This window comes from Tinamus guttatus, unplaced genomic scaffold (assembly GCF_059628265.1).
Source record: "Tinamus guttatus ecotype Peru unplaced genomic scaffold, ASM5962826v1 Tinamus_guttatus_pri_ptg001602l, whole genome shotgun sequence".
NCBI lineage: Eukaryota > Metazoa > Chordata > Aves > Tinamiformes > Tinamidae > Tinamus > Tinamus guttatus.
The window spans coordinates 4,891,812-5,180,169 of record NW_028290136.1 but is presented as its reverse complement, the minus strand read 5'-3'; the positions used below and the strand labels follow the sequence as shown (position 1 = coordinate 5,180,169).

The window sequence follows — 288,358 nt, the reverse complement described above, 5'->3', positions numbered from 1 at the left end:
CAATTTTCATTTTTTCATACCCATATTTATATACTCTGTAAGATGATATATTAGCTTATGCATTTGAGGTTCCCAGGAACAGGAAGGTTTTTAATGCCTTGATCTTAAGAGAAAGAGATAAGGTTTAAACTATCACTATGGCTTTCCTCTACTCCTGGTGTTCACATCTTCACGAACCTAGGGTCACTAGTTACTGGAAAAGCCCAGAGTGTTTTTTCAGTAAAAGAACTGACTTTTGGATTGAAGATAAGTTGGATGTTCAGGTTTGCTGTGTGGAACTGATTTTCTGCCAGGGATTCTAGTTTTATTGTCTCTTTTCCTAACTCGACTTTATCCAAAGCCAACCTAAAAGCTGAAAATGCCCTAAAAAGCCTCTTATCATCATGGGATTTCCTGCCCAGCTTTATTGATTAAAGAAGGTTTGAAAAGCATTTCAACTTATCTAGGCCAAGCTTTTGAACTCTTACCTGTTGTTGCTCTAACGAGACAGGTTTATGAGCTCCAGTACTGAGGTAAAGCTGAAGAAACAATATGAGAGCTTATGCGTTTTGGAAAGCATGAGACCACAGGTTAACGTATCCACAAAGAAGTAAAGCTGTTGGTTTAGCCTGTATCAGCAGCTGTGCAGCGGGAACCCAGGACTGTGTGGTTGGGAAATGATGCTTGTATAGGACAGTTTGCTCATAAGGAAGGAGGATATAAGATTTGGAGACAGGCAAGTATGGCGTTACTGCTGGTGTGCAGTAACCTGTTACCCTGTTCCGTGCATCCTCACAGGTGCGTTGAGCTATTCCCTTCCCCTCCAGATACATTCTTCTTGCTCCTCTTGTGTGAGCTGCACAACTTGTCTGACCCCTTCCCAAGATGGCTCACGAGACAAGCAGAAAATAACACTGCAGAAAGGAACAGAGACAGAAAAACACACTATACTTTCCTTCTTATTTAGGAAGCTGAAAGGCAAGCACCAAAGATGGTGCCGAGATGGGGAAGGGACAGCACAGTCCCTTCCTGCAGTGGGGTAACAGGTGAGCAGAAGCAGGAGGGCCATTTTGCAGGGAGTAGAAAGGTTGACTCAGTCATTGAGCAGAGCCTCTGCTTCGCTTCCTTCAGGAGAGGTTTTGTGCTCTTGAATTCCTGCTAAGAGCCTAGCTCACCTGCGGGCTCCCTGTTAAATACATGGAGGGAAAGCTATGTTGAAAGAAGAGTATTTATGTTGCCAAGTCAAGCGTGCAAAGTTGGGAAATGCTCATGCAACTTAAAATTGTATCTCTCTGCACAGTCAGCCTGTCTTCCGGAATGGCATAGGGATCCCCGACATGGAATGTTAGAAAAATAGCACATTAATTGCAACCTGACTCCTAGTGTGTTTGCAAAAAGTGTGAAATGCATCATTCAGAGCATATTCAGGTGTCAATCCCTCCCAGCAACCCCTTGCATTACAGCTTTTTTCACATGCACCATGTCGCCATGCTGATCTGGGACACCTGTGGGCCTGGTGCATTAGCATATTGATAGTCACTTATTACTTGGACAGTTTCCCAACTTTTCCAGAGGGTGAGAAAGAGAATGTATAGTTGGGAATTTTAAATAAAATTGTAATTCCATGAAAGCTCAACTGCATTTCACTGTATAGTGAAAAGAAACTATTTCTGGTATGTGGGCTTCATCATGTTACATTTTAGAGGTCTCTGCAAACAAGAGAAGAGCTTATCTGAAAACAGAAAGAGATGTTTGCAATCATTTTCTATAATACAAACTGATAGGAACTGCTGCCATCTCCCACATATTAAATACAGAGAAAGAGATACCAGTGCAACAGGTTTATGGATTTGGGGAATAATCCAAGTCGTGTGAAATTCCTCAGTCTCTGGCAAAGAAAAAAAATCACATCTCACTGTTGTCCATCTAAATGTGAAACAGATGTTGCCTACTGGCACTGCCTGAATGCCTACATACTCGACCACATGATGGAAGAATTCCAGGCATCTAGCTTCCTATGGCTATATATCATGAAATTATTAATGTCTGTTAAAGACATTGTCTGTTTACTAATGCTGCTGAGAAAAGGCACAATTTCGCTTCTGGTGATGTAATCTCTTCATATTTGAAGTGGGTAAAATTTTGTTAGATTTTAAAAAATAATACTAAAAAAGTGCTCTAATCTCTTGTTTCCCCGAGCTCTTGCTCCCAAGCAAAGGGAGCAAAATCAGTCTGGCATCAATGGTCCGTTGGGTGTCTCTCCAAATAATGCTGAACTAAATCTTTACTGGAGTAGGCTGCTGAGATATGCAATTCCTGGGAGCAGGACACAGAAGGACAATATCCAAGGGCTATCACATGCAACTTTCTAAGCCGCCTTAGTCTTCCCTTCCACTGCTGCTGCTTGGAGTGGGACCAGAGGCAATGTGCAAGGCTTATGGGTGGCAAACATTTACATGCTTTTCTCCTGTATCCAAAGTATCCAGCTTTTCCCAGAACAAATCAGCATTATCTCTGTACTCTGCATCTAGGAAATAAAAAGAGAAAAGCACATGAGCAAGCCCAGGGTAAGCCATCAAAGAGAAACAGCGTCATGGTTTACCAGATTGGAAACTTTGGTGGTCAGGGATCTCAGCTGCCACTGTGGCTATTACAGCTCAGTGTGTTACAGCCTCCTGCTACAAATATATTTCAGATGAGTTCCAACCTCCCTTTTGCCAACAAGGAAAGGAGTAATCAATAACACTGACTTTTTATTCTTTTTATTCTTATTCTTTGTGTTATACAACCACTCGTAACCTTATTTATTTGGGCAATAAGGCCTTGAAGGGACTTTGATCAGCCTGGCTAAAGTTTCTTCAAAGATTAACTGACGTTCTTTAGAAGTACATCAGTTTCCTCTTAAGCAGGTATTTGCTTACCACGTAGCTGGGTGTCGAGTGCTATGTAGTTATAAAGTTTGCTGGGCTCAGCTGTAGATTTCCTTAAGACATACTGCTGACATCACTGAGTCTCCTCTCGGACTCTTTTCTCTCTCTCTCTCTTTCCCCCTCCCTCCCTCTCCCTTCCTCCCTCTCTCCAGTTTCTTTATTCAGGTAATTCCAACTCAGGCTTATTCCAACTTGTTTTGAGTGACAGTGAAGGAAGGGAGACCTTCTGAGTAATTTTATTTCTTTAAACCATGCACACGTGCTTTATTGAAAAGACATCCAGCCTTTTATAGAAAAAAAAAAAAGATTTTGTTTGACTTGTCATGACGATAACATCTAGTAAGGAATCCGAACATTGCTCTTCTACAGGTAAGAGGTATTTGTCAAAATATGCATACATGTTTAACAGTGCTTTGGAAACTTTGACTGGGACTGAAAGCTGATGAGTAGGTTCTTTTCTTATTTTTCTCTTATTTAAATAATGTAAGGATTTAGATACTGTCTGTAAAAGAAAAATGTTTATAAGATTATGCCTGCTTGTGAGCTTTGAGATACAGGCAGTTTAGCAATGATACAGTAAAAGCTGACATGCTTTAGTCTTTCCACTGATGTGAGCTACTGCATGTGAAGTTTGTAATGTCTGTGGCTGATATTTTTACATGTTGGGGAGGGGGGCAGGTACTGTAAATGTTTGTCTATCAGAGCCTTTTTCTTAAAGAAATACACAGGTTTTTTAATGATATTAAGAGCATATCTTTCAGTCAGTTGCAACTCCTTTTCAGGGCAGAAATCAGTTTTAGTTGACATACTGGGAAAACTTGTCTGGAACTTTATACAACCCATGTTACCTATTTCTGTAAGAAAAGATTATGTCAGTTTTCTTTGGTAGGTGTGAGGAATGTAAACATGTCTGTGTTGGAGTACATTATGTATTTTCTTCCAGCTTTTGCATGTGCCTTCTTATTACTTGTTTACAACGTTTGGCTTATCCTGAGTAATCATAGTCTGAGGCTGTGGTGCAGATCCCTCTCTCCTTCAGTGTAGCTTGTTTTTGCCTCTCTCTTTATTTTCATGTAGGAATTATGCTTTAAAGAGATTTATAGATAAGTTCTTTCTTTCCATGACGTGGTGGTTCCTAAAGGGAACAAAGCTGATTTTCCTCTGTGAAACAGGAGTACTTGCATTACTTTTTAACTAACCTTGTTTCCTCAATTGCCTTTAGCTATATTATATTTAGAGGCAACTCTAGGGTCTTTCTGATCGTAATGTCTAAACACCTACTTGCAAGTCTTTTGTTTATGCTCTCTGGCGGTATTATTACCTGTGATTTCTGCTTTTAAAGTTTGGAGAGAGAAGGGGCAACTTGCTATTACAGAAATGTCTTCTTGATTTCCTTTGTTGTAAAATGTCACTATGCTCTCTGCGCTCTCTAATAATCAGTTTATGGGGGCAAAAGGGAAGGGGGGGGGGACAAGCCTGAAATGTTACTCGATGCAGCTGGTTGTACAGTACAGACTGGCACCGCTTTTGTAAAGTGGATTGTAGACGAGACCAAAAACTTCCCCAAGAATTTGAGCCCGGTAAGTGAGGCATGGCCTAGAGACAAAAACAGCAGCAGATGACTTGGGCTTCAGTCTTCCAACAAACATACAATACTTCAGTCCTGTTACTTTTTATAGGATTTCAACTGAAAACAAATAGTTCTTTTTATCCTGGCTCCTCATGCAATGAAGCAAACAAGTCATCAGCCCGCAGGCCTGATGATAGGAGCTGAAATTTCTGTTTGTCCAAATTTTGCTAAAAGCAGTTGAGAGTATTATTCCCTTCCCCTCTCCCATTTTTCTTCACACACATAGTTCACAGACAGGCTGTATTCTTTGGGAACAGGTAGAGACCAAAGCTGTGAAGTACCAGACGGTACTCTTTTGAGGGGCCAAGAAAAACAGAAACTTAACTATTTTGCATGCTGAACCTCAGAACATTTTGAAATAAATTTGGATTCACTTTCCTTCCAGGAAAAACAAAGAAGATTATGGGATGATTTTTTTCTTTTCTTTTTCTTTTTCTTTTCTTTTCTTTTTTTTTTTTTTTTTATTTATGGAGGGAAAGCTTCTTTATCTTATTGGCTATATTGAGTGTATAAAAAAATGTCAAAAAAGGATTGGCTGGAGCATCAAACAGTTAAAACCAAACTTTCTAGTTGAACTTAATTCACTAAATGTTAAGTATTTGAAAGCTGCCTTCCTGCTGAGCTGTCCCTTACCCTTCGGAATGAAGGAACATTCGTGATTTATTTCAATGAGTTACTACAGGCTTGAAGATCATTTTTGCACTCAGCATATTTGTACCATTAATGTAGTAAGTGGCATGGAGTTAAGCATGTACATGTTTTTGTAGTAAAAAGGGCACAGTTGAAAAAAGCAGTTCTCTTGAATTGCCTGTACATGAATTGAAATGCCTGCCTGTTCTTTATGTATTTATCTAGACCGAATGGTGTGAAATACACATGGACACCAGCCAAAAATAGTGGATACATTACTAATTGAGGTGGAGGAAGGAAGAAAATTTGAGAGGAATAAGCACAGCATCGCTCCCTCCTCCAAAGCACGTGAGGTTGTCTGTGCATGACTAGCCCACCCTGAGCTTCACAGAGCATTAGGGGTCAAGGTCAGGCAAAGAGAGGACAATCAGCAACATGTGTGCTCTAAGTGCTATCACTCTTATTGGACCAAAGAAACACTAGGACATAAAGAGTGTAGGTGTTTGGAGTAATGGAGTAATGCAGTTCCGTTACTTTTACATGCTGGAGAGAAAAGTGTTTGGCAAGTCCCATCTTCCAACAGAGCCCCTAAGATGCCTTGAGAGAAAGGATGAAACTGAACTGCAGGGATATAGGCTGAGGGAAGTGCCTGGCCACAACACAAGTTTCTCCGTCTGCAGAGAAGAATGCAGATACTTAAGATATTTAGGAAGATACTTAGGAATACTTAGTGTTCCTGAGGGGATACTTAGGAAGACTTCTAGTCACTATGCTTGCCCTCCTTGTTTCGGAGATCTGGCTCGTTTCACAGGTGCTTGGTGGTTAGCACTACTGTCTTTCAGGTTTCCAGTGATTCATTTTGATCTGGGCTTCTCCTTACCTGGGCAGCCTGCTCCCTCCTGAGTCATGTGTGCCAGGGATGAGGCTTCCAAAGAGTAAGGTGACAGAGGGCTGCCTTTCTGCTCTCTGCCTTGTGGGCCCCTTGATTTTGAAAGATCTTTCTTCCACTTGGTTCAGAGTAGCAAGTGGACATATTACACCTTAGCTGGCTTTTAAGGAAAAGAATTAAACCTAAAACTTGAGGTTTGAAGAAGTTTGTTGCCTTTAAAACAATGTCTCCTTCTTAGTTTGTTTTTCTCATGGAGATGTGATAAAACAAAATAAGTTTTGACTGGAACAATGGTATGGCCTGATTAGATTAATTTAATCTCCATTGCTTTGACTGAGGTGATTCACTCTGGATTAGTTCACAGGTTGTAGGCTATCTCTCTAGTTTACATTTTAAACTTTCCTTAACTGCAATTAGCTCTTTTGGATTGTGGCTACATGATAAAAATGTCTGCTAAATAAATTAGCATAATCTATAATGAAGCAGCATATGAAACAGTGCACCTGCTTAAATGACCTGAAAAGTATATACTTAGACTACAGCAGCATGAACTGACAAAGATAAATGGGAAAGATTTACTGTGAGCAAATTTTTCCCCTTTTCTCATTAGTGCTACTCAGACTGGCAAAATAAATAAATAAATAAATAAATATTAGAATAAAATAACAATAACAAAGTAATAAAGAAGTGCTGTTCATATTTGATGAGTAAATTAATCCTTTCTGGTTATACGATTTTTGTTATCCGTCAACATTTTCCAAACAAATTCTCAACCAAAAATGTTTCTGCTTTTGTCAGATCTTGTCTGCAAAGATCACTGTTAGTATTCCCCATTTTCTGCCTCGCGGAGATCCCACTCAAAGCTTCCTACCCTTGTTCCTCCTCCTGATCCTTATACTTTCATTCCAATCACCTTCTTCTAACCCCCTTGCAGTTTCTCACCCAGACTTCAGTTTTAAGCTGCCTTATCCAGCAATAATCTTTCCTGAAAGTTTCCTCCTCAAACAGTTCAATCTTAAACCTATTAACAATTCCCTGTGCCCACAATAAACAATCAGATCAGAACGCTGTCTAATGCAACAAAGGATATATATGTATATATAATATAAGTTAATAATATACTATAATAGCATAACTCATAAGGCATTTGGGTGATACAGAGCACTTGCAATTCTGTTTCATTTTCTTAGGCAAATGACAAAACACTTGTTCAACATGCAAAAACTTGGGATGAAAGAAAAATTAAGCTTTCCGGGCAGATTTTCTTTTTTTTTTTCTTTTTTTTTTTTTTTTTACCAAACTGCCAGACTGGGCCTCACTAACTGTCACCTGCTTGTGGCCAGTGTGGTGCATGGTAGTTGATCTCTTTCTGGTCTGTTCCAGGCTTACTGATTTACTATCAGGACCTCTCTTTCTCTAAGATTGGGCAGAAAGGCAGTTGTCACAAGGGACTCCATTTAAGAGCTATAAATTAGCAAAGCGAATGTCAACTTGTGGGTGCTGCCCTTCTGTATGCCGATTACCTCTTGTGAAATGTGCAATGGGAAAGGTGATGAAAACTTGTCAAGGCATATAAAGGAGTCAAAGACTGAAATGGCATGGGGTATGAAATGCTTCCACAAGACCAGAGGTGAAGGAACACAATTCAGACAAGTGTGGGAAAGCTAACACTGCCATTTTTATCTATGTATAATGGGCAAACAAAAGGCCTGGTCTGGTCTGGTTCTTAATCACATTGTGTCCCCTTCAGACTGCTATGACAAATGCACCAGAGAGCCTGGAAGAGGCTCTTCAGCCATTGACATCACACCATGAGCTCCAATTTGACTGTCTGGTCTCATCTGCAGAAACAGAATTCAGCAAGCAAAATTTATGCCATACTTCTGTTGCGTTTGCAGAAATCTCAGGGTCTGTTACATGGCTAGGGATCCCAATGGTCTATTTCTTTTCTTTTTCCTCATACCGTTGCTTTTCTTGAGCTAACTCTGCCAGCATGCTTTAGTCTACAAATCTCCCTTCTTCTCTGTATGGCTCACAACATTACGAATGCTTCAGCCCCAGTCTTAAGGAGTACCTGACCTTGAAGTTCATTCTTATTATGTTCTATTTTTTCGATTAAAAAAAAAAAGAAAAAAGGTACTGAACTAAAAGTACATATTTTTAGAACAAGAATATCTGAAAACTCATGTTGATTTCTTTTCCTGTCAACATAATATTGCCAAAGCTGTGATTTGACCATGACCCAGGATAACATCAGTAGCAAATATCCCTGCCCTATGGAAGGCGTCAGGTGATAGGTGATCTTATTTTAAGACCATTTCTTAGCATTCATGTGCTAAAGTCCAAAAACCATTTCAGTGGAGCAGTCACAGCGACATATCCTCCAATTGCACATTAGTTTGGGATTCTGCATTTTCTGGATATATTTCTAGTTTGTTAGCAGTAGAAAAGTAAAAGGGGGCAATCATGCCTTCATACTACTTCCTTAGATCTTATAAATAATGATTTCATAATCAAGGAAAAGCTTCTAAATGCGTCATATGATCTAAGAATTTTTTACCACCTAAGCTGTTACATAAAGACTGCAAGTGTCATGGGAACCAATAACCTTTATGTTTCTCACGAGAAACACATTAAACATTAACACTGGAATCCACAGAAAGGCCGAGACAAGGACTAGATCTTCATTCTTTGGCCTCAGAGGTGTCTCAGAATGATCAAAGTTTCAGAATTTGCTGAATTACAAAACTCCAAGTGCTATTAATAGAAATTTGTTCTGATCACCAGTTTTGCTCAGTTTAAGATGAGCCATGCTACTGACTCCTCTGTTTTTATCATTTCTTTTGCAATTGGTTATAGACTCCACCTTGCTGAGTGGGATGTAGGACATGGTGAAAACCAGGGGTACACTCAAGCAGCACTACGAAAAGAGGAGGAGAGAGAAGCAGTGGTGAAAAAGATATAGGATGTAAATTGTTTTCAAAGTCAGCCCAAATATCATTTTTGGAAGTGTGTAGATGAGAGCAGCATGAATCAGGATGTCCTTCACAAGAGCATGAATCCATGCTTTGGTAAGGTATTGGATAAGATGTTTTTCTCTGTTTTTTGCCCTTTTTTTTTTTTGTCTTGATAATTCCTATGAATTTTTCAGGCAAGGGAGAGTCTTACTTTCCTGTTTATACTGATATGGTGGACTTGACTACCGGCATTCATCAAGTATGTCTGTAGAGTAAGCAGATGTATGAAAGCTGGTCACAGTGGTAGTATATGTGCTAAGAAGATGATTGAGCAAGCTGACCTTTCCTAGGGAATGTTAATGGCAAGAACCTGTAAAACAGAGCAGACTTATGCCTGTATCTTGTTTTAGATTCCTAGATAGTATGCTTTTAAAGATGAACCTTACTCATCTGCTTCAGTAGATAATTCACATTCTTTTACAGTAACTAAACTATAAGTATGATGGGAAGAGTACACTGTATTGTTGAGTACCACACTATTTTCTAGGGGATTTGACATGAAAAGCTTCATCAATGTGAATCAGATTGACATATATCCATCCAGGATATTCCAGCTGAAAATGCACATATCTGCTATATAATTTACATGTGTAAGCCTGATCCTTCCAGGAAGTATGAGGTTACCCCTGCATTCATTGAATAGATGATTTTCACACAGACAATAATCTTGACATCTCTTAGAAACATTGATCTTTCTATACAGATTCACAAGGCAGGGTTAATTTCAGCTGCCTAAAAGTTAGAGATCTGGTCTCAGCTAATCAGCCAGATTCACTCCACAGGCACTACAAGGAGATTGACTCCTCCAGATGCTTGAGGAATAAGGGATAGGCTCATTCACTGGAGTTGTCCTGCTCTCTTCATTGATTCTAATGATTTAGAGGACTAGCTTGGGCTGGCCATAAATCTTATAGAGGACCGAAGTGAACAGAGAGAAAGTTAAAAAGTCCAACTGTTGACCTTATAGCATGTTACCGTTAAAAATGTCAGAGTTTGGCAGATGGTTGGCGATCAAGTTAAAAATACTGTCTCGTAGCTTTATAAAGTTTCAGATACCTGGGATCCCTAAGCAGATTTAAAGACAGCAAATCTCTAAATTTCTGTTATAAAAATCTCACTGGTTGGTAAAAGGTAGACATCCAAGGTACCCAAGGGCTATGATAGACAGAGCCATCCTGGGGAAAGGGTGCCTCCAAAAGAAGAAAATCACTTAGTATCAGTGATTGCGTTATTTTCCGCAATGTTGTAGGTCTGTAGTGTGGTGAACAAAGAACAGAAAAACTACAAAGTCTTGCTTGCCTACGTTTTTAACAAATGATAGAGAATCATAATATGTTCCATTTAATTTGTTCCATAAAAGCTAGGTGACATTCCTTTTCATGCTCCAAGGTAGTCTTTTATTTTACAGTATTTATTTAGTTACAAACTTGTCTATTAATCATGCCTCTCAAATTCACATATCTTTAACAATTATCTACAAAATATGAATTATCTTTGTTTTGTATTTCAAGTAAATAAGATTATAGTTACAAATAGATTTTACTAAGATAGGTTATACATTTCCTATGGAATGTGCTTTTCAATAAAAATTTAGTTTTTATTAAAAAATATCACAGGAAAAGCACAGATGGTTTGAGATCCAAAGGTTTGAATTTCCAGCTAACTAGCAAAATGGGAAAAGCACAGATGGTTTGAGATCCAAAGGTATGAGTTTTCAACTAACTGGTAGAATGGAAACTGTAGTTATTTTCCTCATACCTATGTTATTCTTTACACCTGGACTCCTGTATCAGTTTATGTTTCCATTGATGTATCAAAATTTATAATAAGGCAACAGAAAGTAATTGGTGAACAGTGGTAATTTTTGTTCTCATAAATCAAACTGGTTGGAAAATGTCAAAGTGACTTCTCAAATTCATGGCACTTGGAAAACTTGCAAAAAAATGAAGTTAAAAGCTGCTGAATATTGTAGAATTATAAAAGTAAGTTCGGTATATCCTGCATGCAGTAAGAAACTATTCTCACCAGAGCATGAACAATGTTCTATTCAATCTAATTACTTCAAAGATCAAAGCTAAACTTTCTCAAGTTTCCAACTATAAAAGACTGTTAGGCTTCTGAGATGACATGGGATCATAAAGGAACAGTCATAGAGATAAGATATGTGTAAATAAACAAGCATAATAACCACCTTTAAGTATAAGGAAATATAATAACTTTGAAAAACAGCATGAGCCTGTTTTCTCTTTGGGGTATATTAGCGCCACTTTTTAAGCTTGTTGCAGTGTAATTCCACAAAGCTTTTACAGGAGTTCCCAAGAAACCATAAGACAAAAAGAAAATTCATAGTGAATAACACAGTCATGATCCCAGATCTTAAAAGTGCAGAGAGCCATCACTTCTGCTGCCTTCCCCGAAGAGGAATCTGTTCAGTGCATGGAGTTCACTTGTCACTGAACCAGCCAGAAAACTCTGATGCCTTTTGCAATTATACCAAGGCAGGATTTTCAGCCGAAAGTCTAATAGGCTGAAAATGACCATAAATCACAACACTGGGATTTTAGGGCAGATGAAATTCATGAATTCATGTTAGCAAGATGAAACAGCTTAGGATGAAGAAGCCTGAAATCAGGTTTGGAAAGTTTTAAAAAAAACAAATGACATGGAAGGAAGATATAGTTTCATTTCAAAAATTGTTTAATTCCTCACCTGATTTAAATTGCAGGCACACATGCACATCTATATGAATGTCAAGGCAAAATGACAGGTTTAGTTTTCGTTTGAGCAAACATTGTCTTCAATCCAGAATGTTCTTTTTTTTTTTTTTTTTTTTTTTTTTTGGAGTTCAACCTCAACACTTTTTTTTTTGTTTGTTTTGATATTTTTGGTTTGGCCAGAAAATCAAAAACATTGATGTGCACCAGTACATTCATGCTATTTCCTCTCTTTCAGAAGCCACAGACTCTGCAGCAGACTGAGGGGTCTGTGTCATGGAAATTGGCAGGGATCGAGTAATTTGGGAAAGCAATGAGGAAAATAACTGCTCTCTTCCCTCTGTCCTTGGGAGTTTATCTGGAAGACATACAATCTAGGTCTGTAGAACCTTCCAGTCAACATACTCAGGAAAAAACTTTTTCTTTAAAAAACAAAAACAAATACAAAAAAAAACCCCAAACTATAATTTTTATTTCAGTTTTGCAATATGAGAGTAACAACTTCTCTACAATGATAAAATTTTGTTGACCAAAAGACTAAACTCTCAACCTAGCATATTTTCATTTTAGTCCCTTTGTAAAGGGATACAAAACAACTTAGGTTTCTAAATCTACAGGCTAATTTCAGCTTATCTTGGCAGCTGAACAGAGGCTTCAAAAATGGTGTATCAAAAGGCTTCATAGGTGGTTCTGTAAATGAGAGAGACTTTATTAATGTCTTCTCAGAAAAGGAGAATCTAAAGGGGGGAACAACCTGCACTAGACATCAGAGAATCCACCCAGGAGGCTTGTGTTAATCAACACCTCCTAGGATGCTCCCGTTATCCCATGATTTCCCTGCCCTGGGGCCAAGGTGGCAATGGCACATCCCACCTTCCCCAGGGACCTCCTAGAGTGGCCTGAGGGGTTGGTTTTAAGGTGCTGCAGGTTAGAAGAGGAGCTTTTTGCCATCAGTCCACAACCTTCCAAGCAGGTGCTCCTGGCCTGAAATACCCTATTAAAAGGAGCATATAGTGATGCAGCTGAAAAATATCATTTTCTTATAAAGCTCCCTAATGCTTCTCCCTCTTGAACTTTCAATTTTATTTCTTTTTCAATCCTTCTCATAAAACATGAATGCATTCAAGAGTGTTACTGGAATAATTCATATGGACAGAATGGAGACATGCAGCAGACATGTTTAGCTATGTTTACTTTATAATAATTGATTTTTTAAGTCCTCTCCATGCTCTGCATTTACAGCATGGAGTCCCAACAAACCACTGTGGATTCAGATACTTTCAAACATCTTCATGCACAGACAGAGCTAGAGTATTGCAAGCACATGCTGGGACTCTGCTCTGAAACAACAGGTACAACCAAATTCATCTGGAAGCCTTTCCTCTTACTCTACTACCCCCATCTGCCCCCCAAATATATGTACAAAAGTGGAAAAAGGCCCTTTTTCCATTCATTGCATGGAGAGTATGAAAACTTGGCACACAAGTGAGCTATGTACTGGAATTTGGGTGGGTCTAGGAAAAAGCACAGACTTCAGTGGAAAACATATATGGGTGTGTGTGTGTGAGAAAAAGCCTTATAAACCATAAATTAACCACATCCATGGACCGATCAGGAAAGAAAAAGAAAATTACCCTGAAGTAAAACTCTCGGCCAGTTCTGAAAATAAGCATCATTGCCCCAGTACAAAAGTCCCAGTGGCATTTTAAAAGTGACACTGCACGTTTACAGAGTAGCAGGTGAAAGCTCCAGGTTTATGCACCAGTGGGGTACTTTGTGTGTTCACAGTCACTGTTTTTGCTGTCCCAGTGGACTCCAGCTGTCGTTGCAAATGTGTCTGAATCCAATCATTTAAGAAGATTAAGAAGATCTACAGACTATTTAGGGAAATAAAGACATTAAGGGAAACACATAACAGAAGATGCATTAAAACCAGAGGTTTCAAAACTTGCTGTAGATACATCAGAATCTCCCAGATCAATCCTTTATGTTTGCAGCCGCTTGTGCTTTACAAAATGGGCAACATATCATTTTTGAGAAGGTATATACCATGACATATTACTTTAAATGGTGAAAATGAACATATGATTTCTAGATAAGGGCATATACACATTTGAGTACAAAATATTATACATCCTGATTTTATTGGTCAACCTTGAGTTATCATTTTATCATTTAAAGTGTTCAAGAACCTTATTTTTTCTTCAGTAGCTACCAAATACTTGTTTGAGATCAAGCAGAATTTACTCTTGGTTTACCAGACCCAGACAATCCAAGGAAATGGGTGCTTGATGTGATTTAAAATATTTGTAGTGAAGACCAAATGTAATAGGAGTGAAATTTTTTGAAGCTGTTACAAACCTCAAAGAGAATACTGGCCACACTAATTCTGTAATTCATACTAAATTAATTCATTATTAAAAACTAAATAAATCATCTGCATGTATCTCTGCCATATCAGCAACATTATGTATGTGAATCACTGCTTTGCTTAAGAGAGAAAGATTTAAAATTTTGAATTTAAAAATCAGTAGGTTTGGGTGAGGGAAATGGTTATTTTGTCTCAGGCTGCGTTTTGCTAACATAAAAGAAGAATCACTTTTTGAAAACATTCTTCTCTGTATGAACTTGTTCACACAGGTTGGGCAATTTTTCATAACCAAATAACTTCCTGAGAAAATCACCTTGTAACAAGTTTTAAGATGAAACCCTGACAAAGCCATCCTTCTTTCTTGGATATGTGCTTTGTAGTATTGCAAAAAGCATGCGGCCAAATTCACTGGTATGTTCTGGTCATGCAAAAAATCCATAAATCTGGCTTAATTAGCAGGTTACACTGTGTCTATTGTTACTCTGCCTAGCTATAACTGCATAAAGCAGCTACACCATGCAGGTGAGAGACAGTCCAAGAGGAAAAGGTCTACGTGAATAACTCAGTCTGTCCTCCTGCTAGGTCAAAGTTTGCTGTTTGTCCACTTTGATTTGATTCTGTCTGCATTAGGCACTAGATAAACAAAATGCTATCCATATACTGACTTTTTTTTTTTCCTGGCCACATTCCTTGGCTTTTGCAGTCATGTGTTGATTTCTGACAGTTCTTAAGCTTTTACTTATATAAAGGAGGTAAATAATTCCTTCATAGGATATTATTTCTGTTTTGAGATGCAAAGATGTAAAAAAATGGAGAAGGAAAGCTACAAACATGGCTATTGAACAAGTGCTTGTGACTATGTGCATATGGTGGGACATCTGCAATGTAATCAGGTCGTTTCTCCATCATTGTGACCTGTAGTTGTGTTGGATAAAGCAGTGCTGTGATTTACAGGAAATGCTGCTCTCTGGAAATGCTGCTTTTACATATACAGAGCATGCCGTGAAGTCTGCCACAGCAGAAGCTGGGCAGCCTCCAACAAGCCTTGCCTCACTGCCACACCTGCACTGTGCTATGAAAGCCATGGTGTGCCATGAGTAACTGAAAAACAAAACCCAGCTTACTGGGGTACAGGACAGGCATGATGTGATGAGCAGGCACCAAAAATGGTGTTTAAGAACAGAGCTGTCCAACCACTGTTTGGGTTCATATGTGATGGGTGACACACAAGTAGGAGCCCTGGCCTCTGCTCGTCACAGCCAGAGAGGACCCAAAGTCCCTTGACCCAGTACCAAAAGTCACATTTGTGGCTCAAGTTATCTGTAATTCAAGACCAAAAAAAAAAAAGTCACAAAGCATAAGTGGTTTGAAATATCCCACTGCTCTCAGAAAAAATGTTTTTTGTGAACTTGTGCTAGCTGAGAAACAGGAGGAGAACTGGCCCTCGTGAAGGCAGCCCACCAACAGTTCAGCTAGCTTTTTTTTTTTTTAGCAAGTAGCAAACTCTTCTGCGTTCCTCTTGCATGGCCATCACTGGGCACATTACCATTTCTTTTCAATCACCTTCAGTCACCTGATGACCCTTAAATTAAAACTTCACAGTAACTTCCTGGTTTTGATTGTGTTTGCTTGTTTGCTTTCTTAAAAGACACCAGCTTTTATTAGACCAACACATGTATTTGAAGAGAGGAAAACAGTCAAGAAAAGAAACTAGGCAAGCTTTCTGTCCCACAAACAAATTCCCATCCCACTGCAGACTGGCAACTCAGTTGCTCCAAGTTTAGTTTTGTCATTATTGTTATTATTTAGTGGTTTAGCAGGCTTTTGTCAGCTTGTGAAGCAGTGGGTAGGAATTGGTGGAGTTAAAACCAAGGCAATGTCTTCTACTTGGTGTGACAGAAGAGTGAATTAGAGCACAGCCAGCCTATAGCAAGGGGGGCATAGCAGTCTTTGCAAATGTAGGCCCAGTCTAGCACTTTTGAGCTCTGCACAGACCTGAGTGGGGATTCTCTATACAAAAAAAAAAAAAAAAATCTACTCTGGCAGGCCTAAAAACATGAACAGTATGTTGGTTTAGGTTCATAATTTTATGTACAGTTATAAAAGCAGGCACCATGTGACTAAAATGCTATGGGGAAACCCAGCGGAGCCTTGGCTCTGTACAGAAATGTGAAACTGCCTTGGCATATGAGTTCATACGACCAAATTATACCCAGGTGAGGTATCAGGTAGCACATAAGTGCGTACAAAGAGAGGTTAAATATGCCTCTGGGCAAACAGTTCAGCCATCTTGAACTCCCACCCTGAAACCTGAGGAAAGAGCAGTGCAGCCTCACTGGGAGCCTCTGTCCAGCAGGTCCTCTCCACCACCAGCCTGTGGCCACTGTGGCCAGCAAGGTGGCCCATCCCTGTGTGGTGAAACAGAAGGCAACAGAACTTCTAGGATGTATAGCACAATCTTACGGGAGCCATAGCGGCTGGCTGGCAAAGGCCCAGTTCCCCCAAAAAAGGAATTAAGTACTTAAGTAGGGCTTAGGTAGATGCAGGTTGACTAATTGAAGAACTATGATACAGGAAATCCCTGCCCAGCCCCTGGCTGGCTCTGGAAACCCTCAACGTGCACAGGTGCTACAGCTTCTGACTCCTCCTTTACAGGGTGCCCAGTGGGCCTGCCTCACGTCACCCGTTCAGAACAACCTCCACAAGAGACTTGACCTCTCTTCTGTCCAAAGCAAGTTGTTCCCATGTCACCCTCATTTGTTAATGAGGAATGGGGGCAATGGGAAGGGGATACTTCCTAAAAAAGCTGCACTGCTGTAAGGATGAGAATTTTCAAGGCAGAAAGCCCTCACCATCGCTTTTACAGCCAAGTTGTTAAGGTGCTCAGCTGACCAAGGAGACCGTGGGCCTCAGTCCCTGCACCAAAGAGTGCTTGTGTGCTCATGCTCTAGTTTCTCGAAGGAAAAAATACCCAGAAGCGTGTTTTTTTGGCACTGATATGGAAATGGCTATTTTGTCTTGATTGACACTTTAAGTAAACAAATAAATAAAAACAAAAACTGCATTAATCTGTGGTCAATCTTGAGGAAAACCTCAGCCCAAACAGTTCAAGCCTTGCAAAAACTGAAACCTTTATAAACAGAGTCATATAACAGGCTGTATGTGCTGCAAACCTACAGTGCGATACTTGCAAAACAGAGAATAGCAAGCAGGCTGTGAGTAACAGCACTGCTACCACAGCTGCCTGGTAGTGTTGTAAGCTCAACGAGCTTGAACCTTGTGTTTCACAGCTAGAAGGAGTGGGATGCTATGCAAAATGAGGGAAAACAGATATCCTCATGGCAAGGAGAAATATTGCAGAGAAAAAAGAGGAGAGGATTTAGCTACTGAAAGCCCCCCAAAGGCATTCCCGAAGGTAAAGAAGAAAGAAATGGTGGCAGTGACTGCAAAACAGGACTAAAATACATAGTAGGTTTTTTGTAGTTCTAGCCTTGGCTTTGCTATTGACTTCTAATAGCAACTGGAATAAGACATCAGTGTCATATTTTCTTAGCTCAGTTCCTTCTAGGTAATGATGCTGAAATATTTCCCAGATCATATTGTCTTTTCTGAGGAGTAAATAATGTTCATACAACAGTTCGGAGGTGGAAATTATACACCGTGGAAGTAGAGAGCATTATTTTTATCATCATAATGAAATAATAATGCCGTCTTCAACCTTGTGGAGTAATTTGCTCACCCAGCTTCTTGGAAACAGAAAATACAGGTTCTTTAGTGTGTGTTTATGTTTGCCCCTGTTTAAAGAGACAGGTAAGGTTTGCACTGTTAGCACAGGAAAAGGGCTAGTGGGTGGGAAAAGCATCCGTGTACGGGCAAGTTTTAAGTTCTTAACTGCACTGTATCTAAAACTAAAAAGAATTTGAAGCCATAGCTTGCCAGCAAAGGAGAAACTCAAAGTACTGAATGTTGCACTACTGAAGAAAAATCATTCATTAAAAAAAAAAAAAGCAGAACATTTCTGGTGAACATTTTTTTTCTTTTTTCTTTTTTTTTTTTCTCCAGCATCACTGTATAACCTGTATTACTGAACAGAAAAAAAAAAAAGTTTTAGAAACTGGTCATTTTACTTATGTCTTTTCAAAAAAACGCTCTGGTCTGCATGAAGATTTCCAGACTGAAAGCCCTACATACAGAGCAGAATCCTGGAAAAGGCAGTGAGACCATCTCACAAGGCAGAGGCTTAAGGGCAGACTTTTGGAAGGACGGACAGCTCATTAGCAGCGCATTACTTGTTCAAGAGCTAGCTGCTTTTGCCTTTTCTCCACTTGCAGGCTTGATCCAGAGACCTGTGAAATCACTGGGAGTTTATCCATTAACCTCAGTGAGTTTTGAGTCATCTCTCGCCTTTCCTTTGCCTGCTTGGTTCTTTTCCTATTTGCTTGCATTGGTATAGCTTCCAAGGCTCATCTATGTAAATCAGTAGTTACCGCAAAGTTTGACGTCCTGCCCTTGGAAAGAACAAGACTCTTGTAGAAATCTCTCTCCGAAAAAATGGGCCATGAGACTTCCCCAGCTTTAATTCATCTTCCATAGCCAGGAGTCGGTCAGGCAGCCGAGAAGAGCCAAAGATGGGTTTATGTTTTCATTTTCTTAATACTGTCCCATAAATGACTGCCCAAGACCTACCGAGAGGGATGGGAAGTGTGCCGCTAGCTGGCCCGCACGGTGGCTTGTCCCCCAGCTCAGGGTGCCAGGGCACCGCACTGCCTGCACGCTCTGCCCTGCTGCTCTGGTGACTCCCTGGAGCCTAAGGCCCACCTGACAGTCACCTTTCGCCTTTCACAGGACTCTCCTGTGCCAACGGGGGCTCGAATGGAGAGGAGGAGGCGGGTAAATCCACAGCTCCAGGAACTGTTCCTGACTTGGGGGTTTATTTATAGTTCTAATGTATGTTCTTGTGAAACAAACAAACAAAAAGGTATTCCTATATTTTTTTTAGGGCAGCATCTTTCATAATACAATGGCCTTTGATCTTCTTTATCACCGTCCTCAAGCACAAGAAAATATTGGTCAGTCAATCCTACAGCTGAAAGACTCTAGTCAGGGGTCCAGAACAGGAGTGTCTGGCTATATTGCTGTTTGCTGCAGCTGACAGGGCAGATGGAAGTGTCCTCTCCCTCCTTTTGTATTGCATAAATCAGATATAGAGGGGAATATTGACAGCTGGCAATTGCACAGCAGAAGCTGGTGCCTTCTTGAGCTTGCTCAGCCCAAAGAAACGATGCTGTTCATGGGAGGCAGAGCACTGGGAATTCAGGGGGAGCTTTGTTACCTGTTGAACCACATCCAACCTGGGAAAGATTTAAAGATTAAGTTCTTTTAATGTTTTCTTCCTTCCACCCTGCTTTTTTAATGCTAAACCTGCTAGTAGTGGTGGCGAAAAAAAAAACGTTCAAGTTTTACCCCTATGTCAAAGTGGCAGTGAAGTGTGTAGGGGGCAGTCGCTCAAGTGATAAACCATGTCTGATTTGAAAAAAAGCAAACAGTTGGGGCCATTTGATCAAGTCATGCTCCTGTACACATTTAATCAATTGTGTCTGCCAAAAGAGATCTTGCACAAGCAACTCTGGCTTCATGTAACAGGGACATTTTTTCATGTAGCCAAGCTGGATTCAACTTCTTGATAATGCGGTCTCTGGAAGCAGTTTTAATGCACTTATTATATCCCTGGCTGCTGGAATCACCTTACTATCAAAGTATGTAGGCTTGGTGGTTTGGTACGTAGCTCTATATTTTATTAATTTTGTCTGCGCTAAACTCTTTTACCAGCATACGCTCTGACAGGGAGTCTCCTTTGGCTGTTCCAAAGTGATGGTGAGGAAAGAAGGTAATTCATAAGACGTTGCAGTGCTAGATGAGTCTCAGACTGTTTCATTTTCTTTCCTCTTTAAGTGTCTGTTTCCTTGGCTGTACTTCAGCTTGCTTTTATTTTCAGCTACGGTTTGTTTAGTTTTTTTGTTGCTTTTTTTTTAAGCAATGAAAAACCTTTCTCTGTCTCAAATTAGTCAGCTGATAGAAGATTCTCTCTTCATTTAAAAATATATGCTATCATTATAATGCTGGCTTTTTTGCTTATGCCAATTTATTGGTAGATATGCTTTCTGATTTATAGCCAAAGGGTACATCTTTCAGCTGAAGTATTGGAGATGGGCACAGATTCCTGAGGTGGCTGTACAAGGTATGAGATGGGGAAGAGTAAAGCAAATGTCATGAGACAGGTTTTGTACATGTGAACACCCGTGAAATATTTGTTCTGGGATATTGTGCTGCAGGTCATTTTGCCTCAGGAAGCAGTGGGGAGGTAGAGGGCAGTGGTGACCTCTGCTCTGGAGTCACAAGGAAGAACTTGGCCTGGCTTGTGTTATACAGGAACCTGTACGAATGCACGGCAGGAGTATAAGCTATAAAAATGCTTGAGCGATCGTTGTGCTTGTGCTTTCTATCAGTATAAGAGCAAGAGTTCAGCTGATGGTGCTTAAGACCTGTGAAATACAAAATTGCTGGAAGGAAGTAATTATGACTGCAGGTCCCAGAGAGCTCGAGGAGCTGCTTGTCAGAGGCAGGGCCAGCTACGGCGGTGCCACCGCGCTGCTCCCTTGGCACCTGAGCTGCCAGCGTGGGGCTTGTCCCGGCAGGAGCCGGCAGCTCCCATGGGATGCAGCGCAGGGCGGTGTAATGCGATCAAATCACTCGGCTCCACAAAGTCGAGCCAGAGCTCCAGCACCGCTATGAAAAGCAGCGATGGACACAGCTATGGAAACCCTCATGGTTAGGGGGCACCACAGAAGGAGCAAAGTATTTACGTGTATAACAAGAAACTCCAGATGTGCTTGTAAATATTAAGTCAGAGCAGTAATTCAGCCAGCTTTGGAACAACTTGAGTTTTTAAGTTTCCAGGACAAAAGGCAATCTCCTATTGTCAGCGCAAAGAGGAAATTGCCCAGTTTTATTCCGCTGTTGGCTTCATCAGGATTTCTTACCCCAGATGACTCCTCCTGGCTGCTGCCAGTGACAAGGCGGGGGAGCAGAGAGAACGCTGCTTGGAGACAGTGTCACGATTCCTCTCCTCACATACTGGCATGGCAGGGGAGAAGGGAAGTACTTCTGCAGGGAAAGGAAACCAAGACAAATTTCCCTGGAGAGGAAAAGAGCACTAGAGGAATTCAGGATCACACAGGAAAATGTGATGTAAGAGAAAAAATAGGAAGCAAAAATAACACAAAACAAAAATCCGACAACCAGAAAAAGCACCAAAAATTTCAGGAAATCACTGTAAAGATGAGTAACTTTGTCACATACAGAAATACAAATCGAGGGATGATACAGAAGCTGTCAGGAAAGCTCTGATAAAGCCTCTTTAATCTATGGCATACTCAAAAGAAAAAATAGCAGCTCTGTCACAGTGACCCCACATACAAAGACGGCCTATACATATAGAGGCAGCAGGAAGGCACAGTGAGAGGTTGCCTTGGTTCTGATGTGAAATGTGGTCTGAAATGTAGCAGGTATTGCTTAGGGCTGTAGCAAAGCCTTTTTTCTTTTCAAGTTCAGCCTGAAGTAGCAAATCCTGCAGCTGTCTTTCTGGTGGTGTAGCCCAGGGAAGATGCTGTGCAAAGGCAGAGTTATCTTCCCACCTCATGTCTTCTCAGCGTGACTGGTTTGCTACCATACCTCGGTACGATGCTAGGTGCCCTCCACCAGGTCTGGAAATTTGGCGGGATGCGATGTCAGGATTTTCTCTGCCTGTTCAGAGCTCCTAGTTAGACAGCAACTCACCTCAGGTAAGAGAGCCAGGCATAAGCTCATGTGGCTTCAAACTGTGGACCCGGCAGGTGAACCACATGATGCGCGTGTACCAAGTCTAGCATATCAAGGGAGCACCACTTTCCCAGTGCTTGCAGAGCAGGGCTGCTCTACATCGCACGTCCACTGCATCCCATATACTGCAGATTTATTGCACTCACGCTGACCATCTGGATGGAAGATGGTGGTTCTGGGACGTGGTGGGGCCACGGGGAGCACTGAGTACCTGCACATCCCGTGCTTCCACGCAGCCCTGTCCCTCATGGAGCCCCCAACCCCTGTGCCTGCCTCACCAGCACAACCCCACGGCCGGGGCCCCAGGAGGGAAGGTGGAGCCTTGGCCGTCTCCATCCTCGCGCCCTGCCAGAGAAGGAGGAGCTGGCAGCCCTGGGGAGCGGGCTCCCAGGAGCCGGTGTCCAGGTAGGCTGGGCAGGGGTTTGGGATGGGGACCTGTCCCCGGCACTGCGCTGCACAGGCTGCCTGCTGCCTGGCCTAGCCATGTGTGGCAGGGAAATTGGCTCTGGAAATGACACGTTTGCAACTGGAAGTTATGGCTATGGGGGAGTGTGCTTGAGAGGAAGGGGTGTCCTGATTCCAGGGTAGATTTTTGCACAGGTTTTAGAGCTATGACTTCCCCAGGATGAGGCTCAGTGTGGGGACTGCAGCCTCTTCGCTGAATTGTATGCATATTCCTAAAAAAAAGTTTCCCTTTAGAGGTTTGCATAGATTTACTGCACACTGACAGTAGTGCTTGATTTTGAGTTGGACTAAAGAGCAGTCGCATGTATGCTCCTTCCTACCCCGACCCCTCCCGCCCCCCCATTTCCTCCCGTTGTTCTTTTTGAGATCACTTGAAGGTTTTTTCCTGTTTATTATCCGGACGTGCTGCGCAGTGTGTTGATTTGACTGTCACATAAGGAATCTCCAACTGGGATCACTGATGCTTTTTATAATTATATATACATAGTAATACCTCCTAGATGATGGAAAAGAAACGTTGGTGATGAAATCAAAACTGGAATGAGCTACAGGTGTTAATGAACCATAAGTTTAATTACCCTTTCCCAGAAAACCTGCATCACAGTGACAGGTATTTTCATAAACAAAAACTCTCTTTAATTGACATAACAGGAAAGGTACTTCAGCGTGCAATTATGCTGATGTCCTGGGCTGGCACATGTGTGTACCAGAAATATATCTCGTATTTCCTGTAAATTTCTTTTAAGTAGCTATAAGGAAGACTTTTTTTTTTTTTTAATTATATTTTTTGGGGGTTCATGAAAACGAATCACTTACTTACTTAAGCCTCTTTTTGAGGAAAACAATGGAACAAAACAATGCTTCGTGTATGACCTGCCAAAGCACAAAGGATGCTTGCGATGTGTTTTCCTTTGTTGTTTCTTTTTTTTCTTTTTTTTTTCTTAACAGGAAGTTTTGTTGTTGGGAACAACTATAACATGCCCTGTCCTTGCTCTACGTAACTGCTGTCTAGTCCTGCAAGCCGGCTCTTGTTCCCTGCCTCATGGAGCTGGCACAGGCAGTGTTCTGCTCCGCTCTGTGCGCTCCCTTCAGTCCTGAATGTCCACACGTTCAGTCTCCATCCGGACTGAAGTGGGGTGTGCAATAAACAAACCTGAAGAGTCGGGTGGTCCAATGGGTGTGCACAGGTCAGGGCCCACAGCAAGAATGCTGATTTTGTGAACCGCCTCCTTTTTTTTTTTTTTTTTCCCCCTTAGACTGCTTAAAATTAGAGTGCTGCATAATATGAACAGCCTTGAAGTGTTTTCAGGTGTAAATATTTCTTTCTCAAGTCGTACTTGGATGTGTTCAAGTCTGCTTTGTTTCTCTGTAGGTTAGTGGTAGGTTTGTAACAATGAGCCAGATCTGATTGACTAAATCGCTGGTGGAAGTTAATTGTTCGCAGTGAAAACTGGTCTGGCTCATTCTGCCTCTGCCGCAGGAAGAGACAGAAGTGGTGCTCTGGGTCTGCGTTCTAAACCAAGCGTTGGTGTGACTTTAATCTTAATCAGATGTCTCTCTTCAGGGCATTAAAGAAAACCTGTGCAGTAGTCACAAAGAGCCTCTTCTCTAGAAAAAAGTAAGAAAAAGAAATTAATGCATTTTACAGAAATAAAGTACTAATGTGTAATTTTAGCTTGGTCAAATTTCTTTTGCAGGCTATCATAAGAAAAAACTACTTCTCCATATTTTGCCATCACCAGAGTCAAAGAATATGTTTTTTTCAGGAGAAGAGAACATCAAATTATTTCTAATGTCAGATATTGGATGATATTAACTTTATATTCCAGCTATGTTCTTCACTGTTGATGTGTTTATATTATTCTTTGCATCATTATTTTCAAAAGTTTTTCAATATCAGTTATATGCTTTTATTTCATTAAGTAACGATCTTCTTTTATTCTCTCCTTAGGACTGAAGCACTGAGCATGGAAGCCACCCAGATTAACATGTCACGTGCCCCACTGGTTAATGGAGGCATCAACACTGCGCTCAAGGCACACAGACCGCGTGTAATGTCCAAAAGTGGTCACAGCAATGTGCGGATAGACAAAGTTGATGGCATTTACCTACTCTACCTTCAGGATTTGTGGACTACAGTTATAGACATGAAATGGAGGTACAAACTCACTTTGTTCGCTGCTACGTTTGTCATGACCTGGTTCCTCTTTGGAGTTATCTACTATGCCATTGCATTTCTTCATGGAGATTTAGAAATAAACAAGTTCACCTCAAAGCGTGAGCCATGTGTCAAGAACGTGGACTCTCTGACAGGGGCATTTCTCTTCTCCTTGGAGTCGCAGACAACCATTGGCTATGGATTTCGTTTCATTACAGAGGAGTGTCCTCATGCCATTTTCTTACTTGTGGCCCAACTCGTCATCACCACCCTGATTGAAATCTTCATCACAGGTACCTTCTTGGCCAAAATTGCAAGACCTAAAAAAAGGGCAGAGACTATTAAGTTCAGCCATTGTGCTGTCATTACTAAACACAACGGAGAACTTTGTTTGGTGATCAGAGTAGCAAACATGCGGAAGAGCCTTTTGATACAATGTCAGCTGTCTGGGAAGCTTCTTCAGACATATGAAACCAAGGAAGGGGAAAGGATCTTGCTGAATCAAGCCAGTGTGAAGTTCAACGTTGACTCCTCTTCAGAGAGTCCTTTCCTCATTTTGCCTTTAACCTTCTACCACATTTTGGATGAAAGCAGCCCCTTAAGAGATCTCACGCCTCAAAATCTCAAGGATAAGGACTTTGAGCTTGTCGTGCTCCTGAATGCCACGGTGGAGTCCACCAGCGCCGTCTGCCAAAGCAGGACTTCCTACATCCCAGAAGAGATACACTGGGGCTATGAGTTTGTGCCTGTGGTTTCTCTATCTCCAAATGGAAAGTATGTTGCTGATTTCAGTCAGTTTGAGAAGATCAGGAGATGCACAGACTCTACATTTTATAGTATGGACTCTGAAAAACAAAAGCTAGAGGAGAAATACAGGCAGGAGGACCAGAGAGAGAGGGAACTGAGAACAATGTTGTTACAGCAGAGCAATGTTTGATTGAATGCATAAACTGTCCTGATCAATCTTTCTCCCAAACAAAAAAGCATCCACTCTGTGCTGCATGTCAGCTGTGAAACCACCAATGGAGTCCTTTTCAGCAAATAGTTTTGTTGTAGAGTAAATCTATCCCTGTTTGGCTAAGCTGCTAATCAAGTTTTTTTTGTAATTAGATGGGATTCCTTTGTTCAGTGCCTTGATTTAGCAAAGTTGGATTCGTATTAAGTCTCTGCCTTGTTTCATCGGCAAAAACAGACACAGCACTTTCCGTTTGAAAAGCGAAACTGGATACACAGCGCTGATTTCTTCAAGTATTTATTTGATGTGGTTTTATTGTAAACACACAATTGCAGAGGCAGCATGCAACACTGCCAGAGGAAAATGTGCTCCTTTAGGATGTATATTCTCACACCAGGTATTGCCTTCATGGGGATTCCTGGCATTGAAAATAAATTGATAAGAGAGAAAAAAAGACTACTTGAACATGGCAAGAGCCTGTGGGGAGGTGATAAACTCCTTTAAATCTTGAAGGAGGGCAACAGAGTAGGTGGTGATGAAAGGAGCTCTCTATCTCTCTGCTATTCAGAACTTTTTCTGTGATCATTCACTTTTTTAACCTTGTTAATGGCTGATTTATATATAATAGGTAAGAAGGGGAGATGAGGGCAAGTTACACAGAATCATAACAGAAATCAACTAAGGTTAAAGCTGACTTTGAGACACCTGTTTTTTTATCCAATGTAAATAGTTTCTAATAGCAGCATAACAATACTTTTCTACAGATTGCTTGCTTTGCTATAGACCGTATTTAATTTTGGTTAAAAGAAAACTGTATAATGTCTGTAGACAATATTTACTTTTTCTGGCAGCCATAAAGGACAAGCATTCCTTTCATCCATTTCATTTTTGGTCTATTAAAACCATTCCATTAATAAAGGAATTTAATTTGGGCAGCTCCCGGTTTCTTTGTGGCACAGGGAGAGGGTGTGGTGCTTTGGAGATGTTGAAAGAGCTGAATGTTTGGCATACTCGGTTATGTTCAGCAGGCAACCAAGGAACACAGCAGACCACTAAAGTGGTCAGATTAGGGGTAGCAAAGCAGGTAGCAGTGGTGGACTTGTAACCTGCTTACTGCATGCAGATTTTATTTTCAATGGAAAATTATTTCTGCTTTGTATTAGGGAGTTATTTAGCAGTGTTATGAGTTCCAGAGATTCTGCTCTTCTGAAGCTTTGGCAAAGAAAAGCTATATTAAGTATGAGTTTGGGGTCTGTGGGCCTGGGCCTGAGGGCCACAAGGGACTACAATGATGAGAGGACTTCTGGCAACATTACACTTACTATGACTATGCCTAGCTTCCCGGCACTGTGTGGCCTCCTGGAATGCAGTCTTGCAATGTGCAGCACAATATCCTATAATATAAATGTAGTTCAATAATCCTGTAGGATCATATAAATGAATTGAGTTTGGTGCCTAAAAATACACTGAGGCAATTGAGCACAGACCTGCCCATAGCACCAAGACTGAAGGCCAAGAATGGGGTGGTGGGTGGAGGGGAAATGGCTTAAAGCTGTTTTTTACTTAAATGATTAGATCCCCTATGTGAGAAGCCAGAGATCCAGGCATTTGTCTGAAAAGCCCCCCGCAATGCAGAGCTATTATTCTCAAACCATTGGAATTGCAAGGCTCCTCTATCATTTTTTGAAAGCATTACCAGGTGATGTGATGACATAAAGATCTTCATTTGTAACCATATGCAGTGGATTCTTATGTTTAAATTATCATTTGCTCATTTGTAATTTTCCTTCATTTTGTTTGACTTCCTTTTTCTCTGGAGGGAAATGTGCACGGTTAGTGAATTTTTACAACCAATTTGTAGATTTATGCCCTGTAATGTGAAGAACACTGCCCTGGGATTTTCTGAGGTGAATATAGGCAGGTGTTTTAATCTTTCTTCTGTCAAGCATTAGCACCTCTGTTTCCAGATTCAAATATCCACCTCAATTCTTTCTTATCTCAGTAAATGCTCAGATTGTGGTAATATAGAACTGTTTCTAGTATCACTCTTTTAGCAGTGTCAGGAGTGTAGAACAGATTCACAAAGGGCAAATGAGCAGGCTCTTCTTCTGGAATATGGTTCAGCCCATGAAAGGATCCCCTCCCATCGTGTGACTTCACATCCCTCCAAATAAAGAGAGAAATATCAGTTTGCTTCCAGGACACCATCTTCCAGGACAGCACTTCAGCCCCTTCAATAAAACCGTTATTGCACTTTCTTAGTTATATTTTAAGAAAATCTAGTACCTTGGGCTCTTCAGGAGAAACACTTGCCAAGTCTCAGGGACCCCATATTCCTTGGCTGTCAGGTCTAGGGGATCCTGTGCATACACAGCTGCAGCAATGTAGTTGCTGTGAGGACTTCAGTGGCAGCCATTAAACCAGGCTACTGTGGGGTTAGACAGCTGCTGAGCAGCAATTTTTCAAGATATTAACCTTTTGAACTAAGAAAGCAGGTAGTCTCTATGTCCCTATTCACACCAATCCCAGATTTCAGTTGTCAGACTCATTAGACCATTTTGGTCATTAGAATACTAGGAAGAAAATATTTGAACCCAATGCCTTGCAAAGAAATAAAGCGTAATGGAAATGATTATCTCCAAATGTCCATTCCTACCAGAAGAAAAGGAAAAGGAAAAAGAAAAGGGAGCGGAAAGGAAAGGAAGCGGAAAGGAGAGGAGAGGAGAGGAGAGGAGAGGAGAGGAGAGGAGAGGAGAGGAGAGGAGAGGAGAGGAGAGGAGAGGAGAGGAGAGGAGAGGAGAGGAGAGGAGAGGAGAGGAGAGGAGAGGAGAGGAGAGGAGAGGAGAGGAGAGGAGAGGAGAGGCTCTGCAAATCTTTTGTGAAGTGAAACCAGCCTGCATCATCCAGTAGAATACTGTACTGAATATTCAGAATACTGAATAATGCATTGCCACCCATTCAGCTTCAGAACAGTCTTACTCTGTAATGAATATTTTTCCTTTCTGCCTTTGTGCAAGCATAACTTCCAATGCTCTGCCTTGCAGGTGAGGGCAGGGAGTAGAAGTGGCTTTGGTGCAGCATACCAAGCTGCAGGTACCAAAAGCCATGGAAGAGCATCATGATGTTGCAGGGGTGTGAATTACCAGCAAACCATGATTTCCGGCTGCTTGTGGTCAGCTCTTCTGCTGATGTTAAACGGATACAATGATTTACCTTCACTGAGGACTCATAGAGATGGAAAACTAGAAAACAAAGCTACTGTGGCCATCCCCGAGCTATCTTACCCATCAGTAAGGACTGTCCCACCTGGCAGATATTTCTGGTGCAAGAGCCATCTTGTCTGCTGGCCTCTTGTCTCTATGGTTTTGGGGGCAGTACACCTGCAACTGCAGAGGGTTTGTGGCAGTGGGACATCATGGCTATGTCTGCTCTAGGAAATGACTTCTCCACAGCAAGGGCAGGCTGTCTGCACCTCACCATTGAGGGTAAAAGACCTGAGGAGAAGGGAGGAGCGCCACAGGATCCCTGGTCATGGTGCTAGAGAAGGGCCCACTGCACTGCCAGGACCCGAGTGTGGTCCCACCGCCTCTGTGCAGTGGTGCTGATGCCTCCCCAGCCCCTGTGGCTCAGGGGCAGATCCCTGTCCCCATCCAGCAATACTCTCCTCTCCTGCACCATGAAAGGAGGAGGCTGCTTTGGGAGCCATTGAGTTGGATGATTATAGTAGTACTTCCAAATCATGAACTTTATGAAGAAATTCAAGAAGTTCTTGGTTACTCCTTTCAACTAAATCCTCCATTCCAATCATTAGATCATTCTGAAGAAAATATAGTCACAGTGGATTAAAATTTACTGAGGAATATGACATATTTATCCTCCTTCTACTGGTGAATTATCCAATTATCCATGAGCAGAACAAGATTTTTAGAGTTGCATTAATTATGTGAACTTATACAGCATAAAGCTGAATGGGAACACATTTCAGCCTATGGATTGTTTCTGAAATATTTATTCTGGCTTTGGCTTCAATACTTCATTGTTTCTTTTTTTCTTTTTTTTTTTTCTTCCTGTGGAGTTAGGTGATTGAAGAAACATAATTTCACTTCTGCTCCTTCCTTGCAATGACTTAGGAAAGGAAGAAATGAACCCCCAGAGATAGCAGGCTAATGGTGCCAGAGTCACACCACCATCCTTCACAAATGTTTCATTTCATTTTCTAGTCTGATGCCAATGTTTATGGAAAGCCAAGAGTTTGGCTGGGGATATGGCAGTCTTCAAAATACCTGTTTTTCTGATTTTCTGAATAGAGGTAGGAGGGCATACAGCTAATAGGTTTAGAAGATACTGTTGGGCAGATGCAGAATGGAAAATCTACAGAAAAATTATGCTCATGCACCTCCCTCAGTAACCAGTATGGCTGAACATTGCCACTTCCACAAGGTGCCAGTTTAAAAAAAATCACAAAAGAATAAAAACAAGAAAAAAATCCAAAGATTTGAAGAAGACTCAAAGGGCTGGGAAAAGCAAATGCAAGTTCTGTATTTGAACAAATGTTCTCATGGCTTCTGAATGTGTTTGTTCAGTGCTGATTTGATACTTTACATGACAACCTGATCTTGAAAAAGAAGAGATGAGGCTCTGATGGCTGTATCAAATCTATAACGGAGGGAAAGTTAATAAGGATATAGTGTACCCTGTAGCTCTTGCTTATTCATTACTAATATGCAGCTTGCCTGCAATGTTATCATGTCCCAGTCACCCTTGTATTATTAGGATTACATGAATAATGAAAAGCCACCTTTTGACATAGCTACTCAGCCTTCAGTAGATAGTCTCTGCAAATATTGGATTACCAGAACAGAGCCCTTTTAACGCATGAGATTCTAGTAGAACATCCTGTACCTAAATGGTTTGCAAGAGCTTTTGGAGCATTACCAGGACGTCATATATTCTCTCAGCAGAGACTGCTTAGAACTGCCCTGTCCCACACTAGCCCATAGCACACAGATCAAAATAATGTAGTTCCACAAGTTGCACAACATCTATATGCTTTTTGAAGCTCTTAGTAATAAGTTCTGCAGGAGACACTGTGCACTTCACCATACTGCATGTCTGTTAAATTCATTCCTTTTTTACTATCTGAGTGTTTATCCAGACAAAATATGAGATGTTGAAGGATATCAATATAATTGGGAGTAGGAAAGTGTTTTAGAACATGTGATTTGTGACCCTGGCAGAAAAGTTGCCATGAATCCCTTGTAGGGAAATAAGATTGTACTGCCCTACTCATCTACTCTGCTCCTTTGCCCAGAGATCCTCTGAGGACCACCAAGAGAACTGAGTATTGACTGGCATTACTATGCCTCCAGTTGAGATAGATAGAAATGTGCAGTGGGTTCTGATGACACCAAAGAGAGCTCAAAAAGGTAAGCAGGTGTTAAGGTCCTGAGGTGTGCCTGGGAAGGGGTAGGTAAAAGAAATATATTCTGGTCTTCTAACTTTAATGCAGAGCAAAAATGTCTGATGGGGCAGTAGTATAGAGATGTATTTGGCCATTATTATTGTGCATTTGTTTCCTTTTGGAAAAATGCCAGCCTCAAAGGAAAATGCAGTGAGTCTATAATATTAAAAAGGGGTGAGGTGTCAGAAAAAAGATTTAAAGAACTTTTTATGTATTCAGTATTCATGAAAAGCTTTTGCGCTACAAATTGTTCACCTCCCATAGACCTATTGCAATATCTCTTCCATTCTATCACTTATATTAAATATCTAATCAGATGATGCTGGTGGGAATCATAATTTTTATGTTTTTTCCTTTACTACAAAGATACATAATTGAATCACAGAGCAGAGTAAGATTTCACTTAACAACTGTGGTTAAACAACAATTTTCAAGTTAAGGAATTGTTATTCGTTCTTTACCCAAAGAAATTGGTAAAATGGTCTGCAAAATGTACCCTATGTTGTACTCCAAAACAAGAAGATCTCAAAATAAATAACAAAGCCCAAGATCTGGAATGAATTAAGTGATTCATGCTAAATAGCCAACTTTGATAGCTATTGAAAAAAAATGCTGTTTTCTGAGAAAGTATTGTAAATCCTACCCTGATCTTAAAAAAGGTTTGGAAAGAACAGCATATGCAATAGTAGCCTATTCAAGTTGTTTGTTGCAAGTGAACATAGTTTTCCACTGTAGTCCTGTGCATAGATATAAGCACATGTGAGAATCACCGTTTAAACAATGCGCATTTCCCAAAGTGCATCCGACTGATATTTCTGTGTGAGAATCACTCTCACTTCAATCTCAGTATGCAACTATTAGGCTTCTGAAGAAGGTCAAATCTGTAATTAAGCACAATTCCAAATGAGATACCTATATTTCTTCCCCTCTCTCTCCCTCCTTTGCTTTCTCCTTTGTATTCATTTTACCAGGATCTGTTCTGCACACAGAGTGCCTTGAAATAGCAGTGGATAATAAATGGCACCTCTCTGAGCTCTATATGACCATGAAGCATCTAAAAGCTGCAGATTTGGGTGCACATTATGACGGCTGATGGCTGGCAAAGAATAAAGGAAACACCAAATATATTTATAGACAAGAAAAGAATAAAGGAAACACCAAATATATTTATAGACAAGAAAGTGAGAAACAGATAAATACCTTCTCTCTCCAGAGAAGCACTAAACACTTAGTGCTTCAGAACTGAGCCTTGCTTTCCTCTTCAAAAAAGAGGAATCTGTCATATGCACTTGAGTACAAGCAAAATTTTTATTCTCTTTTTTTTTTCAGAAAATTGCCTTAAAACAACATCTTGTATTTGTTTCACTATGGTTGCTGTGTTATTTTGTCCCTCAACCAAAGCATTTGAAAGCTAGAACAGAGACTCAAGATTTATTGGAGTAATAAGATGTTTACAAGCAGTGGTCCAGGCAGAAATGAGTTAATCTTTCAGCCGATACTTCAAAAAAGTTTACTAAGCAGCAAAATGTCTAGCTAAGAAGGACTTATTGCTTTATGCCAGTAATTTTATTTATACAAATCTAAACAAATAAGCAGTTCTGAGAGGAAACAAACACAGTGATTTTACTCCCTGGTAGACTTCTGCAGAAAGAGAGAGCATATCTACACACGGAATTATGCCAGCAGAGTCACTTAACAACCCTGAGTAACTTAGTCTGGAGCAATAATAAACGTGGATGTTATGAGCCTGGAATGTGGGTGTCTTTCCCTGAATCAGTTTAAGTGACTTTCATGACTGATTCCATCAAGAAGAAAAAAAGAAAAAAGGAATAATCATATTGCCACATGTCTTTCTCCATTTTACTACTATCCCACTTTAAATTTACAGCTTCTTTTATTCCAGATGCATTTATTTGCATGTGCAGACAAGCCCTAGACTGTGAGGAATGGCTCCATTTTCACTCATGGAAATGGTCCTTCCGAGGAATTTTTTCTGGGTGTTAATATCACTAAAATCCAGAGGCCAAATTCTTGGCTCCATACTTCCCCTTTCTGCAGCATTCTGACGTGGCAAAGAGGCCATAAAGTTGATCCAAGAAGCCAGCTGAGCCTTTTCCCTGGCTCAGAGAGAAGCATCATGAAGACCAGGCTATTTCCACTGGAAAAAATGAGCCTCGTTTTCTTCAAGAAATGAATGCGCCGTAATGAAATTTTACAACCCTCATAATAAGCTCATTATCAAGACTGTGACAAAACATGAAAAATCTGAAAACTTCCAGTAGTATCATGCTAAACCACAAAATTGTGACCAGCTCTAATTCTGTATTGAGATGAGCAGTTGGTTTCAGATACAGGCTTGTTTAAACATTATATTTCATAACCACAAATCTAGCTTTTTAGCTGGAATTTGAATGCATATTTCATTGATAACTCATGACATATACCTGATTTGTATTTAACAAGTCTGTTTGCAGCTGATATTCTGAAAAGATCTGTTTTAAACCTGTGATCTGATGTTGTCATCCCATTACCAAATATACATCCCGTACCTGAACAGAATTGTTAAATAGTAATACTTTGACCTTTTACACTTTGGCTCCTTTTTTAGAGCAGCAGGCTCTAAAGTACTTTCTTAAAGCATTCGGAATGATTTGATGTCATCTCCCTTTGTACCTGTTAATGAGGTACAGAATAGCAAAACAGAGAGGGCAACCCATCTGCTCACTTCCAGATGTCAAAACTGGAGACCTAAGATTTAGTTTACTGGTGTAGTAATCAGGTCACATCAGGCATTTGAACCTTTTTAGTACCTTTCATTCTGTATAGCATAGTTCGGTGAGAATTGGACAGATTTTCTATCATCCAGGACATAGTTGAAACATGCGCTCATGTTTGACCACGATGATAAACAGCACTGTTAGAACAAATTTTGGCCTCCGAGTTCTCTTGATCAGTCTGTACTGCCATGACTGCATGTTAAAATATCCTCTTGGGTCATTTTTCTATATATGTCTGCTCAATGTCCCTATTTGTCCTGCAAAGGTGGACAAAAGAAAAGCCACTTGCGCTCTCAGACTTTAATAGGACAGGGAGCATGTGAGCTGCTGAGACTTGTGGCACGGTTGCCATGTCCAGGCAGATAGGACACAGACTTGACTGTCAGCCATGCCCAGCCTGGGAGTTTGTGGAGGACCATCTGCCGTATCTGCCATTGCATCCTGGCAAAGCAGAGCTTCTGAGCATCTTCAGGTTTCAGCAGACTTTTTAGATGTTTCTTGAACCGTAACTGTGAGAGTCACTGCATCACTCATGCACATCTTCCTACCCAGGTTTAGCTGTATTTGACAAGAGCAAGCCCTACAGCTAAATACTGTCAACTGGTGGTTAAAATGCACAGTCTCATTCTCCTTCATTTTTCTCCTACCTAACTTCTGCTGGAGAGCTTTATTGGGAAAACTACATTCACAGGTTTAGAGAGCAGACAGCTGGTGCAGGGCAAAAATCACATTTCTTCCAATAATTTTTCATTTAAAATATCTTCAATTTTCAGGCAGTTGCTACTGCAAGTGTGTGGGGCGGTGGGATAACGTGGTGGAAGGAATTAAAGAGCAAACTGAGGGTCTGGATGCTAAACGGAAATATTATAAATGTGAAATGAACAGTTCTGAATGCAGCCTTTGGCTACAAAAAAAAAGGTATTTGAAGCTAGGGATCCATTTCCAGTCCCACTCTGAGTCAGTACGTGTCACAACACCGAAAACGCATGGACGCAGTGATCGCAGTGTAACTAATTCAGTTGCTGGCAAACTACCTGGTACAATAGGCATGATCCAAAGTCCACTGAAGTCAAGGTCTCTTTCCATTGACTTTAAATGACTCTGGATCTGCACTCAAGGGACAGCGAGCCAAGCTCACCGCTGGAACAAATGATGACAACTCCATGGAAGCCAATGTAACTCTCTGCTTGTGCTAACAGTGAATCTGGCCTATAAACTTTGTTCTGCAGGGATCAGAGACTCCATAATTCATTCACTGATTCGGAAGGTAATTAAATTTTCATGACCATCAGCGTGTCAGCCATGGTCTGTACCCAATTACTTTTTGACTGTGCAACAGCTCTTTCCCTCAGTCATTGATTTAAAATGCTCCCTCTTTGTTGTTAAAACCGTCACAGTTTGCATACATGCTCAATTGCCTTCCTATTTAAAATGCTGATTAACCATTGAAGCCCTCCTTTTTACACAGTGGCAATATAATAAAATTGATTGTATGATTATGAGTCTGGATTTCATTTAGTAGAGTTTTGATAGGGAAGAAATGAAATCACATGACTTGTAAAAGGCAGAGTGGAAATAACTTTGGACATTACTAGTTCTAGTAAATGTAGCAGTAATTCTGTGTTGGCTTAATACTGGCCATATTCAATCCAGGAGTCTGAAATACAGAGGAACCCTTCAAGTCATTGTGTTTTGTATTTTCTCCATGAGAGGGTCCTTGTGATAAATCCCTTTCTCATTAATTCATGTAAGCAAGTCAAGTTAACTGTAATAACAACATTTATGGTTACAAGGCCTCTCATATAAAAATAAGCATTATCTAGGAGGATGTGAAATTCCTTCCCCTTTCTGATGTTTTATTTAAACCTGTAGACTGATTGACTCTTCTACTGGATTTGTTCATATTAGCAACCTGACCGCCTTTACCATCATCTGTAGACTGTGGTGAATAAAACGCTGCACAGCTTCACTGGCTGGATGGCAGAGCCCAGAGGGTCTTGATAAACGGGGCCGAGCCTAGTTGGAGGCCTGTGGTCAGTGGGATCCCGCAGGAGTCAGTACTGGGCCCAGGACTGTTTAACTTGTTCATCAATGGCTTGGATGAGGGGAAAGAGTGCACCCTGAGCAAGTTTGCAGATGATACAAAACTGGGTGGCATGGCTGACACTCCAGAGGGCTGTGCTGCCATTCAGAGGGACCTACACAGGGTGGAGAGCTGGGCAGAGAGGAACCTCATGAGGTTCAACAAGGACAGATGCAGGGTCCCGCACCTGGGGAGGAATAACCCCAGGCACCAGCACAGATTAGTTGTTGCCCTGCTGGAAAGCAGCTCTGTGGAGAAGGATCTGGGAGTCCTGGTTGACAGCGAGTTAACCATGAGGCAGCAGTGTGCCCTCATGGCCAAGAAGGCCAATGGGATCCTGGCCTGCATCAGGAGGAGCGTTGCCAGCAGGTCGAAGGAGGGAACCTGCCCCTCTGCTCAGCTCTGGTGAGGCCGCACCTGGAGTATTGGGTGCAGTTCTGGGCTCCCCGGGACAAGAGGGACGTAGAGCTTCTAGAGAGGATCCAGTGTAGGGCCACGAAGATGATTAAGGGACTGCAGCATCGATCTTATGAGGAAAGACTAAGCGAGTTGGGCCTATTTAGCCTGGAGAAGAGAAGATTGAGATACAATCTGATCAACATGTACAAGTACTTGAGGGGTGAATGTAGGGAAGATGGGGCCAAACTCTTCTTGGTGGTGGCCAGTGACAGGACAAGGGGTAATGGGTGCAAGCTGAAACACAGGAAGTTCCACCTCCATGTGAGGAAGAGAGAGTGCTGGAACAGGCTGCCCAGAGAGGTTGGTGGAGTCTCCTTCTCTGGAGATCTTCAAAACCCGTCTGGACGCCACCCTGTGCCACGTGCTCTAGGTGACCCTGTGTGTGCAGGGGGGGTTGGACTAGAGGATCTCTCGAGGTCCCTTCAAACCTTAACCATTCTGTGATTCTGTGATTTCCATCCTTTTCTGGATGGCTGAATGCAAAACCTTGATCCAGATGACAGATATCAAGCAGGTTATAGCTCTTTATGAATACATAAAATATTCATGTAAAATAATATATATTACATGTTGTCAAAAGGAAGTGGTAAAAGGAATCAAGGCCACAAAAGCACTACGAAATTTATTTTAATATCAATTTGGGCATAAGAAATTCTGTGTCAGTACAGAAAAATGAAATACGTTGAAAAGCAAAGGAATATTATATCTTTTCATTTTTGTTTTGTATTTTGTCCTTTGTTTCCATTTGTAACCAAAGGGGAAGGAGAAAACATATTAAAATTTGCACCTGCTCCCCTGTTCAGTTCAGAGAATTCTTCCTCTTCATTCAGACAGCAGACATATAAATAGTTAATCTAGCACTTGGCACATCTAGTGGAGCAGGGACCCATGGTAGAGGAAGGAACAAATCAGTGACGGGTGGAAATCTCTTAAAACACTAATAAAAAGGTAGCCCAAATGTTTTTTGTAAAGATGATCATCAGTAAGCTGGTTACAGTTTAACAGCTGTATGGGGAGTTGTGCTAGAGTGATTAGGTTTAATTAATATAGAGTAGTTTATCAGAAAGAAATGATTCAGCCTGGTAATTTCTCAGTCTTGACTTCAAAAAGGGGAAGATGCATGCTCCGGCATGGTTTTGCATCATTTCCTGTTCTTCTCATTGTTTGAACAGGAATGAGGTCTTGATTGTTCTGTATATGATTGAAATGCTTGGAACTGAGCTAGCTAAAAAAGTCAGAATGATAAATGAATATATTTTAAAAATGAAGAGGCTTTCAATCTACTAGAGTCTTTATAATTTTAATTGTAGCAATATCAGTCTATCTTGATAAGGTTTTACATATAGAATATTCACAATTCAAATTAAAACCTACCTCCTGTTTCAGCTACATGGTGCACTACTCTGTCTACATTTCTGTCACCTACAAGGTGGCACTGCAGGCTGTATGTGGCACACTTCTTCAGGAGCACAAAGCATATAAGCAAATGGGTGGGGATGATTAAAAAATTGAGCTGAATTGAGCCATTTTAAAATGCTCCATTGAAGGTTAACACTTAATCTCTCACAATATAGGTTTAGATAGGAATAATGGCATAGCCCTGCCTGTAGTTGATGCCTTCTGTTGATGATTTCACGTGGGTGACATAGCCCTAACAAGGAAGATGTGGCCTCCATGACCATGGAGGCAATATCAGGGTGCAGGTGTAGGTTTTTTCTACTGCTCTCAGTGATTTTAAAGCTTGATGGTTTTAAACAGATAGCTTGAACCTTCATGTCTTCAACCTCAAACAGCTTTCTACTAATCCTATTATTTCACTCCAAGGGCAAGTAATACGTCACACCGGCTTTGGTAACAGCTATATTGTAGTCAGTTTTCAGACTCAATGTCTGAAAAGAAGTCTAAGAAGTCTTTCTAGCAGTGATTTGATGAGACTAGTGAAGTCTCATGTGCTTAAGAAAAGCCCCCAGAGTATGGAGTGGTGTTGGGAAATATTTTTCATGCCTGTGAAGAGTTGGCTGGAATTTCTAATCTGCAGCTTTCCCACAGCTGCAGGCACCCCTCCAAAATGGGTCTGTCTTGAGGTATTTATAACGTGTCTGTCACCAGGGTAGCCAAGCGCCACATGAAAATGCAGCACCCAGGTTTGCAGCTGATGCAGCTCATCATCATACTTCTCTGCCATGTTCCCCACCCTGACATACTTTCTACAGTGTTTGCTACAACTGACCTTGTTGCAAAAGCTTTCTCCTCTGAAAGTTCGCTAATGGGGATGGTACACAAGCTTCTTGTCCTGCCTACCTCCTGCTCCTGCCCATCTCCTGCCCTGTAGTGATGCATCTTCTTAAGAGAGAAAACACCTTGGCACAGGTGAATATTTTGCCAGTACATAGCATTGCACTTGGTCCTACAAAGACATGAGTTGAAATATTTCTCTTCTTTTCCTTCCAAATCTAGGCGTTTCAACCTGAGCTAACTATCTAATATCCCAATCGGCCATTTCCTTTCCATTTTGTCTGTGGTCTTCATTCCCTCCTGTGTTCTGCCCAATATTTACTTGTGGGGAGCAATCTTATCTGAAACATGAATTTTTTGGTCTTCAGAGTAAATATGCAGCTTGGACTGCTAGTAAATTATCTGTGAACTAGCTGATAAAGGAAGATCACTCCCAAGCAGCTCTGGTCTGATCCAGATCTGAAGCAAAGGTAAAGACCTGGGTCTCCAGAAAGCAGCCAAAGAATTCTAACATTTGCCCTGTCTAACTGAAATATACATCTCTGAAGCAGTTGCTAGGCAAACTCACCTCATACCCTTATAAATCAGCTCCACCACTGAGTTTCACACACATACTCATGTGTCTGAAGTTTGACATTCCTGCAAAATACTGAAGGGAAAAATACTCTAAGTGGCATATGAATTACAAATAGCTTAATATAGTGAAGTTGCCCTGTGCCTGTCCACCTACTCAGCCCATATAGGAGGGACTTTTTGAACTTCAGTGGTTGGCCATGCCTTTTGTATAGGTCCTCTGGAAAGGACAGGGCTTTTACTACTTTGAGTAGCTTGTTCCACTTTGAGCATACTCACTGGGATCTCATAGAGGGGAGAAATCCAAGAATAGGAATCTTAGACAAAAATGTCTAATATTCCATTTCTTTTCTCTTCCCTGAGGTTTGAAATCTGGAGAAATCTGGGGTGGTCTAGCAACAGCCCACCTACTGCTCCATTCTAGCTCTGCCTCTTGAACATTTGCTGTAGCTTCAGAGGGTTGCAGACCACAGGGCCAAATTCTGCCACTGATTTTCCATGTCTTCCCTAGATAGCAGCCTTGTTAACTTCCAGTATATTATCCACAAAACAAACAGCTACTTCCACTCATCTGGCCTTCAATAGCCATGTTACATGCTTCTCTTGCCCACACACTGGTCCATAGAAACTATCATGCAAAATTCCAGAATTCCTGAGTGTTCTGAATGGATAAAGGAACTGAGTTTGCATCCAGGTTAAGCTTAGATTTGGTTTGTGGCTCAGAGTTGACCCAGGACTGGGTCACTGGGTTCCTCTCATTTAGGATTCTTACCCAAACAGTTGCTGTCCTCAGGTTGTGACACACATAACACAGAGCTGGGATCCTGAAGGATGCAGAACATCCCTTTGCTGATACATCGATCACTGATCTACTGATTTCCATGGTATGACCAGAAGGCCTTGCAGGCAAGCCCTAAAAACAAGCAAGCTTTATGATTTTCTACATTTGATCTTGAACATCAACCACTGCAACAACCTTGGTTGTGGTGATCAGAGCACCAAAAAACCTTGAAATTCAAATGACGTGATTTCTAGATGTCATGTGATTTCCAGACTATGTCCAAGACTGCACTTTGTCCTCCTTTAACTATGGGAAAGGGAGCTCCATAAGCACTGCTGGTGTCTTGTGGCATGCTTGCTGCAGTGACCAGGGCAATGGGACTTGTGAATGATGGTAGATAAGATTCATTGCTTACTCTTAGAGCTTCGTATTTGCTGCTTGGAGACTTATTTCCTCAACATCCTACAAAAATATACTTTAAAAGTAGGTGAGACCTTTAAAACTAGTGAAGGGTGACATCTCTCTTAGCTTATAGAACAAATGCATTTTCTGTAAAGAAGAGCAAAGCCTCTCACAGACCAGCATCTTCAGATGAAATATGTGTCAGATCCTCCTAGCTGATGTGCTCCAGCATTGCTGGGAACAAATCTGTTTGCTCTTTTATCTGCACAGTGTACTGCACCACTTTTCCATTCATTCCATTGCTGATCCAAAAGGGAAAGAAGCCAAACCTTTCACTTTCCCGGTATTTGTTAAAGTCCAAGCATTTTATTTGAAGACTCTGAGCATATAATTGTTTAAAGTCTTAAATGAGATATCGATGCTGCCAGACATCCACTCAGAAACCCAGAAACTGCAAATCAGGCCATTAGAAATGTTAAGACCTTCAAAAGCAGGAATATATCCTCCTCTCTCCTCTCCTCTCCTCTCCTCTCCTCTCCTCTCCTCTCCTCTCCTCTCCTCTCCTCTCCTCTCCTCTCCTCTCCTCTCCTCTCCTCTCCTCTCCTCTCCTTTCCTCTCCTTTCCTCTCCTCTCCTCTCCTCTCCTCTCCTCTCCTCTCCTCTCCTCTCCTCTCCTCTCCTCTCCTCTCCTCTCCTCTCCTCTCTTTTTTCTTCTTCCTTTCTCTCTCTCTTTCTTTCTCTTTCTCCTTTTTTCCCCTCCTTCTGTTCTTCAGAATTAATATGTTAAAGTTTTTATCAGAACCATTAGAAGAAGATAAAGTGTTGTTGTTGTTTTCCCAGTGGAAGCTGAGACTCAGCTATGGGAGACTTTTAGGTCAGTTGCAAGTGTCTGCATCATTGACCTGTCATAGAAACTTCAGATATCAAAGAGAAATAGCAAAGTTTCCACTGACATAGAAGCTAGGCTGGCATGACATTTATTTTACATCCTTTTAGTTCATATCTGGTGACAGCAATTTTATGGCTATTTTTATTGCTGTTTATTGTCTATGTTACACTAACACCTAGAAGCCCTGGCCAGACTCAAGATGCTCATGAACACGAGAAGGAGCAATCATTATCCACAGGAGTTAGAGTCTGAGAGGTCGAGATGAACAAAGAGAGGAAGAAAGGAGAGATTATCTCTCTCCCCCCTATTTACAGACAGACACTGCTCAGTGCAGCACGAGGAAGAGACTTTCCCACGCTACCTCCGGAAGTCCGTGCCAGAGCTCAAACTGAACCGAGATGCTGATTTCCAGGCAACTGCCTTAATCATGAAGCCTTCCTTTCCACCAAAAGCCAAAGAAATCAGCGCAGCAAAACGCACACAGCAACCTGAAGTGACCTGCCACCAGATTAGTTGTCAGCGTGATCCACCCTGTCCCCTCCGTTTGTGTTCCTGCCGCAGGGCAGTCTCCCAGGGGCAGACTGGGGGCTTTTTAGGGGGTAGCTGACCTGGGGAGTCCCCTAGGACCAAAGGACAGGTTGCATTAGCACAAACACTGTAGAGTGAGTTGTATCCTGAAGGTGGCTTTAGGACTTATCCTGATAAAGATCATGGAGATACATCACCAGTGCCAATATCCAGAATAACCTGCAGGCGCCTGTGCTGTGTACCCCTCCACATCCAAGAGGCTCTAGGTATGGTCTGTGGCATTCGCTGTTAGCCCTCAGGTGTTTGTCTTGGGTAAGGAGGAATAAAAAACATGAACTTCATTTATTGGAGCATGACGGGAACAAAGTACACATAATGTCATACACATTAAAAGTCAACACATAGTGCAGAAATAACTCAGAGCTGGCACAATATTACATTGATTAAAAATCTTTGATTTGCTGGTAAACTTCCTGTATTTTAAGGAATTCATGTAGCCTTATCAGAACACAGCCTAGGGGTGCTTAATCACCTTCCACATACCCGGCAAAACTATCTAATCTGTAATTATTTAATGTAAATAAATTTTATGGCTCCCAATTATAAGTTATTGAGTAATAAATCTAATGACATTATGAAAGTTCGTAAGAGAGACCAAATAAATTCCATTGTAGCCCAGGAATGGGTACTCTATATATTATAATACAAAGGTGCCTGTGGAAAAAAAATAGACAAGAAAGTTACCTGGAGTAATATCTGAGTAAGATTACTTCAGGCTATACCAGAAATATAATGGGCAGTGATTTCAGGTTCTTGTGTCACGTCTCCAGTGCATTCAAAATTGTGTTTTAGTGGAGCTTCAGTTGACAGCGCCCAGTGGGAGATGCGCACCAACTCCCTTGCACAGGAGGCTTGGAGCCTTGGGTGCCTGGCTCTGTGAGGAGGCTCTAGAGCCTGGGAAGGCCCCAGGAATGGCCTCGGGGAGGGCACAGCCTCCCCCCTGCTCCTCAGACCTCCCTGCCACACACCGCTGTCACAAGCCGCTGCCTTCGCCAGTTGCACAGCGCTTGCTCTTGAAAGGAGAGCAGAGGTTTGCTGTTTGCTTTGGAAGGCTTTTACACCCCGTTTTGTTATTACAGATCACACACAAAGTACAGTCATCTGAGTCGATTTTCTTCTGTTTCCTACTCAGGTATTTTTCTCGCCCTGATACCGATCTTGGTGGCTGCTCAGCTGCCCGCCTCAAAAATATGCACCCTTTCGCTTCTGCTCTGTTTTCTCCTTTCCCAGGGTTACCAAGGCAGAATACTGCATTAGTGAAGAGACAGGCAACTCAGTCTTTGTGGCATTGTTCAATTTAGTACCTCTTTATAGTCTTAATCTTGGTGCTCTGTAGACATATTTCTTGAACCTTGATAGAAGCTACTATATATATATATATATATGTAACTGCATGAATAGCCAAATATTTTTCAAATATGCTTTGATTCTCCTCGAAATGCTCTGTGAGACTGGGCAAAGGCCTCTTCTGGGAGCAATGCACCTTTGAGTCTTGCACAAGATAAAGGTGAGACATGTCTAAGACATGTCTGAGAGGCATAGAGTTCACTGGTGAGCTTCTCACAGCACAGGGCAGTGATTCAGTTTCATACAGGGAAAAAATGCTGCTTTTTTCTCTTATTCTGTGCTTAAGGCATCATTGCTCAGCTGGGCAGCTTGGCAGGAAGATAGCCTTGAGGACCTGATGTGAAGCACACACTACACAGAGCAGAGCTCTGTGTGCACGGTCTGTTCATTGTCATGGATTTCAAAGACTATGTCAGCCTGGGAAAAAAACATCAAAACCAAGTGCATCTGTAACACTCTGATGACGTATCTTAGGCCTTCAGTATCAAACAGGCTTTGTCACTCCAGTTCTGCATTCAACAGGAGTGTAATTCCATCACAAACATTCACCCTTTTTCTTTCTGTCTTCAAGGGAATGTCATTTTCCAAAAGAGCATTAGCCCAATGCAGAAGACGCCAAGAGAGTTGTCTGTGTTTTTCTTTAACATTTACATATTCCTTAACAAATCTTTGAGGTGTCCAAATGATGGCTAAGCGATGTTGCTCTTTAGACCAGGCAGATATAACAAGACAATAGCACAATTTCTGATCTGATGCCAAACTGAAGGGAAAAAGTTGAGTTTATTGGCTTTATTGGTTAAGAACAACATTTGGAAGAGTGTGCAGCTATTCTGCATCTGCTTTGGGCTGGGGTTGCAGAACTTAGCCAGCACTTTGGTGAGCTCCTGGTTTCTCAATGCACATACAGTACTGCACAGTGGCATCAGTAAATGACACTTCAGTTAAATTACAGTTGCTTAGGAAATGTCATTCTTTTTAAACAGTGACATGGCCATCTGCATTCCTATGGCATCCCAACTTATCATGCAGGCCAGAGCAAGACCATATCCCTCAGTATAACACCATTAGCCCATAGAAGCACTAGCAATAAGAAAAAGCTGTGACATCTCTGCTTTGCAGTACTGGCTTCCACAAGCATCCACAGTCTTGAGTCCAGCATATAATCCCTAGCTTTGAGGTGGAGACATGTCTCCTCTGGTGCCAGTAACTTTCCCTTGTAAATCTAATATTCCTCTATAGCAGAAAGGGTGTCTCTAGAGCTACACTGTGAAATCAACTGCAAGAGAAATGGCGGGCGATTTCAGCCTTGTCACCCACTGTTCCAAGTGCTGGAAATACCTCACTATCTTCATGTGCCGCAATACAAACATAGAGAAGTGAGGATATTAAAAAAATAAATAAAAATAAAACCCCTGAAAGTATGAAATATAAACACAATCTTGCACACAGTTTTTCCTCTGGGAAAGGAAAAACAAACCGCATGCATCATATACTACTAATCATGTGATGTAATGTACTCCTGGAAGGCACACAGCTTCTGGGAGGATAAAAGCTGTATGTAAAAAACGTATGGATAGTGGAACAGCCTGGTCACCACTGCTCACTAAATTCACAGAGCTTCATTAAGCTGAAGCAGATAATGGAAAGGCATTTCTGGTGTTTTGTTTGTTTGTTTGCTTGTTTCCTTTTTGTAAAATGGAATCAAACCTTCAGACAACAAGAAAGGTATGTGAGATACATCAGGAAAGCAACTCTTTCTTATCCTCTCTTTCACAGTTTTTCCTCTGGCTCTTTAAAGCAGTAACACACGTTAAAGAAAAGAAAATAATAACTCAGAGAAATCATGACCCTCCTAAGACTCACTGCAGAGTGTGCGCCAGCAGGAGTCACGTTTGGGTTGTCTCACACTGGCCTGTAGCAGACTCAGGAATGATGAACTTCTGCTCTTTAAAGGCAACAGGATGAGAGCCCCAGCACAGCTATCACCCCCAAGCAGGCACAGTGCTCAGATAATGACACTGCTGTGGCAGCTGAGCCCTCCCATTTCCTCTGGTGAATAAACACCTCTGCTTCCTCTTGATTCTCCCAACAGATATTTGGCTACCAGTTTTCTCAATTTCCTCATGAGAGATGAAGAAAAGTCTAGGTATTTCCCAGTTGCGCATATCCCCCCAATTATAACCTTGGCATGCATTAGGAAATCATTTCCCCTTTTATCAGCTAAACCTTCACACAAGCTTCCCCTGGCTCCTTTGCTGGCAAAAAAAAAAAAAAAAAAAAGGAGAGATCACGGGTTCAGCATCTACTCAAGAAAGGGCACAGCATGCTGAAATGCTCCTCAGAGATTGACTTGATTGTAAGTTTAAGTCTAAATCCATCAGGAAGACATTTCTCAGTATTTATCCCATCCAGTCTTGATGACTCAACAGCAATTCATCGTTTCCCATCTCAGCTCACTTCTGCTGCCTTCTCCAAAAGGGTGAGACATCAGAGACATTGCTAAAACCTTCTCATGGCAAACCTATTCCACTACTGTCAGTAAAGCCAAGGACAAGTCTGATTTTGTTCTTTCCTAGCGTGGCAGAAGCAAGCTGAAATCCCTGTAACTCATCACCACCTCTGGGCACCTCAGCTCCCCCCGTCGCCAGGTCGTGAGGCGCATGCCCTCTCCCTAGCTGTTGCTCTGTTTTCAACACGCTCACCTTTGTTACAAGCTTCATCCTTCAGGGATGTGAATGTGCTACCACAGTCAGCATTGCCAGGTTAGACCAGAGCAGTTTTCTTTTTGTCCCCGTGCGGTTTCAAGGAGTGGGAGAAGGACTTCATTTTATGAATAGCAAGGACAGGATGCTGTGCAGTTTTTAGCCTTTTGTGTATTGAAACCATGGTGTTCACAATGGTGTGTTTCAGAGTTAACGTCCCTCAGGAGGAAAACACACCGGAGGAAGCATTTCCTGCTGTGGGCAGTTGACAGCTGGTGCTGAAAAAGGGCTTCTCAAGTGATGGAGAAGAGGCTATTTTGGGGAAGGCTGGTGACATTATTTTACTTGTCTTGTCAACAGCGTTGGCGGTTACCATAACACAAGTGCAGTGATAGATCAAAGCAGAAAGATGACTGAGGCTGAGAGCCTCAGGTCACGATTTGTGCCCGCTGTGCACACACAGATACCCTCACTCACCCTTCTCATGCAGGGGCAGCCGTCCCTCATCTGACAAATGTATTTTCAGAACAAGGATAGAGAAGAGAGGGATGTGTGGGCACAAAGATATGCAGAAAATCATGTGCATAATATCACATATGGTCTAAGTCTCTGGAGAACTGTGTTAGCCAGGGCAAGGATTGATGTAGCATAATGCAGAAGAAAGAAAGAAAGAATGTCAAGCTATTTCTGTGGTACAGACAGGCCTTAATAGAGCAGGGATTTCACAGGACATATTTCTGAAAAGAGACACAGACAAATGGAAATGTAAGGGCCAAGATTAGGGCAATACTGGGGAAGTTCTGAGCAGCTTCAGCAGATAACTGAGTCTGAGAAGAAGAAACAACTGAGTACATTCAAAGAGATTCAACTGCTGAGCACTGAGCAGAACTACAACAGCCAACATCTCAGTGGACAGCCACCTTGGGACATCTGAAAGAGGTAAAAATAAATACTAATTTCCGCTAAGTGGTAGCAAAACTTTTTGTTCCTTGGAGCAAACCAGAAAGGAATGCGTCTAATGCAAATATGTATTTCTAGCCAGTCACCACCTCCACAAAACCAGTGGTACGGGTTAATCCAACAATAATATCATTTATTTTGGGAGAAGAAATTTAAAATGAAGGTTGTACAATTCTACAGTTGCTACGAGTGGAACTGGATTAAGCTTTTTTCAGAAAACTGTTTTTAACCAGAAAAATATCCAAATATTTTGGTGAATTCCTGTCAAGATCATTGAACTACTACAGCCAAAAGGGAGTGAGAAGAATATGGTTAACCATCAAAATATTTAAGTTCAGGACTTTCAAACACAAATATTCATTTTTCCCGTCTGAAACTATGTGTAAATTTCTCAAAATAGCTCTGCACGTATTTTTAAGATTAAGGGAGATGGCAGGGGTTTCTCTCTTGAGTCATTTATTTGCACTGTGTGGGGCAGCTATCCTGGTGGGACAAAGGGGCTTGCAGAGCTCCAGATAGGGCTGCCTGGCATGTCATGTACCTCATATTAGAGGACAGCTGCATAGTCTCCTTTTGTTCACCCATTCCCTGGCATCGTGACTATTGTCACTTCATGTAGCTTCAGCTGACACGGTGAATTTGACAACACAGATGAGCTTGCCTTTTGTGTTGCTGTTCCTTGTCTCAACCTTGATTACTTTAGCATGCCCCACATGTTAAGACTTCAGTGCCCCACAACTAACACTTGCCCATAGCGCTACTGCCAAGGCAAGCTGGATGTCTTTTCTCCTTCTCTTTGTAACATTTCCTTTATTGCAAAAGGGCCATGCAGACTTTGGGAAAAAAAAAAGAAAAGGGCAGCAAGCTGAATGTTTACTTAATTGTTGGTCAAGAGTTGGCTCCTGTGGAAACTTTGGCCAAACACAGTGCTCTAAAACATAGTTCCCTTCTACAAGGGTGCCAGAAAACCAGGGGGCAGGTGGCAGTTCTTGAACAATAGTCAATTACACTTTTTAGGCAAATATTTGCTCATGCGTCCAGACAATAATGTCTTGTGGAAATGTGTTTGCACAATGTCCTTGACAAAGGCTCGTCTATTAACCTGGACACAATTGGGTACAGCTCTGGAACAGAGCTTAACAGATGAACTTCTCTGTTCAGACAACAACAAAATAACCTCATGCATCCAACTCTGAGCAAAACAACCACTACATATTACTTTCACATGAGGAAAATAATCCTGTCGAAGAGAATTTACTTTAACTTATAAAAGCAGCCAACATGAACTGTTGTGCTGAGATCTATAATTCAGCTCCTACAATTCTAATGTGCTTCCAGCCCAGCCTTGGCCAGGCGGCCCACGGATGGACTTGTGAAGCCCCTGCAAGGTGCCTATGTGGTCATTTTGCTGTCCGTGAATTTTGCCTGAGCTCAGAGCAGCAGGAAGCCCACGACTGCCTCAGCACAGGGGTGTTTCCAAACATCCTCTGCCCTGCATGGGGCTGGCTTTGCTCCGCACTGCACTGACCAAGCCGGCACAGATCCCCACTGGGGTGCCCTTCATGCAGTGATGACAGCGGGCCCTTGTTTTGGGAGCTTTGGGATGTGTATGGCACATTCCAGCATTGCTGGAACACGTGCTGCTAAGCAATAACAGCAGAGCGCAGTGGTGCCTGAACCTGCAGTGGGAACCACTGCGGAGGGTTTATGGACTGGGCCTGGATAAAGTTTAGCTGCATTTTCTGTATTTATGTTTGGTTTTGGGGTCACATAAAACGAATGGTCTGCAGTGGGGCAGTGGGGCTATCAGCCAGAGATGTCCAGGAACTTTAAGTTTAGCCCTTCGGATAGTGATTAATCAGCCACAAGGTGATCCTCTTCCCCTCCAGTGAGTTCCTTAATAAGTGTTTTTTTTTTTTTTTTTTTTTTTTTTCCTGAGTGTTTACACTAGTACACAGTATTTTAGTATTTTTCTGGACATTTTGGCTGAATAAGTTCCAGCAGCTGCTTTACACACACGTGTTCACCGCATCTTGATGGCGATTCAGCATCCACGAGGTGTGTGAGTCAATTCAGTCATGTGGGATTGTTTCTTACTCCCTGACTAAAGAACTGGCACTTATACAGGAGAGAATATGATGTTTGCTGTAGACAGTTAGTAAAAAAGTAAATAAAAGGCAATACTTACAGCAGTGACTGAAAATTTAGTGCAACCACACATTTGTGCTAAAGCTGATGTGACAGAAGTTTTCTAGCTTTGTCTGGGAATTCACAAAAAATTAAGGACCCTTCCCCATGTTGCCAAGCTCATTGCAGGAGTAGCTGGATGAAATCCTATGGTCTGTGTTACTGCAGGAGGTCAAACAAGATGAGCTACTGGTCCCTGCTGACCTCAAAACTATGAAGCCAGGAGTCGCAGAAAACCAAACTCGCTCTGTTTGTTCGTTAAAAAAATATTTCAGAGCCAGTTGTTTAGCTTTTATCTCTCTTGATGAGCTGTTGAATTCCTGCTGCAGCATTCCTGACAGTAAAATAACACTGGTAACTGTTTCATTGCAATCATTATCTTAGACCGCTTCCCCTCCCAAAACTTTATTCCCCATATCATTCCAAAGCCTATTTTTCAATGGGAAGAAAGCTCTAAAAACTTCTTTCTTGTCTGAATAAAAAGTATTGCTACTATGGGACACTAAACTCAGGTTTACACGGTGAAGACCACAGAAGGAGACACTTAAAGAACAACAGATATAATGGGAATTGTACTTTCTTAGTTATTACAGTGCTTCTCCTTTTCTTCCTTTAGAGGTTTTCATAGGTTAGATCACACTGCCTAAGCCGGACTCCCTGTCCTGACCACTAATGCACTAAACTAATAAACTAAAGAAGGCCTATTTTATTAATTTATTATTAATTTATTAGTAAAGTATCAAAGATGAGGAGCAGTTTAGCTTGTACTCAGTAGATCTTGTGGAGCGGAGGGGAAGTCGTCAAGATCACTGACATAGCTGAAGGTCATGGAGTCCGGCCCAGGTGAGGAGGATTTGGGATGCTTGATTCACAGTTCCTTGTAGGAAAGTCTGCCGGAAGTTTTCGTTCTGACCCTGAGTGGGCCACCAGCATAAATAAATGAACATTTTTTTGGAAGAGAGAAAGCTTATACCCTGAGTAAAGATACCCAGTGGCTTCTGAGGAAATTCGCCCTGAGGAAGAACGTCTGCTGTCAATGACTACTCCCTAGAAGAAGCCTTTAATAGCGTGACTGAAGAAATTAGGGCATACACAAAGGCAAAAAATATTTGCTCCCGTGGGCCAGAGGCTACATTCAGTTACACCCAAGAAACCACATGAAAGCGCCCCGCTTGCGAGGTGCCAAGCTAAGCCACAGCGCCCTGCATGCTGTTTGCTGCCATCAACACCAGCGCGAGCGGCAGGCACCCGCGGCTCCCGGCTCGGCGCTTGCCAGGCCAAGCGCCGTGGCCCCATGACAGCACCTCTCTGTGGGGTCCTGGCACCCCTGGAAGCGAGGCTGATAACCTGAGCCCAGCCAAACCCCCGGGGCAGCCCTGAAAGGCGGAGGTTGCTCTACCCCACCGCACCATCTAGTGTCAGCATGCTTAAAAACATGCTGGGCTCCTGCACCCACAGTGGTGGGCCCAAAGCGTCCTAAATGAACGCTCCTCCTGCACCACATTTCCAAGCACATGATGCACTTCATGATGTTTGAATTGTCCCAGGGAGCTGTGAAGTGCACCCAAGGCAGGAGATTGCTGCCCTCCAGGAAGGCTGTGGGCATGGGGTGGTTCCTGCCCTCGCTTTGAAGATGTGCACTGATGGTGTGTTATGTTCAGTGCTCTGATGGTGCATGGTGATTTGTAGCTACCTGAACAGATCAGATTCACATTCAAATTAATAGCAAAAGTACACTGCTAAGCACAACAACAGAAGTGGGAATTGCCATAAGCAGGACATTCAGATCATACATCTCCTGTTCAAAACAGAATAATGCTCTGGGATGATAACATCACTCAGTTCTCAACTGATACCTTGAAGCTTATGCACTGACAATTAATATCTGAACCACAGGGATCTTATTCTCTGCAGAATGTGTGATATGTGGGCCCCTCAGGGCAGGGGTAAGGGCAGTTCCTCGAGTTCCCCTCATACTTTTAATCATGTGATGCTTTATTGACAATTATATAGAGAAAAAAAAAGTATCTTTGGATATACTTCTGGGTTCTGGTGGTAAGAATGACTATATCTACCCTCTGGTCTGAAAATGTGGAAGGACCTCGGGATTAGAAATCTCTATTTCAAGATGCAACAGCATTTTCAAAGTCAGGGAGGATCTTCTTTGCAGGAACTGTGACTGGTCATCTCGCTGCTGGCAATATTTGCTTGGGCAGTAGTGGGGTGCAGTAGAGCCTGGAAACTACTGAGCTTCCCCGAAAGGTGAGCATCTTCGACAAGGTATTTCCTTTATGTTCAAGCTTACTGAGACAGTACTTCCAGCCTTGGAGTTCCTCTTTCTTTAGAAATCTGTTATCCCCACACTTTGATTTCATCTGCAGAGCTATGATCTTATCCTTTTTTTTTTTTTAATGAGAAGAAAAATCCTAGTTATTCAGGTAATAGATCCATTACAGATGATAATGAACACAAAAAGTCCATTATCTTGGAATGAGGATTAATTTTCAGGCATAACTGTTGCTTCACTGACAGATAAAAAGCTTTCTTCAATATTTTATAAAAATTGCAAGAAAAAGTAATCTCCACCAAAATTATTTTCATTAGTTTTATTATTTTAATAGCAAAAAAAATTCTTTAATTATCATGATGGAGAAACATTTGCATTTAAAGGAAGTTAAAACTGGGCCTAAATTACCAGACAGGCTCTCTACTCAGAGGTTTATGCACTGCATTGCTAGAACAAAAAAAAAAGTAGAAGTCCTAATGGTGTTAATATTACCATAGCAAATAATGTCAATATAAGAGAAGATGAATTCCAATATTGCATATTTGTTTTCTCATTGTCTTAGAAATAAACCACAAGGTGTCTGTGCAGTTATTTTCAGCTACAAAAGAGACATGCCCTTATGTTACATATTCTAGCAGGTAGCAAAATGATTTTTGCTCTGTGGTTATTGTCTGTAACCACAGAGTCCTTTAGGGTTTGCCCTGAGGTTGTGGGGACCGCACATCCTCGAGGGGTGCCCCTCTGTTATCCCCGGGTGACACCCAGGTACCCCCGTGGAGGGCCCTGGAGACATTTTTCATAGTGAAAAATATTTAGGGTGCTGAGTATCTCACTTTTGGTGAATCCTAGTGCCATCTTTTGGGGAGAAGAGGAATATTCCTTCACAGACAAGTACGCCTTGATGAAGTTTAGCAGAGTGATGGGTCATTTTTCTGCTTGGTCTCGCTCCTGGAGGAGCGGGCTGCTGCTGGGACTCCCATACGTGGAGGAATGGGTCCAAGGTGCACAGTGTCCCGGATGGCCTGACTCTGCAGCGGTTTGAGGAGACAAACTCAGGCAGTTTGCAAGGAGCTAAGCCATGTCCCAGGGCACACAAGATGGGAAAGCTGCACCAGACTCCTGCCTGGATCTGCAGCACATGGCCAGTGCTGGCCCAGGAGGCCTGATGCCAGCCAACCTGGCCAGCCCCTGCAGCACAGCCCAAGCCACAACCGCCTGCCCAGAGAAAAAGGTGGGTCTTCCTGGAGAGGGCACCAGGACTGCACCCATTATGCAATGTAGTGCCAGCATGAAGTCACAAAAATCTCATTATAAAACCAGGCAAATTGGACAAAATCCTTCAGATCATTCAATGCTACAGTCCAGCCAAAGAGGAGTGCTGTGGAAAACTCAAGATCACAGGGTGGCCTTTCAAGCGGCTGTAACAGGGAGCAATAGAAAAGCTTTACACGCACAGAAGACATTTCTTAGCTGCAGGGTTTACAGCAATCACTGTACAATCACTGAATGGCTCCCAGAGTCTGTTCCCTTGCAGAATTATATGTCTGTGCACCTTTGGCTGGCCTACCCATAGTCTTCCCTGAAAGAACAGATTTATTCCAAACTATTTACTTTCTAAAATTTGTTCACACACAGGAGTTTAGACTGTCCCTTAAAATTCATAGGATTGCAGAATAGTTAGGGGCTGAAGGAACTTCTGGAGATCATCTTGTCCAACCTCCCTGCTCAGGCAGGATGACTTGGGCAGGACCATGTCCAGATGGCTTTTGAGTAACTCAGAGAACGGACACTCTATAACTTCTCTGGACGACCTGTTCCAGAGTTCAAACATCCTCACTGTGAAAAATATCTTTTTGAATTCATATGGATTTTCCTGTGTGTATTTTGTTTTCATTTGTTTGTTTGCTTTTTGTTCACTGGGCACCCCTGAGAAAAGTCTGAGACCATCTTCTTTACTCCTTTTATTTATAGCCATAAAATCCTCCTGAGCCTTTTCTTTCCAGGCTGAACAATCCTATCTCTTCCCATTTTTCCTCATATGAGAGGTGCTCCAGTCCCTTCTTCATTTTAGTTGCCTTTACTGGGCTTGCTCTAGTAGCTCCATGTTCTTCTTGTACCAGAGAGCCCAGGACTGGACACAACACCCTAAAATTGGCTTCCCCAATGATGAGTAGAGGAGAAGGATCACCTTCCTTGACCTGCTAGCAAAACAGCCTAGTGCAGAGTGGTGCTGATGCTGTGACCTTTCACTGGACTGTGGTGTGAGAGGAGCCCAAGAAAAACTTGAGTTTTGACAGCCGAGGTGGCATTTCTACAGAGCAGTCCCATGAAAAGTTCTGGCCCAGCAAGATTTGTGCCCTGGTATCTGCCTCACCACATGAAGTGTTGAGCTGGTCAGCAGAGCCAGACAGTTCCCACTGACATCCATCCACTCTAACTGTAGCGCCGCTGAGGTGAAGCACTGGTTTGCTCATGGGGTCCTGTGACCACATAGACGGAAAAACAGAGGTTTTGATTTGCAGGATTAGAAAACAGGAAGTTTTGCATCTGTTCCTCTCAACCTCCAGCACCCCAGGAGGTCTCTCCCAGAAAGCTTGCAAACCCTGAGCTGGTGCCTGCAGCAACTGCTTGAACCTGGAGTGTTTTGCAGGAACCACTTTTGGCTCACTGTCTTAGCATTTTTGTTTGTTTGTTTTACTGCACAATTTCTGAGTGGCTTTACAGTTGGAAAGGGATATCTGAACAACAGGAAAGCAGCCCTCCTTTACCTCTGAGAGTAAAGGTCTCTGCAAAGTTGGAGCCAGGCTACGGGGGTCTCCTGAAGATTTACCTGAACCAGTCTCAAGTACAGCAAGAAGAAAAGACACCACTAGAGATCTAAATCTGGTAAGACATTGAGGAGCAAATACAGTTCTCTTCCTTTCAGCTAAAAATGGGTGGGAAACCAGTGCACACCACTATACCAGAGGCTCAAAATGGAAAGGGCAATGTAGAAAACACCAAAACAATTTGGGAGGCAGGTGTCACTGCAGGTTTGAGTGAGAGGCTGTGAAACCTGTGACCACTTGTGTGTCTATGAAGTTCATTCATGGTCCACAAAGAGACAGTGAACATCCTGGCTGCCTGTGTTGCAGTGGCAGTGAGGTTGGCCTGCAGCCTCACAGACATACAATTCAATAGCTCTTCACAAACACAACCAGGGAAAGCCTGTCCTTGTTGATCCAACCTGGAGACCTTTCTGCTACCAGCCATTTAGGTTTCAAATTCGCTTACCAAATCTTGTATTTTAAAAAACAGATTTCTGGTAATTCCAACTGGTAGAACTGCTAATGCTTTTTGTTGAATCACACCAATGCTCTCAACAGGCCTTGGGTGCTGACATTTAAATGGAAAGGCTCCCTATCCAGCAATAAGCTGCTGGTGGAGCTGGGACATTCTCTGAACAAGTTTTTCTAGTTGTTGTGGACAAGGACCATGGTCTTTCTTACCTACGGAGCCATGTCCTTGCCTGTGAACACCACCAGCTAATGTCTTGCAGTTCACCTTTGATGATGAAAAAATGACAAATGCTTTGCAGGTCCACAGCTCTACAACCAACCTTACCTGTAGCGATTCATCAGCTGGGGGTGTCAACCTGCCACTGGAGCCATAGTTTTGGGATGTCACGACATGAGCAAGATCCACTACCTTAGTGGAAGGAGCTGACACAACTACTTCGTATCGTGAGGAACTGTCAAATTGGATGCATGAGTATTTACAGGCTAAGCCCAGTATGCACTTCTATGCCTATTTTAGTTAAATGAAGAATACTATTCATAGAAAATGCTCAGCTCAGCTTTTTCTATAGTTGGGGCTAAGCCTAGAACTCTCTGGGAAGCTCATTCTGTTGATAATTGCATAAACCATGCAGGGCTAGGAAGGTGCAGGGGAGCACCACTCCTTCCCTGGAGGCATGGCAGTTGTCTTTCTGGATTACCAGGAATCAAATCGCTGCCTCAGAAACTTGGCAGTCTGACAACGGAACAGGCTTGCATGCATCCTTTTACATTATTGCTCAGGAAACTCATTAACACCTTCAAGGGCTGAGAGAGTGCTTCTGTCCACAGAAAATGTCTACCTGAAATAGGTTGTGACCTAGAATCCCACTGTTGCTATCTAAATGGCTGTTGGAGACCCTTGGCTGCCCCACAGAATGAGTTAGAAAATTGAAAGGCACTTTCCTTTGCTAACCAAGAACTGTAAGACCTGTGTAGAAGAGTATGCTGGGGAATAAAATGCCTATTTGTTCAAGTACAGGTGTAATAGGTGCCAAACCGTGATTATAAGCCTCATGAGCTAGGGTACTCAAACACAATTGCAAAACTTCTCTCATTGACTGTCTCTTTATCTTTCCAGGGACTCTCCGAGTCCCTCCATCAGGCCATGAAGCTATCAATAAAGGTTTTGAAAAGTGTCTTGGTGAATAGTTTTGTCTTTAACACTGTTCATTTTGTATGAAAGTACCCTACTGTCCAATAGCTGCCTCTGTCGGTGGGTGTCTTTCCAACTGAAACTGTGGGTTTAACAGCTCATGCTTAGCTTCAAATCTGGCAGAATTAACATCACTTTATTAAATAATAAAGAACCAGAGAAGGTTTTTTGGAGCACCTAAGACACTTAGAGAAACAATGATAAATCTGTAAGATTAAGCTTAGACTTAAGCTAAGTTACACTGGGTCTTTTGAAAAACCTCATCACCAGTCAACTGATTAATCACTTTTTGCCCCATATTCTGATTAAGTAAAATAACTCTTCCTCCTTCCTCTTCTCCTATACCAAAATTAAAGACAAAAGACATTTCAGACCACGACGACTGGCTGTGCTTTAATTATAATTACAGTAAGGCCCATCAGACAATTTTCAGAAATGATGGAACTGTCAGAGGTCTCAGCTTTTAGGCCTAAGTAAGGAGGCAAATTGTACAGATACTGACATTCAACAATAACTACAGGCACCTGCCGTATCTCAGTTCCATTAGAACTATTTCTGTAGTTACAACGCAACACCAAAAATACTAAAGCAGTGACTAGCTAGTGACCTTGTGTACTACTATGCTAAAATCGGATCCAAAAAGCGCATTGGATCTGGCTTATAGTGGGAGACACAACATTGTATACATAAAACTCTTGTTTTTGAAATACAATTAAAACAGAAAGTGAGAACAAAGCCACTTACAGAGTGCTAAGCCAGCATTTTATACAACTTCTGACAAAACAACAGAGATGTATCATCTGATAGTTTCACAAAGTCTGGAATGATTTATAGTATGCTCTAAATTTAGCATTGCAATACACTTAATTGTTGAGGTAAGTTGTTAAGAAATGAAAAATGCTGGTTAGCTCATTTTGCATAGATTCATCGGTGATTTGAACTGGATATTACATTCCCAGTGGAAATTACCAGCATTGGCAAAGGTATTTTACAGCTGTTCAGTGTGCGGTCTACATTGTAATGAAGTTGTGACATGAAATGTTTGTGGAAATTATAATGAAATGTTAGCTGAAAATACACTAAAGTGATCAGTGAAGAAAGAGAAATGAAGTATAACTTTAAAAACCTCCACCATCTTCTCAGTTCACACAGCTTCAGTTGTTACTTTAGACCAGATGTGCTAAATTGCCTTCTCCTATTGAATCGCATGTCCCATTTCCTCTCCAGCATCTCCTTTGGGCTGTCTTAGTACTTTGAATTAAACCTGACCTTACCTTTGCCTTATGCCTTTTTTTTCTGTAGCTTCTTAATTCACCAGGTTCTATGGTCTCCTTTCCTTTCACTTTTCCTTTCTCTTAACCTCTTCATATCCAGTTGCTGTTCCCTTCCCCACAATCCTCAGATCCATTCCTCACTTCCCATTCCTACAAGAAAATCACCTGTTTGGGCTTCCGGAAGTATTGTAACTTCTCTGTTTTCTCCTGACATGCAATTCTCCCCTCCCCGAGGCTGCACAGCATAGAGGGGCTAAATCAATCTCTGTGATTGTTGCCTTATGCACTGTAAGCCCACATTTCAATCCCAGGAACAACCCAGAAAACAACCTTTACCCATTTTGAGAACTGAGCCCTTCCCTGGTACTGTTCTGCTCTAAAGAGAGTGGCTGAAGATTAGCCCTAATCTTCAGCTCTTTTCTTGGAAACTCATGGTAGAAGGCCTAAGGTTCACTTGCAGCCATTTGGCTGTTATGCAGAGCCACTCTCAGCTTTTCCACAATAGTAGCTAACAGTCATTCAGAGAAATAGCAGACACTTTAGTTCCTATGGGAGCCAAGCTATGAGATGGCTAAGGATGTCAGGTGATGAGACCATCACAGTGTCCGAGAACTTTTTACGTGCTTCCTGGATTTATCCTCCGAATTTATCAGTAGGAAAAAAAAAAAAGAAAGCAAAAACATCAAAAAAACACCAAGTTCTCCCCTCCTTCAAGAGAAAGCTGAAATGGAAAATATGCAGCAAGGCTTTGTAAAAAAATATATCCTCTCTTCCAAACTTTTATTAGTCTTGTGTATTTAAAGATGAACACTTCAAAGCAGCATCTGTTACTCATGATGTGTATTTACCATACCTAGCACAATAGGATCCGACTCATGTCTGGATCATCTGAATACCATTCTCAACTCAGGGAACCACAGGATATTGATGCAAAATGCTGGTGTTTCTGGAAATTAGACAACATCTTTTTCTATCCATAAAGAGAAGGAATAGTTGAACTCTTCCCTATCACTCCCTCCTCTTCTCTTGCATTTTGTGCATTGTAACACAGTTAAACATGCCACTTTCCACAAAGGAACAGGGACATTATTTTAAAAAGTGACCATTTTAGTGGTCATGATGTTGCAGGTGCAGCAGGGAGCTTCACAAGTTCTCCAGCTCCTCTCCAGGATGGTTCACGTCTCTTGCAAAGGCTGCATCATTCCTGGTAGACCCATGCTCACGTCTCACCTGCCATAGGTATCTAAATGGCTGGTTTGCCGATACACACTGGTAATTAGTTATACAAAATATGCAAAGAGATTGAGTGAAAGACTTGTCTAAAACTTAAATCCCGTCTTTCATATTCTTCCAGAACTACTTTCAAGTCAAGTTTGAGTGTTTGTGTGTGTCTGTTTTAAAGACCTAGTATTCATTTTCTGCAGAGCAGCTTTAAAGTTTCCAGAGCAGAAGAATGACACCTTCAACATAAGGAAAATTGGAAATGCACGGGGAATTTTTTGGAACTTTATTCGTGATTATCCAGTATTAAGCGGCAACACACTGCTGAGTGCTCCATGGATGCGCAGTTTCTGCCCCCCCAAAAAATTCAGCCTAGCATGAACACAAACAAAATAGGGCCAAAATAAATACTATGCAGTTGGGCAACATGAGCTAGTGGAATTAATACAGTGAATTAATATAGTGGATTTGTAACAGTGGTTTGAGAAAACCTCCCTAGTGGTGTTCTGGCAGAGAGATCTGAGAAAGAGAGGTATTCAGTCCATGAGCAAAAAGCTGCACCAAACACGAGGAAGAGAAAGAAAGCCAATGCAAAGCTGAGATGAGGAAGGACTGTTTAGCTGCTCAAGAAAGATCTCTTGACCAGATGATCCTGCATGTTCTTTAGCTGCTGGTTTGTGGTCACAGATTAAGTCCACTAGGAAGGAAGTGTCAGTCCAACAAGTCATAGATGGAAATGGTTAAGACAGAAGGAGACATCAGAAGACAGATGGAGACATCGGACCATTAGCAATTATCAGAGAAGTAGAGGGATAGGTTTGTGAAGTGAAATATGTCTAAACTTGGCTAATAGCCAGCCAGAGGGAGCATGGTAATAAACTGCAAATATTTGCAAAGCTGTAAACATTGAGATGGGCTAGGAACTCTGGCATGTGATAATCAGAAGAAATTACAGAAGGAAAACAGCAGGAAAATAACATTTAGGGAAAAAAAAATCTCTTTGACAAAATGATGCATTAGCTTGTGTGTTGAAGAAATAGGTGGAAATACCTTGCAGCAGATGACTAAGGAAACGCCAGAGAGTATACTACAGAAAATACTTATGTAATAGTGAAGGTGCTGGATGGTGTAACACAAGCGGCCTTTCTCACTGTTTCTTTTAGGACTTTGCAGAGAAACCTATTCTGTCCCTTAGTGTGCTATAAAATATCTATGGCTCAAGATTCTGGTGTGCAGCCTAAGGAATCTTCTGGGTATGATTTTGTGAAGTCCTTGCTCCATTGATATAAAAGCATTTTACAGGCCAGTAACTAAAACTAACCTTCCTGGCTTACTCTGCTTTCTTGAAAAATTTGCATTTTAAACCAGGCAATCAAGTTTTGAAACAATTTGCGCATTGCAGTTATCCTAATATCCGCATTAACCAGCTCACCAGTCTGTGGGTCAACACTCATTTCACAGATACTCACTTGTTCCTTCTGCTGCTGACTTGGCAGCAGCAGCTTAGAAAATAAAAAAACACATGAGTTTTACAGGTCAGAAGCCTGAAGTGACAACACAGTGATGAAGTAGCTTCTCCCTTCACCAAGCAATATGCTTGCTACATCACACATGTAACGGAGTCTCAACCACCAATGCCTTGAAGACGCAACTGAACTGCCTAAGGACCACGGGAGTCAAAGCACTTTGGAGGCTGCAGCTGGAGCCTGGAAATGACCAGGGAGCCAATGCAGCCTCTTGAGCAGACTCATGTGTTTCCTTCAGAAGCACCACTCAGACTTTTGAATTTTTGAATTCATGTGATAAGGTGAGAAATGGAGAACAGTAAAGGAGAAGAGTGAGTCACACTTTTAGTCTGCTGACATCTTAGCTCTGAAGGCTACAACTATGATACATGAAGAGTCCCTCCACTGACTAAAAGGTAGGGAAGTACTAGTGTTGCTTCAGGAGGCAGTTAAATTCAGACATGTGTTAAGCAAACTGGATGTTATTCCAACTAGTCGCTGATTAGGGTAAGCAGAGCTTTTTGCAGGTGGTGGAACAATCTGCACAGGGGTGTGCAGAAGAAAGTCTTAACCATTGAAGTTTCCTGTGTTTCTGTGGGCAGAGCTTATGAAGCGTGTGTCATATGAGGCATTCAGGGTGAACTTTTCTGAATGCATGAAGTGAGGGGAGGAAGCTCTTCAAATGAAGGTCACACAGCTGATGCTGTACTGTCCTGGCCTTTAAGAAATTCAGTGTCAATTTTCCCCCTTAGGATCCCAGTGCAAGTATTGTAAAATGCCGTTCAGAAGCATTTTTGTTATCTTTCTTAAACTGGGTTTATTGCTGGGGGAAATATCTACATCAAGAATGTTGAGATTTGAGCTTCCTAGTATTATTTTCAAATCTTTTCTTACTATCACCTTCCATGCGTAGCTTCTCAGAGAGCTGCAAGTTTCTTGGTGACCCATAAGCATATACACACTAAAATCTCTAACGTCTGGAAAAATACAGTTGCCACTTTGAATCCTCTGAGTGCTTTAATAAAGAATGAGACTTGACTGATAACTGACTTTAAAAGGAGTCCTAATTTAAATGAAGACCAAGGTTATCAGCATCACCAGCTTGTACAAGTGTGGACTCTGGGCTGCGTTTTCAGTGCATACAGGTGCTTGAAAGGCACAGGGAGCTTCCTCCGCCGAAGTCTCACAGTCTAGCTGAGCCTTGTGTCAATGTCTCTTGTGGTATGGACTCAAAAGACTCTGCAGCTTCACCGAGCATGCCTTCTAGCTGTGCCAGGACTGTCCTCCAGAAAACAGGAAAAGGGTCAGAAGTGGTAACTAGTCCCTGATACTTTGCCCTCGCATGTCTCTTCCTGGCTCCAGCAGAAGGATGGTCAGAGTAGCAGGCAGCAAGTAGTAGAGACATCTCTGTGGGTCCAGAGCCTGTTTTGCCTCTGCCATGTCTCTGGGACACCAGCCCAGTGCTTGATCTTCATTGTGAGGGGTCTCCACCACCCCTGTCTGCATCAGTTCTGTTCCAGCAAGGACTTGGATCATCTCTTCTCATTCCATGACATCTCCCCTGTCGCACATGGCAACAGCTGACCAATAACACCTGGAAATCCTGCGAGCTGCTCTGTGAACATTTTTGAGGCTTCCGGACATGCTCTTGTCAATCTAAACAAAGATAGTTGTCTTATCTGGATTTTCAAGTGTTTAATTAAAAGGTCATAATACCTTTTTTTTTTTTTTTGAGCTGGACTGTGCACATGATGTGGACAGCAAGCATCTGTAGATGGATTTCCAATGAAAAGTAAACTCTTTTATTCATATAGTCAGCATGTAGGTATGCCTGGCATAGCTTTCTAAAATAGTGAGTGACTAACCTTTTCCAAAAGCTCAGGTTTTGTAACCCTTCCACAAGTTTTTATTTTTTTAAGAGATACAGACTTACAGTGTTTCTTTTCCAAGCCATCACAGGGCTGATGATGCCATTTCTTGGGTCTCAAACATCAGTAATAAAATCCTGTGCTTATAAATGGTCACCAAGACACCCATAATGTGGAAGTCTGGCAAGAAGGTTTCCATTGCACAGCACCAATTAATGCTCTGCAAAACAGACATGCACAGCATTTTCTATAAAACTCGAAACCACACCCATTTTGTCTGAGAAGAGACAAAAGAACAGCAAAAGGGAGGATATAGCTGTAGGTCCAAGCTGTCTGGAGTCTCTGCAGTAAACACTGCCTGCTGCGGACAGCCACTCATAAATGTCAGTGCTAATTCTCCAGACCAGCTCTTCAGCTGGTGTGGAAATGAAGCGGAGTCGTGCCATTAGGCACCAGATGTAGTTTGGGGGCCCACGGTGCAGTGTGGGAAGCTTCTACATCTAGAAGAGAAAGAAAACCTTCTGCCTTTTGTAAACATGCAAGATGAATTGTAATGACAAATTAACAAGCTACCATACACTCTCTTCTAAAGTGAGGAATAATGGAAGTTATTCATTACTCATTTTATTTACTAATAATGATACAGTATGTATTAATAGCAAGGGGGCATGGTAATTGAACATATGTTTCAGTATAAAAATGTCTCAGGCTGGAATAGTGTTGCATAATCTGAAAGTAATGAAAAAAATATTTCTGGGCAACATTTCTTTCTTTGAGGCCTCCATTGGACCTCATTATCACTCTTGGCCATGAAGTCATCTGAGAATAGGGCATGGTTGCAATCTCTGGGCAAAAGAAGGTCAGGATAGAAGTGGGAAGGCAATGTTAAGAGGAGTTGCAAGTATTTTAACAGAACTGTGTGGAAAAGAAGATAAACAGCACCTGTTTACATTAAACTCATGCTAAGCAGTGCTATTTGGTCCTACATTTTCATAGTTGCTGGATCTCACAAAGCACAACAAACTTTAAAACAAAATGCTTAACATATTTCAACTTTGTAGGAAGGAGGTCTGATAGGCATGTTAGGTACTAAAAATGCAAATGCAAACTACAGTGTCAATCTGAATTGCCATGCTAGGCCAAGCTTATTTTATTACATACATTCTGCATTCTAAGTACTAATACGTTCATAATGTAAACATTAAGCATACAGAGTTAAAATTCAAGGCCACAATATTTTTGATTGTCCCTTTTTTGTGTCTTTGGTTGGCCGAGATCAACTCGTAGTGTATAAATGCATAAGTTATATAATAATTATATAAAAAGGAAAAAATAACATTGACTTGTATACTTCATTCTGACAAACGCACAGCGTTCGCGACTCAATAAAGAAAAACTGGCGCCCGCCTAGCAAAAATACTGATTTCTGATTTTTGGCAGTCAAGGGTTGTCTCCTACCTTAACCAACAGAAAACAACTCCCTTAATAATGATGAGGTTCTCACCAGTAACTTTTAAATATCAAACACAATTCCAGTTTCACTTTTTTTTTTTTTTCCCAAGAGATGCATATTCTGATTTCTGATTTTTTTTGCTTTTCTTTTTTTCCATTTTTTTTCTATTACTATAAAAACAAGTCTGTTCCTCCTGTAATACTGGGAATGGTATGATACTGAGCAAAATGTTCAACAAGTCCAAACAAGTATTTCTTCATAGTCCCAACACTGCTAAGTTTTCAGTCTCTTCAGTCTCTACTGGTAGAGAAGTTCCTTTCCTCCCATTCTCACCACATTCCTCCTCCTCTTTTTCCTTTCTGCTTTGTCTATCAGGGGCAGGCCTTTGCTCTACAGTCATACACTTACCCTTCAGCACATTCTCATTTCCAATGTTTGGCTCAGGGTTCTGATAATACTGTCAGGAATCTTAGAGTTTGGATTGTCTTCACAGTTTGAGTAGCTGATAACTCTCCAATGTGTGGAACGTATTTCATTTTAACCAAAACAATGCTTTTATATTCCAAATCAGCTTCTGTGCTAAACCAGTCGGTTTTGTTGATATGTTTCTATTTTTTAAATACAGGTAGTTGAGTTTTTTGTTTGTTTTTTTGTTTGTTTGTTTTTGTCTGTTTGCTTGTTTTTTCCTTTTTCCCCCCTCTTTTGTAATGATTCATATGTTAGGTCTCTATAGACTTATCCTTATATTGCTGTAGTATAGTCCCAGTTTTGCATTAGCAAGATATCAAACTTTACACATAAGCTTATCAACCTTTTAAGACCATTAGCTTTTGTAGGTCTTCCTTACCATTTCATGCTTTTACCTACAATAGTCTATTGTTGTTTGGTCCACAGAGTCAACACCCATATACATTACATTTTAGTATCTTTATACTTCTGGAATATCTCCTTTAAATCCACACTACAAAGAGTCTTTTTGACATCTTTTTTTTTTAACATGTTTTTTCCCAACCAAACCTTCACTTGTCTCTTTAGGCACTTTTAAGTTGTGTACTCCAATAGAGTTCATTGCAATTCATTGGGGACTGCATCCCACTGAGAAGTGTCTCTGTTTTTCTGGGATTCTTTTTTCCACCACTTAGTAGTAGGTGCCAAGATGAGAAGGCATGTGAGCAGCTGGCAGCCTGGTGTTGGGGTAGATGCCTCCAGTTGGTGAATTCCAGTATGGATTAGGGGCAGCGAAAAAGCTGGACGAGGTTACGGGCAAAGCAGGGGGATGGGGAGCTACAAAGTTCATCTTCTGAGGGTGTGCGTGATAGGAGCTCATGTAGGGAAGGTCTGATGGGTATTTGTACATGGATGATTCCGGAGGGTGAGGCTGGAGGGCCTGAGCGATTCCATGGAAATCAAATTTGTAGGCGTAGCGCTTACCATGAACTTTAGTCATAATATTTTTATCGTAGTAGTAGCGCAGTGCGCGGCTGAGTTTGTCATAGTTCATGTTGGGCTTGCTTTTCCGTTCCCCCCAGCGACGAGCCACTTCGTCGGGGTCAGTCATCTTGAACTCCCCATTGGTGCCCTCCCAGGTGATGCAGTTGGAGTTGGAGCTGTCCGAGAGGAGCTCCAGCAGGAACTGCCATAGCTGTATCTGCCCGCTCCCTGCAGGGGAAATGAAATAAAAATGTCAGGACTAGTGACTAATAAAGTTAAGACATCCATTCTTCCAGGCATTCACAAAGGACCCTATTAGGAAATGTTGCAATATCGGTTCCTGCTTCTTTCTCTATCTATCTAGTGTCTTTTCTCCTAGCCCCTTCTCATGATATCCTGAAGAGCAGAGTTAATGGTAACGTGTCATTTATTCCCCGTTTGAGTGGCAGAATGCCCTTACATAGAGATTTAATAGTTACCTAATGTCACTCACTGTAGACAATTGATGGGGAAATAATACAGCGCTCATTTAGGAAACTAATCTCTAAAGTTCAGGACAAACAGCTTTCACTTGCGTAACACTTTGCTTGTTCTCACAGCATTATGTTGCAACTCAGTGTTCTCTGCTATGGAATAAGCCTACACAAAATGGAGAAGTTTAGAGAAAACTGGACTTGTGCCAAACCATATCACTCTTTTGCAGCATTTGGGGAAATGTAGAACGGAAACTTATTAGCTTGCTGTTGCACTGCACACAACCATAGGGCAAAACATTTGCAAGAACAGTGAAAAGGTCCATAAAATAAATTCTTGTCATTGTTCTGTGTCAAGCAAAACTTTAAATAACTACTGGAGTTAAGATTTAAAATGCCATTGCTGGTTTTTTTTTTTTTCTCCCAGTTCTGCCAATTTCATTTTAGAAAGAAAACAATTAGGCTGCTGTCGACTTTGCAGAAGTATTCTGCCCAGCATTACAGGAACAAAATTTGACCATTTTAGGCAATTGACAGTAGATCCAGAGGGCCTTGCCACTGATACTCATGTAAAAAGCTTCGCATTTCTTAATAAAGCAGCACTGAAATGATACAAAAGGCAGCTGAAGCAGCTTGCAAGGCAATCTGTTTCACAAGCACAATGTCAGCAAAATTTGCCAACCAGCTTGTATGTGCTAACTTCTAAGTACATCTCTGACCAGGAGTAGGCTTTTTTTTTTTTTTTTAACAGATATGTGGGTATAATAAACAAGCTTTTCTTTAGAAAGCTTAAAAAAGGGTGAATTATAATATCAAGCTAGAGTAGCATCTGAAATCCATTAACAGTTTATACTTCAGTGCAACTGAAACTCTACTCATTTAAATTGTATTTATTCAAACTGTTCTTAATGAATTTCTTCTGTTCCATTAACATGCATTAAATAAACAAACAAACAAAAGAATCCATGGTATGAGCAAGGCATGCAAGTTTTAATACATAAAACATAACAAGAGGATTAGCTTTTGAAAAATCAATAAACAGTTCAGCACTGGACAGAACACAAAATTTTGAATAAGCAATCCAACATATGTTCTAACATAAACACTTGCCTTCCAAATGTAATATATAGTCCTATGAAAATAAATGGTTACTGTCAATTTCCTTTTAATGAGAGAGTAATTCCACCAATTTATAAACACACAAAACATGTGAAAGTACAGGAAAGATGGCATGTGGAAATTCCATACCCAAATGTTAAAAACATATCCCAATCCAGATCATTTTAGTGCTAGGCATGTGAAGTGAACCTCATCAATATGGTCACTGGAATCTAATGGGTTATTTGATTGATTGCGTGTATGTAGATGTAGATACCTCAGATGAGAGGAATTGTTCTCTGTCAAGGGCTATATTAATTGCATCTGCAATGAACATCATGGGAGCTAAGACACCTAGTTCATCTGTAGACACCTGCATATAGATAAAGGAGTTTATGTGCCTTAATCTGTGAGCTCTATCCCACTCTTGTATAAAAACCAAAATCCTGCAATATATCATCAGCTCCCACTGGCGCATACTGGTACGTGGTGAAAATGGTAGCATCCTCTGCACTGTCTGGCATTAAACCTGGAGCATGGATACTGTCAGAGAAGAAAAATCCTCCCAAATCAGCAAAACCCCTTCTCACCTGGATTTGCAAGACGGCTGCTGGTTGGTCCAAGAATCTGATAAGGATCTACAGATTTTTAAAAGAAAGAATTGAAATGATATAATCATACCATCAAATATTTCAATATCATAAAATACTTAAATATCTTCAGACATATTTGTCATTTTTAGATTAATATTTAACATTATTTGAGAAAGATACTATGAGGGTCTTTGCACAGCTGATGGGCATGCACATGTTGATTCAAGCTGAGTCTGGTTGAGGGCCCTGAGAGTTGTGACATCTGTTGCTTGAGCACCCTGCCTAGCCTAGCCCTTGCAGGATGCTGAAGGATGAACACCCAGGTGGGAAGAAGGAAGAGCATCTGGCACAGCACTACTAACTCAAACCAAGGAAAGGGGATGAGTGAAAATTCTCTGAAGCTTTTAACAGACGAGGGATGCGTTACTCACCTTCTGCCCTTCCCTATCTCATTACCTGTCAGATAAGCCCCTCATTTACCAAAAGACTCTAAAATATCAGCAGAAGATGGGATAGGGGAGGACTACTGGACAAGCAAATGGCAGGAGCTGGAGAGACTTTTTGTTGTTGTTGTTGTTTTTTGTTTGTTTGCTTTCTCTTTTTTAATTGGCGTCTCGTTATTCCTAGCATTACCCCTGCAACTAGGGTTTTCAAAAGAGCTGTGTCAGTCATAAGATCCCAAAGCATCTCAGTGTTTTTCTCATGGGATTTCCTCTGGAAATGAACATGGTTTTTAGCCTGAACACAAAAGAGGAAAGCCTGTGACATATGTATAAAAGCCAAAGCAATGGGTCACAAGCATGGCCCAGAGTCCCCCACTGAACAACCCTGTCCATGGGCTGCCTCCTCTCCAGCTGCTCTCAAACAGCTGCCACTTTTAGAGCTAAGGAACTAATCTGGTTACATTGTTTATACATTTAAATAATCTGTGCAGCTCACACACAGCTCCTAAATGATCCTAAGGACATACATAGATCATCAATATATTTTTGAGAGCCTCTCATGGTTGGGAGGGCTGATTAGATAAAATGAAGAAATGCTATTTGGGCAAACAGCAGTGTAATACCTCCCAAACAGTGCACATTAAGTAGTTCAAGCTAATGAGATGCAGTCATGTTCACTGTCTTATTTAGCTATAACAACAACAAAAAACAAATAATGATTTGAAATCTATGTGAGAAAAACAGGCTCAGAATCTTCTGAGCTAAAATTACCCTTTGAATCTCCTTCCTTTCCTACATCTACCTTTTTTTTCTGTTAGCAAAAGCCATCACTACCTCAGAATCTCTGGTATGTTTTCTATCTACTTTCCCAAGACATGAGATAATTTCCTAATAAAGGGTTAGGTCCTATCCCCTGGATTAACTGCTGTGAAACCAGAAAATGCACACGTTTCAAAAACACTAGCCTGCAATCCAATAAACCTCTACTTTCTCCTCACAGTTTCTGAGCACACTGGCAATCCTTCTAACCTTCCTCTTATACTCTTCAAGATGTAAAATTCAAACAGGTGGGATGTAATCTGTTGTTGTCTTGTTGCACATGCAAATATTTCAGTTACTACTATTTCAGCAATGGTGGGGTACGATGCTTTGACACACTTCCACCTTTGCAAACCTCAGCTGTACATAGATATTCATTTGGTAGTGCTATTGCTCTCTGAGGTTGTCATTGCAATTAAACATTAAATTTCAATGGCCACAGGAGCCTCCATCTGGGATCCAGCTATACAACCAACTCATACACGTCCGGGGATTTCCTGGTCCCCAGCTGGAGATTTCACACATGACCTGAATCAGATCTTGCAATTGGCTTCCAGCTGGTAGGTCATAGTTGCCCTACTGATCATGGTCAATGAAGGCATAACTTTAAAAAAAAAAAAAAAGAAAAAGAGCAACCCACCTAACTGAGGACGCTGGTCTTCTGTTTTGGGCACTGTTGAAGATGATGGCTGAGTAGCTGAAAACAGAAAAATCCATGAAGTTATTTTTCCAGCCTGGAAGTTGCTTACCAAAGCTGATACAGGCTGTAGGCCTGACACTCCTGATGCTCATCACCCCGTAATGGTCATGATAGGACTTAGTTTTATAAGACTATATGGTCATGGATATGATGAAGTTGTCTCTGATGAGAATGGGTCTGAGTTCACTCAGAAGGATGTGGCTGTCCCCCAGCAACTCCACCCAGCACTGCGTGCACAGAGCAAAAAGGCTTTCCAGGCACAGATTAAAATATTCCAAAGCTGAAACTTGAGGTAGCTGCTTTCAATTCTGCTCAGTCCACACACCCTGGATATGCACTGGGTGCACAGACTAGACCTAGGCGGACTCTTTACCTTTTGACGGGGGAGTGGGGTGGCTGTGACCTGTCCATGCTGATCTCCTGGCTTGCTCATAAGGCAAATCTGTGAAGAAAAATAAATTGCGTCATGATATGGCATAAAGTGTCATTGAAAGTGGAAGAATAGTCCCTGTCAAAAATGTTGTCACAGTTTCTAAAAGTAATAGTACTGCATTGTCCTTACCGACCTTTTCTCCTCCAGGTACTCTGTATATCCCCTCCTGCTTTCTCAACCACATCCTCTGGTGTCATTTACTGTCACCTCATTTTAAAACGTCAGAGAGGACCCTGTCTAAATCTTATACTTCATTTAGATGTCCTGCCTTGCTTTTTGAAGGTGGCTACTCTTTTTGGATATCTAAAGTATCCACTAGAAATACAACAGAGTTTCCATAATTTCCAAGCACTAAGTCTTCCCTTTCCCTTTGGCTTCCTTCCTCAGCCAAGGATGCCAAGGAACAAGACCTACTGCCCATTGTGGACATTTCATGCTACTGCTTTGGAGGGAAAATCCCCATGGAGGTAGGAGCACAGATTAAGCATAAACCATGTAACATTTCTTCCCGGTCTCAGTATGTATTAATATTTTCAGAAGATAGACTTTAGTTCATTTATTTTCCCTATTATGCCATTCTTTCCTAGTTTGTTGGTGCATCCCTTGACATTAATCAAAGTATATCGGTTGTGATCAAGAGTTTTGAGAGTTCTCCCACCAACTCACAGGCAGAGATACATGACACGACATGGTCTTTTTATTTTTCTCTCACTCTCTTGTTTGGCTATTGGATATTTCACTAAACTGGTATTGTAAATTATTTGTGCTCACACCAGCTCTCACTGTCAGCATGTACATTTGTTATAGTCTTCCTTATTCTTCATATCTGCATGTGTAATCTTCCTCAGCTCTTTTCCCTCAACTTTTTTACTCCTGTCTTCCCATCTTTCTCCCCATGAGTGGATCTTTTTATCCTGTTCCTTCTATTTAAATGTGCCTTTCTGCTTCTTGGGACAAATTCCTTAATTTTCATATTTAAAAGTTTATTTACCCATTATCTCTATTTCTTTTAAATGTTTTAGCATATAAAATGTAGAAAATAAAGCATAAAAATTTCTTCGTAAAGATTATGAAGAAAATTCAAAAATTTCATTTACCCTTTGAAATCTTTTGTGGTTGCTTGTGCTTTTCTCTGATTGGCTTTAACACATTAGTTATTATTGCTGCCAAGATGATAGACTTATGAAGCCTACCCTAAGATCTCAGGAGGGTAGAGATACACCCTAAGCAGAATTAAATCATTGCAGGAGCTAGTCAATGACAGTTTTTTCTTTACTTAAGAAAACAGTGTTTGGAAATTAAATAAGGTAGGAAGTACAGAACCAGTAACTGACTGGCTCTGGGTATGACATGTATCTCTATCCATTTTCAGACATTATGAGTAGGGGTGTGGAATGGAAAAAAATTGTAATGTGAAATGCACAACCAAATTGCCTTTAATTTATTTAGTCTGTTTAATCTGAAGAGCAGACTGGCACTACCACCACAGTTGTCTGCTGGAATTCTACACTTCAGAAACTTTGCTTTTGCTGAGATAAGCATATTTTTCTTAGTATCACAGTTAAACAACTGGTGTCCTTTTTAACATATATCTTTTTTCCAGACTCTTATCTTTCAGAAACTTGGAGAAAATAACACAAACTGCTCAAATGCTCATCTCTGAGCAGAATATTTTCCTGCAGTGATTTACTGGATGAATGGTTGTAACATGCAGATGTCCCGCCCAGGCTGAGATCAACACATCCCATTAATTCATGTAGTTAGACACACACTGGCCCCTGGCCTGAAGGCTTTATCATCTAGGAAGAAAATTCAGAAGGACTTTGGTCACATTTCTGGAGGTGTCCAAGTTCTGCCTGCACCAGGGGACAGGGTTCAGTCACGGTTGCATTGCAGGACACTCCTCTTTTCTCAGCCCTGAGTTTCAAGCAGTCTCCTGTCTTTCTAAACTGCTTGAGGTGCTGTTCCCCTGAAGCTTTCAGGAGGCCAAGCACATGCCCTGCCACCCCTGCTTTGCTGGCAATAGCTCTGCCTTCATAGTGAGCAAAGCAAATGGGAGGCATTGGTGGCATTAGGAGTGCATTTTGTTGTTTCTTCTATTTTCTGCCCAGAAAGGCTACAGACAAAGAGGAACAAAGAGGGAAAAAAGAATCACTTGGCAGACGTGCTTGTTTTTATGCTATGTAACTTTTATCTTCTCTTTTCTTGTGGATCTTTAAATTCTAGGCATCTGCATACTGATAGGGCTATGTGGTGCTGTAGGCTTGTACTTACTAGCAATTGCAGCCCGAAAATCCATTTGGTACAAATTTAGCACTGTGAGAAAATTTTTGCCTTTTAACTCAGCATATCAAAGATGGTATTCTGACTACACCCACTCCATAAACAACAACAAAAAAATCAGTTATCTTCCCTGCTTCAAATAGCGCATGATTCTAGCTTCATTCTTAGTTCAGGATTGTGTCTGGATAAACATGTTGCTCTCCTAGATAAGCAGATCTGTTCTTATTCATGAGATATTAGTACAGCATGTCCTTATCTTGGGCAGATCTTTGATAGGAATGCTACTGTTTGATGAGACATGTAGACAAACCCATATTAGGTTTTCCTGAGCTCCTGATAACTTCATTGTATTACTTTCAGCTTGCAAAAACCTCATGTTCTGTTGTTAAAGTGGTTGAAGAAATACGCCTTTGTCATTCCAGTTCTTTAAGAGTCTCACTCATTTCCTATTTTCTATTGTAGTGCCTTAACAATGGCAATGCTTAATTACTTTCTCTTAAATTGCACCCCAGGATTTGGCTAACAGCCCTTTAACATTACTTATCCTGCTACACACACACAAACACACACACACTTTTGACCTCTGGCCACCAAGTGATTGTCTCTAGGGCTAGCTATTGCTCTTAGATGACTGGAACATTGTTATGGAAAAGATTCTTTGCAGTCTACTTGAAATTTGACATTTCACATCTTGACTGAAAGGAAGGCCAAAGAATAATCCAGCAAAAATAATTTATTGATAGAAACCTTTTATTTTTGAACAAAAAATCTTTTTTTTTTCTTCTTCTGAAGGAAAATTCTGACCGTACAGATTTTTGACAGCTTTCTATTGTAAAAGATTCTGGTATGGGATTTTTTAGATCCATTTACTTCAGAGAAAACCAGTATTTTATTTTCTCATCACAAACATTGAGATCATGGAATTTCTCATGGTATAAAAAATGCAACTTTTGTCCAGCCCTAATAGAAACATACCCCTGAAATTGTATTCTTTTACAACAGATTCATTTTAGCTTTTGCCTCAAACACTCTCAGCTGAGAGGATTATCTCCTATAGGGGACTCAGGTCCTCTGGTCTTGTTATATATTTATTTTAGTTAGAAACTAGTGAAAGTTTGGGGCATCCAGTTTTATTTTGCATAGCCAGCAATTATTCTAAGTGTGTTTAGTCTTCGTATTCATATGCCTGATCAGATTTACTTGAATCATTCAAAGCTCCTGGTTTCCACAAGCCTGTGACCGGAATGCCAGTCTCCTTATATGTTTCATGAAAATATTTTGGGGTTTTTTTTTTTTTTGAGTATCCTTTGCCTAGTACTGAGAAACAGGCCAAGCGAGTATTCTGTGCCACTCTTTATTTTGATAATTGTATCATGTTCATCCCCCAGTCTTCTCTGAGATGAACAATTTTGAATTTTTATCTCTCAACATGCTTGAAAGATTTTTCATATTCCCACAGCTAGATTCAAGCTCTCTCTAATTCCGCACACATCCTTTCTTAAAAGGGATGATTAACACAGCCTTCCATACAAGGCCGCACTGCTGATTTATTTAGTGGTACAATTAGATTTCCGATACCACCCGATACCCTGTTGTTCACGTATCTTCATTTGTTGTTTACTTTTTCTCACTTCAGACGGTTACTGAGCAGAGGCTTCCATTGTGCCATAAATAAAGACGGCTATGGTTAATTATTTTCATGAATTGAGAGGGTTAATTTGAGATCAGTAAGGTATGCAAATAACTTGTGTCTTATCTTGCATTCATCAACTTATATTTTCAGCTGTTAACATACTCCCGATTATGCAGGGTAAGCCCTCTGCACTTCTTTACAGAATCCTGGGTTTTGAGTAGTGTCAAAATCTTATGTCATCTTTGAGTTTTATACCTATTTTCACTGTGTCCTAATTAAGGATCATGGTACAGAATCAGAAAACACACATGACTCGATATGGCTTGATATCAGGCCAGTTAGCCAGTTCTTGATCTATTGGAATATTTTGTTTCTTATGATATGCTAAACTAACTTCTGTTGTAAACTGTTGTACAGCACCTTAACAAATGCCTTGTGAAAGCCAAATGGGTAAGAGGTTAGATCATTTCCTGTGTATCCATCCCTGCATTGTTACAGACAGATGATTCTAGCAGAAGAGTAAATGTTATAATTATTTTCCTAGAAACTAAACAGGATAGGTTTGATCATGTCATAAGCTGGTATTTCTCTCGCTATCTTTTTAATTATCAGTTAACAAATCTACAGGTGTGTATGCATGTGTGTGTATACATGCCTAATACATAGAAGTCACTCTCCTGAATTATAACCTAGAGCACTCACAAACACAGATATTTATTATCCCATAAAGCTCTTTTTTCTTTTTTTAAGTGAAAGGATCTTTTCATAAGAGCTCAGTCCTTCAGGACACATGGATGTGTGCCTCTTTGCATCAATAGCGAATTCCTTTTAAATTTAGTAGTTTGCTCCAACACCTCTTGACATCTGACTACCTCATGCTTATTGCTGAAAAGGCAAAAGCCCAGTTTAGGCATTTTTTCAACATCCTTAGTAGTAAAGAGTGATTTAAAGAAAATCTTTAGCTTTGTAGTTCTGTCCTCATCTTCCTTTAGCCTTTCACAAACCAGTGCACCAATATTTTCACAGGCTTCATGCTTTTGAGCAATAAGGATTTTCTTGTGGCTTTTTGAAAATTATTTAGCCTCCTGTCTCATCATTAGATAATGTAAGTCTTGCTTACCTCAATAAAAAGTAAATAGCTGAAGAAATAATTATGCTGATTTAGTAGGGTAATTTTTCTTAATAGACTTTAAATAGTTTTATAAAAGCAGACTGTATTCTGGCCTCATTTTACGGATAGGGAACTGAGGCACCTTAAAAAGTGTCTACATTGGGATTATGCAGCAGGCCAGAATACAGAGCTCAGGTCTTCTCATTCAGTCTGATGCTTTTTAGACTGGATAGCATTGCTTCAAAGACAGGGACATGCAGAACAAACATAGACATTTAACTACTATATTTCATCACTCTACACAATTATGCATATTTTGTATATATTAAAAATGTGTGTGTATCCAAAATACATATAGCCTACTGTTTATGAAAAGACAGATGAAAGAGAAAAATGAAGAGATGTTTCAAGAGATGGAATGACTAAGACCACAGCATATGAAATGTGGTTATAATTCATACCTGGCCTGGTTGTAATTCTTTGTGTTGCTTCTGGATAAACCGATGTATTTGGAAAAATAAAAGTGGCACCTCCTGCAGAGAAAGAAGGAGACATAATACCTGAAGATTCATTTTCGCTTTTCCTAAATCCACCAGTGACCACATATTCCCTCTTGTAGTGTATTTGAATGAAGCTTATAAATAAGTACTTCATATCTTAGAAATGTTTTATATATATACATATATATATATAAATGCCTTCCAAATGCATTCCAATATCCCTGCACCTGTGTAAATACATTAATACTACTGGGTAAATGTCTATGCAAAATCAGGGTTAAGGGAGGAGAGAAAAAAGTTCAGATTTTCAAGGTTAGAAAATCCGTTCCTCCCTCCCTGCACACACACTGCCTCCACCTGGGCAGGTGGTTTCATGCCTTTTGAAATAAAACTTTTTTGCTTTCTCTTCATTAGCTTATGTACTTCACAAATAGGTTGCATTTTCAACAGAGGCTGTAGAGGCTCAGCCAAAGCTTATGGATGCCTGTGGGAATCCTCTCACACACTTCAGGCTTTCAATCTTACCCTCCTGAAATCTCATTCTATTGACAGTGACAAAAACTTTAAAAGATTAACCTGGATATAGAAAAGTGGTATCTCATTATCTCATAAATTGAAATCACTCTAACTACATTAACAGACTTCTAATGACCACCTATAGGAATAGGGAAAAATAACAAGAAATTACTTGTGCAAATGCTTCTGACTTCAAAAGGAGCACATTCCTAACTCTTCTGAGGCTCTTTGAAAAACCCCACTTGACAGTTCTTATTACAAAAGAACAATTCATGTTTCTTATGCTGAAAATCAGTATGATATTATCCACACTTTCAATAACAGAAATGCAGATGATCTCATTTCAGTGAAATAAATTTCAAAATATCATTATCAGTGCACACATTTATAGAAAAAGATAACGCATGGAACTGCTGAAGAACTCTTGGATAACTGTGCATGGAAACTCTTTTGAAAACTAGGTTCTGGAAAAGACCACTGAGTCCATCTATTTTTAAAAAGGGCTTAAGGCTTATTCCAAAACCCATCAAAGTCAACGGAAATGTTTCTGTTGCCTTTGGTGGGGTTTGCAGCAGGTCTACAGCCCAAAGTAGAACTTTACCTCAAATTGTAAACATCAAATCTTTGGAAGAAATCTTCTCATCTAGCTAATTTTGCTAGGAAATTCACTGTTATTTCTCAGTGAAAAAAATACATGAAATAGGAAAACAAGAAGCTAGGTACCTTGTTCTACTTTGGGATTTTTTTTCTTTTTTCTTTTTTTTTCCTTTTGCATTATCCTTTGTATTATCTTTTTCACTTCTCATAAATAATTGTTATTTCTGGTCACTGTAGGTAACTAACACCCTCAGGCATGATAATGCAATATTCCAAACATATTTAATCCATATGTATACTGTTTTATATGTATAATTCCATGCCATCCTCTGTTGCATAACTGCTAGAGCAAGACAAAATTTCCTTTGATTTATTTTCATAAATATTTTAAGCTACATCTTGAAAGACAGATGCTTTTAAGGCACATATTGTATTGTTCTCCTACCTACACTCCATAATTGCCTGAGCCAATTTAACAGAAGGGTGTTTATTAGCAAAGGCTGTTCTACATTCAGATCAGACTTAATCGAGATCACAGCATAAGCCCCATATCATAGCTGATAAATGACATGGGCTAGCTGTCTTAATAACAACAGTTTTACTGAAGTATATGACATAATATACTGAGCAGGGGAGGAAGGGGTTCAGGCCATGTTTGGCTCAACCCACAGCACATAGGCAAGCACTGATGCACTCATGAGCCCCACTGACTTTTAGGGAGATCCATGATGTAGATCTGACTATAGGTTTGAACAGAACAAGACAAAAGTCCTCCAAGAATAAGGTCTTGAGCCTCACATTATTCTTTGTCAGGAACCCCCTTCACTTTTAGGATACAGAATTTGTCAACGGAGAAAAACTTTTGCAGCATCTGGCCCTAAGTGATCACACCTTTTTTTTTTTTTTTTTTTCTCCTGCGTGTCTGTGAATAAAATCACATCCACAGCAAGGAGAGGATATGCTTGTCTACCTCCTGGTTTACCATTTCTATTTTTAGCAAGCATCTCATAAACAGGAATCCTGTGCTTTTAGAAGATGACCTATAGCAATGGGAGCAGTGCCAGCATTACCTGTGTTTCTAGCATGCATTAACCGTGGAGAGTTTTGTAAGGCCTTATCAACATCATCTGAAGTCAAATGTGGAAGAGGAGCTACAAAACAAAACAAAAAGCAACACCAAAATGAAAAAAAAATGAGAATTATCTTTTAAAACCATATTTTCCCCTGAGAGGATTGTTTGAGTGTGAGTCTACCAACAGTTGGTTTCAGTCTGCAGTTTGCAGGGTAGTGTGTGTGCTAGAGCTTGAACTAGGGTGTTTGTTTATTCGACATTACAAATGCATGACGTTTCTGACTGATTATGGACAGTGTGCGTGTGGAGAAGACTACACCGCACTGGTGTTGCAATGCTTGTTGTTTTCTTTTTTAAAAAAAAAAACATGATGATTTTAAGTTCTTTAAACTGAGGCAAACCTGTAAAATTTCCTCAAGTTTAGATGAAAACTCTCAAGTCATGAGTTCACTAGCCCCCTCTTTCCCTTTGAAATGCTAGCTAGACACTACAACATTTTGGCTTTAGACTTTAGGGGCTGTTCTTTTCCATGAAAGTACAGAACTTTTATTTAATTCAGCAAAATTTCCTGATCCTATTCACAGTAGAGCAAACTGCTGTGAGTCCTTAGAATCATGCCTGGAATTCACTTTATAAATCAATGTTTGCATTCTCATTTAGAATTCTCATTTTAAAACAGAAAGAAATGAGTATGTGACCAGAAAAAACAGTAGCACTGAATCCCATTTGATTTTCTTCCTACAGCATAGGAACGGTGTTCAAATAGGTATTCGTCTGAGATGGACATGTAGAAATATTCCTTAAATCATGTCTTTAATGAACCTGAGTGAAAGCCAAAGGAAATTAATAAGAATCTTTCCATCAAACTCAAGAGGCTTTGAAAAAGGTGCTCTGCGATGTTCTTAGGACCAGTAGTATTTGTGACAGAGACTTTTGAAAACCCAGGGGGCATATCCATGCCTTAAAATCTAAGATTGATATCAACCGCAGATTGAGTCTAGCCACTACCATAATTACAGCAAATTGTCTTACTCTCTCTGAGGTAGTGTAGGTGTGACAGGAGGATATCTGCGTTATAACTTGGAGTGAGTCTCTGGAAGTCATCTTTGGTCATTTTACACAGCTCCTTCCCATCGATGTTCTGGAATAGCAAGATGTCCACGTCTGGGAGACCATATTCCTTCACTGCCCACTCCAGCCATTGGCGTACATGGTCTGTGCTCCATAACGTAGGATCTGGTGGTTTCATAAAGCATAAAATTAGTTGAGGGGTGGAGAGTGCTGATCAAATACTTGCTGTTGAATTCCTATCTTCATGAAGGTGAAATTTATACTAAAGTCAAAAGTAGCTTTTCTTGTGCATAGGCTAAGTAAGCAAATGCAGATTTGGCTTTTTATTTCAATAGCTAGAGTGGATCTTACTAAAATATTTGCACTTCCTTTCCTAAGCTGCTGTGTTGTTCTGCTGTATGCAACTACACTCACATCAGTATCTATCTCTGATGTAAAGTTCTGGTAAGACTATTTGGGGGAAAAACAAAACAGGCAGTCCATATTTTCAGAAAAAAAAAAAAAGCTCAAATATCTTCTATTTTTGAGAGTCATGCATGAACAATTGATTTTAACTATAAATTTTTTTAGGTTCTAAACTCCTCCTTCTTGATTTCTGTCCCATTTCACCTCTCCCTACTCCTATGAGTTACAGGAAGTCCTCAATAACCTGAAGGTCTCCTATGGACCAGCAATGCATATTCACATAATGGAAGAAAGTTCCTGCCATGAAGAGCTTCTACTTTTTGCAGACAAATAACTAAAGACAAGGAGAGACAAAATACATCTTTAAAACTGAGTATGGAGCACAGAGTCAAACGACTGTAGTCCATCACCCAGAAGTTTGTAGAAGGGCTGGGACTTGAATGAGGGTCTTAAAAACTTTTCTCTGGCTTCACCTGAATGCAATGCCTTCTCCTTGGCTGTTCTTCATGCCAGTTGCAAAGACATAAGGACCTTCCTCCATGGGCCTGGACACTTCTCAGAGTCCATCAGAGTGTGTCACATTGCTGCTAACTCCCAATTCTACACCCATTAGCGCCTCTCCTTTCTGATGCTTTTCTTGGCAATTTGAGCTCTCAAAAATCAGAGCAGTTAATCCTCTAGGGCTTCAGAAGGCTCCTCTGCTCTCTCTAGTACATCAGAAATCACTTAATAAAACCCTTTAATCAGGTATGAAATGTGCTATGAACTGGGGGATGCGAGCCTGGTTGATAACCCTCAATTAGATTGCCCACTCCTACAGCAGATAACTCACAATTAGGTTCATTTTGGGTTGAAGCAAACAATCAAATACCAGAAAGTTTACCAAAACAATTTGGTTATGTCAACAGTTTTTAAATTCTTCTTACTTACAGTAAATAAAAAGTTGCTATAGCTGGAAATTATGAATTTTGCTGCTTATGTTCTTAAACTTTGCACATCAGCTGCACACTGCCTATGTAGTAAACAGCTGTTTCTTAGCTGTGTTTTTTGCTCATTTTTGAATCCCTTCTAGAGATCTCAAAATAGCAAGGCTGTGAGCATGATCATCTTCTTGAATGTCAGTCAGCTCTGTCTCAAAATACACACACCAGGAATATGATGAGAAAAAAGCTTGCTGAACTAACCAACACTGTGTGATACTAAAAGGCTGAAAATGGTGCCAACCAGAAAGAATAGAAACATTTGTCTAGGAAAAACACTCGAATGCTGTTAAGTTCAGTGTAATCTGCTTCCAGTTAGGCAGAACACTTCATTATTAGGGTCACCACTTTTCTGTGCTTCAAAAAATGCTACCAATACAATTGCAGAGGATACTGCAATATATTTCTCTGCATGTATCTTGACAAATAACTGAAATAATCATGGCTTGCAAAATTAGCCACAGTTAGTGCTCTTGCATATCTTAGCAACTGAAAAACTGTAAGAACATTAAGCAACACAGTAATAGCAGAAAATTTTCAGATACACACATCTCTGCTGAAGAGGAACTAGCAACAAAACATTCCCTTCTAGTTCTCAGCTTGACGGTATTGTGTTTATGTTGTATATGCCCACTTGTTTATCAAGACATATATATGTCATGATGGTCTAATGCTGTGGCTTTGGAAATAGACATGCTAATTAGTTTGCAAATGAAGATAGTGAATCTTGCAGCAGAGGTCTGTGAGGAAGACAAAGCATGCAGGAGTGAATGCCATCTCATTCAATTAACTGATGAATCCTACAACCAAGCTTGCCACCAGAAAGAGCATTTCTCAATTGTACTCTTCCATTGCAATGACTTTTTAGTTTGCTTATTAAAATGTATTATCCAAACTCATGAAATAACTTAGACAAATAGCATTTCATGCATTCCTTGATTACAGGGAAGATATTCTCTTTTTAGCATGCCAAGGTAGACTGCACTTGGTCTTTGTATGGTGTGGTAAACTGATCCTTTCTCCCTACCATACGCGGCCCTCAGCCAGTTCATGGAATTAGGAGATAGAAGTGGATCTTCATTTTGTTCATTTTGGATGGAGATGAAGTACTACAAAAACAGCTGAAGCAGTCAGAGAGGATCTGACTCCCTGCAGCCAGACAGTTCTTCTCTGAAATTGGAAGAACAGGTCAAGGAGGTGGCTTCAAAATGAATTTTCTCAGCTTGTTTTCATATTAACCCTAGGAAATTACTGTTTTGTCTTGTTTTCCTGATGGCCTGTACCACACTGCCACTCTTATTAAAAATAAGTCAGTAGGCTTCCTGGAGGAAACACTTTTTTTTTTTCTGCCTGAAATTTTTGGGTAGAGGGTTGGTCTAACCTGCTGGCACAATAACTCTTCGTTCATTGGTAGTCATATTTGGGGGTGGAACATGCTTCTCTTCCATGTAGCTTCCATAGTTCATTCCAACATTGTCTGAGCTGCTAACCATCTTCCCTCCTTTTGCCACGCTGCAGTCATCAGGAGAATTCCTAGACAAAAAAAAAAGAGAGGTGTGATTCAATTATTACTCCAGCTGTCACTTATGTTCTCAGCAAAAAATCAATCTGAATGAGATGGAAAAAAAATGAGGCTTTCAGGACTGGGCCTTCATTGGAAAACTCAATACCTACCACCTCGTGACCCTGTTTTTTATTTCTTCAGTTTCCTTAGAAAAACGATCAGCTGCAATGGACAACACACTTCTTTTTATTTTCTGAGGATCAGGCTCTTTGTCTCCAAACATATAAAGACCAATGATTTAGTTCCAGAGGTCTGTCTAGGAATGGAGACCTGTTAATGAGCATACTGAGACTGATGGCTACAAGTAGCTGGTCTGCTCTCTCTAAACATCTCATAGACATCTCAGCAAAACACACAAACGCCCTTAATGCAAATTTTCTGAGGGAAAACTATTATTAGTTGTCATGAGCCATGGAGAGCTTTCCACCTCCATTGCTGTCACTGCTTCATTAAGGTCACGCTCAGTTGCACTTTATGTTGTGCAATGTAGACATAATTCTATGTATGGCCTAAAGAAAAGGAACATTTGCCAAAGTCATGATTCAAAATACCACACGCATGACTGGAAAAACCTTTCAGCTCCTGACTAGTGCAGTCTCCATGGTACTATAGTCAAGAAATGGAAATCTGCAGAGGATCTGCAACCAGACACCTCTTTAATTTTGGCTTTGCTTTCTGAATAGAGTCTTTAGGTTTAACATCCCAGAGGGGGTTCCTTAATGGCATTTTAATTGCATCACAGTTTTCTTTCTGGCAGACACAGACATATTTGTCTCTTAATTTAATGTCTACAACGTGTTTCATCAGAGAGAGAAAAATTGCTACAAAAATCAAAAGAAAGAACAGAGCCATGGGGAATACCTTGAAATGTAAAGAGGTTGTTTGCTGAGGGAGGGAGGGTGTTGATTTGGTTTTGTTTTTTTTTTTAGAGATACTACATTACTAGCCAGCTTTCTTCTAGTTTTGCCCTTTAACTCCTGTATTTTCGTCTTACTGAACAGCAGCAAGTCAGGTTGGACTAGAGAGACAATCATCTGCCTCAAAGATACCACTCTGTAAGAGACTTCTTTTTCTTTAAAGTTTAAAATCCCTCCAAAACATTGTCATGTTTCATTTTTACTTCTTACAGACTCTCTTATTTACAGTCCAGAGAATTAACAGAGCCCTCCAAGGATCCATACTCCTCAAAGTATTTCAGGACTTGGCCTCCAGCTAATGCATTTCACCACATTCCTCTTGACCTCCTCAGCTCATACATTCCATCTCTTGCTCCAAAACATGGCCAGAAATGTCCCCTCCAGGCCACCCATGGTCTAGGTTACAAGAACTTTTCCAGAAACATTTTCTTGTTGTCTGAGGAGAGAAGAAGAAAAATCGTGTACAGTATGCCCCATTGTCAATGGGACATTGACAGATGTTCTATCTATACCAAAAGGATGAGGATAGTTGATACATATCAACTAACACATACTTCCTGTTGTTCAAATTATTCTGTGTTGCTAAATTGCGTGGTTCTTCTCTGCCAAGAGAAATTAGATTAGATTAGAAAGATTAATAAATTAATAAATAATTATTATTAATAAATAGCCCATTATAAATTGACTTAATAATTTTTTAATAAATAGCCCATAATGTATTTCCTAATCCTAATAAGTAAACACCAAAATTCAAGAAACATTTTTGATAGAGGATGTTAAGTCTTCTGTCATCTTTTGTGTCCACCAGTTTGCAGTCTGTTTAAGATAATCCCTGACAAGAAATAAGGCAAGAAAAAGGCTGAGTAGGCTTTTGGAAAACAGCTGAGGTAGTCAGTGTGCCAGATATTTTATCCAACATCCAAACCGCTCAGTTGTGTTGACTATTCAATACTACCATTGGTCAATGACTAATTCAGTTTTAATCATTTCACAGGTGTGCTTTAACAAATGCCATTTAGAAAGCTGAAAAAATTTACTTAGTACATTAAGTGATCATAAATACTGCAAGTACACTTTAAGCATTTTTCTTCTAGATAGTCTTGCATTCATTTTCCCATGTTGTGATAACTTATTAGAAAATATTAATGGTCTACAGTATTCAGCGTAAATACAAAACATATCACATAAACAATTCCAGAGGTACCGTCATCTATTTTAAGAGATAGAACAGGGCCCTGCATGTTGCCTGGGAAATGTTGGCTTCACATGCCTTTTTCAGGTATAAAATATGTTGGGTGCTGCATAACATACAGCATACGATACCTGCCTGTGTAAAAGTCTTATACCTCCTTTGTCAGCCACAGGACTGGGTAACACCCACAAAGGAAGATGTAGTCAGCACATGCTCTTGCCTTTCACTGAGTGTGGTGACCTGAATGTTTCCCCACAGGATCAGAATACTTGGTCATTATTCTCTCAAGTTCAATTTTTCTAACCCACTACATACCTCTAAATATAATTCCGGGATGCAACTTATTTCTGTCAAAACGGCCAGAAGCGGTACAAAATAACTCCCTTTCAGACATAAACATGCTGCAAGTGAGCTTTTGCGATGATTCCTTGTGACTAAAATGCTGGCTTTTTCTGTTTACTTTGAACAAATAGAAACAGCATTTATGTATCAGTGAGTTTGCATACTGAAGTCAAAGAAAGTTATGTGGAAAAACCATCCAACTCCTGCCCTCATTTATACCTGTACAGATCCCCACCCTGGCTCTCAAGGTCAGTTAGGTGATGAAGACAGAAGAAAGAACAGTTTGGCCTGTACACTGAGTTTTTTGTATGTTTGGGGAAAACAGAGAGCTAGCAACATCCCTTGACCTAACTAGCACAGCTACTTTATTTTGCTTTACTGTGAAAAAGAACTTGGCATATAGGGACATTAAAGTCTTACTGTTGATGTTAAATACAACATCAATATTAGCCTCCACCACTTCCACGGGCAATCAGGCACTAAAAACACTATTGTAAACACCGCATAATAAATGATGTGAAGGATCCAGTAGTAGCACACAGCTTTTGGCAATCTGACAGGGCTGCTGGGCTGGTTCTCTGATCTGAGTATAAACAGACAGAGGGGGGAAAGAAAATCATAAATAAGTCATAACTTTGCATTACAATTCAGAAGCAGATGGTCAAAAGTTTAGCTTCCTGGATGGACAAGCAAGTCCCTAATTGAGCAACTCTCCTATGTCCAGGCTTAACTTCAGGCATGCAAGCAACTCCATGGGAGCTACAAGACTTCTTGTGCTTCAAACTGAGTTTGTGCTTACGCATAACTGCTGAGCCAAGGCTTAATGCAAGTTTCTGGAACTAACTTTTACAGTATTGAAAGCAAAACTGCAAACCGCCACGAGAAAACGGTATTTTTAGTGCCCAGAACAACAAGAGACTGATTGTCTGTGAAGGTTTTTTTTAGGACATTCTGTGAGCCTGCTTTATTTCTGAATCACCGGGGACCAAAGGCAGTGGAAAATCAGCTTTTAGAACGTATGCCCAGTGTAAAGGGTGCAGCCTTGCAGTGATTCATCTTCAGCTCCAGGTCTAAACTGAAACCTGGGATGTTTTTCTTCTCAGCTGCATGTTATTTTTACCCCTTGTAAATACACTTTGTTACACCTGGAATTTACCAAAATAAATAAAAAAACAAATAAATATGTGCATGTAGGGGGAGATAGTGAAAAGGCTGCAATCATGCTACTGAGGAGCATTTTGTCCAGCCCTGAGCTGAATCAGTTGTGGTTGCTGATAATGTCTGTTGACAAAAGTATTTCTCCTTTGCTTCTTGGACTTGCAAACATAGCCTTAATTCAGGATCACTTAGAGTCAATAAGGTTTGACAGCTAAACTCAGTGCTTGTGCCTATTGAAGCTGATGGGAGTTTTGCCAATCGCTGACTCTGATGAAAGCATATGTAAGTCCATAAATAAGTGTATGAAACACATTTTTTTCCTCTTCACTATACTACTATTTTCCCCATGTGACATAAAACACCTGTACTGTGTCAAAATGCAATGTGTTAGATAAACATAGATTAAGAATCAGCAAAATTTTACATTATCTCAGTAACATTCCTGTAAAGGAAAACTTTCTATTTAATTTATCTGAGGCAAATAGATGATAAAAATTGTGTTATCCAAATATCTACATAGTGCCTTTCTCAGTTAATTTAACAACCACAGTTTGGATAACTTACTTACAGAATTACTTGGAGGAAAGGGTTCTCCTGAGAGTAGAGCAGCATAAGACAGTTGCAGGTTTTCCCATTCATGGTTCCCTGTCCAGTCAATGGTTGGTCAGGCCAGGCTAGATGTTGCGCTACCCTGAACTTTACTTTTGTGAGGCTCTGGGGGTTAAACCAGTATTCTTTCCATAGGATACAGCTTCGTCTCCTCACCTTGCCTCTCCTCACCTAATCTCTACTATCTCATCATGGATCAGATCTCTCCAAAAGAGGGAACAGCCCCAGGAGGGCTGCCACATCCCCACCAGGTCCTTATGTGGACAGGGAGAGGGACCAAGTCAGTGTCCTCAACACAAATGTATTTTTATTCAGCCAAAATGACATCACATAAGGTCAGCTCACAATGTATTACAAGGCATGCTTAGGCTGCTTCCCACTCACTGCACTGCAGCTATTCAAGCTGGAGTGGAATAGGTTAGTGCTACCCAAACAAAAGGGGTTGCACTGAAAAATGTGGCCCTTTAAAAAAAAAAACAAAAAGAAACCAACAAATAATAACAAAAACCAGGACTTCCCTAAGACTTCTTTCTTTAAAGTTGTTTTTCAAAGAACACATGATGTATTTTATTCAATAATATCAACACAGAGGATTACAAATCTGCACTCCCAAAGTCTCTTCCCTGCTCCAGCACACACTCACTCACTCTTTGTGAATCTGTGGGATCCACATCAGCCGAGCCCTGCCATAGCAGTGACATGTAAAGAGGGGTCCTTTGGATCCCCTTTTCACACTGATGCCCAGGAACAACCAGACTGTAGAAACACCCCCGCACTCCCGAGGGCCTCACGGGAGCGAGGGAACCCCAGCAGCTTTGCATAGCCCAAAGGTGCGCTCCCCAGGCACCAGCCAGGCGTCCTGCGGACGGGAAGTGAAACTCTGGAAAGTGGTTTTGGTGGTGGTTTCAGAAGCCCAAGCATATATTTTGACTGAGTTTGGTTTCCACCATCCACTCCCGCTGGCCAGACCTGTCGTTAGGAGCTGCTGGGTGCTTTATTTGGGCATGAACACAGGGCCAAACCCTGGACACCTACCAAGCGTGACGCTCTCCTACAGGCACCTTCCCCTTTAGTCTGCGGGGCGAGCACCACCACTGTTAACCTGCTGAAGGGACAGCACATTTTTTATTTTCTCTTCCATGCCCTCTTATGAAAGCATCACTAAATCCTCCATAGAGGACTATCACGTAACAGAGACATTAAAAGCATAAAAGTGCAGGCAGGTCGCAGGATCCCTGGGCTGTCCGTGCACAACTGCTTAGTGAACTAGGCTGGGGGGCATCTTTCAGCAAATACTGAAACAAGGTGGGACAGCTAAGCAAGAAAGTGGATAGCGGAGCCACATCGGGTGCCCTCACCCACAGGAAAGGGGAGCACCAGGGTGGGAACGAGCGCGAGGTCTGCGGGAGGGAGGGATGTCCTTCAGCACGAGTGGTGCCGGCTAAAGCTGGCGTAAGCTGACGCTGAAGCCACAATGACAGTCTGTTTATCCTTGCTATAAGGTAAGTGTCAAAAGTAAGAAAGGAAAAACTAAAGCAAAGTCCCCTTGGGGCCACAGACCCTGGGAAGAACTGTGTAGGAGGGACGGAGCAGCTCTGCGACGGCCTCAGAGCGCGTCTGGCAGCGTGGTGGGACCATTGCACATGCCAGGCAGCTTCCAGAACCGTGCGCGGGGCTGCCTTCGGCTCTGTGGAAGTTCGGGGCGGCCATGGGTCTCTTGGAGAGCACAGGGCTGCCCTCAGTTATTTCTTTCAGCATGAGGAGAAAGTAGAAATGCCACATGGCAACACACACACAACTTTATTGGCTTTCTGCAAGCAAAACAAAAGATGCTTATTTATTGAGTTGCATATGAAGCAACCATTCACTTTCAATCAAAACAATAACTTCTGCTAATTGAAACAATCTTTTTTTTTTTTTCTTTTACTTTCCCTGGCTATCTTGCAGTCCCACAGCTGTTTCAAGCCTTAAGGCCATCATGGCAAATTAAGGCAGTCAGCGTCTGGCTCACTAGAGGCCAGTCAAGCTATAAATATTACCAGCCTTACTCTTTGTGTTCGCAGTGTGGGGAAACAGCTGGTTTAAGTTTGACTGCACGTTGTCATTTCTCCATTAGTGCAAACACTTCAATATTTCTTATGTGTGAGGTTGGAGTGAGGAAAGGGAAAGAAGGGAAGGGGGTCACGAAGAGCCAAAGCTAAGAAATGATGTTCTGTATATACATAATTTACAATTAGATTGCTGCCTGGGAGAATTCTGAAGTCTGATATGGTGATAGCTCGGCCAAAGCCACAATGACTTCCCAGTTGGCCTATAACTTTCAGGACCTATTTTCTCTTGTTTTTCTTTTATTATTTTTATAGAAATTCTATTATAATGGTAATGGATGACATTTCTCAAATTGTATTTCATTTCAAGAGCTTGTACGACGGTTGTATTTGTGGTTTCATAAAATGTGAGATACTGGGAGGCAGGGCCCTTCCCAAACCACATATGTGGGCCGGGATCTATAGAAGGTTAGCAAAGTACAGGCATAAATACAAAGTACAGGTTAGCATGCCAGGCATAATAGAAGTGACATCTTGTATGGAAACCATAATCCCCTGTGTCTGTGGAATGTCTGCTGATTTTCGTGATTGGTATTATTGGGCTGTGAAGATGATGGGTGCAAAATTGTAAAGTCAGAGAAGATTAGCCACTTCTCTTTATCTTACATTCTCTTTTGTCTCTAAAATGCTATTCCCAGACTTAATATACTGAACAGCCCCCACTGATACTACCCTGATTAAAATAAAACACCTGCTGACAAAGAGGACAGAAGGAGGCTCGTCTCATACGTCCAGCGGGTCAGAGACAGCCTCCTGTCAGTGCGTGTGCAGTGCCAGCACAGGGGAGCACCACAGCCCCAGGCTCTTCAGTAATGCCCTAAACATGGCAAATACAGTGCTAGAAATAAAGCAGTAAGAATAGCAAGAGTCATAAATAATGAGGACGACCATAACTCTTGCAGGGTTCTATATCAGTGTTTGAATTTTATATTTCACTATTCATATGAAAAATTTTATTTGCTTAACACAGTTGAAATTCTGACTATCCTCATATCCATCTTAAGCTCTGAAATCTGAGATCACAATTTGGGCATCAGTGGTCAATCTGAAATGTAACTGTGACAATTAAGAGTAAACACGTTATCTCAGAGCGGAAAGCTCTTTAGTTAGCACCTGGCAGCCCAGCTAAAGGCAGTCACAGTTGTGGTAGGCTGGAAAGATCGTTTGTTTTTCACTTTGGCAACATGTCTGTGTCAAGAACAGAGCCAAACCACACATACATACAAACACACACAGAGTGGATTTTCTGAGCAAAGAGCTGCTTCACGAAGCAGTCAAACATAAAGCTTTGCATGAAGATGATCCTGAATTTGCAGTTTTTCCAGTTTGGTAGGCTACCAGTCCAAAAACCACCCAATCAGTGGGAATAAAGATTGTCAGTCTATAGCCAGCACCACATCTTCTTACCCAGGATTAATGTTATTCAACACAGGCAGCTCCAATAAGTATATTAGGAAAGCCATCCTCTTAAGACAGGTCTCCCAGCTTTGCAGTACACTGACATAGGGCTTGCCTCAAGTCCTGCAGGAGCCAGAGAAGCGAATCCCATTGACTGCCGTACGGTTTGGGGCATGGCTGGCTGTTTAGTCTGAGCTGAGGCTTACCAAGACTAGCAGGGTTGCATGCCAGGGGCACGCCACCAGATGTGGAATGCAAGGCGCTGAGCCTCCGCTGCGCGCTGCTGCTTCAGCTGTGGAAAAAGCCGTGCCCTTGAAAAACAAGTGATGTCAGGACGGCCGCCGCACAGCGATCCTGTTTCTCAGCATGTTGGATACACGAAAGGTGTGTAAATACTCTAACTAGGTACACCACTGTCTGTACCACAGATGGCAGAGCAATGGTGAGGTGTCCACCCTAACCTAAAAAGAGCTAACCTGGACGCTGGGAACAGGACGGTCCAGGTGTGCTGGCAGTACCTTCTTCACAGAGATGATCAACCCCACTTCCCAGCTGGATAGGTTAGCAGGCAAATGGCTAGAGTGCCTCGGGTGCCTCAAGTGCCACCCACTAGAATTTGCTGTTCTGTATAGCATAAAGTAGCTGCCAATTAGGAGAGCTTGCAAGAGGGGAAAAGAAAAAAAAAAAGTGAGGACCCTCTGGGCTCATAAGAGTCCTCCTGTTTGTCATATGCATTCAAACAGACTGCTTCTGAGTCTCTTTGATGGAAATGCAGAGTAGTAACATGAAATTTAAAAAATGGTGCTTCCCAAAAGAGCCAGTGCAAAAGATATATTAAGTGATAATTTCAGTTTCAAATGGTTTTCAAGCAACAATTGGTAGCACTTAAAATAATATTCTGCACATGATTAAATCTTAATGACAACTAATTATTTCTGGCATTTCTTTAAAACTTCTGAATCAGCCAAGCTGATGTTGGAAAGCTTCTGCTGAGCTTTCACTGCAGCCAACTTTTGGAATGCTTTTTTAATGAAATCACCACACTGCTCGTGACATGTGAAATTTATCGATGGCCTGAATAAGACCCTATGTTCCACTTCAGCCTCCCTTAAAAAGAGAGATTACTTACCAGTAAATTTAGTTCTTCCAAGGTACCTTTTAATATTCCCACCCATGGGTTTCGTGGTGCACAAGCTGTGAGTCTCATAGACAAATGTGTTCAGAGCCAGCTAAGCAATCCACTAATTCAAATGGCCTTTCAAAAAGAACCCAGTGCCCAGAGCCTTTTGAGAGCATTTGTGCTGCAGCAAAATTTCACCACAACATGAACTGCATACACTCATGGTAATAGAATTGCTCATACTTAAGTCAATAAAATGTACAAAGAGCAATAAACAGAAAAGCAAGTGTGCAGTCTCCAGAACTTTACTAATAGGGTGAATCTTTTAGTCTGTGTCAAGACCAACAAACAGAAGGAAGCAATATTATCACACTCAGGTGAAAGATTCACTGTATGTCACAAAAGGGCTCATTAGATTTATGTGCCTGGAAGAAATATAATAGCTGTACCAACATAACAGATTTGAAGAAGCTGAATTTGATACCACATGTGATGATGTACGTTGCATATGTAATAGCAGCAAAGTAAATGACAGCCTTAATTTCAACTTTTCTTGTTATGCTTAGTCTAAGGCAGACCCTTAGGCTAAATTTTCTGGTGCTGTGCAGCACGAGTTAGTTTTAAAAATACCATCATTGTTAAAGAAAACTGTGCAGCTAATTCCCTTGGTAGCACCCTGAAAATAACCCTTTAATTTCTTTCCAATGTTACTTCTTCAATATTCACAGGAAAACCGGTTTTGAAAGCATTATGTTTTGTGATTCAATGAAGGGCAATTACAGCCAATGTATATCTGGGGAAAGGGGTGTCTAGGCACAGTGAATATATTTCTGTTGTGAGGGGGTACTCAATTACTGATTTGCAAGAGGTTCAGTACACTCCTAAAATGTTAAATCCTCTTCTAGGCTTCTACAGAAAATTAAATGTAGATAAGCCTACAAGATGGCAGGGCACCACTAAGCTATGCACATCACATAAATTGCAGCCAATATTACATATGTGGCAACAGCACACAACCTGTCAGGAAGTGAGTGAAATATCAACAAACAAATGGTGAAGGCCCAGAGGGACTCAAGGAACTCAAGGAAGGAACAAATGGTTTCAGACTTTCAAGGTATGAATATTGCACTGAACTGTAATGACCTGCATATTGCCTATACCAATCAACATGCTATCATAATATTTGCTACAATTATTTAGCAATGATACATTATTGATAAGTAATTTCACTTCATGAAAGGTTTAAGTGATACACACTTTTTTTTTTCTGAAACTAACAAGAATATCACATATGACGAGCTTTTAAAGTTTTAGAAGTGTTCTAACATTACATATGTTATGTACATGCATGTATATGAGTCTTAGAAATACCACAACATACTTATATTTACTTGGTAAAATTAGTTGGCTATTAGAAGTGTAATATCTAGATCTATTGTTTATGCCTGTGCTGGGTCTTAGAATAATTTTCCCACAAAATAAACAATGCATTTTAATTCCATTAATGATGTATTTTTAGTTGGTGCTAAATATATAGATAGAACATATATATCATCTATGTATGTTTGAAAATGTTGGTTCTGTTAACCTATTTTTATCTTCTTGTTGTCTATTACTGATTGTTTTGTTTATTTTTCAGCACGCCCTCTTGTTTTAGAAACTAGCACAGTATGAATTCCCGAGCTTTCTCCAATTATCAACACAGTATTGCTCTGTCATTAGGGGAGGCTGCAGAATCCAAGATTAAAAAAGCAAAGCTTGCTTCAAATACGGCAGGTAGGTTATTTTTAATTCCATATAGAAAGAGTCAAATTTCCTCCACTTATGTGTTCAGTCAGAATGTGAAGTTTAAGAAATCAGCGTTTTGATCAAAAATATTTTGCAAATTAATTTGCACCATCTCTCATGCCAGCACGACCTGCATGCAGTGGTTCATGTTGTGAAAGGATGGTCAGCACTGGCCTGCTCATTTTCCAATAATGATTACGTTAAGTAATGTTACGTGATCACATTCAGACAAAATGAGTCACCAGCTTTCTTGTTTTGCACTGACTCCAAATCTTAATACTGGAGTAGGCAGCTCTGATGCTGTTTCATTGGAGAGGAGGAACACAAAATCAGCTCTTTTCATCTTTGTATTTCTTACGGGCTTCAAAGCAGGGTAGGATAGGGCAAAAGTTTGTCACTGGGGTTTCAGATGCCAGGTGGGTCATTTGGTTTCAGGTACTTTGACAACTTTTGAGTGCCATCATAACTCTCTAGAGCAGTTAACAGCTCTGCTGCAAACAGGAAGAGGACAAATCTAAATTATGTCTCATGACTAATCCAGACCATACGGGGCCTAGTAGAAGGTACAAAAACTTGTTTGATTTGAAAGATTGATTGAAAAAGCTTTCCTCCAACTCTCAAATCATACATCCTTCAAAAAGCAGATGCCTTTTCTGCTAGTTATGGCACAGACCAAAAGACCAAATACATTAAGCAGTTCCTGCAGAAACTACGATATCTCTGAAGGAAAGTATCTCCCTGTAAAGAAAGCAACACAGGCAGTCTAAATTAACAACCTATTTCTGTCTACCGACTGTGCAAGGAGCCTAAGCACCTCCAGAAGCACTAATAGAAAACAGGACAAAGAACGGAGGAATGTTAAATACTACAAGGTTGCATTCAAACAGCCCTGTTTAATTCAGGACTTTCAAGCAATGGCCCATCCTTGGGGAGTGTTTTCTGTTCACATAGCTCAGATGATTGAGAAGGGATGATGAGAAGACGACCCCCTTCACGGATCTAAGCACATGACCCTCTTCCCAAGGAATACGACATATCCGAGCCCTGTTGAAGCTGGACTGCCACACAGGCAGGACCACATGAACTGTAGGTTCAAGCAAGATATGGGGAGCCTAACTCTGACCCAGGGACACTCTGCTCTGGTGGCTTATCTGGGGTTCTTTGCCCCCTGAGCTGCTTTTGTTTTTATCCCAAAACTGCAGAGTCCCCAAATGAAGGGAAAGACCCTAAAGTGCTGAGCACAGTGTAATCCAGCTGCATGCCCAGACACATAGTCCATCCGCAGCCTCCTTTCTAGGCTTCTCCGAGGAGCAAGGCAGAGCACAGGTGCAATAGCAGTAGTGTCCTGCAGCCGAGGACTTGCCATGCTCTCTGGGCCAAGGCAACACTGCAGGAGCCAGGGACTTCGGTGCCTGCAGCTCTCTGCAGTCTAAAATCAGGGCGCCTCCTGATCTCCAGTGACTGCAGACAGGCTGGTGGATAAGAGTGCACTTTCTACATTGTGTTCACATATACAGGCAGCAAGACTTCACCTGGAGTCTCAGTTTAACTGATCTCAATATAGGTATATTTTTTATACTCATTGAAGATCCTGGTCTCCTAAAACAGAATGTAATCCTTACCTGGGTAGCAGCAAAGATCAGACAGGACAACATTTCAGCTAACAAAAGGTAGCGTCACTACCTAGAGGTTTTGCACCTAAACCACCACAACACAGCAAAATACTCAAGATTTGCAAACTCAGCTCTAACTTTCAGGCTAGGTATGGTTGTCAATCCAGAACAGCAAATTCAGGATTTTGGCTCAATCATTTAAAAATATGACTGACCGCAGACTTCAGATGGATTTGTATCATCCAGATTCATATTTAAGACTTGGAAACATGTGAAAATAAGATTTGGTGCATGATTGATCTTAGTTATGTACAAAATTATAAGTTATTGTTGCAAATTTCAGCAAGAATTAACACAATTTTCTACTTTAACATGCTTTATAGAGCTTATATAGATAAAATGCAGCGATCAGTTTTCTTCTAGAAATCTCACAACAAACACTTAATGTTAGGGAGCAGGCGAAACTGCTTTTGAATCAACCCACCACCGGCGATTATATCTCTGTATCTGTTTAGTACAAAGAAACCCTTCACTAAAGATGGTTCTGAATAAGCAGGCTTATGAAAGATTTCCCTAATATTTATAACTGAAATTTCAGTCCACTGGTTATTCTACGTATTTCAAATCTTTGACTGCTCAATGCCATGTCCGATTTGACTTCAGTATGATTTCCATCCTCAGTAGCAAAGAGCATAAAGTGTGACACACTGTCAAACCTCTTTGCCTTGCTAGTAGTGCTCACCAGACGAGCACAGCAAGAGTAACCACAGTGCCTGTGGCAGAGGTTTTTCTGAGTTGTCCTTTTTTTTTATATTGGGAGATGAGATTAAGGTAGGTGTTTTGTGACACAGCAATGTGAAGAACAATCTTCACTGATACATCACCAAAAATTATGAGTAACTGACTCTTTCTTGACCTCTGTCCTTCAGTGACACCAAAGGACAACTGCCTTGAAATCACATCCTGTAATGCCTCTATGTTTGGTAGAGCCAGTCAGTATCCTCAAATCCATTGCATTCTCTTTCTACATAATCCACAAAATTCTCCTTCATGGTGACACACAAAAAAGAAAAGCCTTTAGACAACAGTTAGTCTGCTGTAGCCACTGCCTATTCAGCTAGTATATTTTTCTATTCTTTTCTACTCCGTTGCTTGCCTCCATCTATGTGCTGTTTCTTCAATGTAAAGCAATTCATAAATCCAACCCCATGATTGTGCTCTTCGGCACTATATTTGCTGTAAATATAGAAGTTAAATAAAAGTAAAGATCACTAACTTACTCTCTCTGCCATTACAAGAATTTACTTCCTATGCTGCCCAGTTTGGTTAGATTTAGTACAAAAGCAGCAGTCCAAATTACTATACTTTGACAATACTCCGGGTATTAGATCACATATTCCACATCCCCCGAGTGAATGTGTATAGCCTCTCAAAAATACAGTAAGCTCTCATTTTGCTAATTTTAACAAGTAGAACAGAGTATACATTGTCTCACATTATTGCATGTATTCTTTCACTGGAGTGTAATTCAAGTTTGCACCCCAAATTACCCCCAGTCAGAGGAAACTCAGAAAAGTATCGCAGAGATCTTGAGATGACTGTTCCTGTAGCACTGTTTGGCACACTGCAATATCTGAGACAACCAGACAGGGCTGGTAGACGTGGCACCCCACATACAGGAGACCTGTAGCCTTCTCGGGTAGCTGCTAGTGGCCAGGTGGGATATTTTAGGGCACCTAAGGGAGCTAGACTCCTAAGTTCAGGCAACTGATTTACATCCATAATATAAAATGCATACTTCAGCCACTGTAACACTGTCCTTATTACCTTGACCCGTTAACCTGATTTGGGTTACATTCCATCTTGATGGTTACTCTGGCTGGGGGCTGCGATAACCAGTCTTGCTGGGGAACACGTGGACTCATCTTTGACGTCTGCCCATATTCACTGGAAGAGGAGGCGGTCATCTCTGTCTTCGCAAGGTGGGGCGATACGTAGGCACACTCAAACAAGGACTGGTCTTCACTCACCACTGATAGTGCTTCCTGAAAAGCAGAGAAGTCAGCATGAGAGTGTTTCAGAGCAGATATTATAAAACCACACATGAAAAAGGGGATGCTCATCTCATGACAAAATGTACCACTGGCTGCTTATGTAAATGCTTTTTTGTTTTTAGGCATGCTACCTGTCCACAGGGGAGAGGATTCAAGTGCCAGGTGGGCTGTCACAGAGACAACATGTCCCTTGAAGCAGTGACCTGGTGAGACATTCCCTGCTAATGGCTAAAAAGATGCACTCACATGCTCTACTAAACAGTCAGGAAAAATGGCTGGGAGCTCAGTGAGAAGAGTGCAGGAAGGGCAGTGAAGTTCAGGCCTTTTACTTCCAAGATATGGATGGAGAGGGCCAGATTTGCACTGGGTGTAAACTGTCACAGCCGCATTAACTCTCCCTTCAAAAAACGATTAGAAGTTGGACTTTGCTGACTCACTGGGAGTTCCTCTTCCTTCCTTTAGGATTAAGGCCAATCGCTTTCTGGACGAGAAGTCGAGATACAGCTGGGTGTAACCTCTGAGCTAGGGATGCTGCTCTTTCTGTGAGCAGCAGAGAGGCAGATCAGGCCAGGATTGCCACCGCACTGGTGGAGGTGCTAACCGGGCTGGACACTGCTCCTCTGCGTGCACTGCAGGAAGACGTTGTGCCCATCAGCCCTCTCTCCCATTCTGAAAGACACCTCCTCACGTGCTGGTTAGACATCCCGCTCTGCCGCTATGTGGGAAGGACTTCCCCAGGCCTCTTCCCTTGCTGTGGTGACAGTGCGGCTGCTGCACCTTTCCGGCCCCGACCATGAGTTCAAAAGATGCATCGATTGCGCGGCAGCTGCAGTACTAGCCAGGCAGAGATCAGGCCCAGGAATTAAGTAGTCTGTGGATATATGTATGAGGGAAGATCATCCTCCTTCCTCATCCAGGTCATGGGAGAAGATGACTGGCTCGCGAATACTTTAGGTGCCCACCTGGTCCACCAGGAAGCAGAAACTTGTGGAGGGATCTATACTACCTAACCATAGGTGTCTAAGTGGGGTACACATGCCAGTGGGGTCCATGACTGTGTGAGCTGGTCTCCACTATGGCTCCTGCCTTCTCTGGGGCTGTCAGGACTGAGCAACCATGGGGACAGCAGGGCTGGGGAGCTGGTCTGCCAAACCCCAGCTCTCCAAAAGAAAAGCCCTCCCTCCATCTGCAGGTCCCTTATAACTGCGTAAATCAGTAGCAACCCACTGCAGTGTCACCTCCCCTCAGCATTGCCCTGACGTGTGTAAAACGGGGGGCAGCGTGGCACGTCTGTGACGGCAGGGCTGCTGCCACCCGCAGCGGAGTGAGCAGCGGGGTTGCCAGACGCGGGAGGTTTGGCGGCGGCAGCGGCGTGCCGAGGCGTCGCGAGAGCGGCCGGCGCGCGGGCCAGCTGGCGGCGGCTGGCTGGTGGCGCAGGGCCCAGCGGGGAGGGCGGCGGGCCCGCGAGCCCAGCCGTGTTTGGGGCAGGATGCTGCGGGAGCGAGCGAGCGAGCGCGTCCTCGTGGGGCGGCGTGTGTGGCCCGCGCCACGGCCAGCCCCGCCGCTCGCAGCCGGCCCAAGGGCAGCGAATAGCGCAGGGCTGTCTGTGGAGGAGAGCAAATCAGACAGAGAAAAAAAAAGAGGAGACAAGAGAGCCAGGGCAGTGGGAATCCTTGGGCTGCGGGACCGCACACCACTGTCTACCTTCCTGAGCTGCTTTATACAAGCTTCGGCAGTTACATGCTGCCTTAAAAACCTGGAGCCCCTGCTTTTCTCTCCAGTTACAAGGGCTGGAAGCACGGTTTTCTCCTTATTGCTTCTTGTGAAAATAGAGATTACCCCTTAATTGCATAACCTGGGGGGCTGGATCTCAAGCAGAGCTCCAAGTACCAGGAGACTTATGATGGGACTAACCAACTAACCAACTCCCTCTTCCCGCTGCAGGCCAAGAGGCAAAAATCAGACAGAGATTCGTCATGTTTCATTACTGCTATTTTGGATGCTGTTTGAGTGCAAAGGTCACCTCCAAAGTATCAGCATTAATTTAACACCCTAATTATGACCCTTATTTTCCACGCTCTTTCCCTCCAAACAACAAGCAGCTTCCTAATTGCTACATCCTGAGCCTCTGGGGGTGCGAAAGCGTTTCCAGGAGAAGGGAGAAATGCTAGAATAATACGTCCCTTTTGTCACGTCTCTCGGACTCCTGTGGGTCTCTGGCCTGCCCAATCGTGCTAAAAAATGATCTTGCTGGTGGTCTGACACTTTCCTGATGAGCCATTTCTTCTGGAAAAGCTTTTCCAGGAGATGCATGGGGAGATGACTACTCATCCCTTGCACCCCAAAGCATGGCCAAACTGTACTGAGAGACAGCAGGGCGGACTTGATGTGCTTAGATGGTAAAGTAGCAGGGATCATATCACAAAAACTAAAGGGGGGAAAAAAAAGTTATGCTAGAGGGGGAAAGAAATCTACCACTATACTCAATGCAACTTTTTCAAGAAGATATAAATTTACAGCCTGGCCAAGGAATCACAGTATATCCAGTTGCTGAGACAACTTGCTGCACTGTTCCCTCTCTTCTGCCCCACTGGAGAGTTAATATATGTGCAGAATAACATGTTGTGTAATGTTAATTTTGGAAGTGCTAGCTAGAGCAAATACATGAAAGAGTGAACAGTACAAGAGGAAGCAGATATGAGATTGCAGATATAAAAGACGAAATAAGATTTTACTCTGTAAACCACTGAGTAATAAATATTTTCAAAACAGGCATCCATAATGGCTATATTTCTTACCCTCTCACACATAAGTGAAGAAAAGCAATCTTACTCTGCTCCCTATTGAGCCTGGCTCCACCTAATATAAGTTAATTTAGGAATACTTAGAGTAAGCATAAATTTAAACCCCCAAAGCTGTGGATTGCTTTAGTAATAACAGTAAACATTGCCTATGCTATGGATGCATATTATGTTACACAAAGAGAGAAAGTAAACACATTTTAACTTCCTGAGGAGGACAGTGAAAGCCAGAAATATGATGCCAATTAATAGCAGTTATACAAATATATAAAAGACTATGGCAAAAACAAGACAAACATAAATGAACCCAGGAGACAGACCATGACTTCACATTTCCCAAAAGAGTGTCCAGTTAAAAATGAAGAAAAAATATGCAACTTGCTAGCTAGGTCTTTATTCTAATTTAGTAACAAACACTTCTCTGTACTCCATCCTTCTCTGTACTCCATCCTGTTATTACTGCATACTGTGCACTGTATAATAGTGTCTTCTCTGATGTTTTACTCTGAGCCTTCATTGACTTCCACTGGGATATCCTGAAGGACACTAGGACATGTATTACTCATCCTCCATGCACATTACAAAAGCTGAACTAGTTGACAAAGCTTTTGCATAATTTTGAGGAGTCAGCATAACTAGAGAACACGGCCTAAACTAGAATTAGCACAACTTCCTCCTTAACTATCTTTTTTTCTCCTCTTGCACACAAGCAAGATTGAGGTTTCACTGTGGGAAACATGGAAACTATGTTTAGCATCTGCTCTGATGCCAGGGTTGAGTACTCAAGCAGTTGCACCTCTGCTATCTTTTCCAAATGCACTCAGGGCCACTGATGTCAACTTATCAGCAACCACAACGGGGGATATACCTGGTCTTTGCATACCCTCAAACACAGAGAGAAGTGGGAGCTGTGTGTCACGGGTTTGTAATTGCTGACCTTTCCTTTCTTCCCCCTACTAAGCTCGAAACAAGAGGCGCTCTGGGCACTGAGTAGCCTGAGCACTTCAAACGCTGCAGACCATACAGTACACACAGAGCAATCAGCTAATATAAACTGAGGTAACCCCATGTGAAATTCATACTGTGGGATAGCCTAGAAATAATGTCAAGAAATGTGAAACATTTCTCAGCTATATAAAACTATCCATTGCATGACGTAATTCGGTATCTCGGAAACAGAATATATCCTTCAACTGCTCATTTTATGCTTCCTTTCAACTTGTCTATGCTTCATTTCTCTTTACTGACTAAAGCCTAGAAGCATTAACCCTGTGGAAGTTGTAGAGGGAGGCTTTAACAGCAAACTATATATAGTACTGCTGATGAAACACGGTATGGGTAATTCTTGCCTAAAACTGGAGTTTTAGAAGTGCATTTTCCACACTCATCATAAAATCAAGCTCCTGGACCAAATGTAATATAAAAATTGTCAGTATTTACCGTTATGAAGAATAGCTGCATGGTCTGGCCACATATAAACATAGACAAATATATTAATACTGACAACGTCTGGCAAAGGTCTTTTTACATATGGATGCCAGTTCTATTTCTAGTAAATGCCTTTTGTTGTTCATTTACATGATAATCTATTTTTCTCATCCATATTAATGCTGGTACTGGAGCAGTTTGGCAACATCAAGCAAGTGGGATAAAGTAAAGTAAACATTAATAAATATTATAAAATAAATGCATTACAAGGCTCCATTCAATCGTGCCAACTTTTGTACCTTTAAGGGAATAGTTTTAATATTGGATTGGTCATTTTCCTGGATTTCTGGACATGTTATTTTCATGATATCTCAGAAATAAAGCCTTTCCTTTTCAGTGTTTGGAGTAGTGTAGTATCAAGAAACCAACACATATTACATACAAAGGCAGGTGGGAAGATTCTTTCATTCGTATTTGTGAAGTAGGAGAGCTTGTACTGTTACCTGAGATAAGTATTAGACATTTCTAATGTCAGATGAAAAGATATTTCACCTTTTTTTTCTACATCTGTCCTCTCATGATGTCACCAGCAAAACTAGAAAATCCTTTTCTTCAGTAAGAGTTTTTCATTTTTTTCCCTTGTAGTATGCCAAATATGGCTTTTCATATGGACTTTCTGTACTAATGATAAAAGAACAGAATGTCTCTCTGTATTTGGTTTTGATTTACACTGTGGTAAAAAAAAAAAAAAAAAAAAACCCTCCAAAAAAAAAAAAAAAAACAGACCTACAAATCAGTAGAACAATAGGTGCAGCAACGCCTTTAAAGTAGGCATAGGGTCATTGGGACAAAGGTGTTTATTTAATAAAATACCAGATTACTTGGCCTAGAAACATGAAATTACAGGAAATGTGACTGAAGTAGTCCCTATCATGAGGAGTATACACAAGCTGATCAGTCCTTTGTAAGCAACGGCAGGAACTCAGAACAAAGACACATTTTTTCCCTGAAGTTTGATCAAACTTACGAAATGGTAAAAGGAGATAATGAGATGTGCAGTTATCTACTTGTGCAGAGCACTATTAGAGAAAAAAATACTGTAGCAGGATTACAAAGGAGTTACAGGTCATTGTAAACCAGCGATGCTTTTTTTCATGTTAGCTTTACGATCACGACTGCTTGTGCTCAAAGTTCACTTCTGACCTCTCCCTCCAAGCCACCAACACAGCTCCGACTTTAAGACTGCAACATTTCCATTCATTTCTACGTCTGATAGATTGAATCAAGCCTCCAGGTAGTTTACTCACTTTATATAGCTATATATACACAGGCATAAATATTCAGCGCTCTATTTTTATTTCTTCAAATATTTCCATGGTTTGTTGCTTATTCCTTGTAACAGAAAAGATTTCTTAGATCTTTCAGTTTGTTTGTTTGTTTTTAATCTCCATTGATTTGTCCAAAATCTACGAAGCACTTTGTTAATCAAAAATGTTTTTAGAACTGTTAAAGACAACAACCTATTGGTCACTTCTGTCGAAATCCTGGCAGACAGTAGATGATCAAAACCATGAGCCACCAAATAGCACAACAGTGGTCAACAAGTACATGGACAGAACAGGATGCACTGGGAGGCACAAATACAGCTACAACCCTCTTTGCATGTTGAAGGGTGCAGCAAACACTGAAATAAGTCATTCGTTGCTTGTAGTGTCATTTCTGGACCTCATTCCCACACTCCAAAAAGGAAGTGTTACCCCTGACTATGAAGGACTTGCAATAACACTGCAATGGAGAACTTTTAATTAACTTTGCTATATGCCAATACATTTATATAAACCTTTTTTGACACCAGATTTATGATATTTTCCATTAATTCGACAACTTTTACTTCTTCTCTAATCTGACTTCATAATAAGCTATATGTAAGTGTAAGCTTATGCCTCCAGACTGCTAAAAAATCATTCAAATGTAGTCTATTTCCTATCCTTTGTCTGATGTCCAGAGCTGGTCAGAAAATGAGTTATCTAGTCTATGAGGAGTTCTGACTTCCTGAGATTTATTTTCATTTTAAGTTAGACAAAAAGATGCTATCGGAAAACTTTCAAAAAGGCATTTATTAAAAAGATAAATTCTAAAGAGTCAATGCATGTTTGGGAAGTGTTAAAAATTCTAATATAAAATACTAAATACAATCTTCTTGTTACTGAAGATAAAGTATTCATATTATAATTGTACAATTGTATGAAATTATTGGAATGGGAAGGTTTATCAAAACACTTATCAGAACAAGACATTTCAGCATTATTGAAATGACTAGTTTCACCCCTTCCCTAGGGGTCCATCAATGTCCTGCTAAACATTTACATTTTCAGAGGACCTGTACTGCTGCATGACAAAGCAAACTGACAAAGTGCTAGCCTAAATTTGCAGCCCTAGTCTAAAGCCAAGCCTCTGATTCATTGCATTTAGCAATAATCAGGGAAACAAAAGACAAACGATTGATGTTGTAGCCCTACTGTATCTTAGCAAACATGACAGTTTTACAACTCTATTCTGATCATTCTCAAAAAAAAAAGCTTCAAAAGATATCAAGTACGGTGTGTGGAACATACTGGAGAAGGTTAGTACTAGAAATGTAGTCACCTGAGTCAGGAATCACAGTCCACATCTGGAATGTGTTTTCCTTCTAAATCTCTAAGCCCTGGATTCATTAAATCAGACAAAAATCCACATATTATATTCATGAGAGAGTTCAGGAACAACAAAAAACCTTGGCAAGTACAAGACAGGAAAGACAGATGTTGTCCTCACCTCCACCCATGAGAACCTTATAGCCAGCTCAGCTAACATCCTCCACCTATTTCAATGAGCACTTGGGTTGTCAATGGTAATCCAAGTACAGGCCCGCTGCTGCCTCTTATTGGCATCTTCACCTCTTGTTGAGAAAAATACAAAGGCTATTTGAAAGCAAGGGAGAGACACTGCCTCGCTTCCTCTTGAAAAAAGGAATAATCAACCATTTACCAAAATGATGTTATGAAACTGCAGGCTAGATTTATTTCTGGGAAGCAATCACAGATGTGTAAGGACTGATCCCACTGGACTCACTATGCAAGTTGTTCTCCTGGCTTCACTGGGACTAGTAATGTGAACAGAGGCCTCAATGCTAAGCCCTAAAGGTTTTAAAATGTTGTGTTTTAGTCGTCAAATTGAAGGACATTATAAATTTAATGTAGAATGTGGTGCCTTACAACATATTAATGTATAGACTGTCATTGCCAAAATGTCAGCAAGCCCTGTTTTTGACCAACCTTTGTCACTTTCCTTCACTGTAGGGTAATATTTGTAAGACTAGATAATCACCTCCAAGTCTCTAAGTGCTTCATAAAATAAGGAAAAGTCATCATTCCACTTTTGCAGATAGGGACACTTCGGTAAAAACAACTAAACAATGGGTTTTGGGTTAGAAACCCAGTCTTCCTCATGCCTAGTTCAGTGCAATACGCACTACCCTGTATTTCACACATGTTGTCACATCCAGTGCTACATATATCCAGTCTGGAAGTATCCATAAGTGTCTGATTTACAGAAAGGCTGTTTCACAATCAATTATTTCATCTGCCACCTCCATACAAGAGTAAGGACGAAATGCGGAGTTTAATGTCAAACAAGAGTTCATATATGGAAACAGGAAACTGTTTCACACATGTTACATACCCAGGACACCGCAAGAGTTAGCTAAGAAACTAACTAAAACCTCAACAATTGCCATTACGACAGATCTCTCATCAAAGCGATGCAGCAGCCTTTTTCAAATATGATGATGAAAGCCTCCATCCTGCAACTGGTTCAGCGCACATTCATGCTCAAGTGACTTCCAACTGCTACTTCAGAGCGGGATGGCTGGGAACAGCTCTGCCCACACACAACCAGTGCTGGTGCTGGAGAATTGTACCAGGTCTCTGACCTTAAAATTCACAAGACTGTATCAGAAGCCTATCGAATAAAGCAGAAAATCTAGTGCTATACCATGATGATTCCCAATCCTTTTTTTTTTTCTTTCTGCGTAGGCAGAGTGCTGTTAAACTACCAAATGAGGCAACACCACGTTTAATTTGCTACACCTGTAGCTTTAGTAATCAGGCTCCTGGGGCTGAAGGTTGTAAACCACTTAGGTTCATGTTAAGTCTATGAGATCTCTTTGGTTGGTTGGAAATATATGGCTTTGTGCTCTGATGCAATGAGTGTGTGTTACCTATCTAAAAAGAAGGTAATGGATATTGGTCAGAATCCAAATATTATGATCACACCAAATGACACTTCAGTTCTAAAATATTTCAGAGAAATAAATGGTAATTCTTATCTTCTAACTGTGGCTTATAAAGCCAATGCTTAAAAAAAAAAAGAAGCATATATGCTTTATAATGCTTTATATATGAAATTAGAGAAAACAGATTACCGAACCAGGTGGGGGTCCTCCAACACGTCCCAAGAACGTGGGTTTGGCACCCCTTTTTTCCAGTGCCTGCCCAGCAAGCATCTTTGTCAGCACATCTCTGTCGTGCTCTAGCATCTCTAGAGCAGAGTCTGAGCTAAATGGGCTACGTGGCCATACACCTTGTGTGACACAATGATCAGGTCAGCTCAAAATGTGTGTCTCTACATGATTATGTCAGTCCGAACTCAGAAGGGCAGAAAAGAACACAATTCCATCCTGCAGATTGTATATTGTACATGCATTTTTAAAGAAACTCTAGCTTTGTGTGCTTATTTTAGTACTTCCAGCCATATAAAGTACTACAGCACTGAAGTTTGAATGGCTATTTTTTTCAGTCAATACAATAGACTTTTCTTCCTTTTCATCTTGATAGTATTGTCAATTATGAACTTTTAAAGCTTCAGATTTTCTTTTACCTCCCTCAAGCTTCTAGGGTTAAAAAATAGCTAGAAAACTGGAAGAACTCCCACACAAAATGTCTTTGCATTTCTGCATTAGTCTGGGGCTAACTTTTGCCTTCACCCTGTGTAGGACGGTACCAATCTGAAGGACCAGCTCTGCTCCTTCTACTTTGTTAAAAAGTATAAACATCTTTTTTTCTCAGCAATCTTTCAAGAAAAGATTCGTCGATTTTACAGTTTGTAAAGTTGACCACAGCCCAGTCAGAATGGAATTGAAGCTGGCAGCTTTGATAATTACAACAATATTGAGATCTGCAGGACCAACTGCACATCCCAAGACACCAACCACATTCTAGCCATGAAATCCTGTCTTTTCTGTGTTTCTTCTTTGTGTCTTTAGCATCACAGGTAGCCCCCAGCAGTTGAATATCACGTCTTTATGAATTACTGCATCATCATTCAAAGTAACCATCTCTCTGAGATTACAAGGCTTTGCTTGAAAACAGTGACCGTGATGGTACTTTGGTTTTGTTAACTTTATTGAAAAAAATGTCTTAAAGGAAAAAAAAATGTACTGTGTGATTTTTTCTGTCTTATTCAAAAGATTTGCCCAAGTTTATAGCAAGCAGGTAATATTTGCATCTCTATTCCTACTATTTAGTCTAAACTACAAGATTATACATTGCATTCATTCTCGGTTTAATACCTGTTATGCTATTGCTATATATGCAATTATACATGTCCATTATATACGCACGTATGTATATACATGCACAAATCATTTCAGATAATCTCACCCTCAATCTCCAAATAAATTTTAAAGTAAAAATAATCCAGACATCGAAATATTTTGGGAGGGGAGACCTTATCACTCTCTACAACTACCTGAAAGGAGGTTGTAGTGAGGTGAGAGTCAGTCTCTTCTCCAAAATAATTATTGATAGGACAAGAGGAAGTGGCCTTAGTTGCACTAGGGGAGGTTCAGGTTAGATATTAGGAAAAATTTCTGTGTGGAAAGAATGGTGAGGCTTTGGAACAGGCTACCCAGGGAAGTGGCGAAGTTACCGTCCCTGGCACTGTTCAAGAAATGGGAAGATGAGGCACTTACTTAGGGACATGGTTTAACAGGTAGAGTGTTGAGGGGCTTATGCTTGGACTCGATGACCTCGAAGGTCTTTTCCAACCATACTGATTATATGATTTTTCTGTAAGGCATACTATATGCCATAAACTTTTCTGTCAAGTGAGGAAAAATGTGCAAGAAGAAATGAAGAAATGGCTAGAAAACCAGTGCATTGATGAAATAATTAAACAGCAGGGGTAAAACTAAAAGGAGCATCTGAAGTGGTTTCCTTTCCAATGAGCCTTTGCTTTTTATGAATGTCTAGTAGCATAAGGGAAATAACACTTGGATGAGAGCCATGAGCTGAACTTTTGTGTGACCCAGCCCTTCCTCTGAGTCCCCTCCACACAGACTGCACGCACGCGTCCATGTGTATATACGTGTGCTTGCAGGTGTACATGTGCATGAACAGCAGGTTATTCACTTTCTTGCCACAGAGGCAGCAGATATGGGAAAGAACATGTGGGAAATGCTCCAGAAACAATCTGCTGCCCCCAAGAAATTGTGGGAATGCAAAGGGATGTCCATAGGCATGTTACCATTTAAAGCCACACCAAATCAGGGACCAGACACAGCAATCAGCCTACAGACAGAGGAGGAGGAGGAACCCTTCATGGGCATTTGCAGAACCACCTTGCCAAAGCTCAGCCTCCTCCTCAGAAGCCCCTGGAATGGAGAACTTTTCACCCATCCCAGCAGCCTGATGAAGTCTCTGGATGCCATCTTCGTGCATAGTTATAACCCTCATCTTCCTATTTAAAGGACATTTGTCACACTCAACATTTATTAATTTCCCTGCTTGATAACCTTTGTTAACATATGCTGTTCAAGATATGTTTATTTATTTATTATTTATTATTTATTTAGAAAGTTTTTATTTGTTTCCAAATGCATTTCTCTTGATGTTTTTGACTGAGTCTTCTGCATTAGAAAACTGGAATTAAAATGCAAACTGCCACAGTTTTCTTTAAAAAGCTACTTCAATGCTTCTCTCCAATTTTGCAGAATATTATACCAGAAATCTTTTGATTTTACTAGGTTGACTTCCTTTTCTTCAGCTACCTTTGATTCTATGATTCTTACGTGTCTCGTATCTATTGAATATACATATACATTTATATAAATAACATGCTTCTCATGGTATTCCTGTTTTTATGAGCATATGGAATATGTAATCATTCCAAATTAAGAATGAATTTCAAGTATGCCCACTGTGTATGTAAAATTTGGCTTCTTGTCATTATAATCTTTATAACATATAACCTATTTTCCTCTAATTATTTCTAATGAGTATCTGGATTCATGCTTCGGCACATGTTATTTTAGTCATTTGCTTCAAAACATGACTAGTCAAATTAATATGAGGTTGTACTGCACAGTATTAAGACATACTGTGTGTGCAAAAAATAACAGAAAAGTGCTTAGTGAAATAACAGTAAAATTGAGCACATACTTAAGTTTAAGCATATTCAATGCACTCTGCTGAACTGGTATAACTTAAGGATATTGTTGTTTCAGCTCTGGTATTAAGTGTGAGATCAGCCAAAGAGATTGCTTTAGCTTTTGATACTGTACTTAAGAAAAATAGTCAAACCAACAGATCAGAAGAAACATGTTGTTTCAGGTTGATGAGAGACAAAGATAGGAGTGAATGTTCCTTGTCTTTTCCCAAACAAAATAAAACAACATAACAACAAAAAAACCTCAGCACACAGAAAAATTACTTTGTGTCACTCAAGAAATTTTTAACCCCTACTAAACCTGTGGTTTGATTTTAACTGACCTCCTGTTACTGTCTTTTTAAAGTGTTTCTAAATAAAATCAGCAATCTAAAATTATAACATGGAAACAAACAAACAAAAAATTATTGTAGAAAAATTTCATCTTTTCCATTCTTCTCTTTCTAACAGAAGACCTCACAAATTCAAACTCTGCCTACATCAGGTAACTCCTGTGGCTCTGCAGTCATGTTTGCTGCTTAGTTTATTACACAGAAGTAAGAGCTTGTGGCCTGTTTTTAATAGCACAGATGAAGGAGAAAAGCAAAATATGCATGATGATACTGACATGGCAACAAGAAAAATCCTGCAAGTTTGCTTGTAGCAATATCCCTTCCACGGCAGTGATGGAGAGTATTATCACTCCTATCAAAACCGTTCTGTGACACCAACATTAACACCAGAAAGAACAGAAAGACTATTTGCTGCCATCCACGAAAACTGAACGAAGAAAGCCAACACAAATGAAGACAATGTCAAGTCCAGAGCACTGAGATACAGCAAAAGAAAATATTTCCCCACACCTCATGACTAATGACATCGACCAAATGACTAATACTATGAGAAATGAAGCTGCATGCATGTAAAGCTTAAGATACAGTAAAACAAAGATTTTACTTTTCTTTGGATTATATTTTAAAGTGACTCCCAACATGACTTTACATACTATCAGCTGCTATGCCTTAAAACATACAGCAGAGGTATGCAGGCTCTTTCTCTTTTGTTTCCCCAAACAAGCCCATTTCCTACAAGCTGTTCCCATATCTTTTGTGCCATATCCAGCTTCCCAGAAAAACAGCAGGAAAACAAAGTGTGAACTCAAAACAACCTATTTCCACAGAACAATGTGCCATACCAAGGAGAGAAAACTACAGGGGCAGGTCTGGAGTGGGGGAGAGAAAGAAGCGGTTTCAGTGCTGCCAAGGGACTTAAAGAAAAAAAGGAAGAAGGAACTTTTAAAAGTCACAGAGAGGAAGAGTTGTGTAACTGTAAATATGCAAGAGGCAAGTTGCCAACTATTTCAAAGGATTTGAGGTTTCAAAATCATCCAGAAGGCTAACTGATTTGCACTCTGGGTTTTGAGCTTCCAGGAACACCTTTATATGTCTGAGAGCCAGAAACTACCATATCTTTTTATAGACTACTCAAGCCATACTTGGTCATAATTTCAAGTTGAATCAGCAAGTAATGTAAACAGACACCATTTATGCTTCTCTGCAATCTAATAAAAATGAAAACATGGACTAAATAAAGCAAAATGATATATGTTGCTCTATAAGAAGGGAAAACCAGAGAGTGTATTAGTTTAGTTCTCAGATGGCCTAAGCAATCTTCAAGTTGCTGGTATTCAGAAAATCAAGAAAACCCATACACTAAACTCCCATAGGTATAATGCATATCACTCATTCAGACATGTATGATAAAGTCAATGATGAATGACACTGTGCCATTTTAAAATCCTGTTTCCATATTTAGGTTGTCAAGGTTATAAACCCAGAATAAAAACTGACTAAGGAACAAGGTCTTGCCATTTGTGACAACTGTGCAAGGAAGAAAGCAACAATTTGTAGAATAAACTCAGCGACTGGAATGCATTTCCCCAATTCGTAGATCTAACAAGCTTTGAAATCTTTGAATAGGGAGATAGTCTGCTTTTGCAGTGAAAAATTGTTTCCTTTCTGTTTACTGTTGATAATTGATGAAAATGCACAGACTTGGTAATTGCTTGCAATTAAAATCCACAGTCCAAAATACTACCCCTTGTAAACAGGGACTTGGCACTAATATAAAAGACATATCCTACAAAGAAGGTGATATGGACAACATTCATGTCATGATGTATGGCCTTTCCAGTGCATGGTTTTAAACTGCTCTGGTACTGAAGGAAAAAAAAAGTTTTCAAATGCAGTATTTACAGGACCGTTTACTAGTCAGGACTCTTCTGTTGTGCTGGACTCAACTCTGAAAGGGATTCCGCTATGCCAAAGCTTTAGATAGACCTTGCCACAAAATGCTTTGGACAGAAACTGAGGGCAAGGGATACAAAACACAGATTAAGTACATAGTATGACCAATGTGGCTGTCTCAGTTGTGGCAAAGGTTATTTTTTAATTTGAAGGAGCTATGCAAGATACAATAAAGAATGTTACCCAAGCCAGGGAGTGGAGAAAGAGAGAAAAGACTGAGGAAGGGGAAAGGGGAGAAAACAACTATTTAGCACAGATCAGAGCAAGCCCAACTGAAAGTCTAGACAGGAATCATCCTTGTCCTGGTTTCTTCTGCTGCTTCTCTAAATGTCTCTGCTCTAGTCGGTCTCCCTCTTTACATCCACAACATGAATCTCCCACATTTCTGATGCCCTTTAATTGCCTAGGACCAATCCTTTAAGTATCTCACGCTGAAAAAAACCATGGTGGTGGGGAAGATGTGAACCAAATACCAAGTGCAGACAGTGCCCCTAGCCCCCTTTTAGGGCTGATTCCTCCCTGTGGAGCATGAGGCAGTCCAAGAGAGCAGAACAGATCCCCATTCAAGGTGGGAGGAGATATCCCTGCATGCTGCTCTGGAGGTGCATCTCGTAACGCAGAACATCCCACTTCAAAACCCACTTGGACACAGTCCTGTGCCACGTGCTCTAGGCAGCCCTGCATGTACAGCGGGGTTGGACTAGATGACCTCTAGAGGTCCCTTCTAACCTTAACGATTCTATGATTCCATGATCTCACTAGTGGAAACACGGTCCTGACTGCTCATGAGCAGGATCCTCCTGCCCTAATGTAATGGGAGAGCTTGGCTTTTGATGATGTCATGAGCTGCTAGCAGTGGGGGTAAGCTAAAGACAACAGCAATTCAGTAACAACATTTCACATGAGAGCAGAAAGGTAGGCTTTTCTGTTTCATTTTCCCCCGAAAATCTAATAGGCTGAAGACTGGAATTCGACAAAGGAAAGTCTTGGAGTTTTCTTAATACATCATAAAGTTTAACTGAAAAGCATCCAGTTAATGAGGTTTTGGTAATTGTGGATGCTTAATAGCCTTGCAAATCAAGTAAATAAATATGATGCACACGTACATTCACAGATGCCCAACCTCAGGTACTCATGTTTGAACTATGTGTTCAAAGCACAAATTTATCTAGACTGTAATTCTGCAGATAGCCAAATGCAAACTGATTGCCGATGATTCCACAGTTTTGACCAAAACAAGTGGTTTTTAATTTTTCACAGTGCACTAACTCCATTAGATTTAATAGAAACATTGGCTTGGGTTTACCACGAGAATGCTGTCTCTTGTGAATGTTTTTTTAAATATCTAAAAGCTTTCTGAATGCTTCTGCTATAAGATACTTCAGTAAGTCTAGAATCTAAAACAGATCTTTAAAAAAACAAATCTTTTGTAAGAATATGGAAAATGGATCTAAGGCTTCAGAAAGATTTTTCACTTCCTTGTGTTGAGTAATTTATCACTGACCAGACATGTCTTAAAGTTGTTTATTACTCTCTGAAGCTTCAGAATTTGGTCATGACTATAAAGAAAGCATTTGCTAGAAACATTTTAAATTCCTGCCCCATCTTTCTGTGCTGCATTTTCTTTCTGCAAATAGACTTTGCATTTTGAATATTCTAAAAGTTACATTTGTCACATACACAAATGCATCAGTTGTTTGAAAATCCCATTCTTATTTAGAGTTTTTAAAGCCTGAAATCCCTGATTCTGTATTCCTATTAGAATCACTAAGGATATTTCTAATTCTTAGTAGACTGATTAGGTGTTAGCGAGACCATCAGCTCTTGTAGAGCAACCTGCATTTCTAGTTTCAAAACCTGGTACTTAAAAATCTTGCATTCCATGTTTACCTTTTATATGAGCTTTCTTATTGATATAAATGGACCTATTTGTAAGCAAGTAACAGTCTTTAATATATTATTTCCAAAAATTCTTCATAAGCTTCAGCTTTAACTGAGCTCTGTGCCAGCCTATAAAATTTCAGATGAGTATTATAATGCCCGATTTCTTGGCAGATAAAAGCGAAGAGGACTTAATGATGACACCAATTCACAGGGAAACCAAGAATCAGGCTGAACATATCTCAAGATGGGAACCTGAAACACGTGGGGTTTTTTGAAAACACAGAAGTACTGATTTTTCCCAGACACAGTGAATTCGTCAAAGATCTGTGGATCCAGGTCAAAAAGCCTCTCCCTTCTTCTCTATCTATCTTAGCTATTAGTGTCCAGGGCAGGAGCGTACATAACTTGCTTTGACTGTCAATGCTACATATCTCTCTGTTCCCGCTGGGCTTACACCATGTGAATTAAAAGAGCCAAAACATCCTGTACATGGCCAGCAACAACAGGATAGATTAGCAGGCTATTAAGTATACAAATGGAAGGTTTCTGAATTGTGTGATTTTTTTTTTTTCTCCTGTGTTTTCATGATTCGGGAAGGAATATTTTCCCACATAGGTAAGCTACTCTCAAAAGCACATCACCAGGATCTAAGCTTGCAGAGTGAGGTGAACCATGTTACTGGTGGGAAGGGGTATAAGATGTTTGTGTGAAAAAGTGTGTTTAGAGGACAGGCTGTATGGAGCCAGCTCTGTTCTTTGAAAATGTGTTGAGGGCAACTGAGGATTATATAAAGCTGAGAAAAAAGAACCTGAGTGAAAAAGTAAACAGAGGAAGAAATGAAGTCCTAAAACAGATCACAGAAATCTACAGGGAGAAAAAATATTGATGATTAAGGAATGGGCTGAAGCCTGTGAAACTGGAGAAGTCCAGTGGTGGCTAGAGAACTGGGAAGGCTTGGAGAATGAAAAGTCATCCAGACAAACTGTAAAAATCAGAGACAACATAGTTAATACCCATGAGGACTTTGATGTGCTAGAAATATGCAGAGTGATTAAGATTTATAGAAGGAGACATCCATTGGTTAGTGTTTCAAAAACTCTGTGTATGGACACAAACCTTTCACAGGTAAGGGTGGAAGCTTTTTGGAGCAGTGTACAAGCATAAATACAGATGTTTATTATTCTTTTTTAGTTTAGAGATATTTTTGACATTTGTTCATCAAAACCATAGGCTCTAGGGAAACTTAGAACGTAAATCAGAACAGAATGCGACAAGAGGGAAGATTTTAAAAAAACAACATTCTGAAGATCAGAGAACTTCTACTTCAAGCTTCTGCATTACATTTCTTCTGTCATCTAAAATAAGATAGTATCAGCTTTTGATATTTAGCAAACATGTTGAGTAACAAACTGGAGTAGAATGGAGAGATTTTAAAATGCTCATATTACTCCAAATACAGAAGATAAATCTTAGAAAAGCAGTGGCTAGTTAAATGCATTTTTCATATCAGTTCTGTTGGGGTTTTTAACAACAGGACAAAAGAGGGCATCTCAGAGCAGTCTTTTCTCAGCCAACAAATAGCGTGAATTTCTGACATGTTATCACTTAGATTTTTGCTAAATGGTATGCCCTCTGCTCCCCAAATGGTACTTTCTTTTTAGGTTTGGACCTCTTCTCTGCTTGGCCTCATTCTTATTTATTACACAAGTTTGATGACTGCAAATGGTTTCTGAAATATTGGAGATAGTTTATATTCACTATCATGAAAATTAATTATATAATGACTCTTGTTTCTTTCTTTTCTCTTAATGTCTCCTGTGCACTAAGCTGATACTTTCCAAAAGTCTAAAACCTTGTCTTACGATCATTGATAGACTCTACATAGTTTCTTGACAGATTTTGTTTTTCCATCTTTATTTTGCATTTATCAGCATCGACCTGCAATCATTATTATTGCTTCAGCTGCTTATGCAGCACTTTATAAGTGCTCCAAGTGCACTTGGACTCAAGTTATCAAGTTATAATTTCTCCTCCTCAGCTTTTACTTTTAGTGTCATTAGCAAAATTGGAAGTTTAATTTTCAGCATAAATACAATCCTACTTGGTATATCTCTTAACTAATATTTTTAAGGAGCTAATTCTGAGGATTTATCAAACTTCCTTTTTAGGACTCTGTAGTTGCCAACTGTAATAATTAATATTCAGTCTCATTATATTTCTTTTTGAGGTGAATAGAGTCAGCTGAAAATCTAAGATTATTAGTTTTCATGTCAGAAAAAAAGTAGCCTAACAGTTGCAAGCTTTGAAAATGTGAAGGTCAAAGTTTAAAAACAGATGAGAAAGTGATGAATATAGCACATATTACTTTTTAATATTCCATGATTTTGAAGATAATCTCATCTTCTCTTGTATCCTGGATTTTTCCTTTTTTTTCTTTTTTTTTAACTGAAAAAATACAAAATTTCTTATCATTAAATTAATTTGAATATTGCTTTCTACCTTCATCTTGGAAGTTTCATATAGAACCTCCTCCAGCATTTTTCCTTGCATTGTCAGTGAATCTTCTGAACTTCTCAAAGGCCTTTTCTTTTGACTGGGAAAATGAGCAGCACAGCAGCCAGAAAAAAAAAAAAAAGAAAATGACACCTTTGGGCTCACACACATCCTACTTAACACTCACCATATTCAAGCAAATTGCCATCCCATTTAATTGATCATCTTCAATGTTATAAAATCGTTTGAGCTCAAGAAATTGCAAAATTGGGAGAGAAAATTGCCACTAACATATGTAGAGATGCATTATAGCTAAAGCTCAGTTGCAGTTTAGCTACTACACAGCAAACATATTTCTCCCTATAGGTTAAATTGTCTTTCATTCTAGCTTTTAAACTTTTAGGATAGAATTGGGGTCTTTAACACTAGAAGGTTTTTTGTAAGTGAAAGCTGAGTTCTTCAAGTATTCACATCATTTAAGAAACTGCCCTTTAGGAAAACCACCAAATACCCTAAGACTCCTGATAAAAATTGGCAAGTACTCATGCTCTGAGAGGTAGTTGACAGTAACAGAGACTGAGGCCAAACTAAACCTCTGTGACTGAGGAAAATAGCATTGTGAAGGCCCATACGAGAAACTTATGGGAGTAGAATTTATTCTAATCTGGGTTCTAAAAATGTTAGATTTAGTATATGATAAATGTTTCAAAAATAAGCAAATCTGGAGGCAGCTAAAATTTATAGTGCATGATAATTGGAAAGAATCTGAGTACCATTATGGAAAATAATTCACACAGAATACATATAATTTTATAAATTGTACTATATATCAAAATGTATTTAATACCTATTCAAACTGCATTTAAAAAGAAAGCACTGTGACTGTCGAATCTGCAGCGCACTTTCCAGCCATGCAGCTTTACAATTCAGAGTTCATTGCAAGCCCATTTTGAATGTGTGAAGCTAAAATTTCCCTTCCTACGTGAGACAGAAAAATGCAAAAGAATTGCACTGTAGCAATGGTGAGTGGAAGCTTTGTCTCCAAAAGCTCCACTAAGCTCCATTGATACCTATGCAAATAAAAACCTAGAAAAACAACACCAAATAAAAAGTTTGAAGAGTTTGAAAGGGAACAGAGTCACCAGTTTACTAATAAAAGTATTTTTTGTTTTAGTATGCTGAAACTGGGAAGGAAAATATGGGAGAAGTCTTGAAAAACTGAGCTGTTTAACAGTACAGATTGGGAAGGAGGTACAAGTACAGCAAAGAAACTTCATCCAAATTCACCTACTGTTTGACTGCCTTACATTCATATTATTTTAGTAGCCAAAGATTTCTCCTAGGAGGAAAAAGAGATCTAAACACTTTGAATTTTCCTTTCCTCACTTCTTGAGGAAAAAAAAAAAAATTAGGAACTACTATTCACTCATTTACTACTATTGAATGAGTCGTCATTCTGACATTGCCAAAAGCAGGTAACTGACATAAGATTCTTGTCAGGTCACCTACAAATTTCACCTCATCCAAAATCTCAATCAGCAGAAACACTGGGAGCTCTTGAGTGGTTAGCTGCCTTGGAAAATCAAGGTCCTTTCTTCAGATGTCTAAGTGGAGACTCAAGACCCTAATTTGAGGGCTCTTTATGAAAATTGCAACCCGCTGCATATAAAGACTTTCAACTACACTTGTGTTCTCAGCCAGAAATTCGTAAGATTTAGTCAAGATTGCAAAGATTTATCATACTGTTATCTTATTAGAAGCAGTAATATACTTAGCTTATTTGAACTTCTTCGGCTCTGAATGCATACTTTTGAAGAGTTTATAAAGCTGGTATCCAGAGAATAAGTTCCTGTCTACCTTTCTTTTAAGTTTTATATGTATGTTCAGCTTTTCTGTAGCAAGTACATTTTCTTAAAACCTGTAGATTCTAAATTAAGGGCAAATTCATATTTAATATGGCCAATATTTGGAAAAAAAAAGGGAATTCAGTAATAAAGTTACTACACTAATGATTAAAAGAAAAAAAAGGAAATTAAAAAATCATCAAAACTTGGTAGATAGAATATGGTTTTCAGAAAAAAATATATTTTTATACAAGTTATGCTTTTTCTACAGAGCAAAACTAAACAATAATTGATAACTGTTTACAAAATACAAGTTAAAAAAAGAAGTAGTTTTAATAAATACTTTTATTGGATCATTTTCAGGAGATTAACTGCTTCTTGACCTGTATTATGAACAATACATACAACTACACTATTCTTGCTATACAGGAGCTCCATGCATGGGAGCTTTTTTTTTTGTTCTGTTATTCTTCAGATAAAGACAAAGATATGTCTCTCTCCGTCTCTTTTTTTCCTATTTTTTTTTCTCTACATTAACACAATTCCCTGAGCTTTTCCTGGGCACAGCCTCCCCACTAGTGCCTAATACAACGTACACAACGCAGCACTGTACGTGCTGCAGACACCTCTATCCTAACAGGGGTAAAAAACATGCTGGATTTGGGGTCAGGCATGCTGTCACACTTAGGCACACGTTTAATCTAAAATATCAGTAGAACTGCTCAAATGCTTTAATGTGCCCATATGGTTTGATGGATCATATCTATAATGGCCATTCAATGAACACTGTGCTGCCTCTGACCCTCCTGAGTCTGTCCTTTCATCTGGGACAAGCCAGCCTGATCCAAAGTTGGCTGAAGGTAACAGAGAGCGTCAGCACCTTAAATGGGCAAGATTGTGCTGATCCAAAGCTAGGACAGGAAGCTCTGAGGAAACATAAGAGCTACCCTGTTTGTTGCCTTGAATATTTGTTTATTGTTTTGGAATTCACTGACTAAAGCTGCATGGAAGAAACTTGGCAGTCAGAGACTTTTGCCAAGATGAGTTATTTTTGTTGCATTAGAGCTCCTGAAATAAACCCAAAATTCCAGCGAGATCTTTGTGTTCATGCCATAGCCTCCTCGAACACCCTCCACCCAACTGCTCAGAATCACCCTGGATTGGGGATCCTGCTGTACCCTTGGCTAACAAGTCAAAGGTTAGCTTGGGGCATTACATGGCCGCTCCTCCTCTACATCCTTCTGATACAACATGAGCCTGTTGGATATAGCATATTCCATTCTCATTTACTCCAGCTTAGGGAAACAGACAAATTCCACGAATTTGATGAAGAGCTCAACATAAAACTCTCAGAGTTTGAACTTATTTGAGTGGCCACCATGCCACATTTCCTCTCAGTGAAACAGTATTAACTAACTGAACTACCACATCCATCAGTTTATTGAGACTACAGAAGGGAAGCCAGGGGTTCCACATCTCAGAAGTGGCTATTTTGTTAACTAAAATTTTCAATGAAAATATAGTTCTTAAAAATACCACACTTAGAGAACAGCAGACATGGAAAAGGAGCCTGCAGATGATTCAGCTTGGGTTTGTGTTCATTAAGAGGGTTAAAACAAATGCTCCTGATTGTTTCTGTTGTTTATGAATCTCGACCTTCAGAACAGCACTAAAATGTGCTGTCTCCTAAAGATGTTCCCTACCGATATGACACACACTTTGCATTGTTTCACTGCACACAAGCATTAATATCCCAGAGGTAACCCACCCTTCTTTTAACGGCTGGTGACAGGTCCAATGGCTGAGTAAAAATCAGTTGAAGGAAAAGGAAGTCTTGTCGGAAATGAGATTAATCTTGTAACGAGTGTTCAGCCCTGATAACCCATCTGTGCAGAGAACTGCTTTAACTGGAGAGCAATTAACCTTCACCTGACAAGCTCTGTCCAACCGTTATAAACAACATTAAAGGCACAGGATCCCCCTCTTTTTTCCCCCCTTATATAGACTAAACAATCAGTTTCTGAATTCCATGAAAACGATACATGTAACTATGTCTCAATGACAAATCACAGGAAAATTTTTAAAAAGGTAATGGCTGTATGGAAACAATGTGAAAAATGTCTCTGGCCATACTTTGGTGAGCCTATCTGATTAGTAAAAAGCAATGATTTTGAGCACTTCCAAGGGAATATTGTACGCATGAGGGAAGCGGATGTGAAGATGCCAAGGACTAACAATAATAAAAATTTATGCAAGTAGATAAGAGCTGGCTAGTCAAGACCCAGAAACATTCCTTTTAGGATGCATTTCCCTAACACTGAAGTGAACCTAAAGCCAAGGGGCAACTTCCTAGAGCTTCTTCATCCATGGCCTTGCGGAAGTTAGTTGTCAAAACTAACTTCATCTTGCAGGCCTCATCTTCAGGACTTGAGTTTTTGAATCAGATCCCCACAGGACTGACTCTGCCGTCTGACAAATGATGCTCCAGAAAATGTATTTATTACGTTCTTTGGAAGGGTCTATAAATCCATCCTCTGTTTAACACCCTGTTAGAGCACAACATGAATTTAAACAACTACCATTCTGAGAAGGGCAATAATCCTCACACTTCAGTAGTGTGTAGGGATGCCAGAAAATGGGTCTTTTTATTTTGAAGATGAATAAGCATGATATATATCAAACTACAATAGCAGAGCACTGCTGAACGCTATGGGGAAAGACCAAGATACTGATCTCAGTCACACTGGCAGAAACCTGGAGTGATTCCATTGGAGTCATTGGCAGAACAGTGTACAAAATTTGGGCTAAAATTCTGAATAACTTGGGTAGAAGCCTGGCCCCAGTCAAGTCATTGACCAAATCCTTCTGACTTAATTTTGGACTATTTCACTACAGATTTCTTAAATCCTTATTCATACTATTCATGTGCCTGAAAGCAATTACGCTGAACTTGCTATTAGCAGTTGAGGTTTTAGGGTCTGTTTAGTGTTCTTTTGCTTTAGGTTTCCCTTTTTCTTAACAGAAGGTTAGTCTTAGTTTTATTTTCTGTACAGTGAAGCAAAATTTCCATTTCAGTCGTTTCAGTTGAATATATATGGCACTGTGATTTAGAAGAGGTGGCTGTGATTTTCTGTTAGATGTATCCGGAGCATGCCCTGAACTATTTGTGGATGAGCACTACCTCGGCATTAGCAAAATGTACAGTGATGCATATAAATAAAGAAAGGATGCAGGCAATATGCAAGGTGATAGAGGGAGTTGTTTTGTTTGTTTATTTTTAGTCTGATGGAATATCAATGTATTTTAAAGCATTCTAGTTTGCAGTATTGTAAAATGCAGGGCCATTTCTTTCTCAAAAAACTCTCAGATGTTTCACAGTCCAATACAACATTGGTCTGTAATTTCCTACATTTTTATGCAAACAGATCTATTGTTCTGAGGCTTAAATGTTTAAACAGCAACAGGTAGGACGTTACCTTTATTTCAAGTATGAGGCACTTGGATCTTTTCAGTGACTTAGATATTAACAGATAGGAAGTTCCTATTGAAAGCATTTCCTGTATTGGTAGTCCCTGATTTTGGCGACTTATCTTGGTAGGAAATGAACACAGGAAGTATCTGTCTACAGACTCTTTATCATCAAGGTAATTGCTGCGGCAGCGTTTTACTGTTTACCAAGGTAATAAACATATAATCTAAAAAAAAAAAATGTTTTTCATCTCTAAAGAACAAGGTTTAAAAAAATCTTATGAGATATCACTGTGGTGATGCATAATCTTCCACACAAGACTTAAATGCTGTCACTTGTTTCTCTCAGCACATCTCTAACTAGTGGTGTGTCAGAGTGAGATGTTTCCCTTTCTGAGTGTCAGTATAATTCCTAGCAGTTAAGGCAGAGGACTGCAAAGGCAGACTCCCGTGACTTCTTCCCAGTTGTAGTTCTGTTTCCTATATTTCATTTTCTGATGTCCATCTCTGAAGTCAGATAGGTCACTTAAACAGTGCTGTTGCTTCCCATAAATAGTAATTCACCACCCCTTCCTTCAGGTATTCTCATATCCTTAATACTTCCAATTTGTTGTAACATTTCTTTTCTGTTTATCAAACACTACTTACTTAACCAAGCAATACATACATTTACCTCACCAAGTCCCATCTTCTTTTAGTGTAAATGTGTTAACTGGCTGAGTGACACCATTTCCCAGAAACGTTTGAGATACACCCTCCAAATAAATATACATTTCAGTCAAAGATGAGAAATCATTTCATATGCATTCCTTCATTCATTTCCAAAATCTACCAGAAAGAAAATTTGTCTGGTCCACTGTGTGGGGATGAGAGTTTGATGTATCTTTCATCCTAGGACTCTTCAGAAGAACTGCTAATTATTACCCATGATTCTTTTTAATCTTTTGATACTTAATGACATTTTTATGATCATAATTGTCATTCTGTGCATCTTACTTTGAGAGGAGTTAGAATTATTATATGATAGTTAATAGAAGAAGTATCACTAGTCTGAACACAGTAGTTCTTAGAAATAATTGCTAGTAATACTTGTTTTAAACCAACTAATATCCTTTTCTTGAAAGCAATGTCTAGCGATTTGTAATAGGATAACTACTGGCATAGTAAGTATCACCAACTGAGTTTCTAAGGTTGCATGCCAAGGAGATAGACAACCATCTTGTGGTACAGGCCAGCAACCTGAATCTCACCAAATTTCCTGAAACGTGTCTTCCCTTTCATCACTGTGATGAGCTGTGTTACAGGACAGTACAGCTTTTCTTTTACTTGGCCGGGAGGTCGAGGAAAGGATAGAGCACTATTCAAACTCAAACAGGCTTGGACATTACATTTAAAATAATCTTTTCAAACATAAGGACACATCCATTCTTTAAGGAAAAGATTAATCACTTTTTAATGTAAGAACTTTGAAGTTTCTGTATTTTTTCCTGTGTTTTGAAGACAGTCAGCATTTCTTCTCTAATACACAAATGTGTATTACGAACAGAAGAATGATAAGCAGAGCACAAGCATTTTTCAGACTATTATCACTAAGGACAATGTGAGTAATTGCTGGTGGCATTTTTTACTGTACCACTATCTATTAAAGAAAAATAATTTTTAGCTAATTAACTGTAAACTGGGAAATCTGTTTTACTCGGTTAAAATAGATTATAAAAGTGATATAAACACAAATTTTTTTCCTACACACTTTGCTTATTTCCAAAATAATCAGAAACTTACATTGTGAAGCCTACTTCCTTTTGTGGGAACAGCATTATATATTTGCACTGAATTATAAACTGTCACTTGGGAAGTAAATATCTTCTTTTGGCACTCATGTTTCTTAAAAATATGCATTTATCTTTCAACAAGGCATTCCTTAAGGGCTCTTGATTCTTTTAACGTTACTTCTGAAAGCCCCTTTGTAACACATGGAACTGCTGAAAACCATTTTGTTACAAGACCGTATAGTTCTTATTAAGAAAAACAAACAAACAAACAATCCCAAACAGTCAAGAATATGCATTTTCCAGTTGTTGTTCCTTTCCTGCAGACTTACTTCTAGGAAACAGAATCCTTACATTGCACTTAGTTTTGGTGCATATAGCCACAAACCAGATAGATAGAGTTAAATGACTGCTGATTAAAAGCAAGATAAAACAAAGTAATAGTCCCTAAGTACCTTCTTCTGTTTCAGTAAGGCTATTTTGTATTTGCAAACCTACATTCAAATCTCAGTCAGATATATTGCTTTATCTGGAAGTAATTATAGGCCTGATTCTCCTGCCTTTATTGGAAAAAAATCCCCTTGAAATTGGTGGAAACTTTGAATTAAAGAGCACGAGTTCAGGGTAGGCAGTTTAAGGCACTCTTTCTGCTCTTGTTTCTGGTTCACCAAAGCACTTAGGTGTGAGCTAAGCTTTAAGAAAGTTGGATTATATCACCAAAGACAACTGGACCATTTACAGCATGAATTTAAGTATAGCATTGTGTCATTTGCTAGTTGAGATGATGAACAAAAACAGAATCATCTTTTTTTTTTATGCAAGGAAGAGAAATACAAATTGCAGTATTAGTTCTATTGGCTCCAGTGCAGATGGAACCCTCTAAACAAAGACTTAAACATTACCATATGACAAGAACAGATTTTTTAATACCTTCTTTAGCTTTCCTTGTCTTTAGAAATATTTGCAGGAGTAGTTAACCTTACCCAAAAAAAAAAAGAAGTGAAAAGAAGCTATAATTTAGAGAAGTTAAATTATAGATTTAGATTTAGAAAGATTTAGAAAAGTCTTGCCTTTTTATATGCTGCTTTAATAACTACATTCATACTTTTCTAGACTTACAAAACACAGCGATTTTCCTGTCCATTATCAGATACACAGACTTTTCTCCCTTTTCTCTCTTTTCTTGGATCATAGCTTCCGATCCAACAGTATATTAGAAATCAATAACAAAAAGTGGCCATGCACATGTGTAGAAGTAAATTACAGTAAAAGAAATATTCACAAGTGTGATGAAATAACAATGGAAGATAACTTACTGAAAAGATTTTCTAAGATTTCTTGCACTGGTAGTCAGGAAGAGAAATACAGCAAGGCCAGCTACAGGGCAAGGAATTATAATTTTAGCTTCATTTTTATATTTAACATTCTTTCCTTCACTGCAGGATAATGGAGAAAAATAGGATGACCTTCAGGACAAATATGGTTACTTCATCACAAGGTGACACTGGCGTAATTTTTGTTCAATTCTAAGAAGGATTAAAAAATGTCTATTTCAGAAGCCTTTCATATTTTCTAAAATTGTACTTATTGTAATTTGTGGCATACATAATTAATAGGGCTGTATTGATCTGATAGTCTTTGGCTTCACTGCTCTGCATCATTGTGCCACCGCACACATCTGTCAGATGCTGTTTGTGCCAGAAGAAAACTTGTCACCTTAGTGCTGAAATTGTGCCTGTTAGGTCAGGTTCCCCATTTCAAAAAGCCTTTTTTTTTTCTTCCTTAGAATGAAAAAAAAAAAAAAAGATGCAACAGTGAGATTATCCATATATGCATCAGGTAGATGATATAAATATACTAAAAATAATCCACATCCTGACTGTACAGAACCAAAATCTGGACCATGCAGACAAAGAAGCTTAAGCTCAGATAGCTCCTCTTACACAGAAATGTCAAAATTAAAACAACTAATCTCTTCCATAGTCTAGGAAAAGGCAAAGCTGCTTCTTCCTTTTTAGGAGAAACTCTTCACCAAAGACATCAGTGGCAAAAGTTAAAGAATCTGCTCTACCTGCTTATCAGCACTGAGCCGGGCTGTGAATTATGCCACTTTTCCTATCACTGTGGGCAAGGGGTGGAAAGGAGAAAGGAGGGGGGCAATAGAAGGAAATTAGAGTATGAGAAGAGATGTATTTCCTAACCAAACCAGGCTTGTGACATCAACACCAGTTGCAAAAAACTTATATAAACTTTTCCTTCAAATATACCAGCTAGACCCAATTAAGCCAGTCTAGCTTCTCATGTATCCAAACGGTCTGCAGATTCGCGATACAAAAAGGATGTATCAAACACCTACAATAGAAAGCCACCTTTACAACGTATATGCATCCATAGTGGTTTCTACCTGGTTATGAGCAAACAAATAGCCATTCAGAACCCTATTTTCACACTTAATGACTCTACAGATTCCCTAAAAAAAAAAAAAAAGACCATTAAATGTCCTGAGCAGAGATCCCATGTGAGGCTTTCTACATTCACAGCTATAGCTTCATGATGCCTACGTTGGAAAAACTATGCTACTTGTCACCAGCAGAGAACACATTTGCAAAAAAAAATAGCTACCATATTCCAAAGCGGCTTAGCAAAGACACAAGCATCCCTTTGGCCTACAGATAGAATATTTCTATTACAACAATCTTCCCTCAGTTAAATAACTTCTCTATATACCCAATATAAAAGTGGAATTGAATCTCTTGGGACTCAGTCAGCTTCATGTCAGAGTACATTTCCTGCATCCATAGTAGAAAGCACCTGTCATTTCTTCCCAAACAATTTACATTTTGTGCTTGAATAGATAAAAACCTTGCTACAAAATATAAAGACTTTCTGGCACTGAGGGCCAAAATCACAAGGTTTTGTGCATGTTTCCCCCACAGGTTTCACACTCTCAAATGAGGAGTCAAAAACGTATTTTTTTTCCACTTAGGAGGCTTTGCTGCCAGCAGTATACAGGCTGTACAATGCATGGCAATATATTCTCTTCCTGATAGTGTAAAGTAGATGTAAAATAACAACAAATTGATAATGCCTGTTATCGCTTACCCTACTACAATTCAGCTGAGGGAAAATGTCAAAAAGAAATAGCAAAACCTCCACAAAATATATACAATATCTAGGCAAATTGCACCATAGTGTTTGAAGAAAAATTCCAATTCCCACTGATTATAACAATTCCCCAGTAATACGTTCTATTTAATAGATGCAAAACACTCCACATGTACTACTATTACAGCACATAGCACCTTCTTTTAACAGTGCAAAACTTCACTTTCTGAACCTCAAGATCTTCATATAGAGTCCTATCCTTTCATCTCCTCTGTGCTCTGAATTGCACAGTGAAGCCAAAGGTAACGCAGCTGTTTTGGGAGCCGCTTAGCATATAATAGATACTGGCCAGCAAAGCAGAGTAGTCAGATGTTTTTCTCTATAGATAAACTCTAGAAAGCCTCACTGACTACAAATATGGAAGATTCATTTTCTGTTTAATCACATTGTCTTGAGGCAATACTTTCATTTTTCAAAAAATTTAACGTAAAGCATCAAATCATCACTAAAACATAAATGACTAAGCAGAAGTTATTCAGGAATCAAACAGCAGCTCCACTTAGCTAATGGCCAGGCACTGCTGCTCCTCTACATCTTTTGCTAAATTGCTGGCACAATAAGAAAAGTATAAAAATACACAATACCATGAAGAAATCAAATACTTTGATCCCAAATCTGATAATATAATGAGACAGAGTCCTCCCCGTACATGCTGTTTTGCTCTTTACGTACAATTAGTTTCACTATCACAAAGCATTTAGTTACAGTTATACTTCTGCACTTAATCACAGCTATTGCTATATCTGTAGCTGCTATCTATTGCAACATAGAGAAAAGCAAAAACTTGATAGACAGACATATAGATTTATTCAATTTTCTAAGTGACACAACCCGAAAAACTTAGCAAAGCTATTCTTAAAAAGACAAAACTTACGCACCAAGAGAAATTTATAACTCAGGAGGAGAATTTTATTGTCCAAAAAAACAGAACAAAAAGAACACACCCAGGAGATTCTGCCGCCACCATTAAAATAGCATTAAGCGTGGTCCTGAGCACCAGGATCGATTTTCTCAAAAAGCACCTCATTAACATCGACATGGTACAGAAGTGAGCTGGTGCTGCTCTCTCCTGCGAGCTAGCATCCATGTCCCCATCCACAAGAGAAACCTTTAAAAGTATCCAAAAGGTTAGCGCGCTTCGGAGCCCTTTTTTGCCTTTCGGCGAGCACCCTCTCCCCTCACTGCAGTCCGAAACCCGTCCAAGTTGTTGTAATGATGTCTACAAGAAATTTCCGAAGCTCTCCTAAAAGGGCTTTGCATATGCAATCCACAGCACTGAACAGTGAATTTAAAAAACCCAATTTTTTTCCGAGTTTGAAGTTTTTAAGCCTTGCGGATGGTTGGAGTAGGAAAAAGGAAATTTACTAGGCAGTACAAAGGAAATCTTGTTGTCCTCTATTGTGGCAGTGGGGGTGTTGCCCAATTCTAACTTATCTAGCTTGATAAAGGAAACCAAAGAACACATTTCTGTAAAAAATGCCAATAAAAAGGTACCCCTTTCTTACCTTAATAGTGCTTGCCATAATGTGATCAAGATTATTGATTGCTAATAATTGTTAATAATAATTTTTGCTTCGCTCTGACCAGAAAGAAGTTTTGATGAGGTTGTTTAGAGCGGATGAGATTGTGCTAACTCTGGGAAATGAAGTCAGCCAATGGCAGGAAGAGGTTTCTATTGGTCCTGGCCACTGCAGCTCGAAGAAACAGGATATTTGGGAGTGAAGAGATAAGAGTCCTAAAACAATGTTGTTTTCCTTGATGATATGTGACTTTTTTTTTTTTTTTACAAAAAAAAAAAAAGAAGTCAATTGCCTATGACTGCCTAGGCAGGTGTGATCTGATGTGCAGTATGTGTCGAGGCAGGATGCAGATGTCAGATGGAATGGGCCAAATTCGGCACTGGGTTCAGAGACACTATTCGCTGGGGAATTGCTGATTCAGGCCCAAAAGTCGGACTTGGGACCAGCAAGTGTATCTCCAAATATGTTAATGAAGTCTAGCTTGCTTACACCACATCTATATTTGTCCATCAGCCTCATTCCTGGATTCTTGAGCTATTGACACTTCTATCTGATGTAGCACATTTTTTCTCAGAGAAAAAGTAAGTGGAAGTGATGCCTCTCTCTTTTTGAGAAAAAAAAATCACTATATATATATATATATATATATTCCGCAGAGAAAAAAAAATCACAAAAAAATATGTATATATATTCAGCAAATGCCTGAATGCCTTAAGCAGTCTTAAAACTTCCATGTTCTTTTTTTTTTTTTTTTTTCCCACAGATTTCTCTGCTCTGTCAATGTATGAAAATGAATTGATTTCATTGGCAATTCTCTTTCTGAGCTGAGTGTGATAGTCATTTCTTAGTCAGTGTTGAATGAAAGCCTGTCGAAGTCTTAGGACCTTACTTAGGACTGCTCAACTCCTAATAGAGAAAACAAGAAAGAAAGAAAGGAAGGAAGGAAGAAAGGAAGAAAGGAAGGAAGAAAGAAAGGAAGAAAGAAAGGAAGAAAGAAAGGAAGAAAGGAAGAAAGGAAGAAAGGAAGAAAGGAAGAAAGGAAGAAAGGAAGAAAGGAAGAAAGGAAGAAAGGAAGAAAGGAAGAAAGAAAGAAAGAAAGAAAGAAAGAAAGAAAGAAAGAAAGAAAGAAAGAAAGAAAGAAAGAAAGAAAGAAAGAAAGAGAGAGAGAAAGAAAGAGAGAGAGAAAGAAAGAGAGAAAGAAAGAGAGAAAGAAAGAGAGAAAGAAAGAGAAAGAGAGAAAGAGAGAGAGAGAGAAAGAGAGAAAGAGAGAGAGAGAGAGAAAGAAAGAGAGAAAGAGAGAAAGAAAGAGAGAAAGAAAGAGAGAAAGAAAGAGAGAAAGAGAGAAAGAGAGAAAGAGAGAGAGAGAGAAAGAGAGAGAGAGAGAGAGAGAGAAAGAAAGAAAGAAAGAAAGAAAGAAAGAAAGAAAGAAAGAAAGAAAGAAAGAAAGAAAGAAAGAAAGAAAGAAAGAAAGAAAGAAAGAAAGAAAGAAGAAAAAGGCAAAGTGCTTCCACCACACTAGCCAATATAAAAGTGCACATGCAAAGAACCACTCAGGATCCAGTGGTGGCACAACCCTCTTGCTCACGTGAGTCTTTCAACATCTTCTGTTTTGTGAAAGATGCAATTCTTGCTGTCAAGAGAATCTGAGTTTTCATCTAGAAAGTTTGAAAACAGGACCTTCAAAAGTTATAGGAAAAAATAAAAAAGACAGATTTTTATTTTTTTAGAATCTTGTCATTTTAAAAAGTTGATCTGATCATAACCTGCTTATGACTTCTGAGTTAGTTTATTTAACAGTATCAAACCACTGACATGCTATTTGAAAGCACTGCAGCAACGGGCAAACAATTCTCATTGTAATAAGGTCTCAGGAATCTGGTATGATTAAAAAGAAAGAGTAAGAAAGAGTAAGAGGAAGAAGTAGGCTTGCAGTAGCATAATTTACCAGAGCTAGGTGATCTCACCGTCTCCCAATGCCTTTCTCTCCTGCTTCTTAGGAAAATAAATTGAAATGTTCTATAAGTAAGTGGTGATGATATTTGATATTACCTTCAGCAATCAGCATGTTTTTCCCCAATAGTATGCAGACACAAGGGCAAAACTGAGAGCCTCCATTCACTCTTTTCCTCCCCACTCTGGATATCAATGCCATGTACAAGTTGAGTTTGATTTTATCCTCTGCTTTATGGAGCTGCTGTTTCTTCCACTGCAGAGGTGACTATTGGTCACTACAGACTTAATCAGAGTTAGCACTGCTGTGCAGTAAGTTATGGTCTCTATGAGTTTATTAATGCATAAACCCAGGGGTTTTGCACTACTGAGTTTCTTTTTGCTACCTGCATCAACTGAACAACTCGGCTCGTGCGGAGTAGGTGGCTTCTGGTAACTTTCCTATTTTCATTATGAACAGTAAGAAAAGAAAGCAATTTACAGTAATTGTATTTCATGGGGATGTTGATTTCCTCCCTTTTCATCTCCAAACAATGAGTAAGACAGCCAAAAGATTAGAACTCTTTTCTTGAAATTTCAAAGTGTTGTATAATGTTTCAGTTGGGTGACTTCCACTCTAGTTAAGTCCATGATTTTTTTTTTCTTATCCCTCAAACATACTGAGTAGCTTGAAATATCCATTCCAGGTCTTTGGTGGATAGGGTCTAACAAATTCGTTCAAACATATGCTTTAGTAATGATCCTTCTCCAGGCTATCTCCATATAGATAAACCTCCTGTTGATTCCTAGAGCCCAAATAGGGCTTTTGGAAGCGTAAGGCATGCAATATCATGCCTAGCTGATCTCTATTATTATTACATAAGTTTTATAGAGCTGCAAGATTTTGCCATTTTAAACTGGTACACATTCAGTGCCAAAGAATTCAATGAAGTTTATTTGACTTTCAAGCTAATACCCACAGGCAGATTTCTGAGCGCTTACGCTTGTGTCGATCCAGTTGTGAGACAGACCCTTGGTATTATAAGGAAAGGAAAATATTGGGTTATCAAATCACAATCATCCAGTTGCAAAAAGAAAATAATACAAACACTTCTACTATTTTTCTCTTTTCTGCGTTTTGTTAAGATTAAATAGAAAGAAAATATCTTTTGTTATGTTAGGTAACTATGCTATTGTTTGAAATAACAAATGTGTGAGTTAAAAAAAATGTAGCTTTGTCAACAACAGAATGAAAACACACACAAAAAATCATTCTAAAGTATTAAAAAACCACACAAGCAACCTAACATACATCCTCCCCACAATCTTTCGTTCAGATTTGTCACCCTAATTTGTCTGGACTACTTTCTGTTGAAGATTTCCTTTATATTCGAATCTGCCTCTAGAAACTCCAAAGAAACAACACACAAGTGCATATAAGTAACATATTCCTAAGTTGCTTGATCAAAAGAGTTTTTGCACTTGCTTTAAATTAAAACTGTGTTTAAGTTCATGCCTGAATACAAACAGGCTGAATAGAAACACTTTTAAGCGCTTTTTACCTTTAGGACAAGAACTCCCTCTTTAGAGAAGTGCTTTTCTGACCCTATGTTAGTCTTAGCCCACCTAAATCAGCCCTGCAGAGACCTAAAGTTTTGGTCTGACCATTCAAAATAAGTGCTTAGACTAGATCCTAAACAAAAATAATGAATTTCCCAAGCAAAAAAGTTGTTTTGCTTGTTGCAGCCTTCCTAGGCTTAATTACACATATATTTAATATGTATGGGCTGATCTAAAGACAGGCAAAATATTTCCAAAGTGAATATTTCTCATGCCTTTTTGAGACACCACTAGTGCCTTAAAAAGCAAGCTAGTCCTCAGATTTTTTTAAATCATGTCCACTAGAATGTTGGGATGTAGGACATATATTACAACATTCCCTATGTAAACGGATCTGAAATCTGTCTTACTGCCTGGGAGGTAAACCAAGAATTTTATTCTCCACTTTGGCTGAACAAAAGACTAGAGACGAGCTCTTAATATCCTCATTAGTGCCACAATGCTTTTTACTCTTACAACACTTATTCGATGCCCTGCTAGGATAGTATCTTTCCCTTTTAACTTTTTAAAATGCTATTAGCATTGCTAATAACATTGCCTTTGTCCCATTACATGTATAAACTTCTTTAAATTATAAGTAATTCTTTCTAAATTCAACTGGGACAAACTTCGGGAGAATGTATGGAGACACATTCACCTTGTGTTTTATGCCCAGGTCAGAGTTCAGTATGTGTTCATACAACATCTGCAGGTGTGGGTACTAAAAGAAAGAACTGAGAAAAGTAAAATAAAGCTGTGCTCCACAAAGGTGTATGTTTAAAGTTAATTTTTTTCTTAAATACAAAAGGATCATTTTGCATAAAGGTAGCTCTTGACTGTTTATTTGGTTTGGTCATACTCAGCTCACTGCATGAGGGCGAAATACGCTCTTATCAAGTTTTCACCAAGTCCTTCAGCAGGACTTCCTGCTGAAGCTAGCTCTGAAGAAAATGTCAATAAACCTGTTTGCAGAGAGTGCAATTCTTCCCCCATCACAATGAAAGCTCTCAAAAACAGGCTTTTTGCAGAGGAACAACGAGGGTGCCCAGAAGAACAGCTCAGTTTCACAAGCAAGGCAGCCTTGGGAGGCATTGCAAGATGCAGCCTTGCTCTTTGGTAGCCTGATCCACCTCTTTGGGTATCCCTAAACAGCACCTCTGTCCTTGGGATTTTACCATGCACAGAGGTAGGTTCTGCTCCGCACCACGGCAGACACCATTTGCCATTGCTCTGCCCCAACTCTCTTCCAAAATATCCAGAATTTCTGGGGCTCTAGGGGTCCCTAAAGAGCCTGCTCCTTTCCCAGGCATGGAAATTTGATTTAGAAACCAGGGATGAGGCAGCAGAGACAACCTCCTGCTGGGAAAAAAGGCACTGTCCAAACCTGAAACTTGCCCATGCCCAAATGACCTCCAGCTCCAAAACCCAAGGTTGACTCAGGGAGGAGGGTGTTATTCTAGGTGAAGCAATGCACTTGCATTCACCAAATTCTAATTAATGCATCAAAGCAAGCAGCCTATGTAAAGTGTTTTATTAATTATACATGATTATTATATTAATATATTAATTTTATATTATTATATGTTATTAATTATACTCGGTATTACTACCCATCCACTGGGGCAACACGTCATCCCATAAAAAGTAACATTTCCTTCAGCCTTCTTTCAAAGCCTTCATGTTTCTTAATTTGCCTGAGCGTCAGATTTTGCACCACAATGAAGAGAAGGGGAGCATGGCCCTATGCCTTGGACATTTCCCCACCAAATATTTAATCCCTGAGAGTGTTGTGGGGAGAAGCCTGGGCAAATAGGCAGCCTCAGCTGGGCTCTTGCTCTGTGCCGGCCTCGGTAGATGTAGTCACTAGAGGGTGCTCGGTGCCCCTCTAAAAGGAGAGCTCTGGTTTGTCTGACAGAGCTCCTGTATTGCTTCCTCCACCACCACACAATGCACAGCTCTTTCCTAGGTAGCTAGGCAGATAGATAGATAGATAAAGAGACAGACAGATAATATTTAAACAAAAGTAGATAAAAAAGATTTCTTCCTTCTTCTATCTTAGGTTTTGCCCTCAACGTATGTTACAACTTAACTTCTTCCCACTTTTCAGTCTTTGCTTGCTTTCATTCACTCCACACAGAGTCTTCGGTGCCTTCAACCTGCTCAGTCAAGGAGCCCCTCTGCACCCCTATCCCATCCCCGCTGTCCTTCCCGTGCCTCATGTTCCGCAATGGCCAGAGGGACCAATGTATCTGGCTTGCTGGTCAAGCTGGAAAGAGGTTGGGAGAGAGCTTGATTTGAGGGCAAGGTGAAATATTTTCTTTTTTAACTTCATGAAATAGTAGCAACCAAATATGTATTTTTTCTCCATGGGCAAATTTTTACATAAATAAAACACCAGAAGTTTTCAAAATGGAAATTCCAGGATTTTGCTTACTGACTCTGATTCCTTAATAGCTTGCATCACTCAGAATATTTTTGGTGATTAAAATGATTTTCAAAAATACTTTTCCCACCTTATCTGTTCTAATCATCTTGGGAGATATACATAAAATATACTGCAGAAATGGCAGATTTTAAAAAGCGGAGCTTCATTTGCATGAATTATGTTGGTATAGTCACCACAGTGTTGACACTGGAGATACTAGCAAAATAAATATTTGCAATATTTAACATACATACTTCATAATAGCTTAATGAGATAGCTAAGTGATGTCATTCCCTTTTGCAGACAGAAACAAATCACTATCTGCTGATGTAGAGTTCATTTCATCAGTATTCTAAAGCATCCTGACAAAACTAGTTGTCCAAGACTTTTGCACCATCCCTGATACAAGTATCTTCATCATGTCATTCACTCTATTCCAGAGCAGCTATTTAAAATATGCAGGATGACTCATACCTTTAACATACTTATCCCTTTCTCTCCATTACTTACAAGGGCCACCACTGTGATTTCCTGGGACACCCAGCTTTTGGATAATTCAAGTCATGTGAGATGCACATCACTCCAGTTTTCCTTTGATTCTTCCTGAGTTTAAAAGTGTCCCTCATACTGCCTTGGCTGTTATAGCATGCTTTGGAGGACTGCATGCCTTTTGCCCTTTTTTTTTTTTTTTTCCCTCCACAACCTGGAAACCAGGAAGTCTACAGAAAACGTTTTCAACTGTTTTATTGGACCTTTCACCTCTAGGCTTTGCCTAATCTGCAAATAGGAGCTGTAGCTATGTTCCCCCCGCCCCAAGTAATGGGTTGAATCACTGAAAGTACCAGACATGCATCTAAAATTGGGACGCTTTCTGTGTTGTACTTTGTTAGTGACTGTGAACAAGAAACAGATGTGAAATATCTGTACTTGGAACCTAGTGACCCAGAGAGACTGGGGCTAACCCAGATTGTTCTTAATAACTGAAAACTGCCACCCTGTGTTAAGATACATAGACCTTATATGATACATGCACCTACATGAACCCATGCAAACACACACACACACACACAGAAACCCTCAAACTTTTGATTTGCTTTTACATTAAATATGAACTCCGATAGCTCACATTTGAACAAGAGCAGCAAAACTGGATTCTCTGTGGATGTTTTTTCCCAATATTTAATAAACTTCTTTCCATTCAGACAACTGGTAACAACAACTGCTAACAACAAAAGGTAAGTTCTCCAGAGAGGATAAGAAAGAAAGAAAGATAAGAAAGAATAAACAAAATGTTGACCTACCTAATTCATCTCAACTCATGCCAAGTATCTCCCTATATTTTAGGCTGGGATTAAATAGTTGTCTTGCTAAAGTAGGAAAACTCTGCCTGTTTCTTTTTTTTTTTTTTTTCATGGCTGTGGGTGCCAGGCCCAGATAGAAGAGTGATTGGGATGGAGCTGTGCACAGATTAATACTCCCCCAAGAGCACTCTTTTTTTGTTTCTTTCCTTGGTCAAAATCATAAATAAGAAATGGCAGAAGATGCCATTCTTGTCACTGTTTTCAAACACTAAATGTATGCTGTATATAGTGAAAGTAAGCCACTTCTACTGCATTGGTAACTTGCCATCGCAAAATGATTACATTCCAAACAGCACCACATTTTCTCGCAGCCTACGACAGAAACATTGAGCTTGTCCTTTTAAATACTGAAAACAAGAAGACACAATAATCACTCAGCAATTATTTTGCAATGGAATATATATATAAAAAAAAACCCCAGAAATGAAACACTGAAGAAATATGATACTATCTTACATACTACCATACAAGATTAGGTGGTATGATGCAGAAATGATCGGATTCACACATTTCTACAACTGTCTGATATTGCCACAGTGATACCGTATGCCTTGCGGGAAAAAATATAAGTATTAACCATCTTTGATTTGACTTTCAGTGAAATGATTGAACTATAATTTGAGAGGAAATAACATCCCAAAATGCCCATGGAAGCTACAGTTTTCTTATGGCTTTCAGGAGCATCAGACAGAGTCCAAATCACAGCATGGTCATGCACTAAAATGGCCATAAATGGCCATAAACAGTCACGTACCTGCAGTGTTGCCCATGCAGGATTGTCTGGGTAGTAGAAAAGGCTTATTTGGAAAAAGGGTGATTCCAGGAACTGTCTATTGGCAACTCCCCACCTCTGGCATTACTCCTGCAGTTTACAGAAGAGCTTTTTATTACCAGTATAAAATGTGCCTGAGAACTCTCTTTACAGAGTTACAGCATATGCATACCTTGGACCTATAAAGCATGAGGATGAGTACCAAGCATTTCCAATATCGAAGAAATGCCTCTTTGATAAAGTCCTACCTGGTGTGATTTCTGTATGACTACATTTATAAAGTCAGTACATTTGGAAGAATACATTTACAACAACATGCAAGAACATTAGATGATTATCTTAAAAGCACAGTGAAACCAAAGGACTTGGCAAAATATAAAACAAAGCATTTTCTTATGGGGACTAAGTATACCTGCCAGGAAGACAGAAAAAAAGAGTTCTCAGTTACATAAAGCGATATAAACTCCCTTTAATAAACATAATGCTTGAATATTGAATATATTGAAATTGAATACAGCTAATTGCCCTCATAATTTTAACCCAGAGATTTTACAGACCTAAAATTTGTCATCATCATCACAATCTTATTCCACCTATCTAAATCACTTTGTAGATGACAGAATATATATATAAAAAACCACACATATACACAAATAAACACAATATCCGCTTCTATTGAAAGAGATAGAAAAACGCCTTTTGCCTCAGTTGAACTAAGCTTTCAACCCACTTGGATTTAAACAAAACTACGATATTACAATATCACAGTTTCCTGCAAATTTAAAACACTGAGGTTCAAAGAGCTCTAAGCAGATCACGTTCCAAGTCACAAAAAGGACCACCCAATAACCTAATATTAGCAGAAGTGGAAATATGTAAAGAAACAGTAATTGATAAGATATAATGCATGATTTAAGGCCCAGGAAAGAATCCCTATAGCCTCACCTACCAGGAAAGCCTTGCCAGACATGTGTGAAAAACTTGCTAAAACATGTGTGTTAAATTACCTTGGTGGCCCATGACTTTCCCAGGAGCTGCTCTGAATTAGATGGCCTCCAGTAAAATAGAAATAAAATTTTGCATGCAGCATTAATTCTTTAGAATGATATTTATTCTGAAAGGATCAGCATTGAGTCTAATTCAAGGAAATGCCAAACTTTTCTAATTCATGGTGCTTGCATGGTACATGGGATATATATAGTTCTTCATCTCCCTCTTCTTAAAAGATTACATCAGCTGAAAGGTAAAAAAATAAACTCTTTCTACATCTGTTGGGTTTGGTCTTATTCTGAATAAAAATCAGAACTTCCACTGATTTTAGCATCTGTAGAATTTGGCCCATTATTTCCCACTAGATACTGTGACTGACCCATAAAAGAAGCTCCTGTTAAAATGGTATTATACAAAGTACTTTTGCACTTCTCAAAAATAAACTGTTGCATAAACATTCTTTGCCCCTAGATCGTTGCTCTCCAGCAGACTCAGGCCCTTCATGTTGCCCTGGGGATCATGTGCAAGCGTCAGGGCCCCATAGCCAGTCCGGATCTGCATCAACACCAAAGGATGGGCCAGGCAAATGCTGCCAAAATCTGCCCAAAACACTCTCCTTACCTTTCCTGTGGTGGAGACACTCCAGGGCTGCCTCCCTCACCTCCCTGCTGTGCTACGCAACCTCCTGGAGAGCTAACCATCTTTGAGCCCTCCAGCTCTCCACTGAAGGGAGAGATAGCTCTGTTTCCTTACAAAATCTGGACAAAAACTACTTTAAGTAAATACGTTCCACAGAAAATGTGAAGATTTCAAAGTAACCAAGATTTATGTTTTCCTTAACTGTTAATATTTCATGACTTTGCAGTTCTTGGACTTAACAAAGGAAACTACAGGTACTGTTCTTTTCACTTAGCAGCTCTAACTGTTAGATTTTTTTGAAAAATGATCTGGTTTTGGTTTTGAAAATAACACCACAGATCTGAACTTCAGTCCTGCAATGTTATGTACGGACTTATCTTTACACAGTTGAGCACTACATTCTCACTGACACCAGTGAAGACTACATAAAATGCAAAAGCTGAATTTGCACATGTTATTTTGCAAGCTCAGGACCCTAGTTCTTTTGGTTCCTAGTTTGTTTTTGTTTTATTTTATTTTGACAATTTCCATGCTAGTTCTAACTGAGCCTCTATTCATGCCTTCACTTACAGCAGACACAAATAAGTACAGCAACCATTACATGTCTAATGTAGGTCAGCCAACTGCATAATTTACCAGTGTAATCAGATGCTCAGAATTTCAGGGGAACTATAGATGAAAAAAATGCAGGCAATTCTCAGAAAACTTTAAACTTTTCTGTGAAATGTGGAAAATAGTTTTTAATGGATTTCATCATTAGCTCTTCTTACATGAGTATTGCATTCAGAGTACAAAGAATCAATTTTATTAACTATATTATTATTTTCTCAATTAATAAGGCTATTTTAGACATGACCTTGATGATTTGGCTTACCAAAATTATACAGAATATGACATTTTAGAATCAGTTCTGTATAGGTAGGTTGGTCTTCCCACTCTAGCTGCCGATACTACTATTAGTGTTAATACTTCACAAAGCATTCCTCAGCTAATTCCTCCTTCACTAATTAGCCACTGCTATTTATCATGCATTTCAATTTCAGAGAATCAAGCTTAAGTGACTATCTCAGGAAATTAATAATGTACAATCATTAATTCCACAATATATTAATTAACTTCCACAAGCTTATTAGTAACCTAAATCAACACAATCTCAAGCTTATATTCTTTATACATATTGAACTGAAGGATCAGTAATACACATGCATTTGGTGGTATAGGAATGCATAAAATAACAGCATTAGGTAGCCAGGCAGCTTCACTTCAGTGAATGTTAGCCACCTGTATTCACCCTCTCTCCTAAATCTCCTCAACTCAAGATGAAAATCAGCACGTAGAAGGAAAACATATGGTTTCATATCCTAACACTCAGGCATAGGGCTCATTCCCCTCCAAGGCAAAGCTTCAGTCCCAGTCTTGCAACGACCTCTTGCCATGTGGAAAGTCTCCACTGCAGTTGGGTGAAATTGTATTTATTTATTGGCAACAACTGAGTTATTTGCCAAAGAATGTGGTTTTGGGACAGCTGAACCCATTTGTTAGTTCAGGTCAAACTTACTGGATAGTTTTGCCTGAAACAAAAATGGCAATAGGCTTCAAAAACACTGGACATTTCCTTGAACAATTTTTTAAAGAGGTTTCTGCACTTTGTTTTCAGGACACTTGTCAAGAAAGCAAATGAAGGAAAGAGCAAGGTCTCCAAAGTTTCTCAAGGGGCAGGGGGAAAGACTTCCACCTTTTATGCTGAAACCCAGCATCTGCCTAGACACAGCACTCTCAGCTCTTCTCCATCTCCTGCCATCAAGGATCTGCCACCTGCCAAGGCAGTAGCTCCGTCACTAAGTCATTCACTCCCCAGCTCCGCCCTGCACTTGCTATTTAAGTATTCCACAAAACATGGGAACAAGCATGTGTCCCATTCCACAAAACAAGCAACCATAAACTCCTCCAGGGTGAGATATGTTTGCATGAAGACCTGCGCAATGGTAGCACCAAATCTGGGGGTGGAGAATGCCTTGTCTGCCATTGAAATACAAATAACAAACACAAATATTATTTTAAGAGAATGCATACATACCAATGTTCGTGTAAGCTTCATTCAAGCCAAGCATATGCAGAACCAAAGCTGTTTATCTGCTAATATCAGAACTATGATCCAAACAAATCCATCCAGCTATTGCCAGTCATACAGTTCTCTCCATGAGGAAAGAATTTAGAATGTAGTATTTGACTAAGAACCACATAATTGCAGTGTCAAAATTATAGTAAATGGTTCTAACCAATTGCCAAGTAGTGGGATATTTTTCTGGCTTGAGCTTCTACTAGAAAAATAAAAAATGCAGAAGTTACAGTAAGTGTGACGCTACTAAGGCATCATGCTAGAAGTCACCCTCTCAAACAAAATTGAAGATGATAATAAATAAAATGATACATGTTATTTCAAGTATGGTTGGAAAATAGGTAGATCACCTTTGCAGGCTTCCCATTGCAAATAACATTATTTTGGGCGCTGTGGATAGCGGTTTCACACACTGTGATATATGTCTGTAGAAAATAAAAAGTCAAACAGTTCACTCTTCAACTAGAGTGATGTTTTAACATCTTTTAATAGTATATTTAGCTCCTGAAGGTTTTCATTTGAAGGCTTTTCTCCCCCTCAGGCTAATCTTATTGTGTTTTCTTTATTTTTCCTGAAGTTTTTTTTTTTTTTAATCTTACATTGACCAATTGTTTTCAAGCCTGAACACCTATATATTAAGATAAATGTACAAAGGAAATGCAAAGGATACAGTAAGGTGGCAAACATCCTTCAGCACTAGATAAATAAGCTAAGTAAAGCAGGTCATTAGGGAGTAGGACTTTACTGAGAGAACTGTTTTTTGAGGTAAACTGCAAACATATCATTATGGGAATACTGGTCCGACATTTTGAGGGGAGGTGCAAAATAAACCCATTATAAAATGCAACTTTGAGCCATATGGAATCATTTCCAAATTTGGATTGAATGCCATTAATTGCTTTGAAATAAAAAAAAAAAAAAAGAGTAGAGAAAAAGTAATAAATGCCAAAACATCCTACTACAATGTTTCTAAAGCAAAGTATTTCTAAATATTCGGATAGAACTGTGTCTCATTTGCAAAGAAAAAATGACCCGAGCAGGAATAATGTCATGTGTCTCCCATGTGTCTATATGATAGTGTGCTCTGTATTGACACTGTATGTTCTCCCTTGGCATAGTTTCCAGGGTGTGATGCCTGTTTGAGAGAGAAAATATGCACGGGAGTAGACACTTTCCTGGCATTTCTTGCCATCACTTTGTTTTTCAGTACTTGTGTTTTATCTCAGGCAATTAAATACTTTTAGCAAAAAGAGAAAAAAAAATTTAGATAACTGCCTGAATACCAGTTTGGTAGGCAAAGGCTGGTAAAGATATAGGTTACAAAATGCAGAAATGAGCAGGAGTATGAAATGATTCAAACTTGGAGCTAAGAGGATGACAAATATTGAGAAAGTTGCTAGAAATCTAGGCAGAAAGCTGAAGGCAGTAGGAATAGAAAGAAATTGCTCTCCCATTCAATATCTCACTCCATCCCTTTGTCCTACATTAAAGGAGCAGCAGAAGGTAACAGAGACACACTGGGCTGCTGCAAGATAACTTGCAACTGCTGCTTATTGCCTCCTTCACCTCTGAGCATAGATAAAAGCACCATCAAGTTGTGGGCTGAGTCTCAAGTCAGGTTAAGCACAGCTGCCCTGAAATCAGAGGATGTCCTAGGGTGCCAGCAGCCCTCAGGCCTGGCCCAGGGAGAGTTAGAGATGGAGACCTTGATAAAACAAAAAGAAAGGTACACCTGTCCTTCATAATAGACAGGGAAAGCATTTAAACAGGAACATTTTTCATGGAAAAGGCCCAACTCTGACACAGGCTGGGACATCCTGAACACTTCATGGAACAGCAAAGCAGGTAATCAAATGCCCAGCTTTCCTAACTCCAACCATACCATTTCTGGTGGCAACAGTACTGTCAGGATCTCAAGAAACATATGAGCGAAAAATATTACCCAAAATCTTCTGGTTATGAAAGCAGACAATTCTTTTGATCTGCAATAGGTGACTTTGGCATCACAAAGAAATAGAGGTTTTCATTCAAAAAAAAATCACTGTTTAGCTGATTGTGCCAAATAAATGATTCCGATCACATAGAGGCACTGCACAACTTCCTGAGAAGTGCACCTACCTGAAACATGTACATGGTTGTGAGCAACTGATCAGGGCCCTGGGCTCCCCATGGGTGAAAGCGGGTAACAAAAATGGGCATGAACTTTATAATCCAGTACTAGATGCATACTCTTCAGCCCATTAAATTGGAAGTGGGTATTTACATCTTAGTGGGGACTGGCAGCACAGGGTAGCATGTGATGCAAAAGGGATGGGAGAAATGTTCTTAGGAGGTTTTCTCCTCCACTGATTTTATCACAATTGTTTAAAATGGAATTTTTGGTTCCAAAATTAAGGAAAACATAATGGTGAAAACAGTGGTTTTGTGGGAATTAAAAACAGTAGACTGCATGTATAAAAGTATAAAACAAAGGCTTATTTTCTTTTCTAAAATAAGCTGTCTGCATAGAGCCAGACTGTCAAACCCTGATCAGGTGATTTATGGTGCATCAGCCATGCACAATCCAAAAACCAAATCAAAACAAACAAAACAAAAACTTCCCTGAAAGAGGTCAGGGAAGATTTCTTGTGCTGCTGAAGACAGTTTGGGTTGCAGAGAATCAGACACCAGCAGAAATCCTCCAAGACCACTTCCAGCTGTGTAAGGGCTGTCTGCAGGTTGTCCCACACCCATTTGAATATCAGACAGCCTAGGCAAGCAGGAAAGGGATCTCCTTCCTCTACAAGCTTTGCACATCAGTTTTTCCTGAGCCTGTGCTTTTTTGGTGAAGTTTCTGACAGCTTTGTAGCATGCCTAACCTAATAATAGGCAGTGTAATATCACACATGCCACTGGTCTCCTGGTGGGATTTGACAACACGCTGCATGTTGTGCTGGACTTCATTGTGTTGCAAGAAGATATTTGTCATGATAAAGTGACATCATTTTTTTATCAAATGAAGTTGATATAGAAAAAAAATGATAAGAAATAATCACACTCATTCCTCTTTACAGCAACAAGAAAGTGTTTGCCAACTGGAAAGAGATACAATTAGCTGAGGGACACAAGTATTCCCAGATTTTAAGGAAGTACAGCAAAATGTGCACACAATAAAGGCCAAATTCACAAGAATAAACAGCACCCAGCAGTCTTCTTTAGCAAAGAATGAGAGTCAGTGGGTAGCAAGCCTTTTGTGAAAATGATCATGGAAGTGGTGAAATTTATTAAAAGGAAGTTTGCTAACAAGAAACCATATTCCTGTGTTGGTACAGGTATATTTTATCAGCATTTGCTAAAAAGTTACTGTAAACTTCATGGAGAGGAGCTAAGAGTAAGTATCTTGGAGAAAACACATATTTGGGGAAGGGAGCTTTTCATATTACAATCTCTATTTCATTCAACCTCCAGGAAAGGTCATTGATTTAATCAAAAGCTTTTTTCCTTTGGTTCAACTCCCAAATGTACATACCATCAAGATCTGGTGCACAGAAATAATTTGAAGCAAATCTTCTAAAAAAGGTTTTGAAGATGCTTGCCAGTAGTACATTGTGCCTCACAGCTATAATATCAGAAAAAGCCATTCAATTTAAATTAATATATTTGGCCAGACAGCTATATTAAAATTCTTGTTGTTTTTTCTGTTATAATGGTAGCCTGTGGTATGACTAGCCCCCTTCAAAAATCTGTATAGTTATTGCCTTTCTCTTGCCTAGGGTACATCATATGTTTTTGATTTTGATGAGCTGCATTGCACTACCTCATTAAAACAAACACTTATGCAAAACAAAAGGCTGCATATCACAGCACAGGGTATGTAAGCCAGCTTTGAAGCCTGCGATGTTTCAAAGCATGTTTCAAAGAGGAACTTCCGTCGACCCAGCTCCACTTGTGTTTAACAGTTGTGGGTGATGTCAGGCACACAGTCCTTTCTTAGCTCCTGCAAACAAGGAGGTTTCAAAAGCAATGCTAACTGCAGCTGCAAGGCATGCAAGTGCAGTGCTCACTTACTTACTGATAGAAGGAAAAGGTAATATTTTCCTCCATAAGCATTCCTCCTCTCAGCCATGCAGTGCAATTTCTTTACCCCCAGAAGAAAATTCTGTATCTTTTGCCTATGCTGCTGGACAGCTCCACTTTTCCTAAGGCAACCACAACCAATGTAAGGAACTCCCTTCCCTCTCGTCTGCCTCTTCCCAAAAGCCACTCCACCTTTTTCAGATGTATCATCTTTTTCAGCGAGACACTGTTTCAAGAGCATCTTTTTAGGGAGTTGGGAGAACTATATTCCATATCAACCTTTTTTTCTAGTAAATTTTCGATTACTACTTTCGTCTGAGAGGATTTTTGTCCTTAAAAATGTCAATTTCCCTATCATTGAAGAGGAGCACTCACATAACTGGAGTCTTGTGTAAGAAGCTCAAATATAGACATTGCAGATGTCTAGAGGTAGGTGAATCCTACCAAAAATGTCAAGATACGTGACTCTATGTGTATACATTTTTTGGTGTCTTGTTTAAAAATTCTTGAGTGCCAAGGTTGATGTTTTCTATCCAAACCTCTCAAGCTGTTTACAAGACAAATTACATCATCGCTCCTACAAGCTTAACACAGTTTACATGGGCTGCATCTTGGATAGTCATCAAGATGTTATGGAATCTCAGTGATTATCATAGTTGTATATTGTATTCCTCAAGTTAAGGCTGTTTCATTATGTGTCAAAATGCTTAGATTAATGTAGGCATTGATGCAAATATTTGCATATTTTCAAAAAATGTTCAGTTTGGCATTTTTAACAGTCTACAAGGTCATTTTTAATCTCTTAGGAAGTTCCTTATTTTCAAAATTAAATAACCACTGATAGTCAAAATTCAGTAGGATTTTCTACAAACTCCCTTAACTAGCTACTATACAGATAAAGAATTGCCAGTAAAGCCTGTGTGAATGACTGCATCATTCTTCATAAATAAATGCTAATAATCAGCATGTTCTGCAGTTTTAGAATTGGTCATAGAATTACTTTTCCATTCAGAATACTTTGAGGTCACAAAAATAAAATTATGAAGGGACTGTGCTGTTTAGAAGGATACAAGACAGTGTTTGAGGGGGTGACCAAACAGGTATCTTCCCACCTTATTTATTCTGCGTTATTCTTAGAAGTTCATGGAAAGAGCATTGAGCATTGCCAGATTTGCTTCTGGCCTTGCAACTTCAGACATATTTGACTGCCCATTCAGAAAATGCACTACAGGAAATTCAGCAGATGGGTCATATAGTTTGAATGTAAGATGGTGAATTAGCATAGTGATTTCATTGTTCATATGCAACCCACAGGCTGAACGCATTGATGCAACATGTGAAAAATCTCAAAGGTCAAACAAATATGTAGAAGGCTCATGGACAACTACAAAATCAAAGGGAAAAAAAAAAAAGAGCATTTAGAACCTGAGTGGTTTGTTAAAAGCTATTCAAACTGTTTTTCTTATTATGAGCTACTTGCCAGTTTATCCTGTCATCATTCTCTAGACTGTTATACTGTCTCATATTTTTAATACCATAATACAGCCATTTTTTGCAAAAGAATTCTTGTGCTTCTAGTTAGAATACTTCATATTCTTTTACGAAAACAGCAACTTGATTTCATAAAATATGTATTATTATCTAGCGTTAGTTTTTTTCAGGATAAAATGAAAAAAAGTGATACAGTTCATAACCAATTAACGTATCTCTTTACATATAGAGGTAAAAATAAATAAATTTAAAAATCAATAAATAAGTAAATAGAGTTAATGAGGGTGAAAAACTGTCTCCATTGAAATCAAGGGAGTCACTGCCTTCTTTAGAATCTGGACTTAATCCTAGTTACTTTTCAAATTTGAGGGAACAATTTAAAATTATAAATAGCAGCCAAAGTACATGTGTGTGAGAGAAGGAAGATATAAAAAACTGCCTGTAAAATAAACTTCTGGCAGTATTGAACTTTGCTGCCTTCAAGGCTAAATCTTACTTTAAGCAGGGGATACATTACTGCTCACATTAGATATCTAAATGGTCTGAGCTAGTCAGACAGGCTCCCTCTGAAGATCATGGAGTCCCTCTAGGCCCAGAGTCATCTTCTAAGATTGCCCAGATTTAGGCTGCCCAGATTTCAAACTATGCTACATGCCACGCACCCACCAAAACAACTTTCTCTCCACGGTTATTTGTATTTATATGACTATAATAACATTTAAGAGGTCATTTCAGATAGAAAAAAATGGCCCCAAAAATGTCTTCTCAAAGAGAAGAACAATTCGTACCAAGAAATATGAACTTATCTTCATGCTCACTTGATATTGGCAGCAACTACACAGCAGAGTCCTAATGCTACAGCTACATTCACAAGAGCCAGCAATCCAGGAATTTCCCCTGCCAGAAGATACTTTTTTTTTCCATCCTTAATTGATATGAGGGAGGAGCAGTTCAAAATCCAGCATTTTTCTTCAAAAGAAATATTTGTGCTTTACATTAGCCTGGACCAAGGACCTGCTCCTCCAGAGCACGACAGTCCCTTCCTCAGCACTATCCTCTGCTCTTCAGCAAAGAGACTATACGAGTCCAACTCCATATTTTCCTCCATATCAGCTCTTCAAGCCCAAGGGCATGGTTTTTGGAGTCTCAATGAAAGGCAGTGTTTGATCATACAATGACACATCCAAAGGCACCACTGATGGCGAGCTCCAGTGAAGGCAAGTGAAGTTGATGCTTCACTGGGCCACACATGCCCTAGTACTGGACATGGTCTCAGGAACCTCCCCAGTGGCATTTCTGCTCTGTTTTCTGTCGTTCTGTGATTGCATCTGAAAAGCACACATGCTTCAAGTTGGGCAAGAAATTGCCCAGCATACTAGTAAACAGACTAGAAGTATTGCAGTAGACCGCAGGCAACCATCTTCCTCTGAGATTTTACCATACTTATAATACTAACGGTGGGTTTGTTTTATACCTTTATTTCCTTGTGTGATTTTCAAGGTAATTCTTCTATGTTACTTCGATTTTATTCTGCTCAGAAGGCAGAACTCCTCAAAGCATGGAAGTATAAAATTTATATTACATTTTTGACAGTGTTTGCAGGGATATATAGCTAAAATTTGACAATATTCATACACTTGCACCCAACTGAATGATTTGTCAATTTTTTTTCTCTCTCTCTTTAAATAAAAAAAAATCAGAAAACATTTCCTATAGAGCTTTCCTTTATTCAAACATAAATATACGGATTGGATATAAAAGCATTTGAATGCTTCACTCTGCTAAAAATACAGAACAATGCAGTAATGCATAATATTTGAAAATAGGTTACTCATTTGCTACCTGAAGATTAAAATAAATAAAATGGATGCTGGCACTTAAATAGAAGTTCTGCAATTGCAGACTCTTTGCTTTAAGTCCCTTTCTCTACCAAAGAGTTTCTCGCGCTCTTACGAGAACTGTTCTTTAGAGGAGGGAGAAGGAAAACGCATAAGTTAATAGATTTATACCTACACAAATGTGAAGCTGACATTTGACTGTCATATCCATGTAAATTTTTCCCCAAAGTTGCCTGTCACAGATGGAATAGTTGTCTTGAGTCATAGTCACATGCAGCATAAGTAGAAGTCGCTACCTGTGAAGTTCCCGTGTCTGCAAAGTCAAAACCATGAATACTATCTGCGGTTGCTACAAAGACAATTCCAAAATTAACTTCTCACAAAATAAAGTCTATCTTATTCAAAACAGTACAAATAATCCATATCTAAACCATGTGAAAGTATATAGCAGTGGGAATACAGATTATCTGAACTTCACCCAGGAGAAAGGCAGCCTCGTTTCTTCCAGGTTTTGTACCAGGAATATCTAGTAAAGCACCTGAAATGACAAGTCCACTGTTCAGCTTCCTGGAAAAAAAAAAATGTTTTCAGAGATATGTTCTCTTCAACACAACTCCACCCATGATGTCATGGTCCTCATTTTTATCATATTTTTCAGCATACACTCTCAGAAAAAAAAGCCAGCTGATGTAGTGGAAAGTCCTGGGTTATCAGATCCCAGAATTCACATTAAACGTATCTTGGAGAGCCCTGAGTTAAGGCTTGCCGTTACAAGATCGTGAGAATTCACACATCTTAAAGAGCAAACGCCTAACTGCAGAGCTACTGTTTCATTTCTTCAGTGCAAGACTTCCCTCTGACAGACTGCTATGTCTGTAATGCTGATGCACTCTGGGCCAAATCCTGTGGCTCTGACTAAAACAAACACCCAGCAGATTTTAAGGACTTTGACTGCATGAGAAAAACATTCAAAGACTTTCACAGGAATAATGTCTAAATTTATCTGTCTTCAAGTGATGACAGAGAGTTGCGATTTACCTTAGGAATTTTTCTGTTTTTTTTTTTTTTTTTATTTAAAATTTATGTACTTACTGGCAACTCTTTGTCTGTGATACTTCTTTACCTCCATAACATCTGCATGAAGGAGGAAATTACTATTACCTCCTTTGTTGCTGGTGAAAAGCTATCTCCACTACACAGACAGAGCCCAACATATAGGAAGACTTAACACTGTGCTCATGATCACACATAAAATTTGTCATGAAGTAGGTAGCTAGATGAAGTCACGAAGTAGATGATAGCAGACCTTGCTAGATGCAGATACCACATCTACCTGAAGATGAACAGACATGGTGGTCATGGGTTTATGGTTGGACTTGATCTTGAAGGTCTTTCCAACCATAATGATTCTATGATTCTATGAACAAAGGCCAACTTAGATGTTACCTCCTCGAGGTATGCCAAGGATAAGACTGCTTTTTTTCTGTCCTCTAGAAGAGTTCTTCTTGAAGACGTGTGTTGGGCCTGCACAGGTTGTGACTTACGCTTGGCAAGAACAGACAGTAGCAGATCCAGAACGACAGATGGGCCATTCTGATGCCCACTCCCAACTCTGCCTCTGACAGCTCTTTCAAAATTTGCTACAAACTGAGAAATCAGAAAAAAAGTGGCTTTTGAATGTCAATGAGGCTTCAGAAGTGAAAAATACACAGACGGGGCTGAAAATTAGGCAAATGGCCAGTTTTGCCATAGGTAGTCTTCAAACACCAATGAAACCAAAACATTAATTTATTCCCATTGAAAATCTGGCCTCCCATGACCAATGTCATCAAAAATATTGACATTTTGCAAAGTTGTCCCAGTTTTTCAGAAGAGCTGCAGACTCCAATTACCATTGAATGGTTGCCATGTTTTATCCTAGCATTGGCTCCATTTCAGTGATGAGTGAAGTGACTCCTATAAAAATAGTTTGAAAAGCACTCAGGGATTCCTTCAGGATAAAAGCTGCAGTATAAATTTAAGTTATTCACCATATGGTGCAAATAGCCAAGAATGTTATGCCTCGTTGTCAGCAAAACTAAAATCTGCAAGAGGCATATGGATACTAGCTAGGAATGATACCATCAACTTGGGTAATAAGGCTGTAAATCTAAACCCATTTTAAAAGAACTTCATTCTGGGGTGGGGGAAGAAGAGGGATTAGTGTATACTTTACTTTTGGTGTGTACTTAATTAAGTGTGTACTTAATTTGTACTTGCCAGAGCCAAACACAGACAAAGCATTAAAGCAAAATATTACACTACACTCTCAAAGCTACAAGACTACATATGCTTTTAAAAAATACCTGTAATCCTTCAAGTGCTGGAGAAAGGAAAAGTACCGTACAAAACCGAGTATGTAACTTTAAAAACACAGTAGTCCCATGGGGCCAAGAACTATTTTTTTATCCTTCCCACCCTCCCAGGAGTCACAAAAATAGATAATTTACTAATTTTTAAATCCAATCTGCTAATCCATAGCTTTTATACCTTTAACTGTGAACTAAATCTATCCAAGACAGCAGTTTTGAAACATATTTGGCAGGATTTTTTTTTCTCTTTCTACCTGATCCATTGTTATATATTAAACTATATCACTTGCATTTTCCTTTAAATATAAGGTGAATATTCAAGCCTATGTATGCATCCTTCCACTACAGAATCAATAAGCAGCTACGCATGTAAATCCTTTTAATGGGATTCCCCTTGCTTAACTCTACCCAGTTGGAGCTGGATATCTAGGCTACACTAATTGCCTAGGCTTCTTTGAAATCTATATTGAAGTGGGGTAATTAATCTATGGATATGCCTCTCCTTCCATGTGCTGTAAAGATAGAAACAGCTTTCGGACAACCAAAGTTGGATGAGATGAATCTTGCCTTTAGTGACAAAAAATAATGAAGAAAGGGAATTTAAATTAAGACATAAGTGAGATCATGGAAAAAATCAGAAAATGGCAAACAGGGATTGGATCATCATAATTACCATTTTAAATCCACCTCAACTCAGGAGACAACTGGTTATTTTGTAGTGGTTTTAATCCAGGTCCCAGAGAACTAAATATTGTTCACACTTCGGTTAACAGCCACACATGGGTATTAATATTGGCAGTCCCCTCTGCCAATAGGAGAGACGAATGATTTCTAGGGGAACAGAGACCAAACTTGCAAACAGAGACATCTTGCAAATGATCTGCAAGGCCATGACTGAAGGTGCTGACACCATGTCCTGTTCTGTATTGCTTTTCCAGGCAAAAGGTATTGCTGCTCACCTTAGCCTGGGGTCACTCCAGAGTGCCCAATTCATGTGCAAATAAAAGCATGAAACCCAAGCAGAAACTTTATACATCATCCTGCAGGAGCCACAGATTAACCTAAAAGCTCACTAAAGCATTTTTCCAAAGATACCAGTTGAGAATGTGGCCAAGAGTTATAATCTAAAAAAAAAAAAAAAAAAAAAGAGATTATATTGACCCGTCGTGGAGGGTTTTAGAGTGGATTAGAAAACTGCCACTGAGAAATCTGCCAACTCTTTCATGCATTTTTTCACAATTGGTTTCTCAATTCCTGAAACCATGAAACATTTTTGACAAAGTTGAAAAAGAACCTTTTATTTTAGCGCAAAAGCAAGCTAACTAAAGATAGTTCATACACTGATAAATTGATAAAACCAACAGCAGCAAACCAAAAAATGATACTGTGGAGAAGTAGTTGCAGGAAAAGCTCTAATCCTATACCCAGTCAGCCACCAAGTTAATTGATGGGCACAGAGGACTGTCATAGCAGCAACAACAGCCAATGTCATGTTAATTATCACTGTTGTCGGCGACTGCACAAGGTGGATCAGTGGTTGGTCCAAACACAAATGCACCAGAAGCACAAGGCTTTCAGAAGAATAACTTTCATAAAGGAACAGTTGATATAAAATGCAGGTTTGTATTTTGTCTCAGATTAAAAACTGGTTAGCGAAGAGTAAGAGACTCTTTTTCAGCATTTAAGAAAGTTAATGCAGTGTGCCTCAGAAGCAGTATTCAGCGTATTTAATCACAGTGACAGTTATTCAGTGGCCCAAGTTGCTTTTTACCTGTATTACTTCTTCATATAGATTTCCATATATATCTGTCATAGCATTGTGCTTTCTACCTGGCTTGGTGAAACATTTCTTTCAGCTTGTCTTGAATAACTTAAAAGATACATAAGATATATATATACATATCATCTGCAATCCTACTGAGGCCTCACTTCCTGTTTTCCATCTCATTACTGAATGTATTAAACAATGCCAGATTTAGAATGTGAGACACAGAAACATACTGCAACAGATCTTAGATGGTTGGCAGGTTGAAGAGTGAATGTATATTAGTATTTTCTTCTATATTTTTATAATTTTATAATTTTATAATTTTTAATGGGTGACTGTCAGTTTTTTCCTTGCCTAAAAAGCTTCTTTTTTTTTTTAATAACCTGTTCTTCCAACTGCACTGTGCTTTCTAAAAAGTCATGTACCACATGAGTTCCAAATTTTCTTTAGGAAACTCATCGCCCTTTTCTCTTTCATATCACTGATCTTGGGGTGTATTTTTAACTATACCATTGTTTATTACTGTGACCAGCTAGGCGTTGTTTTTGCCCTACAGCAAGGTTTGGAGATGCTTTTCAGCATTGCTGTAGTGTTTGTTTTTAAAAATAGGTATAAAGATTGTCACTCTCAGGCTGTCTGCTTCACTGGAGTGCCCCCATTTTTCTTGTTAGCAGCTCAGCCATTTCATTCTTAAGGCCTTTCACAACCTCTGGATTAATACCATCAGGTCTGGGTTACTTGTTGATATTTAATTTATCAGTTTGTTCCAGCACCTCCTCTGTTGATCCTGGCAATAGAAGCAAAATGTTTTAAGGGCGCCTCTGGAGCAGATATCCAAGGAAAGTCACACACACACACACACATCCCTAAAAAATCCCCATTGCAGCAGCCAGAATTACACATTACAGACTGGTTTGTGGATGCAAGCCATATGAAACCTAAAGGGGAATTTGAATAACTCAGGTCTTTCTGCCATCCAATACATGGTATCATGTCAAACCTCTTTATAATTATCACAATCTGTAGCAGATTTTTTTTTTCCCCAACTGTGAGCATATTTGTGCTTTATTCCATTAAGGCGGCTGACAGTCGGCTCCCACCTGTGTGGCTGTGTGTGGGTGGGTGCTGTGTGTGCATGCACACACATGCAATTCCAGTTGCTGGCCCTGCACGCAATGCAACAGATCTGAAAGACAAATCTGACCCAGACTGTAGATTACATTATTATCGTCACATTCTGGGTATCGCTCCAAAAGTCCCTACCTCAGGCAGCATCCACACTAATTCAGCACCATGCCGTGCTTTGGAACAAACTCTGAAGTCTTTCAGTACCAGACCCAAAGCTCATAAAACATGGAGTTTAGCGTGGAGCCAAGCATTGCCTTACCCGTCGCTGCATGAGCAGGTCCCTGCTCTTGCTGACGGGGCTGCACTTCACCCCGGCAGAGGGGCAGCAGGTCTGGGCGCAAGCCAGGCCAAACGCAGGGATAAAGCCCAGACTACACAAAACTGTATTTTTGGCTCCCTTCCACCCTGCGTGTATTAAACCAAACACAGCAAAATAAAGGTGGAGGAGGATCAGATCTGCGCGGGAGCAAACAAGGAAAAATGCTCTCTCCGAAATCTGCCTAATAAATTTAATATGATTATTTTTTGGAGCCTCTCAATCATTTTAGCTTGGCATTAATATAAATCAAATAATCCCTTGATCCAGAGAAGGCACTGAGGAGACTCAGTCAAGGCTCCAGAAGGGATGTGCTCCTTAACTTGGAAAGTTGGCAGATGATTTAATTTTGTTAGCAAATTTGACAGTGTCATAGGAATTTTCCAAAATCAAAGAGCCCTTTCATAGGCTTCTCTACCCAATACTTAATCCAGTGTCTAAGAATAACATTCAGCCCTCATTAATTAATGATATCAGTCTGAATAATGTCAGATTGCCTCAGAGACCTTGCTGGGCTGGATGAATCACGCTCTGCTGGCTCCAGGGCTCTTGCTCTGACAAACTGCAGTGTGTGATGATGGGCTGCTTTGCCTTGAAAGCTTTCGGCCACCGAGTGCTGTCAGCCTTGGGCCTAACCCCGTTTAAAGTATGTGCTGAGCGCTTCGGGGCGCTGCGAGGTTAATGGGTGTCTGCGCGCAGATAACACGGAGCTGCTGCAGACCAGAAGCAGATGGACTGTGGCCAGGGCAGGGACGAGCACCGGGGCACGAGGAGCTGCTGAGTCCGAATCTGGGCACAACCACCTGCCTGGTGGGAGAGGCATATGCTATCCGATATGCTGGCTTCACAGCAGCCTTGTCCAGCTACCTTCTGGACATCAAGGTGGTGAACTTGGGCACTGGTTTGGTCTTTCAGTGGACACATCTGCATTTCTCTACACAGAGGATAATATTGCAAGATGAGAAGAGATGCACCATCAACCTCTAAAAATTTTACTGATGTCATAACTGAAAACTTCCAGACTGCTTCTGAAGTGGACTGTACTGAACACTGACATAAAATTGCTTTGTTTCGATTTGCAAGATAGCCACAAATCAAGTTTTCACATATACAGATCTTCTGGTTTCTGCAATGGTGGAAAGTGCAGTGACCTTTTCTTATCTACCACTCATGATTATGAATTTAGTAACATTTGAATAACACAATCATTTTATGTAAATGCTGCATTCCTAAGCCCTCATGAAAAATTTACAGGCAAGGCCAGTAACCACACTGTTTAACACATTCAAATAAATGTTTGTTCATAGATGCTCCCCCTTTCCCTACTCAGTGACCAGTGCTAGTCACTCATGCACAGTTTTTTTCCTATTGCTGCACTGTGATTTCCTTCAGAGGTCCTGATCCTGCCACGAGTGGGCCTGACACCACTGCACTGGGCTGAACTGAGATCTTTGAGCTCAGCACAAATGCACATGTGGCAAGGGTTGTGGGATCCTGGTCACAGAGGCGAAGTGTCAGAGAGACAAAGCTGCGACTTGTCTCTTTTGCTCAGTGTTTGTTTATACACTGCACACATTGTGCCCAGTAACATGAGGCCATCAGTTTCAAGTTACAAATACACTATAACTGCCGTAAGTAATTTATTTTTCTGCTGTGCTTGGGAAAGTAAATTTGGCATTTTTTTAATTTTATTTGATACTGATGTATTTTGAATGTCCCTCCAAATATATACATCTTTTATTATGAATAAGCCCAATTTTGATGTGATATTCAAAGCTCTGAAAGGATCCGACATTTCATGGTGGGGCCTTAAGAAAGACTCAATCAGACTTTGGGGACCCCGTCCTGAAGCAATTTTCAGTTCAGTAGGACTGGTTTGAGAACAATTTGAATGTGTTATTTTCCCTAAGGCATCATGCTTCTAAAACTGATTGACAAGTTTCACATAAGCACATTTGCGTTTGGAAGAGGCACCGGCGAATGAACAAGTAAGAAGCATTAAACCTAGAGTTAGTCATTTTAAAAATATATTCTGAAAAATTACGCTTGTGATTGCATCTGAAAAATCTGGTAACGTTAATTTCAGCACTGAAATATGATTTCTTTTAAAAGCCTTTTCCTCCATGGTCCTTGCCATAGGATCCTCCCCCAACATCTGGATAACAGAATCCGTGCTGACAGACTAACGCACATGTGGAGGAGTGTGTCTGCTACTTTGCTGCTTCTCAGGACAGACACATTGTCTCTCTTTCCCTCCCTGTGTCCCCTCCTTTTTCTTTTCCTTTTTCTGTTTTTTTTTTTCTTTTTTTTTTCCTTTTAATAAGGCTGCACATGTCCTCCAGCTCTCTGCTGTGAATGTGACCAGTGTGCAATATTGCATTGCCTCTACTCAGAACGTCTGGCTTAGGTGATACCAAGCAGTTACTGCCCAGGCTATGAATGTTTGCTAGGTTATTAGCCAGCACATCTGGCTCTCTCCCTAGGAGGGTGAGTTCTGCAGTGCCCCAGGAATTTCTTTCATACACCATTTTTATTAGCTTTTCGAAAGAGTACGGATTACCACTGCAAAGGAAGATTTGGGTCATTTGTGAGGATATTGGTTCCCTACCTGTTTATCATGTTTAAAAAGTGAGACTAACAGAAACTTAGAATTCTTGGAATTAATCCTTTTTATTATTATTCTTTTAGGACAATCTTATTGTTCTTTCACTTCACCATTCTGTTTATTCAAAAAAAATGATTTGCGATTTCTGATAAATAGACCTAAAATACATTTCAGAAAGCCACCAAGGTAACTTAGTTTAAAAACACAACTTGCAAAACATTAATTTCTAATCTTTGTCTTCCTGTCAGCCTCACTCTATCACCACTAGAAAGAAGACAAAAGTTGTTACAGGCTTAATCAAAAGAAATAAGTGCATGTGTGGCTCCAGAGAGCAAATTTATTTACTCTGCCCATACATGGAAATTATACGGGTATTACACAGGATGTGAATTTATAATGCAAGAGTTATATTACGATAATTTCCCATGTGGATATCCTTATTTCAGTAATGTAAGAATGTTCTTTTTATTTCTTTTTTTTTGGTGGCACTTCTGAAGCAGTTCAAGAGAACTACTGTAAAAATTGCTTGCTTTCTTGCTGAAAAAAGTGTCCACATGGGGGAGGTACAGAGGTAGCTCTCCAGCACTTGTATTGCCTACTGAAGTTCAGTACTCCTGGCCAAAGCTCTTCTAAAGCAAAGATGGGAAAAGGGAGCTTAAATATCTACCTTCCCACCTACCTACTTCAAACTCCTCCTTTCCAGGAGGAACTTTCCTTTAAGAGTTAGTTACCTGAAACTGTTGCTGAAGCTTTAAAATACTGAAAAGATTCTCCATGTAGAACTAAGGAAGTACAGAAAACAAACAAAGAAGCAACATCAACAACAAACAGCTCACTGGAATTGCTAAAATTGCTAAAATTGCTAAAATTTGTTTTGGATGCACTTGAGGCCAAATTTTGGGAAGCTGTCGGCACTCACCAGCTTCCATTGTTCCGAATGGGAATTGCTTGGCATTCACAGGATTTGAAGGGCTGGTACTTCATGTAGGTGTTTAAATGGGAGCTCTGCTCTCTACTAACCTCTTGCAATTTCCTTTGGCTAGACTGGCGATCCAAAAATATCATATTGTAAAGACAAACTGGTAAGCACTCACAGAAAGCACTTTTTCTAAATTGTAGGCATAAATAGCACACACTCCTCCACCCCAGAAAGAGAAACAACATTCTGAGATTTCCCCAACCAAGGGGCAAAAAAGTTCACAAATGTCAATAAATTCATGCAATGAAAACAAAACCAAAAATCCCTTATTATGGAAGTGGAAACAGTGGAAGTTTTCAAGAATGTCACAATCCAATTCCAGATATCTGTCAAGCAAACAAGAAGTTAAATGCATCAGATGAATTCTGATTTCTCTTGATTGTTATCAAAATAAATGGGATGTCAAGTCAAAACTCTAAGCCATAAATTACAAAATCAAATAACTTAAAGCCAGTGGAATATAAAGATCTTCTCACCTCCTCGGGTCTGAATGTTCTCAAAAGTCCACCTTGGCAGCAATAGGCTTGGCATTATTCAGTCAGCTCCAGTCTTAAAATTAACTATAATTTACTTGGTCCACTAAAGTTCATAGAAATCCTTATAGGCTTTTTTGTTGTGCTTTGTTCTGCCTATAAATTGCATTGTCTTCTTAAGGCTTCCTGTCCTGCACACAGAGGCACTAGCACAGAGATTCAACTGAGATTGTTTTTCCCCCTCTTCTGCTGCTTTTATTTAAAAAAAAAAAAAAAAGAGAGAGAGAGAGAGAGAAATGGTAGAAGTTCCTTACAGGAGTTGGAAGAGGACATCTGCAGGCAATTTAACATGAGGGTTTGTTTCTGTGTCAGCTGGCAACCCCTGGATAACTCTGTCATGTAACTTATATGCTAAAACATGATGTAGGACAACCAGTGAGATGGGTAAATATGGCAGCACATCAGTTTTATTTGATTAAGATTTATACTTTTTCAAAGGGAGCAGCCTTGCCATAAACTATGAAAACAAATATAATCCTGCGGCTAAAGGAACATCCCATCCTGCGTCACCCCAACAGAACTGATCTTCCTCAAACCCACCTTCCACTCCAGTGCATCAAACTCTCTCCTTATAATGCACAGTGAAACAAGGTTTTTTCCAGATAAGGAGGGAAATTGCTCCACGGGGAACAGTCCCTATTAGCAATCTTTTGGAATCAGTAAGATTCAAGCTTGTTTTTCTTTAGGGACTGCAGCAGCTGAATGTGGATGGGCTCATGCGAGAGAGAGGCCGACACTTAAATTTTTGCCCTGGTTCACTACTATTGCTGGTTTTGAAAGGACATTCAGACACATAGATTGGTATCTAAAGAGAGCTCTGGAGATAGAGCTGCTTACAAAGTCCCCCCACTCCATGTGTTTAATTTCCTCCCAGTTAGACAAACCTGGTCAAGTGAGGAATGCTCATTCATTCTGGTTCCACTTCTGTTCTTGCAGCAGATCTTATGTATTCTGACATTTATAGCTATGCATTTAAACTGAAGTACTGATTAGATGCAATTGTTAAAATTACCCTCCTCCCCCTTCCTCTTTGTGTGTATGCTTTGGTTTGAATTATTAGCAATTTAAAAATCAATCTTGGAGTTATTTGTTTAATAATATAATTGCTTCTGTTGCCTAAATTTGTTTATTTTGTGCTTTATTGGCATGTAATAACTGAAAGTATATTTTCCTCTGTCTGAGTTAATGATGTCTGTTGCGATGGCTCATGCTCCGTTAGCTGACTGGCTGCAGTTCTGGGACAATTCAGAAGGAGCTTCAGAAGGAAAGATTTTTTGAAGCTGTAACTAGGGAGTAGGCGGCTTCCCTTAGTTTCTCTAATTGAATGAATTTGAACTCTCATTTGGCCTCCACGTTCAGCTTTAAACAATATTTTGTTCATTCTGAGGTCATTTTGAGGGCTTCTTAGTCTAAACTTTGGGGCAGGGAAGCTCTGCTGTCCTCGATCCAGGACATCCATGCCAACTGGGTCTCAGCCATGCAGCATGCTGCACTCTGCAGCCCTTGTCCCCCAGTTTTCTCTAGAGCAGGGATATGAGATATGGAGACACTGGCTTTGGTTTGGGCACAGCTGTTCCTGCCTGGCTTGTCATCTACTCAATCTATCCCCTGCTTTCCAATGCACTAGAATATAAAATGCCATGTTGAAAACAATTTACTACTTTGGGGCTGGCATGTTTGGAAAGGAGATGGGTATTCCCCTAGCTCTGTGTTTGTCTTGAGGATATGCCACATAAGGTGGGTTTCAGCTCATCTAATAGTGAGTTACATAAAAGCCCCCCCCCCCCGCCTAGTTTAATCCATCACTCCAGAGTCCCTCTGCAAACAGTGGAAGGACACAGGCACTCCAAGGGTCAATTCACTTCTCTAAAAAGGGGCCCTCAAAACTGCTTAAACGAAATACCGACCAGAAGTAGCTCAAGTGAGGTGAGTTCTCCCACCTGAATCTCTTTTTCTTCCTCTGTGGGCATGAAGCAAAAGGTGCAAGTTGCAATGTCAGGCCCTGTTTCAGAACCGTAAACATAAAAAGGGCTACACATTTGGGGATCAAACACATACACTCCTATTCCCAGCTATTCCCCTAGGGGTGGTGGCAACACATTTAGGTGTATTTTCAGATTTCTGATGTTCTTAGATTACTATTGATTTCAGCCAACATACATATATATGCTTTATAAGTGTGACACCTTCTACAGAAGTCTACACATTGTTCAGCCTGAAGACTGACTATGCTGGACACAGGAATTCTCACGTTTGCAGAATTCCTAGCACGTTATTCACAGCTGTTACCTCTGCCAGATTTTTGGGTTCCTGGAAAATCTCTATATATGACCAAGGCAGTATGGACAAATAATTATGTAAGCTCATCCTGGAAGGCTCTCAGCACACCACAGATTTATCTCCCTCATTTTGAAGACTATTTTGCTGAATTTGAAATAGCAGGTTAAACAGTCCTACCTCACTTTTACTACTATGCAAGGAGGTGATAATGACTACCAGTAAGTTTATCTTTGATCCAAGGTAATCAGAGACAATATGCAATATATGATGCACATGCCAAACACTCCTTTCCAGCCTCACAGAAGAAAAATTGATCCCTTCCATGTCATATACACACACAGAAAGAAAAAAAAGAAAAGAAAATAGAAAGCTTACAGGATCTTTTCTGATTTTTCTGATCAGGATATGGAGTTGAAGGAAGCAGGTGTGGAGACTCTTGGGTACAGAGCTCACTGGAAAGACAGACATGGGTATTTAGAGGGGCAGCAGTGGTCCTCTTGATCTTTTCTGTTTTTTTTTTTTTTTTTTTTTTTCCTCAGACAGAAAGGAAAAGATTCACTTTTGGTGAATAAATGAAATTACACCAAGAAAACACTTCACACAAAGAATTAATTTATCTTTGTACTGAAACACATCTGGCAGCACCCAAGTAGTGGCTACTGGTATGAGCCATCGGAAAAATATCTTTTTGCAATGAGAATTTGGCTTGGCTTGGGAAAGAATGCTAGAAGTCTGAAAATTTCCTACAGAACAACAATCAAAGTCTTATGGCAAATAATTCAATATCAAGTTGGTGGAGGTATCTAATCAACCAGCCATAATTTTTATGAGGTAATGTCTGTATTAATGAGCTAAAGAGGGGGATTATACAGCACAGCAAAGAAAGAGCTGATATTACACTTTTAAGTCAACTTTGTGACATGAGCAGGACTGGTGAAATAATCTAAAAGGGGCTTGAAGAGATTAGAAAAGGGGTAGAAAATAATGAAACAAGATTTCAGATTTAAGGATGATGGTTGTCAACACGATTCTAGAATATGAGATCCAAAAGAAGAAGAAAAGATAGAAAAAGATTTTTTTTTTTTTTTGAGCAGCATATGCAGAGGAAACACATCACCAGGCTTGGAAGCAGCTCTTCCTGCTGGGAAGAGAGCACTCCAAGAACTGCTAGAGCAACAGCCCTTGAAACATGGCTTTCATTTCTGGGAAGCGTTACCAGAAGGATGACGGCGTGATGATTCGTGACCACTAAATACTTAGGGTCAGGACCGGCTGCAGTTGCAACTGCAATGGGGGAAGACTGCCTCTCCCTCGTCTGCTCACCCAGACACAGCAAGCAGAACTAACGTGGACAGGCTGTGGGATGCATCGCATCCCCCCTGAGCGCTTAGAGGAGGCTACGTTTGCCCCCGCTTTGATAAGGTCAGGAGGAGTGAAAGCAGTGCGAAATGGAAGGCTGCTGGATGTGTACGGGCCAGATACCCAGAGGCTGAGTGAAAAAGGGGAGTAGGGTTGCTGTACACGAGGAAATCCTTGAGGAAGATGATGATTTGTGTGGAATAACTTTTCAAGATTAAAAAGTAAAGGTCCCATTTCTTGGGACCTTTATGGCCAGATCAAGGAAAAACACAAATCCAATGTGCATTAAATAGCCATTTCAGTCTCCCTGGGATTTGTGTGAGGATTGTGAGGACAAGAGGCTCCCATAAGCACTTGCTAAGGAAGGAAGAGACTCTCATTGCAGCCATTTGTGCCCATGGGCTGCCCCAAGCACTGTCCCAGTGAGGCTCCCCAAGTGCCCCTTCTTCTCTGGTATTTCACTGTGGCCATGTGTGAGCAGCAGTGTCTTTGAGTTACCAAATGCAGCTGAACATGTTGCTGGGTGCCCTTCCTTGTGATGGTCATGTGTGGAAGGAGGAGAAACCTGCACGGAAAGTGGGCTTGGGAGAGCTCCAGGCAGCAAAGCAAGCTTGTGGTTTGGGAACCCTCAGTCCCACTCTAGGGTCGGGAGCTGAAGGAGAAGGGAAGGAATCTTTCCAAGAATATTTTTCTCCTTTCAAGTCTAACTCTTTTCGTCCCTGTCCCAGTTACTCTTGTATGTCCTTCCCCACTTCTCCTGCTTGCATTTCCACCCCACTCTCAGCTTGCCACCACAGCCCCAGCTTCCATGGCCTTCTGCTCTATGTTTTCCACCCACCAGCAGTAAAAATGTCCAAACTTTTAACTGTTTGGCAGACCGCAAAGTGACATTTGCACACATCTGATTCCATACAATAAAGGGTTAGTGTAAAGCATACATATCGGCCTGGGCATTAAAAATGCATTTGGTACTCTTTAGTTTGCTCATTCCTGCTTATGAAAAAGATAATTTTTGTTTAAAAATTGCCCCACTTAAGGACTTATCCATGCCATTAGTCCCCAGAACAATAGAGATTAAAGTCTCTAGACCATCCCCTATCAAAATAACATGCTTTTCTTTGAACATGTCATTAACACTGTTTTCCATCTGGCTGTTGGCAGCAATCTTGGATTTGCTCTGAAATGCTGAAAGTTCATCAATTATAGTACACAGAAGCCATTATCTCTCTTTTCCTTTAGTGAGGAGGTATTTGCTCAGGCACCAAGAAGGAGGTAGAGTTCAAGAAGGGAAAAAGAAAAATTTACTCATGCAAACTCTATGTCGATCATTTGGTTCCAGGGCAGATTTCGAAACTTTTGAGAAGTAAAAAACAGCTTCTGCAAGTAAGGAAAATCTAGTGTTCAAATACAGTAGTGATTCTGTCATTGTAATGTAACTGATATATTTTTACAGGAAAAAAATAAATAGATTTTAACCCTGGCAGTCAGGAGGCCAGGTAAAAGAACAAAATGGTGGAGAGAGTGTCATGCACAATTGTGCTCAAATTGGTTCCTTCATTTTATGGGAAACCAGAGTAATCCGTTGCTCTTGTTCAAGCAAGGTTTAACAACTGTGACCCAGCTAGCACAGCTAGAAAGAAGCACTGTGAAATGGAAACAGCGTTGTTACCCTATCAGTAAAAAAGCATGGAAAAAAGCTTCTAAAGTTTTGCCAGAATAATGAATGAAGTACACAGTGAAGGGCAAGCAAAGGGAATGGGGCTTACAGCTACCCAGCAACTGCAGCTTCAGTGGCTGCTGCTATGCATGCTTTTCCACGTCTGTCACTGAGGGACGTTTGTAACCCACAAGACGAGGGCATGCATGCAGCGGTTATCGTGCAGCAGCTGCCAGGCAGCAAGTTCACAGCCTCGATAACCTGCAATAGCTTGTTCACCTCTGTGCCCTTGGGCTGAATGTGCTTGCAGAGAGGTAGAGGCCATTACAGGCAAGATGTCTGTTGGATCATCATTCCTTTATACTTTTAGGACTCTTTGGTCAACAACTATAAGGAGCCCTTTATCCATATTTTTTGGAGGAGAGAGGAGTGTGTTATTAAATTGACTCCAGGGGTGACCTACTGTGGTACAGTAGTATTACATACTCCATATGGATTGCCTGCTCGACTATGTTGCAATGTGTCAGACATTAGCTTACTTCACACGTGACTTTGGGCAAATCTTTTTGCATCTTTGGCTGAGATATCCATGCTCTCACTCTTAGTGAGCTGCTGAAATCTCCTCTTATAAGTAACAAAAGAATTACATTAGCAATGCAAAGCATCCACAAAAACCAGGCTTCTAACCTAGTCAAGACTCCAAGGATAGGTGGGAGGAAAAGCAAGGCCTTTATAAGCTGGTAAAATAGGGATAATAGCAATTCCTCCCTCCCTTCTTGTCCCCCATTCCTTTGTAGGTAGAGACAGTTTTGTGGCTACAAAACTTCCAGCATAATAAAGTCCTGGATTCTATTTAGAGTCTCTGCAATTCCAGGAAAAACAACAGATTGTATCAGACCCAGAATATGCCCTTTGATGAATAATACCAGAGAAAAATAAATCAGATTTAACCAAAAAACAACAAAGTAGATAGACACAGCAGCGTATCTACACTGTCACAACTTGAAACCCAAGACATTCCTTGGCCAGTAAGGGGGCTCAGGTATCAATACTTCCTTTAGCCAATAGGGACACTGTGCAAGGATATGTGCATATGACTCCTAATTCACAGCCCAGGTACTTAAGCGCTAAACTCTAGAGTAATTTTCAGAAATGGCTATGAAGTATTTTTTATTATTACTATTCCTTCAGAGAAAACAGATTTTCCTTCACTGTAGTAAAATACGCTGTTTTCAGATTTGGTAATTTAAATTACTTAGGTTAAGGGGGAACAACCTCCTAATTACATTCACAAAACAAATAGTCTGTTCAGATGGTCATCAGCTCAATTAGGCTCGAGGTGTCTGATGCCCTTTGAGAAATTTTATTTTAAAAATGTCCTCCTTAATTAACCTATCTATAGGTCCTATAGGACATAAAGTGTCTTATTTTTTTTCAACTTGTAAAAGATAAAAGCAGTCTATACAACCTACAAACTCCTCTGGTCAGCTATTGCCATTCACCTGCATCTTCAGTTATCCCATTTCTCAAGACTACCACCGAGGTATGGAAAAGCTGGATCATTTAAATACACTTAGATCAAGTTTTCTGCTGGCATAAATCACCCATGCTTTAGTAAACTATACTTATTCACTCTGGGGTAAAATCCGTCCTGATGAATGCAGTCATTTCATTACCTATATAGCAGTACCTTGGCCTCTTCCTCACCAAGTGAGCACCAAAGGAACAGCAGTAACTCATTTTTTCCTGAAATTGGTTCTCTAAATCCTCCCATAGTGATGACACAAACTAACTAAAGCCAGATAAACATCTGATCTTTACAAATGAGGCTGCTGAAAGCTGAATTTAACACTTTAAAAAGTAAAGGTTAATCTTTACTAGTTATGGAATGAAGCTGCCCAACCAAAAAGTGGACACACTTTAATATTTTCAAAAGATTCCCAGAACTTGACAGGGTCTGGGCAGTCTGAAATGAGACACGAGAGCTGTGAGATTGGTTACAGTTTCTTGTGGTGCCGGGAAAGGCTGTTTTCAAAATTGCGCACATGAAAACTCACAGAATACAAATGTAAGCACCCTTACTGCAAAAACATGTCTATGAATATTCATATTAGCCACATTTTTTTTGTCTTCTGTATTCATTTTCTGCACTTGTTCAGGCTGTCAAATCTTAATAATTCAAACATTCCTAGAAAGTGATCTTCAAAGTCACAGCTCTAAATGTGCATACATGAGGCCGGGTCCACTTATTCAGGGAAATAAAAGAGACAATATCATGTGACTTACCTGATGAAATGCAGTTGGACAAAAACATATCAAGGATGATTATAATGAGCCCAATGTGTTCTTCTACATCGGCACAGCAAATCACCACAGACAGAAAAGCCTGTGACACTAGATAGTCTGTCCTATTGCCTACACATGACTCTCTTACGGCTTATTTTTAAGAATGTAGTTAAGTCTACTTTTAAAGCCTAAATGAGCAGAGTATCCACGACAACTTTCAAAAGAATGTGTTTATGCCTAAGTAAATTTCTTAATTACATTAATGGAAATTGGAAGGATTTTATGTTTATTTGGCTAATTCTACTGTCCCAAGCATAGCAAGAAAATAGTTAATGTATTTGCCCCTCTCACTCCCATTTTTAATGTAATACTAACTTCTGCATGTTGTACTGCAGGGGTAAAAAAGACTTCCAAAGGAGTCTTTGAACACTGAGACAGAGATTTTTATGCAGCTCTTCTATGCTAACAGAAAGACACAAGAGCATTGCACATACACAAGGATGCTCCTGAAAATGCTGTTGATGTCCAACTTTCTTAGGACTGATTCAAAGCCAGTTCATGAAACTCCTGACAGCTGTTCCAGGGATGCCAGACTGTGGTCGCCTGTTGTCTAAGTCATAAGTGAGAGATGACTGACTCTGACTGGCAGCTTCTCAGAACTGCTCCCTGTTAAACTTGCTGAAAAAGATGCGCACTTATGCAGCTTGCCATCTCCAATTATAACTCTCAAACTCTCATAGTAAAAAAAAAAAAAAAAAAAAAAAAACTCCTTCATATGCTGTTTTTGGCAGAAAGCATGAAACCAAGTTCTTCTTCATACTGCTTTTTAGGTCTGTGGACACTAAGAAAGCGTGAAGAGGGATCAAATTCCCTTAAAATTTTGGAATTGTTGCTATTTTAATTCTAAGTGACTAAATACACTGAAGGTAAATTGATTATTTTTTTTCTTTTTGGGTGAGGGTGTTATACTTATTCCATAAAAACAACTGAGAACCATAAGACTGCGAAAAGTGTTGGGTTTTGGAAAATCTGAAGGGAGGGAAGGGAGGAGCTCTTACACCACTGCTTGTCACTCTAGTATGTAAACATAATCCAAAAATACTGTACACAGTTATATAGAGAAGTTCTTTCATTCAGTACTTTTTTACAGGAGAAGCGACTTATTTAAAATAATATTGCAAATAATATTTAATTTGTATTCAATTAAAAATAAATTGAAAAATGAAGCTTTTCTGTAGACTGACTGGTAGATTATCAAGAGACAACCTGAAATTATCATTTCCAAAGCAGCCAAGAAGCTCTTTCCAAACAAACTCCTTCGATGATTTAATAGTGAGGCAGAAATATTGTATCCCCCACACTGGTCAGTTTGTGAGGATCACACACTGCTCTACATATAATGCAATAACTAAAGGGTATTGTTCTTCATGATGCATCATCACCTTCTCCTGGTAAGTCTAACATGTTTCTATCCCTCAGTGATAGAAGGATAACAAAGATAAACAACTTTAATAATGAAGCTGAAAATATGGTACAACACCTTCTGAAATGCACCTGAACAATGCTATTTTTAAGATCTTATCAGGTAAATGTCTGTATTCCTATGATTTACATAAAATCAAGTCCTGATTTTTGTTTTGCCTTTTTTTTTTTTTTTGCATTAAGCTCATTTTCCTTCTACTGAAGTAAATTCAGTGTTTGCTCCTAACTTTCAAGGAGCAGAACTGAGAATATCTGAATTCAGCATGTTTCAGGGAGACATATTTATTAAGTATGCTAAATATTGAAGCACAGCCAAACGTTTCCTAATCTAAAAAGGGTTATCCTCAAAATATCCATGTATTTTAAACACATCAGAACAGGTGTCAACCACAAAGACTGAACGACTGACTCAAACAATAACATATAAATATCGAGGATTAAAAGAGCCAGTGCTGTACAGCAGCAAAATTTATAGACATAAAACAACCCTGCAATATGCATACACACTCTTTAATTTTATCACTCTCAAAACATCTGAAGACTCACAGTAAACAGGAAACTAACCTTGATGTGAGCTGCTGGATCTGGGACAGTCTGAATCATGTCCTTTAACAGGCCAACGTGTTTACCAGAAGCTCAGACCCCAAGGCAGCTGCATAACCAAAGAAACAAAAGTCAGATGTTTATATTTTTAAAGTCTATTTTCAATAGAAATCTCTTATCTTTTTATAGACATAAAATCATCTTTCCTTCCCCAGACATCCTCAAGAAGCAGCACAGCTGAAGCTCTAAGACATTTTTGTTTCCATGGAGTATATTTCATCCTGTTGGCCCTGAATTTCCCATGGAAATTTCGTAGCGGTCTGTAAAGGATGATTTTCTGGAAATAAGAACTACAGGTGGTGATCTGAACTTCATGGACTCATTATCCATCAGAGACATCAGCGTTTTCCACAGTCCCTTCTTCCCAGTTTAGAAATATACAGCAGGATTGGGACAGATTTGGAACTGATATAGATAAGAATTGTTTCACTGAAGTTGTGCCCATTCACAATAGCTACAAATCTGACCCAGCCACTCAGTCAGGAGCACTTCAGAGCACAGATCCTCTGGGATCCCTTATCAAGGTCAGTAAAATTCAGAGGGGTGGAGGGTAGGGGTGTGCAGGTGTCTGCATGTGCAGGGAGAGGCCATTAAAATAATCTAAATAACTATATGTATATATTCTTAAACTAATATAAAGATACAAAGTACTTCCCAGGGACTAGAACATCAGCTGTGTGCTAGTAAGTTGGGATCGATAGTCAGAAAACTAGAAAGCATATGGAAAAATGTGGGAGTGTGAATGTCATTTAAAGTAATCTGTTTTTTTTTCCATTCTCCCTGAAAGTCTGGAAATTCCCATTTCTCACGCAAGAGGTTTCTTTTGTCCATGACCTTGAACTTCTTTCATCTTTTAAAGTGGCAAGGCACTATCAGAAAAATACTTCTTTTCCTCAGCATTGCTTTTTCTCTTTCACTATCTATTCTCACATCTACACAAACTTGCAGATCAAGTTGCAGATAGCTTTTATCTGTTTACTTAGGCAAAATGTTGATAGACAGACTGACACTGAGTTGCAGTTTGCCCTAGAAGTACTCCTCATGATGTAAGAAAGCCTTTTATAAACTATGGTACCACATGGTGCAATTAAAGATATCACAGTTTAGATCTTAGTACATTTCCCCCCTACTACTTAAAGGACAGAGCTTTATTCCCATTCAGATCAATGAAAACTAAGTACTTAATTCTATGATCTATTAGAGAAATTCCATCACAAGTCAAATTCCCATTTAAATTGACCTTTTATACACTTTCCTCAGCTATCTGTGGATGATCAAATAAGACACTGATGTCACGGTTTTAAGTAAAGATTTTTCTTTCCACAAAACTTAAATATCCTCAAAGGCAATAGATCCTTGTTTTGGTAAAAGTAAACTTTCAACAGCGACATCATTCAGATTTAAGTCATACAGAAGCATTAACAGCACCGAAGTGCCTTTCAGTTCCCCCTTCTCCCTTCCCTAGCAAATCCACGCCTGCAGTACTATTCATTGGATTTATAGCATTCATACTTTAAGCTCTAAAAATATCATACGCAGAAACTGGAAACTACTAAATTTCAATTAAACGAAGCAGAGAAATACTTTCAACCTGGTGTTGGATCATGTTTTCACAGCTTTCATACTCCCATCACAGTGTTACCGTAATGGGAACTCAGCCTCAGGAATAAACAAACACAAAACCTGTCAAGGAAAGAAGGGACTTCCGCTCCGTCTGAGTTATTCCTACGACTCCACAGTGGACTCTCTTTTCTTAGCATGCAAGTATTCAGTGGGTCTCTCCTCCCTACCTGTATATTTTAGTAGCCTAATCAAAGACCATGCAAGACCACAAACTTGCACAGACAGCAGCTGGGCTGGAAATGCCTGACAACAGTGTAAGGCTTTCTGGCTCTTCTTAACTCTCACCACCCAGGGTGTTCATTTGAGAAAAGCAGGATTTTGTGCATAGGATGCCCATGTTAAGCTAAGAGGTGAAGACTCCAATCGATAAATGCCCTGCATCATTTTTGGGTGGAAAATAGACTTTCCCTTCAGAGAATATGTTTGCTTCAAGCTATTGGAAGGGCCTGGCTTTTAGGAAAAGTTGTTTGAACTATGCCAAGCTCATTATATCACATCTTTTGCCTAAGAAGGATTCGTTATAAAAGAGAAAATGATAGAGAACATTTGCAAGCCAGTTGCCAACTATATAGCACATGGTATGGGAATCAAAGACAAGCAAATGGTATCCAATATGAGCTGGAAAGATGCATGTGCAACTGTTCTGGCCATTTGACATTTTCCTGGTACTGCTGGGTAGTAGTGATCCTAAAAGGGGGAATTCTACTTTAAACTCCATTTTTGGCACTGTATTCTTGTTTCTCACCTGGATATCCATTTATAGCTATCCTAAAGTGAGACATGTCCTATGCTGCAAAAGATACAACTTTGCATTTTTACTTTCTCAAATCATTGCTTAAAAAAGCTGTGATAGTATTCCTTGCTTTTTTCAAACATAAATGTAATTCTAATTACTTCAGCTCCACCTTTACTGGCTGGAATTGGAAGCTTCCAGACATCTGGCAGTAACTTTCTGAACCAGATGGTATTTATTGCCAGAATCTTCCCTACCCCCACCCCAAATTTCATACTGGCCATGTTTGTGCTTGACAGTCTGTCACAGGCCTTGCACGTGGCTGTAGATTTTACACTGCATCCCTTGGCTAGCATGTCTCTAATTTAAGAGTCACTAACTGGCACTGAAGCCTGGTTTAGGTAGACATCTCTTTTCAGGAAACCGAAACAAGGAAATTGTAAGGCAATCTAAAAGTTAAGCACTTGCCTAAGCACTTTCCTGAATTAAGGTTTAACCCTGGAAAGATATAATAATGTCTACATGACTCCAAGGTCCTTTTACAATTTCTGGAATCCTATGTCAACAACAGCTTTCATTACTTCTGGTTTCAAGGTACAAGCCTCTTTAGCATCCCACCTTACACTGCGTCACAGAGCAGAGAAAGGGCAACTGTTCTTTCGGCAGCCCCCGAGGCCAGACCCTCCAGTTCCTCCTGGTACGTGGTCAGATGTGAGTCCATGATGATCATACAACAGGAACCTTTCCCACTATGTGAATGTGCTACCTTACTGGGTCATGCAACCAGTTTGGCCATGAGTGTCCAGTCACCAGACCAGGAGTAGCTACAGAGCTGCCCTGGGCATCTATGCGGCCAGGGAAAGTTATATGATGGAGGCTCCTCAGGCCGCTGCATGAGAGAGGGAAGCAATATTGTTTTAAGGGAGCAAGAGTGCACACACACTTTCGTCCCATAACCAAAGTACATCTGCTGTATGACAAGAACTGCTATTTTGGTCATGTATGGAACATAATACGTACTGAGGTTGTCCCAAGTAGCTCAGGACAGAGGACACTGGAGAGCAGGCTAGAGGCTGCCAGGCGAGTACCCCAGAGTCACAACGCTGTGCCCATGTCACCAAGGAAAGAGAGTAGGCCTCAGCTATGGACAGCATTAAATATCCAGGAGACAATGTAGCCCATGGTACTGGTTTCCATTCTCCTGATACACACAAGGCATCACACATGAGTAATATTAATAATGAATAATAGTAAAATCACTTAAGAAATAAACACAAGAGATATGAGGCACAAATTGCACTCTGATGTTCAGGACAAATGAAAAAAAAATAAAAATAAAATCACTTCACTGTATGATATCAGTCATACCTAGATGTGCTTGTGTGATTGCTGTACTCCAAGCGGGAGGAGAAGATACACTATAGAATCTATTGTCTTTCCATGCATGTGTGCATGCAACCAGTATTTTTGGAGTTATGTAAATACATCAAAGGGTCCTAGAGTTATATACAGCTCTGGAGTTCACCAGATGTGATTACATTGTTTTTTCTTTTTATAGTTATATCAAAAGGATTAGACTTTTTAATGTAGACGTATATGGCTAAAAAAATGAGAGGCTGAACGTGTCCTCTGTATTGGGGGCAGCATGCCCCTCTCTCTCACACATTTTTGAACCCAAGTTACCCCATCTCCTGCCATGCACTTCCCTATTTGCAGATGGGAACCCAGATTCATTTTCCATAATTTGGCATGCTGCACTCACCTAAATAAAAGCAGGTTCTTCACAATGTGGCCTACACCCTGCATAAAAGTTCTGTGAGAGAGAGCATGACCTGGCAGTCAGCAAAACTGACAGAAAAAGACTCTGGGCTAAACTCCAGACCAAGCTACACCCACTCAGAGCAGAGTTTGGCTGAAGCAAATAAAGAAACAAGGTCCACAATGCTCTTCTACGAGGGATTAGTGTGGCCCAAAATACTTATCTGCCTAACGTATAACATTCAAAATACAGCTGGAGTGTGTGTACAATAACGGATAATAAAAGACTGCTTAATCAATGAAAAACAACATGCCAGAATTCCTGGGCCAGATTCTTGGCTCGGTGAATGCAAAGACGCTATTAAACGGTTACCCAAGCCCCGGCTGCATGGGAGAGAGAAGTGCCAAATCTCTGCTTGGATGACAGCTGCTGTCTCGAAAGGGCCCTTTATCACTGCATCTAAAGAGAGAAACGATAAGATCTTGCACTTTATAAGTACATGAACAGGAGACTGTATGAAAAGCTTAGAAGACTCTATGAAAAGCTTTGAATGGCACCAAGCTCTGGAAATTCACACACGCACACACACAGTATGATGAATAATACAGAGTGGCATTGCACAGAATTTGTATCAGCATGACTTGGGGATGTTTACTATTACTCACAGGAGGTGAATCCATGAACAGTTATGCAGACTATCCCGGGTAAGTGCCAGTAAGATGTTCAGATCCCCTCACACCATCATACAGGCTGTACTTGTCACATATTTTATAAGATCTGATGTTTTTCAGCTGTTGGAGAATTTCTGAGATGCAGAACTCTATTCATTTCTGTGTAGTTTTTTGAGGTCTGCTCACAAAACCTGCTTCCGGGGATCAGGGCCCTACCTAGGAGTAGGTGAGATAGATAGTGTGTAAAAATAAGGAGGATTGTGATATCCAAAAGGTAGAAGGACTGTAAGCTTGGTTTTCATGTTGTACTACTGCTGTAACTTAAGGCTATCTGGCTTTGGTAGCTGAATTCCCTACACATGGTTTTTAGCCTTCTGTGATTTGCAGACACCAAAAATGTTCCAGATAAGGTGGGAGCCCTTGCATAGCAAAATTTAAGCCAAGTTTAGACTTGCTACACTTCAGAAGTAATCCGCAGATCCACAGAGCTCCAAAGACCAGTGCAATCGCTCTGCTAAAGCAGCTGCCACTTTATTTGTGTCTTAGTCTGAGTTGAGTCCTTTAATAACACTAAGAAGCGAGAGGTAAAATTCTCATCCACTGAAATAAATTGGACTTTTTCCACTGTCTGAAGCAGGCCAGAAAATCATTCACGCTATCTCAGTTCATATTTGCAAAACTCAGGAGCAAAAGGAGCAAATGTGCAATTTGGAAACTGCCAAGCTAACAAACAAAACAGTTTTCTTACTAGTATTAGATGCTACTGCAAGTTTATGACCTCCTTCTCTGATACTTCCAGATCTAGAAGAAAGTACTCTAGAGACAACACAGCAGCAGGGTTCAGCTCCTTTCCCATCCCTGAAGTTAGTCAGGAACCTGACTGGAGCCCTCCAGAGGTGTAAAGCACCACATCTCACGTGCGCTACCCATGAAGGCAACTCCTTGAAGGTACAAGAGCAAAACTTTGCAGTACCTACTCAAGAAAGAACTGAAAACACGGAAATGTTTGTAATTTACCAGTTGTAAATGATGGATATGATAAGTGGACTCTGTGAAACACAGCTCTACCAATGTAGGGCCAATATTGACACCAAGCTATAACAGAGGAGAGCTGTGCAACATGGATTTAAAGTTTTTTATATTTAGTTTGTGGTTGGTATAACCACTCTAGTTTATTTTTTTTTGCCTCTTTTGTTGTAATTTTTACATTCTAACAACCTCAACAACAAAACCCTGCAGAAAGATCCTGCTAGATTTAAAAAATGCTGACCTCGAGACAATTCATATGTAGCCAGTGCATATAGGCTGTCAAGAAAAGATTGTGTGATTGCAGAGGGATAGCACAAATGAAATAACACTAAAGGACAAGAAAGCCAAAATAGGAAAAGATGTGTCAGTCAACATTTCTATAACTTTCCACACTCAACTAAAATTTTTTTGGTCATTCTGCCTTTACAGGATTGAACACATTGCACGTATTTTGCACTGCCTGATGCATTTATCTGCAAGAAAGAAATGATACTAAGTAGCATTGATTGTTGCATTAAGAAATTAGGAAAAGTAGATCTGATGAGTCTCACTTCGAGCTGCCTTCGCACCCTCATGCAGCTGCTTGTGGAGTCCCAGCTCCATCACCACCAGGCAGGCAGGAGGAATATGTGGTCAGCAGCGGTGGGTAGGTGGGGAGAGGCGCTATTCTTGGCAGTGGTTGTGGGGTTGGGTTGGTTTAAGTTGACCATGAAACCACAACCTCAATATTTCTCTTAGCAAGTCAGTAACTGAGTTATAAGCCATTTTCCCCCTGCTTGTGAAGTCCCAGATAGCCAGGTCCATAGTTAACTCCGCACTACTAAGTTTTCCAGGTCCTCACTGAATGTGAGCAGAAGAAAATGTGTCTTTCTGAAGACCTTTTAAATCTGTCTCTGCTGGAGTTCATCAACACAGTAGGTAGAAGATAGATTTTTTTTCCTAAAGCTCTAGATGCAGACTTGATTTGCATATATTTTATAAAGCACATACAAACCAAAATATGAACTTGTAGTACAAGGAGTTAAAAATCTCCTAATGGATGAACAGTCCTCCCCACCTTGGAGGGGTCAATTCACCTCCAGGGAAAAGACAACAAATGTTCCCCTTCTCTTGCCCTTTGAATGTGGAGTCTGTGGAGAAGGCACATTTCTATACTACCACCCAAATATATCTGTGTAAAAGCTACTGCTTATCTTAAGTTTCAACCCATGATCTCAGGGGAGGATACAGCCCTAAATTAGCTCATTTACAGTAGGAACTTTAGAATACAGCCAAAAATATTTGTTTTTATTAGTACTCCCTATATAGTACGCCTCTGACCAATAACTTGTTTTATTTATTTTTCTGGCGAATTACCATGTTCTTATTCAAAGCTATAATGAGGATTATATATCAATGTGGAATGCAGAGTAGCTATTCCTGCAGCTCCCAACTATGTATAAAAGAGTTTGGAAATCCCCAAACACTATCTCTTCAGGCCAGGCCACTTACAGATGTGGTTAGCATGAATGAAGTAATATCTTCAGAAAGGAAGGAGACTTTTGAGTCACGTCTGACACATTTAACTACATCAACCACTTTCCATAGCTCAAGGTTTTGACCGTCTGTCTTAATACCATGCAGGAGTGTTTGATAATGATTAGTCCCTGATGCTTATCCTGTTACAGGATACTTACACACATGCATGGGATACCAAAGGGAGAGTAAAGAATGAATTCAAGACTTTATGCTCTCCAAATAGAAAACTACAGGGTTCACCAGAAAAGTGGCTGGTTAAAATCAAATTCCTGCTTGGTGCACTCCGTTGCCTTTCTGTTTTATGCTAGAGCTGTCCTTTCAGGTTTCTGTGTTTAACTATTCAAACTCAGCTCAACTCCATGGTTAGGTGAAGGTGTTGGCCAGGCAGCTCCACACGAACAAGACATGCAGCCACAGAGTAACCACCATGCAATTTCTAGCTGCAGATTATAATTATAGATCTTAGTACTCTACAGAAATATGACTTCCCAAAGTAAAATAGAGTGCTGTATAAAAGCAGGATGACATCAGGAGAGATGACCAGTACTAGTTTCTAATTTACATTCATTCCACTATTGAAGTCCAAGGCTGTTTCAAACATTTTAGCCCATGCTTCACTGCAAATTGCACCTGTGGAAACATACATGCACTGATGATGCAAATTGAACTCTGTTATGAGGAGAAATTATTTCAAGGTCAAAGTCACAACCTAAGTAAAAACAATATCTCTTGTTGAAAGGTAAAAGCAAATGACTATTTTGGAAAGTGAAATGATCCGATTCAATAATTATGAATTACATAGCAACCTTTCATGGTACATGCTACCAGTTCCTTCAAGCCTTCCTTGCCTAATGCTTCTTGCATTATTTTTTGCATCTTTTGTTGTAATTTGGGAAAGATTTGTGGATTAACGAGTGCTTACATTTCTGCACACAGTTATGGTCCCTTAATGTTCTTGCCTAGTGGTAGCTGTGGAAAGCTGACAGAGAATAGACAAGACAGGTAATGGACAAGATCCGAGACTGGATGTTCTAGCTGCTCCTTAGCTGTCAGATACCTATGCCTCAATTTTCCTTGGATTTTTACGAGATATCTGCTTTAAATACATCCATGGAAACTGCTAGACGAGAATCAGTTATATGCCCCATGCAGCATTCATATGATGTATTAATGTTTTAAAGCATATTTAAGTATGTAATTAAAAAAACTGATGGCTTATACATAGTGATTTTTAAAAGTTCTGAAGAATATTGAGAACATCTTGCAGCCTTTTTCTGAATATCTACTTGAATAATGACTGGAATTTGCATAATCAGGTACTCTAGAAACCTTGCATTTTCAGTAAATACTGAGTACATTAGATAAGTACACAATTTCCTGCAGTTTATTCACAAAGTTCTGCCAAAACTGGAAAAGTTCTGAATTGTTACATTTGAAAGCAATATCTAAAATCTGAAGAACTCAAAATTAGATTTATGAGAAGAGTCAAGTGTAAAGTCTGTAAGCCACTTAGCTTAGACATATATGAGCAAGAAATACAAAACAGTTAAAATTTTCTCTGCTTTCCATAAATTTCCTTGGTTGTCATATTCAAGAAATGTATATACTGCTTAGGAACAGAATGTACTGGCACAGAATTTGTTGCATGCAAACGCTCACTTTGGGGATGCAAGGAACACTTGAGTAATCTGCACTGGATTTTTTTCTTCCTCTAGGTTATCTGGGGGAACGCTTTTTGTTCTAATGAGGAAGGTCATTGTTTTACAGAGAAGCAGGTTTTTGTTGTGTTCTCCTGTGCATATGGACTCACTCAGGCTGGTGCAGGGTGCTGCAAACAGGCCAGGCAGCTGTGTCCCCTGAGGATTTTGCCACAAGATAGCTCCACTGAACGTCCTCTTTGGAGCTGTCTCAGACTGTCAGTGGGAAGAGACTGATGCCTTTGCTCAGCCTGTGTCTGTATTCCTCAGTCACTATCTACCAATGCATTTCTGCTGCTGTGGCACCTCCACATGGCATTCTCTAAGCTGAATTTGCTCAACTGTGTATTTTGGGTACCAGCTCAGCTGGCTTTCAGGATGAGATGCAACAGCAGTAAACTCACCTCTCTTGACATATTCCCCTAGGGGAGTAAGGGGCCTGGAGAGAGAGAAAAGAGCTCTCAAGTCCTAAATTGGGCTACATTTTTTAACAGAACTTTTTTGAAGAAAGTTAAATCAAGAACAGGCTACATGAATGTAAACTAGATCGCAAATCCATTCACTGAAAGATACTGTCAGCCCCTATAACAGAGAATATGCAATAGCTCTGGGCACATGCAAATCGTTTATTAGTTTATGGGTCTAAGGTGTTCCAGGGAGTGTGAAAAATGGTTCTATGGGTCGACATTTAAGAAGTCTGACACAGCCCTGAGATAGGGATGCTCAGTGAAATTGAAAGAACAGGTGACTGAATAGTCAACTGAGGAATCTGAGCAGGTTTTTCCAATACAGCTTTCTTTTTAAAAGCATTCACCTTTTAGAGACATGTATGGACATCTACTCTAGGCAAAAACGGGAAGCAACTGATTCTGTAAACTGTGTAAAATTAGGGCTCGGCAGGCAGCAGCATTCTTGGTTGCAGTGAAGGGTTAAGTAAAAACAGGCTAGAGATGGGGATGGAGCATTCTGGGTACTTCTCCACAATTACCTGCAAGATTTCTGGGTTTTGTTTTTATTGTTGTTTGGGGCTGTTCTTGTTTTGTTTTTTTGCAACTTTAGCCTAAGAATCTCGGACACCCACAGCACCAGGACTTCACAGGGGACATTAGACAAAAAAATATTGCTGGCAACACTGGTTTTGTTTCCTCGAGAGTATTCATACAAAGAAAAAGTATGATTACACAGGGTGATTTTTTTTATGACACTAGTAAATTAAGCCAACTTGAAGTGGAAATGACCACTTGCCTAGAGAACAAAACATACAGTTGAGTAGAGGCTTTGAAGTTCTTCAGGCCAATTTTCCTCTTGATGTCACTGTTTTTCACTCCTGTTATGTGTCCTTGGCGTAAAACTCTTATTCCTATTGGTTTAATTTCTCTTTTTACTTGTGGCACTTCCATTTCAGATGAATGAAAGTTAAAAAATTGAAACAGCTGTATAAACATGGGATATTTAAGAAAGAAAGCAAGTTTCAGAAAGTGTTGACTTGTACTGCAAAAAGTGCTTGAAAAGTACGTATCAGAAAGACTGGTAATTCTACTGCAGTTTCTATTTTTATAATGCATTAACATTTTTATTAATAAAGTTAGATTTAAATACAGTATAGCCTCAGCAAGCAAATACCTTGGAAGGATACAAGTCATCTTTAATAATGCTTTGATTTGTGACCTTCACCCCTTTGTTTTCTTTTTTTTTATTTCAAATGCATTTGAAGAATGTCTATAAATAGCCTGGACAGACTGAATGTATAATTTTAGGCTCATTTTTTCAGCATCTGGATTTTGGAGCAGTTTGCTAGATGAAACATGGACCTGCCACTTTTGAAATTGTGAAGTCCAATGTTAAGTCCTTAGAAAAATAATGTTTTGTGGATATAACTGCATTTCCTAATAAGTAAGTGTAAAGCCATAACATAAAAACACATTATTGAATATGAACTAAGCAAAGATGAAAGTTTGATTTAGAAATTTGAAGAAATAAATTTCACATAAGAAGGAAGCTCAATAAGCTCAACCAAAAACTCCTAAAATATTTACTTCTTTATAATGCAAGGGAAATATTTGCATTTCACCTCATATACTAGTTAAAAACAGAGTGCAAAATTCATACATTTAGCTTACTGAGTCTTATTTCACAGAATGCAGAATGGAGCAAAACCAGTTGACTGCATGTTTATGGCGCTTAGCATTTGGATAAATGAAAAAGAAATATTAAAAATTACAATGCATTTTATGTAGAGCTGGAGAATAGTAGAGTTTAAAAGGTTAAGGCATGTTTAGCTCACCCCAGTATGTTTTTCCAGCAGAATTTTGGAAGACTCCAGTGTGGCAAAGATGCAACCACACCTGCACACTGGAAGTAATTCCCCCAGTGCAAATGGGACTCCTTTCAATGTACAAATACACGAATAGGCCTCTGTCAGGATGAGGATACATTTATTTATCTTCTTGCTTAGCTTTAGTTCAAAATCAAGACTTGATGGAACAAGCATGGTCTATGGGCCAGACTATCAGTAGATGTAACAGGAAGTTGGAGAATAGGATACAGGAGGGTTTTCTTAAGCAGCAGGGTCCTTTATATTTAGTTTTTCTGTAATTAGTTGTTTTTATTGACATAAGGCATACAGATGGTCATATGCATTTCTATAGAAATATGGCCAAAGTTTATTATCGGATTACATTTATTGCTGTGCCTTCCATCACGATGGTTCACAAAAGCACTTAATTAGCACACGGCCCGATCCCATTTATGTTAAAGTAAATCACAAAACTAGCACCGATTTCAGCCATGCTGAATTGGACTCCAACCACTATATGGGCATGCATGTGTTTCATCACTTCTGAAACTGGAAGGAAGCAGCCACTCCTAACAGAAAATGTTGCTGAAGAAAATAATTTATTCCTGAAAGTAACTGCAATGACCAACATGATACAGTTTCAGAGAAATAAATAATTGAGATTATCTCTTTAGCTGGGGAAGCCAGAATAACATCTTCTTCCTTATAAAAATAGTATGTGCTGGACTTTATCTAAACACTGGACTCTTCACAAGCTCCCGCCAATCACAGTGTCATACAGACCTAGGGGAAATGACACAACCGCCTACGTAGCTTAGGCAATTATACAGTTCCAATATTTCTAATATTTGAACACCTTACAATTTTAAAAGGGAAATGGAAACATATGGAGAAAGCCACATGCAGAACATAAAATAGTCTAAATGCTTTAGTAAGTACTCGGGCTACTTCACACTGCTGAGAAACCTGTTGAGGCTGTAGTTAGTTATACTTGAGCCTACAGGGAGGCATGATAGCTGGCAGCAGACGTGAAAGACATATTCAGTTTACACTGTCAATACTGAGAGAAACATTGAAGGTTGGTCATGCACCCATGGAGGTCTAAAATCTGACCACAGAGTCAAAGTTTATGAAAAGTTTTTTGCATATCTCTATATGTGTGTTTGCTTTTCAGACACTTTTACTTAAGTTCAAACAAGATCTGTCAGTACTTTTTTAATGCAATGAACAATTTCCTTTCTTTTTTTTTCCTCTGCCCTCATCACTCTGCTCCACATTTTTCCAGATCCACTTACATCTATGAACTACTCACTTTTTTGTTGTGTTTATGTCTAAAATCTTCCTCATTTTAGAGTCTCACCCCATTCTTGTGCTCAGCCAGAGCTGACAAATGTTTCATCCAAAAATCACTCAAACTTTCCCAATATTTTTTTTCCAAAACCCTGCTGACTCTTTTGTGCTGATTTTAACCGATTTCTACAATATGCAACAGTACTGAAAGCCGTTCGAGTATACGGCTTTTGTGTCAGCTGCAGAAATGCTGCTGACAGAGTTGGTGCACCCAGTGCGGCTCCAAACTCAGCTTTGCCCTCGGGTCTCCCATACGGTGAACTCCAGGCCCCACACAGAGATCTAACGCAGGAGAGCCAGCCTGCATGGGACAGGCCTACCAAAACAGCTGTGGTGTTGAATTGTGACCCCTTAAACTGCTTTTTGGTTGACATGCCCTTACAATGTAGGCCAGCTTTTGTCTCCACTTGCACGGTCATTTGCCAAGAAAACCTCTCTACTCCCTGCCAATGCAAACTCCCCACAAGACATCACAAATGTTTTGCTGCAGCATCAGTTTCTCTCCAGCAGCTAGAGCACATAAGGACATCCCATTTTGCACTGAGAGAAGATGCTGTTCTTAGCAAGGGCACCTGAATCTATCATCTGCTCCCTGCACCACCTTGGTGGTGTCTTAGTGGCATGGTGTCTATGTTACTTTATGGCATGGACATAAATACATTGCAGGTTTCTCATTTGGACTACATATCAAAATCCCTTTTACATTATTACACCCAACAAAGATGTAAAAAGAATAACTATGTGGCCGTTGGGCCCAAATCTGAACTCCAAGACACTGCCACAGTTATTGCATTAACACAGTTTCAGTATGTGTTCAAAATCTTGGTGCAGCTCTAAAAGTTTCACTAAAATTCTTTTTGTCATTTCCTGTTCTCCAAAACTATTAACCATTAGACAAAGCTACTTATTTTTGAATTAAAGAACTTTTTGGACATGATAGCATGCAAAGTTGGATTTATTGTTTCTGAAACATCAGTTTATCAGTCTCCCATTTGTTTCAATGAATGTACTCTTAATAGGAAAAAAAAAAAAGGAAGATCAAAGAAGTTAATTGAACAATACCAGATATGTCTTTAAATCTAGACACCTACACTTCTTACACATTTTTATGTGCCAGATGTGTATAAATATCAGATACTGGATCTAAAACAACTATGATTTTGGTTTTTCCATATAATTTTTTTAAAAAAATCATTCTTTTCACCCCAAGGTTTGACTCATCCTTGTGCAACCTATTTTCTGAAATGCAGCTGGGATGAAAAGAAACAAATCATCATTGTTACTTCCACTGTCTTTGGAACTTGCAGTTGATGTATGTCGCAATTTTTCAACACAGCAATTTTTAGAGAGTTTACAGCACTGGCTGTATAACACCAGCATGCTTCAGCTCTGAGCAGTTCATGCTTTGCAGAGAAACTCCCTTAAGTAGTTAACAGACTCAACCTCAAATCTGAACTGCAAGGAGCTCAGGCCCAGACTTAGCTCCCACTCGTATCAGTGGGTGTTGCATCTGATCCAAACTAATGAGATGAGCAGTGGCTTTGAAGAACGCTTTGAGACCAAACAATTTCCCAAAATGAGGAAAACAAAAAGGAATCAAATTCCATCTCTTTCGAAAGAGTCACATCATAGAGAAAGTTAACTAAAATGGTATTAGTTATACATATGATATTTTTCTTTATGGTAGGCAGAAGTCGCATGTAGGTACCAAGGACTCAGCAGTGCAAAGGAACTTGCTGTAATTAGAACTTTTCTTTGAGTACCAAGTAACTTTCTCATGACTCCGGATTTCCCTGTTCAATACCACAACGTCATAGACCCTACAAAACTAAGGTCTCACTTGCTTGGAATAATTGTCCAGAACACTTCTTCCTCTCCTTTTTGCAAGAAGGCCAGAGGAGAAGAATGCTGGTGTTTTCAGAAGAGTACAGAGCATGGTGAATTGGAAATCTTCATCTCATTTCTAAACTAACGATATGTCAGCGGGGGACCCACATTGCTCAAGGGAACCATGCAGTAGCAATACGCTCCAAATTCTCTCCCTTTTCCATGGCCAGTCTGTTGTCCCAAGGGTATATAGTAAAGGCCAAGCACCTTTGCAGGGGTTCTGCTTAGCTGGCAGTAAACTGTGCAATCCTATCAAGGGTTAAGGCACAGTTAGACCTACTCTATATTTGTCAAACAATTAGTCATAATTAGGGCAGTTTCACATTTGGAAAAGGGGAATAGCTTTAATTAGAATGGAATTATGTCCCTGTGACAGACTTCAGAGGGAATTCTAATGGCAGGATGCAAACAATAAAGTTTGCCAGGCTTTTACAGCATTTAATAGCTTATGGAGCATATTGTGAGTATACAGCCCTTTCAGTATGTATAAGAACCATCTGCAGCAAAACCCTGCGTCTCTGCTAGGATCTCAGCGACTAAATGGGGAAGAAAAAAAAACATAAAAAACAGGAATTTTAAAACAGTAACCAAATCCCTCTCTTGGCCCAAGCACCTTAGTCAATACATTTGGGCAGCTCTTCTCCCTACTCTAGAAACTTTATTTTTCTTTTACTGTAGAACAGAATTCTTGTTATAGAATATGAGAGGGAAAAAAAAAGTTCCACTTAAGGAAATAAATACTTAATTTCTAGCTACAAAGTATACTTTTTCCTCTCTGCCATGCTTTTTAGCTGTTAACTTGAGGGCTGCTCTGCATATGAACTTGCATCAAAATCAGTCAGCTGAATTTAATTGAGGCCTTCTGTTATTCACAGGCTGGAAATGGGCACTGGTCTCAATATAAAGGCTTCTTGGGTAACTGTTTTGCAACTCTCTTCTCATTGGCTTAGTTTAAAACCCCTTACACGGGTAAACATCAACTCTTCCATTGAAACCAGTGGGAATGTTCCTTTGGAGTCCAAATACATTAGGCTTTAGGCAAGGATAAGTCAATGAAAAAAAATACAAGAATAAAGAAATCAAAATCAAATAAGATGATTGAAACATAATCAGAACATGCTGAAACCCTGCAGAAAAGTAGACAGCACAATGCAGCACTAGTTACTGGAATACTGCTAATATTTTACTAATATTTTGCTAATATTTACTCTGTGGTAATCACTCTAAGCAAGAGACTTCCTGTCTGAATGAAGGGATAGCAGCCTCATGGTTTTTTTTCAATGAAAAAAAAAAAAAAGATGCAGCTTTCAGTCATCACTAACTAATAGAAGATTTTAAGTCTGCAGCACAATTCTGGTTTTCACAACTATTATGTGAAGTTAAGAAAAAAAAAATTGCAATGTCAGAGCTCTTCCTTCCAGTGCTGTTTACCTCTCTCTGTCCCCATGGCTCAGTGGTTGCCACATTCACCTGGCATATGAGAGAGGCAGGTTCAACTCCGTCCTCATGATTCCTGAGAGCATGCTCCGAGACACATGCTGCAGTGGGATATACAAAGGCAGAATAGGTCTTTTAACTGCTCTTTTTTGCAATGTTATGGTTTACATAAATAAATAGACATTCACTATAGATGAGCCTAGCACATATGTGTCCTACTTACCGGGTGTTCAACCACTAGGCCACAGTCTTTCTTACCCTCTGACAAAACATTTTGTTCAGAATGGACCCTCTCCAACACATGGAATTGAGGGAGACTAATCCAAAGTAATAATGTACATTTAATGTAATATTCCCTTTGTTGTAATAAGGAGCATATCCTAAACAGAAGAGATTTCATTTTACATCCACACTCTTAAAGAATGGTAGAGATTTGAACTGGGGTCTGAGTACTTAAAAAGCGTTGGAAAATGAATTTCCATAGACAAGCAGAAAATCAAATTGATGAACTTCTGAGGATGGAACAGAAGGAGCTTAGGGACAAAATTTCTAATGTCTGGATTCACAACAATACTAAAGAAGAGTACAGAGCAAAAAAATTATTATCCAAAATGTTTTAAAACACAATTGCAGGCACCCGCCCAGTGTTCTGGAAGTCTGTGAAACAAATGAAAGATCACTAAGTAACATAACTGAAATGACTGCCCGTAAATATATCCACCCCATCCTCCATTCCTTCACCATAAAGGAGGAGGATGTTCTAGGGATTTAAAAAATAATAATCTGCTTCTGTGAACAAGAACTCCTTACAGAGAATTTCCTGCTGCTTCTAATCTTAACTATGGCAAAATGTGATATCACAAGTAACTGAACCTCAGATTACTTAGGACTGCAAATTTAAATCTACCCCTTGAATACTAGTTACAAGCTTGTTAGAAATTAGCACACCCTCCCATCTAGCATGCTCTACTTTGCACTAACACAAATTAGCAGGTAAATAACGCACCCATTTTATTGTTGTTATTTTCTGTCATCATTGGAAAAGCTCATTCTGGGAGTAATTTCATAGGCAGATTTCGTGTTTAACTAACATGCCTTCTGGTTACAGCTACCTCTGCTACAGTCATTAGGTAGAACGCAAATAAAGAAAAAGAGCATAAAGTGTGTGAGGGGATCTAGAGACAAGTAAGGAGAAAATATATTTTCTTGAAAGTAGATGTTGCTTTCCACAGGAAATTAAGAAGAGATGATGTCAGAAGAAAAGCAGAAGAACAAATTTGCCTGCTGCCAGATCAGAAGCCTAGGGAGGATATCTACTTTTTGCCAGTCTATTCAACACTACACGGGCCAAAGTAAAAACAGAACAGGGTGTCTTATGAACAGAACAGGGTGTCTTATGAACACAGTGTGCCCAAGGATCATTATGACCAGAGTGGCACTTTAATTCCTCTCTTCTCTTGAGGATAAGCTCATAAAGTTGTTACTTTATGACAGACATGCTGAGAGGGAATGTGGCAAAGTGAATGACTGGAATCACCCACCTGCTCAACATACAGTACTCGGTAGAAAAGCAACTCGCTACTAGCAGCAGTATGTCTAAAGGGAAAAAGTTCCCTGCCTCATTAGCAATGGGGTGCACAACCAGCTATGCCCATGTCAAACTTCTGCAAGAAAAGAAGTATATATGCAAAGTTGTCTCATGCGTGCCTACCAACAAGAACGTATTTAGCAAGTTCTATCATACTAACTTAATATATAATTTTTCAAAATTCTTTGTATCAGACATAGCATTTTGCATCTTCAGATACAATATTCCTCATATTTATCACCATCACCTTGTTGCCTTGATGCATCACACTCACTGATTTGTGGAATATGAAACTGTCTGTTTCATTTTGTTGAAAACACTCCTGTTATTGTCATTCAATTAATCAGAATACTCTGAATTAGGGACGATACATAATTGCCTTTAGTTTTCAAGAAGACAATATTTGTCATTCCACTTCAATAGTGGTGAGATAGAGAGAAAGGAAGGACAACAACAAATACTGCAATAAACTTTCAACATTTCTTTCCATGACAGCAAGTATCTGCATCTATTTCTCTATTAAATCTGAAATTATTAGTAATTGTTTTCCAGATACTAGTGGTTTTGTGAACTCAATCAAGACAAGCAAGAGGGCAAATTTTCAAAAACTTCTGAGCATCCTTCTGCTAAAAGCAAGCCTCAAAATGGACATTAAGGAACAGTCACACTCACGGATTACTTTGAATCGCTTTGAAAATTTTGATTATAGTTTAAAGAAAAATTACTCTAACATGTTATTATGATAAACATAACATTTAACTACTTGTTTCACGTGAACTTTTGATGCATGTAGCTACAGTTCTCTTGCATTTTGCACAGAACAAAAAATAAAATCATTTAGCAGCAAAGGACAGAAATCCAGGCTGGCACATATACGATTAAAAATGCTGGCTTCCTACTCAGAGCATAAACAATCTCAAGAAATGGAAAGATTGACAGAATATAGATCATTTCTCATCCTGATTTCTTTTTCCATACACACTACTCATGTCTTCCTTTTCTTCTAGGTAGCACCTTGATGTAAAACAGTTCCTAAAACCCAGGAAGGTCTCAATAACAACACAAAATCAGGCAATTCTTTTCATCACTTTCTTTTTAATGGCTATGCTGTCATTCAGTTTTCCAGGACCTCTCTGGCTGTTAGGAATATGAGACATGCAAAGCTGTTGCTGATGGCAGTGGAGGAGGACAGGTTGCCAGCTGTGTGATCTCCTGTGGTGAAGGCTAAAGCAACAAGGCCTTGGAAAATACCCATGCAGACAGCTGGGGAGTCAAACGAGAGAATCCTATCTGTGACCACCGAGCCACCCTTGGAGCACCACTGTGCCTGGTGGGCTGGTAGCAGCAGGTCGCAGCTCAGGAACCCACTGAGCTGTTGACATCCGTTTGCCTGCTATTAACCAGCAAGGAAGACTCTCCATGTGAAGCTGTCTGTAGCAGCTCACGTGTATACCAAGGTCTGATATCACTGGGGTCTGGCTGGGTTGCTGCTGCATGATACAAAAGCAAAAAGATGTTAGGAAGTCCAGATAAATATATGTTGGAAGAGAGAAATGAAGAGCACATAACTACTATTTTATTTCCTCCATTGAAACTCCTCACATTTTTCTCTGCCTGAAACTCCTCTCTTCTGCTCATTTTGGAGAAACCATGGGAAAGAGAAAATCAAGGCCCCTGTAAATGGTACTGTCTTGCCTGGTAGGCATGTCTTTTCTTTCCAGACTCCGCAATCTCCAAATTTTGCCATCAGAAGTCTGACCCCCTCTGTTGGGGGATGAGCGGCTCTCATGCCCGCTATGTGCAGCCACGGAGGGACCAGCAGGAGGGCAAGACTTCTGATAGCGCTCCGATAACGCTCCGACTTGCCAGGAGCACAGGCACAGAGACACCAAGCACAACCCCGGTCCCATGCATGCTCCAGCAAGCTGAGCGCGCCCTCCGCAAGCTTTGAGCTCCTGCTGCCCACATGGGAATGCAAAAAACTCAGCTTCTTGCCAGAGATATGAAAACTGTCCCCATCAAATTCCTATAATCATCTGGAGATATAAAATCAACAGGAATTTTCACTGGAGACTCTGCTGGGAGCCGAGCTGTATCCTTAATCAGCAAAATAAATGAACATTCTAAACTAACATAACCTTGCAGCACATAAAATAGAACTGCCTTGGTAGTGTCAGCTAATTCAAACTGTTCTCTGCCAAGGTCTCATTTGGGGTATAAATACACAGTTTGTCCAAGGGAGCAGCATATGTCGCTGCTCTCCTTATTTTGAGACACCTCCTTAGATCTGCACAGTTCAAGATAAATCAGATATTAAAAGAGATATTTATGATCTTCAAAACTCAATGAACTGCATTTACACCTACAGTATCTTGGCTCGTTCTGGGCTGAAAAGACCCTAAGACCTGATGTATACTTGTATAAATAAATGAGCATATGAAATTTAGTAACAGGAGCTCTTGTGACTCATAGGAGTCTTTGGAAAAGTCCCCACTAATCTATTAATAATAAAGAATCTGTAATGCTAAAATTACAAACTCCAGCATGTCCCCTCTTAGCATGCCAGAGAGACTTTTTTTTTTCTGATAACAGTAGCATATTCAAGACGTATAGTCTTGACACAAGCCTAGTTCATATTCTGCAGACGGATACCTTGAATTACAAGTATTCCCATATAGGAAATTGGCTATTTAGCAGAAATCTCAGCTCAGTGTAAAAAGTTAACCTTTTTTAAAGAGATAATATGAAAGTGCTTGGTACAATCAATGTAAAGTTTCCAAAGTCACTGAATTGGGTATCAAATTATCACCATTTTTGCTGCTCCTAAATTAAAAGTTGTATTGCATTTCAACTGTATATGGAAGTGCATAAGATGCCATATAGGGGGACCATGACACCTGGCATATGTGAGAGGCTTCTGGCAGTTTGATACCAAAAATTCAACTAAGAAATAATTTACAGCATTGACTTTTAACATGCCATGATTAACTTATAGAGTTACAGTCCACAGATAAATCAGGTACTCTCTTTGCTTTGAAGAATTCTTTGCCCACGGGATACAGAGATATGGATGCTACCAACTGTCTAGAGTTATTTGGATTACATTTTCAGGTTTTCTTTATAGTCACTCTACCTAGGGACTTTATTGTGATTGTGCAGCACGTCTGCTGCAGAGGAGTGATTTCTGGACCAAACTATGCAACTAAGAAATTTAATAGATCACAGAGCTCTGCACTCTGAACAGCACTGTCCATTGCTCTTGCACTTGGTGCATTACATGAGATAGAGTGCTAACTTTACTACAGAAAACACGCGGATTGCTTCCTACTTTCTACGTCCTCCAATAAACCTTGTCTACTCCATTTCTGAGTATCTATGGAGGAAGCCTTTCTTACTTTGCGTGGAGGGTCCCTAATATCTAGAGGGACAAATAGTACCACTGGAAAAAAGCATATAATATTTCATCAATAACTAAAGAAACTCTGCTGTGCCTGGGAGGCCTGTGCTTCTTTCTTCTTTTCTTTGTTAGTCTTTACGTACATTTTATTTTTTATACAGTGCTTCAGAGTTCACTCAACAAATGATAATCTCCTCGCATACAGTCACAGTATAATAAACAAAAGTTAGGTGGAGAAGATCCTTTCAGCAGGGAAACCACTCGAGGTCCATTTTTGGCTCACTTCTTAAATAAATGAGATTTAAGATATCATGCTGTGTGCATGCATGAATGTTTCTTAGCCTTTTCTTCCAGTAACTTAGGAATGATTGCCCATTTTTTCCCAAATTTTACAAGAGGTTAATAATAGGGTTGAAAATACTATGTTTGTTAAAGAGTGGGTCAAGCAACAGTTAGGTAAAGGAGAGAGATTTTGCTAGAGCCTCCACAGAGGCAAGAGCTAAGAAATGAGTGTACTTAATTAGATACCAGAGAATCCACAGGGGTGCCAAAGTTGCACCGCTTCATTTTAGTGCTCACAGACTGTGTATGTGGCTGATATGCTCTATGCAGATCACTAAAACAAACAAACAAAAAAAGAATTCTGCCCACTGAAAAGAAATGCCCCCATTTGTATCCGCAGTCCTGCCCTCTGACACTCAGCGACAAGTTGGTGCAGCCTATGCAAGCCTGGTGCCACATCCCAGAACCTGGAGCTTGGGGGAAATCTTGGTTCTGCACATACACTGCATGAGTCCTAGAAGTGATCTTTTCTGCTTTAGCATTACCCCTCTCTTAGACCCATTTTTCCCTTTTGCAAGTGCCCGTAAGATTCTATGCACCTTATATCTTGAATTAAATTCTACAACTTCCTGTCACTATTCTCCGCAGATGAAAAAGGCCCTTGCCGTCTGCCACGTGCATTCCTGATTTAATGCAGGGTTGTTAAAGCATTGCCAATTCACTCAAGCAGGAACTACAGTCACATTCAGAAAGACAATGTTTTTAAAGGTATGAGATATACTTCAGCATGTCTACAGTATTAAAACTGCAGATTTGGATGAGCTAGGAATTTTACCAAGATAACAACAGCATCAGAAATTGCCAGAGAGGTTAAGAAAAGGCATAATTTCTCAGTATTTTAGGCTGCAGTTTTGCACAGTGACAGTTCCTTGAATTCTGCTTGAATTTCAGTAAAAGCAGCACTCCACATTAAGTAAAAATATCCTTTTAGCAAAGATCAGCGCACGAATGGGCACACGCCTTATTCACATGGTAAATGAATTTGCGTGACCACAGAATCTACCTTATTCTTCATTTGTCCTCAATAAAGCTTATGAAGAGGATGACCAAGCTAGAGATTGTTTATCCTCGGAATAAAATGTGAATACTTACTGAGAATGTGTGTGAACTAGAAAGCTCCTCAATGAAAATATGCTTGGCAGAAGCAGCCTCCAAGAAAATCAGCACCGTTCACAGCTAAACAATATATTTGTATTTGAGCTAACACATTCAAAAGAATACATGTATTTCCAGCTGGCCTAAAATATTTTCAGCTTGCAAAGGAATGTGTAAGTTCTATTAATACAGAGCTTTTTTTTTGAGCAGGAATTATGTAAGAACTAATTTCAAACTACTGTTGTTTTAGTGGTGGCAGGTAGGTTCACATTCCTTCTAATCCACATAATAACAGCTTTTTCTCTCAAAAAATGACAAAAGAATAAATTACAGATGTCTACTTTGCAGGCTTACAGAAAAAAAAAAAAAAAGAGTGACTAAATGGTAGAAAATAGTCAGACAGAATTATGAGCAAATGCCACATATTAAAAGTTCCCCACATGTGGCACAGAAAGAAACAGTAAATTCACTACAATTGTCTGCTCAACAGGTTGAGCCTCGATCCAACTGGTAGCAATCAGGCAGGACACTAGAGTGGGCAGGAAATCTAAAATTAGGTTTTACTACCTATAATGGATGATTTATGGGATAATTTAATTGGCAGTCTTAGGACTAAAACCCAAGGTGGGGGAACAAAAACATCTTTCGGGATATACTCTATGAACCCTTCCTGCAGTGGGCTGGAAAATAAAAGCATGGGGGAAATAGCCTAATGATACAATATTCCTTTTCTAGCATTAAGCAGAAGATGGGTGAATACATTAGTGTTTAGTGTTGAGAGCAGGGGATGCACCAGAGACAGTAGGAAGCCATGCATTGCCATAAACTGATTTTCCTTCCTTTTCGGAGAACGCTCTGTGAATTGCTTCTTGTAGTGAAACTTGTCTTCTACTACACAAGGGATTATAAACAGTCTCAGAGTAAACAGAAGGCTATAATTCACTCCCGTGCTTTTTTTGACGTCACCGACCATGAAAGCGCAGCACAAACAGTTTATTGACTGCAGCAGATTGAACTCAGCCTTGTATTCACCCATCCCAGGGCAGCCACTGTCATCAGCAACATTTGCTGAGCTGTTTGGGATTTTGTTCCTCCATGGTACTTCTGTGTTCATATATCCCTTCCAAAGTGAAACCCCACAGGAATAAGAAGATATTGGCTTACCCTATCCCTCCTCCCTAGGAGAGCTCTGCAAGGGTTAACATTTTGTTCTCTGCTGGATTAAAGCCTTTTTGCAACTTAACAGGGGGTAACAGGATCCTTTTCGCAGTCCTCATGTGTGTTCCACCGATGTCAGCACGTGCTACTGATGTATTTTCCATGGCTTATTACATTTATTATGCAGGCTTCATGCCAGCCTGGGCGGTTGAGCGAGAGGCACGGGGACACTGCCCAGTGCCACCCCATGGGCAGGGAGGTGCTGCCCAGTGCCACCCCATGGGCAGGGAGGTGCTCCCTGTGCTGCCAGCAGGCAATTCCTCTGGGATTCTGCAGGGCTCCTTCCTGCACAGGGCTGTGCACACATGTGAGTGGTTGGACCCCTCGAGGAAGCCCTGATGTTTGCAGTTCATCCCAAGCTAGACAGCAGTTTGGGGTGCTGGGAGTTTATAGGGAGCACGTAGGGAGAAATACACAAGCATGGGGAAGCCTCAGAAATGCTGGCCCGTTAGGGAGCACATCTCCTCTTTCTGGTGCTGTGACCAAACAGACTGTCAGACTCAGTCCTTTTGAATTTCCTTTCCCTGGGTTGGTTGATTTTGGCAAATGCTCTTCAAATGAAACGACATCCACATCTCTCTACTCCCAGCTATCAGAGTCAAGGCCTATCCATTTCCAGGTTCTTCTGCAATAGGGTCACCGTTATTAGTCTTTACGAATAAACTACATCATCTGATAAGTGCTTTTATACTTAATAGCAAAAACTCAGTCATATTCTATTTCAGGGTAACAAATTTTGAGATGATACAAGAATATGTTTAGTGTTACATCTTTTACACCCAACCTACCGCTGGAAATGTCAAAAGGAAAAGCAAACAATCAAGTCAGTTTAACAACCCTTGATTATTACTCTTAAAATAGCAGTGACATCAAGTTTTAATAAATCAAATACTAAAAAAAAAAAAGAGGTATCCCCTTCTTTTTTTAAGACAGCAACATCCAGGAATAAGCTGGAAAAATCCAAGGTTATCCCAAGAATTTCTCAGCATATTTTAACATTGTTTGGGATGACCAGAAAAATCCCGAAGCAAGGGAAAAGGAATGGGTTCCAGTAATCAACCTTTGCAAGAGCTCTGCAGTAAGCCTTAAGTCTATAGTGAACGTGGTCAGACCACTTGAAAACCAGGCCATTGAAAAGGCTGCAACACTTCCAAAAATATTTGCTTAAGTAGATATAAGTATGACATTTTCAAGCTTCTGTTGATACTTTTGCCATTTTGCTTTTTTCCCCTCTCCTGTTCTTTGGGCACTAGCATCAATCATTCTTCATTTTTTACGTTTTATATTCTTCCCCAAATTTCATTTCTACTTCAGTGAATGAGAAAAATCTCCATGTCAACAACAGGAACAAGTTTTTGCAGTTTTTATGCCACTCATTCCTCTTAACTAAGGGAACCACCACATAGCTTGATACAAACTTACAAGCCACTGTCGTAACTAGGATGCTCTTCAAAGTCGAAGTCAGATTTCTCACAGAACCGAAAATCTCTCTTTCAATGTATTAGTTAATTTAGCTGTATATTTTAAATGTTTCTTCCATAAATATCCTTTTTTTTTCTTTTCTTAGCTTACTTTTTCCATGCTTGAGGCTAACATGATTACATTACAGTAAAGAAGAAAACCTTTGTGTCTTAAATACGGCCTCTTTGTTGCCTAAATTTAAAATACGTGAAAAGTTTATAGGCCCTGTCAGATTCAGGGTGTGGTACATTACACTTTCCCTCATGAAAACGCAGCCTACATCTGTGGGTAAGTTGCCTTTTCATGGAAGTACTATTTCAGAGAGCATTTCCATAAAAATTCACCTTGGCACAGCTCTGTTTCTCTTGTCATTTGCCCAGCTGTGTTCCTTCTTTGATTGATTTTCATTTTGGATAAGGCACAACAGTCATTTTAATGGGGGGAGCAGGGGAAACTTTCCATTTTTACATAAGAGCAAACATCACTGTCAATTTAATGCCACTGCATGAAACATCAATAAAACCTACTGTAATTGTATTTACAGTCAGGGATAGTCTGACAGAACACTTCAACCTCCATTTGCCCTTACTAAAAACAAAACAAGAATATAGTGCACTGAGTCCTAAGTGTAATTTGTAGAAGAGGAATCACTAGGTCTCTTCAAGGGTTTTGTTCAGTTCTAGCTGAAGTCAATGCGAGTCTTCCAACCAATTTGAGCAGGAGATAGGGTACAGCATCATTTTCCTGGTGAGGAAAGGGGTGCAGGGGAAGGAGAAGGGGTCATACTCAGAGAATAAAGATCTGTTGACCCAGATGGACAAATTAAATGAGATTGTACTGTAGTTGCTGCCACTCTTCCTGAGATGGAAAGTTGCAGCCATGGCCAGAGGCACCAGGCACCTTCCAGATCCAGAATCATTTGTTTCCTCTAAGGGAAAAGTCATCCCATCCACTCTTGTAATAGCTGATATCTGGGCCAGGATAGAAAGGATGCTGCGCTGTCCTCATTTGCCTCGCTGTCCCCATACTATTGCCTGAGGAAGATGAGTTAGACCTACCAGCCCAGGTGAGGTTACCTGAAGCATGCTGTAAGACACAGGCTGCACCTGTACTTCTCTATATGGGAGCCCTATTTGGGCCAAGGGGCCAAGGGCAAGGAAAGGACCAGGTCTTCCCGCATGGCACCGGGGGTCCACATTCCACTGCAGTTACACAGCCTTGTATCACTGCACTCTGATTTTGACCATGCTTCCTAAACACAAATACTAAATTACTCTTTTAAATGATGGGTTTCATGTTTTTCTGAAGCATTTGCTTCAGCACTGAGGCTGAAAACGGACAGTCTGTGGTCTCTTTTATGAAGTTGTTTTTATCCTTTAGGAACCAAAGTGGTAAACCACTAATGGCATGAGCATTTTTCTCATTATCAGTTACAAGGTTAATGATTCTTATTTAAGCAAGTAGTATTTTAAATCCATTCAGGCCTAACATTTGAGTTATTGGACCTCAGACTGGTTATTGTTTCCTCTTATAAGAAAAATCTTTTATTTTTTTTAAATTAAAGATGCACTTCCAAGATCATGTGGTAATTTACACCAGTAAACTCTTAGGAACATGTCGCAACAAAGTCTTAGAACTGACTGATTTTCAAAATCCCTTACTTAAAAGTTTAGTGCACTACAATTCTTAGGTCAACTCACAATAATCAACTGATCAATTAAAACTGTGGTCTAGCAGGTGACGCAAAGGCAGACTTTAATCCTACTGCTTGCATTGAGCTCTGCTTGGTGGTCTTTGGAAAGTTACTTTCCTAAAAAGTTACACTCCCAAAAAGCATTAGTTTCAAACATGTCTCCATTACCAGGAGCCCAGTGCCACCCAGACATAGACTAGAATAGACCATAGAGATTATTTTTGCACAAGGATCTTATGCCCCTTATGCTCAAGTCCCTTCCCAATAGTAGCATTGAGAGAAATGCCATAGTTACTAAAGTCATTGGAAGACAAATGTCCAGGTTCTTAATGGGAATGGGAAAGTAGAGAGCACGAAAAGGTAGAGAGCAAGGCATAAAGACTCTAGCATAAGAAAATCAAAGCACATTCATAAAACAACAGCTCAACATTTTTAAAAGTATCAAGCACATATTATATAGTAGTTGCCAAAGGGTTGCTGTCATCTCCAGGAAAAGTAAGCATGCCACAGATATTTCCTGTGCACACTGATCCTACGGGAACAGTAAAAGTTGGTTATTGCACAGACCTACTCTAAATGTTCTCACTTTCATAATACACAAGTGTTTTCTCACTGCATCCATTTTTGTTCAAAGCTATTGGTGGGCAGCATACCTAACTTAGCTTTTGTTTAAGTTCTTATGTTCTTCCAGGATAATTGGCCCTCTGGGACTTTAATGTAAATGGACTGTATCTTTGTAGGGACCTTGCAGAGGTATTTCTAATGTTTAATGGTCTCCTGAACTACTATTTTCCTCCCACTGTGAAGGAAATGGGCTTGCCGCCGTCCATTTCCCTGTAGCAGTCATTACTGCTAGCAACACGACTCTAGAAGCAACATCCTTTAGTCCATACTTTGCTTCAAAAACACTAGAAAAGGTAGTTAAGGAGTTCATCCTCTTTAACCGAGAAGATCCCACTCCACATCAGCTTGATCAAGCAGAGGTTACCCTAATGTCCGGTTATTTAAGATCCATCCATTCGGATTCACGCAGAGTGGCTAAGGCAACTCTCACTCAGCCCAGTTTGTTGACTCAGGGCTTCTTGCCAACACGGGCATGTACCTGCCAGTGGTGCAAGAACATGAATCTGTCTATGTGGGCTTATTTCTACCTCTCTTTTGCAATTATTTCTCAGAGCACTTTCTAATGTCTTCCAGACCACCAGCAGCCCACAGACCATATGTTGAGTAACACTGCGGTAGAAAGCTGGTTAATGAGTTCTTCTCTCAGCCTGCAACAAGGCTCCCCCTTAAGAACTGGTAGACATCTCACTGCTTGCCAGCAGGCATAGTCGAGAACTGGCTCTCAACTGCTGTCAATACCTAATTTAAAATGCTTGTAATTATAACAGTAGAACAATAACATTTTGTTTACCTAAAAGCTAAGTTCATTCATTCCATCTGCCCCTGGCAAACCTGAGCCAGGCACAAAAAAACAAAAATCTGCGTGCACTTCCAAAAAGTTTAGCTAGGCCTTCAGCCTACAGAAGTTAAGAAACATCCACCTTTGGGTTTTGAATCCAGGCATTAACTCTGCCATCATCAGTTGAAACCCTCCACAGTGCTCTTTACTTGAAACCTCTAGGTATATCCTCTGCATCTAGGTATAAACTCTGTGGTCAGTCTGTGACGGAAGTAAAACTGAAGTGCTGTGCAGCATGCTGTATTTTGCTGCATTGCTTCTTTCTTTTGTAGACTTCATCTTTCAAGACTGCTTCAGTGCTGATAAGAGCAGTCCTACTGGCATTCTGAATACTGAAATTTCTGCTCAGTAGATAGCAACTACAATTTAAAGTTTTCCCATGTTGCTCTCAGCTCCATACCAGACAATACCAGAAATCTATCTTCATGTCCTTTTATTCGTCTGCATTTACACTATTGGACTACTTGTAGTGCTCTTTTTTCTCCTCTTTTCTCACCCATTGAAATCATCTGTACCTTCCCCCCCACCAAAAAAAAAAGAAGAGCTAATATAAAAAAACTTGATGTTATTTGGCTGTAAATATCATCATATCCAAAACACCTTTCAGACTTAAAACGGAAAAAAATAGGATTTCTCTGCAGTAGGAAGCTATGGGGTATGTGAAGAATTAAATTAGGAGACCTTCACAGCAGATCTGCACTGAATCCTTGCTGCCAAAGGATTGGAAGGAGGCCAGAAGTTTATCAGGAAGTAGTCCTACAGGTATACGGCCCATGTCTCTTCATCTGTGGAAGATGATAGAGGGAGCGGAAATTCTGTGAGTTTGTACAAGGTAGAATATATCAAGAGGAAAAGCAATGCCTGCTACCTGCGCTAAACGGTAGCACCTTTAAATTTTGTGGTCCTTGAGGGGTATTAGGACTTCAGGAACTCACCACAGTGAAACCACTTCCACTGCTTTCCATGCCCAGTGAAAATATTAGGAAGAAACACTGAAGTTGAACAGTTCTGGCCCCCCAGAAACCAAGTGGGAAGCTTCTGTCAGTTCAGCAACTTGGAGATTTCATCCACAGACCACAAATTCTGAGTTTCCAAACTCTTTCACTGGGAATAGAGGAAGAAGAGGAATTTATGGGTTGTTGGGATATTTTTCCATACAAACCAATTGAAAATGTAAATAGAGAACAAACTGCTAAATGTGCTTTTTTTTTTTTTTCCCCTTTTAGGAGAGCAACTGCTCCAAAGGAGAACAACAGAACTGACAAATGCCCTTAAGTGGGCATTTAGAGGACATCACTGGTTTCGGGTTTCTGTGGACTAGCTTCCTACCAAACCACTAAAAATGAGACAAGAGTTCAAAAATTCAGTATCACCTACTTAGCTGTGAGTGACTTTTTGTGAAATCACTTGCCTCCCTAATCCTTTCGCTGCTTACATAGCAAACAGTGAAATGTAGATGAGAGTCTGCAGGCACTGAAGTCTTCCTGGGGCAGCTGGCACTGAAGAGTTGAGCTTGATTAGCTTGATTAGGAGTTGGATGGGACCCTCAATGTGCCAATGCAGGGAATATTTTCATCTCACGTGAATATCAACGTTACTGCTTTGGGATTCTGTTTTCCTGCGATGATTTGTTTCCTCACAGATCCATAAACACTTATGGCTTACGTCAATGTGGTTTCAGGCTCATTTTTAGCTTAGACCACTCACTTTGCACAGCCTAAGAGGAACCCAAAGTCAATGGCCACTGCACTTCAGACTAGTTTACTAATCAAAGCTGTACTTCTGCAGGGAAATGAGGATGCTAGAAATCAGTGCGGAAAGCTAGCCAAAATCCATCCAACCGTTAACAGACAGGAAGTAGGAATCATACTTTTCCACTACAAATGTTTAAACGATCCAAACCCAAATCTCCTCCCCACGAAATTCAAATATCTTCTTTCTCTTTTTCCGGGTGTTGAACATATGTTACACATGCATTACAAAACTTGCACACAATTTGTCCAGTTCTGAAGCAGAGACTGAAGTATAGCAGACATCCTTGCTCTCGCTCACATTTCTGCTTTCTAAGAGAAGTGCCAGAGAAAGTATTCTATTTTTTTAAGAGTTTAAAGGGCATGGTCCGAAAAGTGCCTTTGTAAAAATGGCACCTTTTTTTTTATCCAACAGATCTGCTCCCTGTGAGTATTCTGAGTCATGCCTGCTTACTTTAGTGACCAAAATAGCTTTTTACTACTTTTCATTCTTCAGTCCTGGAGAGACAACACAGCAACGAGGGAGTTACATAAATTGTAGTCTGGATTGAAACCTATAGAGGCTTGTTAACTAAATTTTAGGTGAAGACTCAAGGACTTCAGAGTGGCTAAGGGGACAGCCCGGCTGCCCAACGCTTTCCCTGACACATGACACGCGGTGGTGATAAATGAAAGGGAAAGTGCCTTGCCCTGGCTCCTATAGCCTACAGCAAATCTTACCCTCATATCTGTATCACTGCTCCTCATTGAGCTTGCCTTTTAGTGACAACTATTTTTCCAGCAAACCATCATGGAAACTGCTAAGAAATAATGAATACTCTCTCCCCTCCCCACCTATGCTGCTGTGCATAGGGCCAGGCACAATCTATAAGGCAACTTTGCATAAGTGGGCCTTGATAGATTTTAGCAACTTGTTCGGCCTAGCTGTGAACACCCCAGCTCTATCCCTTATACAGCACGTAAAACTATTTTAAGGTGCATAAGATGCTAGACCATTAAAAAAAAATGAAATGGATAGTTCCACTTCATCTGCCAGCAGAAAGGAATATCATTAGAAATATTTCTAAAACTAAAAAAAAAAAAAGGAAGGTGATTTTTTCATTTTCTAATTTTTCTAACAAAGTTAGAAGAGATAATACAGAAAATGAAGAATGGCTTTTCTTCTTCCATTCCTGGTGATAAAAATGGATTGTAAAATGTTTGACATTACAAATGAAACTATTACGTACCAAGTCATCTTCAAAATGAAAATAATGAGTGAGCCATAAGATTCATCCACTGTCGGCCTGCAAAACATTCATCTGGGCCGTTTGCATTTTTATTTGTTTTTCATTCAGGCTCTGTAAGATCAGCTGCTGGGGCCTGGATCAGGCCCTACATTCAAAATTCAGTGCTCTTAATCCCAGCCACCTGCAAATGAAGTACCTCAAAGTTCCATAACCAGACTTACTATCTGAGCTGATGGAGAAGGGTCATGTCTTCAGTGACTTACCCCAAAATAACATAACTGACTCAGATTGGAAGATGAACCTGCCCTCTAGCTAAGGAGGGAACTTACATGACTACTGCCAACTAGACGCTTAAATTTCAGATGTATGTGGTTAGGTGAAGTGATTCCTATCACCATAAAACAACTGTTCAGTCTCCTCTCGGTAGAACTCACTCATCTGCACTAAAGGTAGAAAAATCAAGAACTCAGCTTCAAGATCATGATGAATTGCTTTGCTGAAATGAAATCTTTGTGGTGCCTACTGAGAGGCCCACTTTGTGGTTTCAGGATGTTGACATACATATTGGCGACAGATGATTTGGCTTTTCCTGATTGCAAGAGATACAGAGCATGCTGCAGACCGTTTGCTATAAATACATAAAAATATCAGAGATCTTGTACATGTAGCAAAGAAATGAAGAGCATGGCTCCAAACTCCCTGCCTCATATAGTGGGCAAACCTGATGAAACTGGTGAGCAGGTAGAAGATGCCTATCAGGACCAAACTATATCTTTAATTTTAAATCTCTAACTTATTCTTTTTCAAATCTACTTTTAATGCTAAAGGTGTAAACTTGTTCTAAAAAAGTGTAAAAGCCTTTGAAAGGTCAACTACAACCAGAATAGCCACTGTTAACAGTGATTCTTGGAGAAATCGGGAGAGCTTTTATCATCACTATTTTGCATGGGTCCTGTAAATCAGCTGCTTTTTCAAGCAGATTTTGCAGTCTAGTCTCAGCATATGTTGTAATGTAATATATTAATGTTACTTTTATAGTTATATTTACAAATCCACTGTGTATAATTTCTGAACTCTATAGAGAACAGTCCATTTTCCAAGCAGAATTTTAAAACACCGGGTTTAGGTTTATTGCAGAGTTTATTCAGAATTGACAAAGCCTTCTCAGAAAGCTGAATTTTGCTTAGATTCTGCATAGATGCTAAGCTTTTTTCTTCATAAAGCCCTTCATAGTTTCCTAAATTGCATTTAAAAAAAAGCCTTTGATAGAAATGCCACTTATCTACAATTTTTTTTGAGTTACTATATTTCTTATTTATTCTCATTAAGGATACAGCAATCTACTAAAAGAATACATCATACAGCAGAACACATTGATATGATTTTTATGCATGCACTTAATTACACCAGAATGAATGACACAGTAACAGCACACAGTATTAGTACTAAATATTAAAATACACATAAAAATATGTCCTTCCATCAATTCAGGTCAAATACGTGCATCCACATTTAAAAACCTAAAAATAAAGCAATCAACTCAGGGTAAAGCCAGAAGGCATAGAGAAATCTTAGACTGGTAAGCCCACATGACTTATAAACTAGAAGTCAATCAGATTTTGCAACAGATTTTTCTTCCAGTAATTTACAAAGGAGCAAGTACTACTTCTAACCCACCACTGCCAGTGCTAGAAAAAAATGAAAAGTAACAACTGTTGATAAACTTATACATATTTGCTAGTGACATAATCTTGCAAAAAAAAAAAAAAAGTCAATTACAGATCAGTTGTAGCAGCCCACGGAAGGCAGAAGCAAAAGGAGCTGGTCCAGCAGGCAGTGCATGGTGTTGAGGGCTCACTACTAGGAAAGGGAACCTCACTCCTAACCCACTTGCACCTGCACAACCTGGTCAGGTCTGTTCTGCCCACCCCCTAGTTAGAGATGAAGTTGTGGGTTAAAGTCATAGTCCCCACCTTTCCAATTCCTTCTTGCTATGCCATCTGTTCTCACACCAAGTATTGCTCTCAAGCAGTGGTCAACTATTCAACCAAGGCAAAATCTATCAGAATCATTTCTCCTGTTTCTGCCTTTTTTGTGGGGTGAGGAGAAAAGAAAATAAGGCTGTTTCATTACAGACCTCCTGGAAAAACACGAAAACTTGGGTGTCTAAACTGAGCTGATTGAAACCACATTTAAATTTATATTTATAGCCCCGTGCAGTGCTGTAAGTCTGCTGGTGCTCATCACTTCCTACATGTCAACCTTTTCCTTAAGTCAATGTCTAATTAAGCACGTATAATCCAATGTTCCAGGGGCTCTGACGAAACCTGGAGATCTGAAACACACCTGAAATCAATATTCATTTCGCAGGAGCAGCGTTTAGAAAAAAAGGCAACAGCTTCAAATATTCTAGCAATATTGCACAGTGTCAATGCACATGGGCAATCTACGGCTTTCTCTCTGTTACAAGACAAAGAGAAGCACAGCATCATTTAGGGGACCACTAGAACACTGAAAGTCATGTTATTATCGACACACTTTAATAAACACCTGGGTGTCCTATTGCACACTGTATGCATTAAATGAAAACAGAGGATCTAAGTGCAAAAAAAAGAAGTCCTACAGTGGCTTTTCTGTCATTCGTGCACAAAGGTTGGACACAAGTGGTAACAGTGAGTCCAGCTGAACCATTTGTGAGGCTACAGGGTGAGGGCCTGAGTTTTAAATCGTTCTCTATGAGGGCATATCACATCCCCAGATAAAATAAAAACATATGTTTATTGTTTTATCCTCGGGAAGACAATTAATATTTATATGATGCATTATCAAACAAAAATAACTAGCTATTTTGTTCTTGGAATAAAGTTTTCTTATTGGAATGAAGTTGTGCCAAGGAGGGATTTTGTCTGATGCAAGCAGCATGCAAGAACAATCCACTTCCCATAATAGTTTTCTAAATTAAAAAGCGGTATTTCAGAGGTAAGCTCAGGAAAATGAACTTTTACAGTGCAGTCTCATACTCCACGCAAGTAAAAGTGTCACTGAAGTTAACAGGAGATAAGTGCGCGATAGAAAGACAGGGATCAGACTTTTTGAAAATCCATTCATGTTTACTTTAGATCAAATATCATTTTAGATTTTAAAGAACATAAAAGCTGTCTGACTGTATACATTTTAGTTTTGATATATACACCAATTAACAAAGACACGCAATATATCTACAGCAGAATAAACTCTTCAGCTTTCATTGTTAAATTACCATTTCTTGTATTTAATCAAGCCCTCCAGATTATACACATACCACTAAATATAAATAGAAGAGGTTAAAATGCAGTTTAAATATAACAGATATGTCCACAACTCCATATTTAGATATAGCCTTTAATTTTTTTCTATTGCCTACTTTTTACTTACATTTAAATTTAGCAAAGTAATTTTAGACTGCCGGTTTTCTACCTACTCTAGTGTAACTAAGCTACTCAGGAAATATATTAGATTTCATCCACTTATTTAATTATCTTCCAAAATGCCAAAATAATACAAATTCATGTAGTTCAGACCTTTAACCCAGGCAAAAGACAAAACGATGCTTGCCTTAACTGGAAAATCTGCCTGAGTAAAATGTGCCTGACTAGAACCACATTGGGAAATTAAAAAAAAATATTCTAGCGGCTGTGAAAGTAGCTGGTTGTGGGTATAATGAAAAACAAGAGTGTGGTGTTACTGCACAAAAGGTAATTCTTTCAACCCAAGATAAACATCGTTATAATAGAGGCTGAAAATATCTTACCAATGTGATTTTTTTTTTTAAAAAGCATTTTAAATCAACCATATGGCAGAGCTGATATCCAAAGTACAAGCGAATCCCTGGTCTACCTTCACAGCTCTGCAGCGGAAAAGCAATGCTTCAGCGCTAGGTGCTCAAGGCTAAGCCTGCACCAGCAATCTCACTGATACGGATCAGATCCAAAAGGCCCCTTCTGACCATACTCCTTGTCAGCAACTTCCACCTATAGTTTAGGGCATAGGTTTCCACAGAGCTACTTGAGTGATTAAAAGATGTATGGTTTGACCTTACAGCTGCCTTCTCAAAAAAAAAAAAAATCTATATCTATATATATATACTTAAAAGAAAATGACAAGCTTCCCAATAATACGGACAAAATGCAATAGATATTTCAGGTGAAAGGGATAGTTTCAGCTCCAACATTTTAAAATATTTTGTTGTTACTTTCTAATAACTCCTCTAGCATGGAAAGGAAGGAAATGAATGTAGCATGTAACATTTCAGAGCTACCAGATGTCATCCGCACTGCAAAAGCTCTTTATATTTTTTGATCATCAGTGGAGTACCTATAACCACGAGAAGAAACATCTGTAAACGTGGACATCAATAAAGTGACCAAAATGAACCCCTCTGCAAAGAGAGGTCCAATGCCATGATCCTTACATTTCGATAGCAAGGATTTGATATCACATTTTGATAGCGGAACACCGGTGCCTTGTGGAAATTAGAACGGGACAGGATTTGCCTCATCAATAGTCAGGTATTTTGCTCATGTTCAAACCAAATGGATTTCAAATAACCATCTCAGGATTTTGTATTTGATTACACAACTCCATGGATACACACACACACACAAACTTCCCACAGAACAGCAGGCAGCAAAGACACATCTGCACTGCAAAGGAGAAAGTATTGATTTTTGGACCCAACCCTTTGGGCTCTAGTAACTAAATCAAGAGATTTCAGATAGAAAAAGCCCAGCCTATCAACATGCAAACGATCACACTTGCCATAAGAGATGCTACTCCAAAGTTTGTACCAATTTGTGTTTTAAATTTAAGCTTTCCTCACTGAAGCTCCTCAGTGGAATCATACACTCAGGTAGCTTCAGTAAACTGACAAAGAAGTCAGATGTTAAAGACAGAAGTCACAGAGTTAGTACCACTATATGAACTACAGAAATAGAGATGCCTGATATATAGCTAGCAGAATATAGGAGTCAGAAGCTATATAAATTATAATCCAAACGGAATAACACCTTAGGAGCAAAAAGTCCAACTAATCACATTTAGAGCTTATACTGACAGATCATTTATAAAATTCATGTTACATGTAACTCTACCCAGTACTATATGATTTGTTTAACCTTTGGGATTAAATCCTGGAAGGTGGGGACAGATGCAATTCAAAGCCCTGAACTCAGACATGCTTTTGGAAGTAATGATATTTTCTTGCAAATTTTCTCAGAATTGCAAAGGAAGTTAGCCAAATTTGCATGCATCTGTTTCTTAAAACGTTCTTTACAAAATAGATAAGATTATCAGCATAAAGATATATTTGTCCCACATTAAGTATGACATAGTAAGTATTTTGCCTTTATTTATTTTCCTTTAATTTGGAACTTGTCAAACAAACGATCTATTTAAGGACCCATCTCTTCCCTGATTTTCTTACACTAGGTTAGGTGTGTTTGAAATCACGTACCTGATACATATGGCTTGATGAAAGTTTACATTTCACATCCTCGTGAGAAGCTGTCTTTGTCTACCTCACTTGTTTCAGTGAAACCAGGGAAGCGGACAAAGGGTTAAACCAAAGGAATGTGACATTTCTCCATGTGCAATTCATAGACCTATCCTGGTTTTCCTAATGGACTCAAAATTACATGGGCAGCGTGCAATTTTCAAACTATTACTTTGGCGCTGAAGCACAGCACTAATCCAGAGAATAACACTTAGAATGCAATCACAATTTATGTATGTGTGTGTATATATAAATATAAATGTATGTTTATAAAAAGGAACGAGTTTACTTGCACTGTGGGTCCTTCACGAAGGCAGCAATGAGCAATGAATGGAAGTTTACGGTGGCCAGAACTTGTTGCAACTTAAGCTTTAGCAAATATGATTACGCGCCCTCCAAACTCCACAGGAAAGTCATCTGCTCGCCAAAACAGGTCTCTGCGCGCGTATCCTACCTAAGTGCCTGCTCTGTAAAGTACCACCGCCCGCTCCGACTGCCCCCGGACCAACTCAGGTACTTGCAGGTTTTACCACACGCAGCAGCGAGAAAGGGCAACAGAGGCATCAGTTAATTGAAGGAGGAATTACCGACAGGATCACAAAGACACCGGCGCTGCCGTTAGCAACGGAGGTAGAAATAAAAGCGAGGGTGAAACCCAGCGGCTGCCGCCCGGGCAGCCCGCAGGGGAGCAGGGGGGACGCGCGCCTCGCTCCGCGCATCGGCTCGGGACGGCGACCCCCGCGCAGCCCCCGCGTGGGGCAGCGCCGACCCCGCGCAGCCCCCGCGTGCGGCAGCCCCGCGTGGGGCAGCCGCGACCCGGCGTGGGGCAGCCCCGACGGCCGCGCCGCCCTCCGCGCCCCGCCGGGCTGGGGGCGCCGCTCCGAGCCCCCGGGACAGGACTTACCGGGCGAGCCGGGGCAGGGGCGACTCCGCGGGGCCGGGCCGGGCCGGGCCGGGCCGGGCCGGGAGCGCCGGGCAGTGTCCGCCGGCAGCGGCGCGAGCCGGGGCTGTGGGAGCTGCAGCGCGCGGTGACTCACTGCGCCCGGGACGGGCTCAGCCCATCGCGCGGCCCCGGCCCCAAAGCGCCTCTGTCTTTCGCCAATCGCGGAGCAGAAGCGGCCGCCGCTCCGCGGCCCCGGCCCGGCTCCCCCGCGGCCCTCGGGGCGGCCCCGCGCTGCCCCCGGCACCCGCGGGCCGCGGCGGGGGGACCCCCCGGGCGGCTCCCCCGGGGCTGCGCGGGCGGGGGGCGGCAGCGGGGCCCGGGGCGGGACTGGAGGTGAGCGGGACCTGGCGGGGAGGGGGGGTTGGCTCGGCCGCCCGCTCCCGCCGGCAGGAGCAACAAGACCTGTTTTTTAAAGGGCAGAACAAGCGCGCGGTTGTTGCGAGGACCCGACGTGAAGTCAAGGGCTGGCCGCTCACCAGATGGCAGCGGGGCCGCGAAATGTAATGAAATAAATAAGTGCGCGCACACACGCTCGCACACACGCAGAAAGAGAGAGGAATAAAAGGAGAAGCGGGCGAGCGGAGCGCTCACGGCCCCGCCGCTCCGCGCCCGCCGACCGCCCCCAAGCAAAACAGCGCCCGGCGCGGGGGCGGGCGGCGGCGGGGACGGCGTGAAGCCCTCGCACCCGTCCACGCGCGCGCGCAAAACACGCGCAAAACCCGCGCGGAGCCGCGCGCGGCGGCTCGTTACCGGGGGGAGCCGCTCCTAGCCGCCGCAGCGGTGAGCACCGCGGAGCCGGCTGCGAAGCAGCAAACCCCGCGTCCTCCCTTAATTAGAAATAATAATAATAAAAAAAATAAATAAAATAATTGAAAGCGTCTCGTTTTTTCAAGCAGGGCTGCATAATATATTAATTGGTCGCTATTAGCATTCAGTTTTATTGAGCGTAGCGCACAGAAGTCTGATTGTGAGCAAGGAGTGTTTTCAATGAAAGTGGAGTTATTTTAGCTGCAGACATGTTTACATTTCTGTGGTTTAGTCTATAACTTTCTCTTTTTCTTGCTTCAGAATTCTGCTCCATGAAGCAAAGCCCTTAGCTCCCAGACATTCCAAAAAGTCTGCCAAAATAATAGAAAAAAAAAAAAGGAGAAAAAAAAAAAAAAAACACAGAGACCCCCAAGTCTGGGTCAGGCACAGGGCTGGATATGGGTAGAGCAAGTATACCCCCTCCTCACTCTCTCTCCAGTTAAAAAGCCTTCAGGGCTCCATTTCCTGTTTTTAAGGAAAAAATAAAGCGGGTCTAGGACTGATTTTAGACACTGCCTAGACCAGGGCTGGTGGGTGCCGAGGACCTTTAACTCTGTCGATGCCAAAGGGTACTTGCTAACGCACAGATCCAGGCAGACTACGTGCTTCCCTCCCACTGAGAACAACTACAGCAGCGAGATGGCTTTTTTATTATTATTATTATCTTTTGTTTGTTTGTTTGTTTGTTTTCACCAGGCTATGCATTTTTGAATGGCTAAGATTAGCGAGCAGAGCACCTTCGGGTCCGGAGCACCGATGTGCTGCATGTCCACCTTGGCTTAGCCGAGGAGATGAAGCACCCGCCGAGCGGGACCGAGCACCCTCTGCAGCAGATCTGTCCAGCGGGCATGGGCCAAAGCCACGGGGTCCGTTCTCCGCTCCCCGCAGGACGCAGCGCGGGGCCCGTGCGTGGGCGAGCGGCGCTGCCTCCCGCCCCACTATATATAGCGCTGTACATAGCTAGCGGCTCGTGTGGCTTTATGGAGTGGGTGTGAAAACATCTCTGGTCTTTGGGCATGGAGTCCACGGCTTAGGAAAATCACAGAGGAGCAGTTTGGTTAAAACTAGGAGCCTGCGCTGACAAATAAAGAGAGGAGTTAGCGGACACCTCCCCACAAAAGCTACCAAGTCAGGTTTTCCACTTGGGTGCTCCGTCATTGTACGCACAGGCGGGAGCAATGGGAATGCAAAACCGATGTCATGATGGGTCCTGTCTTCAGAGAGAGGGAGGGAAATAAGGAGGAGAGGCAGCGGGCGCGAGGATGCTGCCGCAGCACCGAGTGCCGCCGCAGCGGTCACAGGTCCTGCTGTGCCAGCCCGCAGGTGAGGCGGGAGGGAAGAGCAGAACTGCCTTTCCCATCCTGGCCAATGGTCACCCCATGTGCCCTCCTCCCCCCGGCCACCTCCCTCCCAAACTCTCCCTAGATATTTTTTAAAGTGCCCCTCCCTCCCCTCTCCTCTCTTTATTTTACATGCCAGATGACTCGAGTGTATTTGGACCTTTTGCTTTTGAAGAAGCCAGAGCGCATTATGATTTCCTAATACTTAAAAAAGGAAAACACCTTTCTCCCCAAGATGGTTTATATTAATTTAAGTATTGGCTCCTGGTTCATGTCACGGCCCCTTCACAATGAAAAGTCCTGCGTGGGCTGTCACACCTGCTAAATATAATCCTCCCATTCTTTTGATATTCTGCAAAGGGCCTTTAAAGGTTCACATCCTCCAGCCTGCAGATTTAATTGCTTCACCTCAATTTTTAAAAAGCCTTGTGCATTTCTGATTTTTGGATTTCAGAGCAGGAGGGGAGGCGGTAAGGCTGTGGGGACTGCAGGGACACACGTGAGGTGACACTGTCCTGTCCCATCCCATGGGGTCTGCCCATTGAGGGGACAGCTTGAGCTGCTTTTATGACTTACCAACTAATCAAATATGAAAATAGCAGCCTATTTCGCTACGGCAAATGCTCACCAGGGAGGAAATCACAGATTCCGTTTTATAGAAGGTAATGGAGGTAATGGAGTGAGATTACGCACACTAATATACTTACCTCTCCGGAGAACATAAATCTAGCAGGAGCACGGCCCCAAAACAAGGGGCTCCCCCAAAGCAGCAGGCGATGGAGTTTCCTCACTCAACCCCATGGCACTGGGGTCAGTACCCACAGCAGGGAGGAGCGGGTGCCTCCTGGCTCCCTGCTGTGCCCTGCAGGAGCAGCGCCCGCCCTTGAGTCCCCTAGACCTGGTGGTGTCCCGCCAGGGACGCAGGGAAGCTGATACAGGGCAGATGCAGCCTCAAGAAACGCGTAGATGAGTCACTTAGGGACATGGTTTAGTAGACGTGGTGCTGATGGGTTTATGGCTGGACTCGGTGATCTTGAAGGTCTTTTCCAACCAGAATGATTCTATAATTCTGTGCTGCTGCTTCTCCCTCGCATCGCCTGCAGATGGAAAGTCCCACAGTGTCACCCTCACTTGGACAGATGGGGAAGGCCACTGCATCTCAGAGCTTCCCCTCACCAAGAAGGAAATATGAAGGCATTTTAGTACTTTAGAGCACTGCCTCCTCTTTTATTAAGAAGTGTCACATGTGGGGGAAATAAGAAAAAAAAACATTAATTTTATTCACTGTCTCCTCAAACAGAGTTTTCAAAATACAGATTTGGAATGGACAATAGAAAAGACCAAATTTTTACATTCGGAAAATAAACTCATAACCAGCTCTGTTCCTGTTCTCAGAGTGGTGAGCCTATGGAAATATATTTATCATGTAACCTATAGCACAGCTACTATACAGTGCAATGACTACACCATGCCAGTAATTTTAAGCCTTCCTTATCAGCGTAACATGCGGTCTCTTAATGGGAGAACATACCTCTCCTTATCAGAAACTGGATCTTCAGTGGTGCACTCCTCCACCCCTCGTTTTTCACCAACATTCTTGCATTTCCAAGACTGCTGGGCAAATATTGTGTAGTGCTTGGAAGTTCATAGGTCTGCAAAACAGAAAAGGCAGAATTATTGAACAGATTATTGACTAGATCTGATGAAAGAAGGATCAAAGTGAAAATTTATTATCAACAAAACAGGATACAAAAATGATTTTTTTTGTTTTGATATGAAAAGAGATGAGTGGAATGGATTTTTTTATATATACTAAGTAACATTCTTGCCTTGCAAAAATGAAATTCCAGCAGCTGCTTTTCTCACTAAAAACAAAAGGATTAACATTTTACCTATGAAAATAGCGTTTTGGATGAACTAATCAGGCAATAAAAAGGGGACATGTCTGTAAATATAAAACCTCTCATGGGTTTGGATGACATTCATTAACGAAGGTTTTTTGCAGAAAAATGACATTTTCATTAAGAGAGAGAGAGACAGTTATATAGATGCATCCTATCACCAAGATACTATCAGACATCTATTTTTAACGTGTCAGAAAAGATGACTTTTACAGCATTCATAGGTTTTGTGAGTCACAAATTGGATACTGACAGTACCCTGGCAGCCTCTGAGAAGACCAGAGACTGGAAGTGTCTTGTATGGGAGAATGACTTCTAATGAGGAAAGCAAAAACCACTTCTCACTAAAAGTACGAAGGCAGCAAAAGAAAGCACTTCATTAGGACAGATACCTGAACTTTCTTGATTAAATATATAGTTAAATAAGAGAGTCAGGCCAACTATTGGTCATCAGGATATTCAACAGCAATAAAATAATCAGACCTGCTCTATCAATTTAAAACAATTCACACAATTTTCCGAACAATTGTCTAAAAGGAAAGCGAAATCATTGTTTGTTTGCTTCCTTGGGTGTTTCATTTGAGAAAATTTTACTGTGTAAACTGAGATTAAAAAACAAACAGTATGTTAAAAAAAAAGGTCCAGAGAACACTTGAAACTCCCATGAATTTCAGGAGGCTTTTATGAGACCATAAACTAATAATGAAATAAATTCAGAAATGTCTTATTTGGATCTCGGGAAAATTGTGATGCTTGCTTGAATCTCTCATCCTGCCTCTCCAAATTAAGATGACATTTTCAGCTCTTCTCCTGCTCTTTCAGCAGTTAACTCCCAGCCTGGATAAAACTGAAGATCGGCACAAAGCAAGCTAGAATAATAACCAAATAAATTCTGCTGTGCAACTTGCAACATGCAGAACTGAACTTCTGAGTCATTCTCAGCTGGGGAGGGGAGGCAGAATTTGTATCCTATTTTATTCAAAGCATTTCCTGCAAATGGACATTTATCTGCATCACTTCTTAGAGTCAAGGAATATAACTCATCCAGTGAATCAGTGCAGAAATGCTGAGCACTGCATCTTTGCAAGAACTGTGAACTTCTTCAATCACGTGGTAAAAATTTTAGGTAAGAAAGCTAAAAGTGGAAGCATTTTCAAAGGCCGTAAAGACAAAGTTAGAGTAAGTGATAAAATGTCATGATTTCTAAAGTATATATATTTATTTACCAGTGAAGAATTTAGTCAGCATTTAGAAATGACTCAGGTCAGAATATATGTTAAAATATAAAAGACTGTAGATAAATACTGCATGACAACAAGCTTGATCAGAAATGAAATGTTTAAACTGTTCAGCAGAGAGCAATTAATATGCTTAAATACTATACAGTAACTTGCTTATTATTTATAATGTCCTTATATTTTTGCATTTCCTTTGACCATATGGCATACTGTGATCTTGGAGGAGGTCATGACTTAATACAAAAGTAACTAAAAAAAGATTCAATATCCAAAGAAATAAAATGTTTGCACAATTTAGATTCCTCAACTGTTTTACTTGCTTCTCTTCCCTACATTACACTGCTCCTCTATTTCCTACATTTGTTATGGACCCAGCAAAAACCCTAATTTTGTGTTCAGGTGTATGGAGTTGTTCCGATGTGGAAATACATGTGCTTGTACAGCTGTATGTATGGCCTTGCCTGGCAGACTTGCATACAACACTACATGCCTCTAAGAACCATAATTCTAACATACAGATCTAGTTCTTCCTCTATGGCTACCTCTGTGTAGCTATTTGCCATGCACAGTAACTTTTTTTTTACCATGCTCCTTTTCTGTTTTGATAATTCAACACAAGTTTCCCAGATATTACTTCACTAGCTGAATCATAAAAGAATAGTAATATCCAAAATTAAGAGTAGAGATGGAAAAAAGCCAACTCTTGAATCTGAGGCTACAAATAGCTCAACAGTATAAGAATACGAGTTACTTGATTTTCCTGTAGCCACAACTATATGATACACATGCACGTGCACATGCATGAACACATGCACACACACACATTTCATTTCACACTTATATTATGACAGAAGTGCATAAACCTTGCATTTGCCCCAGAAAAATACATGTATTTAGATTATAGGCAGGTCAATGTCCACTCTGCTGAATTGCTGGGCACTGATCCAGGTGCTGAGCTCCTAAGCAAAGGCTCCCTCAAGGGAGACTCACTCCAAATCACCTCCTGGTGAATCACAGCGCAGGGAGAGACCTGCTCCTACTTTAAAGCACTTAAAGCTACATGTCTAAAACAGATGATGAGAACAAGGCTGTTGTTTGCTTTTCAGGTCAGAGTTGCAGCACTCATTGATGTAGATGACTCATGCCACAGCAGAAGCTTTTCAAGCAGCACCTTGACTGAGATCTCCATTACTGGCTGGTGATACAGGCCTTGTGTGTCTCACCACCACAACTTGCAGTCTGGTTCAGCACAGGCAATTTATGTTCCATACTTCTTCCACACATGATCTTCTGAAATAATAAAAAATGAACAGCATTTAATTTAGCACAGCCATTTGGACTGGATTATGCTTGGGTTACCTTTTAAGTGAAATCTATTTGCTCTGTCACAGTTAAAAAAAAAAAAAAAAAAACTGACGTGCTGGAGCCACGTTAATTGCTTTTTGACTTACAACCTCAGAGAACTTTGGATCATCCCACAAACAGACGTGCTTTCCTGGATTTTGTATCTGAATCCTTGAGCTGGAGAACACTGAAAGATGCTTGTAGGTCAGGGGATTACCAGGCTCACGTGCACTATTTATTGCAAAACCAAAGCATTGAAAAATATGTCTTGCTTCCGAAATATGCTTCTGACACAGGGGTTTTAGAGCAAAACATGAGAATCAGTTCTTCAGACCAAGAATTGATTTATTTTGTCAAAGTACACACGTAGCAAAGGTGTGCGAGACGTAACGATCTGTCATAATGTGGCTCACGAAGGATGACAGTTTCCCAGGGAAACTACTGTTTTACATGAGGGCTGAAGTAAGTCTTTGCTGCTCCCCTTACATGCATATATTTGGCGACACTCAGGAGCAGAATGAAGACCTGCCACATTCGTGAAAATATAAGGAGGAATGTTCAGGAATGCACAGGAGATGATAATGAGACTGCAACACAAAACAACTGTAAGAAATTCTATGGTCTCTGCTATCATCCATCAGAATAAATTCTCATAATTGGTCCCATCTGGCCTTAAGATTTATGGAACTGATACAGTCTAGGACAGACACTCTGTATAAAACCTGTTACCAGTGTAAGTTTGCACAGGCTCACCTGTGTGTCGAAGTTATGATCTGATTTACAGCTCAAAAAATCTCTGTTTTAGTGAAATGAGTCCCTAGAGTATTAACTGTAAACAACCTCACATAGCATGCCATACCAGAACCATGTTAAAATTTAAAGGAAAAACTGAGAAAAGATCACTAACAGGGAGTCAGACATTTAGATTCATCGTTACATATGTTGCTTATCCCGTATGGACACAAGGTGCAGGTCTCCGCCAGAACACCTAACTCCACATTTCACTCCATATGGATGTGCAGACAGATGTCTTGTGAGAATAAAGGCATGTAAGTTCAGTACCTATTGGCCCAAGCTTTATCCTTAAGGAAAGGCTGTTCAGTGCTGAGCTTCGTTTTTCTCTTTCCCCCAACTGGGTAGTGTGACTTAGCCACTTCTGCAGAGCTCTTTGAAACAGAAGGATGAAAACCACTTCCTGTGATCTTTTTAGATATCAGACATCAGAGAAAAAAGCCCACACAAACATTTCATTTGACTTAAAATGTAATTAAAATTGTTTAATAGTCATCTTCTTATTAAGTAGTCAATTGTCACCATATGTAATTTCACAGGGAACTTCATTTTGAACAGGTAGCTTTTCTGTTTAGCTTTCTTTTGCATGTATAGAAAGTATTTGCAAGAACATGTACAATTATTCCAAACATTTTAAGCATTTCACATTTTACCATAATAAAAAAGTGGGCCAATATATTGAAAAGATTGCTAAAGTAGGTGGATTTTTTTTAATGGAAAGAACAGTTGGTTCTACAGAAGCATGGGAATTTTTAGTAAGCACTGCACGCTTCCCTTCAGAAACGGGTGAAAAAGCTCTTGTTTTTCCAACCAATCTGCCATTTACACAGAAGGCAGGCAGAAGGGCATGTTTTCAATAGGATTTTTCTATAGGACAGTTGCCATTTTCTTGACAGCATGAAGAAAAGGTGAGCTTCTACAAGCATACAGGTGAGAAGATAAGCTTCTTTTTGAGAAAAGATGTGGAAAAAAAAAAGTGGGGGAAATTTGCACAACTCTTTCTGGACTGAAATCAGAGCCCACACTAGATAAAATTCCCTGAAATTATCTGTGAATCCAGTACAACTGTGTTTTTTTTTTTTTTTTTTTTGGCTAAAACCAACTGTTCTGTTGAGGAGGCAGTGAATAGATTAGGACAATATACTTAAACTCGAAAGTCTCCTTAGAGAGTTCTTTCTGGTATAAATCTGCTCTCCTTTAGTGTGGATTATAAACAATCTACATGATGTGCACCTGGTTCTGGCAGGGTCTCTATTATTTCACTCCCAAAAGCAGCTTTATAAAGAGAACACACTGCATTTCAACAGCAATATAAATAACGGTGCCGTTCGGGATCCCTTGCGCCGCTTTCATTTTTCTTCCTTTCCTTTTCATCTGAACTGAACCACACCTCTCTAAAAATACTCACTTTCCTAATGAAAACCATATTTCTCAGGTTTTTTTTCTTCTTTTCCTTGCTTTCTTTCTTCCCCCCTCCCTTGCGCGCCTGCCCTGCTGCAGCGCCTGCACAAGCTTTCATGTTGCTTTCAGACGACACGTGTCTTATGAAAGTCTGGGACCCAGCTCGTGTTTGGGCCTCACAGAGCTGTCCCACATCTTTATGAGAAAGAGGGACAAAACCTTCTGTTTTTGGCATTTTGTGCTGGAGTCTGTTTTAAGCTAGGAGGGAAAAAAAATAGCAACGTAGAGTCTAGACAGAAGAGATTGGGTTGAAATCTGGAAGCTATTCAGTGAGGCTACGGCACATGGCAGCTTGACTGCAGCAAGAGATCACATTACGCTGCCTAATTACACATGAAAAATGTACACATCACTTTTCTTAAATGCCTGGAAAAATAGATGTTCAGATGGCAATTGTGAACTGCAGTAACAGAGCCAGTTGTGCATAGTTGGAACATTTCACGAATGGCATTTCAAAAGCCTGCGTTTTTGGGTTCTTTTTTTATAATGTAACTTTTTTTTTTGCATGATCATAAAATAAATTCTAAAAAAGGTCTTCTAAATTTAGCAGATGGATGCACTGTGGAAGGAACATGAAAAGGTGAAAATCCAACATGTAAGTAGGAAGGATAAGGGCCTAATCCTGATCCCACTTGAGCCAACAGCTAGACGTCTTTGAGAGCATGGTTTGGCCCACAGGCCCTGATCCAGTTAACTCCTACTCATGTGCTTGACTTTACTTACATGGCCCCAAACATTTACTCATTTGCTGTAAGCAAATCATGTGGTTTATATCTTCAATGGGAACTGCTCATGTGAGCAAAGATAAGCAGAGGCCCAAGTGTTTGCAGTACCTATGGCCCTTAGATTATGTGTTTATATTCTTGTGCCTATGAAATGTTTAGAAGTTTCTTGGTTAGCATAGAAGAGTAGGGGGCGGGAGGGGAGGAAATCTCATTTTACTGCGCTATTTGAGCATGAAACTCTCTTGTCACCATCATCGCCTCCTCCTGACCTCCTCTCTCCACCATCTATTAATGGGTTGTTTTTTTATACCACTCTTGCTATGCACTCATCACTTCCAGAGATATGTGAAAACAGCACAGAGATAAGTTGGATGTAGTTATTATTTTGTTTCAGCCAGCCTGAGTGACGGTGGCTTGTCTTTTTTGCTTAAACACAAATGTTTAAGGAAGACTGCTCAAGGGAGAAAAGAGTTTTCCAAGCTATTTCCAAAGATTTGCTGTTTCAATCCTGTGGTACTAATAACATATAAAAATGGATTTACAGGAGAAAATGTTGGTGGTGTATATTTCTGTCTCCCAGACTTTTCCTTGAAGGCTTCTCAATGAAAGTTCTCCTAGAAGGAAGAAGAGCCTTGTTCTGCAATCGGGACACCAGATGATACTTCTCTCTCCCCTCCAAAATGAAACTTCCCCTTGTTAGAACTTCCCCTGACTTTCTCATGGGTTTTTACACCTAGGGCTTTGTTCACAATACATGTCTTGAGAGTCATTTCTCCAATGTGGTGATCTTTATTTTGAATGTTTCAATCAATTCAGTCCTTAAAAAGTAGAAGAGCTGGCTAGCAAGGAGCAATTTCTGACAAATGCTTCGGGCACGGGGATATATTCCTCTCCCTTTACACTCTGTAAGGAACTCCAATTAACCTCCTGCTCTGAGTAAACACAGAGGAAAAAAAAGATCCCTGGACCTCCTGTAGCAACTACGCTCTCGATCAGCCTGTTCACTCCAAGTGTCGTTCAGTGCTTCGTTTTTCAGAGCCAGTGGACAGTCAGACCTTGGCTGAACTGCTAATCCTGCTAGACAAAAAGGAAAGAACATCTTGTAAAGTTTGGTTGCTGTTGTTATTATTAAAATGGACCGAGGATGAAAACTATCCAAGCTATCTGGCAAACCTGAGCTGCGGAAAGGTCTTTTTAAAATGAAAATGATAATTTCTGGATGTAAGAGGAGACTTCCCAAATTAAGGAGATGAATCGCACAGTACTGGCTACTTGCAGTCAGAATATGTTTTTTTCTCCTGATTATTTTACCACAGTACTCTGTAGAACCTTGCTCAGCTTTTCCCTTTTATGGCATTGCTGGGGAAAAAAAAAAGAAAAAAAGGTGCTTCACCGGTTAAATAGCTTATGCTTGCTGCAATCCTGAAATAGTTGCACAATCTCAGCAGGAGAAAATATCTGCTAAACAAAAATTAAAAAGGTGCCCAAACGGTGCGCGCAACTGCAGCCTGACACAGAATATGAATTTGCAGCACTGCTGCTTTTGCCAGGGGCAGCTTCAGGGCTGGCTGTGGCTGGGTGACTGGGCAAGGGCTGCACAGGACTGCAGAAGGAGCTGTGATGCAGCAAGCGAAGCTCATCCCAAGCAAGCACCCTGGGGAGGGCTGGGGTCATGTGAAAAGCAGCAACTTCGGCCACATTAATGCACCACTATTTCCCTCTTAAATAGGCAACAGCCTTTGCAGGCCAGAGCTTCCCTCTGCAGAAGTATGTTGTGGGCCCAGAACCGGGCTTGGGCACAGAGCACGCAGATCTCCGGGCTCATCTCCTGGGCCCCCACATCCTCCAGGAGTATGGGCACTGTGTATTTTGTGCATCACTGTGGTCAGAGGCAGTGAGTTCTGAAAGGATTTCCTTCAGCAAAGTAGGGTCCTGTCCTGCAGAAGGGTCAGGCTCGTGTGTAATTTATGAGGCTTGTGGTAGCCCTGCTACTCGCTTTGCTGTTTATGATGAATTTTAAATACAGGTAATATTTTCTGCCCATAGTACGAAAGATCACTGGTAAAAAGAAGAATGATCACAGGAAACAAATCCCTTCCTTTGGTCACTCCTCTCACCACAGCCAAACTATTTTTAACAAATCTCATTAAAAGCTATACAATCCTGCCTTTTCTGGAATTTATTTTATTGAACAAGTACAAAATAAACCAAGACTGGAAAAATGCACCATTTGGAGTAGCTCTTTGCTGCAACTGATTTAGCAGGACAAGCCACAGGGGAATGAAAATGGCTTTCTAGAACTGCTTCCTGTGGTCAACTCTCTCTCCATGTGGAAGAGAGGAATATTTTAAGTAAACCAGCTGCACCTCTTCAAACAATAGTAAATTATTCTAAGTGATCTGGTCACCAAAAATATATTCTCTCTGAGGTTATTCCTATTATCAATGTTATTTGTTTAGTTTCTTGCTACATCTGTCTTTAAACAGCCTTTTAGCAAAATGTTGTCAAATTCACGGATGTGCAGTTAGCAGAAGGGACTGGACAGATTTAAGGAGATTTGGCCCCTTGCTGGAGAGGTTTACTGGGACAATTTGACAGAGGGAAATTTTTGCAGAAACACTTTTCAAGGTGTCGAATCCCTTGTAAGTAGTTAGTGCCTAACTTACAAGCTACGAATAATTTAGCGACTTGGGAATCTTATGACCTAAGGTGAAAAACTCTGTCCACTTGCAGGTGTTCCTGTTTAGTGGCAAGCTGAAGTTGGTTAGATGGTCATATACGTCTGCAACCTTTCCATTCAACAAGGTAACTTTCCCCCTCATTTTATTAGTGTTATTCTTCATCAGCTATACTGACTTCATTAGGACAAAGGTACATATCAAGGCACCTGCACTATGAAGACTGTATTTTATATTGGGAGAAGATGAATAAGAAGTGAGGAACTCATCTGAGTTGTAAACAAACATTGTTCCCTGATCATCCAAAACATTTAGGTACCCATCGCTAAGATATTTCAAGGAGTTAGGTGCCTAAAACCTTTGCTGATGCTCTTCCTCTGCATCAGAAGTGAAACTGCTCAGTAGCATTATGATAGGCTAAGTATTGATATTTAACACCAACACTTCCTCACTATATAAAAGAAGATGTGCTTTGGACCATTGCTCTCCCCACCCACAAAAGAATTTCTCTTCATTTCTAAAAGCATGCTTCAGTGATCTCACTTACCTCTTCTAAGAAGCATCAGAAAAACATCTTTGGGGAATGAACCCAAGCACTGCTTCACCAAAGAGCAAGAGGAATTTCAACACGCTGGCTTAACGTGGAGGAATCTTATTATAGGTCTGGAGAAGAAGGGATGGAAGTTTGGATATTTTACGTGTGGCACTGCAGCATCTATGGGTAGGTTTTACCAAATTCGTAAGGAAACTCCTTCATCAACAACCAGGTACTCTTTATGCCATCAGGAAAGTCTTTACCCAGAGAGGTTGTGGAGTCTCCTTCTCAGGAGATCTTCAAAACCCACCTGGATGCCACCCTGTGCCACATGCTCTGGGTGTCCCTGCTTGAGCAGGGGGGTTGGACTAGATATCTCTAGAGGCCCCTTCCAACCCTAACCATTCTGTGATGCCATCACAGCCATCTCTTCTATGCTAGCACTACCAATCATTTTGTCTATAGTCTTCAAAAAATCGTATGTCAACAAGTTAATCTTATTTATCTGCTTGACATATATATTTTTAAATTAGGGACTATTTATTGATTTATCAGTCCTTCAGATCCACCAGCATAGGTTTTAATGTCACACACAATTCCTCCTATTTTGTACAAGTATACAAAAGCATGGCTTTGTAATTACTTATTTTTAAAAGTCATTATAAATAAGAATCAGGGTGCAATATCCTCTGAAGCCAGGTAAGCGCTGAGTTGGGTACAGAGTAACTTGGGTCTCAGTTCATGCATTGCAACTGGCTTCTAGTTCTATGTAAAACCTGCAAAACCATTGAGACAACCATTATCGTCATGGAAGGGCCTAAAGTGGCCAAATAATGTCTGGCAGCTGACTCTGTTCTGCTAATCCTACAACCCATGCACATATGAACAGCTTAAGAGAGATATTTTAAAAGATTTGCAAGATTTTAGACACATATTACTGATATTAGAATAATCTCAGAGAGGTTTTATGTGCTGATAGCTGAAGTATTTAGAACAAGTTACTGTCATATTTTTCAGAAGATTTATCTCATAATTCTCACTATAATACCTGAACATCTTTTAGCCATGCATAAAAAGTGAGATAATAAATGTCAGGTAGAAATGATCCTATACTTTTCTCCCCAGGAGAATCATGTGTCTCGTGACTTTTATTGGTCAGCGCTCACTTTTTACTAGTGATCAGAGGATGGATACAGCTCAGATACTCAATCATATATTTTCCCAGGGATGCTCCCCTTCCCAACAGACTCCTATTGATCACTCCAGGAGATGTACATTTAAACGTAAAAAGTTTTTCCTCTTTCAGAGCTGTTTGCAATTTACACTTACTTCAGGAGACAAAAGAGGTTTGATTTACTGGGATATTAAATTTAATTATTGTCCTTCTAGCTTTCAAGTCAGATTCTCAGAGGGTTATGGCTGATCCAACACCTGTGAGAGGATCTGAGCAGACAACTGTCCTGGACTTGGCACCTTAAATAGTGTAGGTATCGGTGACACGTGTCCATGACTTACCCAAGAACTGGATGGCTGTGCTGTGATCTTGGTATCCTGGTACACTTAAATTCATTAAGGAATCATTTATAGCTCAAAAGTTAGTGCAAAGATAACAGTCCCCCTTTTGGGGTCTTTTGGTAAAGGCTGTAGCCCTCTATCACTACCTTCTCACTTCATCCTCCGATGATCTCTTTGATTTTGGAAGATTTGGAAGATCTGTTAAACAGGAAAATGACACTAGGGTTTTGCAGCTCCCCGGAGAAGTGCCTACAGACTGTAGGATCCTGGATCTGAGGTTAGTGCTATGGATTAACCTTGAAGGAAATCTTGTAGGTATGCTGTAAAGAAGACTTCCCCCAAATCTGAGGTGCATTTAGGCTCTAGTGGTAAGGGGCCAGACATCTGCAGGGATAGACCCATCTGAGGAACGAGGAAGTAGCAGAAGCCAGATTATTCCAAGGTTATATGAGGTTCAGAGCTCTCTTCTAATTTTCTGTTTCTGTCTTACTAATAACAACTCAGCACTCTCTGAAAGGCTGGGTGGCAAGAAGAATCAACACTACTGACTGTCATGGAGCAGGAAGAGTGGAGCTGCTGCACGCAGAGGGGATAGGTGGGGGTACTGAAGGCTAAGAAACAAACACTACCCTTCACAAAACAGCAAGGGTGACAGCATATGTGTATATATGCAGCTCAGAACAGGAGAACTGTACTGCATAGGGCACAGCAAACACCTCCACTGAACCGAGCACATAGACCATCCATCAAAGAAGAGCAGCAGAAGTCTAAGGACCCAATCCATTTGGCTCTGAAGGCTGCCTGCTGCTAGTGAAGTCAAAAGGAAGTTCAGTGCTGGATGTGATGGCAGCTTTGGATGACAGAAGATCCCATTTAAATCTTTCCAAGCTGTTGGCACCTAAACTTCTCAGAAGAAAATTCTGCTTTCCAGTAATTCCGTCTCAGTGAGTGCTCTCCACTTTGGGATTAAATTTCCAGTCCAGTCCAGAGCAGCATTCACTGCACGTTGGTTGGCTATCCGAGCAGGGTGGGGGAGACCCCTTTTGAAATTCCTGCCCTGTTGTTCTTCCAGCTGTGGGATGGGGGAAATCTTTTGAAACCATTTCCTAGAACTGAAAGGCTTTTGCTGCCTTGTTCTATTTGGGATATCACAGGAGGGCTCCACACCTCACAGATGGAGTCCTAACAGGATACAGCAAAGGTAAACAGACAGAAAATGAGGCATAACTTATTTAGCTGAAACTGAAGAGGGACTGTGGGTCAGGAGGAAAGATCACACAAGTTGGAATAAAGCCAGGGCACCAAAGGTAGAGCTTTAAAACTCACAAAAAATTACTATAGAATCTTTATTGAGTACAAACAGCCAAGAGCTGTTTCACACAATCTCCTGTTAACCCTTTTTGTTTGCTTCTCTTTTCTCCTTGCTCTCCTGCATACCTCTCTGCAGAACCTATGGCACCTCTATACCCAGAGAAAAGAAAGCATTTGGTCTTCTGCATTGCTATGGCATACTTCCTAAAATGCATATATGCTCGCAGGATCCAGCTGGAGCATCCACTTTGAGAGCTGACAGGTCTAAAGACTAAGGAAGGCCAGAGACTGAACATGAACAGGGCCTTTCTAATTAATCCACTCCAGAAGCGCTAAATGCATGTACCCTAAAGAAATATGCAGTTCCTCCCTAGCAGTAGCTAGTTCCTAAGGCCTTATGTATTTCATTGTGGAGAAAGATATGCCTGGGTTCAATTAAAAAAAAAAAACTTTAAAAAAAAGTTGGAACCATAATATTGTGATATAAAGAAAACTGCGGAAACTGTATTAGAAAGTTACATTTTTTTAAGGTGTGCAGCTTGGTTTCCTTCTAATTTTTATGTTGTCACAACTTAAAGCAAGGAAAAGAATGTTTCTCAAAATGGTATTACTCTAACATTCAACAATTCAGAGTATATGTCCTTGGAATTTTTATAAAGTGCAATTTTAAAATATTATTTTTCCAAAATACTGCCCAAAGGAACTATTCTGGCTGATCAAACAGTCCTTGTAACTGCTTTAAATGCTCACACAGCATTTCTCCAAATAAGGCCTTGTATGAAAACGAAACACCACAGGGGCTCCATGAAACACCAGTTAGCACCTTTATAAAACTCTGCTTCTAAGACTAACTATGCTACAACCCTGGCAGATCACAGAAATATAAGTCTTGTACGAGTACAGAGTGGAATTGTGTTAATTTGTCTCAGAGGATGCAATTGCAATAAGTCCTTTCTCGTCTTCAGAAAATACAGCTTGAAACATGGAGACAGTACACACCGTGAGACATTTTACGGGAATATTATTTTGCAGGGGGGGTTCTCTCTCATTTACACAGCTTTCCTTATGCCCTTCGAATTTCACGAGTCTGTCTGAAGAGGAAGGGCAAATCTCTGTGTTGAAATGAGCTACGTGACTCCAAGTAACATTTCATTCTTATGTCGCACTGGGTCTTTGGCATTGCAAGATGTCTTTGCAAGTTTGGGATGGGACAAGGCAAAGAGAAAGGGGCTGAAACACAATAAGTGCTGCTTCCTTCCTCTCTTGTGCTTCCTTTTGTCAGCTACAGTGTATTCTCCTAGAGGAATCCGCAAGCCATTAAGTACATCAGAGCTAAAACTGAACTGAATATTCAGCAGGATCTTATTTCCCAGCTTGGAGACTGACCGCATCTCAATATCTGCTCCTCCAGCTCCTCACAGTGCAGGTCAACAACAATAACTGGAGTATTCAGCATCTCAGAGCTATCAAAAAGAGGCTGCTCCTCCCATTCCTGCTTCAGACATGGTTCTCAGCTTCTTCTTGAGCCCTGGTACTTCCCTGTCAAGCTCAGTTTGACCTTTTTTCTGAAGGTGCAGCAGACCCTGGCATGGGCTGGGAGGCAGGAAAGGGACGGAGACCATCGCTTACAAGTACAGGGAGGCTTTAGATAAACTCAGCCACCTTGTGACCAGGGCCTTCTGGCACTCTAGGTCTACAGGCACTTTAAGTCAATGCAAGCAGGAGCTGCCAACAAAATAGGTGGTCTTACTACCCCACCACTCTCCAGCCCCTCTCTCCTACCTGTTCCCTTAGATTGTAGAAAGGAGAAAAAGAATGCTTCTTTATTTCCTCTCTTCTTCTGTTATATATATATATATAGGTGCAAGGGAGTCGGTCAGGTTAGTTCTTAGCTTCAGTTCCCCAGCCAGCTTACTGCAGAGGACGCACAGAGCTGACAGAAGGGACATGTGAGAATACACTACTAAAGGCAGAGGGCAGGACTTCTTTTGGTAGTAGCCTAGGTTAATATTGCCTTAAGTTGACTAGCATCACAGCCCAGGTGACTCTGTCCCCACATGAGGTGGTAAAAGGTTTTCCTTTTAGAGGAGTGAAGAGGATTGAGATCTACCGAGAATAAGATTTTATCTGTGTCATCCATCTGAATGTTGTGTTACAGATTCCCCAGATAACCCCAAGCAGCCGGCATGTTAACATGGAGCAATACCATCTTAGTCCTAGGGGCAGGACAGTTGCATCTTCATGGCAGCACATGAAGATAATTTAACCTGCCACTCAGTACTGTTACCCTGAGATGGTCACATTCTTGTTGCTCTGGAACTAGGTCATTACAAATGAATTTTGCATCATATTCCCTCGCACAGCGTACTCTCACAATCCGATAAAAAAGGTACCCAAAGAGAACATGAAGTCTGAGGCAAAACATATCATATCTTTTTCTTGAGAAGTAGACTGCTTGCCTCATTTCATCTCTCCCTTTTACTTTTGTAGTTCCTCATCGTTCTAGTCTTTGGGAACTTTTACTTTAAAAGGGAATTACAGAGTAATTCCTGCCATTAGTAAATAATACAAAAGCTGATAAACCATTAAGAAAATAGTGAAGTCTTGCCAAAAGATTTAGTCGAGACATTTGTTTTTGGGAAACCCTCTGCACAGCAGAGTCCATATGCACACTTAATCACATGGAGAAACATTTACTGTAGGATATATTTTTAGGCAGTTTTTCAAATGGCAAATTTCCACTGGGGTACAGCACTTGTCCTGTCATAATTAACTATACAGAAAATATTAGTCTAGAGCTGGCCTACCCGATGGTGGAGGGAAAGTGTTACACCCAAGTTCAAGGGAGGAACAGGGTCTCTCGCTGTGTGGGCTAGTGAAGACTAAGCACATTACAGACATATTTGGCCATCGCCACCACAAAAGGCCAAGAGCTTCTCTTGCAGTATGTGCTTGGTAGGCCAGTTCTGGAGCTGAATAGTTTTCAGCTGCACAGGATGCTGTTTGGCTGCTCTGAGAGATGAAAAAAAGATGTAGGAGTCGATCACTGGAAAAGGGAGGTTGGATTTAAAGCAGGATTAATGTGACAGCCAGGGATCTGAAGGGTGGTGGAAAACCCAGGAGGCCCCACAGCTCCTGTCTCGTGTCTGCCTGCCAAGTCACACAGATTTGCAGTGTGACACATGTCTTCCATTCGGGATCACATGGCCGCACAAATAACTCACTTGTTCACATGGCTTCGGCAGGCGGCTGCTGCCTCCTCCGAGAAGGGCCAGCACCACACGCTGCGTTTTACTGCATGGCCTCTTTCTTCTGCTTTTGCTTTAAGTGTTTATTGATTTTAAGAATAAAAACAACATACAGGACTTGCGCAGAGGTTACTGAGGTAACTCCTCAAGCAAATAATCCCTGTCCTTCTGACTGTGCTCTTTCCTCTGGACTCCTAGTCATGGATCTGATCATGCCTACAAGTGCAGAAAGCACTGGTCCCTGGCTCAAATTAAGGACAACCTTAAAGCACATGCTTTAAGAAAACAGGGATGGATTTAAACATGTACCAAAGAGCTTTGCTGAGTGAGAGTCTTAAGGAACAGAATGGCAAGTCTGAATGGCAGGAAAGTTACTTTTTTTTTTTTTTACAGGGAATGTTGTTGGCTTCGAAGGACCCTTCCCATATGTCTTGGAGACAGAGGACAGTTGGAAGTGGTATTTTAATGGTAAACTAAATGGAATTTAGCTTTTCAAAGCTTCTCTGTCTTCCCTTGTTATTTCTTGAGAAAAAATTCATGCCATTTTTTTATTTCTCCGATGAAGAAAGAGAGAGATTCACCTTCAGCATCCTTCTAGCAGTCTTATTAAAAGCCACTGGTGTGGCAGGCATCCACCAAGTGCCAGAATATCACTGCTATCACACTACACTGCCATGGGGACAATATCCATTACAGCTGGGTTGCTGAGATGAATATTCAGGTCATGTCTTGAGCAAACCGACTCCATTTAATGAGGAGTATTTATTTGCCAGGAGGATAAGGAGAACTACTGGAACTTCCCTCCTTGAGTCAGATATGTCCACTTCTGGCTCAGTTGATCAGTTTACGTAGCTTTATATTGGTTGTTAAGATATGACATAGATCAGGAGAAAGACATTCATTTGTGAAAATGAAAAATTAGCTTTGCCTCCACATTTCCTACACTTTTTAGATCTATGAAACCCTCTTGCAAATGGTTTGGCAAGGCCTGAAATCTAAGTGCAATAAGAGCTAAAGAAATCCTATGTTTCTAGTAATGACTACATCAGGCAACATCAGGTATATTCAGACGTTTATACAAAAAGGAAATAACACTGTGAACAAGTAATTTTGGTTCAGACAATTCTGATAGTTAAATGATGAGATATCTGTAGAGCAATAAAGTCTGCAGTTCTGCCGTAATACTGAATGTTCACTCAACTCTGAGATCAGTCAGGATGCCATGTTCTTTCCAGTACAACCCTTAAAGCTAGTATCGCAATATGGTGTTGGGATAAATACTTTACTCCACATAGCTAAAAAATCTTTTTATGTCCAAATTCTTGATCCTGAAGCTTTTTCTTTTTTTTTCAGGCTTTTTATATTATCTTATCTGTGCCCTTTGCAGCAATGTAAAACATTGACCCTCTTCCAGGCAATCACAAGAGTTCTGCAAGGAGCACAACTAACGAAGCCCAGTCTCTTATTTGGATTCTCTGCTGCTTGATCAAATGCATGCCTAGCTGAGGTTTTTTGTGTATTTGGGACATTTAAAACTTCTTTTTTTCCCCATGTTGATCCTCTCATGTCTAACACGGAATAAGCTGATACTTAAGACTTTTCTTCAGCAGCAGCAGCAAAAGGGTTTTCTCTTGCCATTTATTTTATACCACATATTACAAACATTAACAAAACTTTCTGAGCCAAATCCAGCTAAAAATGGATAGTAGGTCAAAAAGTTAATGAATACAGAGAACTAAAAGACAAACTGCCAAAGACAAATGCAATAGTCTGCTGAGATCTCACAAGCTTTGTTGCTCTTAGAATACAGTCTTAAAGTTCAGGCAGCTTTTCCTTCCATGTGTCTTTAGTGTGTTACATCTAATTATTCAACCTTCTTTCAAACCATTAGCTAGGGCAGGCACACTATAACAAACACTTGATTAACATTTTTTGGTAATAAATAGCAATGATTTAGTGCACCTAAGAATACAAGAAACTCTAACACACAAAGTATTTAGCTGTTCGTGTAGATGGCTTTATAAGATATAATCATCTCCACATTTGCTATTTTAGTCATGCTCAAAGATAAACACTCATTATCACTTCTTTTACATTTCTCTCTTTCGAGCAAGTATTATTTGGTAAGATGTATGTTCCTTTTTTATTCTTTCCAGGTTTTTGTTTGCTAATTATTTTGCATTTTTATTCTAATTGAATCATTAACACAGTTTAAAAAGATGGTTTGAAGCATCTGAGAACTATCTATCTCATTTTCTTTGCTGTGCTTAGGTTTCATTATATGCGGAACACACTTATCAAACTGGCAACTCCTCTGGCTGAACCCACCTGTCAAAATCATCAAGTATGCTATCTTTTTTTTCTTCATTTTTAATTTGCATTTTCATTATTTTAAACTCATACCAGTATAATGATATGTTAAAAAGAATAAATTAAAAACAAACTTATCAGCTGTGTAAACTGTCAAGATTCACATAAACAGATGTTTTCTAATTTCTTTAAGTTATAGTGTATTCACTGTATTCATGAAGAGAATAGTTGTTTAAATTATTATCTTCATGAATGAAGACAAATCCTACACAGACAGCTTGTATAGGATTGTCTTCTCTTGTTGGCATGGATGACTTTACTGAGGAGTATTTTGGATCCTTACCATATTCGTACATTTTCAGTTGCAAAACACTCTCCCACTGCAAAATATTCCCATAAAATTATTAGATAGACAGAAAAAAAGCAGAAAAGAAAAGCAAATAATTTTCAAGAAAAGCAAATAAAAATACAAATATAAAATGAAAAGTCAATAATTTTCTTTAACACCAGCTGTTATTAAATCATGCAACATACACAGTCTTGTATATCAGACCAGCTGCATCCACAGTACCTGATATCAAAAAATGCCAACAGTGAATAAACTGAAAAAGAGTACAAAACTCCAGTTTCTCTTTTTGTGGATTCATCAGAGAGCATGTTGGTGATGCAAGGAGAACCTGGGGCTTGGAAGAACCTATGAATCTCCCCTTCACTTGCTATGCTCTGCAAGTCAAAAGGAAAGAGTTTTTCCTTGTTGCCGGTTGCTAGAGAAATACCATGCAACTCTACTGTGCAACTCCACTTCTCGAAACTGTTCTTCTAGAGGTCTTGGGAATCCCTGAGCGGGTCTTCCAGACCTGTTGCAGAAAATGTGTGGCCAGTGGTTTGAGGGGGAATTCATGAAAACTAGCTGCACTGTTACACTGCACGTGACCTTTGTGTGCTACTTTACACTACCATTAGGCAGTCATTTATACAGCCACACTCACTTGTATTATGTGACATGTAGTTTACATCCAATCTTGGATAGCCAGAAGTCTTGGCAACTGTAGAAGACTTCTAGCACTACCAAGATTAGGCATTTATCTTATGCTGTTTCTTGTTTCAGTTCATTTTTTTTTTCAAGTTTCCTACTTCTCATGCTATTTAACTGCTAATAATTTCCTTTTTTTTTTTTTTCCTTATTCCCTGCATTATTTCATCTTCCATTTTTTACTGAGCCCTTGTTACTGCATGCAGGACATCAGCACTGATTCTGTACTTGACATGCTCCAATGTCACATTTGCAAAGAGATTAAGGATTTTATTGCATACATTTTTTACACTGAAACGATGATTTATTTTGCTTATACTTCTGCCTGATAACTTTTCTTCTCATTTAATGATGGGTTAGGTGAGCTCTTCTTCCTCTGCAGTTGCTGTAGTGTTCTTCACATCCAATCCAAACTCCACCTGATTTATGTCAGCCTTTAAAAACAATAGAACCTGTTTGATCTGTAGAGTTAGCATAGGGATGTGCTGAGATCAAGGGTGCTTTTCCTAGGCAGAACCATGAACCTCACAGGAACAGGTGAAATATGAATTATATAAATAATAAATAAAGTGGCCAAGTATACGTAAGAGTTCTTTCAAAATAATATTTCTGAACCCTATCATTTTAATGACTGCATTTGAATGTTAATGAAATTAATGCAGAAGCTGTTTAGATGTTGCTCAGATGTTTTGAAGTACCTAACCAAATCTATGTCTGTGGAGGATTGTGAAGAGTAGGGGATTCCCAGGTTGGCTTCAGACTTGCATTCCACTTGGCTTACTTTAGATGCTAAGTTATTTCCAAACCCATCTTGTTTGGGAAAAAAACACTGTGGAGAAAAACCCAAGTCCTGCATTTCCCCAGTCCCCTCAAATATCCAATAAATATCCATAGAAATAGAATGTTCACTGAACAATTCTAAGTTCGAAAGAGACTAAGTTCTAAGTTCTAAGTTCAGAGAAGAAAGAAGAAGGACCAGGTATATTAAATAATAATAAAAAATCACAATGATATAGCTCTGGAAAAGACGAATTTACACAGGAGTTCCTGCCTCTAGAAAGAGTGAGGTATTAATGGTCCTGTATTTGTATTAAAATCTCATCATCAATATTGTGAACACTTGGGTACAACTGTGTCTATAAAAGTAACATTCAAAATAGAGCAGATGTGAAGAATGGCTACTTAGATAGCAAACCAAGAGCCTTTTCACCCATGGAAACTAAAAGAGTGCTGCCTGTTTATTCCAACAAAGTTAGAGCTAAGCAGAAAATGCCTAAGTGCATTCTATAAATAAATCAGAGAGTATTTGAACTACTGAAGCAAAGGATAGCATTGACAAAAGAATAAATACATATAAACTGTCCATGAGTGAATTTAAGCAGAGGATAAGATTGCTAATCATCAGAAAAGTGAAGTTCTTAAATAACTTTCCAACAGAAACAAAGAAGGGTAGGAGGGCTTGGAAACTTTCTTTCTCGATGGCACACAATATACCTATGAAAGAAACAGTCTGCAAAACCAGGCAAAACCTTATGATTACAGCATTCCTTTTGGACCCTACTTTATACAGCTCTAAACTGGGTAAATAGAGGGAGAAAAAATGATGCATGGCAGACTGGAGACACCCAAAACGTTTCAAGAAAATATTTTATGTAAGTCAAAAAAAAGCATTAAAAAAAAAACACAAGACGTTGTAAAGCATACACTTTAATATTGCTACTGGTCAAGTGAACAAGAAGAAAAGTTTCCGTTTTTTGTAGTTGAAAAAGATCTTGTCTTCCCAGTATATAACTGTGGAAAGTAAACAGACTAAGAGAGCAAAACTGATTAGAACATGCTAACCATTCAGGCTCTACCGTAATAACAAAGAGGTCTTTAAGAATTCTGCTGCATGAATTAAGATTTCTGCACAAAATATGCCGCACGCTTAAACAAACAGTCTCTTATTTTCTGCATATTTTTTTTCTCTACTGCACCTTAAAATAAATAGTGGGGGTGGAATCTAATCTGGATTGAATGAGAGTTCTGCATTAGGGAAAATACTGAATGTTCCCATTCTTGAAGACTGCGATTATTAATAGACAGAGGTAATAAGAAAAAGAGAATTAGCTGCTTAACATAGCTGCTCTGAGACTGGAAATTCTGGACCAGAAAACACCAAGCACACAGAAAATAGCCCAGCATTTAACGTAGTAGCAAAACCTGGGCTCTCAAGTGGCTGAAGACTAGACTGCAGGGGGAGGGGAGGGAGCAAGGTCACGGAACCTCTAATATATTGAGCTGTGGCATCCAAGGTATCACATGAACCAAATCCCAAGAGAAAGAGCATTAGAAAACAGACTACATCTGTGTGTGCACAGAGAGTGATGATCCTTGTCAGCCTTGGTTTCCTGCAGGTATGTTCCCTATGACAGGTTATAAGGATTGGTGAAGTTATACTGGTAAATATTTGTCTGCTGTCTAATCAGAGCACATAAGTGCAGAACATGTTCCAGTACAGTGCACAGGTTCCCTGCTGTGTGTCAGGAATCTAATTACAGGTAAAGAATGAGAAAAACAGAAGTCAAATCCTAAAAGCCCTTCCCCTCTGTTACATGGACTTGGTGAAGGAAGAGGAGACCCTTGCAAGAGTGGATGAAGTTAACTGTAGAATCTGGGAGAAGGTAACAGTGGCATACCCAGAAACCTCTTGGAAGAACTTCTGTTCTGCACCAGTTATGGCAAAGGAGCAAGTAACCACCTGGCCTGGCCTTTCAACTTTGCATGCAGAAGGTCTCTGCAGAGCAAATCAGGGGCTGGCTCTCACCCAATAGCCCCTTGACGAGCAAATCAGCAACACCCCTTGCCCAGAGAGGAAACTGCATATGTCCCCACTCTCACATCCTCACAAATCCAACCTGTGTCCTCTAGGCACATTCCTCTATTAAAAATGTGAAATACAGAATCATAGAAGCACTGAAGAGCAGAAGGCACCTCTGAAAATCGTCTAGTCCAACCCCCGTGCTGAGAGCAGGGTCATCTAGAGCATGTTGCGCAGGACCATGTCCAGGTGGCTTCTGATTCTCCAAGGAAGAATCCACAGCTTCTTTGGGCAACCTGTTCCACTGTTCAACTATCCTCATGTTAATTTTTTTTTAATTCTCATGTTAAGATAGAAATTCCTGTGCTTCAATTTACGCCCTGAGAAGAGGCATAAAAGAGATTGAGAAGAGTCTAGTTCTCTACATCTGGTATTTGTACACATTGATAAGATTCCCTCATCCACAAGCCTTTCCTCTTTCAAGATGAAACAATCCCAACTCTGGAGTCTTCATGTATATGACAGATACTCCAAGTCCCTAACCATCTCAGTGGCCTTGTGGAATAGATTTGTTTATCTATTTAGTGCAACACTGTAAAAGGGATAATAGATATAACATTATTTGCCACTCTCAGTTTAAACAGGAGAATGGTTTTTCTTATCCACTTTCCATTGCCTGATTGCCATCAGGTTTTGTACTTTGAAGAAGGCATATTTTTATGATTAAAATTTATTTGAGTATTAACTTGTTACTGAAGGAGTGAATGTTCTAAGACACATTTGAGTAATTGACAGTAATTTTTAAAAAAGCAGTACTCAAAATCTGGTTTTCAAGAGCAAGCTGCTCCTCCATGATGTATTGCAATTTCCATTCTTCTAAGGAAATCAGAGTCCATAATGAAGATGTATTAATAAATCTCTGCTAAATGTAGTCTATGAAGAAATATTTATTTTATTCTTTCATGTCACTTGAAATTGAGTCATGTCACCGCATACTTTAAAGCAAGTGTGCAGAAATGATAGGGTTTGCCTTGACAGAATACAAATGACAGATAACACGCAGTGCTTTTTAGAAAAAAATGTATGAGGATACATTTGTGAATGATTTTTGTTCTGATAATTTTTTCTATTTGTGGGAGCACATATAAATGGAGATGAAGATTGTGTTCTTCCTACTTTTCATGCATTTCTCATGCTTGTGGGAGTCCACAGAAATTAAAGGTTAATTAATTTAATGAACACATTTCTGTGTTCCCACAAGCATGAGAAATGCATCCATTTATTCTCAGTACAGACTTAATACGTCTCAAAATTTACTCACAACCTATAATGGGTTAGTGTCCCAAATGTGAGTATTCCAGAATAAAAAGCTGAGTCCAAGGCCTTACTTTAAATTGACTGGATCATGAAAAAAAGTCTCTTCATGAATGGGGGCACAACTTTCCTTTGAACAGAAGTCGTCTCAGAAAAACAGAGCTTGTGATTTTGTGGACGAAGGTAGTGAAGATGGGAATTCAGCAGACGATACCTATGAGCAGCTCCATACCTGCTCTGTCCCATTGTAAGAAGTCAGTTTCAATGTCACCAGCACAGAGTGGGTGCCACCTCACCCACCTCTGCTCAAGCACGTTACCCCAGATTGTGCCCAGGCGAGTTATGGAATCTGTCCAGAAAAGGAGACTCCACTATCTCTCTGAGCAACCTGTTCCACCCCCACAGTCACCCTCACAGTGAAGAATCTCTTTCATATGTTCAAGTGGAATTTCTTGTGTTTCAAGTTGTACCCACTGTCTCTCATCTTGTCAGTGGGCACTGATGAGAAAAGTCTGTCCTTGCCTTCCTCATACCTACCCTTAAGTTATTTAAATACATTGAGACGGTCTCCCTGAGCCTTCTCTTCCCCAAGCTCAAAAGCCCCAGCTCTCCCAGACTTTCCTCATATAAGAGGAAATGATCATGAAATCTGACAGTCCTGGATGGGTGACCCCATAGTATTACACTGTACAGTAAGTAACATACAGCATAACCCCATATGAAGTACTGTCTTTATATATATATATATATATATATATATCATAAAAGCAGGAAAATGTGATGTTTTAGTGAAGGAAGGATTTCCAAGTATATGCATTTAAGGGGAACTTAGTTCAAATCAATGGAGCAAACTGAAAGAGAAATCATTAGAAAATCTGAAAACTCCCTTATGCATCAGAAAAAGTAAGTAAAATATATGTTGATTTAAAAAAAAAAGCGTGTTCTTTTGATGCCTCAAGGATGCTCTGATCTGTTGAGAACTTTGTTGTAACAAAACTGAACAAGGTAATGTTAAAAGCAGGGAAACCCCTGCTGCTCAGAAAGCAGTCTGCAAATAAAGAGAAGCTAAGGTTTCTTTCTTTTGCTGTATGCTACATGACTGAAAATTTGATCAATATAATCAGCAGTTTATTTCTGAAGAGTAGAAGCAGTAGAAGCACTGTGTAAAATCTGTCATTCATTGGTAGCACTTTTAAGAAAACAGGCAGTTATTAATATCCTCGTAAAACATACTCGACAGTTTTGCCTTTTTGAACTTAGGAGCTGAAGAACCGAATTCAGAACTTACACAGTGATATCTAACAATGAATTTTGACTTATTAAAAAGGAGCTAGAGAGAAAACTCTGGAAAATTAACTATTGAATTTGTCGCACACACACAGAGCCTTGTATGTATTTCACTGTGATTTGGAAGAATCATGTAATAATTGCATATCCACATACTGTCTTTAACTAAACTTGCCACTGGATATTTTAAGAAATGCCAAATAATATTTTAGTTCCTGTAAATAATTGTTGCCTATCTTATTGTAGTTAAATCAAAACTAGCCCCTTGTGAGTGTTAAGCAGAGTACCAGAATGAGTTAAGAGACCCAAGTTTTACTTGCCTCTTTGAAAAAGAACATATGATCTGCAGTTCGCTTTTTATCTTTTTGTATCTCTGTATTCCCAACTATAATCTGGAGATACTGTTTTCCCACATCTATAAGGGATTTTCTTCGCAATATGTGGAAATTTTGACCTGAGGGCTCCATATTTTTTTTTCCACAAAAATGTATTTTATTCCACAGGAAGCACCTATAGAAGAGCAATAACTAAATTGTTGATAATTCTGCAACCAATGTATAAAAATGAAATTTCAATTTACAGTCCAGCTTTGAAAGCTTTGTAAGTGTTTTAAGAAGAGTTGCAAACTGGAGGTGACTCTGCGGTAGAATGTTAAACCATCAACAGAATCAAACCCAGCCTAGCTTGATTTTCCTCACTTTTACTGCCACTATGGTAACCTATATGAGAAAGAGAAATGGTGTTTGCCTAACAGTTCTTGTTACTTTTCTAGAATGATGCCACCTGGGCAGAATAAAAAACATCCCCCAGGGGAAGCTATTTCAGTCCAGTAGTTTCATAGCAGAGTTTTTGCAGGGAATGATCTTGTTGGTTTGTTCTGTTGCTGCAACGGTTTGCAACGGTGAAGGAGCAATCTGGACATTCTGAAGCTGCATCCAGAAAAAATTTATGAATGCCATCTTATCACAGGGTTTTAGCAAAATCAAGGGAGAAGATCCAATACATGACAAGGTCCTGCTTTCCAGTATTGTTCTGAGTCCTGTCTGAGCCTCTGAAACACTGCAGCTCACAAACAACTTTCACATCACGTTTACTCATCTGCCCTGCCAGTATTTTGCCAATCCGAATATATGGGGGTGCCATTGGTGCCCATATCACCTAGTCCACTGTACAATTTTATGCCCTGGCAGTACTCCATGTCCTGTTCCTTTATTCCAGAGCTAAAATAAACTTAAGTAAATAAACACTCATTTTTATTTCCCTTCTCCTCTTTCATCACAGAATATCCTCAAAGAATATTCCATGCACACTATTCACACAAGTGTCTTCATTTAATTGCACAGGTAATTCACCACATGTGTTTACCAGGCTGGAGGAGCACAGAAACATTTTTGGCATGAAAGAATGGGAAATTGGGAAGCGATGAATGAAGCATTTGCTATTATGTTTGTACAACCAGACACTGTGGGCACAACCAGGAACAACAGCGATGTCTGCAGCTTAGAAATCTGATTTCCACGAAATTGTGCTGGAGAAAATTAGTCACTAAAAGCTCTCTCTAAAAAAAAAAAAAAAAAAAAAAAAGAAAAGAAAGGCAGAAGAAAGCCAAAAAGAACAAAATGAATTAATTTGGAAACAGCAGTAGAATATTGAAGATAATTGCAGCATTCTGTAACACCTATTCTAACATCTATTATTCTATTCCATTATGTCTATTGCTGATTTTAAGCATCAAAATGCCAAACACCTCCAGGAATCAGTGTTTTACTGCTAAATGGTTTACCACAATATGAACATAGTTCAGATGATCCTAATATGAGGTTGGAAAACAGCACACTAAAACATAACACATTGAAGAGACAGAGCTGTACTGGAGAGGCAAATTGAAAAGATGCCTCTCTGCAACAGTCTGGAACAGTTTTCAATGTGCCATTGCTATTTAGATAACATTCTGACAGGCACTTTACAAATTGCTAGGAATTTATGGGCCAGATCGTGACACCATTACTCATGCTGAAAAAAGAGCATATAGCTGGAGTAGCCCTACTAGCGTCAGCAGCCTACCAGACCTCAAGTCACGAGCAAGGGTTTTGCAGCCTAGCTCAGCTCTATCGCTGTGCTGATAACATAGACACCCACAGACACACAGTCAGGTTTTGCAGCAAAGGTACACAACAAACACGAGAAAAAACTTTCCAGCAGTAAAGCAAGGTAGGAGGAGCAGGGGCAGGGAGAGAAGCTATAGGCTTCCCTAATACTTTGTTCGCCTTCCTGGCTCCACTCTTAAAAAAATAAGCATCTCAAGGGATGTCGGGGGTGGGCGGCAAAGCAGGGGGTAGCTTCCTTTTCTGTTCTTAATGCTAGATCAAATGCATTATTCTTAAGAAATGAAAAAGATAATACTAAAGTTAAGAATTATTGCCTTATCAGGCAGTTACATACAAGAAATAGAAGAGTTGTCACGGCAATATTAAGGGTTTTAATGACATGCTGATGCTCCTTTGGGAGGATACTGGCTCTCTAAATCTTTGAATGCGATACTGAATTACAAATTACCCACATCTTGTTCCTGTGTTCTCCTTTATCTCTTCCTCCATTCTTCCTCTTTGACTGCTATAGTTTTTGTGTTTTCATTTTCTTTAAACTGTTCAGCTCCAATCATACTTGATCCTAGCCATATTAGCTTTTATTTTTTATTTTTATTAAAGGGGAAGACTTTTATAACCACAGCAACAAATTTCTTTGTGACATGATTTATTTCATTCCTTTTTATGGCAGTGAGGGGTTTTTCCTCCTTAATTACCCAACAGAAGCAAAGTCTCTCATCCTTTCCTCATCTTTATGTACTTTTCTTTCAACCAGTTCCAGATGACAGAAGAAAGTTTTCCAACTAAGTAGAACCTCCCTTTCCTATATATTTTGGCTGACTTGCTCTGTGGAGAGCAGGCTACAGAATTTGTACTGACCAGCCAGTAAAAGTCTGTGCTCCTATAAGTGCTTCTTGCGGTAATACTCATTTTCTACATATTAAATTATCTTTTTTTCACATGCTGTGTGGTGACCTCTCCTCTGCTCTTAGAGAACACAGTTGCGGAATGAGAGCTCAGATTGTCTTAGATCTCATCTGTTTGTCTGCTAATTTTCTTGCATCCTCTGCAGCATTTGTGAGCGAACTCCTCCACCTTTCAGTTCTGCATCACTCAGACTTTCAAGGCACCTCGGGTTTGATGTTGTGCCTTCATCTCCCCTTGTTCTACACTGTGGTGCCTATGCAGCACATGCCTTGTAACTCGGATAGCCTTGCAGCATGCCTTAGGAATAGAATTTAATTAAGTGGTCATGAGGCAAATTCAGTATTTCTTCTCTCACCCCCTGTGCCCCATTTTCTGACATTTATTACTGTTTCTATAGGAATTGTATTTTATCATTTAAGTCCAAAATTTTGTGGTTTTGGGGGTAGGCGGGGGAAGGGTGGAAGGGAAGCATTTAGCACAGAACAGTTGTGCCAGCAAGCTCATACAATCACAAAATGACAAGAGCAAACAAAAATAAGGAACTTAGGGTGAGTTATTGTTCTACGTGGCAGGGGAAAAAAAGGCAGGGGGAGGAAAAGTGAAGAACACCATATACACAACTGTGACCAATCCAGCCCTGGTGCCCAGGTTCATGATGCTGGGAGAGGCCCATGCTACAGAACCACTGCTCAGCCCAACCCTGCCACACAGAAACACCCCAACCAGTGGTTCTCAAGCTTTTTGCTCATGAAAAATCACCAGAGATTGACAGCAAGTGCTGCCAGCTCTAAGCGTCACCCACAGGAAGAAGGCCATCCTAGAGGTGGCCAACGGGGAACAACTGAGCACCAGGGTTTGACAGAAAGGTGAGTGACAACAAAGTGTGCTCTTAAGAACTTGAGTGATTCCCAGTCTGCAGCCCACTGAGGTTCTGCATTAGCATTACAGAATAAAGATCAGATGCGGGGAGTTAGCTATGTTCAACCACTTTCACCAGTTTTTGTTCTCATTTGTAGACTCAGAAACTGCAGCCCTTTCCTCCATGGCACAGTGATGTACCTCGACTGTTCGCAGTTGTGCTGAGCCCCAGTGTTTTCATCGGCATGGCTCCCAATTTGCAGGAGTTCAGCAGAAATCCAAGAAATCCAAGTAGCTCCCCATCTTCGGAGCCAGTGAGACCCTACCGCCAGGGTCCCTGAGGGAAATATCTCTCCCCTTCAGTGAGACTAGCATGATTTTTCACACTGTCTAGGACATGACTGAATTTGGAGACAGGGAGGTCTCAGCTTTGTGCTGGAATGAGGCTCCTTCTTTCCTGACCCCTCTGCCACACAGCTCCACTTCCTATCGACTTTGTCCTCCACCACTGTGGAAGAACCCTCATCAGGGAAACCCAGGTATCCCTAGACCTCCTGGAAAGCTGAAGAGACTGTGGCAGAGGAATGAAGCTTCCAGGGGAACTAACTCTGACAGAGTTTGAGGAATATGAGGTGGTATCTCTCCACCCCTAACTCTCACAAGCTCCGATGGATCTCAGAGGGACTGGGAAGGTGGAGGGTGACTGCAGCCAAGCAACTAGTTATCCCTCTCTGTCTTCTGCCAGGGACCTGACTAGACCTTAGGAAAACATTGCTGTAATGAATAGCTGACTAGCATTTAGCAACGCAAAGCCTTGTACAACTAGGAAAATGTCATGATGCATTTTTGCATTCTCTTTTCAAGGAAACTGTTTGGGCCATATTTATACAAATTAATGTTTGCACAGAGGAGAGAATTACTGGAGAAAGAACCTTCACTTCGCAGCAAACAGAAGCAAAATACTGTGTTTTAGGTGAGAGTAAATATGTCAAACCACCAACATCACAGGGGAAACTCCCTCTCCTTTGAGATGTCTTCACCTAACTTGCATTGCTTTAGCAAAGCCAAAGGTTGCTAAAAAGCACATGGAATGAACAATAAAATAGTCCATTACTCTGCAACAGTTGGAAAGGAATTCTAGCTCATTCTTCATCTCTTTCACGTGCTGTGCTGAAATATGAGGCCAAGAAGGAGGCCAAAAGACTTAAATGGCCTATCATGAGGTAATTCAGCCCCAAGCGCGAACAAGAGAGCACAATGATAGCAGTGTGCTTGCTGTTTTCACAGAACTTGAAATATCAGAGCCCAATAGACTCTAAAATGCACAATTAAAAATGAAACAACTCCTTGGAGCAAGGAGATTACTCAAATCTCCCTCTCTGAAAATGTTTAACTCAAGTGTCCTATAAAATAGTTAATTGCCTGCGGCACCTGCACAGTGTAGCTGTTGAGAAGAAACCCATAAAAGAACAAGCAAGTTTACTTACTCACTTTCACCAGAGTGTCTTTCAGTGACTGTCACACTTGTCTGCACTTTATGCAAGGGGCAGAAGATGCAAGCAGCAGCAGCAAGCAGCATGTAATTGGACTTTTTAGCTCTTTCAGCACAAATCCAGTTTTTCTCAGAAACTTCTGGACAACATACAGCACCTATTCAGCAGTAGCACCTATGGAATAATGAATATGCAGATCTTTAAAAAAAAAAAAAGAGGGGAATGAACAAACAACAGGCCTGTCTGTTAGGACACTTCTTTGCAAGGAGGGCAAACTTCCCCTGGGAGAGGTCCTGCCTTACCTGCTCAGAGACATTTGCTCAAGGGTTTCCATGTTTAACATGACCTATTTAATCTGGGGATGGGAGAGGGTCACAAAATGTGTATATTTATATTGCACATAGTCTGGCATTTATGATTGTGTTATTAGACTCTCAAAAAAGCAGCAGTCAAAAAGTAAAAAATCAACTGCATTATGTAATTTTTTACTACCCAATGTAACTGTATCATTGGAGCAATGAGAAAATCAATTAACTTTTTTTAGAAAGCCTAAATATATACAAAATAATTTTATAGTAAATAAACATAAAAACAAATACCAAATTTTAGAAGTGAGAACTTTAAAATATTACATTAACATATATTAGTATTCAAAATAATTTAAAATATACATAAAATAAGTTATATTTCTATTATACTGTATTGAAGTCCCTCTTCTCAACAGCTAGAAAACAAGAGAAAGGGAAATTAGCTAACTCTCTAGATTATCTTGTATTTTCTTTTAATAGTAGCAAAATGTTCTCTTAAAGACGTGTAGGTGAAGGCAGTGGCCATCTCAACCAGATGGTGGCACTAGAAGCACTTACTATCTTACGGGCGGTGTAAATAGAGGGGAAAAAAAGTAAAAACACCTAAGCGAGTGTAACCACTGCAGTATCACTTTACAACATTGCATCCTTTAACTTATGAGAGACCTTCACAGATGGCTAAACATACCTGATTTGGACGTGTTGCTGAGTCCAAACCATTAGCCTAATGAACAGCATGAAAAGCAATAGAGTGTCTCGTGACATCTTAAAAAATGCTCTCAAAAGGAAAATAAAAACATTTCTTTTCCTGTTCCCACTCCCAAACCAAGTTTTTCAAACTGGTCTCAAATAACAACAACAACAAAAAATCCCAGTGGGCTTCCAGGTGACCTCTCTTGCTGCCCCACTAACAAGCGTGTTGATATCAAAACATAATCCAACACAGAAAGCAGAGGGCAGTGAACCTATCCAGAACTGTTTCATGAGCTGATTGAGTGGTTGGGTGTACTGGATACCATGAGGTATACCGTGTATCTACAGAAGCAATTTGTAAAACATATGGATTATATGTTTGCCATGGAGCATAAAGAAGAACTGTAAGGAGGATATTACCAACAGCACAAAGGTCTGGCTCTGCTGGTGGCAAAGGGACTTCCCATGATTAACTGCTGCCTAACAAGGATTTTCCCTAAAGGGACACATACAGCAAAATATAGGGCCTCACTACTTTTTTCACAAAATGTGAATCAATTTTCACTGGCAGAACTATTCCTGATTTACAGGAGGAAAAGTGACAGAAGAATCCACCTAATAATGTGGCCTTCTGGAAGTACAGTGGCTATTTTCTACATTGCCAGAAAATAAATGATGATGGAAAACATGCAACGGACTAGATATCGAATTAACCAAATTCTGCCACTAACAACAAATTTATCTAACATTTTTCTCCTGATTTAGTTGTATTTGTCACTGTTTCTGCAGTGTTCACTGCAGTGTGATTTATTTTCCTTCTTTCATGCAATACTTCTGTGGATTTTTTCCTTTTTAAGAAGTATTCACTGCTTTCTCAGGTTAATCTCTGAACTGTTAAACTTTATAATCTGCCTTTTGGAAAGTGAAAAATACTCATTTTGTTGGTCTGTATTGCTTTTCCTCTCTGACATGAATAAACAAAAACGATTCATGCACACTGCTTTAAATTCATTAATTTCAAAGCATTTTAAAAAATGAGGTCTGTAACATCACTGGCTTACAGATGGGGAAACATGGCAGAACTCAGAACCAAAACAATGATTTAGCTGCTGATCCTTCAAACACTCGTTCGTATGAACAATCTTACAAGAGCACTGAATATAGCTACTTAAATGCATAAAGTTACTCAGGTGCAGAAGCATCTGATAATCAGGTCCTTACCCACCAACAGCAGCTGCACTTGCTTTCTCTTCACCTTCTTCAACTACCTTGCAAAAAATGTGTTTGTATAGCAAAACAACATTTTTAGCATTAGCTCCGATGATTAGGAGGGGGAGGTAAAAATAGTAAGATCTAAAGCTGTTGTAATGACTTTTTCTTCTCACCTGTAAAAATGTCCAGATTAAAAATAAATAAAGTATTGGGCTTCAGTTCTGTAGTCATGGAAAAAAATCAATAAACATTTCCCTGATCTTTTTCACATTTGAAAATTCAAAAATTATATGCCAAAAATTTTCAAGCTTGATACCAGCATCTGTAAACATTTGAGGTGACACAGGAGGTTTCACCATGTGACATTTCAAGTGCTGAGTGATGTGGCTAATATCAGGTCTCGATCACATAAATATACTCTGTTCCCAGAGAACTCACTATTATTCACTGTATTTCAGCTGAGAATGACAATATAAGGAAACTACAGAAGGCCAACAGCTATGCCCCCAAAGCAACAATATTTTATAGGTATTCAGTACATATAGAGGAAAGCTGAATTCTGGATTCCTATTTTGATTGTTCTGAAGGAAGATTTTTTTAATATATGAATTTACTATAGAAATGCAGATGAGAAACAAAGTGGGGGAGGCAACAATTTCCCAAAGATTGATTAAAGTGAAAAAACACTGATTTTCTCCTTTCTGGACTTCCTCCAGTCAGGGATATTGCTCCAGTCCCACTGGGGCTTGCAACTTCTGTGAAGGGCCTAGAAACAGTATTTCCATGCTACTGAAAAAACAGGCACTGTCATTTCAGAAGAAATATTGCTTAAAACTGGCAACATTACTACATATACCCACTGAACTAACTGCCTTCCTGCTTTTAGGTGGGATTTTCCATTTTCATCAGCAATGAAGTCTATCCTATCTTGCCTTATTTTTCATGTAGAATCAAATATGGGGTAAAAGTAGATGAAATAGGGCTCTAGAGTTCTACAGAAGGAAAATCATGGGAGCACCTGAAACATCATGTTTATAGCATTAGGTAGTCTGGGCTAAGTCATTCTGAAATTTACTCCATATATTTTAAATCGGTTCCAAATAACAGAAACTGTACCGTCTACAAAACATACACTTTTCTTCCTGGACCGATGAAAACATGGGGAGTTACCCTGGATTAGATTTAGCAGATGTAATTACTTGGTAATTATTTCAATGAGTTGCCTGCCTGAAACAAAATGTTCTAAATCAGGATGAAGAGACAACTGGTTTCAGAGAACAAACTGGGTGTATGTATATATGTATATATATGTGTAGTTTAAATGTATGTGTTTGTGAATGTGGGTATACATACATAAATAGTTTTCTTCCTAGAATGCAAAGACAACTAAGGACATGTTTCTGAATGAATAACCGGAGTGATGAATAGTTTCTTTCAGGGAACCGAAAATGAGGAACTGTGTCCATGATTTTCTTCTTCGTATGCTCAGGAAAAAAAAAAAAAAAAAAAGGGGGAAGAAGAAAGAAAAAAAAGGGTATTTTTTTCTTCTGGTTTCCCAATATAAACAAACAAAAAACAGAGAACAAATATTTTCTTGCAGATGTCAGATCAGTTCTGCACACACTGACATGCTTATTCCTGCTGTGTTCCTCTTGTAGCTGATCCTTGCTCAACTTACAGAAAATTAGTTTAATGGGACATTTTTAGATTATCATATTGGTAGGGAAATAGTTTCAGGGGAACATCACTTCCCTCTGATATTGTTCCACTCTGTTTGGAGAAATGCATTCAACAGAAGCTCACCAGCAATCTTACATGAGATTCTCAGTGACTCCATTTGGAGCAAAATTGTGAAGAATTAGCAAAATTTAAGTCCAAATTCAAATTTACATTAGCTTACATCCTACTGGCCAACCACTGGCCAAATCTTCTTGGTATAGAACTGTATCACACTGAAGAGAGTCAACATACACTTTAAGCAGGCTTCTTCATGCCAGATTCATTTCTCCTACACATGGTTACAAAAGCCATTGCAGCTCCTGCCTCTCACCTCCATTTTCTATCTTTCCTTGTGGTTATCTAAAAAAGAGGGAAGCCCATAAGGAAAAATCACACAGGGCTCTTGCCGACTTACTGGTACCATCATGAGGATCACTCACTATCAAAACCAAAGCTTGTTTTGCTGTAAGCCTTCTCTGTCCATGTGTACCCCAGAGGGTTCACCATGCTCTCACTGCCGGTCAGGAGCTGGATGCCGCAGGTGGGATGCCTGTTTTCCCAAGAGGATTGGGCAAGGCTCTTTTGTGAGGTTGTACTGCCACGAAGAGCACAAAGTCACTTTTTCAGAGCCATTTCACTTGCTACTTTTGGCTCTTTTTAGTAGCATGAAGAAATCATTTATTTTCCTCCATTTAATCATTACCTATTTCCCTTACAGAATCACAGAATCACAGAATGGTTGATGTTGGAAGGGACCTCTAGAGATCATCTAGTCCAAACACACTGATCCATCAGGGACACCCAGAGCATGTAGCACAGGGTGGCATCCAGGCGGGTTTGGAAGATCTCCAGAGGAGACTCCACAACCTCTCTGGGCAGCCTGTTCCAGGGCTCTGTCACCCTCACAGTAAAGAAGTTCTTCCCACAGTTTTTTATTTCAAAGTTAATCCAGCTATTGTGCTACAGAGTCAACATACTAACTCAATAGCTCCAGCTTAGCATTCTCTCGTAACGTTTCCTCTGACCTACAGTTTTCAACTCTGTTCAGGCCAAGTTCCCTTTCTATATAGAGCTTGGACCAGAGTGGCTGAAGAAAACACAGTCTGTTTAGCTACTTAATGATGTTTGGTTATGATATGCAGTAAGCTTATGTAAAGGAGTTCTTCTTAAACACTTACACTGCCAAGGCAGAAAGCAGGACTCTTTATGCAAAGAGTATTGGGTGAATGCCTGGAGAACTGAGGAGGACTGCAGAATAACCCTGCCTGGAGTGGAAGCGAGCATGTGAGAGTCAGCTACCTCCTTGAAAACTGTTGTAACACACAAGTTCCACAGGTCTATTTGTAAAAGATTGAGACTGCAATCTTTTAGAAAATGCCCAGAGACAACCCTCCTAAATCCCTAACATTTTATTATAAAGCAGTGTGGTAGAACACACCCGACAGTAAACAGCCTCAAAATCAAGTGATCTGGGTGTTTCAGCAGCTTACAAAGATCCTGTATATGAGAGACATCAAGCAAATTTCTTCAGGCTTTATTCCATAAATCTGCCTGGAGTTCAGTCTTAGTTATATCCCTAAGTAAGGCTAAATTAACTCTTACAATTATTCGGGGAAGTTGGACAATTTAGAGGCTGTCAAAAAAAATGTTGGTTTGCTCAAGCTGAAATTTAATGTTCAAAGAACCTCTGATCCCTAAACCTTTCAGTAACATGTTGATTTCTATGCTGCCTTCCTTGGGGCCAGGAACTCCACAAATTATGGGGGTCGCTGGTTCCTGGGGAAGAAAAATTCTCTTGTGGCTGATGCCCTGGCAATGCTGGGCAGCTCTGCCAATCTGATGTTCTCATCAAATCTTACCAGGGTAGGAGCAGTGCAGAGCACAGGGCACCTATTTCACAGAGCAGCTGCAAGACCCAAGGAAAGTCAAATCTTTTGGAGAATTTAGTGAGAAAAAAAATAAAAACAATTCTACATGCTTTAGATGGGTTTCATTCTAAACTGAAGTTTAGAATTAAATTTTCTGTGAACTGGGGGATTTTGTTTGTTTTTTTTTTGTGAGCTCTGTACATAAACATTGACAATTCTCTACGCAATGACTCTGGGAACTGGGATAATTTACCAGAATCATCAACACCCAGGAAATAATACATATTTTTAGTGGCACCTCAGACACAAAAATATATTCTCTTTGGTGTCATAAAGCACAGAAAAGGAATATAGATTAAAAATACAAACTGCTATTATATAGTATCACTGCCAAGCTTCAGCAGGACTAAATCATCTTTCTGCTAAAGAGAAAATAAGCCCAGCTAAACCCAAGCAAAATAACTAGTCTAAAAATCTGTGCTGGCAATGCAGAAGTTACTGAAGAAGGAAGATGAAAGCTGCCAGCAAGAACAAGCTAGACTGTGACACAAGCCCTCACTGGTAGGCTGCCTCATTACAGGAAAGCATGCACAACCCAGGCAGACTCTTATGAAGGCAGTGTCAGTGATTACAAATTAGAAGGAAAAACGAAGAGAGAAAACCTGCTATAAACCCAAAAGGGAACAAGTATATGGCTGAAGTGACAGGGGAGAGACTGCTCAGAAGCAATGCTTTCTATTTGAATGCTGCAAATATGCTGAAGAAAGTCTAGACCAAATCGTTTCTTCAAAACAACTGGGGGAAAAAAGACAGACATAATTAAAAAGTTTGTGTGGGAGAGAGTTATATGTGTTCCTAGCAAGCAGGAAAGATAGCAGGCAAACTTCTTGCTAGATGGCATGCTGATGCCAAATGAAGATTCCCAAATACAGGCAGAGGACAAAATTTCAGTGTGAATAGATATGCTTGATATACCTGGGTTCCTTCCAGGGAGGGTTCCTCCTTTGCACTCTTGAGCAACATGTATAACTTAAGGCATGCACATGTATAACTTAAGGCATGGAGTACCGTTGAACCGAATGGCCCTCGGGAATGCCCACGGGCTTTGCAAAGCCTGCCCAGGGATGCTCTTGCCTCTGTTGCAGCACTTGCACCACAGCTGCAAAGGCCAAGAGGTCCTCGGATGTTCACATTAGGCTCCCCTTTTATTTCAGGCACAGGGTACGGATCCAACAGCCAGGATGATAAGCAAATCTGCATTTTACAGGTTTGTTCCTACTGCCTGTTCCCTCCCACAACAAGGGCACAGGTCAGAAACTCCCAAAGCACAATGATGGTTATAACATCTCTTTGAACTCAAATTGCAAACTGCACTCAACTGCTGGAGAAAGAAAGAAAACTGAAAGAAAATTGCATGGTCTCACTGTTCATGTCCTAGTACTGGAGACGAGCCATTGCAGCAGGGAAGCAAAGCACATTCTTGACAATTGGGTACATCCCAGGAAAGCCTGGGAAAAAAGACTTAGTAGGGACAGCGATAATCCAGACAGAGGGAGTCATGGGAAAATTCAAAGGTATTTTATTTTGAAAAAGTGAATAGAATTATGATTATTCTTACTGTACTTGAAAGGAAACCTACCCCCAGGCATAAAACCCTGGAGGATTAAGAAAGAATGAGGCTCAGCTAGGCAGAATTATAATTGGAATGAGAAGTGATTATTTTATTCTGCACCATTCTTTATGACTTTTGACCACCTATGAAAAAAAAACCTCCATTTCAAAAATTCCTGAGGCAGAAACCACACCTTCCATCACAGCTAAGCTTGTCCAGGTAATCCCATCAAAGCCAAATCCTGCTTAGCTTGTTTGCCATGCAGAGACCCACAGATTCCAAACCACTATTTCCCTCTTCAATTCATTACATTCAGGAAGGACATGTTCTTTTGAAACACCACACTCATATTATTATTTCCAAGGTTGTTCCATTTCCAAGGCCCAAAAGCTCCTCCTGCCCCATAGTTACCTATGGTAATGATGAAAACTTTGTTTATTGTAATAATATCATAGAATATTGATAGTTTCTATACGGCAGTAGTGATCAGAATAGACAGTCAATGCTGTGGTGAGATTTACTGACTGTCAGAAAGCTCTTGATAGCTGACAGAGTGACTGAGTTGGAAAATCTCTCTGCATGATGCACAAGGCAAGAGGAGGCACAAGTTAACAGGCAAAGGTCAGAGGTAGCTGGAGTTTGTTTGTCTCCCCTACAGACTCATAACAGCACATATAAACAGGGAGGAAGATAGTTGCATGGAACTTCTGGGAATAGCTCAAAAGTCAAGGGAGTTCTTCCATAAGTTAATTATCCCTCAGTCCTTCCTAAGCCAAAAGGAGGTAGAGAAGAGGGAGGTACGTTATATATGTACATTAAAATATATGTACATTATATATATATATAAAATATATGTACATTGAACAAAAATGCACTGAGGCATACAAGGTGATAAGACATTATGGGAATGGGACCGTGTAACTACCTCTACAGGGACCTGTGCAGAAAAGATGTCTGAATCACAACACTGGGTCTGGTGGTATGTTGCTGTCAGACACACTATATTGAGCAGCAGAAACCCTGTGTAGAAAGCCAGATTTGATGAGTGTGAATGACTAGGCATCCCACACAAGCCAGCATTCAAATGAGCTATTAAGAGAAATGATGGATATGGTTTGTCTAGAAGACTGTACAGTAGAATATCAGAACAGTAGGGATGTTACACTTCGAAAATGCCACATCAGAGCTTTATTTGCTTGACCATACAAGTATGTTACACATTTCTCACATGGCTATCTTCCAAAACAAAGGCAGAACTTCAAGTGGCCTATATGTCAACAGATAAGATACCTATCTGCACAGGTAGCAAATCATGTAGGTCCTCTTTCACAGTCAGTGGAGAGAAACTACCAGGATGCAGTTCATCTGATCTGATCCATATGGGCAATAGAAGTAAATGAATCATGCCCTACAGGTGTTTAAACCTCCCCATTGACTGCCGATAGAGTCTAGATGACTAACTCTGACACAAACATTGTGGACACTTACTTTAGGTCAAATGAATTTCTTTCTTCTCTTCCACCTACCCCAGCACCTGCTTCTCAAGCATTCACATGTCTCAGTATTAAAGGTGTCGTTAGTGCTTTCACTGTCCTTGAGAGCCACACCTGCTAGTTCCACCTCTGCAGTATTATTCCTGCTGCCTCCAGAAAGTCTTTGGGGACTCCAAAGGCATCAAGGCTTTCATGTGCTTCCTTGTTCACTTCCCTGAGGCTGGTGCTTCTCCGCTTCTTCACATTACTCCTCCCACTGCATCTCTGCTCAGCCCCAGCCATGGTCCATCACATGGAACTTCACTAAAGTGAAGGAGACTCTGCAGAGAGTTGTTCTGGCTGGGTGCTGGAATGGTCATCCAAACTGACCAAGAATCCACATCAACAAGCTCTGTTGAAAACAAAAACCAAACAAACAGAACAAAACAAAACCGAAAATCACTTCTGCCTTAACAATTCAGATTTTTCTAAAATTCTTAATCTAATCGGCAATCTCAGGTCCTGGTTTAGCAGGCAGATAAACCCGTGTCTGGTGTCAGGTAGGCATTGGCTATGGACTAAGGAAAACAATTTGCTCGAATGAAACCTCTACAGGGCATCTGAGTGTCTGTAGAGCACTCCAGCTATAAATGCCTGGCCTTACTGAAGTCAACCGCAAAGCTGCCGTTTATTTGACTGTGACCAGAATTTCACCCTACTCATGTCTTTGTTTTTGTGCACAGCCAATGGGCAAATATTAAAGTTTGAAGTCAGAGTATTTATTATCCTATAAAACACGTTTTGATAAGCTATCCCCTTGCCCTTCCCTGTTCTTAGTTGAAAGACTAACTTTCTTTTACTACACATAAGAAAATAAACCTGCCATATCAGTTTCAATTTCTTTCATACCACTCCATCAGAATGTTTGCTCTTCTTTATCATCGAGATCAATATTTATACATGTGGGTGGAAACTGTTCTCTCTGTTCACCAAGCTGTTATGGTGTTAAAGTTTAACGTCACAAGGATAGTAAATGACAACTAAGCCCACATCACCAATAAATGCTTTATTTATTTAATTAAATAATGTGCTTTACTGAGAAGGCCAGCCATATTTTTCCAAGATCCTGAACGCAGCCAGTTTTCACAGTAATGAGCTGTTAATGACTGCCTTTATTTTTATGACATACACCCACCTTTAAAAATGTTGGGCACAATCTAGTCTTATATCGGCTTTACACCATTCTGACAGGTAACTTCACAGTATTACAGTTGTCATACAAAGACAAACAAAAGATTGGAATCAGATCTGCTGCCTCTCTTTTATTTTGTTTAACAATTACCCCTTTTTTCAGTTTCATTGCCCAACATTTTTTTAAGCAAGAAAGAACTATTACATCTGTATTTCTTTCAAATGTTTGTCCAAAGACCATTGTTTACTCTAAGGAATACCTCTTCAGAACTGCTGGGTCAGCACCATTTTCAAGAGCATTTTTGTTTATGTCTTTTTGTGATTTAATTAATTATTTAGATCATTTTCCATTTTTAACAAGCATTCTAGTAATGATTAGCCACTGCAAGGAGGCTCTGAAATGGCTTAGAGTTCGAGTTCAGTTCAGATAAACATACAAAAGTTCAGATGCTTATCCAACTGCTTGTACTTCTTGAGTCTGCAGAACAAGTCTGGAAACCTATCAGGCTCTCCATCTGAGTGCTCCCACATGCCAAGTCATGCCAAGAATGCTCCGGTTGCATTTTTCACATGGTGCTTCTGCATGCCTGTTTTTGGTCCTGTGCAGAACGAAGAAATACAAAGGTAGGTGACAGGGAAAATAATGGGTGAGGCTGGGGAGGAGGTTCTCTTCCTTAGAAAATTGAGTGTTTTCAAGAGCCTGCCAAAAGCTGTAGAGTGAGTGAACCCATGATAAAAGACCGTACAAACCTCAATATTTTATGTTTTGGAAGCACAGGCATATTGGTTTGTTCTTACTTTCTCTTACATAAACATAACAACTAACCTGCACAGATTTAAAAAAGAAAAAAAAAAACACTTCTAACTCTCATGAAAGGTTTAGAGAACAATCAATCAGATGTGACAAGGAGATGTGACTCACCAATAAACATTTAATCTCAATGACAGCTTATAGTCCAATACCTTCATCTACAAATGTGAAGGCTGCCCCTTGAAATGATCTCAGCTTTCTAGGTGCCTTCCCATTCCAAGAACTGCCCCACTCTGATGTCTTGACCTTCCCCTTAAACTCCAATTAAACTTATCTTTAGAAACTGTGCCTAAATCTTCTGCAGTTCCACATCTACCAAGCACACTCAGAGCACAACTATAGGGGGCCCCAGGTCCTCACCAAAGGAAGTTAGAAAGATTTCTAAATAATGCTATAGTAACTGGAGGTGCCCAACTAGCTAAATAGCTTTTGACCATACCTGCCAGGGTTGGATACAGCACTCCATGGAGCCTGTGAGGACTCAAATGCACTTTCTAAAAGAGCACCTTGATTTCCAGCATGTAGGTCATTCTCGGTGAGAAACTCCGTGATCTCCCATTGAAGTAATGATCCTGTGAACTCAAGAAGGAAAGAGTCATCAGTGTTGAGGTGCACAAGCAAACACGATTCTGGCACTCAAGGACAATAAAAACGGCAGATCAGGGTTTATGACCAGTTCTGAGTCCCCAGACCCTCAGATAACCTAGAGACAAGCAAGAAAAAAATATTTAACTGCAATAACATTCAGATATTTTCCAAAATGCTCCTGTTCAGATTTTTTTTTACATTTTGGATAATACCGTGAGAGGTTATTATTACTCTTCAAAAAGAAGGTTCAGTAGTGCCTAGCTTGCTATATTTTTAGCAGTACAGACAGTGGAGGAAAAACTGGAAGAGAAGGGTGATAGTCTTTCTCTTGCTTGATAAGCAGGAGCTAAAAGCGTCAGTGTGAATGGCATACATTGAGCATAACATGGAGTCAGCAATCTAAGTAAACCTGATTTTTTCAGCGTGAAAACAAGCTAAGAGTCTCAGAGTAGCCCAGCAGAGTCTCCATCACTAAGCAGAAAGGCAAAGTAGGTAGGACACAGATTAGATGCTGTCCATGATCTCCTCATCAATTCACCCTCTGGGGATTACTGTGCTACTTTGTCTCCGAAAAGCTTGGGACAGTCTGAGGGAAGGCAGACCTCTGTGTGCATTAATAGGACCTCAGAGGGCTACGGAATAAAATATCTTTCTGTGTATGCACTTGTGTGCTCAGGTATTAGTAATGTCACTACCAACCTTGTTTTTCACTTTTATTTCTCAAAACTCAGTAGAACTACTTGTAGCAATGACATCTGCAGAAGTAATGATAGGGAAGTTTTGAAAACACATATACCCCAATGAATCTCTCATATTTTGATGATAACAGGTTTTTTTTTTTATTTGAGAGGACCACATATGTAAATACAAATTGCAAAATCAGACACTAGGGAGACGCACACTTGCCCTTTCAATTTCTGCAGAACCAAAGAGAAGCCAAACAAGTGTTACTTTGCGGAAGATGCCTGCCCACGCTAACACCCTCTTCTGACACGCATAGAAGAGTACTGTCAACATTCGCAATCTTATTTCAACTCTGCCAGTGTTTGCTGTCTCCCCCTCTCCCCCTCACACTCCAGTTATAGGTAACAAGAACCTGCGTCATGATTTTCATTTTCCTTTTTTTGTTTTAAAGGTGTGGGCTTTAGAGCTCTCACGGTTTCAAAGAATAGCTTGAAAATATAGAGCAAATTAATGCTACAGGATCTGGAAACAAACTCAAGAACCTTAGGTATATGTAGCAAAAAAATGAAACAAACAACAACAACAACACAAAAACAGTTTTAAGCCAGTCTGTACTTTTGTGCAGCTATGCTCTGTTTTTTCTTTTGCTTTTTTAAGATATCACATGGACATTTTTGTTTTAATGATTTATCACATGCATCTCTTCAAGTATGTCGAAATCCTCAGAATGGCTCTGAGGGAAATAGATACAACTCTATATGAAAGCAGAGGAGGGTTTCTCTCTTTAAAGACAAGTTGGTATAAGATGGTCCCTATCTTACTCTTAAAATAGAAAGAACAGAACGTACACATACATGCAGGCATCTACTCTTTATTTCTCAGAGGTAGTGGAACTAGTACAAGACAAATTACAGTGTTTTCAAATGTGTGCCTTCAACTCGCATTGCCTTTGACAGAGTAATGCATGTGCAGCCTGGGGTTGACTCTGGCTGTATGGTTTCACTCAGAGCTAAATTACCCACCAAATTCAATCTCAAGAAAGCGATCGAGTTGGCATGCAGCGCTGGCCACGGCCATCTGTGCCGTGTTCCTGACAAGCGTGGGGCTTGTTCCACCGAAATCCACTAAAAGGGCTGTAAGGAGCAACACAATTAAGGCCAGGAAAAGGGGGAGGAGGGGAACTGAGAGATTAATCCCACTGCATTACAACTTTTCTTATTTAGTGTAGAGGAAATACAATTAGGCCGAACATATTAAACACACCTACACAGATATCTAAACATCTCCCTGGTGCATTAAAATTCCTGCCTGTAGATGAAACAGGCAGGCTCTGCTTCTTTAATCAAATTAGAAAACTGAACTTAAAATTATCCCCCTCCAGAGAGATATTTACACCTCCAAAGATATTCGGCAAGATAGAATATGAAGCTGAAAGGAAATCACTGAATTATTTATTATGGTTTTCTAATGGTCTGGGCTTACAATCTCAGATAGTAAAATGTACTGTGGAAAATGACTGATTACAGTGTACACCGGAAATTTTGGGGAATTAAAAGAAAGCCACTTTGCATAATAATTGCACACTTCCATTTCTTGTGGAAAATTAAAAAGCCATTGCTTCTGACTAAACATGAGTATAATTGCAAGTAAGGGAGTTTGGGGACATGGGGAAGGAAAGAGGGTGATAGGAAGAGAGGGAACTACAGCAAAGATTCATAATGAGTTTGTGGAGGTTATCATAGCAAATTAGGTGGTGCTAGAAAACAGAGCTGAGGGCAATGGGATCAGAAAGCTTGCTGTTCAAAAATGTGTTGGACAACAGCCCACTTCCACGCAAGAAGGTGAAGGAGATATTTGGTAATTCACGTATGGCCAGATGCCCTCCAGCAGCGAGTCTTACTCCAGGTCTACTCGAGTGAGGGTGCTGGGGAGAGCCAGGGCAGTGCAGCTTCTCCCACTGCAGGAAGCCTTCAGAGTGGTCAGGGGAGAGGTGGGAGAGTGAGGTACGATTAGCACTATGTGCCAGGGCACAGGGAGTTTACAAATGCAACCTTGACTCCAAATTAGAGAATGTGGGGACAAATCACATTCTGTCGCACCCACGGAGGGCAGATTTGCTCCCTTCTACAACAGCATGATTTAGAGAAATCTGAGGAGAGTATTAGAAAATCTCTCCTTTGGACCTCTCACAGATATTCACATCAGAAGCAGAAATCAATCTTTGTTGATAATAATATTGATATATATGGATTTCTTTAAGTCTTGCAGATAATTCCAGCAAGTTCTGTATATTTATATATGCCAAGTGTTTATATAGATACAATATAGGTAAATCTATATGGACCTCTTGAATTTATACTTATATGCATATAAATATGTATAATACATATGTATGTAATTTTATATATGCCCGAGTACTTACGCTAATGCAAATTTACATATGCTAAACCCTTCATTATGTTTGTATGTACTGCACATGCTCATTTACTCAATGCTTATATACAACTGAAGAAAATAAAGCGTCATTAAAATAGCCTGCTGGCTTCCACATTCCAACCAGTAACAGAAATGAGGTTTACATTTTCCTATCAGGTTAATATAACAGATATACAATCATGCCATTGGTGTGCTGAAAAGTGTAATAACACACTGTAGAATTTGTATCTGAATACTGTATTAAAGACAATACTCAAGTGGCAGACAAGCACAGCAATTTATAGCCTTGGAATAGTCCCACATAGATTTCAGAAATAATCAGAGGAATTACTTCCTCTGGCATCTATCATATGCTATATGCTTTTTGTTGTGGCTGAGGAACGTAAGACTCCACTTAGGCGGTTTTGTTTTAGAACAAAAGCTTTATGTCTTTCCTTACCAACATGCACAGGGCTACAACTGGTGGTCTTCAACCATGGAGGGGCTTGGGTTCCCCTAAGAAAGATTCTTTATTTCTTAAATAGCATATCACTATTTAGGAAAACCTTTTGACCTTAAGCCGCATAGTTTAGTAGCCTGGATTTCATACTGAAAGCTAGTGAGGCAAAGAGCATGTCTAGGCCTTTAGGTCAGATTTTCAAAGTCGGCTTAATTTCTCCCATGGAGAGTGCGGGACTCTAGAGAAAGCCCTGCTAGGCCAGTGGTTTTTTTGGAACATCCCATTTCTTATTTTTAGCTAGAGGCACGCTTCAGGGGAGTTAATTGAATGGCTATTAAGAACTTCTCATGAATAGGCAGATGTTTCCTGGATTCTGTCCATTTTGAAGAGGCTCCAAAAGAACTGCTTGGGAATCTTTACAGGGATTTCTGCAGAATGTGGCTCATCCTGCTCCCTCCTCCCCAGACTCACACAGCTCCACAAACTCACTGAACCACAGATCACTTCCAGGCATGGTCAGAAGCCCAGAGATACTCTGGCACACTGGTAGCTTGCTGCCCAGGAGACCAAGACCATTAATTAAAATGGCTGTTCTGGAAAGTTCCTCAAGGCTTCCTCAAGTCAGACATCAAATAAAAAATTATATACATATACATGTACACACACACACACACATATATATATATTTATATATATATATATATATATAAATAAATTAAAATATCCAAATTTCTACCCAGCAGAGCTGCCAACACAACATTCTACCTTGATAGCAATAGGTGGGCACAGAAATGAGCAAGTTCAGAAGCAAAGCAGAAAGACAAATAGTGGATGCCACCCTGTGCCACGTGTTCTGGGTGTCCCTGTTGGAGCAGGGGGTTTGGACTAGAGGATTTCTAGAGGACCCTTCCAACTTCAACCATTCTGTGATTCTGTGCTCTCTTTTCCTGAGCTGAGGTAAACCTGCCAGTCCTGTAGCAATCCACCTGGAAATCCCTCCAAACGGCCACCACACATGTGGAGAGCAATTCCGTGAGTCAGACTTCCCTCCTTTGAAGCTGCTAGTGTTGACAGGTCTGGACTAGAAGAAATTCACTCTCCCTGGAGCAACATCTGGGCAGACGCAAGAGAGAATGCAGCAGGAAGAAGAGGAGGAAGTGCATTTGGCTGGTACATTGATGGGTTCCAGTTCTCTTGAGAAGGAGACCAAGTGGTGCAGGAAAGTGCAGGCTCACTCAAGCTATCAGTGCTATTTTAGCAGGCTGCCTATGCCACCATCTCTTACCCAGGGCCAAAAAATGATGCCTCCACAGGGCAGGGTGGATGTAGCTATTGCTCCTTCCAAAATACAGAGCAGAGAGCAATGCCCCACAGAGTAGCAGAAGAGGTCTCATGGGGGAATGAAGGGAGTTGCGGATGGTGTTAGAGGAATGCAATATGGCATCTACTTCCCGACATAAATGAGCTGTTGACAGTGATGCCTTTTCTATGGGGAAATCCATACACAAATGAGTGAGAAATACACAGAAGATAATCTCAGCAAAACCAAATTGCACAGTAGCCTTGCAGTAAGTGCCAAGATAATGGGAGGTTTTCATCCTGGGGTCAGCTGGGAAACTTTTTTTCCTCCTTTGTTCTACTTCCAATCACTCAAACGCATGCCAGCCTAGTTTTCTGACCATAGAAGTGACTATCTTTATAACTCAAAAAAGCCATTTCTCAACTGTGGGAAAGGGTACAAGAAACTTCTTACCCTCTGGACAATGTGCTTTGCTTCCAGAGCATTCATGTCTTGGCTAGCAGAAGAGCTAACTCAGCACATAACGATGGTCTGCCATCAAGCCTATCTTCTGTTTTCTAAAGTTTTTATTCTGAGATGTTGTTAAAGGAGCAGAGATAATTTACATTACTAGGAAAAAAAAATGGCATTGCCCTACTCAAAGCACTGCACATCTGAAGAAAACATACAGGACAGTCATATTATCAAAGGTAAGACAAAAAGGGGTATGCTAGTATAAATCAAGAATCCACTCACTTTTTTGACTTTTAATGAACTTTAAGGAGAGTTATAAAAAATGCAGTCTATGCAAAAAGGAGAAGATAGTTACCAGTAGATTAGAAGGTTTGTAAAAAGAAATGCCTTAGGTAGTTCCAGTGAGACTGAGATGCCATAAATGATGTGTAGAAGGCAAACACAGAATACTTCTTCATTTCTTTTCACAGTACAAGATGGGAAGAAGAGGGCAGACAGCTCTAAAAAACACACATGTGCACACATACATTTTACAAAGTGCATATCTGCATTGTAGGATTTGTTACCAATGGATTTTATCAGGCCAAGAATATAAAAGCAGACATTAGTCCAATTCATGGACGAAAGTCCACCATGAGTTACTAAAGACAAAAATTGTTTGTTTGTTTGAAGGTGTATACACCTTCTTTCCACTCCTAAATTTTTTTTATCGAAAGTCTGATTTTGTTGCATCTGAGGGCAAAAATAGGTGGCAAAAAGCTACTAACATGAGTATAATTTTTTATGGAATCCATCAAGGATTCACCCATAATCTAATCATCCAACCACCTCAAATATGTTGACATATCAATACAGAAAATTAGGCAGCTAAGGTCAACATTTTATTATCCTATGTGTGATCAATTCTTTCCCTGAAGTGACCAAGGAAAGGGAAGTTTTTTTGTTAGCAGTGTTGTGGGATGTTTCAAATATTACTTGTTAAGTGGAAACAGCTTAAAAGGGAGATTGCTTAAAAGGGAGAGAGATGTGTGTTTGTTATGTAACTTACTGATTCTCCTTTTTCTTGTTTTTGCCAAGATCTGCTTGATAATGGTGTGAATTGTTTAGGCAAGCTCATGCAGCCTACAGACATATGTACATACAATCTTTAAAAGAACTTTCTGTTCCTTATTCCCAGGTACACATCATACCAGGCAGCATATTTAAAAAACCTGCTATAGCCTGTTAATGGAGTGTGGAAATAACCCTGGAGGATAAGGCACACTAAGTTTATTACATAATTTAAGAAATTTTGTCCAGGAAAAAAAAGTTGATCCTATTAAATAGGTTTTAATGAAGTCAAGATTTAGGTGATTTTTATGATAATATCTTCGTTCCAGTGGCTGTTTAAGCATGCCAAGTTCTGTAGCCCATTGGTCCATTACCAAAGAACAAACTGTTATTGGGGGACTTTATTTTTAGTTTTTATTTTTAAGGACAGGATTGGAAGTTGCTTATGTTTGCTCCTTCTTGGTACTATTATTCCTCAAATTCTGATTATCAAAGGAATTCAGTAGAGCCATTAATAAGTGAACAAAAGTAGCTCTGAAAGAAATGCTCTGGGATTGTCCTCATTGCAAAACATGTAGCTCGAGTATATGTATAGCATGTATATCCTGAGTGTTTCCTTTCAGTTGAGGTCTATTTAGATTGACAGATCTGTAATTTGCATGCAGTAACTTTGAAACCAAGCCTAGCACCTCTAACGGAGTTATAGACTAAAGATTTAGCTAGTACGCTGTTTCAATTGCTCACATGACCATTTAGCAACTTGGCTCTTTCTGGGTGAAACTAGTCATTTAATGACTTCCATCAGGCACTCTGTGTGCTGAGATAAACTCTCTGGAAAAATTAATATAATGACTCAAATTACTGCAGAGACCCCCCAGGATAAAGCTCTCTACAAACTTAGCACAATACATGTTTGAGATTTGGACTAGCAGGTACCCAAACACCCACGTTTCCTCTTATGGCAGTGCTGCTTTTACCCAGATTAAGATAACTTGGAGGAAAAGAAAGAACACCAAACCATACTAAACCAAACTTAGTTAAGTTCATATAGTTATCTATATGAACTTAAATCAGCAGTGACGATATACTCCTTTTGACTTTTTTTTTTCCCCGATAGCAAGCTGAGTCCTTCAGGCATGTCTTTGCCCTCGGAATACCATCTCCATATGAGGAAGAACTTTGCTGTGAGGGTGACAGAGCCCTGGAACAGGCTGCCCAGAGAGGCTGTGGAGTCTCCTTCTCTGGAGATCTTCCAAACCTGCCTGGATGCCACCCTGTGCCACGTGCTCTGGGTGTCCCTGCTGGACAGGGGAGTTGGACTAGATGATCTCTAGAGGTCCCTTCCAACCTCAACCAGTCTGGGATTCTGTGATTCTGTGTGAACTAAAAGGTTGTATTTTTGTTCTGGAGGGATTTTGTTGCTCCAAATAAGTTTCTAAGAACTACTCTGTGCTCTCAGTTGAAAGAAGCACACCAAACTCTGTGTTTTCTACTGCAAAGCTTGACTTTTAGGAAGCGTTACAAAGAAAATGCTAAAAGAATTGCACTGAAAGCCTTGATTTTCCATTGAAAATTGTTCACCTTGTGACTGAAAGCTCATCATGTTTATATATCAACTAAATGACTTCATGCTTTTTGAAGTACTTGATAAGGTACTGCTTCAGACATGATGTTTATGTTACTTATTGAACATCCTTGACTACAAAAGTGAAACCATGTCTTAAAAAAAAGGGCAGTAAGGGAAAATATAAAGCACACATACAACATCAATTGTATATTTCTGTGGGTGTGACAATCTGTCCCATGTGATTCATGTGAGGTAGAGTTTCCCATTTTATTGAAAATTAAAAATTGGTGTAGAAGGTGAGGGGAAGGATGTACATCTAGTTGTCTAAAACCTAAATATTCAAGAGAAATGCAACAGAGCCAAGTCTTGGTGAAACTGCAGAGATCTGTGTGGAGTCCAAACCTTCCTTCTTAGGCCTTTTTGTCCTGCTTGAGAATCCCTGCTACTGGGACGGGACCCCCAGCAGAGTTAATAAATGGCTATCAAGAAAGAGCTCCTGAACCCTCCCCACCTTATTCTCTCCTCTGAAGTAAACTTGTTTGGGCTGCTTTAGCATGATCCACAAGCCTTGTTCGAGTAAGAGAATACACGACTAGATGCTTTAAAGTTTTGACTTGGAAATTGAACCAACGGGTAGAAGCATCACTAAGACAAGGAAAATAAATAAAACCGCATGTAGTTCACAAATGCAACAAAATTGCAATTATCTTTTAGTATTTTCCCCCCTTTGCTCTGGGATGTTCTAGCCAACTATGCTTTGTGAAGATCAAAAAACTATAAACCCAGATGACCTTAGGTACAAATAAAGAAAGTATATGGGAATATATATATACTGCATAGACCTCCTGAGCTAAACAAATATCAGTTTTCAAATACAGCCATGAACAGTAATATAATAAAAAACATGTAGATTTGATAAGATCAATTAGATGGCAGCAAAGCTTATGTCACAAAAAATGGTAAGAGCTGCAGGTAAATCACATGAGGCAGGTTGCCAAGAGTCATGAGTTTTAGCTGAGAAAGTCTAAGATACAATAGTCTCAAGTCAAAAAAAAAAAAAAAAAAAAAAACTTTATGCAGGCAGAGCTACACCGTAAGAGCTATCACATTACCAACCCGCCTAAAGTACACTACAAAAGACATATTTATCTTTTGTGACTCTGAAGTCACTGAAATCATATATGTGCAAATACAGATCTCTCTGAATTCAAAATGCACAGATGATTTAGAAATAATCTTTCAAAGATGGCTTTTAGAACCCATCCTTCCCCATGAGAGCTGAGATTCAATACATAATGGTCACTTCCAGTCATAAACATCTCAAAGGGTAAGTTTCTACTGTGAGGCTAGCTATATTCAGAATGAATCTTCCTTCATCCATTCTCACAATAAGTGTATCAGGATGTTGCTACTACAAAGCCTCATGTTTTCTAATGTATAAAAAGAAACACTTCTGACCGACAAACTCTACCCATTGTCTTTTGTGCCTATTTTTTAAGGCAAACCAAGTGCAATTGGTACAACTACACTGAACAAAGAAAACGATGAATAAAGACAGGTTCTGACAACGGTCTGGGACAAACCTTGCTTCTGCGGGTTTCTTATCGCTCCCATCTGGCTGGCCCGCCCTGTGGCTGCACATTGCACATTGCCACCCCACAGCAGAGGTGGAAGAAGGCACAAATATGCCTATCAGCCTGCAGCTGAACAAGCTTTAGCTGAAACCCTGAGAGTGGGGTTATGCTAAGGCAGTGAAGCACAGCAAAACTGGCTTGGTGGCACATTCCCTCTGTAACCTCTGTCACTGGAGTAGGACCCAAACAGCTAGTAGAGGCAAGAACCTCTTAAATCACCCCAGCTGTTTTCTCAGGGACCATGCATCACTCTTCAGTATAGCCATTGTGACTTATCACTATATTTTGGTTTCACCCTCCTACTGCTGAAAATCAGCAAAAACTTTGCAGTTGATTTTGGAAGCGAGCAGAAGCTGCGTCTTTGCTGTGCACTGTAGGAGAAAGAGCTTTAGAACTACTGACTTTTTGCTGTTTTCCCCTGCTTTCTTTCCCACACCTAAACAGAAGCACGCTTCGTGCTTGTGTGCTATCCTAAAATGAACAGCAGTGACCACACAGGAGCTTAAGCATGTGAGCTTAGAAGGGCTTTATGGACAGCTTTTGAATGTCTGGTGAGCAGCTCATGTCAGGGCGAACAGCAGTCAGATGGTTGTGTGCACTCCTAATCTGATATTTGCAGTGTTCCTTTCTGCCAGATGACATTTTAGGCCTTGGATGGTTTCACTCCCTTTGCTTGGTTGGGTTTCAAGTTTACATATAAACAGCCACTGCAAGAGACGCCAACAAACTTTGACTCAATTCCTCATCAGAAAACAATTTTGTACTCCCACACAAATCCCACAAATGTTTCTGGCTCTCTAATAAAGCAGCGTTAGAAACTTGCTCTCTGTCAAGAGTTAGTGCCAAGATATGGTTAGCACCAAAGTACCCCTTCTGGAATGAGAGGGTAGAGAAGGATCTTGAGCCATCATTGCCTAAATGAAGTGCCCGCTGTTATTATCTTCTCTTAGGGTGTAACCCACAAGCAGCTTATGAAGCAGGTGAAACCTCAATGACACGCTACTGTGAAACACCTGCCATTCTGCCTTTTCCAATCCCTCCAGTTAATTCCTACACTAAATGACTAGTCAGAGACCTACAAGCACTACCACATACTTGATAGGTACAAATGTAATTATGGCTGAGGTAGAGCTGATCTAAAAATAAAACCATGACTTAGAACTGTAGGAGATTGGGCATACCAGGAAGTAACTGGTCCTGCGTACTCAGGTTCAGTTTACACAGATGATCTTTTCCAGACGCCATGTAGTTATAATGGAGCTACATGGTTGCAGAAGGCACATCCAAGATTGTGTCCCAGGTCAGCACAGGGACAAGTAGCTTAGTTTTCTTGCCTCAGTCTCCTAAGTAGACACCATACGGTGCTGCCTTCCTCTCACTGAGGGTGTTTACATGGTTGTTTAAAGATAGGTGTGAGCTTGCTCTGCTTAGGCTCAGGCCTGGCTGGAACGTGTGCAGTTATATTCCTACAGCATCAACTGAGTTGTGACTTTTCCCTGGCTTCATGATTTACACTGTCAGCTCTTCAGGGCAGGGACCGCTTCTCCTGAGATGTCTGTGTTGTGGCATGTAGGACACGGGGACAAAAATTCCCATTGGGGCCCTTCAGGTGACAATATTCTACAAAAATGTGTGCCCAAACAGGCCCAACAGGACAACCCCGAACAGAGTGGAAGTATTGCAAGGCCAAAACACAAGGATGCCCAGTATGTAAATCCACCCACTGCAGAAGGCTAGAGGCCAGCCGCAGCAGCGCCCCTGCTACACTGATGCCTGCATGATGCAAGTCCCCAGGGGAAGGAGAGACCGTCCCTCCTCCACACCAATGAGTTACTTAAGCTAAGCACAAAGAACGAGACCTGACTTTCGTGGCTTGTCTGCTGGGCAAAGTTAAGCAAAATCAAGGCACAAAAGGGTTGAGTCACTGAGCTCGAGTTCGAATGTGTTAAAGCTCCTGGGAAGCAAGGCACCGCAGAAGACTTCCTTGGGGACTAAATAAATCCATCTGCCAAAGGCTCACCCTAGGTATTGTGCACAGTAACTTGCAAATTTTGGCTAAAATAGGTTTTAGTTATCCTACCACCATCCCTTCCTGAGGTGCAGGTCCACCAGAAGATGGGAAGAGGAATAACTTCGGATGGGTAAAATAGTGATAAGCACATGGGAGCAGAACTGGAGTTGGCATAGCTGCGGCCAGAAAAATACAGGGAAGTGAAAAAAAAAAAAAAGACATGTATTTATAGCCTAGATTCCAGTCAGGGGCTTAGGATTCTCATTTTCACAAGAGAAATCTCAGTCTGTCACCTCAACTTGAGCAGAGTCTGATTCTTTGAGGCTTGTGTTTGTCTTATTCTGTATGATCCGCTCTATCTACAACATAATAGCACCAATCTCTGTCTTCCCCCACTCAGATTTTTATTGCTTCAAAGAAAAGACCCAGGCAAACTCTGCAGCTGAACTGGCAAGGGATGTGGAGGGAACAGAGTTGGCCTCTTTTGTGATCCTCTGAAAACGTCTGAATGATTTTCATAATCAGAATGTTTTACCTGGGAGAGGAAGGTAATGATTTTTCTAAAACCTTAATGATCCCCTCAGGGATTCTCAGAGATATCAGAAATATTAGGTTTTTGCCCCTCAGTTCCCTGTCAGCCTGGAGAAATGGCCTGGAAGCTCATTTCTGAAACAGAACTGGAGAGATGGGGGACTTGGGTCAGTTGCTAAATTCTCTGTAGTTCTGCACACCAAACGGGGCAATGGAGGCGTTCAGAGAACGCAACCACCACGAAACACCAGGAGCTTTCCACACAGTCTTTACATATCACAGACAAACAAGAAAGGCACTCAGAGATCCCCCGTACTTTTTACAGAACGCTTCAATGCCAACACTAATAGCTCTCAGAGGCTGTTGCAGAAAAAAACACTAGTATCGTCTATGATCTAAACATCAAACTAAAGATCAGACTCTGTCTGCGCATCTCAGTAGCTGAAGTCTTTCCGGCCCAGGAAGCTGAAGGGCTACCCTGTCCAGATGTTTCCATGCCATGCAAGCTCTATCAGGCATTAACAGAGAGAGAGACCTTTCAGAGCATTTCAAAACACTTGCTAAAGTTTAGAGGCAGCAGAATCACACCATCAACTGTCCTGCAGTGTTCCCAGCCCTGGGCTGGGACACACTCGCAACAGTTGTTTGACACCTTGGGTTAGGAAACGAAGAATAACAATCCTCATTGAAACTGGAGGAAGCTAGGCAGAAAACAATTACTGAAGCTGGAATCTGGCCAAGGCTCCTCAGTGAATAGCCCTACTCTTGCACGCACAAATTAAAAAAAAAAAAAACAAAAAAATGCCCTCAAATGATTATGAATAACGGGTGTTGAAAATCTCTTTTCTGACCCATCGGAAAGACTGCAGAGTCCTACTACTGCTTGGCTGGGGCAGAGATGCAGTAAAGTTGAGTGTCAACTGCTTAATCACCAAAACGCTTCCTGCAGCACCCACGGTCTCCATGATGAAATCGCACCAACTATTGATTAGTCCCAGCCCTGTTAAGCATGCAAGATCAGATAAGGTCACAGCTTGAAGTGATTCACTGGTAACCTGAAAAAAAAAGGGCTTCATAAAAGCAGCAACATTCATTAGCTTTACAACTCAATGGAAAATATGCATTCTGGGGGAAAAGAAAAAGCACTGCCAGGATTACTGTTCTAAATCCTGTTACGCATAACTATCATGAATGAGAGTTTACACACAGTTGAAACTTGTTTCCATCCTGGAAAAAGAAAAGAATATGCTAAAATAGATCAGATTACATGGAAGACCTGAAAGTTATGTTCCACTAAGGCCATAGAAAAAATGGCTCAAACTCTTGAATATTCTTTAACAAATTCATTTATCACAAACACGTGGAGTAAATTTCAAACTTTTGGGCACTGGTTCATCTAGTTCTTATAACAAGCAGTCACTCAAAAAACATCAAATAATAACTTACACTGAGTCACCATCCACTAGTCTTTTTCATTTGTGCATTGTCTTCTTCCAAATTACAAATAGCGAAGAATAGTGACTTTGATGAGAAAATTTCAGCTTTAGCTTTTATTTTCCCCCAACGCAATATTCACTAGCTATCATAACAGCAAAAAAAATAGTCTCACTGAAAGTTATTTGGTGACAATCAAAAGAGGTGAAACACACCAAAAAGTATGACGCACTGAATCATCTAGAAGCAATATAACCACATTTTAGAATGGTACAGCTTGTATATATCCCAAAGAAGAGATATGTTAAGAATGTTTACAAAGATAGAAATGTGAATGCTCAGGCCCAAGTTTATTGGCGTGGGGAGAAATTCTCAAGGGGTTACAGTTTTCCTATGACAGATGTTTCTTACTGCATAGCTGGGAAACTGAAAAGCCACAGAACGCAAGAATTGTGAAAGTCTCCCTTCAAACAGATCATTTCCTTCACTATGCTTCAATCCTGGACTATAGTGGCCATCTTCCCCAGGGTTAATACAATTATAATGCTGATAATGAAGGGTCATTTAAGAGGATATATGGAGAGACAGGCCCTTCCTATCTTAAGGATGATTCCTTCAGTTTAGGACAGCACCAGCCTTCTGCAGCTATTGCTGCTACTGCTACCACTTTGTACTTTTCAAAAACCCCAAAGGAATTGTACAGCTGGATACGTGGCTACCTGGAAATTCTTCTGCAATAAAGGGAAGCATTGCATGGGGCTAGAGATCTGTGCCATCAATTTGAAGTCCCAGAAAAGCCCTTTTTTTTTTTTTTTTTTCCTGAGGAGAGAATGCATGAATATGGGTACCCGTATATAAAGAACTACTTAGCATCTCCTTGCAGACTATTATTCCCTAGCTCCCTCTGGGAAGCTGCATAGAGGGCAATATCATCTTTTATATGCTATTTTTTCAGCTGAGAATCCAAAGTGTTGCAGAGAATAATGTGAATCTCCTTGACCAAATAGCCCCACTTCCTTCTACACAGACTCAAAAGCTCAGAGTATCCTTTTTGGGGTCAGTAGTAAAGGAACCAGAACTTCTTATTTTATCCACTCTTCTTTCCATACTGTGGAAGAGAAACTTTGATTGAAGTTTAACTCTTGAAAAGACAAGGGTTTTCATGGAAAGAATATTAACTATTTCATTTTTTCATGGACATAAGCAAAGTTGGAAGATCTTTGAGATAACATGCTGGCCTGAGATATATTTAGCTGAAGGGCTGAAGATGTCCTGCTCCAAATCATGAGATTTCATCCACTAATAAAATGAAACCAAAAAAAAAAAGGCAACAAATTCAGGTTTCAGTAGGAGGACCAGGTCTTCAGTATTTCCTGAATTTGGTTAGGAGAGGCTGAATCAAATGACAAGGAATGCCTGCATTTCTGTATATCTCATTAATTTATTTTTAAAGTAAACAAACACCAAAAGGCAAACCCTTCCCCCATAAAACCTTGCGCGACTTGGTCTCTGCTTGCAGCAAAGCAGTTTCCTTGACAACTCGGACTTGTTGCTGGCTTTTCTTTGGTTTCAGGAGTCCTCTCCTAGTCCAGTTACGAGGATTTGTCGCACACCTGCAAATCTGCCGGGCCAAGAACGCACAGCGCGCGGGGAGAGACGCCGGAGCCAGAAGGCTGGGCCTCACACGCAGCCTCGCCAGGCGCTATTAATATATTGAGGCCATATATGGAGAACTTCTCCTCTCGGGATGGTTTGGATTTCAGCGGACTCCGTGAGGTAAAAGCAGGGTTCCTGAGGAGAACAGCCATGCTTTCGGAGCCCACGTGGAGCCGCTGCCCAGCCCACTAGGCTGCCTGAGCAGGACAGTGCTGATGTCCAAGTCCTGACTCTCCTGAAGGAAGTTGAGCCCCCTTTTAGCTCACAGCCCTTGGGTAGCGCAGTAATTACAAGAAAACCAGCTTCTCCTTAAAAATAAAGCACAGCCGAACCGCAGGAAGCTCCAGACATGCAAGGAGGGGTAGGAACCGTGCAGAAGCCCAAGGGCGAGTCAATCTCCTCTCTACCACCCCCTACCTTTTGGGTGGAGGGAGGTGGACCAAGGTGTTCAGGCAGAAGCCCGAGGGCGAGTCAATCATCTCCTCTCTATCACCCCCTACCTTTTGGGTAGGAGGAGGTGGACCAAGGTGTTAACGCCACATGCTGCCCTCGCCTTTCTCTGGGGCGAAAAGAGGAGATTGAAGGCTGGTGGCCACTTAGCAGGCAGCAGGAGGAGGAGGAAGCGGGTGCCGCAGGCTGCTGGAGAGATGCTACATGCTGCGGGGGCAGCCGTGCAGCCCAAGTGCCCTCCACCAGCACAACCCTGCACGTCCCAGCCCCAGCCTTCAGCGTTCCCAGCAATAGCCGTTTCTGTGAGCCGTAAAATGACCACATTAAATAGGAAGGAAGTTAAACAATTATTCCTGTTGCTTAAGGTACGAGCTGACAACATCAAAAGGACTGATAATTAAAAAAACAGTAATGTTTTCCTGAAGGCCCCAGCAATCTTATTTCCTCTTTTGAGCAGGCTGGTCGGTGTTTTCTGATGCATCGTTTTATCAACTTCTAAAAATATCTGTGAGCTGCTTAGGAGCCATCCCACACACACAACACGCCAAAGCAAAAGCACAACCTATTTCAACAAAGTGCTGAAGCAGGGAGGTGAGCTAGGTGTCCTCTCAAGATCCCACCAGCCCCGTGTTGTGCATATGTTCAGTGCTAAGCATGCAAAACTCTCCCTTGAGCCACAGTGTTTAAGCGCTTCATTGAAATGGGATAAAAAAAAAAAAAAAAAAAAAAAAAAAAAAAAAAGGAAGGAAGAAATGATCCCAATTCTGCAAAATGCTTATGTGTTCCTGAAAGCAAAATTTGACAATATCTTCTTAGCTTTCTCGGGACATAAGGACAAAAGCTAAGATCTTGTAATAAATAATTTAACCGACTTTGTAATTGCATAATTCAACTGAGGTCTCTTTTATAATGGTCTCTAGTTCCACAGACATAGAAGATTTTCCAAAGGAAAGCAGAAATCTCTGAAAATTCGAGGCCATTTTACACTGTATTCACCTTGCATACAGAGCAGCTGCTGTGCATCCCACCCTCTAACATTTCTGCACAGCCAAAAACACAATGCCAAGCCCAGGCCCAGCTGGCCAGCTCCGCTACGGAGAGAAGCAACGAGCCAGAACCACCAGGTCAATCAGGCGGTGTATACTGGGTGCCAGTGCAGAGCAGTGACCGATCCTAACCGCAGCACACCAGCCAGCTGACGAATCACTGGGGATCCCACCAGCTGCGGAAGGAGCGGGGAGGGCTGAGATCATAGCACAACCTGCAGAAGTCCTCAGCCCTATCTCCACAAGACACCATGGCTGATACTTGTCAGTGCCATGACACATTTTTTTCAGTAGGTTGATGACAGTGTTGAGCAAGGCAGCTAAACCCTGCGCTCTGAGGTGTGCTTGAGGCAGTGGGGCTGGCTCCCCGTGGAGATCCCGTTCTGAGTCACCCGCAACGTTTCCCTGGGTACCATGTGGAGTGCCCATCTGCAGCAGTTACCTCCAGCCTTGGGGTTGCTCTCCCTGGGCCAACTGCTGGCACCCTCGGCTCACACTAGGGACGTTCCCCAGTAATCCTGAGAGGAGGCAGGACAAGGTGCACAGTAGGGGAAGTTTGGTCTGGTTCTCCCCAAGCCCACGTGCGAGCTGAGCTCCTCCTCCCGCTTTCTCCGGCACGTGGCGCTCCCACTCCTGCTGCAGTCTGTGAGCACACGATGACGGGAAGATGAGTTTCCAGAGCGTGGGTGTTAGGTTCCCTCACACCTTCCTGAAATAAATAATAAACAGGGAGCTTGCCAAGGGTAGGAGTAGAGACCATTAGATAGCTTGCCGCACTGCAGCTTGTACGTACACGCAAGGACAAGTGCTAGCAGCAAGTGTACGAGAGGGGTGTGGAGTAAGAACGGTTACGCTCTGAGTGACACCCTCCCGAGCAGCCTCACAGCAGGAATGTACATGAATGCAATGAAAGCCAGGAGAGGGGATTTTCCTTAAAAGCCTGCAGATTTTTGTTGACTTTCTAGATGGAGTGTGCCTAGGAATAGTCCATGGGTATGCCCATCATTTAGCAGTTTTTGGGAAAAAAAAATGGATTTCCTACTTGCACCACTTACTTAATTCATATTTACAAAACTAAATACCACGCCAATGCTCTGTCCATCTCTGCCTAAAAGATTAACAATTATTCCATATTTTCAAGAAGCCGTATTACAAATAGTCAGTTCTAACTAACTGCTTTAATTATTCAACCCCTGATTTACATGCAAGTTTTTCAGCATACTGCCGGTGACTTAATTAATTGTAATTATGTACAGGTCATGTTCCAGATATATAATCTTTATAAATGATAGACAGATGAGTAAGGATAGGAATCCAGATCACCAAATACAAGTTCAGTCCCCAATTAAAGTACTGTATGCATCCCAAATTTAAATGCTGCATAATAATTATTTCTATAAATAATAGTATCTAGAAAAGGTGCTGATGACAGAGCTGTGTCCCAACAATTAGGAATGACTCCAACTTTGTTTACTATTCCCTAGAGATGCCTGCCTATTGATTTTGTTTTCAAATGACCAGCGCATCCAAGCATCTCAGAGTATGCTATCAAATATTCAAACTGTCTATTCAAATACCTGTTCTTCAGAAGCACCATCTCTCAGAGAAGGCATTGCTGGGGCTAACGTCCCAGTGTGTTATCCTAGTAGGAAAACCAAAACATTAGCCAACATCACAATACATTCACAACATTTCTCAGAGCTTTTTCTGTTAATTAAGGGTACACCAAAAGCCATTTCTGGCAGGTTTTTAATTCAAACTAAAGTAAAATGCACTATGTTTTTAAGAGCATCTCATAACTCATTAAAGTGAATTGAACTGATATTTAAAAGCCATTGAACTGATTCATATATTTTGCTATTTTTATGATGGTTTTATAAGGAAATAAGCAATTGCAGTATGTTTGAGGTGACTGTCTGCTTTCCTTTAAGAAACTTTGAACTCTAGCCAATTGCAGTTAAATTTGGCAGGAAACTGGACATCTCAAATGTGCTAAGCTCCTACTCTTACTGAAAGAGCAAGTAGGTAGAGGAGAAAGATCTTGTCAGTGTCCCCTCTGAAAGAATCCTTGCAAAAGCTGAATTAATCTGGAATCCACGTTGGAGAGACACTGAAAAACAGTCATTGTTTAACTATTTCTAGACCTTCCACTGTTTTTTTAAAAAAGAAGCAATGGCATGAGGAATTAAATGCTTTTAATGGATCTTTCTTTCTCCTTTCAACGCCTGTAACCTTTTCTCTTCCCTTTCCAACTTCAACCCTTCATCACTCAAATTCTACTCAAAATACTAAAGTCATCTTTGGGAATTGTCACTTTATCACTTTTTACCTCAAACTTTTACATGTTGTACATGTTGTGAATGTGTTGTGATGTTGGCTAATGTTTTGATTTTCCTACTAGGATAACACTAGCCACAGGCTTCCAGACCGTACTGGGGACTTGACTCATAAGAGTTAGTCTTTCCCACACGCCCACTTTTGTACCTTCTCATCTGGTCCCTCACCCACCTTGTACTCTAGACCACAATGACTGTGCTCCTTCTTCCACTTGAAAAATGCAAAGCAATTGGTTATCCGGTAGGTTCCCTCATCAGGACACTGTAAAAACATTATTGCTATCCTGTGCAATAATTAACTTCTCCTTCTGTATATATCGCCTGGAAACCTGTCAGCTGAGCATCATGAAATTCTACCTTTCTGTGTTCCACTGGTCTCTCTAAACTACGCAGTAGATAGCTGAAAAAGGTTTGCTTATACAAAATCTGACCCAAATGAAACTTTCACAGAGGCCCTGGGAGCTAATGCAAGCACAAAAATAGAGATCCAGAAGATGAAAACAAGCACAGAGCATAACTGGCAATTTCACCTTTGCAGTTCATATGGGTTAAGACCTTTTCCAAGTTTGCACTTGGATTTGTTGTTGACAAAAGATAGTAGTTAGATAGTTGGGGAAGGATTACTTTTACTTGGGGAAGCGTACTACATGCACTTAAGATCATCATCTGCATCATCAATCTCCCTGATATGAGCAACCTGAAAAAAATCTCCTATCCCACCATTACTATGAGGAATACTCCCAGACAGCATCCATAATTAAATACTGAAGTCATGGGAAATAAATAAGTTTAAGATTTGTAGTGAGCACCGAAATCCAGAAGACAGTTGCAGCAGGGAAACGAGTGCAGAAGGGACTCTGCCACACTTCCCACTGGGACTTCTGTTATGAGGTCCTTCTTATATTATTTACAGAATTGGCATATCAAAAAATACAAGACCAACAGGAGGCATTAATAATCTTCTTCAAATAAAGCAAGAAATCTGATTCATTCTCCAGGGATGGATAGGTGCCCATTCTCTGTGCCTGCTCACTGTATCCTGGTAAGATCTGGCAAACCTAAGTACCAATGACAGTGGCCATTTGACAAATAGGTTTCCAAATGAAATTGCCAACTCACTAATTATTAGCATTAGAATAGCCTTCAGACAGAGAGGACTTTCAATTACTGTTGAGCTGGTCTGGATGGGAATGGGTCCATTTGGCATCATCCTGTGTAGTCTGGGAATAACCCAACCCACCACTTGCAGACTTGGCTACCCTTTTAAAGCTGATTCCAGCAATTCTGCTCTTCAGTCAGCCAATACTGAAACAGCAATGCAAGCCCAGGGCTCCCCTCATGCCTCACAAAATACCACAAGAGAGCTGGCACAGACAGAGCTTAAACAGTGATGAGAAACCATTGAGAAGAAATAAATATTACACTTTACTAAAGTAACAAAAGTTTTGTGAGCAGCAGAGCAAACGATGCCTGGCTCCTGTGCCTTGTGTCTTAGAGTAGCTTATCTTGTGGCTAATAAGATGCAAGCTCTTATCTCAAGCCTAGCAAGATGTCAGCTCTGATCAAAGGCTCTCCTTAATAACATTTCTTTCTTGTGTGATTCTCTGGAAACAAATATACTTGAGCCCACATTTCTGCCTTTATCTCCATGGGGGTACTAACTGGTGTCTTTTATCTACTTGGCTTTTTCTCTCTCTTTTTTTTTTTTTTTTTCTGCGTGTGTGTGTGTATGTGTAAGAACTTTATTTCCCTAACACCATGAAATCCCTCCCAGGTTTGGTTAAAGTTGACCAAAGAGTTCTAACAGGAAGCAAGAAGAAAAGAAGTGGCTGATGATTGACTCTGTGACTCTCATTTCCTTAAGCTATATCCAAACTAAAAAAATATCCCTGCTGAGAAGGCATGAGTTCATGTAACGGGTACTTGATGAACAAACTTTCCTACAGGGACATGTTCTTTTCAAGGGAATAGGAAGGTGTACATGCAGCAGTAGAAGGATGAAAGGCCCTGGAAAACAACATTCGTTTAGATATTTTCAGCAGAAGCAAAGTATGCTCATTTAAGACCTCTTCACCTCCTTCTCAACAACTACACTCTCCACCAGAGCGTATAACGACAGAGGATACAGAGACCTAAAGAAAGCAAGGGAAGCTCTTATCGTAAACATGTCTGATGCAGGAAGCAGATCCATTACTTATGATTTATGGGAAATTTTATACACAATTCTCAGCCTCTCTTTTCGCAGCAGGTGAAATTCAGAAACGCTGGCTTTTCTGAGTGGGAGTCTGGTAAGCTCCTTTTAGAAAATGCCTTCGCACGGCTGTCAGAGGTATTTGGCAGCTATCAGTGGCAAGCAAAAGCTTCACCAGAATGAGGCAGAGCTGGAAGCTGCAAAAGCATTGGACAGGGGCAGAGGGTCCAAGTGTAGGGAAAGTGTATTTAAAGAAGACGAGCTACCATGAACCTGGCACAGACTGGGCTTAAGTTCTCAGAAACAATATGTTTCTGGGAGAGCACAGAAAGAATTTAAAGAAGGTGAGATCAAAAGCCTTGTCCTTTAAAATCTGTTTAGTGTATTTCCCAGAGGACCAAAGTGTGTGTTCCCCTGAGATAAGAGCTCCACACACCAGTTGGTTTTTCTTTGGTTTACTTAGGAACATTAAAAGCAATACCGGTTCTAGTGAAAACAAAAATCTGAAGGATATCAACAGAGCTTGCCTGCATGAGACCAAAGAGCCTACTGCTTCCAAAGTTCAGTTTCTGTATATGGGCAGAATGAAAGCTATCATGTGGGTAACAATCGCTCGGATGACATAGATGAAAAAGCAAATGACTGATTACTGTAAAGGTCATAGTAGAATAAATATGTTCATTTAAAAGCTTTTGGGCAAACATCTGCTTTTCTATAAATCAGCCAAGTTAATAAAACTGGTTGCACTGAGGCAAGGAAAAGATACTGTACTGCAGTAAAAACGCAAACTTGTAATGAAGTGGACAATTTATTTCCCAACAAATTAAAAATGTTCAAGTGCCGAGAAAAAAGGCACACGAGCAACAAATCCATAGGGGTACCAATCCACCAAGGGCCACGGCAGTGATCCACTTCACTCCTGTGAGCAAGCTGTGACTGCAGAAAACTGAGAGATGTCAGTGGAACTGCTTCTCCGGCTACAGAAACCCTCATCTGTATGAGGTGAAAAGCACAACATCTGGCCCACAGAGTGGAATTCAAGCTGGTGGGGATGAGGCTACACGGAGATTTGTGTGGAGAGTGACTGCTCACAGGGCTCTCCCACGAGATGAACTGTTTGCTTGATGTGTCTGAAGAGCTCCACCAAAACCCACTGTTTGCAAAAAAAAAGGCAATTAAAAAAAATGCTTAAAAAAAGAAAAAAAAAAAGGCCAGGAGCAAAAAATATAAGGGTTTGATCAATTGTAGCTAGTTTTTGTTTTATTTTGTTTTTCCAAAATACAATTTACGAAGTATTTTGAGACTGATTTTGCTGCTGGGGGGAAAAATGCCCAAGCTTCAGCAGATTTTCATGGGCTAAGAAAATGACTTCCCTCTTGTTTTATCTCAGCCTGGCCCCGTTGGAGGGTTTTCCGACCAGCGTCAACACAGAGGAGGTGACTTCAGTACTGCAGAGAGCTTGCAGCGTCTGGGCTTCATGCAGGGCCAGACAGCCACAAGCACATGGGATGGGGCTGCATGGCCACAGGAGTGGCCATGTCACATAACGCAGGAATGTCTGTTTTGCTGGGGACATTGCTAGCAGGGCACAGGAACCACAGTCCCCCGAGTTTCTGCCACTAACACGGCTGTATGTGGGGTGAAGCAAGACTTGTGGTTTGGCTCCTGTTTGGCACTTGCTGGTATCAGCTTCCCTGATACCTTATTATCCAGTCCCCCACAAAGCCTAAGCATGTAAATCTCCAAGTACAGAATCTGCTTTCTCAGGTAGATCAACATAACTAAGCTCGCTTTTTTTCTGTGCTAATAGTATTCTTATAAACAGAATTAATTTTTAAATTCCTGGAATCTCATATGTCATGTATTGTCCACAAATATTAGACATACCCCCACCCATACCTTCCATATTTCTACTTCATTTACTCTTATGACAAAGATATCCTTTAATGAATCTTAATGACTCATAGCAAATGTTGTTTTCTAAATTCTGATAAGCACTGTATGACTAACAGACTATATGTAACACCTAGACAACATGAGCAATTCAGTATTTGTTTTAAGACTTACTGATAACAGACACTGACATTGTACCTGCCCTACTGTAAAAAAAGAAAAAAAAAAGAAAAAAAAAGAAAAAGAATAGACAGATAGAGCAACTGCTGCTTATATTTGTATAGAGTAAATTTATCTTGTCAGTGTTCCAGAGAATGTATGTTGTGGCTGCTATAAAGCTTCCCTCTCTTGTAAAAATGACTAATTTGACATTATGCCTCTGGGGAAGTAAAAGCAAAAAGGCAGCCAACTTGGCTAAGATGGAGCGGTGCTTCACAGTAAAGATGCCTACTAATCAAAGGCAGGCTGGTTTCCAAATCTACCAGTGTATGCACAAGTGGACACAACAACATATATATATATATGTTTGTATTTACTTGCAATTGAAGATGGTATTGCTTTTCCTATTCCCCTGAGATTTGGTTTAAATTCCTTCAGATACTAAGGCCTGAATAGCCTTCCATTAGAAAAGCAGAGCCTTAAATGAAGTATAAGTTTTGCATAGACTTTATGCTAGTCAGGGCCACTCATAGATGACTCTTCTCTCAGAGGCCTCAGGCTGAGATCCTGAACACAGAATGGTCTGAATCACCCTACTACAGTGGTCTACACCTGAATTTCTGCATATGTCAGGAAAGAAGACACCCGCTTCTCCCATATTCCTAATACTGAAAATTGCATGGCCTGTGGGTCCCAACATGCAGTACCTGCCGGGATCTGATCCATGAATTTCAACACGCTGTGTAATAAACATAGGTATCTTCTGTATTCACTGACCACAGTTAAGACTCACCCCTGCTCTTTATGTAAGAATGTGCATATGCACTAAGCATGCAGCAAGAGGGCATATGGATGAAATCATAACATTTTCTTGCCCAGAGAGAAATAATTAGATATGACCCCGTGTTCGCTTCCTTGTTCCACAAATTCTGCCACCACCTAGCTCTTGACTTGTACTGCACTCCACACAAACGTAAGGTCGTAACAAAGTAAGAGAGGTGGATCATGCAAGAAAAAGAGAAATTGCTGCATAACATAAAGGATGATAATGGCATAGGTTGAGAATACTAGATAAGGTAACATGAAAAATAAAAGATCAGCAAATTATGCTGGGGCCTGTGCACTCACATGCAGATATATATGTTGCTAAGTGAAAGAATTACAAAGAATCCAAAAATATATCTTGTGCTTGCACAGAGAGTTCCCACCTTAAAAACCACAACAACAGCAGAAACCATTCATGTCCTCTCCGTTTTGAACTGCAGAGTGTCATTACCACTATACCTAGGGCTAATGTAGCTTTTTAGAAAATGATGCAAAACTATGCTTTTTACTATTACCTACATTGATGGGACAGTGAATATGGTGATGAAGGTCACACCTAGGTTATACATGACTTCAACATAAGAACTGTAAGTCTGCACACAAGAAAGGTATTTTTTGATGAAACCTGCAGTACATGAAATGCAGAGAACAAAAGAAAAAGCTCTGTTGGCAAAGGAAGCTAAGGTGTATCATTTTGAGCACAAAGTCATCCAAAAACTACTACTAAATATTCTTTACAGTTTCTGAACACACTAGGCCTTAAAAAAATACAACAACATGTGCCTTTTATTTTATGTCTCAAACTGCATCAGATGAATTAAATGTCCTCAAAATGGTATGAGCAATCTCTTAAGCACTGCCGAGGCTGAACAGTTTAACGACTAATCTGCTGCTTTAATATGAAGAGTAAAGGTTTAGTTTTTCCAGTCGCATGATGCAAAGTAATAGAGTTCACGTGTTAGGTATCCCACCCCTGTCCATTGACAACATTATTTGAGGTATGCTTATAACGTTTTCACTTGATTTAAAAATCAGAAGCGTAGGAGCTTTGAACTTTTATGTGTTACTGAGCTGGCAGTTTACATAACTTCATTCAGTTTTATGCAACACGGCTGAAACGTAGTCGTTTTTGTTATTGTTCCAATGTGCTGACAAAACTTGACATAGTATTTTTTTCTTTACAGTAATTATTAATGTTGGTTTGCATGTGTTATGAATAATGACACACACGAATAACTTGCTGAACTCTATGACTCACTGAAATGCCTTCACAGAAATGATCGTGGTCAAACTTTGTTCACCGAATACCGTGGGGAGAACCTTTTGTTGGGGATGGCTGGTGTCGTTTTAACACTCTCTTCCACAGCAAGCACAGAATATACATCTGAGTGAAATATTATTTGGATATAATTTCAAGAGAGATGGATACCTTCCTTTCGTCAACACTGTATAAATATTTTGGTTTAGTCGTGTTTGAATCGTGGAGTCAATGAGTTTCATCCTTTGTTTCAATCATAATGGTGCCCTGTTTGAAGTTACTGTTTCAAAACGAGATAACTGGGCCTTTATTTTTCAAAGCTTTTCAAAGCTTTATTTTCCCAAGACCCTTAATGCTGTGATCTTACAGACGATCCCTACTGGAGTTTCATTGTTAATTGTCTTGCAGGGGCACAGATATAGGGTCTCTTCTTTTTTAAAAAAAAAATCAAGACGTCTCTGTTTGTTTATTTACGGGACGGGATGCAAGTGAACTCCTTGCCCAGGCTGCAGCTGGTCCCGCAGGGATGTGCGAGAGCGGGAGGAGGCCCAGGCCGACGGACCGCGCTGCATTCCTGAGCGCGGGCCAGACACGTGCGCTGCGCGGAGCCGGGCCGCGCTCGCGCGAAGCTCCTGCTCGCGGCAGCCGGGGGAGGAGGGATGCGCTTGCCCCGAACGCTGGAAGCACGGCAGGGTTCTCGCTCCCCTGCGTCCTCCCCAGTGTCGCAAGGGAAATTCTGGAGGAGTAAGTCATAACGTCCCCGGAGCTCTGGCTGCAATGCTGCCTTTCTGCATGCCTTTCGCCTCTTTATCCTTTAAACCTGCGGGCCTATAGGATCTTCTCCCTCCTCAGTTGTGGCACCAGTGAGAATTCCGTGTGCGGACGCTGAGTAAAGCACTTCCCCGGGATGCTCCGGCGATCGGCTCTCACTCTGCTCCTTCTCCGCATCTTTGCCAGTGAACTCACAAATTAGCATTGCAGCTGCTCGAATCAGAAGTCCAAGGGAAAACATGCCCTCAGACAACTGGCCCTGGCCCTAAGTGCACTGTTTCATGTGCTTAAATACTTAAAAAGATCCCAGCAAGTTCCTTCACCTTAATTCGCTTAATTCACCGATTCTCCTTCAGCATGTTTATAAGATGTCATTTCAGAGAAAAGCAACAAAATAATCAAAAATAGCATTTGAACACTTACTTGAATTCCTTTAATAGAAGGACTTTGTAAGCAAAAAGGACTGAAAAAAAAACCTTATCTATCTGGGTTATCACAGAATTCCAGAGCAACTACTTTGCAAAAGTTGGTTCTTTAGTCTTTATCCTTTTTCTTTCACCTTTTCAGTCAATCTATCTGCATTGAAAATTGGTAGTATAGAGGAATCAGGGAATTACAGACCAGTCTGAATTGGAAAGGATCTTTGGGGGGCAGGTCTCTCTTGCAATCTTCTGTTCAAAGTAGGGTTAACTTCACACATAAATCCAGTTGCTCAGGTCTTTAGCCAGTTGAGTTCGGACAGTCTCCAAGGATGACTTTCCCACTCACACTGGGAACACTCATTTCCTTCTATCCAACTGCTATTTTCCCCATTGTGCACCTCCGAGAAGAGCCAGGCTCCTTCTTTCCTGTAACCTCCCGTTAAGCAGTAGGAGACAGCAACAGGATTTACAAGATTTTTATACTAACAATAAGAATTATCTAATGAAATTAACTATTCTTTTATAGTGAGAATTACCTTGAAAATAAAAATTTAATAGAGAAAAATATAGCCAAACTAAACATTTTGTGCAGGATCCCACAGCATTAACATGGCAAGAAATAAATAACTACTAGCCTTTCATCTTATCTTTTTGACAGATGTTTCCCCCTATATAAAAGGTGGCATAATTGTTTTTGTCAGTGTTATAATTAAAATCGCTATCCACCCAACATACAGTTTTTAATGGTTTCCCTTAGGATTATAACAGATGTTGCCTTATTAGATCCGGACTCTCCTGCAATATGAAATGCCATCAGCACAATCAAGATTTTTCTCTCAGTCTCTCGAAGCCTGCTCTCATAATTTGCCTGATAACATTTGACTGTAGGGAATGAAATACATGCCACTTTCCTAAATAGAAGAAAAGGTATTATGAAGGTTTTAGAATAAATACTGAAGAATCTTATCTGCAGCAACAGTTGCATGACCAGGCCTCTGCTGCAGTCTTTTCTGTACTTCCCACAGAAGTAGTGGGAAAACAGAAGAGGGTGCCCTGACAGACAAAAAAAGACTACTTTTTAACAGCAAAAATAATCACAGCTAAGACCCATGTAAAGAGTCACTTGAAATCTGGTGGGGAAGTCAGAACCAGCAGTTACTGGGCTCTTATTACAAGAGAAATTGCAACTATAGGACACAAGTGTTAATTGGAAAAGGGAATTAATTTAAATAAAACAACGTGTAATAGCAGGCTTAAATAACAGCTTTTTAAGCGCAGTGCAGGTCCCTGGTGCTCACTGAAATCTACAGAAGTCCAGGATGGGAGCAACAAGAAATGGTGGTTCCAAGCCCTTCTTTCACTGTGGTTATCTTCATCTCCCGATATCGAAGACGGCACATAAAAAGTGAGATATAAAAGCTGGCATTTCACCACACAGACTGCGCTGCAGGTCCCCTGGGCATCCAGACCACTTTATCCTTGGGTAGCTCAGGGACCTTTGCCACTTCCCAGGGGTGACTACATTTTTTGACTCCACTGACAGTGCTGTTTGGATCTGAAATTCATATGGTGAGGTTGTTGGTGCACCATTTGCGCTGGATTCAGTTTATTATTTAAGAAGCCCCCAAAACAACTGTAGAAGGTGCACCACTACCAAACCGAATTGCCAAATCCCCACAGCAGCAAGCATCACGGTTTACTCATGGAAAATATATCATTGATATGGGCGCTTGGATTTTATGGCTTAGCTTGTGTGATCTTAGATGTTAATTGAGAGTAACCGTGGAAAATGCCCAACTTGCATCATCATGATAATCAGGAGAAAAAAAAAAAAAGGGAAAAAAAATCTGCCTTTCTGAATTATCCTTACAGTAAATCAGCTTCCCACTGCCACAGCGTTGCTCCAGCAGCACTGGAGAAGCCACCCGGCACCGCATCCCACTCGGGAACAAGCCTGTGAGATTAGACAAGATGTTAGCCCATCAGGTCGGCGGAAACACTCCCCCGGGTTTCAAGAATAAACAAATAAATAAATAAATAACGAGCCAAGAAGTGGCTGAAGCCACTCAATCAAGGCCACCTCAGCGGGGATTGCCAAGCGGGTGGGCACATCATGCTTCAGCTTTTGGCAGAAACTCCAGCGCGGCGTGGAAGGGCGGACAACGCGGGCGCGGCTGCCCTCCCTACAGGGCAAGCGGGGGAAAAAAAAAGAATAAATAAATAAAAAGCACCAGAAAGCGATCCTAAGCACAGCGCAGATCGCGCAGCGAGGGCAGCCCCGGCTCGCGCCGCCCGCGCGGGAGGGAGGGCAGCGCCCGGGCCCGGCCCGGCCCGGCCCGGCCCGGCCCGCGGCGGCGGCGCAGGGGGACGCGGCCGCCCCCGCGCGCAGCGGGGCCGCGGCGAGGGGCCGGGCCTGGCGGAGGGCGGGCTCGGCCTGCGCCGCCTCCCCGCCCGCTGAAGAGCGCCCGCCAGGCGGGCGGGCGGCACAGCTCGGCACGGCACGGCGCGGCACAGCTCGGCACGGCGCGGCACAGCTCGGCACGGCGCGGCCAGCGGCTCCGCACCCGCCTCCTCTCCTCCTCCTCCGCCGCGGGCCGCTCCGGGCGGGATCGCGGCGTCGCTGCGGGCCGCGCTCGGCGCCATCGGGGATATCGGCGGCGCGGCGGGAAGGGAAGGGAAAGGCGGCAGCGCAAGGTGAGGCGCGGGCGGGCGGCGGGGCCCGAGCCCGCGGAGCGGCTCCTGCGGGGCGGGGGCGGCCTCCCTTGTGCCCTGTCTCGTATTTGTTTGCGTTCCGGAGAATCCTCGCTTTTGTCAAGGGCCTGAGCCTGCCAGCGTCCGTTTTTATTTTTAAATTCGTTTCTTAAGGACTATGGAGTTGCGTGGTGGACGCTCGCACGGCTTAGCGTTTTTTTTTTTTTTTTTTTTCCTTCTCTCCTTTTTAAGCAATTCCGGGCTGACTTCAGCCGTAGTCAGCCCCCTCCTCCGCGCCGCCGCCGCGGTTATTTCTGAAAAGAAGTGGATCGGGAGTCGGGGGTATTAGTTAATAAGTGCCTGATCCTGTTGACCCTGTTCTGGTTCACCCACGCTCAACTATGCGGGGGTGTCGCGCGAGGAGGGTGTCCTGCCAGCTAAACCAATTACCGCTGCTGGCAAGAAGGCGCAGCCACCATCATCATCTTCATCATCATCAGCGGCGTTAGTGGCAGCGAGGCCCCAGTCCGTCCTATTTCTGAACCCTCCTGGACCATCCTTAAAACGCTTCGTGTCTCAAACACCTGTATCGCCTTCTGCTCCTCTGCAACCAGATACCAGGGTATCTCCTGGAAGCGTGTCCCGTATCCCGTGTCTAGCCCCGGCTAGAGGCAGGAAGCCGGGGTGCTCGCACACGGAGAAGTCGAGCGTGCTTCGTCCTGGACTGAAGCGCTGCCCCCCGGTTTTCCATAGGGTAGAGGCAGCGCGGAGGCCAGGCCGAGCAAGCGAGGCGGCTGGCGCGGAAAAGCAGCAGCTCAGGTTAATGAGCAACGCCGGGTAATGAGGACTGGTTACAGACCTTTTGTCTGCGCACTCTAGGCACTTCCAAAGAAAATGAGAGGAGAGAAAAAAACATAGAATCCTGCCCCTTGTAATCAACGGCAGGATTCCCAACAGGGTTCCTGTAAAGGCCAGGATTGCCCCTGAAATTGTCAGGAATTTTATTTATAGTCCAGACTGGGGATCAGAACCAAGATTGCTAAAAATACGTGTAGTGTTATCCCAAATGCCTTCCAATGGTTAAGGTTTGATCTGGATACGCTTATACGCAGGAGCAGATTTCAAAGACAAACAAGGTGTGTTAGAAAATGCCTTCTTTTTCCTTTTTCTTTATTTTATTCTTTTTCTTTAACGCCCAGATGAATACTAGGATATACAGTTGCTTAAACTGTGGCAAATTCAATGAAGAGATTAGAGGCAGTTGCCGAGTGAGTCTCTTGCTGTGTAGAAATCCTTGGTGCTCAATGAGATGTGTATCTTAGATCAAATATTTGTATATACTAATTGAAGTAAAATACATCCATCAGTATATTGTGCTTTTGGGTAACATCGGTGAAGCAGAAGTCAACTGTTCCTTTCATATGCAGTTAGTTTATTTTATTTCAATGTACGTCTAATGACAGTGAAGTTGAAATGGGCCTTTTTCATTAGGGACTTTTGACTTTTAACTGATCAGTTAGACATATAGGAGGATGAAAACCTTCCAAGTCTTTGGCCGTTGGCACTTTTTTTTTCTTCTTTTTAGCTTATGTGGACAGATTTTGAGCATGTTGTCATTTTAACAGGCTCTGCTTGCTTTGTTAAGCTGTAATTTGCCATCTTCTTCTGAGTCAGTTTAAGACTATATTGATTTGATTTCTCTGTGCTTTTGCAAAATCACTGAAATGGCTAGTAAGAGAAGTCGCTTTGTAATAAGTAAACACAGTTTTGTGGAGATACTAAAAGCAGCCCCTGAAACTGTTTATCTAAATAGAAATGCACATGTCCAGGCAGTTTCTATGAGGCCAAAGAAACTAGCACAATGCTGTGAAAAACTAGAAGGAAAAGTGTTGAGAGATGACCTGCCTCAGTGCTGGCTGATAAGGTATCGCTTACAGACACCTGAATTGCAGCATCGAGATTAAACCTGAGCAGTGGCCATAAGCCTGGCTCGCTTCCTGGCCTGGTGTCTCTTGGCTTAGCGAGAGGGTGTTAATCTTATCACTGTCTCCTTTTGGACGTATGTAAAGGAGCAAGTTACAGAGGCATCACACAGTCCTGTTCGTGTGGTACAGGCAGCCTGAAAGCTTTAACTGCAGTAGTGTTGAAGTACTGTTATTGGCGCCATATTCAACCATTTTAGAAGGGCTCTTTTTGCTGCGTAAATGCTTCGGATTTAAGCTGGAGCCTTAAAAAGGCTAATAAATAAGTTAATCCTATGCAAAAATACGAAATGTGCAAAATAACATGGTTTGGAGATACTTTGTCTAGTAAACGACACAGATCACTAGTGTTTAGAATCAGCTTCCCTTCTATTTCATACAGGGGATGAAATGTGAAATCAGTGAGTGTTAGAAGATGAAGGGAAAGCATGAGGAGTGCTCTGTCATTTGCCTTCCGTGCCTTGGGAGGGAAGGACCACAGTGAATCATGGCATGTGAGCAGGAATGTTGTAAACAAAGATCACACAAAATTTCATGTTCGAGATAACCAGTGAAGACTGGAGAGCATCTCAAAACAGCAGATACTTGGTGGACCTAGAGCTTCTGTAGGCTTTTAAGATGATCTAATGGAATGAGGCACTAAAAGCTCTCCTAGTTGATATCAGAAGTTGATTGCCCTCTTTGCTTTCCATAACAACAAGCATAAAAATCTTTAACCCCTCTGATCTCCATGAAGAGGCTCCGGTTAAAAAGCTATTTAAGCACAACCAGAATGAGACCCTGAATAGTCAGGATGTGAGCACCCTAGAGGAAAGATTTCTTGCTGTGCTGAAATAGCACTCCCAGGGAAGAAGCACATATTCTATGCTACAGCACCAGCATGCGCCTGTTGACATACTTGCTTTGCCAGTAGCAACGTTTTTCACATGACAAAATTTCATTTTTCAGATGAGTGATTTTGGGATCAGGAACATGGATCAGGTCGCTCCTGTGTCTAACATGTACAGAGGGATGCTCAAGGTGAGTTCTCTGCAGCTAGTGGCATCTAAAACCAAGTTGTCTCGTCTCCCAGCTAGAGCACATATGATGCTCAAAAGGAGTTGTACACCCATGCCAGTAGGAACCCATATATATGACTTTTTTTTTTTTCAGTTTGCATGTAATCTAGGTTACTTCTAGAGTATTCCCACTGAATTAAGCAGGTGTTTGAACAAGTACTACTGAAGCAGGAAAGCATCACTCTTATACCCTCTGAGGTCTCCCCAGGAAGTTTTTCCCCCACTACATTGTAAGAATTTGAAAATAAGAGGTGGACAAGAACTGATCTCAAATTCACTGCAGTCGGTGGAAATTCCGTGTAAATAAAGCTGTAGCATTGGCAGAACAGGTGGTCTTTGCGAGGCTGCCAGAGCGCTGTTCGGATATGACCAGGCAGGTCTGATTCATTCAAGAGCCTTGCATGAAAAAAGTAGGTTATTGAGTTATTACATGCACCTACAGTCCAATAAAAATCCAATAAAATTCAAGAAACCAAATGTAGTTAGTAAGTGCTTTTTTCATTAGGTAGACTGACTATTGTCTTGCTTTGAAAAGACCTTGCAAACTGAGGACAAGTGAGAAATAAACTATGAAGACTCATCTTGTAACGGCCTGTAAGTGCCCCCTCCATCCCCCAATCATGCAAGTCACTTTTTATCTCAGTATGATTTTTTTTTTCATAGGCATAGATTAATGTAACTAAATAAAGATTAGGAAGATGCTTTCTGTTCTCATTAACGTTGAGGAATGACAGTGTTTTGAAGACTCAGTTAATGAATCTTTGGTATTCTGACTTCTGTGATGTTTTTATGTCCTCTCTTTTTCTCCAGCTCATAGCAACAGCAAAATCCAAAAAAGATCCTCCAACTTAACAGCTGTGTACTTTTTCACACAGTAGTTGTTCCTAAGCACTTACTCAGTGATCACAGTTGTCATATAATCAAGTCAAAATCAAGACACTATTCTACTGTATTGTAGCTGTTAGTTTTGTAATAATTACCCATATATATGTTTAAAAGACAAATAAAATGGTTGTAACTAATAGGCCAAGCAGAATTTCTTCCATATTGATTTTGCCTTTATTACTATTAAAGCAGGAACCTGCTTACATATTAATTTGATCCTTTTTGAAATATGAAACTAGTATTGCTTGGATTTTACTCATTCACATGCCACAGCATTTTTTCCAGTGACTCAGAGTAGGGGTCGGCTACTTAAACAAAACACAGGAGTTTCCAGAGTTTATGTTGAAAGAACTTGCCCTTTCTTCTCGGTACTAGTGATGAGTCACTGCTTTTATCTAGTAATGTGTAAAGAATTTTTTACTATGAAATTTGGCAATTACCTGTAAGTTGTTTCGTTTGGATGTGAGCTTTTTCATTGCTTCACTTTGACTCTGTCCTGTACTCGTCATTGGTACCTGAACAGGCTTCACAATTTATCTCCATTGCAGTTCAGTGGAGCTTTCTGAACTCAGTTAGCCCATAGGGACATGGTATTGTTTCCTTTAACAGCTTTTTCTTCTGTGGATTATATACTTGCTATTACACAGTTGCTATAAAATACAGCTAAAAAATTAACAGTCCCTAGTTTACTACCAGTGTTGTTGGGGCCTTTTTTAAATTCTTTTTTTAATTAAAAGGCATCTGGTGCAAAACACTCCAAGCTCCTTAGAACTCTGTCAGTTTTGGCTAGGCAATTCCAGGAATGCTTATTTGCTATTTCAGAAACATGGTTCAGGTTGCTATAGCATAGTTTATGAATTCTGCCCTTAAAAATCTCAGCCTTATCCTCAGCTAAATTCTCTGCCTTGCCGTAAGCCAGCATACCAGTGGATGCCTAAAACAAACCAGTGTTTGTAAGCTGCTATGGTCTCCAGCTCCCCAAACTGCAGTAGCTGCCATGTATGTGCTGCAGCTTTTCACACGATATTCTATCCTCAGGCGCTTTTAAAATTTCAGCAGCAATTTCTACTTATTTCTGCCTCTAGTTAGCTCAGATACTGTTTCCTTGTGACTAACAGACAAGTTGCACAAGTTGTTTTTAAAAGTTGTTTATTTCCTCCTCTCCTCATCCCCAAAAGAAGACTTAAATGGCTGGAGGGATCTAAGTATTGGTATTTTGCATCTCTATCATACAAACCTAACGCAATTAAAGTTTGAAAGAGGTATTTGAAATCTGCATAAATCCATTGTAGGTTTTGCACTTGCTATATATTTTTTTTTGTTCATTGTTTTTTCTTCCCATAATTTACCAGTCCTGCCTCTGTTTTAATTTATATTCCTCAGAAGGATAGTAAATTTAAAGGGTGAAGGAAATACTAAGTTTTCTTCAAAATATACCCATAAGTCAGTCATTTGAAAAGTTTATACATGTGTCTGCATTCTCTATTGTTAGAATGCCTCAATTACAGGAAAGCTTAAAATATCCTTGCTTGGCTTTACAGTAGCTTGCAGATCATGCCATACAATTTACATTGTAGTCTGAATGTTACTTGTTTCATTTTAGTGTACTAGAAGCTGTACTGTCCTTTTATTTCAAAGGCACAAGCTGGTCGAGTCAAAATAGTGACTGTGCATGGTCTCCAAAGCTAGGCAGTATAACCTGCCACTTCCTAGCAGTTCTTTTTGGAAGTGCTCTAGCAAAATGCTCACTGTGTTTTTTATTTTTTTCTGTTGCTTTTCAGCGTCAACCAGCATTTGACACCTTTGATAGCTCAAGCTCTCTCTTTGCTGGATACTTTTTCGCACTAAATGAAGATCAGACACTTCAAGAAGTGCCAACAGGATTTGATTCTACGTCTTATGGTACCTTTTTGCTTCGTTCTTTAGTCCAGTCAGCAACTCAGAAAGAAAACTGGGGGGTGTAACTTGCATTTTATCACTGTTCCCTTGCAAGTACAACATGGATTTTTCCCTTTAAAAAAAAAAAAGTACACACAGTCTGTGTATGTATTTTGATTTTATGTACACGAGTTGGTCTGTTGATATTTGCTGTTCTCTATGTTGACAAGGATGGAAACTGAGATTCATTAGCCTAAGATGCCCGTGGAAGAACCTTAGCAGATACTAAAATAGGGTTAAGGCTGTTAAAAGTTTTCTTTGAAAGCTTTAAATTATATAGAGTTAAACTTGTGTTTTAATTTTGGCTGGGTGGTTGTAGATACTCTGCAAGCCCCTGTTTTGACCCTGTGGTTCCTAGGGAGCAAAGTCCTTATTCCCTTTCCTTATTCCCTTTCCCTTTGTAGGTTTGGTTTTATGTCTCATCTTAAAAATAGAGGTGGAGGTGTTTACAAATCTTTTTAGTAGGAAATGCATACCACGAGTTTTCAACAAATCCTGGCCAAAACTTCCTCACGGGCTTTTTTTTTTTTTTTTTTTTTTTTTTTTTTTTTTTTTTTAAATCTCCAAAAGCAAGATAGATACCTTTCCTGTGGCTGTCTTTATCTCCCCCTAGGTAAGCCTGGGGGGCGGAAAAAAAAGCCCTTAAACCTCCACCAGCCTTTGTGATTCTAATCAGTGACTATCTCTAGCCAGCAAAGCAAGTCCTGGCAGATATTGAGGATGGGTGTGGTAAAAACAGAAGTGAAGCACACGCTGGGCATGAGCTCCGCGTGCTGGGTCGAGTGGAGCTTGTGCCTAGCCAGGATCTAGGAAAACTGCAAGAGCAGAACAGCTTAGTGAACTGCCTCAAGTCTGGTAACCATCGTGGGTATGACTCCTGACACCGTAACGTGCCTCTGAGAGCAACACAGCAGAGGTCCTTCAAATGTGTGCTAGTTCCCAGAAGCTCTCTGGTGTGCTCAGAGGTGCAGTGGTGACTCCTCAGTTGTTCCCTGGTTTAATGTCACCATCGCAAATAAAATATCAGTAAAACTTTTCTTATACTGAAACATGTAGGTGGTATTGTTGGTTTTCTTCAACTTGGGAGTTCTTTCATAGTTAAATCGGGCATCTTCAGGTGAGAATTGTCCAGTAATAAATATTGGGTGGAGGCTAAATTTGTTCTTTTAGAGTCTATTTGCAAACTTTTTGTTGAATCGTATAGGTTAGTAATTGATCTGCGTAGGATGATACTTATTTTTGAATTGTGTTGCATTGTTTAGACACTAGGTACCAGCTTGTGACCATTCACATTTGTTTGGTTCAGTTGACTGAATGATACTATATTAGGTATAAGCTGTAAGACCATATACATGAGTGATGGAGAGGTGCATGGGAAGGTCTGAAATACGCTCGGTCGGAAAGCGGTGTTGAATATCCTTGCAATTTGGTTCTGCACAATCCTGCTGTGTATTATTTAGTTCCCAAGCTAACTGATGACTGCCTGGAGTTAACAGGAAGTCTGAGGTCAAAATGCAGATGAGAAAAATAGGAAGAAACAATCTCCTATTTTTTGAAAAAGCAATCATGAAGCTTCCCTGAAACACAGGCATGCTGTGTAACTGTTGAGAGTCACTGAGGATCTATAGCTTGGAAAGCTGCAAGGCTTTACTTTAGGATGATGCAATTTCACCAGCTCAATATATCAAAGGTATTTTAGTGTTGACTTGTTCATTCAAAGGCAGGACAATCTAAAAATAGACCTACCCTGTTTGTTTCTGCTTTAAAATACATGGTATCCCCTTCTTACTCTTAACCTAGTATGGCAAAAACCTCTTTCATTGGCCTAAATGTTAATGTATCTTCTTTTCCCTCCACCCTTTTTCTTTCTCGCAGAGTCTAACAACTGTGAATTGCCTCTGTTAACCCCGTGCAGCAAGGCTGTGATGAGTCAGGCTTTGAAAGATACTTTCAGTGGTTTCACAAAGGAACAGTGTCGGCTGGGTATCCCAAATAGTAAGTGTTTTCTATTTATAAGCTCTTTTTTAATGCTAAGGAGGATGCTGAATAGTGATTCTTTTAAAAGAGAAAGAGTGATGTCAGAACTAAATACAAGAATGGATCCTATGTGAATCTGGCACAACGTTAGCTGGAAAGACTAGACTTACTGGTATTAAAAATGGGTGCATGGAGAGTTCCTATTTTGGCAGTGTAAGACAGAATCAAATAAAGTGAGGACATACATCCTCTAATTAAGGGGGAATACAGAAGGAAAATAGAGCGCTATTTTTTAAATTCAAGAGTAAATTTATTCTGATGCCTAAGCTTCAGAACTAAGTAACTCGGATTAACAAGTCCTTCATTCACTTTTAACTAAGGTAGTTAGGGGTGATTTACAAAGGTCAAGCATTATGCCAATATCCTGGACCCTTTTTGTCTTTCAGATCCCTGGCTGTGGACTGAGCAGCAGGTTTGCCAGTGGCTCGCTTGGGCTACCAATGAGTTTAGTCTGGCAAACGTGAACTTTCATCAGTTTCTTATGAGTGGCCAAGACTTATGCAACCTGGGCAAGGAGCGTTTCTTGGAACTGGCACCTGATTACGTGGGTGATATTCTGTGGGAACACCTGGAACAGATGATAAAAGGTAGATATAGGTCACAAAGACTTCTGTTCTGAGATCCTTCTAATAAAGCTTAGAATAAGTCTCTGTCAACACTTATTTCACTATGAGGGATTTTTATGACACAAGAAAACTTGATCCTTAAGATTTGATTAGTAAAAGTATTAACAAAAGTATCTAATACAGTTATCTGCTGAAATATTCCCTGCCTTAGGCAGAAAATGCCTGTTGTAGTCAAGTTTTATTTGGATCGGTTACTGAAATAAATGAGATCAGGGTAGAGGTCTTACATGTTTAAAATATATTTTTTTAATCAAATATTGGACAAAAACATCACTTATTTTTACAAGTATTTTGTTTTGTTCCTGAAAGGTAGTGTAAGGATGTCAAGGAGGTTTGGAAGTGCTCTTAGGATGAACTCTGCATACAATAAACTATGCATTCAATTAGTTTTGGAGAATTAAGATTCAGCAGCTGCCCGTGTGCAGGATCTGTACCTTAGCACTCACTACATTTTCTTTTTTTGTATTTGGGGCTTTTTTTTGTGGGGGGTGGGGTTGGTTGGTTGTTCGTTTGTTTGTTTGTTTTCCCTATGTTAAGTATGAAGATTCAGTTGTCCTGATGCTTTACCTCCTGGGAATTGCCTGTTTTTTTTCATGAGAGTTTCATGCAGTGTGTTAGTAAAATTAATTCGAATGGTGTTCCCAAAAATACTCTAGAGAGTTGGAAGCTTCACATGGCATAAAATGCCTGATCTATAAAAAATGAAATATTCCTTTTTTTTTTTTTTTCCTCCAGACAGCCAAGAGAAAACACAGGATCAATATGGGGAGAACTCTCATCTCACCTCAGTTCCTCATTGGGTCAATAATAACTCCTTAAGTAAGTACTTTAAGTAGTTTGTCATTTTAGAATGTTTATTCTAGGTATGTCACAGATTCTAGAAGATAAAAAGACCTAGCAGAATAGATACTGTGCTTTAGGAACACATTTAACTTCAACTGCTGCAGGCTTTTCCAGTATTGTATCTAGTCTCTAATTCATATTAGAAAACTCCTGAAAGCAAAGGCTAGGACAAGTCAGACTTTCTTTTGGTATGCCAAAGCCTGTGTCTGTAGAACAGAATGACTAGTCCCATCACTAGCAGGTTGAATCAAAAAGCAGTACCACTAGGAAATATCAGGACTTAAAGTTAGGCCTTTTTAAAGGCTATGGAAGCATAACAGAGCTTTTGAAAATATGTGGCACAGCTTTAAAAACAAAGTGCTTGTTTCCTTACTTAGCTGTCTTGCTCTAGTTCCGTCTCATTACTACTTTTAATGGTTAGAGCCTTACTCAGAATCACCTAGGCTTCTCTAGCTTTTTTGATGCTCTGCATTTTCCCTGAAAAACAAACAATATATTGTGTTTGTGTCTGCAAGTTGTAGAAGGAGATGCACAGAATCTGATTTGGAGAATTCCCACTGACTTAAGTAGCCTTTCCAGTAGGTCTGTAGCATCACTTTTCCTTAGCCAGACTTTCACAGAAAAAAAGTAGTTCATGGTGGCGTGGCTGTAGTAGGATATCTAATGTTTAATAGCCTGTTTAAGCGACAGCAGAGAAAAAAAATAAGTTATTGTCTCCTTTTTTTCTTTCCTCTCCTTCAGCTGTTAATGTGGATCAGGCCACCTATGGTATGCAAATGCCTGGGTACCCGAAAGCCCTCAGTTACCCTAAACCAAGTATCCTGAGTGACATCTGTCAGACTTCCACGGGACCAAATCTTCTCAATCCAGAGCAAGAGTTTCCATTGTTCCCTAAAGCCCAAGTAGATGCAGTTGGTGTGAACTATTGTGCAGTAAACCAAGACTTCACACGAAGCAATCTGAACTTGCTGATGGATAACTCTGGTAAGACACTATCCATATGATAACCATGGCTCTAAGGCCAGTTGTGCATGTTTTCCCCCTTCTTTGCATAGATCCTATGTACAAAACTGAGAGGAGTGAAACAGCCCTTCTCTCTCTCTCTTCTTCCTCCCTTAAGGTAAGCTTAGAGAGCATGAATCTAGCGACAGTGGTGCAGAAAGTTATGAAAGCTCAGAATCAATGCTGCAGTCTTGGAACAGCCAGTCATCGTTAGTGGACTTACAGCGTGTGCCATCCTATGAAAGCTTTGAAGATGACTGTAGCCAGTCCTTGTGTCTGAACAAACCTACAATGTCTTTCAAAGACTATATTCAAGAAAGAAGTGATCCTGTAGAGCAAGGGAAACCAGTTATACCAGCAGCAATTCTAGCTGGCTTTACAGGTAAGTAGTGAAACAAAATTGTTACTCCTCTTCTTGTGTAATTTCAGTGTTTTCTTTAAATGCAAGATCAAGCTGTGTAGTTGCAAGGTAGCCTCTCACCGAGACACCACTGCTCATGGCAAGTTTCAATTTTAACTGTTAATAAGAAAATCTCATTGGACTGTATGTCTAAAGTAAGCGCAGGTAGGTTATCATTTTTTGCAAACATGCCATCAAAATGGAATGTATTCTTTGCCTTTTATCTGCTTGAAAAAGAGAGAAACTTTGACACTCTCCCATGCTTTGGGGAGTACTGTAGTGCCTGCTGAGATCAGTTTTCCATCTGGAATGTTTGCCAAGTCAAGGACTGTAGGACAAGCACTAAAGCTTGACTACAGCTGCTAGGAGATGGAAGTGAGGGGGAAGGAATCTTATATAGAAGAGAAAGGCATATTTTGTTCCAAATCCTTTCTTTTAATGAAAAAGTTGACTTTTTTGATTTAATTTTAACATGTTTGTGAACAGTTTTATATTACAGAAAAAAAATCTTATAATTAGTTTTGTTTTGATATTTAACAAAAAAAAAAGATTAAAAAATTAAAAGATTTTTTTCCTGTGATGTAGATATGGCAATGTTCATTAGCTCTGGTAAGAGCTTGCAGAAGTGTTAATTGTGCTGTTCCCTGCTTCTCCTACAGGCAGTGGACCTATACAACTATGGCAATTTCTTCTGGAGTTACTGACTGACAAATCCTGTCAGTCATTTATTAGTTGGACTGGAGATGGATGGGAATTTAAACTTGCTGACCCAGATGAGGTATGTGGCAACTGTGACGAATAAGAAGACTTAGGGTCTGGGGACCTATTCACGAACATAAAGCATTTACAGAGTCAGACACTTGCTGAAATATCTTCATCAGTAAGTGTTTTATTACACATTCAGGATTGCTGTACGTCATGTTTTGTTTTTTCCATCCTCTATCCCAAGATATCAATATTTGCTTTTGATTATGAGCTTATGGTTTCTTTTTGACAGTATAAGTAATGCTGTGAAATAGTTTCCTGGATATAGTTTTATCAACAATATTTGAGATTGTGAAAAGGCGCGGGGCAGTTACTCTAAGCATCACAATTCTTACACATAGCTACACTAGATATTCTAAGCAGCACTACAATATGTAAGAATTGTGCTTAAGTACCTTAGGTTCTTAAGCATGTAGTTGTAAAAAAATAACTAAAACGTGCCTCAACTTTTCTGCTGTTAACAATATCAGAAAATGCTTGTAGTAAGAGGCATGATAGTCATTAATTCCAAGGAGCTGCATATAACTCAAATTCCACTTAAACTGTCCTGTGCTACTCCTTAGCAGTATCATCTTTGAAAGAGGGCACTGCATTTCACTTACTTGTATTCCATAAACAGTTTTGTGGCAATTATCATCATGATGGGCCTCTCCACTGCAGCAGGTAGCCAGTATCAGTCAAAAAGATACCAGCTACTTTCCCCTGTTCATAGTAGTCAAACAGCTGTGGATGGTTGCCTCAAAACTTGTGCAGTTGAGGTTTCAGTCACCAACTCTTGTTACCTGGGTTCAAGACATCAGAAGCAAATAAAGTGCCCTGACTGACGAAAAAGTTTTAGTAACTGCCTTTGTCAGCCACTGACTGGGAGAACGTAAGCAGAATAAGCGCTTTACACTGGGCTTTCTTTTTGGGCTGGCAGGTGGCACGGAGGTGGGGAAGAAGGAAAAACAAGCCAAAAATGAACTATGAAAAACTGAGCCGAGGCCTGCGCTACTATTATGACAAGAACATCATCCACAAGACTTCAGGGAAGCGCTACGTGTATCGCTTCGTGTGCGACCTGCAGAACTTGCTGGGGTACACGGCGGAGGAGCTGCACGCGATGCTCGGCGTGCAGCCCGACACGGAGGACTGAGCGCCCGCGGCTCCGGCTCGGCTGGCGAGACCACGCGTCGGAACTGTGCCTGGGAGCCCGCTGCGGTCAGCTCTGCCGACTGCTCACATGGGTGCAACCCTTAAGAAATAAGGACCTTAGCCGATTTTGTAACCGGGGAAAGCTGCGAGGAAGTGGCCTTATTTCATCAGTGGCTTCAGATGTTGCCGTGGCAGGCATTTGGGCAGCATGGAAGTCAGCACAGATCCTAGCTCTGTCACGAAGATGCAGAAATGCTCAAGGGTTAAGCATTTCAGCTACCTATACTGCCATACAAAGCATTTTGGCTACTTACACTGCCATATACTAATGGGTTGGCTTTAAAACCAAAGGTTGGATGAGAAACCAGTGATGCAGCAGAACTAGTGCTCAGATTTTT

At 40.4% G+C, this 288,358-nt stretch overlaps 3 protein-coding genes across 6 annotated transcripts; 2 read left to right on the top strand and 1 right to left on the bottom strand.

The window, feature by feature from the left end:
- Positions 1 to 2,913: 2,913 nt before the first annotated feature.
- Positions 2,914 to 26,547, top strand: KCNJ15 (potassium inwardly rectifying channel subfamily J member 15). Of its 2 annotated transcripts, none has more exons than XM_010228378.2 (2): positions 2,914 to 3,278; positions 24,455 to 26,547. In XM_010228378.2, the coding sequence occupies exon 2, from the start codon at positions 24,471 to 24,473 to the stop codon at positions 25,596 to 25,598; it is 1,128 nt and encodes a 375-aa protein (XP_010226680.1). In that variant the 5' UTR covers positions 2,914 to 3,278; positions 24,455 to 24,470; the 3' UTR covers positions 25,599 to 26,547. The 2 variants fall into 2 exon arrangements, with proteins under 2 accessions (XP_010226680.1, XP_010226678.1); XM_010228376.2 differs by lacking the exon at positions 2,914 to 3,278 and adding an exon at positions 23,624 to 24,121.
- A 37,369-nt stretch (positions 26,548 to 63,916) lies between these two features.
- Positions 63,917 to 201,565, bottom strand: ERG (ETS transcription factor ERG). 3 transcript variants are annotated; one of them, XM_088539345.1, is made up of 11 exons: positions 201,537 to 201,565; positions 163,828 to 163,915; positions 94,932 to 95,149; positions 80,677 to 80,828; positions 77,872 to 78,075; positions 76,838 to 76,918; positions 74,616 to 74,687; positions 69,068 to 69,136; positions 68,635 to 68,691; positions 66,730 to 66,777; positions 63,917 to 64,796 (listed from the first exon to the last, which is right to left on the bottom strand). In XM_088539345.1, the coding sequence occupies exons 2-11, from the start codon at positions 163,864 to 163,866 to the stop codon at positions 64,276 to 64,278; spliced, it is 1,461 nt and encodes a 486-aa protein (XP_088395471.1). In that variant the 5' UTR covers positions 163,867 to 163,915; positions 201,537 to 201,565; the 3' UTR covers positions 63,917 to 64,275. The 3 variants fall into 3 exon arrangements, with proteins under 3 accessions (XP_088395471.1, XP_088395473.1, XP_010226674.1); XM_088539347.1 differs by lacking the exon at positions 76,838 to 76,918 and having other exon boundaries at positions 201,537 to 201,564; XM_010228372.2 differs by lacking the exons at positions 163,828 to 163,915; positions 201,537 to 201,565 and adding an exon at positions 125,286 to 125,412.
- Positions 201,566 to 278,203: 76,638 nt separating this feature from the next.
- Positions 278,204 to 287,963, top strand: ETS2 (ETS proto-oncogene 2, transcription factor). The gene is made up of 9 exons (XM_010228370.2): positions 278,204 to 278,292; positions 280,997 to 281,117; positions 283,029 to 283,148; positions 283,577 to 283,777; positions 284,552 to 284,635; positions 285,401 to 285,643; positions 285,780 to 286,043; positions 286,721 to 286,839; positions 287,746 to 287,963. Exons 1-9 carry the CDS (start codon positions 278,221 to 278,223, stop codon positions 287,959 to 287,961), a joined length of 1,440 nt encoding a protein of 479 aa, XP_010226672.1. The 5' UTR covers positions 278,204 to 278,220; the 3' UTR covers positions 287,962 to 287,963.
- Positions 287,964 to 288,358: the final 395 nt, after the last annotated feature.

Excerpts from the sequence above, each read along its gene's own strand:
- KCNJ15 (XM_010228376.2), top strand. The coding sequence starts at position 24,054 with ATGTCTCTCTTCAGGGCATTAAAGAAAACCTGTGCAGTAGTCACAAAG. Across the intron at positions 24,122-24,454 it reads AGCCTCTTCTCTAGAAAAAA|GACTGAAGCACTGAGCATGG; the intron begins GTAAGAAAAAGA and ends TTCTCTCCTTAG.
- ERG (XM_088539345.1), bottom strand. The coding sequence starts at position 163,866 with ATGATTCAGACTGTCCCAGATCCAGCAGCTCACATCAAG. Across the intron at positions 78,076-80,676 it reads AAGAGTTATTGTGCCAGCAG|ATCCTACGTTATGGAGCACA; the intron begins GTTAGACCAACC and ends TGAAACCACCAG. Across the intron at positions 76,919-77,871 it reads CCTACACTACCTCAGAGAGA|CTCCTCTTCCACATTTGACT; the intron begins GTAAGACAATTT and ends TTTGTTTTGTAG.
- ETS2 (XM_010228370.2), top strand. The coding sequence starts at position 278,221 with ATGAGTGATTTTGGGATCAGGAACATGGATCAGGTCGCTCCTGTGTCT. Across the intron at positions 283,149-283,576 it reads TCGGCTGGGTATCCCAAATA|ATCCCTGGCTGTGGACTGAG; the intron begins GTAAGTGTTTTC and ends TTTGTCTTTCAG. Across the intron at positions 286,840-287,745 it reads AACTTGCTGACCCAGATGAG|GTGGCACGGAGGTGGGGAAG; the intron begins GTATGTGGCAAC and ends TTGGGCTGGCAG.